Genomic DNA, 285,822 nt, shown 5'->3' on the forward strand with positions numbered 1-285,822 from the left:
CCACCTATCTGGGTAATTCATTCAACTGTCAAACTGCTGTTATTATTATTAAGATTTTTTTCTTTAAGATTCAGTTAGAACCTTTGTCGGCTTCTTTTGTATTTAATTTTACTGACACATTTATTTATATGCCACCCATCTCATTCTCAAGCAATAGTTAAAATTGACAATTGACAAATGTCCTAATTTGTTTTTGTTTTTTTAACCAAACAGTTGGTATCTTCTCTTTGGAATCCGTTCGCCTTTATTATGGCTTCCCAAATATGTTCATGATAAAAGACAATGGTTTTATGAATCTTCTCTGCAGGAACTAACTATTCAAAATGTTTCTTTAAAAAAATACTCTTGCTATTGAATACACAGTACAGTGGTACTCTACTTAAGAACTTGATTTGTTCCGTGACCAGGTTCTTAAGTAGAAACATTCTTAAGTAGAAGCAATTTTTCCCATAGGAATCAATGTAAAAGCAAATAATGCGTACAAACCCATTAGGAAAGAAATAAAAGCTTGGAATTTGGGTGGGGGGAGGAGGAGGAGGAAGAGGAGGAGAAGGACAGTCGCTGCCAAAGGAAGAAGGTGAGGTGAGGAGAATCAAAAAAATCCAAAACTTTAAGCTTTTTTTAAAAAAGAGGGACTCTGAAGGCGGCGAGGAAGAGTACGTGCCTCCAATACACTCGGTGCAAGGCTGCCTCTCATACACTGCCACCCATACACTGACTGCTGCTGCTGTTACCTGCTGCCTCTTCCTTCCCATACTGAAGGGCTTCCCTCTCCTCTTGCTCCTTCGCTGTGGTGACTCCTCGGCTGCCCAGAGCAAAGGGAGTGTTTCTTTTCTTTGGGTGCTGGCAGAGGTTTATTCCCTTTCCAAGCGCCCAGAGAAAGGAAAATGCTTCGTTTGTTCTGGACTGCAAAAGCCTCCTTAAGTGCCACCAAAAGGCTCTTCTGGCAGCCCAGATAGCTGGGATTAAAGGATGAATGGCAGGAAACTGGCCGGGCCTTCGTGCCGCTCTCAAATTTCCTGGGAAATTTTTCCAGGTTCGGGTTCTTAAGTAGAAAACGGTTCTTAAGTAGAGGCAAAAAAATCTTGAACACCCATATTACGTAAATCTTTTATTGTGTATTATCTATACTTTTCCCTATATAAATTAGTGCTTATTTTTACTTCTGTCACATTTTCTAATTATTTATACCTACCTATGGTGGGGGTGATTTGCAAGTTGTATAATAGTTCAGAACTTTTTCAAGGATTATCTAACCAAACTTCTCTTAAAAGTTACTTTTTCACTACTTTTACTAATTCTTCATTTACCATCTCATCATGCTGCTATTTAATAATTCATCATATTTGGCTATGTTAATTGGGTCTCTTGTGAATAGCTCAAACAGGATTCAGTCTACTAAAGTAATAGCAATAAGAAGAGCAAATATCATAACAATAATGATAATTTTCACCCAGTTTTCTCCCAGAAAACTCTGTAAATGAAATGTAAGTAGGCTAGAATGAGCAAAGCAAATATAAATCTATATAACAAATGATGGATTAATTTACCTTTGACACGCAGAAGGAAATTCATGGTAATAGATGGTTAACATTTAATTTAGCTATTTTGCAGATTATAACAGATGTAAATGAAAATGATTCTGATTTATATCCTAACTGTTGAATCTCAATTGAAAATGAAGCCAAAGTTCCTCATTAATGCAGCTGCATGCTTCATTTGGCAGAAAAATCTATTCCTGTTTGGTAAAATATGTTAAAATGGCAAGAAAAGGTCAGGCCTGCTTCCCTTATGTTTTATTTTATTTGTTTTTGTATGAAGCAGGCTATAAATGAGGGGAACAGTATTAGTCGGACTTGCATTGCCCTCTGGTGAGCAAATCTTGCAAAGCAAGCTGATGCAGTTGAAAATTGTAATTTAAATGCAGTGGAAAAATATTAATACACCACAACAAACTTGGTAGGAACCTTGCAGGTCTTCTAATTCAAACACTTGCTACATCATTCCAAACAAGTGTCTGGAAAACAGGCCTTCTGGAGGGAAACCATTCCACTGGTTAATTGTTCTCACTGTCAGGAAATGTTGACAAAAGAATTCTGAAATTCTCTTTATGCTGAATTGGATCTCTCCTTGATAACTTTAATTCTGTTACTTTTTGTCATGCCCTCAGGTACTTTAGAAAATAGGTTGTCCCCTTTTCCCTGTGGCAACTCCCCAAATATTGAAAGAGTACTATCACATATTGAAAGAGTACTATCACGAGAGCCATCGTGGGGCTTCCTAGATTCGCCCACGTTTCTGCAACACTCCGCGGCCTGCACTGCCTGCCGATCGGTTTCTGGTCACAATTCAAAGTGTTGGTAGTGACCTTTACAGCCCTACATGGCATTGGGCCAGAATACATCTGGAACCGCCTTCTACTGCACGAATTCCAGTGGCCGATAAGGTCCCACAGAGTTGGCCTTCTCCGGGTCCTGTCGACCAAACAATGTCATTTGGCGGGCCCCAGGGGAAGAGCCTTCTCTGTGGCAGCCCTGGCCCTCTGGAATCAACTCCCCCCAGAGATTAGAACGGCCCCCACCCTCCCTGACTTTCACAAATTACTCAAGACCCACCTTTGTCGCCAGGCATGGGGGAGTTAGGATATTCCTTCCCCTAGGCCATTACAAGTTATGTATGGTATGTTTGTGTGTATGTTTGGTTTTTATAATAAGAGTTTTTAGTTGTTTTATTAAATTGGATTGCGGAGAGGGGTGGCATACAAATCCAATAAATAAATAAATAAATAAATAAATAAATAAATAAATAAATAAATAAATAAATAAATAAATAAATAAATAAATAAATAAATAAATAAATAAATAAATAAATAAATAAATAAATAAATAAATAAATAAATAAATAAATAAATAAATAAATAAATAAATAAATAAATAAATAAATAAATAAACAAATAAACAAACAAACAAACAAACAAACAAACAAACAAACAAACAATAATAATAATACAAGAAAATATTTGTAGCTAGGGTTAAAATAATGGGCCCTTGGTGCTCTCTGAGCTTAGTTAACATAGTCAGTGCTAGTAAACAATAGGGTTTGCCCTCAGTTTATATTCTAGAAGCTTTGCCTTGGGGATGTCCTTTGCCCTGAACAACAAAAAGGGAAACTGAGCATCTGTATAACATGATTATAGCACTTGAGAATGGTATGACTGTGTTGTATTGATTGTTTTTAATATTAAGGGGTTTTAATTCTACTTTTATTAATTGGGTTTGTATCATTGTTTACTGTATTTATTGTTGTTGTGAGCCGCCCTGAGTCTGCGGAAAGGGGAGGCATACAAATCTAATAAATAATAATAATAATGATAATGATAATGATAATGATAATGATAATGATAATGATAATAATAATAATAATAATAATAATAATAATAATAATAATAATAATAAATAATAATGATGGATATCCATGCAACTTTATTAACAATTGCCTCACGACTCAACCCAATATAGTACAATCAACACAAGCCCTAAAAAGAAAACAAGAACATATCAGTAACCAACAAGAAACTAATACAATGACAAGGAATCAGTATTTATTTATTTTTTATTTTATTATTTAGATTTGTATGCCGCCCCTCTCCACTGACTCGTATATTACCAGTATTGGGTTCCTATTGGAAAGAAGAGGCAGATGCCACATCGGTAGCAGAAATGGAGCTGCACATGCGGCTCCGGGTGACTGGCGGGTGGGTGCATTGGTGGCTGAGTGAGATTTGGCATCTGCGCATGCGCAGGAAACAAAATCTCTTGAGAGGATGTGTACATACGAGAGATTTTAGTACAGAAGCAAAAATAAATACTGAAATCTTGGCATATCCGCATGTCTTCTTGTGAGGTTTGCTTCCTGCGCATGTGCAGAAGCCAAGTCTCACTCTGCTGCGTGCATGTGTATGCGCACGCACATGCTCGCCAGTCATCCAGAGATGCGCACGCATCAGCATCAGTAGCAGCAGTAACTTGGAACCTCCACCTGTGTATTAAACAAACCAACTAAGGCCCTTCAAAACATCCTTGATAATACTGTAGAAGATTGAATGACCACTAAAAATGCTGAAGCATATAGGCATCCCATTGGCTTTTTCTACTGTCCTTTCTTTTCTTCAATGCATTGATTATATGTTTCTTTTAGAAACCCTAATTCATCTTTATAAGCTCTTCCTATGATAGAATACCCCTTGTTTTGAGTTCATTTAAATCCATTTTTTCCTGAAACAGTTTTCCCTGCACTCTTTATTTTTATTAAAACCAAGTATTAAAGTTGCTTTCATCCAATTTCCTACTGCTTTTCTCAACTAAAGTCTTCCAGTTAGTTCTCTTTTAAAAGTAGAACAAATCAGCTGACCTACTACTCTTTCAGCAAAGGGTTCTCAGCTCAGTAGCAGTGGTGGGATTCAAAAATTTTACTATTAGTTCTATGGCTTTGTGGGTGCAGTGTGACTTGGTGGGCATGGCTTAATAGGCATGGCAGAGTAAGGATGCTTTAAAATCTCCATTAACTCCCCACTCCAGGGGAAGGTTACTGCAAAATTCCCATTTCTTCCCAAACAGTTGGAATTCATCAGGCAGAGAATAGATGGGAGTGGGGCCAGTCAGAGGTGGTATTTACTGGATCTCCAAACTACTCAAAATTTCTGCAGAACTGGTCAGAACCTGCTGAATCCCTCCCCTGCTCAGTAGGGTATATTCTTGCTAACCTCTAATCTATCTTGTTGCAGAAGATTGTGGGATGGACAGCGTCCAGATGGATTCAAAACTGGCTAACTAACCACATTCAACATGTAGTGGAATTACTACATGTAATGGAATTACATCTACATGGACGAATGTATGCAGTGAAGTACCCCAAGGCTCTGTTTTAGGCCCAGTACTCTAACATCTTCATCAATGACTTGGATGAGCGGATAGATGGAGAATTTATCAGGCAGGAATAGCCAATGCTCCATAAGATAGGTGCAAAATACAGAAGGATCTTGACAAACTTGAACAAAGGGAGATATCTAATAAAATGAAATTCAATGGTGAATTTAGACAAGAAAAACAAAATGCACAGGTACAGTATATGTGGTACATTGCTCAACAGTAGTAACTATGATAGGGATCTTGGAGTCCTAGTGGACAACCATTTAAATATGGGACAGCAGTGTGCAGCAGCTCCCAAAAAAGCCAACACAGTTCTAGGCTGCATCAACAGAGGGATAGAATCAAGATCACGTGTTAATACCACTTTATAATGCCTTGGTAAGCATGATAAGGTGCACGGCTGCGTGGGCACGCACCCAAACCTCCCCCCCCATGCACCCTTTTCCAAGGCCGCTTATTTTCCAAGGCTGGTTATTTTCTGTCCTTTTCCAAGGCTGGTTATTTTCTGTCCTTTTCTATTGATTATCTTTTTTTATTGGTTCTCCAAGTTCTTTGAAGTAGAAGACCTCAAAGACTTTCATGTCAACACTAATCTCACCTTGAAAAATTCAAAAAGGAAACTATACTTAAAAGTTTCTACAAGCTTTGTTTTTTCCTATCTTAGTGGAAAATGTTAATTCACCAAAAATGTCTCAAGGTACTACGTTGATCAGGTGCAGAACTTTATGTGTGTATCAATTTTCCCATTAGGCAAGTGTCAAACTGAGCATGTTTAGAAATGAGTAAATTTATTTTATATTTTTTTATTTTATTTATTCGATTTTTATGCTGCCCTTCTCCTTAGACTCAGGGCGGCTTACAACATGTTAGCAATAGCACTTTTTAACAGAGCCAGTCTATTGCCCCTACAATCTGGGTCCTCATTTTACCCACTTCAGAAGGATGGAAGGCTGATTTAAGAGATGCCTTTCCAAATAATTATTATTATTCCAAAAAAGTGTCAGACTGTTACTATTTCTCATATATTTGTGGCTTGTCTACTGAATGGACTCTACTTTTTTAAAATTAAAAGCAGGGTTTTTTGAAATGAGCACTAGATGGTGCTTTAAACCATCTATTGTTCAATTTTTAAAAGAAAGAAAATATTGCTGAATTAAAGTTTTAGCTAACTCTGAAAGTCTTTGGAAGGAATTTTCCTATTATTTTTTTTTGTAAAACCTTTGTACAGTATAGGTATTAAATTATTTATGATCAGTCCACAAAGGAAAGATTTACTGTGAATTTCAGTCTTACTGTCATTTTTTTTAATTTAGTAAGTGGCACAGAGAACCTTTATTCTTATTAATACCAAACAAGATTTTTTTTTTAAAAAAATAGAATTAATTTTCTAATTGGAGTAAAAAAATGTAACCTACAAAACAATAAAATACATCTTGTGATAGAAAAAATTAGGATAGATTACTGCATTTATTTATTTTCATTTGATTGGTTACAGCTAGACTCTATGTTATTGAAACATAGTCTTAAAAATCCAAGTCCAAATATATCAAAAAATATATACCAGAGTAGCAATAGCACTTAGACTTATATACCATTTCAAAGTGCCTTACAGTCCTTGCGAAATTATTTACAAAGTCAGCATATTGGCCCCAACAAACTGATCTCAGCAGGATGGAAGGCTAAGTCAACTTTGAATCAATGAGATTCAAACTGCTGAACTGCTGGCAGCCAGCAGTCAACAGAAGTAGCCTGCAGTACTGCATTCTAACTATTGCACAACCCCAACTCAGTAAAGTAGATAGTTGCCTGTGCAATGACAGTATATTTGTACTTAGAGAAGGCTAATAAGAAGGCTACTTGGTACATCTCTGGGATAAAGCATTTCGTTAGAAACTGATTGCCCATAAGGTCATGTTCACATCTATTCCAGAAGAATAAAAATTATAAAGGTGGGAGAAACATGAATTTATGGGCTAATATCATTTCAGAAGGACACTGTGATGAAACTATATGTTTTTTTAAAGGTCCTCTAGTTTTCAGATAAAAATTTAAAATAAGGAAAGCTTCAGCTTTTCAAATTTTATTTCAACTCAGACCAAAATTCTGAACAAAATATCAGATGACAAAATATATGATAAAATCTAACATGAAAAATGTACTGAAATGTGGAGACTTAATTATTTCTAATGATGCCTTAGATTAATAAAATTGAATAATATTTTGTTCCTTTTTAAAAAGTTTCTAATAAATTATATACTGATAAAAGAGAAATCCCTTTTATATTACCAGAAATTGTAGTGTATTTTTGAGTGTGATGATTTACGTTTGGTTTTCTGTTTTGTTTGTAAGAGAATTGTAAGATCAATATATTAAAAAAAACCTACAAGATGTTAGTTCTTGAAATAAACTCAAAAACATTGCTGCTTTTAAAAATAGCTGCATACCACCTGTTCTTAATGACAAACAATAGCTGCCAAATTTTAACAACTCCATCAAATTTTAGTGGAAAAGAGGAGGAAATTGTGAAGTGGCCAGGTGCAATGTGTGAGTAGCACCATGCCATTTACAATTGTTATAGAAAGAAGGAATGGAATGCACAGACTTATCTTCTCACATGACAGTTTACACCATTTTAAATCCAACAGAAAATGCAGTTAGCAATCTGTAATGAAATAATCTTACAGTGACAAGTTGGATAATTGCCACAAAGATAAAGGGCCTCCCCTTGATAGTATCTTGGAAGTGAGGGCAAATCACTCATTGTCCGAATATTGAAACAGTTTACAGAGAACAAAGGCAGTTGTAACAGCCACACCTTGAAGATTTCAAGAGCTATGAAATTGGATGTTATCTTTTATATTCCCACTTTCCTTCCAAAACACCTTGACCTTAATCATGACATCTACTTTTAAATTAAAAAAACCCCCAAAAACAAGGTTCTCTTTCCTGGAAAAGAAAGACAGAATGGAAACAACAAAATCTGTAAGGATTTTGTTTTTTAAAGCTGAATGTTTCCTAAAATATAAAATGGGGTCAACTATGTACAGTAGTCCCTCACCTATCGCTGGTGTTACGTTCCAGACCTGGCCGCGATAGGTGAAATCTGCGATGGGGAATTTATCGACTGATAGTACTTATTTAAGTATTTATATTGTAATTGTTTGGTAAGTTTTCATTGTTTTAAGTGTTTATAAACCCTTCCCACACAGTATTTATTTTAGATACAGTATTTAAATACAGTATTTACAATTTTAGATATATATATTTTTTTGAAAAACCTGCCGATCGAGTTCGGCAGGCTGTTTAAATCTGCCGATCGACTTCCTCAGAAACCCGCGATGAAGTGAAGCCGCAGTAGGTGAAGCGCGGTATAGCGAGGGACTACTGTAACAGAGAAATTGAATCTCTAAAAAGTAAAATCAAAGACAAGCTCACAAATAAAAATAAAAAAATAATTCTTATTTAACATTGTTTAGTTAATAAAGAGAATATTACTTTGATCTAAACTTTCACTATTTATTTAAAAATAATAGAAAAAGAAGCAAGCTGACCTTGGTATTGCAAGGGTATTACAAGTGAAGATACTAAAAGAACCTTTTTTATGTTCTAATCAATCAGACATCTGCCATTAATGATTACACAGAAAAAATAATGCTACTGTAGCTTAAAGCAATAATGCTACTATAGCTTAAAACACAGGCAAGCTAATAATGGGCAGGCTAATTTTGGAAACCGGTTTAAGACTGGAAAAGTAAAAAATATAGCACTTAGAGACTTATATATCACTTTACAATGCTTTACAGCCCTCTCTAAACAGTTTACAGTCAGTATATTAGTCCTAACAATCTGGGTCCTCATTTTACCAACCTCGGAAGGATGGAAAGCTGGTGAACTTGGTGAGATTCAGTCTGCCAAAGTGTAGCAGCCAGTGATCAGCAGAAGTAGTCTGCTGTACTGCATTATAACCACTGCACCACCATGTTGAGTCCCCCTACTGAAGAGGCAGGAGGCAGACTTAGTGACAACAGCTCTTTATTAATAGTGAAGTGAATCCAACAAAAGACAAGCTCGGCAGGGTCTCCTTAAATGGAAAGCTGCCGGCTGGGAGAACCAATCAGCGTTCTTAATTCTCCTGCTCTGCAAGGCGGACCTGAGTGGAAACAGTTTGCTTACATGCAAATCCTAATACATAACAACCCAGTTTATACTTTAATCAGTTTATTTGATGTATACGTTTGTTGTATATTAAATAACAAATTAAATTTCATTGGTTATTAAGGGTTTTTAAAAAATTAATAGTATCACTATTTATATGTAGTTATGTGTGATAGTGTAATAGTAAACCGTTACTATTAATACAGTCTTCAAAGAAACTACCATATCTGGGTGGGGGAAAGACTGATCTAACTGCCTGAATTTATTTCAAATTCTGCCTTTTTTTGACTAGGAGATTCTCTGTTTGTTTGCTTTAAACTTTAGTTTGCTATTCCTATGATCTATAATTACCCTTCTATCCTTATTTGCTATATCAGCAATTTTTAAGAATTAGTAAATGTTAAACAACAAATCTTTACCATATTTTAGAAACATCCCAAACTAATTATTTGAAGCAAGTATCCGAAACTGAAGGAGCATTAGCCAAGCTATATTGGTTCCATTATCTTGTATTATTCTTGAATATATTAAATGCACCTACTTTATTCTATATTAGTAAAAAAATTGTACAAGAAAAAGCAAATTGATTTCACTGATTGGTAAATATTGATTTCAGTGTGATTTAAAATTTATTTTAAAATGTTGCAATTATAATCAATTTAAATTGGTAAAGTTGATGCCTTGATATTTCTGCGCCTTTTTTGCACCTACTGAAAGTTGCCTATCAAGCAGTTTCCCCCCAATAAACTGTTAATAATTAACTCAAATTATTTAAAAATAAAGTGTGGGACAAAGTGTGGGGCAGTAAAATTGTCATTAAATTGATTTTTTTTACAGTGTCTATATTTAAACTTAAAGTTTAGGAGAGTAATATTTTTGCACAGGAAAGAAATAAATTTTTGTACATTAATATATGGGGAGTAGCCTCACTATGGAATATATGGAAACATATGAATTAATTATACATCAAGTCAAATAAGGTAAATCTCATTTTAGCCATTGATTTTTGATGAAGTACTTCAGAAGAAGTTGCAGTTATGGATCAGATTTTCTAAATCCAATCTCTAGTGGTTATGTTGACATGAGGAATTGAGATTATCCTATATATTTCTTCTTTGTTCTCTAAATGTTTTTTAATACTGTATATAAATACTCGTGCTCTAAAAGCATTTTGCACATACAACAGGTCTTTTTGTTTTTATACCAGCAGTGAAACACTCTATATCTGTAGTGAAAAATATGCATATACAATATTAAATTTTACAGAACACAAACTCAGTAATCATTGTTAGTTCCCCAGAAGCAGTGGGTGGAAATTTCTCCTCAGTTCTCTTAGTTCTGAGGGCAGGAAAATAAACAGTAGGTAGAAACTAATCCTTCATTAGGTCCACCCACTTCTTCTTTTCGTGCCCTCAGATGCTTTGGAGAATAACTTGACTCCCTCTTCTTTGTGGAAGCCTCTGAGATATTGGAATATTATGTTTGCACAGGTTCGCCTGGTGCACCAGTTGCAATCCTATTTGGACCGGGAGTCACTGCTCACAGTCACTCATGCCCTCATCACCTCAAGGTTCGACTACTGTAATGCTCTTTACATGGGGCTACCTTTGAAGAATGTTGGGAAACTTCAGATCGTGCAGAATGCAGCTGCGAGAGCAATCATGGGCTTTCCCAAATATGCCCATGTTACTCCAACACTCCGCAGTCTGCATTGGTTGCCGATCAGTTTCTGGTCACAATTCAAAGTGTTGGTTATGACCTATAAAGCCCTTCATGGCACCGGACCAGATTATCTACGAGACCGCCTTCTGCCACACGAATCTCAGCGACCGGTTAGGTCCCACAGAGTGGGTCTTCTCTGGGTCCCGTCGACTAAACAATGCCGTCTGGCAGGACCCAGGGGGAGAGCTTTCTCTGTGGCGGCCCCGACCATCTGGAATCAACTCCCCCCAGAGATAAGGACTGCCCCCACCCTCCTTGCCTTTCGTAAACTCCTCAAAATCCATCTTTGTCGTAAAGCTTGGGGGAACTGGGACATCTTCCCTTTGCCTATGTAGTTTCTGTGCACAACATGACTGTATGTATGTTTTTATTTACCGGGGTTTTTAAAGATTTTTTATATGTATAATTGCTATTTTAGATTTTAATTATTAGAGTTGTCACTATGTACTGTTTTTATCACTGTTGTGAGCTGCCCCGAGTCTACGGAGAGGGGCGGCATACAAATCTAATAAACACAAATACAATACAAATACAAACACTATTATCAGGTCATCCCTAGTCCTTCTTTTCATTAAAGTAGACATACTCAGTTCCTACAACCATTCTTCATATCTTTTATCCTTGAGTCCCTTAATCATCTTTATTGCTCTTCTTTGAACTCTTTCTAGAGTCTCAACATCTTTTTTACATTGGGGCGACCAAAACTGAATGCCAAGTATTCCAAGTAATTAAATAAAGGTAGCTTATGCTTAAGTAAGTATTCATTTTCTTTAGTGATAAGGAATTCTCAGACATTGCCCTATGTACAACCTTGTTATATATCTATATCTATATACCTTAAAAAGTCTCCTGGATAGTTTGTACTTGATGTAAAAGATTTTTGACTTACAGAAAGGACTTACTGCAGGCATTATAAGGTCCGTCATATTAAATTCATGCATAATTTATACAGTAAATCTGTAAAAATAAATCTGTCATCTTTCATTTAAATCATAAAACTTTTCTCATGTTTGACAACTTAGATAATATATATCATTTTCTCTAATGCTTCACAAAAAAAATATATCTTCCCTTTGAAATTTTACACTTTTTTGCATCATCTTTAGCAAATTAATCACTTAATGCCAAATATTTCTGGAATGGAAAGGTTTTATTTATTTATTTATTGTTAGAGTTGAAAGGGACCATGCAGGTCATCAAGTCCAACCCCCTGCCTGAGCAGGAAACCCTATAGCACCCCAGCCAAATGGCAGTCCAGTCTCCTCTTAAAAATGTCCAGAGTATTGGAGTTCACAACATCTGCTGGAAGGTTGTTCCATTGGTTGATCGCTCTGATCGTCAGAAAGTTCTTCCTTATTTCCAGGTTGAATCTCTCCTTGGTCAGCTTCCAGCCATTGTTCCTTGTCCGGCCCTCTGGTGCCCTGGAGAATAGAGTGACCCCCTCCTCTCTGTGGCAACCCCTCATATACCTGTAGACTGCTATCATGTACCCTCTGGTCCTCCTTTTCTGTAGACTATCCATGCCCAATTCCAGCAGTCTCTCTTCATAAGTCTTGGTTTCTAGTCCCCTAATCATTTTGGTTGCTCTTTTCTGCACCTTCTCCAGATTTTCAATGTCTCTTTTGAAGTGTGGTGACCAGAACTGAATACAGTACTCCAGATGTGGTCTGACCAGGGCGTAATAGAGTGGTATTAAGACTTCCCTGGTCTTGGAGTATATTCCCCTGTTGATGCAGTTTAGGATTGTATGGGCTTTTTTGGCCACAGCTGCACATTGTTGGCTCATGTTTAGTTGATTATCCACCAAGACTCCGAGATATCTTTCGCAGTCACTAGTGCTAAGAGGGGTTTCTCCCAGGTTGTATGTGTTGTTGGTAAAGACATGCTTTCTTGACCATACATATTTTGTCTTATTGACTAATCTGAGTCAAAGTATGTCAACATTTATGAATAATAAGCGAACACCTATGTCTTAATATTGTGGTGTAATTCAGAAATACAACCTCAGCTAAATATCTCTATTTCAGCACCCAGGGTTATAGCCTTGCAAAGGAATTCTCTACTGACTTTCTATTAGTAGAAATAATTTAATGTGATTATTAAGGTAGTTAAATTGGATTAAGTAGTGATAAATCCCACTGAGTGATTTTGGATTATTCTTTCTTTTTTGGCCAAATTATAGTTTATTATTGAAAGATGAAATTTTGTTCATTTGACAATACAGCTGGAAGAAATGCAAGACTCTAGTTCACATAAATCACATAAATTTGGTTCACATAAATCTGTATATTTATGAATAGTGCAAATAGATCTTATATACATAGTGGCAACAAAACACTATGATACTAACACTAGATACTAACATTACCAAGAATGTTAATTATGCCAACAATCAGCAAAATCGACATAGACAAACTTCATTGAGGACTTCTATGGCTGTATATAGCAGTGTTTCCCAACCTTTTTTGAGCCGCGGCACATTATTCATATTTTCAAAATCCTGGGTAACACTGAACGGGGGGGCACGGGGGGGCTAAAGAAAAGTTTGGACAAAAAATATTCTCTTCCTCAATTTCACTCTATTTCTCCCTCCCTCTTTCTCTCTCTTCCTTCCTTCCCTTCTTTCTCTCTCTCCATCCCTCTTTCTTTCTTTCTTCCTCTCTTTTTTGCTCTCTTTCTCTCTCCCTCCTTCCTTCCCTCTATGTCTTTCTCTCTCCCTTGCTCTCTCTCTGCCACTCTTGCTATCTCTCTTTCATTCTCTCTCTTTTGCTCTCTTTCTATCTCTCTTGCTATGTCTCTTTCTCTCTCTCTCTCTCTCGCTATCTCTTTGTCTCTCTCTCTCTCTTGCTATCTCTTTCTCTCTCTCTCTTGCTATCTCTTTCCTCCATTCTCTCTCTCTTGCTATGTCTCTCTTTCTCTCTCTCTCTGTCTCCCTCCCTCTTTCCTTTCTATCTCTCCCTCCCTCTTTCCTTTCTATCTCTCCCTCCCTCTTTCCTCCCTCCCTCTTTCCTTTCTATCTCTTTTCTTTCTATCTCTCCCTCCCTCTTTCCTTTCTATCTCTCCCTCCCTCTTTCCTCCCTCCCTCTTTCCTTTCTATCTCTTTTCTTTCTATCTCTCCCTCCCTCTTTCCTTTCTATCTCTCCCTCCCTCTTTCCTTTCTATCTTTCTCTCCGTCCCTCAGCGGGGGCAAAGAAGAAGAAAGGCAGGCTGCAGAGGGCACCGAGGACAAGAGCGCTCGCTCCCTCCCTCGCCCTCTGACTTCCCTCCCTCGCTGCTGAAGGAACGAGCGCGGGCACGCTGCAAGAAGTTTTTTTTGCTTTTTTTCCCCTTCCTTTCCCGCCTCACGGGAGAGAGTGAGAGAGAGAAAGAGCAGTGCCCTGTCGGTTCCGAGCGCAGCCAGGGAAAGCGGCCTCGAGCTGAGTGCGAACTGCGGGATGCGGCAAAGGACTCCTTATCAACCAAAAAAGGGTGGGGGTGGTGAAGGCAAAGCCTGGGACGTGGGGAAGGGAAGAGCGGGAGACCCCCAGACAGAACGGCTGAGGGGAAGGAAAGATGGAAGGAGGGAGGGATTGAGAAGCAAAGCCAGGGAGGGCTGAGAGAAAAGGGGAGCGGCACGCGCGCGAGAGGGCCGGGGCGTGCATTCCGGAAACGGATGGAGAAAGCCCTCTCTCGCAGCAAAAGCGCTCCCAGCCAGGGGGCTGCGAGAGAGGGCTGGGAGCGCTTTCGTCATGAGGAGTTGAAGCTGCAGCCGCAGCCGCCGCGAAAGAAGTCGCACCCCAAGGCAGGGGGCGGCGGCGGAGGAGAGGGGGCAGATCAGGCGGGGAGCTTGGCGGCACACCTGCCTGTGTCTCACAGCACACTAGTGTGCCGCGGCACACCGGTTGGGAAACGCTGGTATATAGTAACCATGAATTACAGTATTGTCTTTTTATAATTTCAACAAGGAAGTCTTTTGAAATCTTGAATTACTCTTCCACATTCCTCTAACAGAATTGTATTAATTTTCATCTGTTTTTGTGCCATCATTATTAAATAATTTAATAATAAATTTTTATTTATTCTCTTGTTTCTATACTTTTCATGTTATATATATTATGCTGCTTATGTGATTATATACATAGACAGGGGTGGGCAACTGCCTGGACTGCACTGGGATAGCAAAATGCACTGGGGTAGTGAAAATGGAGCTCCACCCCAGAGCACCCAATTTGCACAGAAAGATGTTGAAAGAAAATGCAGGCTGTCCTGCATAAGCCACGCCCACAGTGTGGTAGTAAAAATTGTGATAGCCCTTCACTGTACATAGATATGAAAATATGGAATTGGACCTGCTGGCTTGATACACATCATCTGATTCCACGTATTCTGTTGTGGTCTGACACAATCCATTTATGTAAATAGAAGGAACACTGTTGACTTTGTAGAGATAGTATACATTCACTTTTCTATATTTTATTCCATCCTTTCATTGAATGAATGAATGAATGAATGAATGCTGGGGACAGGATTAGTTATCATTTTCCATGAATGTTAAACAAAGGGGTAGTCAAATGTGTGGAAAATATGAATAAAAAATATTTCTGGAGCATGTTGATAAGCACATTTCATCAGAATTAACAATATTGAATTTAATAATATTTATTCCACAAGTATATGCAGGATTGTAGTTTAGTAATAATTTATTCAGGCATCCCTCTGCCAATTTAATGAATTAAGCTAAGCTTTATTGATTTGTATAGGTTGTTAATAGTAATTTACTAACACATTTCTATCAATAATTTAGTATTTTGGAGTCCTCGGAGAGGGGTGGCATAGAAATCCAATAAATAAATAAATAAATAAATGTCAGTAAATGGAAGTTTTCACTAATGAATAAGAAAGCAATGTTCTATCAAACCATTTGTGCAAGTTAAGCAAAGTAATACGTTTGGCTACATTGTAATAGTATTTTGCTGTATAAATGGATATGCTTTTATTTATTATAGATTCAGAAACCTTCTACAGATAGTATAGCCCATACGGTATATTAATAACATTGAAATAGTAGAGTAAATAGTTAAATGCTTACATTAAATCTGTTTTACTTGACCCATATTTTGTTTTATTTTTACAGCATTAGCCAATGAACTAATTTTTTAAAGTAATCCCGCTTACTAAAACAAGTTTCAATAATGCTAGTATATAATATATTAGCAAGTGTGAATTTCTGCAACTGAACCCAAATAATATTAAAATAAATTTTGTTTTTTTAAAATTCCATGCTTGCTAGCTCAAGGGATAAAATGGATAGCATTCAGGACCATAAGAACAAGCTGTTCATTCTGAAAACATGTACCATCTTATGAATTACAATGTTTACAATTCAATTTTATCATGGTTCAGTTCTATTTATTTTGTTTTATTTGTCCCTCTATATCTTTGAATAGAGTCTTATAGTACTTGTCTTTGCCACATAACACCATCAAAATCAAAAGGATGTGCACCAAATAATGATGCATAGTGTGCATAAGAAAGTAGATGATGGATGCATGAATGGATGGATAAATGAATGAATGAATAAATAAATAAATAAATAAATAAATAAATAAATAATCTGATTTAACCATATTGCTAATAAAGAGACTTTTTGGTACTTTCATATGATATCATAATACCAAATAGTTTAACATGGAGAAAAACATCTAACACTCATTTACAACAAAAATAATACATGCTAATATTTGTCACATTAATGACAACATCCTTATTGTTTGTTTCAAAGTAGCTAAAAAGGCAGAATCTGAAACATTTGGCTTTAAAAAATTTAAAATACAAATTCTGTTTTATTAACCACTTTAGTATACATACTCAATAGAAATCTGTTCACAACAAAGGAAAAAAACTACTTTGAATTTACTGAAATTTAAGGTCAAATAAGGGTCATTTAATGCCAATTGTTTAGTATCATTAAAAAAAACCAGTCCAGATATAAAGAAAAAGAGAATAATTAGTATATATTATTTGGTGCTAAAGAATTTCTTTAGTGTACTGTTTCAGAACTTGAAATGAATTTTATTTCAGCATTATGTAAACTGAACCAATTGTCAATCTTATTTTATTTTTTTAAATGAGTATTTCTGTGATGTATAAGAAACAGTAGGATTTTTATGAGTCTTCAGTTGTGTGGTCATTCCTTTTGGTAGCTGACACAGCAGATAACATACAGTATATTCTCCTGTGTCTGGATGTACATCATGGAGTGCTGAAAGCAAATTCCAAATATTTTTAAATCTGATGTAGCTCACCTTGAAATATCTGGAAACATGAATAAACTAAAGAAATGGAAACTAATATATTCAGCCAAGCCTATTACATATATTACCTGACTCTGTCATTACCTGATTCTGTGGTGTCATTCCCTAACCCCCAAAATTTTACTCTTAGACTATCCACTGTTGACTTCTCCCGATTCCGAAGAGGTCAGTAAGGGGCATGCATAAGCGCACCAGCGTGCTTTCCGTCCCCTGTCCTAATACTTCTCTTATATTTCTACTAGCTACATGTATATGTTTATGAACTCTATTATCTCTTCCGCACTATTCCTATATCTTTTTCTTCTATTTTTCCATTGATATATTTTTACTATGATTATATCCTATGATACCAACATTATGTATTGGACAAAATAAATAAATAAAATATATTGGTCAAAGTATGAATGGCAAATATATGGGGCACACACACACACACACACACACACACACACACACTAAGATACAAGTTAACACAAAATAAAGGGGAAAGTTACAGACTACATTGGAATGCTGTGCCAGACTACTAAACCTATTAAATTACCATATTCCTAATCCCCAAAGCCATCCAAGTTGTTTTTCATCCCACTCCAAACTCTGAAAAATATCTGGGGTAAATTAAGGCAGGGGAATTTTGTGCAAATGGAAGATGTAATGGCATGATGATTCTTCCTGTAGAGGGTCGTCTGGGTGGAAAGATAATAAAAGCTTAAATATAGTATGGTCTTATCTATAGTCAGCTGATTAAGGCAATAAAAAATTCTGTTGTTACTTTTATGGAAAGGAAAGGGTAAACAAAAACAATCTTCAAATGATTAAGCCTTGGTTTGTCTCTTGTGTACCCCAAGACAGTCCTTGGGGTTGTAGTCTTATTTCAAGTGTCATAATTTGAAAACAGAATTCAGTTACTCCTTCTTCCGCACTCGAATTCACAATGATTTTGTGATAATGGTTAAACTACATTTCAGAGCATCATAGAGCAGTCTGAATTAAACTGGTTATATTTAACTAGTCAAAACTTTCTCAGGTACATTAAAATCTATCCAAATTCCCCTAGACCAGTGATGGAAAACCATTTTTTCCTCGGGTTCTGAAAGCGTGTGTGCATTTGCTATTGTGCATGTGCGAGTGCCCACACCCACAATTCAATGCCTGGGGATGGCAAAAATGACCTCTCTCCAACCCGCCACCCCACGAGGCCCTCTGGAGGCCTCAAACACCCCACTTCCCAATCTCTGGTGGGCCCAGTAGGCCCATTTTTCACTCTTCCCAAGCTCCAGATTCAAAAATACCCTCTCCCATGCCCCCGGAGACTCTCTGGAAAACAAAAATTCCCTCCTAGAACCTCCGGAGAAGCCAAAAATCAGCTGGCTGTCATGCACATGCACATTGGAGCTGAGCTAGGGTAACAGCTCACATGCCAGCAGATATGGCTCTGCGTGCCACCTGTGGCACCCGTGCGATAGGTTTGCCATCACTGCCCTAGACCATTTTGAATTGAAGACATGCATGAAGTTAGATTCAGCTTAATTGAATACATGTGTATTTTTAAATACTTTTAAATACACTTCTGATTTTGGCTAACTTTCTTCTTATCTGCCAAATTATCTGAGATAAGAGAATTTAGCCCATCTGTACATCTTTACTTTCTCATACTTTTACTTTCCTGACAGCTAGAGAAACACAAACACTGAATAGTGTGTTTCTTTGTGGTTACAAAGGGCTAAACTATAGTGTGGGAAATGTTATACTTCATACATTCTCACTCGGTTGGACTTGACAGTGTTTTGACTGATCTTGGAGTTCAGTCTGGAAAACATTTTCCTTCTTTTCAACACACGACTTTCCTACTAGAGCATTGGCTATTCAATGTCTGTATTATGATGTGATGGAAATAAAATAGTGCTCTTTTCACTAACTAAAAGATTTGATTTCTGAAACTATAAACAGCAGGTGAATATTTTTCCTGATGTTAAATAAGCAAACATACAGAAATTCATTTTATATAAGAATTCCAAATATCCAATATCTACAACGTTAGTGAGTTTTAATATAAAACAGATTTTTTTTTAAAAAAAAACTGTTAATCTGCCCAAATTATTGTGTGCTTGCCACCTTTCTGATAAACAATTTCTTCTGCATGAAAACTAGACCATGTCCTAAATGAATTAGCTACATATAAAATAATTATAGGACATGCTAAGTCTTGCTTTTTACATCTTTTATTATGGCAGAGAATATTCTCTTCAACTGCATAAACTCTGTAGTAAAAATGGGTTTATGAAACTAAGTAGAACACCTTCCACATTAAAAAAAAAAAGAAGCCAAACAAATAAATGTATTGAGAATCTGGAATGTTAAATATATACATAGCTCGTTATATAGTGAAGTAATCATACTGTATGTCATTTTCACCATATGTCCACTGTGTAACTTAGACTATATTTATTGTATGTTTTTCAGTATATCTTTGGCAACATTTGTTCAACATAGCTTTGCCAATTGTGCATAACAGATGTATATGTGGGTTGCGTTATTAGCTGCAAGATGGGGTTAGACAAAGTAGATGAGTGAAAGAAAATTGTTGATAATTGCAGTATTCAGACATTGTATAACTCAAGGTCTTTAAAAGGTTGGCTGAACAATCAATCAATATGGCCTGGTTCTGTAATTGCACAGGAGACCGAAAGGCAATACCATTGCGTCGGATACGAAATAAATACACGGAAACAAAAGAGATGGGTTTTATGGGTCACTTTATTAACTAATTAATTAACTAGGTAACTGTTTATTTAACTAAATATTAAGGACCTGCAGAGGCCACTAAAATGGGGCATAACTTCCTGTCAATAGGCATAACTTCCTGTAACTATAGGCATAACTCCTTGCTAAGCAAGGGGAAGAGACCAATACCCTTGCCTTGCTCAAAGCCATGCCCCAAAGGTGGGGTGGGTGGGCACCCCCAAGATCCCCATCTGGGGACTGGCATAGGTGAGTCCCAAGGGCACCCCCCCCCCATTACTCAGTATGGGTGGGCCTGGAGTTTCTAGGAGGGGCAGCCCATAACCTTCCAAAAGATGTCCTAAAGGAAAACACGCAGTTGCTACTGCTATCCATTTCTGCCCTTTTCTGCCACGGCAGGAGGTCAAATCTCTATTTTGGCCCCCTGACACATCCCTCAGCCTGCACCAGCACAAGCAGGCACCTCTGACCCCCTGACACATCCCTCAGCCTGCACCAGCTCAAGCAGGCACCTCTGCAGGTCTGCAAGGAATAAATTGTTCCCTTCCTCTGAAAGATGAATGCCATCGTCTCTATAAAGACCTGGCCTGCAAATCTGAATCTCTGTATGCCGCCCCGAGTTTACGGAGTCTACGGAAAGGGGCGGCATGCAAGTCTAATAAATAAATAAATGCTGAATGACTTCCCTGCCTAGGTCCATGACTATCTTGTCCACTACCTTGTTAACCCTTTTCCTACCTTTGTTCACTGCTTTGGGATTTACCACATTTCGCCAGATCTTCCGTGAAAGATCTCTGACCACACCAGATAAGTATCGGGCCAGCACCCCTTGATGACCCACAGGTCTTCAGCTGCTTGACATATCAAGGCCAAGCCCTTCAACACACCAAGGTCATTGCCACCAAGGTGCAACACCAACCACTTGGGTATCACTCTGCCAAGGCTATTGCCAAACAAAAATGGGAGAAGCCCATCCCATCGTAAACCTCTCTATCCAAGCCAAGCCACATTGGCCCAGTGACTTAGAACAAGCTGCGTCCCCTTTGATGACCTTGCAGCTCTTCTACCGGCCCAGAACACCATGCTGTGGCTGCAAATCACCACTGTGGGCTTCTCCTGAATGCAGCGATCTAGAAAGGCAGAACAAGGCAGTATTAGCCACCATCTGTGGTAAAGTCGGCCTATTCAGGTGGTCGTATGTAGGTCCAAAAAACATTTGACCTCCACCTGCCAATAATCTGTATCTGTTCAATTGAAAAGCCAGAAGCCGCTTCAGTTGTAGCGGCCCTGATACTAAATGAGTGAGTTCCATAATGGCCAGGGTTTACCCCAAGCTCTCTCAGTGTTCTACCTACCTATTTTGTAAGGGGTGACCTGTTTTGATGACAAAACAGGTAGCCATCAACCAGCCCCTTGCTTGCCCTGAATGTAGCTAAGGCAGCCATCGGGCAGATTCTTGAATCCGATGCCTGGGAAAGGTTGAGATTTATACCCCTGCCCAACTGGTCCATTTTGGACCACCTAAAGTGAAGAGTGACTCCATCGCCTCTAAAGGACAGGTCGCTGGCTTGCAGCGCGCACCGTGATCCGTCCATACGGGATGTGGCTAAGACTTTGCTAACCCAAAAGGTGCCAAAAATAGGGTTGCAGCAGCAGCGTGAAAGAGCTCAGCCTCATAAGACGAGGTGCAAAGACTCCTCCACAGACCGCTAATCCCAAGAAGCTGCTGAATGGATAAAGGCTTTTAAAAATCACCTCCTCCTCTAGTGCCTTCCCTACTCCATCCCTCCAGCATTTGCCTAATTCAAAAGTCACCAGAGGTATCAGTAACCCCACCCAGCCTTGACAATAAATGCCAATACCTTACCTCTTATGGTTCGAGCCGCCAACCCGTTGGTGGCTCACCACGCAATACTCGAACAGATGGTCCACAGGGATGGGCTAGAGCTGGCCATACCTCTCTCCGATTTAAATGCTCAAAACTCCTTACCTGCTCATCCTGTGCTCAGGGCTAGAGCCAAGTTCACTGCCTTGTTTATCTCTGTCTCCAAGGTTCCATAAATGCTGTGCCTCTTGTGCCAGCATCTGAAACCTGGCCAACTGTTCACGGGACAGAGCGTCAGCTATGCCATTCTCTATGTCAGGGATATAGCGCGCCAAAAACAGTTCATCAGCACTGGCTAACAAAATAGCGGACCAAGCACATAATACATTCACTTCCTGGATAACAGAGTGGTGACTACATGGACAACCACTAGGTTGTCACACCAGAAATGGACCGTTCTATTCTCAAATTCCTCTCCCCAAATCTCCACTGTGACTACCAAGAGGAAGAACTCAAGGAAGATGAGATCTCTACTGATGTTGCCGGCTAACCATTCCAGTGGCCATGGAGAATGGCACCAATTATCCCCCAGTACTATGACAAAGCCAGACGTGCTGGCGGTATCAGCCTTTACCTGAAGCTCGGCTTCAATTCCAACCAGAGGTGGGCTGCTAAGGTGGGACAGTGACGTGTGCTCACCCCACGGCTCTCAGTGCTAGTGGAGTCCAGCGCAATTATGCTACTGCAACTGGGCAGGTAACAAAATTGTGTGCAGACACGCAGGTAAAGCCAGATGCAAAAAATGACTTCAGTTGCTCTGCTTTCTCTCTGTTGTTTGTCATATTTTTGCCACTTTCTCCAGCAATTGATCAATTATTTCCTTGACTTTTTTTCTTGTTTCCAATATGTTGGAAGTTTTTTTTGTTATTTTTTACTTTTGTAACAAGCTTTTGTTCATTGTGAGCCTTAGCTTTCTTCCCTTCATCTTTATATTGCTTTGGTGTATAGACATTTGAGTCCATTTTGATTGATTCTGTGTTTACTATCTACATAACTTGTGTTGTCCCAACTTTTTTTGTCACCTGTTTGATTAGTGCACATGGTGTGGCACTATTAAATGCTTGTTTAGTTTGACAGCGGGGATGATCATCTTAAACCACAACCCCCACACACACATCTGTGTTGCATGCACACTGATAACCCTATTAATTTTAGATTGATGGGGACAGAAATATTCTGTATCAATTAATTATCTATCCCGACTGTTCAGTTTAAATGTTTATCCAGGAAATCATTTCATTTGATATATTCAGTTGCATATTGATAATGTGTTTGAATGGCTTGAGTTGTGAACTGCAGATGACAACCAATGGTGTTCTGTTGCTCTGTTTTTGTGGTCAGGCTTTTAGCAGATATTTCATGGAAATTATTTTCTTTATACCACACCACTTGCAGAGACTGCCTTCATGACTGTTGTCCTATTCTAGTAAATCTCATCCACTCAGTCTGCCAGAATCTATTTTCATATGCTCCAAATAGAAAAGTCCCTATCTCATCAAAGGTGAATGACCCAACAGATACTATCAACCTGGTTTGGCCAGCCTGTTGAAGCTGTTGATCGGGGTGTGGGCGCTGCACATGCTAGCTACTAGGAGCAACAGGTGAGAGTTAATGACAGGTGGGGACCAAAGGTGAATGAACTGCCCTAAAAGCTACCCTAAAATGAGGTAAAGGTATAGGTTAAAGTGAAGGTTCTCCCACACGTGTGCAAATAGTTTCTGCCTCTGGGGTGGTACTCATCTCTATTTCTAAGCAGAAGAGCCAACGCTGTGGGAAAATATCCCCGTGGTCATGTGGCCAGCATGACGAAACACTGAAGGTGCATGGAACACTATTACCTTCCCACCAAAGTGGTCCCTATTTTTCTATTTGCACTTTTTACATGCAAATAACAGCACTAGAGATTTGAACCATTGAACTGCCGACCTTCTAATCGACAAATTCAGCGTCTTAGCCATTGAGCCACCACATACCTCTCTCTCTCACTCACACACAAACACCATGTATATTTTGCTGCAACAGAACTCATTTTCATAGTTATGATTTCAAGGTTCTTTGCTGGTAATGTAGGCAGCAAAAAGATGCCTTGAGTGTGGGATGACATTCTTTGCATGTTTCTCAATGGGAAAAACTGCCTTTTTGAAAATTATAAACTTGTTCTGATTATCCACAAGATATTTATATTGTCCAGACTGAATTCAGATGGTGAAAATAACAGCCAGACAAAAATTTAATTGTACAGAAGTGTCTTTGGGGATTGTGTTTGTGGAGTCTAAATGTCTGTTGCATTTCTCTCTTTTGGCAGCACACAGAAGTTTTAAAACCTACCATCACCTGACCATAAGCAACCCAATGCTATGTTTTATGACTTCCTAAAATTAGTGGAGCTGTCTGTCTGCCCTGCCCCTGGTGTTCCAATAGAAACAGTAAGCACACCGAGTTCAGAATCATAAAAGCAACACAGTCAAAACAAACATCTGGGGCTTATCCTTGTCTGGATGTTGCTTTCTGTATCTAAAAAGTTATGAAACCACAAAAAGTGAGGTGAAGCACACAATTGTGACAGTAAAGATTGTTCAAAACCACAAAACCCACAGGTTTTTAAGTATGCATGGTCAGGGTCAACCCAAGACATTGCTGAATAAGATGTTATGTCCTTCCTGTTTCAATAACTATAGGGAAGGTTAGTTTCATCTTACTGCAAAATGCAGTCTTTGGTGTAGGGTTAAAAGATATCTGAATAGGCAAAAGAAGAGAAGGACACTTGAAAAAGAGAACTAATGGAAGAAAAGGAGGGGACAATGTTTTAATAATATTTCTACCTACATTTCATTGAAGAGGAAGGGATAAACAGGCACACAATGGGAAACACACATGGAGAAGACATTGTTTGCAAAAATATTCACCCTGTACCCATTTTAAGATCTTGTTAGTTTCAGCAGCTTATTAAATTGCTAATAACACTTAACAGGGAAACATTGAGAAAATAAATAAAGTTAAATATTGAAAAGATGGGCAATATTTTATTTTAAGACTATGTCCTACTGATGAAGGACTTGATGAAAAGTGACAACCTATTTTTGACAGATGTTTAGTAACTTTCAGTGCACTTAGGAGCAGTTGTAGTTAAGGGGAAAAGGTCTTTTTGAAGAAATTCAGAATGTGAGAGTTGAAAACTGTTGAAAAAGATAATTAAAGAATGGACAATCCAGAGTAGAAATTGGAGAAGAATGTATTTCTCCATTCCGTCTATGGCTCTTCTATATCTCACCAGGAGCATTTCAACAGCATGGAATTAGTGGATCCATGTATTTCATACTCTATACTTGCACTTATTTCTAATTGAATTTGTGATGTGATATAATAATGTCTGCATAAAATTACAAGTTTTGTGCTTTTGAGTATGTACAATCTTTCCTACTTGGGTAATACTTCATTACAAACATCCTACTGAATTTATCATATGGTATGGAATTTATCATACCATATCATACCATACCATCCTACTAATTTACATGCCTAAATAATCTGTTTGTATGTTTTACACAATACAGTAGTGCCATTTGTTGCATGAATTGCACTGCATTCACGAAAATTATTTTCTTCTAGTGTGAAGATTGATGAACTCTTCTCATAAAAGTGAACCTTTGATAAGATACTTCTGGTAAATGAAGCTGTCAAAACACAGCTGATGAGCCTAGGAATAGAAGCTAAATGCCTCCTTCCATTTCATTATCTGGTTTGTATATTCCTAGCATCTTTTCTTCTGTTACTTTTCAGTATAATGAGCAATCCCTTATAGACAATAAATGTCAGCAATACACAATTAGCCATGTCTCCTTTTCAAAGTTAATAATGGAAAATAAATCTCTTTTAGGACTATTAGATACATTTATAACATTTATTTTAAAATGGAAATAATTACAAAAATTAAGATCCCTTTCAACTCTGTTAGTGTACTTGAAAACTATCTCAGTTCATGACTAAAAGGAAATGAGTAAGGTGAAAGAAAGTTGCAAAAGAAACAACCACATTAAAAATAAACCATAGACTATTAGCAATGGCTGATCCAAGCAGACAAAAAAGAAAAATACTGTAGGTGCAATGTTTTATGGAGTTTAAAAGAAAGTGTACAACATTTGAGAAGAGTGTAGCCTTTTGTTCAGTAGTATTGAGGCCAAGCACAATACACTTTATATTTTTGGGATGGAGGAATCAATCTACTCACACATTGATTATTTCATTGGCTCAATCCAAGAAGCTCTTTTCTTTTCTTTCTTTCTTTTTTAGAATAGAAATGTTTTTCTATATAGTTGCTTATATTTTTGAATGGAAAGGGCAATTCTTTTACATAGTTTTTTCACTTCTTGTTCTTCCAGAAATAACAGAAACAATATTGTAGCAATATTGGTAATATAACACATTGCAAAAAACTACACAGTCTTGCATGACCTTGACAAAATTTGACAAAGCCTTTTTGAAACTGGTGACTTTCAAAATCTGTTTGTGAAGTAGAATTGAATCCTGCTATTGAGGACAAGTCAAAAGCATTTTTCTGCTTGACGTGAAAGGATTTCTTTCCTTCTCCTGCCTACTATTCGCATAAACCATGACTGAAAACTTAAATATTGGGAACTAATAGCTCCTTAAAAATCCCAGGGATGAAAGGGATTTAAAAGTTAGATGGCTGCACAGCTCTCATTATTCTTCATCTCCCTCCATCTTTAGCATCTTCCACATGATAAGAAAATTAACTTCTCTGATTCAATAACTGCTTGTCCAGCTTCATTTTTGTGAAAAAAGAAAAAGAATGGTACATCTTTCTAAAAAGCTATATTATTTTTAATGAGACAAACATCAATTTTAATATTTTAAATGAATTAACATTAATAAGTTACCAGGGGTATTTTACAAGAAGACTAGTCAACTCCTCTGCTCGCAATAAAATTCCTTATTACAGTAGGCTTGAAATTTTAGGCCCGGATAACCTTGAACTATGCCGTCTACATTTCAACGTAAGCTTAGTACACAAGGTCATATACTTTAATATTGTAGTTAGCTCTGGCCCAGCTCCTGCCCCAAGGAATGTGGAGGTGGATGTGGGAGAGACATCCACATGCCGCAGGCCTGTTTTCCTCCCAGTAGAATCTGCCGACGAAGTCTCCTCTGACCAAGGAAGCGTGAGTGACAGGGAAGAGGGGAGTTTGGCAGACAGCCCAGGAGGAGATCAATCATCTATATCATCCTGGATTCTGAACAAGAATTAATGACACATCCACGCATGCGTAGAGTGATGCATAGGAGACAACAACTGAAGGATTATTACAAGAGAAAATGAGGCCACCTGTGGTTGGGTGGGGCTGCTGTAATTAGTGCTACAGATAAAAGTGCAGCCTGGTGTTTTAACCTCATGGCAGTTTATCTACTTCATTGTTTTGTCAAGATTGTGGTTTTTGATGTTCAGGATTGTGTGTGTGGACTCTCTGGACTTTAGAATTGGACTCAATTTCCCAGTTATTGGGTGAGCAATTGGACTGCATTTAACCTGTGCCTTGTGTACCAGAATATCCCTTTGACATTTAAAAAGGGAGCTGTTTCTGTTTTTCTGTTTATAAAAACTTTTGGGTTTTCCTTTTATCTTGTGGCGTGTGTCTTCCTGGACTAATTACCCTGTAATTATGGGCGGTTGAGACACGCCGGCAGAACACTTTAATATCCTACCTGTTAAAGACTACTTTAATTTCAAACACAATAACACTTTTACCTTAAAGAGTCTACCGTGACCTTTCTTAAGGGGTCCCTAAGGGGCGTGCATAATTGCCCCAGTGTGCCTACCACCCATATCCTACCGTATCCATTTGTATGTACTCATTTTATGTGTTTATGTCTATATTTTGCTGCTTTATATCCATTTATTTGTGCCATTTTTTCATGTGTCCTATTTCCTTGCAAGTGCAAATACACTTGTGTATATGTATTTGCAAGTATACATATATGTGCAAATACATATACACATACATACATACTTACATACATATATATACTGCTCAAAAAAATAAAGGGAACACTCAAATAACTAATCCTAGATCTGAATGAATGAAATATTCTCATTGAACACTTTGTTCTGTACAAAGTTGAATGTGCACAACAGCAGGTGAAATTGATTGTCAATCAGTGTTGCTTCCTAAGTGGACTGTTTGATTTCACAGAGTTTTTATTTACTTGAAGTTATATTGTGTTGTTTAAGTGTTCCCTTTATTTTTTGAGCAGTATCTCTCTCTCTCTTTGTGTGTGTATGTATCCGTAGATTTTCATGGGTACAGGTATGAAGGTCTTGGCATATTTGGGTTTCTTCCCTGGATCTGCTTCCATGTACACTTCAGAGTGTTGGTTATGAGCCTGTTGGTTATGAGACTTTAAAGCCTTTAATGGCGTAGATTCAGACTACCTGATGAACTGTCTTGTCCTGCTAGAACAAGTCTCTGGGTCATGTAATTTCATTACTATTAGCTGGAAGAAAAGTTTGTTCAGTGCCAAGATTTAAAAAAGCACAATCTCCTAACAGAAGATTGCAGTACACCAAACAAAACCTGACATTCAAAAAACAATGGTGAATGATAGCATCAGTTAAAATCTTGGAGAAATAAATTTGCTTCATTTAATCGACAGTTTTAACACAACAGTCAACTTCTTAATTTGTAAATTCTGCAATTCAGTTCTCAGATCAAAAAATATCCACAACTGTATAATTGTTTTGCTTTGTATAGGAAAACATAGAAAAATTGTAGGTAAAAAAAACAAAGCTTTTCTGTTCACAAGAAAAAAAGATGAACATCTTTTTTAAATTTGCAAACTGACATGAAAATAAAACTTGTGCTTGAGAAACAATGCATATTTAATAAGCATGGGAAGTAAAGTAATACAGCCTCAACTATCAGTCAACTCTATTCTGATAATGTAGTGCAACCTGTATCATGAAAGGCACTAGAAGTGCGTAGTTGACACAGAGAACTCTGCCAATGAAAATAGGATGAAGCCAAAATTGAACCAAGGGAGTAGACAGACTTTACTAATAAACAAACTTTAAAACTGAAGCAACTGAAGTGACTGTGTGCCATAGATATTTTGTAATATATTTTCTTTCTATAAATTGACTTTTTTCTAGTTCTACTCATTTTTCTCCCATGGGAAAGCATATGTATGAAAGATATTTTAACAAAAATGGTGAGATAGAGAAAAAAATAACTACTAAGTGGTTTATTATAATAAGCATGCAAGTAACTTAGACTAGATAAGGAAGGAAACATAATACACTAGTAGTCATTTGGACAGTAGAGTTTATTAGAAATATCTTCATTCTTCGGTGAATTCACATTAAAATATGCTGAAGGCAGTTCAATCAACATTTGATATCCTGCCATTACAACAACTTCCAGTTAAAAACTAGATCATGATCAGGCAAAGAAGTGTGAATGTAGCAGAAAACAAATGACAAACAAAAGCAGTTCCCTTAAAAATAAGTCGATCCTGACAAATGAAGACACATTTTAAGCATAGGAGAAAAAGATGTATTGTAAGAACAAAAAAAAAAAATTAACTCTATTCTGGAGAGAAATTCAAAATGTCATACTCAATGTATGAAAAGATAAACCAAACTGAATAAAGTTACATATTATTGTCCTTTGCAAGTTTATAAGACATTTATAGGCTACGTTTTCCTGTTTATGCAATCATGTGCTGCCTCTCTGAGGGATGACTGGTAGAATGCATGGGGTCTGCAGGAGGGGAGTGGCAAGCAATAAAATATGTTGCAGTGTATATTATGTATTTCTCTATTACAGAGAAGTTCATAATATACACTACAACATATGCCATAGTAACTTGTATTTTGCCAATTTGGCATGGTTGGAAATAGATAAAAATTTCAGAGAATGAGGTATTCACATAAATATATGCACGGAAATGTTTGAGTAAAAGCATAAGGGCACACTCATCAAGGCCTTGGATATTCACATGGGGAGCTGGCACACAATTATGGCAGAGGGCCTGGCTAGCTTTTGAGTTCTTGAACTTTTCAATGTGTGCATGGATTAAAGCCCTCTTATGCCATAGGCACATTACAGGAAACCTGGTATTTGGAACTCAAAAAGTAAATAATAATAATAATGTGGTCATGAATAAAAAGGTAGCATGATATTTGACAAATTAATATAGGTCAGAACCAGAATACCTGAATAAAAACTGGTTAAGCTGGAAATGACTAATTTAACCAAATTTCATACTACCGAAGAAATGAAACCAAAAACAATTGAAGAAAATCAACTGACTTAACTAATTTGTAGACTGAGCTGAGTTGCTTTGGAAAACAAGATCGACTATTATTGTTCAGCGAAGTAAGTTAAAATATGGCAGATGATATAGAATACCAATTAAATTATTTTCTGAAAAATCTGAGCACCTAAATGTAAGAGGCCACAATCTTGCAATACAAATGAGGCTTCTCTGTTCCATGTGCAGAAAGATCCCCAGTGTCTTCCTATGGTCCACACTAGATGTGATGTGTTCCCTGGAACATTTTCCTTTCAAAATGAGAATAAACAGATTGCATGAGTAGGGAATTTTGCATCATAAGTGATGTTGTAAGAACCCTAATTATTTGGCTTATTAAGTTACGGAATTTTGAAAAATCAGCAAACAGGGATTATTTCACATGCTGATACTCTGATCTATATAAAATAATATTCTTCTTTCATGAACACTGGTTTGGGGAGTTGTATTTGCATCTCTTGCACACCAGGCACACATCCAACATTAGGTCTAACCTAACACACATATCACATTTGGCTCTTACCTGTGAAAACAAGCTTTGGATTCTGCATAATGAGGTTGTGTAACAGTATAGGCAATAATTATTCTACTGAAAGAACTAAATCAATTCAACATTTTCACATTTCTTAGTAGTCTCCATAATCCTCTGCTATGGTTTATTTTTTAAAATGTAAAAAATAATTAAATAGCACTCAAAATATTCACCATGAAGATTTATATTCTGATGTAAACAATTTCTACCATTTAGAGCTCTAGAATCATATTACTGATACTGTAAATAATTTTTTAAAGATTGAGGCAAAGGTAGAGTTTCTATATCATGCAGGCGTTCTCGTCCAAGAGCAAAGCGGATTGATCTTCGACACAGATCCATTAAAGGTAGAGGTTCAGCTGAAAATAAAACATAAACATATGTCAACATTTTCATTTCTTGTCTTCATTAATAATAAATAGATAATAGTAAATAGATAATGTCACTTTTAAAATAGAATCTTTTAAATAAATGCATATATGTATGAACTGATTATAGCCGAAGAAATCTATTGCTACGGGAGGAAAGTAGGGAAAATAAGCTAAGAATAAATATTAGGCACGTTCAGTTATTTATAAAAAATAGTGGATTTATTATTTATTATTATTGTTATTAATAATAATTAATAATAATAATAATAACAACAACAACAATAATAATTAGACTTGTATGCTGCTCTTCTCCGAGGTCTCGGGGCAGCTCACAGAATACAATACAAAAACAATATGTGTACAAATCTAATAGTTAAAAACTCTAAGCTAAAAACCCATTACATTAACAAGCAGTCAATTAACTCAATCACAGCCACACATAACATTTAATGGTCAGAGAGGGGGGAATGATCTAACTGCCCCATGCCTGGCGACATAGATGGGTCTTAAGGCTCTTGCGAAAGGCAAGGAGGGTGGGGGCAGTGCGAATCTATGGAGAGTTGATTCTAGAGGGCTGGGGCCGCCACAGAGAAGGCCCTAGGTCCCGCCAGATGACATTGTCTGATCGATGGGACCTGGAGAAGGCCAACTCTGTTGGACCTAATCGGACGCTGGGATTTCTTGGAGCAATACACTTATAATTAATTTATTTAATTTAAATCAGGGAGGGGGGACCCCTCTAAGTGATCAGGAATTTCAACAAAGATAGAAATCCCTTGAAGACTTAAAATACAATACTTTCTGCAGCTGGACTGAGATGCCTGACCTTTAAATGTTATATTTGTTCCCATTTAGGAAAAAGAAACTAAAATGCAATTGAACTTCTAAAAGAACCTTTTCCATGCAATGTGACATTCCACTGAGATTCTGAAGTAAACAGAAATGACACTTTCTCTCTGACATAGCAGATAATAAACAGATTTTGTTCACTTGAAAGACATTTATTTCTTAAATATCTCTAAAGCAAATTCATGAGTATCAGAGACAAAAAACATTCAATACCTGAACCATATTTTAAAACTTGACCCCACACACACATACAAAAGAAAATGTTTTTTTTAAGCTTTTACAAAAAAAAGAATAAAAATAAAATTCTGCTATTGATGGTTGCTTTTGTAAGAACATATGGCTGACTGGCTTGGATAATTCTCACCCAAACACTGTATATCTTGGGTGTGCAAATTGAATGTATCAACTTAATATTTTTACGGTTATTGGGTTAAATGTTCAAACATTTTAATCTACATGCAAATCCTTAAGATCTATACAGAGCTTTAATATGCTTAAAGAAAAAAAACAAGAGGAAACATTTCATTATTGGGAGAAAGATATGAAATGGTACACACTGCACTTTCAGCATTTTGGGACAGAACGGGACAGTTAAAATGTCAAAATGTTCTAGACACATAAAGCTCTTTCAGATCCATTGTAGGCAACCGCTCAGTAGTTAATGTTTTGCCAACTATTGTACCAGAATTGCTACAATGTCCTCCCTAATAATTGAAAACCAAGATTAAATACAAAGCAAGAACAGATTTTTACCAGTCTAGTGGATATCAAAAGGAAACATTAAAAGGAGTGGTGATTACTCCCAACACCTTTAGCCATTAACTCTCAAATGTGTTTTTGTGAAATTTTAACACTTCTTCTTTTCTTCAAGAGCTGGACATTTATTTATTTGTTTGGTTTGGTTTGTCATAGAAACATAGAAGTCTGACGGCAGAAAAAGACCTCATGGTCCATCTAGTCTGCCCTTATACTTTTTCTGTATTTTATCTTAGGATGGATATATGTTTATCCCAGGCATGTTTAAATTCAGTTACTGTGGATTTATCTACCACGTCTGCTGGAAGTTTGTTCCAAGGATCTACTACTCTTTCAGTAAAATAATATTTTCTCATGTTGCTTTTGATCTTTCCCCCAACTAACTTCAGATTGTGTCCCCTTGTTCTTGTGTTCACTTTCCTATTAAAAACACTTCCCTCCTGGACCTTATTTAACCCTTTAATATATTTAAATGTTTCGATCATGTCTCCCCTTTTCCTTCTGTCCTCCAGACTATACAGATTGAGTTCATTAAGTCTTTCCTGATACGTTTTATGCTTAAGACCTTCCACCATTCTTGTAGCCCGTCTTTGGACCCGTTCAATTTTGTCAATATCTTTTTGTAGGTGAGGTCTCCAGAACTGAACACAGTATTCCAAATGTGGTCTCACCAGCATTCTATATAGCGGGATCATAATCTCCCTCTTCCTGCTTGTTATACCTCTAGCTATGCAGCCAAGCATCCTACTTGCTTTCCCTACCGCCTGACTGCACTGTTCACCCATTTTGAGACTGTCAGAAATCAAGTACAGTACATATTGGTAGTATACAAAGATATAATGATATTTATGTACATGATACTAGTAAAAGAGAAACATTAGGATGGGATGGAAATTATGTGTCAGCCCTAAATGTTATGTAGGTTTTTATGAAGTTACGAAAAACAAATTTGACAGAAAACACAACACTCCAGGGAAAACACTCATAACTATGTGTCTCCATTCAATATACATAGGGAAAGTTACACAGGCCCTAGATTAGTATCAACCCTTCTAGTTAAACCAGACAGGAAACACGAGTTGACGAATTAATTCTATTTTATTCTAAGGCTACATTAAGAAAATGTGGCAAGTCTGACAGTATTTCTTCCATTATTTGTAATATCTAAATCCATTAGGAGGGGTCACATCCTAAGTTTCTTTCACTGATTTCTTGGAAGCATCTCCTCTTCTTGCCTGATTGTTTTCTAAGGTAGCATCTCTTCCCATCATTCCCCAAAACCATTCCATTACAATTAGTATGGATGCTATTTTAGATGAATACAGAGTACTTTTCTGCTGTGTGTTTAGCTTTCATTGGTGTTCCAGCTACAGACATCTCAGGACACTGAACATCTTAATTATCAGAATGTGCTTTATTTGGAGTTGTCCTTTCCTGTGATCCAGAAGGTACAGAGAGTACAAAATGTAATAGCAGTGTTGCCTTTATATGGTGCATTTCCTACCCACTGTGTAGCACTATTATTGAACCAACTGCACCATGTGAGGTTTAAGATTTGGCTTTTGAATAATTGAGATCATGATATCCAAGAGACTGCCCTATTCCACTAATATCTACCTGATCATTTTGAATCTCAATTAGAAGGCCTCTTGGTAGTCTTGAGATTTTTATTTTGTATCAACCAGAAAGAGGTACTTCTTAGGTTATAGCAAAACCCCTAGTTTGGAATTTATTTATTTGTTTAAAAACCTGCATGGATACCCACCTTAAAAAATAACTTGGTGGCTCACCCAAAACAATAAAAACAGCATAAATGCAACTGCAATGTATATACAGTGGTACCTCGAGATACGAGTTTAATTCGTTCCGGACCTGGGCTCTTAAGTCGAGCAGCTCTTATCTCGAACGACTTTTCCCCATAGGAATTAATGTAAATAATTTTAATTGGTTCCAGCCCTCAAAAAACTCACAAAGTTAGTCTAAATTATGCAGAAAGACATGTTTTTAAGGAAGAAATGTACATGTACATATAAATGAATAATGAAGTTTCTTTCACTTAACTTGTAAACTTTCTTAAACTTTTAAATTTACATATGTTCAACTTCTCTGCCACCCAATCCTGTAGGACAGAGGTCCCCAACCCTTTTTGCACCAGGGACCGGCTTTAAGCGATCAAGAGAAGAATGGATGAATGAATGGACAGAGGGTGGGAAGGAAGGAAGGAAAGAGGGAAGGGACAGGAACAGAGGAAGGAAGCAAGGAAACTTATGAAAGGGGAGAGTAAGAGAGGAATGAGTGAAGGGAGGGAGGGAGGGAAGAAGGTTGGAAGGAGAAAGAAAAGAAGAAATAGAGGAAGGGAAGGTAAAAGAGAGAAAGAAAAAGAGCAAGAAAGAAAGAAAGAAAGAAAGAAAGAAAGAAAGAAAGGGGGAAGGGACAGGAACAGAGGAAGGAAGCAAGGAAACTTATGAAAGGGGAGAGTAAGAGAGGAATGAGTGAAGGGAGGGAGGGAGGGAAGAAGGTGGGAAGGAGAAAGAAAAGAAGAAATAGAGGAAGGGAAGGTAAAAGAGAGAAAGAAAAAGAGCAAGAAAGAAAGCTGCAAGCACCCCCCCGAGCCCCCCAGGCCGGCTGCAACCTTTTAAAACACGCGCGCCGCTTCGCAGCTGTCTCCTGAAGCCGAACGCGGAAGTTAGCGTTTGGCTTCAGGAGACAGCTCCTTGGCGCTTGTATCTCGAATTTGGGCTTGTAAGTAGAACAAAAATATCTCTCCCCTCCCAGCTCTTATCTCGAGTTGCTCTTAAGTAGAGCAGCTCTTATGTCGGGGTTCCACTGTATAATGAAAGTAGCCAATGGGTCATTGACCTTAGGCGAGATACAGAGTTGTCTATCCCAAGCATGTACAGACAGATTCTGGCAGACTGAGCAGGTGTAATCTACTAGAATAGGTCAACGATCATGAAGGCTGTCTCTGCAAGCAATGTGGTACGCTAAGAGCATGGCAAGACATGAAAGATGTTCTGGTCAACCACTAAGAGAAGGGAAACTCTGACTGCAAACCTTTATCCTTTTGGGTTTTTTGTTTGTTTTCTTTTTAATTAATTAATTAATTTATTATTATTATTTTTATAATTTTATTTATTTTTTAATTTGTCAGATGATGGACATGTGCTTATCCCAACCATGTTTTAACTCAGTTATTCATGACCCACTACCTACACTGGAAGTTGGTCCCAACCTTCCATCACTCTTTCTGTAAAGTAATTCTAACATTACTTTTGAACTTTATTTCTGTTATTTGACGTTATGCCCTATGTTCTCAATTTTTGCTAGCTATTGAAAATACTTCTTTCTACAACTTTACTCACACCCTTAATAAGTTTAAATGTCGTTCCTTTGTTTTCTGTCCTATGGCTGTACATATTCAGTTTCTCTGATGTTTTGTCCCTTTATCGCACTTGTTTAGCTTGTGTTCACTCAGTTCTTTTTCACATTTATTGCTGCCAAGTATTTTTCTCTCTCTCCACTCCATTTACTTAGGTAGTAAATTATTTTACTATCCAAGATGTAACTTTTAACAATTTTATGTATCTTCTCAGTTCTCTTCTCCTCCCTCTTCCACTCTGTATGTGTACGTGTACGATATAGATGATTGTGAGTACACGACTCTTAATTAGGTATATAATTCAAAAATCAAGTATTCCTGTGAAATATACTATAGCTTTTCACCCCGTTTTCTCTTACTGTTACAACAGTTTTATGGGGGGAAGGGAAAGGTTCTTCCACACAGCTTTCTTGGCAGAGGTATAGAAGTGATTTACCATTGTTCTTTTAGGATGGGTTTTTTTTTTAATTTTCCTGTCTAGCCAATATGGTTAGACCCATTTAATTAGTTTCATAACCTGCCAAATATGATCTCTACTGAAATAGAAAGCAACATGTTTTATGACAAAAAGAAAATGTTAATTATTGGATAAAATTCTGGAGAAACATACAGATAACAGATAAGCTACAAAAACAATGGAGCAGATATAAAATTACTTGTACAGTAATGATTTCACAAAAGTTCACGATTCAACACACATGTAATCTTGTGCATAAACACATAAGTCACTTATGTGTTTATGCACAATATTATGTCACTTATGCACCAGAAAATAGGATACTTTTGTTTAGCAACTTAGGACATTGACCCATCCATTGTTTTAACCTTAAATAATGTTTGACTTCTTTTACTGTTTTGTATCTACTTATTTTGTACCTATAGTTTTGTTGTAAGCCGCCCTGAGTCCTTCTGGATAAATAAATAAATAAATCCCACCCAGTTTGGAATGTTCTAATTTGGAAGGAAAATGTTATTTTTTTAACCCAGAGAAGCAAATAAATAATATAATAACTAATTATAATACAGGGACAGAAAAAATATTTTCCCTTCTTCCATAATTTAGTTTCGTTTTGACAAGGTGCAGTTGTGGGACAGAAAAAAGATCTGATTTAACATTTAAAGCATTATTTATTCCCTTAGTGTATAGGCTCAGTTATGGAAATCAGTGCTACAAATAACAATGATGCAAACTGAATATCACTGAATGGTGATTAGACACACATCTGGAGAGAAAGACAATGCTACTTTGGGGATCATAGGCAACACATTTTTGAGTATTGGTTATTGCAGAAGCAGCAGTCTTATCATACTACTTACAATGTTAATTGCTGCTAATTAATATATTATTTTAACTGAACAATTATTTCATTAAGTCAGTTTGTCATATAAGCTCAATACTAGCTTTTCTCTGGTTACACTAGGATTTCCAATTGTATGTAATTATATAAGAAGGTTCATCCAAGCCTATTTGCAGTTGCATAGCTCAACATCTGGACGTGCAGGAAAATTCTGTATGTACTCCAAAGTTTTCAAATATAGTTTGGCCCTGTCCCTCAGCAGACAAATGCTTACATATGGATATAGTAATATCTTTCAGACTTTTGAAATTTAAATACACAGTAATATGCATGTATGAATACAATGAACGTGTAGCCTACAATTTTCTCTATCAATTTTTCCTTTCATACAATGTTATCTTGTGAAATATTAAAAGTTTATTTTTTTCTCAAAAATCTTAGAAGCTTGGTGGCAATGTTGCCTACACATTTCTGAAATTTCCCAGTTGTACCATTCTCTTCTACATTTTCCTCTAGATTGCAGTGGTTTAAATGCCATTCCCTTTTTGATGAGCCATGTTTCTCTGTGGGGAGCTGTTTTATAGACCGACTTGCTCAATCTGGGTCAGAGAAGCAAAGAGGACCATTTCTATCACAATCACTGACTTTTCAAAAGAAAAATATATCCTTTAAAAACACACACACACACCTTAAAATTCAAAACAACATTATATCTGCAACCATACAGTGATTTTGTATGGCAGAGTTGAAAATAAAGTCCATCAATTCACAAATTACTCTTAAAGATGGATGGAAGGTTAGGCGGAAGGACAGATTTTTAATTGTTAATTAATTCTTTGCATTAGGATTGCTCAAATACCAAGAGCTCCTTGCTTTTCTCAAATTCTCCCAAATTCTTTGCATTTCATAAATGCATAAACCAGTGTTTTTCTTTGCTGTGATTTGTTGAAAACAGTTTCCGCGTGGCTGAGAAGGATAGTTTTATTGGTGTGGGTGAAACTTTGAAATCTCTTTACAGAGCAGAGGACAGTCAGGTCTGTTGTTGGGAAATATAAAGGTGACAGAGTTGCTCTGTTGCAAGCATGACCTAATTATTTGCAACTTCTTCTGCATGTTTATTTCAAGACAAGAAACATTGGGATTGGAGTAGGAAGGAGAATGGAACATTGTGTGCATATTCTTATCATTGCTTTTGGCCATCATTTAATTTGACTGAATACGTAAATAGGGCCCATGAACTCTGAGATACATTTAAGTATCAAGCAAAGCAGTCAAATTTAAAAAGCCAGCATTCATTAATTTAAAAGTCTGATTTAAAAGTCTGCTGATATATTTGCAAATGATGTTCTTATTAACAACTGTAGAATGGCAGGTACCAAAGCTGAGATCTATTCAGTATGGTAGAGTGCATCAAATTTACACCTTCCAGATTGAGATGAAGTTTGAATTATTCATTTGGCTCTCCCCTTGATCCTGAAAAAGGTCAAGTGTTTCATACAATTTACTTTATTGATGTACCTTATACAGACACAAGCAAAATTATGCATTATTAATCACTGCCCTCCGTATGTCTGACAAGATCAATATCTGTTTTCATCCCTTTGGGGAGACTTTGAACAATAAAAATATATAAATAAAATATTTTAATATATAATTATGTATTTCCCCCTTTTATCTCTAAGGCTCTTAAGCAAATGTTTTCCCAGCATTAAAGCATAAAACCCAGCACAAACCCCCAAAATATAGAGCCAGCTGTTCATTGTGCGTCTTAACAACTCTGTTTCAAATTATAGCTGCAAGCAAAAAAATTTTTGGCACTCTTTGTCTAATTGTATGTTTTTGTACAACTGTTAGCTGAAAAGAGGTTGTATATTTCAACAAGACAATGATTAGAAACATACCTCCAAAAAAGTCTTATAGGAAGGGAAGATTAAAGATTTGGAATGGATTTCACTGTTTCCAGACTTGAATATTATTTAAATCTGTGGACAGATATCAAATATATAGTGCATATATCAAACTGTTTCTCAGCTACAAGTGTTTTGCGAGAAAGAGTGGGAACAAAAATTCTAGAAACAAAAAGACTTTTTAGCTGGCAGTTTAGAGCTGCTATTTTTGCCAAAGGTGTTACAAAAGTTTGATTGGCAGGATATGTAAACATCTGCACCTGCCATATTCTATTCTTATTTTGAATCTGTAAACAATTGAACATAAATAGCAAGCGTTCATTGAATCTGTGAAAAGATGCCTTGCTTAATGTTACACCCTGTAGCATCTATGCCTTTTTTAAACTAGGTAATCACCGAAATACATAATTTGACTCGATACACTAAATGCCATTCTGTATGACAGGAACTTTCAGACACATATCAAGGGCAAAAAAGATGAGATCATGTTAAAAGCCTCTAATCCAACACAACTGTGTTCTAATTCATACCTTAGTCTAGACCAGTGATTTTCAACCTTTTTTGAGCCGCGGCACCCTTTTTACATTTACAAAATCCTGGGGCACACCACCAACCAAAATGACACAAAAAGACAGTAAATATTATTTATTTATTTATTTATTCAATTTTTATGCCCCCTTCTCCTTAGACTCAGGGCGGCTTACAACATGTTAGCAATAGCACTTTTTAACAGAGCCAGCATATTGCCCCCACAATCTGGGTCCTCATTTTACCCACTCCCATGTAACATCCCCTTATAAATACAGTCAATCATCAATCATCCCTCCTCAAATTTATACTACTGTCTCATTTCTGGCTCTCCCCCCCACCTCTTATATGTGTGTGTGTACTCAAACCATTTCCAAAACCAGGTGAGGGCTGGGGTTTTATTCTCTTTTATTCTTTTCTAAAACAGGTGAGGGCTGGGGTTTTTTTCTTATTATTTGGGTGCTTTTTACCATATGCTTCAAGAATCACCTCTCTCTCTCTCTTGTTTCTCTCTCCTCTCATTCTCTGCCTCAATCATTTTCTCATTTCTCCTTTTTTCTCCCCTTTTTGTTCTCATTTCTCTCTCTCCTTTCCTCTTCCTATCTGTCTCTCTTGCTTTCTTTTTCTCTCTCTCTGTCTTGCTTTCTTTCAGTATCTCTTGCTATCTCTCTTTTTCTCTCTTGCTTTTCTTCTCTCGTGCTTTTTCTTGTTCTTTCTCTCTCTCTGTTGCTCTCTCTCATTCTCTTATTTTCTCTCTCTCTCTCTTTTCTTTCTCTCTCTCTTAGTCTCTCTCTCTTGTTCTCTCTTACTTTCTTTCTCTCTCTTGTTCTTTCTCTCTCTCTCTCTGTTGCTCTCTCTCATTCTCTCTCTTCCTTTCTTCTCTGTGGAGGCCGGCGAAGGTTTTCCTTAGTTTGAATGTTCCGAGCAAGCTGGCAGGGGGATGGGAAGCAGCCCCTTTACTGACAGCCCGGGACGGGACTGTGAGAGGGGTGGGCGTTCCCACAGCACTTGGAGCGGCTAGCGGCCGGATCGCCAGCGCCGCTGCAGCCACCACTGTGGAAGAAGCCGCACCCCAAAAAAGCCGGAGAGAAGGAAGGATCGGGCGGGCGGGGACAGCCACAAGTGGAAGCCTCAGCCCTGGAGCCCCCTCGCGCCCATGGCTTCTCGTCGATGCCTCTGCCTGCCCGATCCGCAGGAGTGCTAATAGCGGCGGCGGGGGGAATAGCGGGGGGAGGGGGTTCCTGTCTGCCGCCGCTATTAGCACTCCCGCGGATCGGGCAGGCAGAGGCATCGACGAGAAGCCATGGGCGCGAGGGGGCTCCAGGGCTGAAGCTCCCACTTGCAGGAGCCGCGCCTCCCCGCTATTGCCTGCCGCCGCCGCTATTAGCACTCCTGATGCCACAAGTGAAAGCCTCAGCCGCTGCTATTGCCATCCCGAGTCCCAAGCTCACCTGCTGCAAAGAAGGAAGGCACGAAGAAGAAAGGCGCGAAAATGAAGGTGTGAAGAAGGAAGCCGGGACACTCAACTTCCGGTTTGGGAAGCGGAACTTGGCGGCACACCTGACCTTGTCTCGCGGCACACTAGTGTGCCGCGGCACAGCGGTTGGGAAACGCTGGTCTAGACCACAAAGATTCACAAGATTCACAAAGCTGAATGAGAGAAATCAGATATGACAAATCAACTGAACTACAATCAGGACATTAACCTTCAACTTAATAATCTTGATAGTACCTTTATTAATATATACATATACATGTATAGCTCGCTCTTCTCCTAATAGACCCAAGGCGTACAGCAATAAAAATACAATAGTAAAAATACAAATAATAAACCCCCAATGTTAAAAACATTCATACATCTCTCATTCATTATTACTGGCCAGAACAAAGTATATCGCTCAACAACCCTAGGCCTGCCAGCAAAGCCATGTTTTTAAGGCTTTTTTGTTACATTGTGGCTCTTTATTTTCTATAAACTAACCTGTCTAATCATCAAAAACATAAATCAAAAGTTAATTTTTTCTATTTTATGCAGAAAGTTCATAAGGAGTTCATCTAAGCAATAAATGTAGATACTTTAAAAAAAAATTAAAGAATAGGCGTTGATTGCTTACCTGAACGCCTCTTCTCGTACGGTGAGCGGGTACAGCAGTCACATGGGTTGCTCATGTCCAATCCGGTGGAACTGAGCCTAGTATTAAAAAAGCTTGCCGGATCCGCCCCTTCCCCAGAATTCGCGAATCCATAGACTAGGCTCAGTTGTGAAGCTCTGTAGTGTTCAACTCTTATTGTTAGAGGAAAAAGAATTATAGAAAGGTAAAAAAGACACATACAAGGGCGGGAAGTGACTGCTGTACCCGCTCACCGTACGAGAAGAGGCGTTCAGGTAAGCAATCAACGCCTATTCTCCGTACTGAAGGAGCGGGTCCAGCAGTCACATGGGACATACCCAATAGATGGTCCCTAGGGTGGGATTAGATTGCTATCGTGTGAGATAACGGATTGGAGTACCCTTCTGCCGAAGGCAGCGTCCGCTGAAGCGTAAGAATCAATCTTGTAGTGCCTGATGAAGGAATTTGGCGAGGCCCAAGTGGCTGCTTTGCAGACCTCCTCCAACGGGGCTTGAGTCGCCCAAGCGGCCGAGGTGGCTGCGCTCCTGGTGGAATGCGCTGTGATGTTCCTTGGAACTGAGAGGGAGGCCGACTCATAGGCCTTAGATATAGTCCCTCTGATCCAACGGCCTATTACTGTTGAAGACACTTTGGCCCCCATGACTCTGGGATGATAGGCTATGAAAAGTGCTTCTGACCTTCGAAAGGGTCCTGTGCGTTGGATATAGATTCTCAGCGCTCTGATGAGATCCAGGGTGTGCCATCTAATTGCCAAGGGATGGTCTCGTTGGAGGCAGAAGGAAGGTAGGACAATATCCTGAGATCTGTGGAACATGGAACTGACCTTGGGTAAGAAGGTGGGGTCCAGTCGCAAGACTACCTTGTCCTGATGGAATTGACAAAGGTCCTGCCTGATTGAGAGGGCAGCCAGCTCCGAAATGCGTCGGGCAGAGGTAATAGCCACCAGGAATGCTACCTTAAAGGATAGGTACCTGAGGGACGCCGATTTTAGGGGTTCGTATGGTGCCTGCGTGAGGGAATGGAGAACCCGTGGCAAATCCCAGGATGGATACCTGTGGACCTTGGAAGGTCTGAGGTTGGCTATGCCCTTGAGGAATTCCTGAACTTCAGGGAAGGATCGGAGAGGCTGTCTGCGGGGACCCCCTAGGACAGATGAAATGGCTGCCAGATGACGCCGGAGGGTGCTGGTGGAAAGTCCTTTATGGAAGCCTTGCATAAGGAAGGAAATAATTCTGTGTATGGGGAGGCACAGAGGAGAGAAACCTTCCTGTAGACACCACTGGTGAAACTTGGACCACGTGTGGTCGTAGATTCGATTGGTCGAACCCCTTCTGGCCTTTAAAATGACCTCCACTGAATCGGGGTCATGACCACGCAGTTCTAAGTCTCTCCTGATAACAGCCAGGCGGTGAGGTGGAACCACTCCGGGTCTGGATGGAATGAGGCCCCCTGCCGCAGCATATCCCCCGAAACGGGGAGTCGCCAAGGGTCCTGGACGGACAGCTGTTGGAGATCCGCGAACCAGGGCCGGCGGGGCCAATGAGGGGCGATTAAGATTACTCGGGCCCTCTCGGTGAGAACCTTGTGAATCACGTCCGGGAGAATTGGAATTGGAGGAAATGCGTAGAGTAGGCCTGGAGGCCATGGACTCCGGAGGGCATTGATTGCTTCCGCTCCCGGGGATGGAAATCTGGAAAAGAAGCGAGGGAGTTGGGCGTTCGCATTGGTCGCGAAGAGATCCAGGACTGGTAGGCCGAATCTGAGGCTGATTTGATGGAACAGGTCCTGATGGAGGTTCCACTCTCCTGGGTCTATCGTTGCTCGAGATAGCCAGTCCGCCTGGACGTTGAGGCTCCCCGAGATGTGGTCGGCTAGGAGCGACCGAAGATGTTTTTCCGCCCAAAGGCCTAACTTGAGGGCCTCCCTCATGAGAGCTTTGGATCTCGTGCCCCCCTGTCTGCAGATATGGCTTTTTGTGGCAATGTTGTCGGTGAGAATGAGAACGTGTCGGTTGGGAATGCGAGGAGAGAAATGCTTCAGAGCCAGGGAAACGGCTCTTAACTCTAGCCAATTGATTGGCCTGGAAGCTTCCTCCGGGGACCACGTGCCCTGGGCTATCATCCCCTGGGCGTGGGCGCCCCATCCCGATAGACTGGCATCTGTGGTGATGACAAATTGATCCGGGCATCTGAACGGGGATCCTTTGTCCATGGCCGGAGACTTCCACCACTTGAAGGATCTGCGAACACTTGGCGGGATGACAATGCGCCGATTTGAGTTGCTGTGCCCCGATCTCTGAAAGGGTAATAGGAGCCACTGGAGTTCCCTAGCATGAAGGCGAGCCCAGGGAATGATGCCTATGCATGACACCATCTTCCCCAAAAGGGAAGACAGAGTTACTATGGATACTGAAGAATTAGATAAAATGTTAGAAATTAACTCCCCTATACTGAGTTTTCTCTCGGGAGAGAGAAAAACCTGGGAAGATTCTGAATTGATAATGGAACCCAGGTGAGAAATGGATGTGGAAGGTTGGAGGTGACTTTTTTCAAAGTTGATGGAAAAACCATGGTCCTGAAGGACTGACATGGTGACAGAAAGGTCTGTTTTCACTTTCTCTAGGGAGTTCCCATGAATCAAAATATCATCAAGATAACATAAAATGTGAATGGGAGACGCCCGGATATAGGCCGCCAGGGACCCCAAGAGCTTTGTAAAGACCCGAGGGGCCGAGGAAAGGCCAAATGGCATCGCCCTATACTGGAAATGCCTGCCTTGAAAGGAAAAACGTAAAAACTTCCTGTGGCATTTGGCTATAGGAATGTGAAGGTAGGCCTCAGTGAGGTCTAAGGAGACCATGAAATCTCCGGAGTGAATGGCGGCCAAAATAGAAGATAAGGAGTGCATTTTAAACTTCCTATATTTGATGAATAGGTTTAGTTTCTTTAAATCCAAAATAGCTCTCCAACCTCCGGAGGATTTTGGAACCATAAATAAAATGGAGTAAAACCCTAGGCCCTTCTGACCGGAAGGAACCGGTTGAATGGCTCTGATGGACAATAGATGAGAAATGGCCTCCTCCATACGGTTACAATCTGAGGAGGACCTGGGAGCAGGGCAGGAAATAAAACGTTTGGGGGGAGGAGAAATAAATTCTAAAAGAAGGCCAGTTTGAACAGTGTCAATGACCCAGGGGTCCTTGGAGGTGAGACGCCAATTTGAGGCGAAATGAGCTAGGCGACCCCCTATGGGAATAGAGGAAAGATTACCATCTAGGTTTTTTTGAGGCCCTGTTAGAAGAAGCTCCCCTTTGGAAGCGAAAACCTCTACCCCTGGAGTTCCTACTTTGGGAACGAAAGCGGGGGGAATACTGACCTGGAGATCTCTGATAGGAAGCAGCTTGATCTTGCTGGCGCCCCGGGCGACGAAAGGACTGCGTTTTGGTAGCCTTTTTTGTGGTTGGACCCAAAACTTTCTTCTTATCCGTGGTTTCCGTGAGGAGTGGATCCAGAAGATCACCGAAAAGAAGGTCGCGCTTTAAGGGTCCCTGGGATAACTGCCACTTCTGGCGTACTCCCGCTTGCCAAGGGCGAATCCATAGGAGTCTCCTCGCCGTTGTAGAAGCTGCAATAGACTTAGCAGAAAATCTGGTAGATTGCAAGGTGGCATCAGCCACGTACTGGGCAGCTGCAAAGACCTTGTTGAAGTCTTGTTGACCTCTCAAGTCATCGGGAGGAATATGCTGTTGAAGTTGGCGAAGCCACAGCAGCATGGCTCTGGAGAAAAAGGAGGCTGCTGCAGAACTTTTAATGGCCCAGGAATCTGCCGTGAATCCTCTTTTGAGCATTTGTTCAATGCGCTTGTCCTCTGGGCGGAGGACTTCCTCCGCCTCTCCCGGCACAGCCGCTGCCGAATGAAGGATCTTAACAGGTTCATCCGGTTTGGGAAAGGATAGAAGCTCTTCATAGGAAGAGGAAAGTTTGTACAACTTCCTGTCTTTAGTGGAGGGATTAAGACTAGAGGCTGGGAAATCCCACTGTTTGAGTAAGGCATCTTTAAACAATTTAGGCATAGGAATTACCTCGTTATCCTCCTGTTCCTCAGTGAAATAAGGTAAATTCTCCTCCGGGGGATCAGTGGAAGTGGAGGCTTGTTTCTCCTGGGCCGCTAATCCCGTAGAAATCCTAGCTTTGAGGAGGAGAGATTTGAATAATTGAGAAGGGAAAATGGTAATTGGAGAAGGAACCTTTATTTGGGATTCCTCATCATCTGATAGCCCTTGGAAAGGGTCCTCATCATCCTCCATATCCTCATATTCGTCTTGAGAGGAATCTGAATCATCCTGAATAGGAGCCCTAACCGCTGGGGAAGAACCCAAGGGGCGGGAGGGACGAGAAGGAGGAGGAGGTAAGGGAAGCTCATTGATGGAAGAGAGTTTGGCATCAATGGCCTTAGACAACACAGCAAAAATAGATTGGAACTCAGGAGGTAAATTAGAAATATCAGCAGGAATGGCAGAAGAATCCCTAAAGGCCTGGGAGGATCCTGGCTGGGAGGAATCTTCAATAATATCTGGTTCCTCTGGCCCTATGCCCCATAGGTTAGGTTGGGGTCTGTCTAGGTTAGGCTCATCCAGAGATAACACAGGGACCCCAGAAGGAGGTATACTAGAAGCCTCTGGGGGGTCTTGACTACTGAGTACTTGGGCCTGCACTTTTAAACGTTTTGCTGATTTGTCATGGATTCTTTGTAGGGCTAGGTCCCTTCTCTTCTCGGCCCTGGTGACCTTAGTCGAGGGGCGGGCCCCAGGAGAAGAGGAGGAAGAGGCCTGGGGGATACTAGTAATCTCATCGCCTGTAGGCCTGGCCTCTCTGGGACCTTTAGTTGTGCCTCTCTTGGGAAAGGAAGCCATAGTCTGAAAATTAACAGAAGACAAGGCTGAGCCAATAACTGAATAGAAAAGGAGAAGAATTTGAAGGACTTCCCAAGAGGAATGGATCCTGCTTCGAGGCCTCGAAGCTGCTGAGACGTGAGGACAATCTGGGCAAACCCAGAGTTCGTGCCCCCAAATCCAGCGGGGCCAGCCTCCCTAAACTTTTCAATTAAGTAAACCAAGGCACTCTGGTTGGAGGCTTAGCCGGTGGAGAATTTAGCCTGGGACCCCCAAGGCCCGCTCCGGGATCCACGCGGTGGACTGAGGCCTACGCGGCTGGCAGGAGGCCAACACGAGAGGCCTAGATTTAAAAAGGGCGCGAAGGCCTTCGCGCCGAAAAATCGCTCCGAATATGCCTTAAAGGGGAAGCGATCGACTAAGTCCAGGAGACTAGAAAGCCGTCTCACTCCGCAGGAGGTATTTTTTCCAAGCCCTTTAATATATATGCAATACAGAATCAATAAGGCAATCAATTAATACTTGCACTAGAACCTCCAGGCCAAAGGATTAAAAGAATCCACAAGCGGCCGCGGGGATCGTACACGGCAAAACCGCCGGGGGAAAACGAAACCGCAACTTCTCCAAGGAAAAAAACCGAGCCGCAAACGGCTGGCGCTATTAGTGCAAGTAAAACCAATAAGGATAAACAGTCTTACTATTTTTGAAGGAAAAGATCGAAGGGAAGGTGTTAGAATGTTGAACGAATGTTGAACGAGCTATCACAATACAACCGCAGGATATGCGAACTGAGCGAATTCTGGGGAAGGGGCGGATCCGGCAAGCTTTTTTAATACTAGGCTCAGTTCCACCGGATTGGACATGAGCAACCCATGTGACTGCTGGACCCGCTCCTTCAGTACGGAGAAGTAGATTTTGCCATCCCGGTGAGTTACATGAACGATTCTTCCATTGTGGATAGGGATAAATCTTTAAATCTTTGTCATATAATAGTGCCATTCCCATTACAATATACAAAAACAAGTTTCTGAATTCTTCTCCAGATGTTTTTCTATCAATCCCAAAAGAACAACATTGGGCGTAAAAAATTGTATATATTTTAATAAAAGTTTTCTAGGTTTTTTACATTTCCACTGAACATAATACCCTTTCTTCTTGTTGCAGCATAAATCTGAAGCAGGCGTGGGTTGCTCCTGGTTTGGACTGGTTCTATAGGGGAATTTTTCCCCTGCTTTCCAAACTCGGAGCAATCGCCAGTTGGCCATGTCAAGTTGGTCACGCCCCTGAACTGGATCTTTCAGTGGCACTGTAAGTACCACCATCTTGGTTTTCACTTCTGCGCATGAAGTTGTGCATTCTCAGAAGCTGTGTTTGACAGCAAGGGCACTCGGCATTCAATGTGCGTGCACACACACACAGCATGGGAGAAAGCAAACTGGCAGTGAAGTAAGTTAGAACCCACCCCTGATCCGAAGTGTCTTTATACAATCTAGAAAATGTTTTTGGTGACATATACCAACACCACATCATTTTATAAAACTTATCTTTAAGAATAGAATAGAATAATAGAGTTGGAAGGGACATTGAAGGTCTTCTAGGCCAACCCTCTGCTTAGGCAGGAAACCCTATACAACTTCAGACAAATGCATTTGTATTTTGGACATTAATACATTAAAGAGGTTCCAGAAGTATTTTACAAGAAAAGTACTTTAACTCTTCTGCTAGCAATAAAATTCCTTATACCACCAGGCTTGAATTAGGCCTGGATAATCTTGAAATTTGCCATCTATGTTCAGATCTAAGCTTAGTACATAATATCCATCTACCTTAACCTCCTACCTGTAAATGACTACTTTAACTTCAACTGCCCAATGTTCAAGTCTCTCAAGATTCTTCTGTATCTTAAACCTATCTTCTGGAATCTTGGATATTCCTGCCAGCTTGTGTCATCTGCAAATTTGACGAGTTTGTACAGGTCACTGATGAAGATGTTGAAGAGTACTGGACCTAAAACAGAGCCTTTTGGGAACTCCACTGCATACTCTATGTATATGCAGTTCCATTGAGGACGACATGTTAGTATGTTTGGTCAGCCAGTTACGAATCCGTCAGGTATTGATGCTCTATAACCTCATCTTTCTACTTTATCAAGTAGTAGGTTATGGTCTACCTTATTAAATGCCTTAAGTCCAAGGAAATTATATCAAAAGTATTCTTCTGGTCCATAATTTTGTCATTTTGTCAAAGAACGCAATACATTTTTGATTCTCTACTGGTCTGTATTCTTTATGTAATTTTCCCTTGATATAAAGTATGTATATACAATCTTTCTGTAATGAACCTGAAGACAAATCCAAAGTACCATTCAATTAGACTTAAAAACTAATTTCTTCCTTGACTTAGACTCAATTTTTTCATAGTATAACTTGGCAGCAATAAAGTGGCTTGCTATTATCTTATTATGGGATGAATTTTTTTACTTCAATTTTCTTGTGATGAAAATCCAAGTACTAACTAAGGGCAACTTCAGTAAGCTTTCTCAGGATCACTTAAGGACTACCACCTGTTGTGACCTGTTATGTGTAAGCATTTGTGAGATCTAGGACATAGTCCTACTCTCAGATGCCTATCAAATTTCTAAGGACACAAATTGAATTCTTCTGTTTAGAATTCTTATTGCTTCTATTAAGCAGTTGTATTTTAAAATAATCTATATAATTAATAACAGAAGAAAAAGTCATGATGGGTAACTTGCATGCAGTTTCCTGACTACAACTACTACAAGCAACTACTAATTTACGTCTTTGCCCGATTAAAATACAGAATTGCATTTAAAAAAACACCTACGTTAAAAATCCAATGCCTGTAGAAATTCAACTCCTCACACTGTGCAAGCATTATCTACTGCCAAGATTATGAAGGTAATGGGCAAGCCATTGTAAAAAAAGGTGCCTTTTATGTGAGAATAGATCCCATTAAAGCTATTTTCACAAGATAGAAACCTTTTAAACTGCCACAGGAAGAATGTTTAAGAGTTTGATTGAAAGTAGATTTGTTCGTTTAAAACAATGTGTCAGTGGCAGAAATCTACAGGAAATCCAAACACCTCTTTTCTCCAATATTCTTACCACCAAAAATAGACCTAGACAATGCAAAGAATTGTCTCAATCACTTTTCTTTCAAATAATACACACTCCTGAATGATTTAAAAGTGAAAGAAAGTGAACACAGAATGAATTGAATGAAGGTAATAAAACACACACATATAAACATATAGGGTGTAATTAGAAAAACAGACTACAGTGTTCCCTCGATTTTCGCGGGTTTGAACTTCATGAAAAGTCTATACCACGGTTTTTCAAAAATATTAATTAAGAAATACTTTGTGGGTTTTTTCCCTATACCACGGTTTTTCCCGCCCGATGACGTAATATGTCATCGCCAAACCTTCGTCCGCCTTTAATAAATATTTTTTTAATAAACTTTAATAAATAAACTTTGTGAGTAATAATCTAAATGGTTGCTAAGGGAATGGGAAATTGCAGTTTAGGGGTTTAAAGTGTTAAGGGAAGGCTTGTGATACTGTTCATAGCCAAAAATAGTGTATTTACTTCCGCATCTCTACTTTGTGGAAATTTGACTTTCGCGGGCGGTCTCGGAACGCATCCCCCGCGAAAATCGAGGGAACACTGTACTTTGAAACCATATTTAACTATTTAATTTTTATCTAAATGCTTGTGCATACAAATTCCAAAAAATTTGCTACCTTAAAACAAAGCAGCAGTAACAAAAGTCACCCTAGGTGGAATTCAATTTATGAACTTATTTGCATTTGCCTTTATTTAAAAAAGAACAAAAACTTTCCTAAGGATATTTGCAATTCACAACACATTTGCTTTTCCCCCAATCCTGTAAACGGTCATTAAAACGAAACCCTAGATATTTCACTCATAATGATTATATAAATATACACTCATAATGATTATACAAATAATCCTTGAGAAAATATATTTTAATCATTTCAAAAAATAGTATGAGAGGCTTTAGGAAAGAGAATATATGTATGAATAAATCTACTCTAATAAAGCACAGCAATTAATCAAAGCTTTTTGATTAATAACAGGAAGAATCTTAACATACCTTGATCTATTCTGAATATTGGGAACAAAACGTTACTGGGGGTTTTTTCCTCCTGCCTTTATTATTTTAATTTTAAAAGTAAAGGTGTAAATCATACTTCATACTCTTTCCTCCTTCTATCTTCCCTACAAGAACAGCCCTATGAGGAGTCTTACACTCAGAGATAGTGACTGGACCAAAGTCAGTCAGCTGGTTCTCATGCTTTGGCCGCAGTGGCGCAGTGGCTATAATGCAGTAATACAGGCTACTTGTGCTGATTGCTGGCTGCCTGCAATTTGGCAGTTCAAATCTCATCAGGCTCAAGTTTGACTCAGCTTCCCATTCTTCCGAGGTGGGTAAAATGAGGACCCAGATTGTTGGGGGCAATATGCTGACTCTGTAAACTGCTTAGAGAGGGCTGTGAAGCGGTATATAAGTCTAAATACTATTGCTATTACTAAGTAGAGTTGTGCATGTGCTCACTTTACCACTTCTGTAGTTCTATTGAACAGTTTAGTGGAAAAAAATATATTTTACCCACTGTAAAGTGGTAAGTGTTATTGCTATTGCTATTAAGGAGCTGGAATGCCTAGGGTGGTTCTTGTGCCACTGTGTGGCTGCTCAAAAAAATAAAGGGAACACTTAAACAACACAATATAACTCCTAGTAAATCAAACTTCTGTGAAATCAAACTGTCCACTTAGGAAGCAACACCGATGGACAATCAATTTCACACGTCAGCACATTCAAGTATTCAATGAGAATATTTCATTCATTCAGATCTAGGATGTGTTCTTTGAGTGTTCCCTTTATTTTTTTGAGCAGTGTATATTTAACAAAAAAAATCAACATGCTCTAATACAAATGGAGTCTGGGTGATGAATAATACAGAGATGATGTAAAGGGACTTCTGCTAGAACTGATCAGATACTTTTCTAAATCTATCTGGCTATTAAAATTTGGAGACGGTAAAGCAATGACTCATTAGCTGGATGATAGACAAGGAAGGAGTGAAAGCATCCTTCCTGGGGTGGGAGGTGGGGAAGGAAAGTTGTGATATGTACGAGGGTATTAAAGGTTACAGAAAGTCCAGAAGCAGGAGGGACAGTAGGTTGCTGAATAGCGAAATGATTATGGAAAGTATACAAACAGACCTTGAGAGGGAATCCTAGCAGATCAGCTATAGCAGAATTAGCAGGTTATAGACACTATTGAGATAATTGTTGCACGCAGTGATGGTGCTGTGATTAGGGAAGTGATAGTTTAGGAATGCTGTGAGTTGTAAGAGATTCTTCAAGTGAATGAATTTGAAATTGATGAATTAATGAAAAAAATTAATCTGATGCTGAATTATGAGAAGTAGGGAAGAGGAGGCAACCAGATTTTGTTGGTGAGAAAAAAAGATGATTAGCGGAAGGCATAACAATGGAAAGGAGCTAACAGTCTACTGAAAATTTATTCTTTTAGTCAGTGTCCCCTCTAATTTTTGGGGGGGTGGGCGGAAAAGTATAGTGTCTGAGCGGCAGTCCCTTCGGGACTGGGCAGCACAGAAATAATAAATAAACAAATAAATAAACAAACAAACAAAGAAATAAATAAAAAACCCACTGTTTTGCCTCAGAGAATTTCAAAATAAAATACTGTACTGTGTGTCTATAACAGTGAGCTCATAATAGGGCAACTCTATCAATATCAAAATGCCACTTAAATAGTTGAGCTAGTTTCAAACTAGATTTTGATTTTCTTTCTCTCTTCCTTACTCCCATTCTTTTTCTTTCTCTTTTCCTTCCTCTCTTTTTTCTATCTGTTTCTCTCTCTTCCTCTCTCTCTCTCCTTCCCTCTCACTCTTTCCCTCTCGGCTTCTGGGCAGGTTTGCAAAACTCTGAGTTGATGATGATTTTTAAGTGAGCGATTGCTCACTGCTCAGCTTAGAGGGAACTATGCTTTTAGTTCCATATTTTCATTTGTTGGTGAAATTGGTGATTGGTGAAATTGAACTGAAACTCCTGCTGGTAAATGGCACATATGTGTATGTTATAAAGCTAATTTGTAATTATAGGATGGTTAAAGCATTAGGATAGAAATTGGGAAGCTATGAGTTCTAGTCCTGCTATAGCCACAAAGACAGCTAGGTGATCTTGGGCAAGTCTTTCTTTCATTAACCCTAGAAGCAGGCAATGGCAAACCATTAATAAAAAACTCCCTTTCCAACAAAACTGCTGGAACATGTCCTGGCAGTCACCATGTGTAAATGCTGAAGCAACAACAAGAACAATATAGAATATCAAGACTTGATAAGTAACAGATACCTTTATGCAATAGAAATATGAATGGAGAAATTAGGAGTATAACTTTTGAAAAAGTATTCTTGTGGATAGGGAAAAAATGGAAGAAAAGAAAAATGGAAAAAAAGAAAAAATAGTAATTAAAAAATAACCTGGTAATAAATGTTTATTTATAAACAATATATATTTTTATTCCTGCAAGGGTAGGTTCCATTTTATAAATAATAAGTAATAATAAACAATAAATAATTTATCTAATTACAGGTGTAGTGCTAGAGGTATGCAAAATACATTTGTATGTCTGCATATATTCAAACTTATCAGCTTCCCAATCCCAAAAGAATCCAAAGGAGGTATTTATGCTACCTTGTTTATCTTTTGTCCTTAGAAAGCTGGTGCACGTAAAACTCAATGCTAACACAGACAGCATGTAGCCCTATCCTCTTGTGAAGATTTTATTACTCTTTTAAACTGCACAAAACAATTTAAACAAAAAGATAAAGCTCTACTATAAAGAACTGAAATAGAGAAGACAAAAGAAGTTGCTCTGATTTGTATGACATTCACGCTAAATAAGGTATCATCACTTTTGATATTCTTTTACCTGCGCCTTTCAAATGAAACCTTTGCTTTTTATTAAATATATTAAGTGTATTATTAAGTATATTTATTAAGTATAAAACTGATTGTTTACTTCTGACAAGTGAAGCCTGCTATTGTTCTGACAGCTCCAGAATACTCCTTTACAAGGACAGCACTTCAAACATAACAACTGTCAATTCTATAGCATCACTGCAAGTGATGTGAATCCACGCAGTATTTTTACAAGTTGTTCAGGACATTAATCACTCTGTATGTGCCAGTGAATTGACATGCTTCGTGGATGTCTCTTTTAACAAAATTGAAATCTTCATTATGTTATACTACTTATCTTCAGTTGAGGGAGGATTTTCAAGAACTATTAGTCATCAAGAACCTTGGCTTGAAATGCTAAATAGATGGAATCTAGCTAGAGGGCTACTTAATCCTGTTCAAACAGTGGCCCAGCACAAAGCTGAACGCAAACACAGACTTTGAAATCATATTTTCTCATCTCTTTCCGCAAACCTCATCATGGTTCCAGCGCTTCCTGAGTAAGGACATAAATGTAACCATGAAATCTATATAACATAGATCAATTTAAAAGTGAATCTTTGGATAAGCTCAGCCATGTCATCAACCATGTACCACATGGTTGGTGGTATTCTTTACTTAGCCTGCTGGGTGAATGTCAAGTTGCAATTAACTTTTCAAAAGAAATGGTACAGATAAAATTTATTGGGTGGGCTACATCCAGGTGGAATGGTAATAATAGTATTTATTATAATGTTAAGCATTATATAGTATGCTAGAGTTATAGTAGCAATAGTTATCACGAGTCTTCTATGGATAGAAAGGAATAATATAAATCAAAGAAATTGTTCTGATTTAGTTACTAGGACTAGGCTTTTGCTGGAGAGACGGAGTAACGACACGGACACCAGAGCTGGATTTAAAATTGGGTCATTTTTATTAACATAAATTTGCATAATTTATTCAAATACTTTGCATAAATTAGCATAAACAACTATGACCCGGAAATGGACCTGCAGGGTCAAACAAATACTTCCGGGGCGGAAATGACGTTATGCCAGTAAACATTCCTGGGCAACTCATGGGCGTATCTCGATGCAAGGTCCAGGTGAGGGCCAGGCCGTCACCTGTGACCTTTTCTGCCATGCTGTGCATGAGGGGGGTCCCACCGGCTAACCCGAATCGGGGAATTAAAGGTGCAGGACCCAAAGACAGGTTCCCCCCAGCTGCTCAGGCAGAAACTCCCTCCATGAGCTTGCGGAGAACCTGTCAATCATCCCCAAAGATGCCCAAGGGAGAACGCGCGGTTGCTAAACCACCCAATTTTCCGCCCCTAACCTGCCTACCCAAATGACCAAAGGTAAGCCAATTAACCTAATTAATGCAAGCACCCCCTAACCGCACAGCCATCACCCCAGTGTGGAATGGGCGAAAAAACAGCTCAGCTAAAAGGCAGAACTGCAAAAAATTCCCATTCGGCCCCCTAAGGGCGACCCCGAAGCACACTGCAAAATAGTGGAGGGCGGGCGGGTGTCTGCTCCACAGCTCAGTCCGGGCGAAAAGGGAGAGCCCCGGGCCTGCTCGCCCTTATATAGGGCAAGCAGGCCCCGCCCGGACCAATCAGGGCCTGGCCAATCAGGCCCTGATCTCCCGAGCGAAGTCTCGCATCGCGAGACTTCGCCCGGGATCCAAAATGGCGGCCGCCATGAGGGACCGTGTCTCCCGGTCCCTCCAGCAAAGCCTGCCTGCCGGGTAAGTCCGGCGCTGCCCTTGCTGGAGAGACGGAGTAACGACACGGACACCAGAGCTGGATTTAAAATTGGGTCATTTTTATTAACATAAATTTGCATAATTTATTCAAATACTTTGCATAAATTAGCATAAACAACTATGACCCGGAAATGGACCTGCAGGGTCAAACAAATACTTCCGGGGCGGAAATGACGTTATGCCAGTAAACATTCCTGGGCAACTCATGGGCGTATCTCGATGCAAGGTCCAGGTGAGGGCCAGGCCGTCACCTGTGACCTTTTCTGCCATGCTGTGCATGAGGGGGGTCCCACCGGCTAACCCGAATCGGGGAATTAAAGGTGCAGGACCCAAAGACAGGTTCCCCCCAGCTGCTCAGGCAGAAACTCCCTCCATGAGCTTGCGGAGAACCTGTCAATCATCCCCAAAGATGCCCAAGGGAGAACGCGCGGTTGCTAAACCACCCAATTTTCCGCCCCTAACCTGCCACAGGAGCGGGGGTCAGATCTCTATCTTGGCCCCCCGACTCCCCCCTCTAGCTGCGCCAGCTCACGCAGAGACCGCTGCAGGTCCTGTAAGAAGATGGCGTTCCCCTGGTCAGACAGGTGAACGCCATCATCACGGTAGAGCCATGGCTGGTCTATTGATATAAGGGGATGAGGTATTACTACTCCACCCAATTCTCTAACCGTTTTACCCATAGCCCTATTCACCCGTCGCCTAGCCCGGTGAATGGCCCTAAGGGAAGAGGCATCCCTCCACACAATCCTAGGTAATATTTCTGACCACACCACTTGCGTGGTGGGCCAGACCTCACGAAGCCTTCGCAGGTCTTCGCGTGCCTGGATGAGCAGCGCCAGGCCTCCCAGTATGCACAGGTCATTGCCACCTAAGTGCAATACCAGCCACCTGGGTGCGGCCACAGGACGCTGCCCACCCAGACCCCTTTGGGCGCGACTCCAGGAGCCGCCCCCCATATTGCCGGGCGCAGCCACAGAATGCTGACCGCCCAGCAACGCCGGTAGGAGACCCTCCCACCGCATACCTCTCCGGCCCATCCAGGTAACGTTGACCCACCGCCCCAGGGACAGGTGGGTCCCGATGGCGCTCCTGGCTGCCGCGCGGCCGGCCCAGAAAATCATGCTGTGGCCACACAGCAGCGCCGTCGGTTTCGTGTTAGCCTGGGGACCTGCAAGAGGACACAGACACAGAGAGGTTACCTAGCCTAAGCCCTGCCTGGGATCCTCAGCGGGCCTAACATAACCCAAATATGCCGCTGACCGCCAGCGGCCGATCTCCCGAATCCGATGGGCCGGGAAACCAGAAAGTGCCGCGCTAGTGGCGGCGCCGATACGGAACGAATGCGTTCCATAACCGGCGGGATCCATGCCCACCTGGGCCATCGCCCTAGATACTAAAGCCCAGAATTGGAAACGGGTCAGAGGGGTACCATCACAATGCCTGAACAGGTACCCCTGACCTGACCCCCTCATACCACAATAAAGCTGTAGGGCGGCCACCGGACACACCGACTGGTCAGTGGCCGCACTAAGTTGTAAGGCAACCCCTCTGCGTAGCTGATCCGTTTTAGACCTCCTCACTACAAGGGACACCCCCCCTTGTCTAAAGGCCAGATCAGCGAACTGGAAGGCCCGGAGCGAAGTGTCAGCCTGAGACGAAGCCATGGCCTCGCTGACCCGGAGGGCCCCAAAGAACATGACACAAGCCGCTGCCCTAAAAAGACGGGCCTCGTACAATGAGGAACACAGACTGCCAAAAACCACGTTGATTGATGACAGCTGCTCCACCGTCAGAGCCTGACGAGTGTCACCTGGGGCCCCCGCTTGCTCCCTAAGCCAGCCCTCCAGCATCTTCCGGATGCGAAAGTCACCCGAAAGATCTGCAAACCCCCCCGCCTTGGACAAAAAGGCGAGGCCGGCTAACCGGGACCGGATCGTCCTAACTGACAGGCCACGCTGCCTGAGTTGGACGCAAAACTCGGCCAAATGCTCTACAGGGACAGGCCAACTAAGCTGGTAACCCCTGCCCTGCCTAAACTCCCCAAACTCCTTACCTGCACGCTGGTATGCCCTGAGGGTGCCGGGCGCTACAGACAAGGAGATTGCCCGGGATGCCTCGCCTCTCCACCACTCTGGATCCCTCCCAGACTCCAGAGGTGGCTGGGGAACGCTTCTGGCAATTCTCGGGCCCACGGGGCCAGGGTCCGAAACCTGGACAACTGACCACGGGACAAGGCATCAGCAACCCCGTTATCTAACCCGAGGACATGCTTAGCCAAAAACAATGTGTTTAGAGACAAGGACCTGTACACAAAATGGCGGACAAGCCGCATGACCCTGTCGCTCTTTGAGGACAGGGCATTCACCACATGGACAACCGCTAGGTTGTCACACCAAAAGTGCACGGTCTTGTCCCTAAACTGCTCCCCCCAAAGCTCTAAGGTCACTATTAAGGGGAAGAGCTCCAAGAACGTAAGGTCCTTAACCAACGAAGAGGCACTCCATTCCGGAGGCCATGCCGACCAGCACCACTGGTCACCTAACACTACCCCGAAACCACAAGTCCCCGCGGCGTCAGAGCAGAGCTGCAACTCAGCTTCCAACAGAAGCTCGTGCCTCCAGAAAGACAACCCGTTAAATCTATCCAAAAAATCCCGCCACACGCCGAGGTCAGCCCTGACCCCAGCGCAAAGGCGGGTACGATGATGGGGCAAACGGAGCCCCTTCATCGCATCATACAACCTCCTGGAAAAAGCCCTTCCAGGAACAACTACCCGACAGGCAAAATTAAGAATGCCTGCCAATTCCTGAAGCTGCCGTAGGGTCACCTTCCGGCAGCCCAGGACCTCATCAAGCTTCCGCTTAATCTTAACCAACTTCTCCAGGGGCAATCTAGAAGATTGCTCCTCCGAGTCCAATTCAATACCCAGAAAGGTAATCCTGGTGGCGGGGCCTTCGGTCTTCTCAGAGGCTAAAGGCACCCCTAATTGAGCACAAAGGGCTTCGAAGTCCCGCATCAAAGCAAAACATTGCTCTGAATGCGCAGGCCCCGCCAACAGGAAATCATCAAGGTAGTGAACGACCGTACCCAGACCACTTTGCCTCCTGAGCGCCCACTCCAAGAAGGTGCTAAAACTCTCAAAAAGAGAGCACGAGACAGAGCACCCCATGGGCAAAGCTCTGTCCACGTAATAGCCCCCCTCGAAATGGAAGCCCAACAGCCCAAAGTCGTCTGGGTGTATGGGGAGGAGCCGGAATGCAGACTTAATGTCGCATTTACCCATAAGGGCTCCCACCCCACACTTCCTAACCATAGTCACGGCTGCATCAAAGGATGCATACCGGACTGAACACAACTCGTCAGGAATGAAATCATTCACTGACTCCCCTTTTGGAAAAGACAAATGGTGAATCAACCTAAATTCACCACTCGCCTTTTTGGGGACCACACCCAAGGGAGACACCCGAAGATTCGGGAAGGGCGGCTCCGAGAAGGGCCCAAGGACCCTGCCTTCGGCAACCTCCTTCCCAATCTTCTCCCTAACAATGTCTTCATGACCAACAACCGACCTAAGGTTGTCAGACATGAAGGCCTTCCTAACACCCTGGTAAGGGATCCTAAATCCCTCTGAAAAACCTAGCAAGAGAGCGGCCGCTCTCGAGCGAGGGTGGTAGTCGCCCAACCAACCCTCGAGCACCACTAAATTAATTGGGCTGGGCCCCTTTTCCCCCAGCAGGTGGGGGAGGCTTTGGGAGACCCGAGCCTTTCTTTTCAATCCCCTTCTTGGGGCGGGGGCACACGGCTGCGGAATGGTTTCCCCCACAACTTCCGCAGGCGTGGCGAAACCTGCAAATGGGGCGGAAACACGCCCCCTTTGCAGCGAACTCGTGACAGACTAAAGAGGCCCCTTTACCAACGGCACCCGCCACGGCCTTGGCCGGCGCGGGCGTCGCAGGCTCCTCCTCCATAAAGTGACCGCTATCAGTCCTATCACAGCCCTCCTTCCCTGACATATGTGTGGCCTGGAACCACAGGTCCGGTACCACCATATCCCAAGGCAAGTAGGGGTCATGGGCAATACGCATCCTGAACCCCTTGTCGTAATGCCTCCATATGGTGCCCCCATATTCAAAATGGGCCCTTGCTATAAGGTCGATGTACTTCAGCAAGGCAGCGGCCCTACCCGGCTGCCTCTGAATGACCACCGACGCAAAGGTCAGAAAGGCATACAGCCACGAGCTGAAGCATTTCGTGACCTTTGTCTTTTTCACCTTCTCCCCAGGGACTACCTCCTTGTCCTGTTTAGGGACCTCCCTGTTCAAGATGGAGAAAAGATCAACATACTCCCCCCGCCAGATTGCCTCCTTAACTGACGGGTGAAGATGGTACCCTAAAGGCGTGGCGGGCAACCCACAAGGGATGGCCCCAGGCTTGATGCTGGCGAACGGGTCCCACACCGTGGTGGCCCCCGAGCCCAGCACCCCAAGCCCCGGTGGATACATGAACGGGACCGGTGGCATGATGGACGGTGGAGGAGGGATCCAACCCCCCACCCCCGCCCCAGGTGGGACAGGTACCCCCGGCGCCCCCACTGGCGGAGCCGGCGGGGACCAGACCTGACCACAGGTGCCTGCAGCAGACCCCAGGAAGCTGTTACCACCCCCCAAAGCTGGCGGGATGAACCCGGGACCCTGGATGGGCAGGAGCGGTGATGTGCCTACATGTGGTGCAACCTCACCTGCCCCGTAAGGGGTAGAAGCCATCCACGGTGGGCCCATCCTGGTTGGGCCCTGGAACGATGACCACTGCCCAGGCTGGGCCATCTGCCCAGCGTGGCCCGTCTGCCCGGTGCTGCCCGTCTGTCCAGTGCCAGCCATCTGCACGTCGTGGGCCACTTGCCCTGCTGGTGCCGACTCCTCTTCGGGGTCTGCACCCCATGCTGCGGTGGCAGCCGAGGAAAGCCCCTCCGGGCCTGCCCCCGACCGCCACCTCTCCAATTCATCTAGCCGCTCCAGGACCCTGGCCCAGGAGAGAGAAGGGGACACCTCGGGTTGAGGGACTGTGGGCATAAACCCAACCCCCCCCCCACCGGGATCCCCCCCGGGGGCCCTTCTGCCGCTGCCCGAGCCCGGGCAGACGGCCTGGCAGCCCTCCTAGGCCGCACCACGGGTTGGGCCGGGAGGGCCTTAGCTGGCCGCTTTTTAGGGGCCATCCCACAAATCTAATGTTATACAGTAAAATTAGGGCAGGACTAAGTCCTCTACCAACGGGCCCTGCACCACAGGGACAAGGCCTGCCCGAAACAGCAGGCCTCAGTAGTGCAAACCCACCCAGGGAGCCAATCCCCCCTACCAAGGGGCGACAAGGCCCAACACCAGGCCTTTATCCCAGGCCTGAAACCACCCAGCGACCACCGCGGGCCCGCGAGGCCACCAGAAGGCAGCAACCCCCCCCCCTGAGCAAGGGACAATGAGGCTCCAAACCGGAGCGGAGCCCAGCCGATGCTGGCTCCGCTGATGCTGCAACGAGGCTTTTCGCCACTCCACAGGCCACAAAATGGCGCCTCGCACGAGGTCGCCACACAAAATGGCCGCCGGAGCAGAACGATCGAACGTCTGCTCCACAGCTCAGTCCGGGCGAAAAGGGAGAGCCCCGGGCCTGCTCGCCCTTATATAGGGCAAGCAGGCCCCGCCCGGACCAATCAGGGCCTGGCCAATCAGGCCCTGATCTCCCGAGCGAAGTCTCGCATCGCGAGACTTCGCCCGGGATCCAAAATGGCGGCCGCCATGAGGGACCGTGTCTCCCGGTCCCTCCAGCAAAGCCTGCCTGCCGGGTAAGTCCGGCGCTGCCCATTTATTTGTGGACAATTCTTGTACCTTGTTGATTTATTCAGCTTGGTATACTGGACATAGGCTAACAGCTATTCACCATCAGACAAGACTACTTATAGATAGTAGAATTTAAACCTGGTTCCTTGTGAGAAGGTGAACAATAGTTTTCCTTGACCAACCTAAAATGATGAGTTAAAGTAGTGTGGTTAAGAGCTGACTGACCTTACCAAGCAGAAACGTATATTATTATATTATATTATTATTATATTGCAAAGGTGAATAAAGAACCATATTTCACAATCCATAGTTGCTGAGTTCATGTAATAAACTTCATTATGATTCCTTTGATATTATTTGTTTTGGTTTATAGTGTGTATACATCCTGTTTACAGATCCTATTCTATCTAGAATATTTCAGAAACAGGAATAAAGTCATAAAGAACATTCTTAAGAAAAACTTGCCACCATATACCTATTGTACAATTGGAGTAAAAAATAAATAAATAAATAAATAAATTAAATAATTAGATTTTGTTTTCTAATTGTGAGTAATTAGAACATACTCTATAGGAAGTGGAGAATACATTAAAATATAGTACATTAAAATTAGTTAAACATGAATATGAACACTTACTTAGATAACATAATCTAAAAACTTATTGCAAAAATGATCCTTGTCCAATTAAATTTGATTCATTTGCAACATTAACCCTAACCTTTGAGATAAAGTCTTCAACAATTCCAAGATACTTATTTAGATCACTAATAGTAATATAATTCCAAGAATACTTAGGTACTTTCACCTATTTATTTAAGCAACAAAATAAATAGTTTAGCTGGAATACAGCAAAAGTATCTTTCTTAAATACAGTAAGAGCATGAATTTCAATACATGTTCAACTGCACGACAAAGAAATTTAGAGGATATGACTTTATTTTGTTAGAAAGGAAATCTAATAGGAACTATAGTATGTCAAGGCCAAAAAAATATATTCTTCTTGGCCAAAACCAAACTTGAGATGGTAGTAGCAAAGAGAGATCTTATTTGATATTATGGCTAAGGTGGTGAGCTATAAACAAAGGAGACTTCTAGCAAGAAAGCCTGCTGGGTGACTTTAGATCAGTCACTTTCTATCAGCTCAGTGTTGTTTTTGTGAGGAAAACAGAAGGTGGGAAAATTAAGAATATATGCCATTTTGAGCTGACCAAAATAAAGGTGGGGACAAAAAAAAAATCAAATAACTTAACATAATAGATAGGAAGACAATATGATAGCTAGGTAGTTAGATAGGTATCCAGATACTAGGAAGTAAAATGTAGGCTAAACTCAGTTTTTGTTCATGTACGATGGTTGCCCAGAATGTAATGCATCACCTTTTTTTTCTTCAACAATTATTTATTGAACACAATGAAACTTACACACAAGAAAGAATGATGTTTCTTCTACCCTCCCTATTTTTCTACATAATCTCTATCCTGTTTTATAGCCTTCCTCCATCAAGACACAAGGGCTTTTATGCCCTGTCAGTACCACTCCCTGTTTTGGTCAAAGCTATTTCTGCACATTGCGAATCACCTCTTTGCCATTCTCAAAATGTCTTCCGCAACTAACCGTACTTCTGCCGACTGCAGATTCTCCATGAATTGTACACAAACGTTTGTGAATGTTCCCAACAATTTCTTTCTCCGCGGTGAGAAATTCAATTATGACACACTGCTTGTAACGTACATCACTTAAAGACACCATTTCTAAACACTACTGCAGCTATGCTATCTGTCTGAAGAAATGCAAAATTTACACATGCACTCCTGATAATTCAAATAATGTATATCTAAAGTTTTGCATTCTTACCATTAGTGTAGGGAGGGGGGAGATGTGGTGCATTGATTTCTGAAAGACCCTCGTATTTGAAAAGTCTTATAGACGGATCTCTAATATGAGAGGTGAACTCTGGAACAAATGTTCAACGTACCAGTCCTAAATTGGTTCAAACTATTCTTTTAGATCGGATATTAATACAAGCAGCATTGTTTAAAAACCAAAAGTTAGAACAGTCATTGAAGTTTAGTTGTTTTCTTCCAGGACAGTTTGAATTACCATTTGTGATGTCAGCAGTATTTAAAATCAATTACTGGAATCTGATCTCTCCAGACAGTATATATTTACAACAGTGTCTATGGTGCTTTACAATAAACTGAAGAATGATTCATGCTATTTGCTTAGCCAAAATCATCTGCAGTAATCTGGAGCCATAGTGACAGCAAAACTAATACTACTCTGCAGAATTTGCTGCTTCATTCAGGGCTGTGACTAAATTTATTTGTATTATAAATATGATTGTCAATATCAGGGTTCAAATGATAAAGAAGTTCATTTTACTTTTTAAATTCATATTAAGTAGGTATGGTTTTGTAAACAACTTTTTCTTATGTAGAACAGTGTGATGTTTTTTTCTTGATTTTTTTAAAAAAAATATTAAACAAGCATTTCCTTCAACCTGTTACAAAATCGCTGATATTTTTACAGCTGGTTATCTACAATTATTAGATTGCTTCTCTTATGCAACATTGATAGAGATACTCTGTGTACTTTCTACCAACAGCCCTAGTTGCTAAGCACTTATTATCTTTTTGTCCATAAAATATCCCTTATAGCCAAAATAGAACTAAAAAAGCAGCCATAATAAGACAAACCATATCTGAAATCCATTAACTGTCCTCTAAAAAGTTAGTAAGTGTATAATCTTCAATCAAAAGAAAATAAAAGAAAAAGAAAAAAAAGTAGAAGGGAAATTAATGGAACTTCAGTCCATAAGACAGCACAAAGTTTATCCTGACACATAGTCTATTAAAACAGATGCCATTCAGGTATTCATGTATTATTCAGGAACTGCACAGGATTTATGAACTAAATGTCTGCTGTCTCTTCTTGGTGCATTATCGACTCACCCATGCAAATTGCTCAGCGTTTTGGTTACTATCAACCTGAGTTAGGTGGGAAAAGCCTTTTCTACTTCAATAACACATTGAGTTTAAGAGATGTTGATGCACAAGTTCTGCTGGCATCTCTTGACATAATGTTGTACTTACTTACTGTTAGAATTTCTAGGGAAAACTATTTATTTCATATGATTTTGGGGAGTTTAAATGTTTTATCAATAACAAATAACCTACACTTATACCATTTAATATGCTTTTTAAAAAAAAAGATAAAGCCAATAAAAAGTGTTTTGATATTTATCATAAGGTGCCTATGTCAAATCTGTAACTTCTCCTTATGAGAAAATGTCAGGGAGATAAATCAAATTGTATCTTTCAGACGTATTATATAGCTCTTCCTATTAATTCATATATGAAATGTAGTGTCTTCATACCAGACTACATTTTTTCCAAGGACTGTTTTAAAAAAGGAAGAAATTAACTGAAATTATTTAATTCTTGAATAACTGAAAACAAAGGAACATATGCTGTAAAAGCTAAGTCAATTTTGTTTAGTTTGGCTCTATCTCAATATAAGCCTTCACCTTTTAAAAAAGAGACAAAAACTATAGTATTCCTGATTTCCCTGTATTTAATTTTTTAGAAATACCTTGGCCAACTAATTTTCTGAATAACTCTGCCAAACTCAAACAAATTTCCAACTATTTCCATTAAAAGGTTTTTCACATATAGACATATATTCTCACAAGGAGTGTATCAGGGGAGAACAAAGAACAGAAATCGCAATATGGGTAACTGAACAATATAGAGAGCTGTAAGTTTACAAGACAGCTGCTATGCATCTATTATTTAGAATTACATAGTGTTTCAATGAACAAGAGTTCTATTTCTTAATGAGCCAATTGCAGACTTATGCTGATTCCGCATCATAAAGGCTTTGTAAATCAAAGCCTTTTTGGCAAAAAGGAACAGTACTATTAGCAGAGATTTTTTTAGTTTTGCAATCCATGCAGAGTGTGCTAATGTAGCATAAAGATAGACTGATGCTGTAATGTTAAGATAAGAACAGGAAAACATGCAAGGTAAGAATAAAATGGGATCACAAACATAGAAACATAGAAACATAGAAGACTGACGGCAGAAAAAGACCCCATGGTCCATCTAGTCTGCCCTTTTACTATTTCCTGTATTTTATCTTACAATGGATATATGTTTATCCCAGGCATGTTTAAATTTGGTTACTGTGGATTTACCAACCACGTCTGCTGGAAGTTTGTTCCAAGGATCTACTACTCTTTCAGTAAAATAATACTTTCTCACGTTGCCTTTGATCTTTCCCCCAACTAACTTCAGATTGTGTCCCCTTGTTCTTGTGTTCACTTTCCTGTTAAAAACACTTCCCTCCTGAACCCTATTTAACCCTTTAACATATTTAAATGTTTCGATCATGTCCCCCCTTTTCCTTCTGTCTTCCAGACTATACAGATTGAGTTCATTAAGTCTTTCCTGATACGTTTTATACTTCAGACCTTCCACCATTCTTGTAGCCCGTCTTTGGACCCGTTCAATTTTGTCAATATCTTTTTGTAGGTGAGGTCTCCAGAACTGAACACAGTACTCCAAATGTGGTCTCACCAGCGCTCTATATAAGGGGATCACAATCTCCCTCTTCCTGCTTGTTATACCTCTAGCTATGCAGCCAAGCATCCTACTTGCCTTTCCTACTGCCCGACCACACTGCTCACCCATTTTGAGACTGTCAGAAATCACTACCCCTAAATCCTTCTCTTCTGAAGTTTTTGCTAACACAGAACTGCCAATGCAATACTCAGATTTAGGATTCCTTTTCCCCAAGTGCATTATTTTACATTTGGAAACATTAAACTGCAGTTTCCATTGCTTTGACCATTTATCTAGTAACGCTAAATCATTTACCATATTACAGACCCCTCCAGGAATATCAACCCTATTGCACACTTTAGAGTCATCGGCAAATAGGCAAACCTTCCCTACCAAACCTTCCCCTATGTCACTCACAAACATATTAAAAAGAATAGGACCCAGAACAGACCCTTGTGGCACACCGCTTGTAACCTGTCTCTGCTCAGAATACTCGCCATTAACAATAACTCTCTGATGTCTATGCTTCAGCCAGCTTGAAATCCACTGAACTATCCAGGGATTAAGTCCAATCTTCACTAATTTATCTATCAGCTCTTTATGTGGAACCGTATCAAAGGCTTTGCTGAAGTCCAGATAGGCAATATCCACGGCACCACCTTGATCCAACACCTTTGTGACATAGTCAAAGAACTCAATGAGATTAGTCTGACACGATTTGCCTTCAGTAAAGCCATGCTGATTTGGGTCCAATAAGTTATTGTTTTTTAGATGCTGATTTATCCTCTTTTTGAGTAGAGTCTCCATCATTTTAACTACAACTGATGTCAAGCTAACTGGCCTGTAGTTTCCAGCTTCTTCTCTACTGCCCTTCTTGTGGATAGGCACAACACTGGCCATTCTCCAATCCTCAGGAACATCTCCTGTTAACAGGGATTGGTTAAACAAATCAGTCAGGGGGGTAGCAATGACAGATCTGAGTTCTTTAAGAACTCTGGGATGGATGCCATCTGGACCCATTGCCTTATTTATCTTTAATCTTTCAAGTTCTTCTAAGACATCGGCTTCTAAGATCACTGGAGCTGAATCCGTACAGCTGGAAGCAATGCTATATCCCTCTATAGTATTATTTTGTAAGGTGTCCTTTGAGAAAACTGAACAGAAGTAGCTATTGAAATGGTCAGCGATCTCCTTATTCCCATTAATGCATGTATTATTCCCGGTACTAAGCTTTGTGATGCTGCAGTTTTTCTTCTTCCTATCACTAATATATCTGAAGAAGGTTTTATCCCCCTTCTTTACAGATTTTGCTATTTCTTCCTCTTTTGAGGCTTTAGCAGCATATATTATCTGTTTCGCCTCCTTCTGTCTCATTTTATACACCTCTCTATCAGCTATACTTCCAGACTCTTTATACCTCCTATAGGCAGCCTTTTTTTCATTGACTATAGCCCTTACATCATTGCTAAACCATAGCGGTTTCTTCTTCCTTTTACCTTTAGTTACTTGCTTTACATAAAGTCTTGTGGCTTTTAAGATGGCCTTTTTTAATACAGTCCACTGGGTGCTCGCTCCTGCCATTTTATCCCTCCCCTTTAATTCATTATTTAAATATTCCCCCATTGCATTAAAATTTGTTTTTCTGAAATCCAATACTTTGGTTGCAGTATAGGATTGCTCACAATCAGTTTTTACATCAAACCACAAACATAGATGGTCGCTGCAACCTAAATTTTCTCCCACCTTGACCTCTGAAACCCGATTCCCATTTGTAAAAACTAAATCTAGAATATTCTCCCCTCTAGTTGGTGTCTTAACTAGCTGTGCCATAGCTGCTCCTGTAAAGGCCTCTACTATATTCTTACTTTTGCATGTAAGGGCACTGGGGATATTCCAGTCAACATCAGGCATGTTGAAATCACCCATAACCACAATATCTCCCTTTACTGCCATTAGGGTAATCTCATCCACCATCTTGTTGTCATGTTCCTCGGATTGCCCTGGAGGCCTATAGATCACCCCAATTCTAATGACAGAACCGTCTTTATTTTGCATGCAAATCCAGAGGGTCTCCAGATCTTTACATGTATTTTGAATTAGTATTGTTTTTAGACTTTCTTTAACATAAATGGCTACTCCACCTCCCCTTCTCTCTATTCTATCCTTCCTATACAGTGTATATCCTGGTATGGATATTTCCCATTCATTGGAATCCTTAAACCATGTCTCAGTTATGGCAACCAGATCCAAATTATCTCTAGATATTATGGCCATTAACTCACAGAGCTTGTTGCTCAAGCTTCGAGCATTCGTGCACATTACCCGAAGAACATTATTTTCATTATTAGTTTGCCCCTTATCATCAACAACTACATCTATTTTATTTTCAGCTCCCTTTTCATAAGCTTCCAGAAACTGATGTATCCTCATTGGTCGGGGACAGAAATCCTCCACATCTGGTACATCTCTGTCCCCTTTACCTAGTTTAAATGCCTGTCCAAAAAAGCTCTGAATTCCTCACCGAGCACCTGGGTACCTCTGTATGATGGATGCAAACCATCCCTCTTAAACAACTCCCTATTAGACCATCTACTAACATCATGACTTACATAACCAAAACCTTCAGCTTTACACCACTGCCTTAACCACACATTAAACTCTCTGATACAACTTGTTTTACCCTCCTGGCCACAAACCGGTAACACCTCTGAGAAAGTCACTGAATCAGTTATTTTACCCAGCTCCACACTTAGACTTTGAAAATCTCTTTTTACTACATTAACATTTCTCTGGGACAGATCGTTTGTGCCAAGATGCACCACCACATCAACTTTATTACCTTTACTCACAGCCCTGACAATGTTTGTAATCCGCCTGCTGTCCCTGTGGGCAGTGGCTCCTGGAAGACACCTCATCACCTTCACCACATCCTTCCTCTGTCCCAAATCAACACCTCTGACAATCGAGTCACCCACAAGAACATGTGTCCTCTCTTTATTTCTACTAACTGGACTTGGTTTGGTGACACTATGTTCCTCATTTACAACAACTTCTCCTTTGAACATCCCCTCATTCTCCGCCTGAGGGGCCTTGCTAATATCTACAACATCCTTACTATTTAAATCCGCAAGAACATTATAGGAGTTGGATACAGAGAGACCAAAATTGTTATGTTTTTGTTCAACTGCACGTAATCTTCCTGAACCAACAGTTGTCCAAACAGCCCTCCTCCTCGGGGGGCGCTGTGGAAGTGGAGGCTGCACACATGGCTGCATTACAGCACGTGGCTGGGACAATCTTTCCACTTCTGCCTGCAAGCTACAAACTAAGGACTGCAATCTAGAGATCTCGCCATCTAACCTAGATGTCCTAATGCAAAGAGGGCAGTACCCCAAGTTCCACAAGGTACTACGGAACACAACAGCCAAACAAGTGTTACACTGTACCAAGCCAATCATCTTAAGAATGTATTGGAATACAGGTACTTAGCAAGAAAATGAACCCCTATTGCTACCAAACTTTGCTGATTTTGGTTTATAGTTATATAATTCGCGCGCCGCCAGGCGCGCGGGCCACTCTTTTCCTCTCCTCTTCCTCTGTGTTCTGAAAGTGCAGTTTAAAATGGCTTTTCTGACCCTTTTATACTTCCCAATCTAGTCCCCTCCTCCCTGAATTCAATAACGCAATCAGTCAATGAAATTTCCCCTTACAGCCAGCTATATCCCCTCCTCCTTGAATTCAAGAATACAAACTGTAAACAGCACTCTTTTCCTCTCCTCTTCCTCTGTGTTCTGAAAGTGCAGTTTAAAATGGCTTTTCTGACCCTTTTATACTTCCCAATCTAGTCCCCTCCTCCCTGAATTCAATAACGCAATCAGTCAATGAAATTTCCCCTTACAGCCAGCTATATCCCCTCCTCCTTGAATTCAAGAATACAAACTGTAAACAGCACTCTTTTCCTCTCCTCTTCCTCTGTGTTCTGAAAGTGCAGTTTAAAATGGCTTTTCTGACCCTTTTATACTTCCCAATCTAGTCCCCTCCTCCCTGAATTCAATAACGCAATCAGTCAATGAAATTTCCCCTTACAGCCAGCTATATCCCCTCCTCCTTGAATTCAAGAATACAAACTGTAAACAGCACTCTTTTCCTCTCCTCTTCCTCTGTGTTCTGAAAGTGCAGTTTAAAATGGCTTTTCTGACCCTTTTATACTTCCCAATCTAGTCCCCTCCTCCCTGAATTCAATAACGCAATCAGTCAATGAAATTTCCCCTTACAGCCAGCTATATCCCCTCCTCCTTGAATTCAAGAATACAAACTGTAAACAGCACTCTTTTCCTCTCCTCTTCCTCTGTGTTCTGAAAGTGCAGTTTAAAATGGCTTTTCTGACCCTTTTATACTTCCCAATCTAGTCCCCTCCTCCCTGAATTCAATAACGCAATCAGTCAATGAAATTTCCCCTTACAGCCAGCTATATCCCCTCCTCCTTGAATTCAAGAATACAAACTGTAAACAGCACTATTTTCCTCTCCTCTTCCTCTGTGTTCTGAAAGTGCAGTTTAAAATGGCTTTTCTGACCCTTTTATACTTCCCAATCTAGTCCCCTCCTCCCTGAATTCAATAACGCAATCAGTCAATGAAATTTCCCCTTACAGCCAGCTATATCCCCTCCTCCTTGAATTCAAGAATACAAACTGTAAACAGCACTCTTTTCCTCTCCTCTTCCTCTGTGTTCTGAAAGTGCAGTTTAAAATGGCTTTTCTGACCCTTTTATACTTCCCAATCTAGTCCCCTCCTCCTGAATTCAATAACGCAATCAGTCAATGAAATTTCCCCTTACAGCCAGCTATATCCCCTCCTCCTTGAATTCAAGAATACAAACTGTAAACAGCACTCTTTTCCTCTCCTCTTCCTCTGTGTTCTGAAAGTTATTTTTCTGAATACATAATACATTAATATAAAATTCAAGCTCACTACAATATATATTTAGCTCCATTGCTTAGCACTATCCAGGCATGCTAGTTCAAGAATGGGACTTGAAGTCCACAAGTGTTAAACTTACTAGGTTTGAAGACCCTTACACCCCTAACCCAGGAGTCTTTAAACTTGACAGCTTTAAGACTAGTGGACTTCAATTCCTCCTCCAATCATGCTAGATGGGGTAATAAGAAGGCTAAAACAGGCACATTTTTGCAAAAAAACAGGCCATTTTTGTCCATGTTTTGCAAAAATGGGGTGGGCAAAGGGTCTTGAAAGCTTGCAGGGAGTTTCTGGATGCTAGAGGAGTGACAAAAATGGCCCAGTTTTTCCCAGTTTTTTCACAAGATGGGGTGGACAAAGGGTCTGGGAAGCTTGCTCCTGGGTGTTGGGGGATGGCAAAAATATCCCAATCTTTGTTAAAAAATGGGCCGTTTTTCACCAATTGTGGTTTCAGTGTTAGTTGATTTTTTTTTTCTGCTGATCTTTCCAATGAAACTACTGGTATATTATTGTTGATGTAGAAGAGGATCAGAACACATCAATTTCCAAATGTTTACATAATGACAGTCCTGCAGAGCAGGAGATTCAAAGATAGACAAGATAGGTAAAAAAGATCCAATGGTCAAGTTTCTCAAGCTTTAAATGTTTCAGTAGGATTGAGATGTCTTTGGATAGCGCTGGCTATTTGGCTTTGAAACGGAGATAAGGACTGCCCCCTAGAGTCAGGAACAACTAGCATAATTCTTGACTTATGACCACCATTGAGTCCACCATTTCTGTTGTTCATTGAAACATTTGTTAAGTAAGTTTTGCCTCAGTTATTAAGTGAATCACTCAGAGATGGGTTCCTACCAGTGCAGTCCAAAGCGCCACACTGGTAGAGACCCACTGATGATGCAATTTTCAGCAATTTTTCCCCAGCATCTCTGTACAGTATAGGAAAAAGTCCTCCTGCCTGCCCTTGTCTTAATGCTGACCTTTATTCTTCGTCCTCTCAGGAGATGCTGGAAAAAAATAGTGCGTCATCAGTGGGTTCCTACTGATGTGGTGCTCTGGACTGCGCCGGTAGGAACCCACCACTACAGTTGATAAATTAGTAACCTGGTTGTTAAGTGAACTGCCTTTACCATTGCTTGTCAGAAGGTTACAAAAGGTGATCACATGACCCTGAGACACAGCAAAGGTCATAAATATGAACCAGTTGCCAAGCTTCTGAATTATTATTATTATTTATTAGATTTGTATATAATTTTGATTACACGATCATGGGGATGCTGCAAAAATGATGACTATGAAATATGGTCATAAGTCAAATTTTTCAGTGCTGTTGTAACTTTCAATGGTCACTAAACAAACTATTTTAAGTTGAGAACTATCTGTAAAAAAAAAAAAGTACAACAGTTAGCTTTCCATGAAAGATATACAGTGATCCCCCGCTCGTTGCGAGGGTTCCGTTCCAGGACCCCCCGCAAAGAGCGGGTTTTCGCGAAGTAGCGCTGCGGAAGTAAAAACACCATCTGCGCATGTGCAGATGGTGTTTTTACTCCCGCAGCGCTAGCGAGGAGCCGAAGATTGGGGGTGGCGCGGCTGTTTTAAAATGTCGCCGCCGGCATGGGGGGCTTCCTAGCAGCCCCCCAAACCCAGGTTGGGGGTCCGGGGGGTGCTGGCAAGCCCCCCATGCCGGCGGTGACATTTTAAAACAGCCGCGCCGCACTGGCTGTCGGCGCTTTCGAGCTGAGTCCCGGAGCGAATTCGCTCCGGGACTCAGCTCAAAAGCGGCGACAGCCAGCGCCGGCGAACGGCTTCTCCGCGCTGGCTGTCACCGCTTTCGAGCTGAGTCCCGGAGCGAATTCGCTCCGGGACTCAGCTCCAAAGCGCCGACAGCCAGCGCCGGCGAACGGCTTCTCCGCGCTGGCTGTCGCCGCTTTCGAGCTGAGTCCCGGAGCGAATTCGCTCCGGGACTCAGCTCCAAAGCGCCGACAGCCAGCGCCGGCGAACGGCTTCTCCGCGCTGGCTGTCGCCGCTTTCGAGCTGAGTCCCGGAGCGAATTCGCTTCAGGACTCAGCTCGAAATCGACGAGAATGAACGGCGTGGGCGGGCGAAGGGTGGGCGGCAGCGAGGAGTTTGCGTGGGCGGTGGGGAAACTCCTTGCTGATGCCCGCTGCTCGCCCTCCCGCCAGCAAGAGGGGGAAGACCCAGGGAAACCGCCCAGCAGCTGATCTGCTGGGCCCCATCTACGCATGCGTGCCCATAGAAAAAAAGGGCACACATGCGCAGATGGTGTTTTGACTTCCGGGTTGAAAAATCGCAAATTACCCTGTTCGCAATGGTCGGGGACGCAATAACCGGGGGATCACTGTACAGGCAATGTGGCCTTTCTTTCACAATAATATATATTAGTGTTCAATTCTTCTTTTCAATATTTATATTTGCTCCTTATTCTTTCCTTTACCCGAATTAGTATTACTTGCTATTCAGCACACTGTCTGGGTGAATCAGTGAGTCATTTAATTCATTGTGTGTCTTTTTCATTGTTAAGGAGGAAACGGGGCTTTATGTTTTCACTTTCAAAGAGGTACAGTATAATTCCCTTAAACATTTGCGATAGCAAATGTATGTGTAGAATGTTGATCCTAGAATCACTTGCAACAGTATTTAACAGATCACAACTCATTCAAGAGTTTTAAAATAGTCTATTATCTTTCCTCATGTTCACCAGTAAAAGGCAAAATATTAATTAGGGAAGCACTACTTGTTTAGAGGTTTAAATGGCCTTTTAAAGATTTTTGAGCCTGAAACAAAAATAACCTTTCTTTAAAATTTTATTCTAAGGTTAGAACAAAACTTGGGTACAGTGGTCCCTTGATTTTCGCGGGTTCGAACTTCGTGAAACGGCTATACCACGGTTTTTGAAAAATATTGATTAAAAAATACTTTGCGGTTTCCCCCCCTATACCACGGTTTTTCCTGCCCGATGACGTCATACGTCATCACCAAACTTTCGTCCACCTTTAATAAATATTTTTTAAAATAAACTTTAATAAATGAACATGGTGAGTAATAATCTAAATGGTTGCTAAGGGAATGAGATATTGCAGTTTAGGGGTTTAAAGTGTTAAGGGAAGGCTTGTGATACTGTTCATAGCCAAAAATAGTGTATTTACTTCCACATCTCTACTTCGCGGAAATTCGATTTTCGTGGGCGGTCTTGGAACGCATCTGCAGCAAAAATCAAAGGAACACTGTATTTCATTCTAGCATAGAAACCAAGTTGGTTGTTCTAAGTAGTGGACATTCTGAGTTTATAATAAGCAATTCTGAAATCAGATGTTTGAAAATGAATGTTTAAAGTGTTTTTACAAAGTAAAAAAATCCTTGTTTGAAGGCAGGATCAAAACCTTCCAGCTGTTTTGAATTTTCTTCTGATGTAACACAGCCAACTGTGTTTGACATCTGCCTTGAAATAATGCATATGGTTCTTCCAAAATGATGTAGCACTCCTTTTGAAAATTATTTAAGAAAGGATCTCCTAACTATGCTTACTGGTTCATCTGAATGTAATTCAAAATACTCTCTTCAACTTGCTTGCTTTAAACAAAAGTATTTTTGAAAAGATTTTCTCAAAATATCTATTTGAATAAATATTGCCCTTATAAAAAGGTAAATAATATGTATCTACAGAATCCCCTGAATTGCATACACAAGGTAATATAACTAAATACATTTATTATGGGTAAGAATAGTCCATGGAAAATAATTCTAAGCTACATGCTTGGGGGAACTGATGAAGTACATTTTTATCCCAAGTACAAGTTTACAAAAGCTATAAAAACTATACAAGCATTTTTCCAATATAATGCGTTCCGTTCTGTGCATTTTTTTCACTATACATTTGAGTTTGCTGAATGAAATTACATAGAAGGAGAGGACAACTGATTTCCTTTTTTGCAGGAATGTGAAAAAATATACTATAAACTGAAAAAAGCACAAATGAATAAGTGTATACACTTTTATAAGTATATAAAATTACATTATAAGATATGGTAGTTATTATATAAATATGTTACTGTTCTGTTTTACGGGCTTCGAATAAATTCCAATCTCAGGAAAATCAAAATAATAAAAAATAATAAAAAATTATTAATAAAACTCATTTAATTTAAACTCTAGCAAATACATGAATGCAAGTGCAGGGTTGACAGTAGCATAGGAGCAGACACTATCTCATTTAGAGCCAGCTTTGATTCTGGTTCTGGGAAGCGCACCAAACTCAGTCTTTATCTGCATTCCTTAAATAACACCTATTCATTTACTCAAAACATATGCATTAGCTTACCAAAAACTTTTCTTAGCAAAAGCATCCAGCACACATTGAGGCAGAAATCATGATTTTAAAACTTCTTTTCAAGCACATTCCAGTTTCTCATCTCTTCCATCGAACAATGTTGAGATTCCACGCCCCATTTCCCACAGTCCCATTCCTTTATATTGCCTGGAAATGATATCACACCTCAAAGAGCTAAGAATGTGAATTAATACCTTTTTGTCAACCTTCACTATGTTGCTGCATTCCTTCGCTTTGTTGTCATAGAGACGGGGTGGGGTTGGGAAGCGTGCAGGACGAGAGTTAAGTTTCGATTTTCTAGGTGCCAGGAAGAGACTGTTAGATGGGAAATTCCTGAAGAGTGATGGGAGGGGCAACATGTGCCACCTGATGAATCTGGACAACGGAGATTTGGCAAAAGCCAAACAGGGGGTGGAAAGGGGGGGGAAGGTTGATATACGCTGATTCGCGCCATTTTCCTCAGACTTTTCTTTTCTTTTGATGCTTCAAGTTCTGATTTTGATAAATACACTTTTTGAACCTTTATAAAAGGACTCTGAGTTTTATTTGTCTGAATTCTGACTGGCAGCTTGACACTTTTACTCTGGATCTTCTCTCGCCTTCTGGCCATTCTTCTATAGCGAAGATTTATCCAATTGTTTTCCATTAATATGTCTTCCCCACTGTCTGACTGATACCATTCTCCTAATGTCACATCAGCCCCCCCAGACTCTCCCCAGTCACTTTCTGCCCTACTCTCGCTCTCAGCTTCCTCTGGCAGCCCTCCCTGGCCCAGGGTACCCAGAGGGGCCTGGCTCATCCTCTTCAGAATCAGACATGACCTGAGGTGGACCAGGAGCATCCACAACAATTACTAACAAATATAGAGTATTTTAACTTTCACAACCATCCATGAATTCATAAAGCCAGATAACAGAAAAACCTAATTTGCAGGTATTTTCCCCCCATGATACTTCTCCCTTAATAGGAAATTTCAATATCCAATTAGTTTCATTTGTTTGTAATGTTTACAATGTCTTCTAACAAAACCCCTATATCAGGTATCGACAAACCCAGGCGCCTGGTCGCCAGTGGCGCCTAGAAAATGTTGTCTGGCGCCTAGAAAATGTTGCCTGCTGTACTGTATGTATACAGTATATTTTTCCCGCCTTGTGTTTACGCCCAGAAATGGTACATCTTGGCTTCCGTAGCTCCGCCCATCAACCTCGGAGCGAGCTGCTTTCCCAGCGTCCCCTGCGCTTGCGTGCGTCTCTCCCTCCCCCCCTTGCCTCCATTCCGCCTCCTACTCCAGTGATGGCGAACCTATGACACGCGTGTCAGCACTGACACGCGTAGCCATTTTTGGTGACACGCGGCTGCTCCCGAATCTCCCCTCCACTCTGCTGCTGAGCTTCTGGCGGTGGCAAGGAAGAAAGCCAGGGGGCGGGGAGGAAAGCACTCTATGGCAGAGCAGCAGCAGTTCCTCTCCCTGAAGGCAAGAAATTGGCCAATTGCAGGCCCACTTTCTTCCCCGCCCCCTGGCTTTCCTCCTCCTCTTCCTCCAGACGCTCAGCTGCAGACCGTCTTGGTCCCTCCAGTGCCTCTTTTTTGCTTCTTCGCGCGGCCGAAACGTGGGGCGGAGTAGGCGGCGGCTGCTTCAGGCCTGCCCCCGAGCTGAGCTTCCTTTGGCTTCCTTCAAGGTAAAACTGCAAAGCTCACCTGCTGCCTCGAAGGAAGCCAAAGGAAACTCAGCTCAATGAGGATCGGCTGTTGGTCTCTTCAAGCTGCTGCCGCCCACTGCGGAGATCCCTTCGCCCGAACAGAGGCGGCGGCGGCGGGTTCAAGGGACCAACAGCCAGTCCTTTTTGGGGCTGCGTTGTTGCAGCATCTGAGGCCTCCGCCTCCAGGCGGTACAGCAGGGATCTCCGCAGTGGGCGACAGCGGCAGGTTTAAGGGACCAACAGCCGGTCCTTTTCGGGGCTGCGTTGTTGCAGCCTCCGAGGCCGCCCACCGAGGAGATCCCTTCGCCTGGAGGCGGAGGCAGCGGCGGCCTCAGACGCAGCCTCGAAAAGGACCGGCTGTTGGTCCCTTGAACCCCCCCCCCGCCGCCTCTGTTCGGGCGCCCCCCCCCCCCCGCCCAGGAAAGAGTTGCACATTTGAAAAGCGCACTGCTTTCCCGTAAAGCCGGCTTTCCTGGCTGGCACAGGGCTTTCCCGGGCAGCTGGCTTGAGCCTTGTGCCGGTTAGCAAAGCCGTCTGCCCGCCGGAGACGTGGAGAGAAAGAAGGGAAAAAGAGGGAGGGAAAGAGGAGAGGAAAGAAGGAGGGAAGGGAGAGAAAAGTGAACGAGAGGGAGAGAGAAAGGGAGGAAGAGGGGAAGGAAGGAAGAGATAAAGGAGAAGAGGAAGAGGAAAAATGAGAGGAGGAGGAAGAGGAGGAAAAGGAGAGGAAGAGGAGGAGGAAAAGGAGAGGAGGAGAAAGCGGAAGAGGAGAAGGAGAAGGAAGAGCAGGAGAAGGAGAACCAGAAGGAAATGGAGGAGATGAAGAGGAGGAGAAAAAGGAGAGGAGGAGGAAGAGGAGGAAAAGGAGAGGAAGAGGAGGAGAAAAAGGAGAGGAGGAAGAGGAGGAAAAGGAGAGGAAGAGGAGGAGAAAAAGGAGAGGAGGAGGAAGAGGAGGAGGAGAAAGAAAAGCAGGAGAGGAAGAGGAGGAGAAAAAGGAGAGGAGGAGGAAAAGGAGAGGAAGAGGAGCAAAAGGAGAGGAGGAAGAGAAGGAGGAGGAGAAAGAAAAGGAGAAGGAAGAGGAAAAATGAAAGGAGGAAGAGGAGGAAAAGGAGAGAAGGAGGAGGAGAAAAAAAGCAGGAGAGGAAGAGTAGGAGAAGAGTAGGAGAGAGGGAGAGGGAGGGGAAGAGGGGAAGGAAGGAAGAGAGAAAGAGAAAAAAGTGGAAGGAAGTGAGAAGGAAAGAAAGGAAGAGAGAGAGGGAGAGAGAGCGAGCAAGAAAGAAAGAGTGAGAGATGAGAGAGGAAGGAAGAGAGTGAGAGAGAGTGAGAGTGTTTTTTTCTCAAGGTGACACACCACCTGAGTTATGCTCGGTTTTTTGGCGAATTTTGACACACCAAGCTCAAAAGGTTGCCCATCACTGTCCTACTCGAACCCCTTCACTCCCCCCCACCGCACACAGACGCTCCGATCTTGGCCGCTCACCCGCCTTCGGAGAGAAGCGGAAGCCCCTCCCCTCTAAAATCTAAAATCTCCCCTCTAAAATCACAAGGCATGTTCATGGCCACAAAACGCAAAGTGAAAAACACTAGAATGTTGCCTAAAATCTAAAATATCAAAATATAATATTTATTATCTTTAAAAGTAAAATGTTGTTTATAACGTTTGTAATGTTTTTTTTGTTAAATTAAAAACCAAGTTTGCTTAAAAAAAATTCTGGCTCCTAAATTTTTTGGCTGGCTCCTAGATTCTGAACAACTTTGTCGACCCCTGCCCTATATCATATATAGTGAACAAAAAATGCACATCACGCCTAAAAAAATGAAATTGTGAGTCCTATCTTCTTCTTCTTCCCATGTATTAATCTAATCTTTACAACTGTGATCTTCAATTGGGTTCAGTCTCAGGGACAAATGATCTCCGAACTGGTAAAATCCCACAGAGCTGGTCTCTTCCAGGTCCTGCCAGCTAAACACTCGGCTGGCGGACTCGCAGGGAAGGGCCTTCACTGTGGCTGCCACAGCTCTCTAAAACCAACTACCCCCTGAGATCCAGACTGCCCCCACTCCTTCCGGAAAGCATTGAGGACCTGGCTTTTCTGGCAGGCTTGGGGCCATTGATATAACAATTTTATGAATTGAATGACATGTATGCATGTGATTTTTAACTGTTTTTTCTTAATCTTTTATGATGTTTTTAAATGTATTTTATATCCTGTTGTAAGCCACCTAGAGTCCTTTGGGCGGCATAGTAATTAAATAATTGATTGATTAATTAAGTGCTGCAGTTTCGTATGCTGAAATATCAAAGACTGAAATTGGATTACACAACTCTGAACACTTAGGTATGCATACAAAAGAAAAATATGTGAATATGTACCTAGCATTAATGTACAATTCATTTGTTGGTAATTAGTATTGGGCAAACCTGTTGAAGTTCTGGTTCAGCGGGTTCGGATGAACTTGATGTTGGAGTTCGGGTAGGTTCGCCAAACCCGAACCTCAACACCTCTGTTCCGACGGGCTTCAAGTGGGCAGTGGGCGGGAAGGGGAAGCGGGGGGGGGGGCTCAGGCTTGAGCCTCCGATTGCTCTCCGCCCCTCCCGGCCATTGCCCATTTGAAGCTGCCGGCCAGGATCCTGAATAGCCGGCTGGCAAAACCTGCCTCCCGATCCCTCTTGCCTGGCAGGAGATGAAGTGCTGGAAGGGGATGTCAGGCTCCATGAAACGGGCGATAGCTGGGAGCTGGGGCTTCCACCCTCCTTGAAAGCCTTCGCGGCACCACCCGGTTGTCATCTTCTAAGAAGAGGAGGAGGAGCCGGGGGCCAGTCGGGGCGGAGGAAGGCAAACGCCGGGGAGCTGTCAGCCGGTCGGGAGGCTGGGAGGGAAGCGGGAGACGGGAGACGGGAGGAGGAGGGAGGGAAGTTGGGAAGAGGTGTGGTCGGCCCGTCCGAAGGGGAGGAGAAAGACGGGGAGAAAGTCCTGATGCCTGCCTCCCTGTCTTTGCAGCCGGCAGGAGAGCAAGTGAGCGAGCGGGGCTTTAAAGCAGCGACGTCCCCTGCTGCCACTTTTGCCCGGTCCTCCGCGGCGGTGGGTGGGGGTGAAAGACCCACGGTGGAACAAGTGAGAGGAAGTGAGCAGGCAGCAGCTAAGCAGGCTCCAGGTTCAGGCGCGGCTCTCTCCCCCCCGCGGAGGACCGGGCAAAAGCGGCAGTGGGAGGCTTTGCCGCTTTAAGGCCCCGCTCGCTCACTTGCTTTCCTGCCGGCTGCAAAGACAGGGAGGCAGGCGTCAGGACTTTCTCCCTGCCTTTCTCCTCCCCCTCAGCCAGGCCGATCGCGCCTCTTCCCAACATCCCTCCCTCCCCCTCCTCTTCCTCCTCCCATCTCCTGCCTCCCTCCCAGCCTCCAGACCAGCTGACAGCTCCCCGGCGTTCGTCTTCCTCTGCCCCACTGGCACCTGGCTCCTCCTCCTCTTCTCAGGAGATGACAGCTGGGTGGCAGCGCGGAGGCTGGGGAAGTGGGGGGGATTCCCCTCTGCCTGCCGCCACCCCCTCCCATTTCCAAAGAGCGTCGGGGTGAGCTAAGGCTGCCCTGGGCAATGGGAGCAACAGGGGGGGAGAGCTGTGCCACCTCCAAGCCCAAAATACCCGCCCCGATGCACACAGCAGCTTCCCCGCCTTGGTTGCCCTCCACTTGGGCTTTGCTTCCCGCCCCCTCCCGGCAAGAAGGTGGGCTGCCCGGGGTTGATGGGTTTTCCCCGCCTTGGGAATGGTGCTGCAAGCAAAAGGAGGCGGAGAATCCCATTTGCTTGCCGCCCATGCTGGGATTCCCGGGGCAGGGCTTTGATGTCACGTTACGCACCTGGGATTGGCTGAGGTGTGAGTTCAGATGGGGGCGGCTAGCTTTCCACCAGGTTCTTTTCTTTTAAAGAGAGAGTGCGAAAAAAGGGGGTGAGAGAATAACAAGCTTCTCTAGAGAAAGAAATATGTTTCTCCCATCAATTGCAATGTAAAGACAGAAAGACAGAAAGAAAGACAGAATTACACTGCAATTGATAGGAGATACACATTTCTTTCTCTAGAGAAGCTGGTTATTCACCCGCTCCCTTTTCTTTCTCTCTCTTTAAAAGAAAAGAACCTGGTGGAAAGCTAGCCACCCCCAGCCGAACTCACACTCCAGCCGATCCCAGGTGCGTAGCCTTCATCAGATTTTCCTCAGCTGGGCTTAGCTTCCCACTCATGGCTGCTTTGTCTTCAGAGCCTGAGGCTGCCATGCAGTTGCAGAACGATGCAAGCTCTAAGTCCAGCTAGAGCAGAAGGGAGTGTGAATCTGAACCGTGAGGTGGGTGGGTATGGTGGGGGGGAGAGAGAACCAGAAGGAGAGCAGAGTCTGGCATGACTAATGGAGGAATTCTGGGAGTTGAAGTCCATAAGTCTTATTCATATATTATCCAGGATTGACCAAACTTAACTTCTATATCCAGACAATGTTAGTCAGCTGCTGTTCCCCAATGAGATACTGTAATAATAAAACTGGTAAAATATACTCTAGTCTATACCATCAGAACTACTACTAGTAACATTAATCAACAATTAATTAACAATTTATACATAGATGTAAATAATCAAATGTTAGAGAAACATTCTTCACGTTACAGCTCTCCCTTCCCAATGAAATAAACATGAAAGAAAAATGCATATCAAATAACTAGATATAGCAGCCAAAAGGAAAATTAGCTTGCAACATCAGAGAAGCAAAGATGCTGACCTCCAGTGAAGAATTTACAGAGGATGCTCTGACAAGCTGCTGCAAATATGTAAATGTGCTGCTAATTTTCTGTCTACCAAGACAATGATTTTTTCCATTAATTTGGTAGGCTGTCCGAACCACTGAAAGCAGATTATCACAATCTGCATTTGCATTTTTCAGCAACTAATTGGGATTTAATGGACATTCAAAGGTCAGTATGGTCATCAGTAAATTACTAAGATGATTATTTCTGTCTTACACTGAACTGTCCTTTTGCTTTTAAATGACTTTTTTTCTGACAGCACCATACAAATTTTATTGGGAAAACTAATAGAAAGCATCACATCATTCATTAATTGTCAGGGTTCCGATGGATGCCCATTAATTTCTCTTTTAGTTAAACCACACTTCATGTTCACTCTAAAGTGAGGTAACATTCAATATGGATTTTGAACATACTATCTTTTTAACATTTATATGTTAGTATGTTTTATTAATCTAGGTGAAATGTTAATATAGATTTCTAGTCCATGCATGGTAATAAATTCAATATGAACTCTACAAATATACAAAGAGAATTACAAATAGTCCTCACTTAACTATGGTAATTGTACTGGCAACTGTTGCTAAGCAACATGATCATAAAGCACAACATCATGTGACTTCATTGACCTTATGATGGCAGTTGTGCCTTCCCAGTTGCTGTCCTTAGGTGAATCTGAGCCCTCCCCGCCTCCCCCTCCCAGCTATCGCCTGACACCTCCCCCCCAGCGCTTCAGGATCCCGTCTGGCAGCTTCAAGCAGCGGATGGGTTATTAACTTAGCAACTGAGCAAGAAAGTTTGTAAAATGGAGCAAAACTCACTTAACAAATGTATCACTTAACCACAAAACGTTTGAGCTCAGTTGTGATCTAAGTCAAGGATTAGTTGTAATCCACATACCCAACATATAACACAGACACTATATTCTCCAAAATGTAGCCATTAGGGATGTGTTTTATATTTGAAGATAAAAAGATATTTAGCGGTATGCAAAATATATCATACAGCTCCATCTGTAACTTGATAAAATAAGTCATTCAAATGGCATCACATAACTGTCCCCTGCAGCTGGCAAGCAAATCTAAAAAATAAATATTTCTTTAAGAATTGCAGGCAGCTATTATGTGTCCCATACATTCCAAAGCAGATTTGTATTTATCTATATAGATATTCCTCGGTTTACAACTACAATTGAGACTAAGGAAGAATGAAATTTTAAAATGTAATCCCCCCTATTTTAAGGATTTCCTTTCCTAAATAAAGCAGAGAGCACAAGACAAAAATCTGGTTGTTACATCACATACAAGATAAAGTTTTGCATGAATGAACTGGGAACATGCTTTGCCTGTAAAACTATTTGTATTCTTTTATCTCTGAATGCAACATTGCTTGGGGATCCAAACGTTCTTTTTTCAAGAAGCAACTGGATTTTCTTCTTTTTCTCTGAAGATGTTTCGCTTCTCATCGAAGAAGCTTGGATGAAAAGCAAAACATCTTCAAATAAAAATCAGTGCTGAAAAAACTTCTTGGATGAGAAGCAAAACAGCTTAAAAGGAAAAACAGGAAAGTCCAGTTGCCTTTTGCAAATGCACCTTTGGGACAACTATGAATGAAGTGAATGACTGAGAATGTCCATAGACTGCTTGGGGTCATTTCCATTTTTATTCAGTCAATTTCTGTCAGTTCCCAGTGAAATGACAATCATTTTTCAAGTCAAAACATTTACTTATTTGCAGCCCACCTTTATTGTTTTTACATTGTTGGGGTAGGGGGATCACATAGTGACATGGGTGGGAGTGAGGGACATCGTGTTGGCCATGCCTACCCAAGTTTTGTGGCTCCTGCTATTTTCTTTTCTGTGAGAAACGGGCCCAAATGGCACTTTGGGTGTTTAGGATTGCAGGCTTCTGGTCTTGCCTAAAGTTACCCAGCTGGCTTTCATGGCTACGGTGGGTCTTGAACTCTTGAATTTCCTACTTTCTTTCCTGTTGCTTTAACCATTAGATCAAAATGGCTCTCAAACATGCATTATCCCATTTCAATTTAACTATCTATAAAAAGTTTGCTCTTTCCTTCTTATTTTTCTATAAATTATCATTTTTCATGTAAAAATACAATAACTGTCTATTGCCTAAAATTAAACTTATGAAATTTCTAACAGTAAAAGATAAGATGGAAGTGCTAAAAATGGTAAGTTCCAGTTTTCCAGCTTGTGAAAAAAGTTTTTAATTTTATGATGTTAAGATAAGTTAATGACACTGCTGTTTCAGATTAAACCAACTGTGTACTTTAATTTTTAATGCTTTAATGTTTGTACTATTGTTAACTGCTCTTATTTTTTCTAAATTTTGTTCACTACCCAGAGTAATTAGGTACGATGGATTGGCCATATAAAACAAATAAATACATAAATAAATAAAATTGAAATTATTTACTAAACTAATTGTCTTAAGTTCTTCCACAAATCCAGAGATAAAAATCTGTATGACATTTAAAATAAAAGGACAAAGCATATCCTGTAGAAATGGTGTTTTCTCTAGTTACAATAAATGCTTTATTAAAAATTAAATTGTATTTCTTTCTATAATAAGTTTTCAGCTTAATCTTTGTTCAAACATAGTGCCAGTTAGTGCCAGTAGCCCCAACAAGGAACTCCAACGTATATTTGGAAAGCCTTGGATTAATGACGAAATTCCTTCTTCCACATCTGCTTGTGCCATTCACTCAGTGTGGAAGATTCAAAATCTAAATGATGAAAGGTAGTTCTTAACTTATAACTTATAAGTGATCTCAGAATTATGCTCATAAATCATGGTCATTAAGCAGGTGATCATGTCACTTGCACCCAATTTTGTGAGCTTATTTACAATGGTCATGACGGTTGTGAAGCTAATTTATTGTTTGCCATGTCTGCTATTTTTTTTTTTTAACCGCAAGTAAAAACCCACAACAAATCATCGTCACATAATTGCATAGATTGTGTAAATAGCTGTTAAGGAAATCATATGACTTGGGGGTAGAATTAATCATCCCAACTTTAATCCGGATTGTAAATACTTTTGAGAGGGGATCATGTTCTAAATTGGTAATGAGTCAATAACCTATTACTAGACACACACTGAGATAGCATGGCAGCAGTGACCAGCATGAATTGCCTATTAGTTTTATCCAGTGTTTCTCAAACTCAACAACATTAAGATATCCGGACTTCACAAATTCCAGAATTCCCCAGATAACATGTGTATTGTACAAACTCTGAGAAACACGGATTTTAATTAATTTGAAATATTTAATGATTTAAGCAAATAGTTGAATGGTGGTCAAAATGGATTATTTATTTATTTATTTATATTGTTTCTTTGTTTGATTTCTATGCCGCCCTTCTTGAGGAGACTCAGGGCGGCATACAACATTAATATAACAATATATAAGAAACCTAATACAGTATCTCTAAAATATGAAAATTTGCTAAAAACATTTAAAAGACCCCATGAACACTCGCATACATTCACACAATCTAATCATATCTCATAGCGGCCGTAGACAGTCTCATCACTCACGTCCCCCATGCCTACCAGCAAAGGTAGATTTTTAAGGCTTTGCGAAAGACTAGGAGGGAGGGAGTGGTACGTATCTCCGGAGGGAGTTCGTTCCAGAGGGCCGGGGCCACCACAGAGAAGGCTCTTCACCTAGGTCCCGCCAGTCGACATTGTCTGGCCGATGGGACCTGAAAAAGGCCGACTCTGTGGGACCTAACTGGCCCCTGGGATACATGAGGAAGAAGATGGACCTAATAGATAATCTAATTTGTAACTCTCAATTATACAAAGAAATTATTTCAGAAATGTATAATATTTAGCATTCGAAATCTTAATAGCTACAAAGGAAGGTACTATATTTAATTCCTACTAGCTTTGGCGTCATGGAGACGTCCTTCCTGGCTGGACGAAGCGTGGACTCCAGGAAGGACGTCTCTGTGATGTCAAAGCTCTGCCCCTGGAATTACCTATTAAGATTCCCCACCTCCGTTTGAACCCCCTGACCAGCTGACAGCTCCACCGCTCTTCTGTGAAGGTGACAGCCAGGCGGTGGCGCTTCTTGGCGTTCTCCCGAACCCGAACGCCGAACATGAACTTTTGCCGAACTTCCGGGTTTGGCGTTCGGGAGAATGCCGAGAAGCGCCTGGCTGTTTCAGAAGGTGACAGACAGGCGGCGGTGCCCAGCGGAGCACCGTTTCTGCAATTTGGGGGGGGGGGGTTGCACACATTAATTGGTTTTCCATTGTTTCCTATGGGAAACATTGTTTCGTCTTATTAACTTTTCACCTTACGAACCTTCTCACCTTTTAAGTTCATAAGACAAGGTATCACTGTATATGTTGCTATTCCCGTAGATGCCAAAATGACAAATGAGACTTTGAATCTATGGTAATTGTGGGACCTTACAGTTGTTGTATTTCTTTCCTTTTTCTTCCACAACAATATATCTGTATTTGCTCATCCTTTTCCTCTTCCTTCTCTTCCTTCAGTTGAAATGAATATGCCACTAGCATGATTGTACACAACTTCTATATTGCAGCTGATCTGAGCTAGTGATGGACCTTACTTATGCCAGTTTCAGTGCAAATCTTTCACAATCAATGGCCTCCTGGTCTCCCTGCTGAATGCTGCTCACAGGTCACTTACAATGACTGCACCTTGTTTGTGTATAACTTTTTTATTCAAGGATTCAAAAAAGAACAAGAAAAAGAAGAACACTACCAATCACTATATATCCGCAAACCTTTGAAGGTTATGTGTGTTTTGTGTTTGATAGGCACCTTTAATGGTGCCGCAGACTGCTAATACTTCACTCTGCTGTGAGTGGTTAAAAAGAAACACTAACATGCAGTGATACAGCTGAGAGGCTCCTCAATGGACATTATGAAAGAACTGTGCCTAATAGAGAAAACAGCATGAGTCACATCATGCAAATGGAATACTCTCTGCTTCTTCCAGCTCAACAAGCAACTCTGAAGACCAGCTGTTATGAGGAAGACTCATAGACCTCCTATTGAGCATCCCAACAGTATCCAGTACAAGCATGCAAGGAGAAGGTGAAGGCAGTATAAATATATTGCAGACACTTAACTTTTACAAAGCCCATGACCACAAAAACCCATCTACCATTTTTGTGACTGTAAACAAAAAAAGAAAGTAAGGAAAAACTGCAGATGAAAGACAACCTTTATGAATATATTTAGAAGTAGCTCTCGAAAGCTTCCTCTCTTAATAAATCTAATTATTAAGTTTGAATCCCAGAGGCAGATGTAATTTTGCAAAGCCATTTACTCTGGAATATCAATGTGATTTGTGTTAGTTTTTCACAATCCACATTTAATACTGCAGAATTCTTTAAAGAAACAATTTTAAAAATGGCATTCATTCTATTTTGGACTCTCAGATCACCTGCATAATAAAAAGGTGAAAAAAGCATTCCTTTTAGAAATAATTCCTATTTTCCTGCCATTCAAACCTGCAGCTCCCAACACAACGATGAACCCTAGAGATACTTTGACAGATGTATATAGAACAGCAGGTGTACTTTTGCCTTGTCAGTCGATTTAACATGGAGACAATGTCAGCTTGGCAATGTAACAAGAATCTTTACATATTCTGAAAAGAAGAAGAAAAATGTTAATGAAACACTTACGATCAAGCCCGTTGACGTATCTCATTGAAATTTCACAGTGCCCCCATACCGCACTGACTATAGGATACAGTTTTTTCCCCTTTAAGCCCCTGAAGGCCACTCCAAGATACTGTCCATCCACAATGAAGCTAAGGGTTCCTTCATCCATATCCAAAACTACCAATAAGGAGTCTGGAAGTACAAAAGACTCATCTGGTTCCAAAAACACAGGATAGGTCACTCCAGGCTGGTTTTTGCAGTTGTGGTAAAGTTTGTTCCGTCCAAGGTCCCAGCCCCATGATTCATTATTGCTACCAACTAATGATGTATATCCTACAGAATGCAAAGGGGCTTCTGCTGTTGAGACTCCAACTACTGCATGTGTTCCTCGTTGCCTGGTGGGCCAGTGAATCTGCCAGACATGGAGTCCCCTTGTGTAGCCAACTTTTCCCCTGATGCAATCTGTGCTTTGAGCAACTGGGTGTCTATGAAAAGTTAGTCTGTCATCTTCCTTCACAAATATATTTAAGGATCGATCTTCGTTGTTCCAAGCATGTTTGTATTGGATCTCCAAGTGGGCTGGGGGCATATCCAGCAACATATCCAATCGTGCAGGCTTGCAGAAATCTGGTCCCCTCAGTTCTCGCTTAACTGGTCTATATGGGGAATCCCGAACATCCACAGACTTTATGCTCCCTGAGATTTTTTGGCCCATCGCTCAGCTGCAGATTCCTTGGTTGCAGGGAGTGAAGGGTAAATTCAAGTGTCAAGTCATGAAAGCACTTTCAAGCTGAGCCAATGACTCACTATGCAGCAACTTGATTTACTTCTTTCTGGACTCTTTCAGAGCCAATGTTTTCTGAAAACACACTTCTGAAATAAAGCAGAAAGTCACCGGTTAAAAAGTAGCCAAATTATAAACCACATAATTATTCTTTCAAAAGAAAAACAGGAGGGGGAAAAAAGTAGAAGAAGGATTTGTGCCAAGTTGCTTTAAAATTAAGACCTAACTAGTCTCAGCTTCGTGGCCTTTGTACTTCAGTTCTCGTTAACCAGACTGTCAGCTGGATATATTGAGTCTACAGTTTAAGAGCACAGACAGTCATTTCCTTTTTTCCACAACAGACAGAGACATTCCACACCTTTTGCCCTTCCACCCAAAGTCTAGTCAAGAAGGACGTGACACTGTACAAACAGCTTGCCCCTATTATCAGGTACGTTCGAGATGTCCATTTTCGCTTCTATTTTTTTTAATTTTACCTTAAAGACATTCTTTATGCAAACTTTCGCTTTTGCCTCTTTCTCTTATTAAATCTACCTTTTGTCCCAAGGAGATGCAGGCATACGATAGCAAAAAATAAGATGAAACCACTGTGCCTCCTATAAAAACATGTAAGCATCTTAACAATTAATACAGCTGTTGAAAGAGGTGTGGGAAGGGGGGGACAGAACTTTATTAAGGTGTTTTTTTTAATTAGCAACTCTTATGAGTTGTTTGGTTTCAAAATTAGAAGGAAAGCTACTAAGAGAAAAAGGAAAAAAGGAAATAAGGGAGGGACGGAGGGAGGGAGGGAAAAAGGAAGGAAGGAAGGAAGGAAGGAAGGGAAGGGCAGAGAATGGAAAGGAAAGGAAAGGAAAGCTACCATGGATAAGTGCAGTTGAAAACCATTTATGTGTAGTTGCCAAGAAAACATATTAGTGATCAGTAGCTGTAATCACCTCAAGGGAGTCTTTATCTTTCTATAAGTCTGGAAGCTTACAAAATGGAATAAATATTTTATTCCATAAAAAGAAGATGGATTTTATTCCATAGAAGATTGCATAGTACATTGTAGCAAATACCATCTAGCTAAGAACCTCTGAACAGTATTATGGAGCCCATATGTTTAAAGTTGTCGTAGTATATTAGGCTAATCTCAAATGAAGCATGGTTTAATCTTACAATCAATATTTTAAGATAATTTGCCTTGCTAAAGAAAGTTGGCAAATGAAAATAGATAGTTAATTATCCTGTCTTTAGTCACCGCTGATGGTTCAAATTGTATACTGTATTGTATAAGCTTTTTAAAAAACTGATTCCAAAAACTAACTGCCTTGGCATTTGGGTCTATTTAATTTTATTAAGTAGGAATCAAAATCTTTATATTGTCGCCCAATTTATTTGGTTGTTATGGTCAAGGATGGCAGTAATTGGGATTCAGGATGTCTAGATGATGTTATACAAAATGAGGTAATTTAGGATTATTTTCCAAAAAATGGAGAAAATGTGATCAGTGATTGTGAGGTGAGCAGCATCCTATGTATCCCCCCCCATCCCCACACCCCCAATTAAATTCTTAGAGATTGCCTGGCAAATTCCTGAAGTTTTCCTGGCAAGTTTTTTCAAAAGTGGTTTTCCACTGCCTTTTTCCTAAACCTATCTGCAATATAATATCTGCAGCTGAGATCATGAAGAATTCCCCTATGTTACATGCTATTTTTAAGATTTCACATCTGTCCTGTAGAAAAGGTCATTTATAATTAAGTCATGCCACATTTGAAGGCCTATATCTCTAATAAAATGTTCTCTAATATTTTTTGCTTAGCTCTTAATGATCTGTTATAAGGAAAAAAATAGTTGTTCAAAATACTATAGGGGCAAAAATATTTTTGTGGTTTCACGTGTATTATGGGGGGAAATGCTCAAGGTAGCAGCTCTTTTTGCATATAGCAGAGTTAAATCCAAATTGAAGCAGGAAAAAGAGTCTTAGTTTCATTTTCCAGGGTTTTTCATGGAACTGCCAAGATATTAAATAGAGCATTGTGAGTATCAATAGTGAAACTTGGAAACTTGGAAAAATTAAGCTGGACAGACAGTATTCCACTGTTGAAAATGCATGTGATATCACGAGAATATCAGACAGAATACATTGAAAGCAAGTGAGATTACCATTTTAATTACGAAGAAAGATCTCACTATGAAAATAGTGATAAAACTAGAGTATCACGATGATCCATATTAGATAAATCAATAATATAGTTCTGTCCTCATTTGCATTGTTGTATCGGCAGTTTCTGAGAACAGGACACAAATAAATAGAAGAAAAAATAAATTTAAAAACAGTCATGTGATCACATTTTGGGTCACTTGACAACCTGTGCACATTTACAAGAGGTTGCAGTGTCCCATGATGATATGTTGACAATTTGCAATTATTTTTTGCCAGTTCTCAGATTTGCTTAATAAACATGTGGTTTGTTTTGCAACTTAGATTGCCAATTTTTAGACTACTGCAAAAATGTTTGTAAAATTAAATCATGTCACTTAGTGCTTCAAAGTACAACAATGACTTACAAGCAAAACTACAAGTTCCATTTTGGCTGCTAATCTAGGATTACTTGTACTGTACTTATATACACACAGTATACACTTCCCAATATTCTGTAATCTCCCTTCTCAGATAGAGAAGAGTTTTTCTTTTACTTTTTCTATTATTTCCATGATATACTGTACGTACTAATGCTCCAGGGACAGTAATTAAGCTTTCTGAAATACAGTAAAACAGCAAGAATTTTACTTATATTACCTAATTTTATTCATGTGTTCATAATTGAAATATTAGGCTATCTCAGATTGAAGTTAAATGATGCAGTCTTTTACATTATTTTAAGTACTTTATACATCTCTGAAAGATCATGCAAAATTATGATTCTAAACAGTGAAATTATGATATCAAATTAGCTGATTAATTAAACTATTTATTAATTAATTAACTTCTACAAAGAAGATCAATTCCTCTTACATTAAGATGAAAAGTATCCATAATATTTGTCTTGTTATTACAGATATCAGCAAACATTGTGAGTTGTTAAATCCACACATTTACTATTGGGTCCAACTTTCTTGTAATATGTAGTACTATTGTACAGTGGTGTAAAGGATTAGATAGTGGAAGTGTAAATATAAATATGTTTTATCTTTATTTTTATGCTGATTTTACTTGTCTTGTGCTGATAAGTCGGAACACTGAGAATAGGCGTTGATTGCTTACCTGAACGCCTCTTCTCGTACGGTGAGCGGGTACAGCAGTCACATGGGTTGCTCATGTCCAATCCGGTGGAACTGAGCCTAGTGTTAAAAAAGCTTGCTGGATCCGCCCCTTCCCCAGAATTCGCGAATCCATAGACTAGGCTCAGCTGTGAAGCTCTGTAGTGTTCAACTCTCATTGTTAGAGGAAGAAAGGTTATAGGAAGGTAAAGAAGACACATACAAGGGGCGGGAAGTGACTGCTGTACCCGCTCACCGTACGAGAAGAGGCGTTCAGGTAAGCAATCAACGCCTATTCTCCGTACTGAAGGAGCGGGTCCAGCAGTCACATGGGACATACCCAATAGATAGTCCCTAGGGTGGGATTAGATTGCTATCGTGAGAGATAACGGATTGGAGTACCCTTCTGCCGAAGGCAGCGTCCGCTGAAGCGTAAGAGTCAATCTTGTAGTGCCTGATGAAGGAATTTGGCGAGGCCCAAGTGGCTGCTTTGCAGACCTCCTCCAACGGGGCTTGAGTCGCCCAAGCGGCCGAGGTGGCTGCGCTCCTGGTGGAATGCGCTGTAATGTTCTTTGGAACTGAAAGGGAGGCCGACTCGTAGGCCTTAGATATAGTCCCTCTGATCCAACGGCCAATCACTGTTGAAGACACTTTGGTACCCATGACTCTGGGGTGATAGGCTATAAAAAGTGCTTCTGACCTCCGAAAGGGTCCTGTGCGTTGGATATAGATCCTCAGCGCTCTGATGAGATCCAGGGTGTGCCATCTAATTGCCAAGGGATGGTCCCGTTGGAGACAGAAGGAAGGCAAGACAATATCCTGTGTTCTGTGGAACATGGAACTGACCTTGGGTAAGAAGGTGGGGTCCAGTCGCAAGACTACCTTGTCCTGATGGAATTGGCAGAGGTCCTGCCTGATTGAGAGGGCAGCCAGCTCCGAAATGCGTCGGGCAGAGGTAATAGCCACCAGGAATGCTACTTTAAAGGATAGGTACCTGAGGGACGCCGATTTTAGGGGTTCGTATGGTGCCTGCGTGAGGGAATGGAGAACCCGTGGCAAATCCCAGGATGGATACCTGTGGACCTTGGAAGGTCTGAGGTTGGCTATACCCTTGAGGAATTCCTGGACTTCTGGAAAGGAACGGAGAGGCTGTCTGCGGGGCCCCGCTAGGACAGAGGAAATGGCCGCCAGATGACGCCGGAGGGTGCTGGTGGAAAGTCCTTGATGGAAACCTTGCATAAGGAAGGAAATGATCCTGTGTATGGGGATGCACAGGGGAGAAAGGCCTTCCTGTAGACACCACTGGTGAAACTTGGACCACGTATGGTCGTAGATTCGATTGGTCGAACCCCTTCTGGCCTTTAAAATGACCTCCACTGTATCGGGGTCGTGGCCACGCAGTTCTAAGTCTCTCCTGATAACAGCCAGGCGGTGAGGTGGAACCACTCCGGGTCTGGATGGAATGAGGCCCCCTGCCGCAGCATATCCCCCGAAACGGGGAGTCGCCAAGGGTCCTGGACGGACAACTGTTGGAGATCCGCGAACCAGGGCCGGCGGGGCCAATGAGGGGCGATTAGGATTACTCGGGCCCTCTCGGTGAGGACCTTGTGAATCACGTCCGGGAGAATTGGAATTGGAGGGAATGCGTAAAGTAGGCCTGGAGGCCATGGGCTCCGGAGGGCATTGATTGCTTCCGCTCCCGGGGATGGAAATCTGGAAAAAAAGCGAGGGAGTTGGGCGTTCGCATTGGTCGCGAAGAGATCCAGAACTGGTAGGCCGAATCTGAGGCTGATTTGATGGAACAGGTCTTGATGGAGATTCCACTCTCCTGGGTCTATCGTTGCTCGAGATAGCCAATCCGCCTGGACGTTGAGGCTCCCCGAGATGTGATCGGCTAGGAGCGACCGAAGATGTTTTTCCGCCCAAAGGCCTAACTTGAGGGCCTCCCTCATGAGGGCCTTGGATCTCGTGCCCCCCTGTCTGCAGATATGGCTTTTTGTGGCAATGTTGTCGGTGAGAATGAGAACGTGCCGGTTGGGAATGCGAGGAGAGAAATGCTTCAGAGCCAGGGATACGGCTCTTAACTCTAGCCAATTGATTGGCTTGGAAGCTTCCTCCGGAGACCACGTGCCCTGGGCTATCATCCCCTGGGCGTGGGCGCCCCATCCCGATAGACTGGCATCTGTGGTGATGACAAATTGATCCGGGCACCTGAACGGGGATCCTTTGTCCATGGCCGGAGACTTCCACCACTTGAAGGATCTGCGAACAATTGGTGGGATGACAATGCGACGACTTGAGTTGCTGTGCCCCGATCTCTGAAAGGGTAATAGGAGCCACTGTAGTTCCCTAGCATGAAGGCGAGCCCAGGGAATGATGCCTATGCATGACACCATCTTCCCCAAAAGGGAAGACAGGGATACTATGGAAACTGAAGGTTGAGATAAAATGCATGAAATTAACTCCCCTATACTGATTTTTCTCTCAGGAGAGAGAAAGACCTGGGAGGATTCTGAATTAATAACGGATCCCAGGTGTAAAATGGATGTGGAAGGTTGGAGATGACTTTTGTCAAAGTTGATGGAAAATCCATGGTCCTGTAGAACTGACATGGTGACAGAAAGGTCTGTTTTCACTTTCTCTAGGGAGTTCCCATGAATCAAAATATCATCAAGGTAACATAAAATGTGGATGGGAGACGCCCGGATATAGGCCGCCAGAGACCCCAAGAGCTTTGTAAAGACCCGAGGGGCCGAGGAAAGGCCAAATGGCATCGCCCTATACTGGAAATGCCTGCCCTGAAAGGAGAAACGTAAAAATTTTCTGTGGCATTTGGCTATAGGAATATGGAGGTAGGCCTCCGTGAGGTCTAAAGAGACCATGAAATCTCCCGGGTGGATGGCGGCCAAAATGGATGATAAGGAGTGCATCTTAAACTTCCTATATTTGATGAATAGGTTCAGCTTCTTTAAATCCAAAATAGCTCTCCAACCTCCGGAGGATTTTGGAACCATAAATAGGATGGAATAAAAACCTAGACCCTTCTGACCGGGGGGAACCGGTTGAATGGCTCTGATGGACAATAAGTGGGAAATGGCCTCCTCCATACGGTTACAATCTGAGGAGGACCTGGGAGAAGGGCAGGAAATAAAACGTTTCGGGGGGGGAGAAGTAAATTCTAAGAGAAGGCCTGTTTGAACAGTGTCAATGACCCAGGGGTCCTTGGAGGTGAGACGCCAATTAGAGGCGAGATGGGCTAGGCGGCCACCTATGGGAATCGAGGAAGAACTACCATCTAGGTTTTTTTGAAGCCCTGTTAGAGGACGCTCCCCTCTGGAAGCGAAAGCCTCTGCCCCTGGAGTTCCTACCTTGGGAACGAAAGCGGGGGGAATACTGACCTGGAGATCTCTGATAGGAAGCCGCTTGATCTTGCTGACGCCCTGGGCGACGAAAGGACTGCGTTTTGGTAGCCTTTTTGGTGGTTGGACCCAATACTTTCTTCTTGTCCGTGGTTTCCGTGAGGAGTGGATCCAGAAGATCCCCGAAAAGAAGGTCACGCTTTAAGGGTCCCAGAGATAACTGCCACTTCTGACGTACTCCTGCTTGCCAAGGGCGAAGCCATAGGAGTCTTCTTGCCGTTGTAGAAGCTGCAATAGACTTAGCAGAAAATCTAGTAGATTGTAAAGTGGCATCAGCCACGTACTGAGCAGCTGCAAAGACCTTGTTGAAGTCTTGTTGACCTCTCAAGTCATCGGGAGGAATATGCTGTTGAAGTTGGCGAAGCCACAGAAGCATGGCTCTGGAGAAAAAGGAAGCCGCTGCAGAACTTTTAATGGCCCAGGAATCTGCGGTGAATCCTCTTTTGAGCATCTGTTCAATCCGCTTGTCCTCTGGGCGGAGGACTTCCTCTGCTTCGCCTGGCACAGCAGCCGCCGAGTGAAGGATCTTGACAGGTTCATCCGGTTTAGGAAAGGAAAGGAGCTCCTCATAGGAAGAGGAGAGTTTGTACAACTTTTTGTCCTTGGTTGTGGGATTGAGCCCAGAGGCTGGGAAATCCCACTGCTTAAGTAAGGCATCTTTAAACAATTTAGGCATAGGAATTACCTCATTATCCTCCTGTTCCTCTGTGAAGTAAGGTAAATTCTCCTCCGGGGGATCAGTGGATGTGGAGGCCTGTTTCTCCTGGGCCGCCAATCCCGTAGAAATTCTAGCTTTGAGGAGGAGAGATTTGAACAATTGAGAGGGAAAAATAGTAATTGGAGAAGGAACCTTTATTTGGGATTCCTCATCATCTGAGAGGCCTTGAAAGGGATCCTCATCCTCCTCCATATCCTCATATTCGTCCTGAGAGGAATCTGATTCATCCTGAATAGGAGCTCTAACCGTTGGGGAAGAACCCAAGGGGCGGGAGGGACGAGGAGGAGGAGGAGGTAAGGGAAGCACATTGATGGTAGAGAGTTTAGCATCAATGGCCTTGGATAACACAGAAAAAATAGATTGGAATTCAGGAGGTAAACTAGAAATATCAGCAGGAATGGCAGAAGAATCCCTGAAGGCCTGGGAGGATCCTGGCTGGGAGGAATCTTCAATAATATCTGGTTCCTCTGGACCTACTCCCCATAGGTTAGGTTGGGGTCTGTCTAGGTTTGGCTCATCCAGAGATAACACAGGGACCCCAGAAGGAGGCAGATAGGAAGCCTCTGGGGGGTCATGACTACTGAGTACTTGGGCCTGTACTTTCAAACGCTTTGCTGATTTGTCATGAATTTTTTGTAGGGCTTGGTCCCTTCTCTTCTCAGCCCTGGTGACTTTGGTCGAGGGGCGGGCCCCTGGAGAAGAGGAGGTCGAGGCCTGGGGGATACTGGTAATCTCATCGCCTGTAGGCCTGGCCTCTCTGGGACCTTGAGTGGTGCCTCTCTTGGGAAAAGTAGCCATAGTCTGACAATTAACAGAAGACAAGGCTGAGCCAATAACTGAATAATTAGGGAGAAGAATTTCAAAAACTTCCCAAGAGGAATGGATCCTGCTCCGAGGCCTCGGAGCTGCTGAGACTTGAGGGCAATCTGGGCAAACCCAGAGTTCGTGTCCCCAAATACAGCGTGGCCAGCCTCCCTAAACTTTAATTAAAGTAACCAAGGCACTCTGGTTGGAGGCTTAGCCGGTGGAGAATTAAGCCTGAGCGTCCCAAAGCCCACTCCGGGATCCAAGCGGTGGACTGAGGCCTACGCGGCTGGCAGAAGGCCAACACGAGAGGCCTAAATTTAAAAAGGGCGCGAAGGCCTTCGCGCCGAAAAATCGCTCCGTAATAGAATTCTTAAAGGGGAAGCGATCGACTAAGTCCAGGAGACTAAAACAAGCGTCTCACTCCGCAGGAGGTATTTCTTAAGCCCTTTAACAATAATACTATAATAAATCAATGAAGCAATACTTGCACCAAGACCTCCAGGCCAAAGGATTAAAGGAATCCACAAGCGGCAGCGGGGATCGTAAACGGCAAAACAGCCGGGGGAAAACGAAACCGCAACTTCTCCCAAGGAAAAAAAGCCGAGCCACAAACGGCTGGCGCTATTAGTGCAAGTAAACAAATAAGGATAAACAATTCTTACTACTTTTGAAGGAAAGATCGAAGGGAAGGTGTTAGAATGTTGAACGAGCTATCACAATACAACCGCAGGATATGCGAACTGAGCGAATTCTGGGGAAGGGGCGGATCCAGCAAGCTTTTTTAACACTAGGCTCAGTTCCACCGGATTGGACATGAGCAACCCATGTGACTGCTGGACCCGCTCCTTCAGTACGGAGAAGAGCCTCTAGATCAGACCCAGGCAAGGGGCGGCCCGTGGGCCGCATCCAGCCCGCCTGCTGTCTCTGACCGGCCCGCCCACTATCTGTGAAAAATGTCCCACTTTTTAAAAAAAGTTTTCCTCCCCTGCAGCTGCAGTGGGAGCCTGGAAATGGTAGTCCGGAGGCAGCCACACAGCTCCTCTGCCCGAGGGAGGCTCAGGACATTGACAATAAGGCGAGCGCTATTCAATGAGATCACTGTGGGTGATGTCAGGAGCCCAAGAGAGACGCTTTGGCAAAGCCGAGTGAGCGGACGAAAGAGAGAGAAGCAGCAGCTGCGGCGATTGGGGTGCGGGCGGGCGGAGGAAACAGCGGAGGAAGGAGGAAGAAGGAGAAGCAGCGGCGGCAGCGGAGGGGGGGCAGCAGCAGCCACAGGCCAGGAAGAGCCAGCTCCCGAAGAGAGGGGCTTCCAGGGAGCCTCCTCTGCACAGGCGCACCGCTGGCCTCCTCTCTGACGAAGCATTAGTCCAGCCCCCTAAACCCATCCCAATTTCTCATGGGGTCCCATGGCAAAATTAATTGTCTACCCCTACTCTAGATTGACCAATAGTAAAAAAAGTTAAAAGCTTTGTTGGGGTTGGAAAATATCCAATATTCTCTGCATCTCTGACCCAATAACCTTTCCTTCTTGTCATAAATAGTTGAAAGAGAGTGACCCAATGACTTTTTTCAGCCAAGAACAATAGCTATGTCAATATCATTCTTTACTAACGTGCATATACTACTGTCCTAGCTTAATTAAAATTGTCATATACACCTTCCAGCATTTTCTATTCTTGCAGTTAATTAACTGGATTAAGGAATTTTAAAAATATGCTAATAAATCTTAGGTAAAGAGCTTACTTCTTTGCAGCAGGACAATCCTTTTTTCACTACCTCACAAGTTGCATCTAAAATTCCAGATGTCTTCAGTCCTAATGTCAGCTCCTAAAATATTTTAATAATGTATTTTATTGGTGTGCTATGGATGCCTGTTTAGGCTCACACAAATGCTTCTTAATGACTTATACAAGACAGGTTTCAGAATAGAATTATAGAACTATTAATAAATTATTTTGCGCCTTGCTTACATTTTGTGTTAATTTCTTCAAGGAAAACTGATATTTAGATAGAACATTTAAAATGTTGAAGATTTTGTCTTTGCTTATTTGTCTTTCAGAAACATTATTTTCTATTCAGCTTTTGATGGATGCTTTTTTTCTTTTTCCTATATGAATAAATCTAGCTTTTCTATATATTTTTTTAAAAAATAAGCTTGTAAAAAACTTAAGGTATTTTACCCATTTTACCTTTACAAATTAAACTATTGCAGGTTCTAACTAAACCTTGTCCAGACCCTTTCAACAGCACATAGTCAAGAAAACTATGGTAAGTTCTTAAATTTCAGAAGTTTCCTCTTTTCTGAAAGAAAATCTTATCTGTTTAAATACTTTCAATTCAAGTTTCACATATCAAATGGGCAAGTATAATCTCCTTCCTCCTTTTGAACAATAACAAGGAAAAAAGTATATAAAAAAGAGTGACCAATATATTTGCATTACAGAGACATTCTGTAACATTAGGTAGAACTATCAATTGTATTTTTAAAAAAACATTACAGGATACTCCCTTGGGGAAAAACCTTACTGGCTAAATTTTGAGGAGTATTCAGCTAAGTACTCACAGTGAGGTTTGATTGGTATGCCAATGACAAAAGGCAAACACCCCACTGAGAACAAGCATTCTTTACTTTCAAACTTCTACTATTATATGTTGATTAGGCAACAATGCTTTCAACAAAGCAATGGCTAAAAGTCTTTGGTGGTAAAGGAAACTGGCAAAGTATCTCTTTATGCTCTGTAGTGACACTGTTGGTGAATTTCAATTATAGGAACATGAATAGAACCTAATTCTATCTATCAGCTGTTGTTTGGGGATTTGCAGCTTAGTATAATCTATCTTAGTAGTTTCAAACCTTTGAATACTTTCCTAAAGCATTACTGTTTTGAAGAAAATTAGCAAACACATTAAGAATTATAATTACTGATCATAGTATCTCTCATTCCATCCTGATTGTTCTGTGGAAAAGAACAAACCAATTTATAATTAAGCTAGTTTAAAACTGTAAATGCTATAAGACACTATCTCTATCTCTCCAAACTAATGTTGCCACTATGAGATAAAATATAGAACATAAACATAAACTCTATTAACTAAAATTTACAGAGTTCCCCAGACATAAAAGGGCATAGTATGAGTTATAATTTAGCAACATGTTACCCATCCCCGACTTACAAAATGATAAAATAATCCAAAAACACAATAATCTTATGCATATTTACTCTTACAGATTTACTGTTTCACAATTACAAATTTCAACAAGTAATTCAGTGGGCCTGGAATGTTTAACTTTTGAGGCCAAACCAGAAGAAGCATAGAATTCATCTGCAACTGGGAATTGCAATTAAATTGACTATACAGATACTCTTTGAAAAGTATTATTCAAAAACAATATTTTGTTTTGCAAAGGAGTATCTTTTTCTTTCTGTAGCTTTCCCCTTATTTATTTTGTATAAGACATAATGTCATATTCTGCATAACCTTTTTAATAAAGCAAAAATTAAATACCAAGAGTATCAAGGGTACTGGTGAATAGAAAATTGGGGAATTCTGGTTCTGCTAATTCTGGACCTGATTGCAAGCCTCTAATTGTGTAAGCTCAAAAGAGTCAACAAAAGACAAAACAAGCAAGATGGGAACTGTGACTTGTTTATGTGTTCAAAAGAAGTGGGGTTTCCACTACCTACAGGGGAAAAATAAGGCAAGATGACCCATTTTATTATTTATTTATTATTTATTATTTGGATTTGTATGCCGCCCCTCTCCGAAGACTCGGGGTGGCTCACAACAGTGGAACAAATCATAAATAATCCGACTAGATTTAAAATATTTGAAGATTTAAAAAACCCCATATACAGTGTTCCCTCGATTTCCGCGGGGGATGCGTTCCGAGACCGCCCGCGAAAGTCGAATTTCCGCGAAGTAGAGATGCGGAAGTAAATACACCATTTTTGGCTATGGACAGTATCCCAAGCCTTCCCTTAACACTTTAAACCCCTAAATTACCATTTCCCAATCCCTTAACAACCTTTTACTCACCATTATTACTGGTACTCACCATTAAATAAGACACTTAGTGATCCTGATATTTATAAACATAATTATTTATTAACAATAATTATTTTTTTTGTTATTTATTTGCAAAAATTATTAGTTTGGCGATGACATATGACATCATTGGGTGGGAAAAAACCGTGGTATAGGAAAAAACCGCAAAGTATTTTTTAATTAATATTTTTTGAAAAACCGTGGTACTGTATAGGCTATCCGCGAAGTTCGAACCTGCGAAAATCGAGGGAACACTGTACTAACAGACACACACACAAGCATACCATGTATAAATTAAACATGCCCAGGGGGAGATGTTTCAGTTCCCCCATGCCTGTCGGCAAAGGTGGGTTTTAAGGAGTTTACGGAAGGCAGGAAGAGTAGGGGCAGTTCTAATCTCCGGGGGGAGTTGGTTCCAGAGGGCCGGTGCCGCCACAGAGAAGGCTCTTCCCCTGGGGCCCGCCAACCGACATTGTTTAGTTGACGGGACCTGGAGAAGGCCCACTCTGTGGGACCTAATCGGTCGCTGGGATTCGTGCGGCAGGAGGCGGTCTCGGAGATATTCTGGTCCAATGCCATGGAGGGCTTTAAAGGTCATAACCAACACTTTGAATTGTGACCGGAAACTGATCGGCAGCCATTGCTCATTGTGTTGCAAACTTGGCTTATTTTATAGTCTATCGTGTTGTTGCCCATACATAAAAGACAATGCTTTATTGCAAGAGTCATTCTGACAAAACTACTTGATTTTTTAATGTTTCTATTTATTTACTTTTATATAGTCATTTTTATATGTTTTTAGATAGTTTATATTTTATATAGTTTATTCATTATATTTTTAATAATGCCCATTTCCCCTATGTGACTCAATTAACAGATCTGGACAGTTTAAGTAGATCTGCAGTTGGCATAGTTAGGAATATACTTTAAAAGGTGCCCAGCTACTTTACAATGTAAAATTTTAGGGTCTTATGAATCCAGGACCAAATGATCTGCACAGCTTGCTGGGTGCGCTCATATTTACTTTTAAAACATTAAATGGCTTAAGATCTGACTATTAAGAAGGCTGCCTCTCCGATAATATTGTTTGATGGGAGCTAAATCTAAATGGGAGAATAAAATCACCAAATAAAACAGCTGAATGGACTATCTAGACCAGTGATTTTCAACCTTTTTTGAGCCGCGGCACATTTTTTACATTTACAAAACCATGGGGCACATTGGGGGGGGGGGGCTAAAAAAAGATTGGACAAAAATTCTCTTCCTCCCTTTTTTCTCTATTTCTCCCTCTTTCTCTCCCTGCCTCTTTTTCTCTCTCTCCAACTCTCTTTCTCTCTTCCTTCTTTCCTCTTTTTTGCTCTCTTTCTCTCTCCCTCCCTACCTCCCTCTATGTCTTTCCCTCTCCCACCTTCTTTCTCTCTCTCTTGCTTGCTTTCTCTCTCTTGCCCTCTCTTGCTTTCTTTCTCGTTCTCTTTCTCTCTCTTGCTTTCTTTCTTTCTCTCTCTTGCTTGCTTTCTCTTGCTTGCTTTCTTGTTTTCTTTCTCTCTTGCTTGCTTTCTCTTTCTCTCTCTTTCTTTCTGTCTCTCTTGTTTTCTTTCTCTGAGCTTCGCGGCACACCTGACCATGTCTCGCGGCACACTAGTGTGCCAGGGCACACTGGTTGAAAAACACTGATCTAGACCACTAAACCCAATCTGTGCATGAATATAAAGATATTTGAAATAACTGTCTTGCTTTTATTTCAACATATTACTTAGCGTGCAGAAAATGGCCTTCTCATTTTGCTCATATTGCTTCCACATTATGTAATATACATTTTCTGTAACTGTTTTTGTCTATCACCATCTTGGTGTTTAGAAAATACACAAAGATACCTGGTTCTGCTTCAGTTAATTTAATGTATGTTTTATTGTCAAATACTTGTTTGAGTAAAAAAAAACCAAGAATATAAAGTGAATAAGGAAAACTAAATAAGCAAAGAAAATATAATTTACAATAAAGCAACAAATTTGTTGATTTGTTGCTTTACAATAAAACGACAAATCAAACAGAGTTTTTAGTAGAGGGAAATGAAACATGCTGGATGAAAACTAAATTTATAGTTTGACAGGCAAAGATTTTTTTTCATCATCTTTGGGAGCAGGAAACAAAGGGGTGGGGGTGGGGAGTGTTAAATTTATTTATATTCTCCCTTTTTTCCAAGTAGTTCTGAATGGTATACTAAGTTCTAATTCTTGTAAACATTATTCTCAGAAATGTTTACCAGAAGCTAACTGGTTCAAAAGCAATTCAGTCAGGCTGTTTGAGACAGTGTCCAAACCAGCATAAAGAGAATTCAAAATAAGAAAAAATGTCCTCATATTTAAGTTCCTGTTCCTCAATAAAGTAAAGGTATCAACAATCAGTGGTGCAATGATATCACCCCTAAATGTTAAGGCTATGCACACTTCAAAAATGACTTGGAAGAAATGCTTTAGAACATCTTAGAATACCTATATCAGACCATTGCTTGGGTTGTGTTTTTTCTGCTTCTCGCCCTACGTTCTTCTTATGGACCATTACAGAGATAGGCAAAATTAGATATGGGAATATGTTCTAATAATATAGCCATACATGCAGCAATGAAATGTAAAGTAATAAATTAGAACATATCCAGATAGGAGGAACTAGTAAACTGAAGGGAAAAAGGAGAGATTGTTTTGAGAGATTGGGTATGCTTAGGCTGGATAAAACTATTGGAAGGGAAGGTGGTTGTCTTGAATTATCTAAAAGGCTATCATGGAAAAGATAAGGCAAAAGTGATCCAAAAGATAGGGCAAAAATAAAGAGTTTAAAAGACATTTAGATATTGGGTAAATATATATTTTTCCAATAAACTTTTCAATAGAACTAATTGCCTTGAGACATGGTCAGTTATATTTCAATAGAAACCAGATAGGCTTTTGCAGGAATGTGCAATTACTTGATTCCTAGGTTGGGCAAAGGTTGTGCCTAGATTAGGATAATCAACTACCAAGCCATGACCCATTACTGGGCTGCACTCCATTCAGAACCAGGCCACAGAAGTGGTAAGGTGAGCATGTGCACAACTCTACCTAGTAATAGCAACAGCATTTAGACTTATATACTGCTTCACAGCCCCAAGTGGTTTACAGAGAGTAGGCATATTGCCCCCAACAATCTGGGTCCTCATTTATCAACCTTGGAAGGATGGAAGGCGGAGTCAATCTTGAGCCTACTGAGATTCGATCGGCCAAACTGCTGGCAACCGGTGAACAGCAGAAGTAGCTTGCGGTACTGTACTCTATCCACTGCACCACCGAGGCTCATGAGCAGTGGACAAGCATGCGTGCAATTCCATTTGAGTGAATGGCCAGTGCACCTGTCCACTGCTTGCACAAATGGAGCTGCATGTGTGCATGCACACTTTCCCACTGCTCGCTCGGAACCATTCCCTTCCTCATACCAGTCCACAAAGCCAGAAAGGTTGCAGAACTGTAGCCTAGATCAGTGTTTCCCAACCTTGGCAACTTGAAGATATTTGGACTTCAATTCCCAGAATTCCCCAGCAAGCGAATGCTTGAAGATATTTGGACTTCAATTCCCAGAATTCCCCAGCCAGCGAATGCTGGCTGGGGAATTCTGGGAGTTGAAGTCCAGATATCTTCAAGTTGCCACGGTTGGGAAACACTGGCCTAGATGACAGCCAACCCCCATTCTAACATTTTCATTCTATGAACATTTTTAAAAAATGAACAATTTAAAATAGATTCCAGCAGGGGGGAAGTCTGTATCTACTATATCTGGGCTTCAAAAATCCGAATGAACACTAGATAGCAGTAAAAAGTGATATATTTCTGTATTATTTTTGTCATTATCTCATAGTCACCTAGATTTTTTGCAGCCCTCATACATAGCCCTACAACTTTTCTTGATAGCTATATGAAATGCTTCTATAATTTAAGAATAAAATGTGCAGAAATGATATCCATCAAATTTTCAATTTCATACATAATGATTTTATTTCATCATGAAAGAGATATAGATAGATGATCTGGAACATTTAAATATCTGCCCATGCTACAGATTTCTATTAGAGGTTATAACCTTTCAGGCAACTGCTGCAAGAAATGACTTGAGAAAGTAAAAAACAAATTACAATGAGATGAATTTCAACTTGTGTATTAACAAACAAATCTTATCAGCCTTTATGAACACTACAAATATTTAGTATTCACCCCAAAGTGAGTTTTTTCTCTGCTTTCAGTTAAAATTGTGCAAGAAACATGATCTATCAAAATCTGGAATCTTATATACCTGGTAGTAACCCCCTAAATTTAACATGTCCTAATTCTGAAGAGGGAAGTACAAGATTTTACTGCCAGAGTTTAACACAATGACGAGTCTCCTAGTGCATAAAGTTTTGCAAAACATGGATATGTTGCTTAGTGCAATTTCCAAAAGATATGGAACTGCTCCCATGAAATAGGTGCTTTGTTTTACTTTGTGGGAAAGGAGGACAAGAAGGGATTCCAAGCTTCTGAATAAATATTAAGTTGCAATCTGCTTTCTGACAGACTGTTCCAAAAAAACATTAGTACCAAACTAGATAGATTCAAGTTCTAAGTTAGAAAGAGCTTTCCATTTTGGTTGCTAAAGATCACCCTATAATAAAGGTAGAAATAATTTAGAAATAAATACTGATTAGATTAACTAAAATAATTACATTACATTAAATTAATTAACTAGTGGTTAACTCCAACAATTGAATCTAAAATTCCTATTTGGATTGGTTATAAAAGGAAGATGTACTTCAAGTGCAGTGTCATTTCTTGATTTTCTTCCTGGCAATATTCTAGAATTCATTCAGCTGGCAACTGATCCCCATCACAGAATGTCAGTTCTTTTACAGCACTGAGGTCTCTGAGCTTCATAGTGCTCTCAATTCTTAATTATTCAGGTTCCTGAATAGATTTCTCAAAATAGACATTATATTCTGTATTAAATTCCATCTGGTTTAGGGAAGGGAAAAACTCACTATCTAGTCAGTATCTACTGACTGCATTAATGGAACAAAAAGTAAGCCTAATATCACAGAAAAAAGGAACAGAATTAACACATTAGAAGAACAAGGATATAAAGTTCAGTCTAGATATAGGAGGACTTTCTGACACTAAGAGCTATGTGGCTATGGGCCACGTGAAGTGATGAATCGTACTTTGCTGAAGGCCTTCAGAGAGGGGCTAAGTAAGCATCTATTGTAGATATTTTAGTGGATCCTGAAAGGAGTAGAAAGTTGATTAGATGACTAATGCTCAATTTATCTGAATTATAATTTTTTCATGAAATATATTTAAGAAAATCATGTTTTAATATTTCCATGCTGGGGATGCTGGGAGTGTGGTCCACCATACCTGGAGACCACCATATTGAGGAAGGTTGTGTTAACTATTAAAAGACATTGATTAGGCTTGTAATTTGTTTCAATCCGAACCCTAGAAATTTAAGCTACAAATTTAAGTTTTACTGCATAAAACTAAAACTTTTGACTTAATATATAAATTGACTGAGACTTGCAGTGTGTTCAATGCATTTTGCATTTGTCATTAACTTCTGAATAGTTTAAATTATACTGCGGCTTCGTTGATTTATGTGGGTTTTAATATTAGGGAGAAATTGACTTTTTGTCTAACTTGAACTAAAATACATAAATTATACAGTCTGAACTTGCAACAATATAAACTCAAAACACAATTTTCCACAGCCTTTTCCAGCAAGGAACTTTCCCAACAGCTGAACTTTAAGCCATTATAGTCCTCTATCCAGGAAGGATACTGGCAATGATGCATGAACAATTTGTCCAACATATCTGGACAACAGAAAGTCTGGGAATGGTGATTTACCATGTAGCAGTATCTTGTAGTAAGAATTGTAATGACCATTCCTCCATGTGGGATATATCATTTTTTAATATCTGCAACTGGAATTTTACTCCACATTGGGAACCCATTAACAAAGGACTGTAGTGATAAAGATAATGGCCAATTCTAATTGTAATGGTCATTTCATTTCATATGTACAAAGCACAGTCTAGTTGAAACCATGATACATTATTGTGCACTTGCACCTCATACATAGAAACTAGTATAAAATTAATGTTTTGTTTATGTATTGTTTTATGCTAAAATTTTCTAGCTTTTGAGCACACATTCTTTTTTCCCTGATCAAGTTTAGAACAAGAATGGAAAATTATTGTACCTTTTCATTGATATACTTCCGTTTGTATCTATTTTGTCCCCAAGACAGAGATAAATATTTTCCCGTACCAGGTAGACAAACAAATGCCGCCCTACAATCTGAAAGACAGTTTTGAATCTACAGACGAGAATGGCTTTAAATGCACACAAAATTACAAAAACACAAAACAACAGGGAATTGCTGGCCACATATTCTGGGAACAGACTGTTTACCTTGGAATAATCTTAGTAAACCAACACCAAGAAAAGCAGCAGATGTACCTACATGATTCAGCTAGAGGGCAAGAAGTAGTGTAAGATGGAAGACTCATTACTAGAATAGTGAGACTCATAGTAGAACAGGGAGATTTACTAGACAGAGACAGAAATAATGTTCAGATGTATTGTAAAGACCATATTGATGAATGAAGCAGCTTATCCTGCCTGAACCAAAGCTGACAAATATGTATATATGTAATATAATAAATATGCCTTTAAAAATGTCAATGAATCATCTTCAACCTTGCATTGATAGTTATTGGATTAATGAATTATGTACTATGAGGTCAGTATGACTGTTAACAACTCCCAAAGTAGGCTTTTTCCAAATTTATCTTAACTCAGACTGACTTTTCAGAACTACAAACTGGATTTACATATTCCAATAGCATTTGAAAATTGATGAAACTCTAGCAATTATTCAATTTCCATCAAGTGTGTTACCTCAGAAGCTAAGAACTAAACCTTGAGGATCTTAGTTTAAAAAGCATTTGCATTAAAGTAATATTGTTGTCTTAGAAGAAGGCTGTTAATAAAAGATAATAAAGAACAGCAGTACAACTAGCTAGAATTAGAACTTTCAAAGAAAAAAAAGGAAAAGTAAGGAAAGCTATTTTAAAACATAAATTCTATTGAACAATGCACTAGATCCTGATCTCATTAAAGTGTTCAAAAATAGCTGTTAAAATGATCCGAGAAAGAAAATGCAAACCCACATTACAACTGTATTTCCAAAAGAAATATGAGAAAAACTAGCCTTTTAAATTCAGTTCAGTTCAGATTCAACCTTGTTGTGTTCTTTATGCTGTTCCAGCAAAAAAAATAAAGGGGGGGGGGTATGCCCAAGAATAACAAAAGACAATTCTCAGTTTTGGTCTGTGACAATCCTATTTTGCTTGCCACTTGTAACCAGTCAGTCAGGGATGTAATGTAAGTAAATATGCAATGAATTATTTGCAAGAACTGAACATGGGAAGAGAGTTGCTGAATGAATAGTAAAATAAATTCTTGTTCCTCGAGACATCAACATCCAGCAGATGGAACACCAGTAAACAGGAGACGAAAGACTGAGTGTGACAAACATTTCACTTCAAAGAGTTAGACAGTGACCTACACACAGAACTGGGACAAGCAGCATCTAGGGAGGAAGGGAGACAGGAATAGTTGTCTGTTCTTGATACATGGAAAATCCATTATGTTAAGCTTACCCTACCACAAGAAGTCTGGAGAATAAATGAGTATTGCCACAAAGCAGCAGGAGACAGTTTTCACTCAGCAGGCATTGTGCCACACGAGGCTGCTATTTATTTTGGAAGCTAACAAGGATTTGAAACTAAAAAGTTTTCTTGGGAAGTCTAAAATACAACACACACACACCCATCTAACCATTAACCATGATCAGTGGACCAGCTAAGAGGGATGTAATCTATGTCAGTTTCTTTGAAGTAACAGTGACTAATAACTTATGTGTCCCATTGGTTTTTCTGAAATTGAAATGGGTAATACAGTTTGACTGCACTGCAGTTGCTTCAAGCCTCTGTCTTTACTAGTTGAGTTGTATACATACCTATGTGACATACGTAAGGGAACTCCTTTCAAGGCTGCTAGTTATTTACAAATTATAGGCATGTACCAAATTTATAAAATATATCATTTCATAATAACTTACTTTACCCTTCTATACAAATATTTCCTGGTAGGGGCATTGCTTGTTAAAATGACAAAATAATGAGATTCAATAGGACTTCTGCCTTAAACAGTGGACATTCAGTCTAATCCATTGTTTCCCACAAAGAGTTACTGCAGAAATGTGGTGTTTCATTTCACAGCTTCCAATGCATACTCTGTTGTTCTTCCTCAGCAGTGTCTTGAGAAAGTCAGTGAGTCTCAGATGCATTAATAAATTAAGCTTCGGTGCCCTTGCCAGAAAAGAAAGTAGTATTACTTTTCTCCTAAGTGCAAGTGATGAAACTGAGCAGAGGGGTTGTGCTGGGTCAAATAACAAGACACAAATAGAAGAATGGCTTCCATTTTTGAATTTGAGAACTTAGGAAGCTCTCTTTATCCACACCACCTCTAGTTATTGATGCTGGCACCCATATATACTGCCCCCTAATATATAATTCCACTCCTCTATTTGTAAAATTAAATACAACTCTCAATAGAGACAGAACATTTCAGTATCCACAATGCAACAAGATATATTGACCAAACAAAGGTTAAATGGCTAGAAGCTAAAAGACATTGGCCGAGTGCGGCCTCTTCCCAACTCTACAAACACATTCTTTGAATGAATTATTTCACAATGGAATAGTTTGTACCACCCAGGACAGGACAAGGAGTACTGTTGCAAGGACTGGACAACGAAGGAACAAAGTTAATTAGTCTAATCACTTTAAGCAAAGCTATGATTAAAAAAATAATTGATAACCTTTGGACATATAAAATCCATATAAAATCCATATACTTTAAAATGAGTTATTTGTACTTAAAAATCCAGTAACTTCACATTGCGAAGAAATCAGCAGTTCTGGGAAGCATCTTTAGCAAGGAAATGTGATGCTTATTCTAGAATTTACATTACTTTTTACAAGGCTCAGCACATGTAGAGCACTACCATCAAAGTGCTTCATCGAGCAAGCTTTGATCACTGGAAATTATTCTTGCATCTCTTAGAACAAGTGAGCCTGGTAAATTAAAATCCGTCTCCGCTCCGTTTATAACATCCTGGCAAAACATAATGGTTTCAGACACCGCATGTAACCTACCGCATGCTCATTTGTTCTGGGATAACCAGCCACTTATTCCTCATACAAACAAGCCAAGCTCAGCCAGACTTGAAATCTCCATCTACAAAGAACCGGGGAAGTTATACCCAAGAGTTTCATTTTTAGCAACAGCTCTTTAATCACCAAGCCAAGCATTGTTTTGCTTCAGCATTATTATTATTTTTTTGGAGACACTATTAAATGTTGACTTCCTATAGCGGTGTTTCCCAACCTTGCCAACTTGAAGATACTTGGACTTCAACTCCCAGAATTCCCCAGCCAGCATATTTGGACTTCAACTCCCAGAATTCCCCAGCCAGCATTCGCTGGCCGGGGAATTCTGGGAGTTGAAGTCCAAATATCTTCAAGTTGCCAAGGTTGGGAAACACTGTCCTGTAGGCAGCTGAGTAAACCATTCCCGATTAGCCGTCACTTTTTCCAGACACTCACCATAAAAACAATGAAGCATCTCGCCGTCAATCCCGCGTCGTTTTGGGATTTATAGCATGTACTCAGCGCCTCATTCTTTTTGAAACCCACACATTAAAATCCAGAGAGAAAGACAAGCCACTTGGGAAGCAGAATCAGCAGCGAGGAAATCTCGGGGCGTTTACAAGACAGTGAAAAAAAAAAGTGGAGAAAAACCCGTCCACACCCCGTTATTGCTTACCCAACTGCTGCTTTTAATCCGCTATTCCCGCTCCGGAGCCCCAAACTCAGAAAAGTTGGGAGCTTAACGCCGGGAAGGAACCACCACAACCGCGTTGGGCTGAGGGGAAGTTGGGGGAGCCGGCACCAAAAACTCGGCAGAAATAGCCCGTCCGCTTCCCTCCAGTGCCGGCCCGGCGCCGGTTTCTGGACTTCGCGTGGTCCACGCGTTTTGGAGCAGACAATCGAGGCGAGCCGCACCGACAGGAAACTGCCGGCTGTAAACTCTCCTCAGAAGGAAAAGTGGCCTCTCAGGGTAGGCTGCCCTTTGCCGCCCCGGCTGCCTCGCCGTTGTTTCTTCAAAGATTCCTCCGGCTTTTATGGCTCGGCTTTCTTCCCTCTCTGCCCAGCCTCTCTTCCCCCCCCCCCCCACGCCCCTTTCTGGCTCTCCCCCTTCCCCCCTTTTATGACACAGACAGCCCAGATGGGAAGAGCCTGCAGCTAAAGCCAGTCCAGCACCCCATCCTGAAAGCTGATCTTGCTGATCTCATCCACCGAGGGCTACTAATCCAATGACCGGAGAATTAACAACAGATGGGGACGCCCCTTCTCTTCCAACCCTCCCTTCCCCGCCTCCTCGCCTCGCCACTTTAGCCTACACGCCAAGGGAAAGAAATAGGGGGTGGGGGTGGGAAAGCCCGCCCGCGAGAGAACGAGGGAGCGTGCGCGGAAGCCCACCCAAACACGAAGCGCGAGTCCAAAGGCAGACTGCAGCAGGGCAAGCAGGACTGGTCTCGCGGTGGCCCAGATTGTATTTCCTGTCTGTGTACACACACTTCTTTGCTAGAGTTTACACGGGCGGGAGCTGCATTATTTAACCCCTTGTGAATAAATGGTGTCTCGCCATCAAAAGGGCGTGCATAAGTGCTCCTTCCGTCCCCCTGTCCTAATGTTTATTTATTTATTTTATTTGTTTGTTTGTTTTGTCAAGTACATATCGGAGATATGTCAAGATATAATAATATTCATATACATGATACAGTACTAGTAAGAGGAAAAGAAAAAGAAAAGAAAAGAAACATTAGATATAATAATATTCAATTCAAGGTACTAGTAAAAAATAAAAGAAACATTAGGACGGGAGACTGGGCGGAAGGCATGCTGGTGCACTTATGCACGCCCCTTATATTATCATGTACAGTATATAAATATATTTATTTGTTTTGTCCAATGCACAATAATACACAATAATAGAGGATATATACGAGTAGAATGTATCAAAGAGTATAGAAGAGAAATATAGGAGTAAAATATAACTAGACAGAATAGCAGAAAATATAAGAGATAGAAGAGATATAATGGATAGAAGAGATAAAAGATATAGGAGAGACTATAGGATGGGACCGTAGGCACTTTGGTGCACTTATGTACGCCCCTTACAAATATATCTTTGTATACCACCAATATGTTCGTGACAAAACAAAATAAAATAAGTTCCTTGATGTCTGCGCTTTGGAGAATTTGTCGAATTTTTCAGGGGAGAAAAAAGGTGTGCGCTGTTTTGTTTTCCATAAGATGCTACCTCTTTTTCCGGAATTGTCCTACTCAAGCATCCTGGGGTGGTTTTTTAAAATCAATTTTTATGCGGAATTTTTATACTACAATATCACACTCCTTTTAAAAAAAGCAACCACTCTAAATCTCTTACAGAAAATAAGAGTTTAGCCAATAAATTTGCTTTCATTTCAAGCCTATTTGTGTTTGGGTTCTTGGCAGTTTAAATGTTTTCCAGTGAAATAATAGTTCTGGTGTTAAGTTCCCACATGTTAGCATCATTTTAGCACCATTCTATAACTAAAATATAACACATTCTATCTCAACAAACACCTTCCTTGTTAGGAAGATGGCCAGAACAATGCAGATGGCCAGAACAATGAATGAAGAATAGTTAAGAGCTAAATCTTCATCAGTCTGGAATCATGCCCTCCAGCGACTTGTTTGAAGAGGCCTACACCTTGCTATAATACAATCATGGTTTTAAACCACTGATAAATCTTACTTTCTTAATCTTTTAAAAAAGTGGTGGTACCAAAGTTGTTGCTATTGTAAGTTTTCCAAATAAACGGGTTGTTCCAAGTCTTTTGATTTACTGCAATTGATTGATTATCTTGCAATGATTTTAAGTATTAATATCCATCCTTCCACCCATATATAAATTCATCAGAAAATAGTCTGAAAACCTTTTATTTTTAAAAATATTTTTGCATGGTTCATGAATCAACAGTTCTATTTTAGTATTGAGAAGCTGTGGCTCCATTCTATCACTACTAACATTTTTAGAACTGAAATAGTCAATAGTAGAGATTTCTAAAAGTCCTTTCATCCATTTTGAATTAACTCTTCCAACCCTCTCGCTTCCATTACTTTTGAAGATATTTTTATTTCTATGTCAGTCTTTGGTAATATGTTTCTGCTCAAGTGGATTTAAAAAGTGCAGCAGGTAAAATAGCAAGCTTCAAAGTCAATCCTTTGAAAAATTCTTAAGAACTATTTGAGAGAAACTTGGATGCTTTACAATATATAAGAAGCCACAATAGCTAAATGGACTTTCACCCTTATTTCATTTTTCAAGGACGTTGGTGGCTGTAAGAGGCATACTAAAAATTTCCAAAACCAAGAAAGCTTTGCCCTATTTTTATTTAGTGCCCCAAAATATTTAGGCTACCCATTCTTATACTGTATATGCATAGGAAAATGCTGCTCATATATGATTAGGAAAATGCTCTTTATCTATTCATAAATAATGTAACATTATCTACTTGGAAAAAAAACCCCAGTAGATTCCCAAAGTGAGCATTACAGCCCCCTAGGATGCAGGATGACTTAGGAGGCACTAAAAGGCAAGGGGGATGCAGGGGGCACTAAAAGGCAAGAGAGTAGCAAGGGATGCTAAAAGGCAGTGTGGAAGGCAGGGAAGCATGTTGGGGCCGTAGGGAAAGAAGGTAGCACCTTACTCCCTTCCCTGCAGCCCTGCCATGCTTGACGGCCTTCCACACAGCCTTCCCAGTGGTCCCCCACACCCACTTGCCTTCTAAGGCCAGTGCCTGGCCACTATGAGGGGCTGCAGAAAAGCAAGCAGATGTCCCGGGCCTGCTGCACATGTACCCACCCATTTCTGCAAAGGCAGAGACCTCCCTTGTAGGATGATCCAAAGAGGGGAGGAGAATGCTGTAGATAAGGCTGCCTTCCACCCATGCTGGCTCCATGGCACTTGGGGCTCCCAAGCAGCCCATTGGCTTCTCATCTGGCTAGCTGCCTGCTCTCTTTGTGGATCAACGCAGCCAACTGCAGGTGCCACTCTGAGAACTTGGTCAGCGGTGTTGGGTTGGAAGTCAGTGAGCTTCTCCAGAGCTCCTAGTCCTGTGGAGCTGGCATGGGAGGCATGGATGGAAGGAGGCCTTTTCTAAAGCACCCTCTCCCCTTTTTAGATTCCCTCTACAGGGCTCTGCCTTTGCAGAAACAGGGTGGGCAATTTGGAGAGGGGAATGGCGGTGGGTAGTTGTACGGCTGTCCAGGATGGAAAGAGGACAATGGGCTGTGCTGCCCCAGCCCTGCTCAACCTGCTTCTTCCAGCCCATCCACCCCAAGGCATTGTGAACAAGGCCACTCTCTCCCCAGCCTTTCTTGCCAGGCGATGCTGCACCGGCGGCTCTGCCCTGCCTAGCTCTGCCCACTGCCACTTCCTGAAAGCTTCCAGGAAGACAGCCAAAGCGAGGGGTGGGCCTGGACCTGGCAAATGCTCAGCTAATCTTCCTAGCAAGGCTCAGAGACCTCCTGGCATGCTCATCTGCTGGGTCTCCAGGCAGCACACTTTCTTCCTCCCCTGCCAAGCCCCCCCCCCATCCCAAAGACCACGCTTCAGGATGGCACATGACAGGGGACATTGCCTGGAGAAAGTGTGGTTGCCAGTGAAGGGCTACCAAAAATGTTACTGCCACACTGTGGGCACCCTACATTTTCTTTCAACATCCCTCAGTGCAAATTTTCGCTACCCCACTGCGTTCCCCCCTCCCATCACCACTGCCATCTTCCTGGCTTCGGCTCCAGGAGCTTTGAGGTCTGGGAAGCATTTGGGCGCACACCTATGAGGCTCTACCGGCCTCAGGGATCCACCAGCCTCTGGGCTTGCGGGGACCTTGGTGGGGCAGGGAGACGTTGGTGCTGCCTTGAATCATTTTATAAGCCATAAATTCTATGTCAGGAATCCCCCTTCTTGAATCCCCATTTTACAAGTTGGCCATGACCACTCAGTTACCTGACCACCAAGCCATGCCCACCTGAAGAGGATGAGTATTAGATTACTATTGTACACTGTTTTATTGTTGCTGTTAGCCTCCCCGAGTCTCAGGAGAGGGGCGGCATACAAATCCAATAAATAAATAAATGAGGTGGGGGGCACTGAAGATGAGTTTGTAGCACCATGGGGGTAGTAGACTGAAAAAGTTTGGGAAACACTGGTTTAGAACAGTGTTTCCCAACCTTGGCAACTTGAAGATATTTGGACTTCAACTCCCAGAATTCCCCAGCCAGCATTCGCTGGCTGGGGAATTCTGGGAGTTGAAGTCCAAATATCTTCAAGTTGCCAAGGTTGGGAAACACTGGTTTAGAAGAACTCCTAATGGAAAGATATAGCATGATTCTGGGTGCATTTCACATACATCTCCCTGCCTCTTAGAACCCCCCTGCTGCCTTTTTTGCCTCTTAGCACCCCCTAAGTCATCCCACAGCCCCCTAGGGGGTGATATCGCTACTTTGGAAACCACTGCATTAGCTGATAGTTTTTTATTTTCTTTAAAAAAATGCCTTTATTAAAAATAAAATTCCTTTACTTAATATCTGAAAAAATATTACAAGTTTCCTCACCTTTAGTTATTGTAGACTAAAATAGATATTTTCCTATAATGTCTACTAGTGATAGATAGATAGATAGATAGATAGATAGATAGATAGATAGATAGATAGATAGATAGGGATGGATGGATGGATGGATGGATGGATGGATGGATGGATGGATGGATTATATGCATCTGTCTTTGACAATATAAAAAATAATAGAACTTGAAAATACCATTATAGGAAGAGATTATTTTTGATCCTGCCCCAGGCTATATATTTGCTCTATCCCACAGAATTAATGAACAAATCCTGAACTACACTCAAAGCAAGCTAAGGAAACCATCCCGTGTTCAAGATTCTATCTGCATAGTAATATAAAACAAGCCTGTATTATTAATTCCTTATATGTAACTTATTCCTGAAGTTATAGAAGCAAGAATATGGCTCAATCACATCTTGCAGGTGAACCAAATCTAATACCTACATATTTGGAATAGCATTTAAAAGAGACTATTTCAAACGTGACACCATTATATATAATATATATATAAGAGAGCTTCCTAAGTTCTCAATTCAAAATGGAAACCATACTTCTATTTGTGTCTTGTTATTTGACCCAATACAACCCCTCTGCTCAGTTTCATCACTTGCACTTAGTAGAAAAGTAATACTTTCTTTTTAAATTTTTTCTTAGTTTTCTTTGTATATGAGTGAGAAGCTATTACAATACTCAGTACCGTAAGTTTCATTCCTTTCTCAGTCTACAGAGGTGAAATCTTCACCCAAGTTAGATAACTTACTAAGTTTGAGTTGAGAAAGTTCTGGTACCATATCAGTACATTAATAGTAGATAATAACAGATGCTTATAAATGTGACTTTTTTTCAAGTACATTTTATTTGGAAGCACTACTTAGTTCTTATATTAAGGCCGGCTGATTTAAAGAAGTGAATAATGAGAAGCCCTCATCTGAGTCTCAAAATAGCACATCATTATCTACAAAAAGTGGCAAAAACATTCATTGAAATTTATCCTCAACATGTTAAAAATAGCTGTCATCTGTTCTCTGTTACTTCAAATTGTAGGATGGTTTATACTTACAGGAAGAACTTGTTATACCTCAGCACAAGTACTATATTAATATGCTTGCATAATTATCCTTAAAGTAGGATCTCAACTTCATAATTTCAATTCCTTAAACTTGATCTTGCCCACAATGTTTTCAAGGCTTGCTCTTATGTGATTGTAAGAAATGAAACTAGTGAGGTAGGAAACAGCATTTCCAGGCCAGAAAATGTCATTATGTCAATATATATCAGGTGCTAGACATCTCAAGCTTGTTTTGAGAATGTCTACACAAAAGGACAGGAGGGAGTCCAGAATAACCTCACAGCATAGATTTATATACTGTTATGTGCTCATTTTATGACGTAGATTTCCTATGTTTAATTTTTGTCTGCAAAATCTTAGTTCCATCTGTGAGACTACTGCTCAGTAACAAGCCACTGAATAAAGCATTGATATCTGGAGAGCTGAGTTTCGGAGGTATACTAGTGATGCTAGAAAGTAATAGACTATATACAATAGTGATTAATATGCAGTTCAACTGTATTATTATCAGTTCCTATGCTGCACAGAGGTACAGAGAAAAAGGAAAGTGCTGTCATTTCCGGAATTCATGGCTATAAGAATTTGCTGGCTTTAGTAGCTACGAGTGCTTTTTTTATTGCCAATTGTAACTCCAAACAAGACTGATATAATGTGTAATGTGATCTACCCCTTAAAGACATTCTGGAAACTTCAAGTGGTGCAAAATTCAACCATCAGAATCTTTGCAGAGGATTAGCTATTTGGTTATATCATTTTTGCAATTTGGCACTGTTTTCTGTTCATTTCATGCCCAGTTTAAAGTGAACCTGTACGGTCTGGGACCAAAAGACTACTTGGGCTCTTACGGATTTGCCCATTTCCTATAATCAAGTTGCAGGTATCAGCCACTGGGCCTTTTAAAAGAATGTTTCTAAAAATCCAGAATGTTTCTGGAAATCTTATCCAGAAAAGGATTGTTATTGGCAATGCAATGGAAAATAAATGGTATTGAATGGAAGCAAATATTTTTAAAATACAGATAAGAGCCATGGTGGTAGAGTGGTTAGAATGCAATATTGCAGGCTAATCCTGCTGACGATAGTTGTGCATGCTACCACTATCCCATGGATGAAAGTTTACATAACCTGGTTCCCAAAAGGTTGCAGACCAGTATCGGTCCACGCCATAGACTGGGGATTGAGGACCCTTGATATGAAGTCAATACACATAGTAAAATGTATGTATTGTACACTAATGTACACTAAATGCTGTAAAATGTTATTAGCTATAAAGTTAAGACAAGAAAAATATCTGATGGAATGAAGTGCTCTAATGGGCTCAAAAACTAAAAATTGTCTCTCTTTTCAACAGTCGAGAATAGTACATAAGCCATTAAGATAAATAAAATAACTCATTTGAAAATGTGCATAAATTAAGCATATTCGAATTTAGAGCAAGAGCACTCATCCTTAAATTTTGTACTCTAATTTAGTGGTATCTAGACATTTTATTGTTCGCTAAAACTAGACTAGATCTAACTCTTAATATCAAATTATATGCTCTCTAGTTTTCTTTTCTACAATTTTTCCCTGAATTTCTAATTTAACCCACACCTTCCGTTTATATTTGAACAGATACAAGATTTTAAGATATTTGACTTGTATTCATTCTGCTGTCCATGAGCTCTTATGAAATTTGTTTCTTAAAAATGTGTTTTCAATTAAAAATACACCGAGAAAATATATACATCCATACTGATATATATTTGAAATTGTGGGAAAAAAAGAGGCTGATTAGCTTGTTCAGTTTTCCTATGCTGGTCTGTATTTCACTGAATTTCATGTTTCAATTATTTTGTTCATGTATATTATTAAGGGTATTTATTGTAATGTTGTATTCAATGAATTTTATTTAACAAGCCTTTGGCATTTTTCACCTAGCCACTCTATTAAAAAGTCAACAAGCATAAATATCTGAGGCAATTTACCTATCCAGTTTTAAATCCTGTAAGTGGCCAATTAGTATAAAAGTCCCCAAAATAGGGAATAATCTCCTATACAGTCTGAATACAAAAATATATCTAGCTGCAGACAACCATCTGGGGGCCAGGAACACAAAAAGACTGCAAGTGAGGGTGAATATATAAAGAAAGCTTAGTGATTTGGACGTGTGTACAACACAAAGATTCTCCTTTGTCTTTTGTTGTGTGTGAAGGCCCTTTTCCATTAAAAGAATATAGGAACACCTAATCAATGCTACACATCAGGGAGGCAGTCTTCAGATGGCAGCCATCAATTCTTGCTCGGACAGATGGCGAACAAAAGTGAAAAATAAACAATACATGTGGGCCAACTAAGTAAGGCATTCTATCCATAAATGAAACCCTTGTCTTTGGAATTCTGATAACATACATCTGAAACATAACTTGTGGGATAAAAAATTATAGTCTTCAAATCCAAGAAGTCAATACTTCATAGGATAATGTCATCGAACCCATTTATTTTAGATTACCCAGCTATAAACTCACTCAATATTTTCATAACCAACTTTGAAACAAACTCTGGTTTTCTTCCCTATAGTTTCCTATATAAGAATTTCACATAAATGTTGATTGAAACTTTAATAGTTATCGTACATACAAAGTTGTACTATAAAGCCGCCCCGAGCCTATGGAGAGGGGCGGCATACAAATTTAATTAATAAATAAATAAAATAAAGTTATACACAAAATTTAGGCATACAATCAAATTGTATTTTCTGTAAAGCATTTGTGAACAGAAATTGATGCATTTTCCTGTTAAAGTCAAATATAACACCTTTCTCCAAACTTAGATGTACAATTATACTTATGTGCAGTTCTTTTTAGATTAAAAAAGCCAATTAGTATAGCAATGGACAGGGTTCAGTACTCTATGTCTATAGTTTCTCTTTTTTTCTTACCCTTTGATGCTTTAGATTAAATAGCTATGAGGATTCTCAATCATCCAGAGCATGGTTGTCCCAAAGGTGCTTTTTCCAAAGGACAAGTGGACATTCTTGTTTTTTCCTTTGAAAACATTTCACTTCTCATCCAAGAAAGTCCAGTAATGTTTTGGAAAAAAGCAACTTTAAAGTCAGTGTTAGTTCCTGGTGACTATCTGAACTAGTCTCTACATTGTCTTGATAATACAGTGTTCCCTCAATTTTCGTGGGGGATGCGTTCCGACTCCGAGACTGCCCGCAAAAATCGAATTTCTGTGAAGTAGAAATGCGGAAGTAAATACACTATTTTTGGCTATGAACAATATCACAAGTCTTCCCTTAACACTTTAAACCCCTAAATTACAATTTCCCATTCCCTTAGCAACCATTTAGATTATTACTCACCATGTTTATTTATTAAAGTTTATTAAAAAATATTTATTAAAGGTGGATGAAAGTTTGGTGATGACATATGATGTCATCGGGCGGGAAAAACCGTGGTTTAGGGGGGGAAACCGTGAAGTATTTTTTAATTAATATTTTTGAAAAACCGTGGTATAGACTTTTCGCGAAGTTTGAACCCGCAAAAATCGAGGGAACACTGTACTGTATTTTAGAAGTGATTTGACATTGTTTATTTCCTAGGGTGGACACAGAAAGACTGGCCCAAGCTACCCAGTTGGATTTGAGCCTAAAGTGGAAATAGAACTCAAGATCTCCCATTTCTAATCTGTTAAAACTTAATAAAAATGTTAAATTCATCCTGAAAGCAGCTAAGATAACTTTTACTCTTTTGTAAATTTATATCATGGTTTGCTGACATCTTCTAGTTCAGAAACATTCCTTGGACTGCATCCTGGAGATCATAAACTAAAGATACTGGATGGACTATACCAGTTATGGCAAACCTTTTTTTCCTCAGGTGCCAAAAGGTTAGGTTAGGTTTATTGGATTTATATGCCGCCCCTCTCCGCAAACTCGGGGCGGCTCACAACAATAATAAAAAACAGTACAGTACATAATACCAAATCCAATGCCCACCCATCTAGTTACAATTTAAATTAATAATCTCATAAAAACAGTATATATAAAAAACTGGCACACAGTCAATCAATCAACAAAACAACATGGGCAAGGGGGAGGTGTTTTAGTTCCCCCATGCCTGACGGCAAAGGTGGGTCTTAAGGAGTTTACGAAAGGCAGGGAGGGTGGGGGCAATCATAATCTCAGGGGGGAGCTGGTTCCAGTGGGTCGGGGCCCCCACAGAGAAGGCTCTTCCCCTGGGTCCCGCCAGACGACATTGTTTAGTCAACGGGACCCGGAGAAGGCCAACTCTGTGGGACCTAACCGGTCGCTGGGATTCATGCGGCAGGAGGCGGTCCCGAAGATATTCTGGTCCGGTGCCATGAAGGGCTTTATAGGTCATAACCAACACTTTGAATTGTGACCGGAAACTGATCGGCAGCCAATGCAGACTGCGGAGTGTTGGAGTGATATGGGCATACTTGGAGAAGCCCATAATTGCTCTCGCAGCTGCATTCTGCACGATCTGAAGTTTCCGAACACTTTTCAAAGCATGCGCACACCCATGATTCAATACCTGTCAAGGGCAAAAACAGCCTCCCCCGCCCTCCAGCTTCTCCAGAAGCCGAAAACAATCTCCAGAGCCTCCATGCTAGCCAAAAATCAACTGGCCAGTATGCACATGTGAGCTGTAGCTGACCTAGGGCAATGGCTCGTGCGTTGGCAGATATGGCTCCACATGCACCTATGACATGTGTGCCATAGGTTTGCCATCTCTGGACTATATTTCAAAGCAGAACCATTGACCATGTCTTCACCTAGATTTTTGGCAGAAGAGGCTCATCAAATCTGGAAGCCCAAACACTTCAGGTCATGTTACAAATGAGGTTTCCTAGCATGCTGCTGTGAAGCAAATCAGGAATCTACATAAAAACAAATGCCAACACCAAATTCTGACTTAGGAAGTCACAGATTATTGCATTGCTTCTTTCATTTATGATATGCTCCTAACTTTTATATCTTCTTTTAAAATGGCCTTTCAACTTTCCAAAACATTGTAAAAACAAATTTTAAATTAAAACGTATACTCCAAATGCTATTCCCCACCTAATGTTACATATATACATGCTCAAATCCCTAGGGGCAAGTAGTCTATTGTTTGATTTTGTCTACTATAGAAGAAAACTGAAACATGAATATACATTACCTCTTTAGCCCATCTGCCTTCCCAAATGCAAAAACAGGCTGCACAAGAGCAGCATCTGCTTTCATTAAAGATAAGAAGATTGAAGAGGGCAGAGCTGCCACCTACATGGTCTGTATATCCTGTGGTCCTGCTTTATAGAAAAAGCAAAAAGAACAATGTATGTCCTGGAGTAACCTGATATCTGATAGGAATCCTTTAAAGAAGATGATTTAAGACACAAAGATTTTCAAGTTGACTCTGGCACTAGAGTATTATGAGGACTACTCAAATACACACATCATCAACCTGAGTTGGCAGTTCTACTGTTTACATAATGATATGATCTCTCATAAAGATAGTCTCAACACCATATAAAATTAAGTACTAGTGGGTTGTGACTCAGCATTAAAGGTGGGCCCTTGTCAGTCTTTCAAGTAGACAGGGTCAAGAAATAGAAGTTACTAGGAGTTTTGAAATTGACTTTAATGCCGTTAATGTAACAGAAATGGAAAACTTGTCATCGCTGAGTTCAATTTACACATAAAAAAGTCAAGGAAAGTTATATATTTTTCTCCTTCAAACTTTCTACAAGCCAGGCACTGAAATATACTTTCCTGTAATTTTATAATAGTTCAACTATTTAACTTCTGTATTCCTGAGTCAAATTCACATTATTTCACAGCTCTTGCTATGCCTGCTTCTCCTAGAAGAAACATTATAAGATCTCTTTAAGCTATTACATAGGGGAAGAAGTAGTCATGCTATCTTTATCAACTTGCAGTATTCCCGAAGCACATAGAATCTTCCAACATAATTATCTGAGAGGCTCTAAATGCTGCTTAGTAGAATCTACCTGCTTTTTGCACAACCTCTGTTTATTAGTTCTTACAGCATAATATATAACTTCTGACATTATTTAGATTTTTTTATACCATCTTTATTACTTTTATAAATAACTGAAGATGGCAAACATACCTACTACTTACTCCTCTTCCTATTTCCCCCCAAAACATCACAACTGTGAAGTGGGTTGAACCGAGAGATGGTGACTGGCCCGCTATCACCCAGCTAGGTTTAAGCCCGAGCACTTTGCCAGTGAAAACAGTCTCCCGAGTTCTGTTTTCAGCTGCCACGGCCTCCTGCAACCCACCGCCAGTGAATAGGGGACTTGGGAGCCCATTTTCGCTGGCAGAAGCAATGCAGGCTAGTCATTTGCTGTTTCCAGGGCTGCCCTTTGGACCAGATCTTGCCACAAGGGCTGGTTCTAGACCCCGGGCCTTGAGTGCTATATATATATATGAGAGATCTTGAGCTTAGGCCTTTCAAGAATGACTGATTGGAAACCAAGACTTACGAAGAGAGACTGAGGGAACTGGGCATGGATAGCCTAGAGAAAAGGAAGGCCAGAGCGGACATGATAGCAGTCTACCAGTATACGAGGGGATGTCACAGAGAGGAGGGGATCACTTTATTCTTCAGGGCACCAGAGGGCCAGACGAGGAACAACAGCTGGAAGCTGACCAAGGAGAGATTCAACATGGAGATAAGGAAGAACTTCCTGACTATCTCAGCGATCAACCAATGGAACAACCTACCAGCGGACGTTGTGAACTCCAACACTCTGGACATTTTTAAGAGAAGATTGAACTGCCACTTGACTGGTGTACTACAGGGTTCCTGCTTGGGCAGGGGGTTGAACTCGATGGCATTCATGGTCCCTTTCAATTCTAACAATAAATAGATAGATAGATAGATAGATAGATAGATAGATAGATAGATAGATAGATAGATAGATAGATAGATAGATAAGTTTGTCACCCCTGTCTTATCTGAATGTGCAACGATTTTTAAAAGATTTGGTTTAAATACATACTATAGTAGTTTTGTTGGAATGTTTTTAAATGTACTTTTACTAGTCAAGAAAAAGTAGACAGGGAAAGGGAAGAGAGAGGACTCTGTCCTAGAAGATGCTCCAGAAAGAAGTATTTGAGCTTTGCAACCCAAAGTGCTATATATATATGAGAGATCTTGAGCTTAGGCCTTTCAAGACTGACTGATGTTAAATGCAGTTAAATGCCAAATACATTAGCTGGTAGAGATGTGGATGCAGTGGTGGGATTCAATTTTTTTAACAACAGGTTCTGTGGATGTGACTTATTTGGGGGCATAGCTAGCTGGTCACGTGACTGGGTGCGCATGGCTACGTGCATAGGGACTACTCATAGGGGTGAACAAAGTGAATTATGACTGGACCATCATCACATTTTTCATTCTACCTTGTCACCATGGTGAAGAGAAGCACTGTAGTTATGAGGATATTAACTGCAGAATTCAGAACCAGTTGAATTACATCCCTTTCATTCTTCATCTACATTGTTCCTATTCTATTGGACTGAGATTGTCGAATATTTGAATCACCACCATTTTCCTCTCTCTGAGATGAACATTGAGACAGTCAGAGAGCAGGGCCTTTTATTTATTTTTCCACTTTATTGGAAAGGCAGTGACCCACAAAGCCCTACATGGCATAGGACCAGATTATACATGGGACTGCCTTCTGCCACATAAATCCCAGCAGCCGGTTAGGTCCCACATAGTTGGCCTTCTCCAGGTCCCGTCAACCAGGCAATGTCGTTTGGCGGGGCCTAGGGGAAGAGATTTCTCGGGGGGGGGCTCTGGAATCAGCTCCCCCCAGAGATTAATACTGCCCCCACCCTCCTCGCCTTCCGCAAGAGTCTTAAGACTCACCTATGTCGCCAGGCCTGGGGCAATTAGATCTTGACCCCCTGACCAATAAATGTGATGCATAGTGTGATTGGATTGTCAGATTGAGTAATATATAGGGTAATTAGCTGTAGTTTTTTAATGTATTAGATTTGTTTTGTACGCTTTGTTTCTATATTTATTCTGTGAGCTGCCCTGAGTTTTCGTAGAAGGGTGGCATACAAATCTAATAAATAATAATAATAATAATAATAATAATAATAATAATAATATCAGGATAATAATTTAATATAAAACAAAGTAATGGTAAATCTTAACACACAAGCTAGTAATTATAATAATATAATAGCAATAATTATAGCAATATGACCAAAAAGAACAAAGGAAAATAAGTGTTTTTTCAAACCTTTGAGTCTGAATTGAATGCTGGCCACTGCCTGCGTAAGTCCCTAGAATTGCTTGCTTGCCGCTACCTCTTTGCTGGCAACTTCAACTCTCAGAATTCTCCAGCTAGCATTGCTAACTATTCTGGGAGTTAAAATTCACAAGTCTTAAAATGATAAGGAGGAGGAAGAGGAGGAGGAGGCAGCTGTGTGAGTGCGGAAACTTGGAAGTTAAAGGAGGAGGAGAGAGGCTCTGAGAAAGTCAAAACCCTCCTTCCTTCAAAAACTGAAAGTTTTGTCCTCTGATTTACCTTTTGAAAAACCTAGAATCTGAACAACTTTACATTTCTTTTTCTTTTTTCAATTGTATGTTTTTTCAAGTTTTGATATGACCTTCTTATATATTTTCAGGTCCAGGATAATTGGTTTGGATAATAGATAATCTTTTTCCCATAGAAAATGATAAACAGTACTTGGAAGACTTTTAAGAGTGAATCTCAATCTGTTTTTTTTTTAAAGTGATATATTCCTAGACGTTTAATGAGTTTGGTCTGACTGTAAGCAATATAGGGATGACATAATATTTGGCTCTTTTACTTCAAACAGTTAAATCAAATTAACATGCCACATAAATATATTAATTACATTGCCTGTAAATGTTCCAGTGATGAGAGTTATCAGGTAACAATTACAGCTAGATAATAAAACTACATAAGACAAAATTTAATAGAAAAAAACTGGGTTTTCTTACAAAACAAATGTAGACAAGACAAGAAAGAACATTGTAGCAGAGAAAGAACAAAAGTGCCTTTATCCTATCTCCAGGATAAAGGCACTAAATGCCGAAGGATTTCTTTTGAATAAACCAATATAGGATTACAGTCTTGTGCACAGTATTTTAAACTACCTATATCCTATATTTATCATAAACTTTCTTGGGCATTTGAAAATACCTAGGATTTTTCAGTAATCCTAAAAATTATGCAAAAATAATTCAATTATTCTATATATATGCTTGGCTGCATAGCTAGAGGTATAACAAGCAGGAAGAGGGAGATTATGATCCCGCTATATAGAATGCTGGTGAGACCACATTTGGATTACTGTGTTCAGTTCTGGAGACCTCACCTACAAAAAGATATTGACAAAATTGAACGGGTCCAAAGACGGGCTACAAGAATGGTGGAAGGTCTTAAGCATAAAACGTATCAGGAAAGACTTAGTGAACTCAATCTGTATAGTCTGGAGGACAGAAGGAAAAGGGGAGACATGATCGAAACATTTAAATATATTAAAGGGTTAAATAAGGTTCAGGAGGGAAGTGTTTTTAATAGGAAAGTGAACACAAGAACAAGGGGACACAATCTGAAGTTAGTTGGGGGAAAGATCAAAAGCAACATGAGAAAATATTATTTTACTGAAAGAGTAGTAGATCCTTGGAACAAACTTCCAGCAGACGTGGTAGATAAATCCACAGTAACTGAATTTAAACATGCCTGGGATAAACATATATCCATCCTAAGATAAAATACAGAAAATAGTATAAGGGCAGACTAGATGGACCATGAGGTCTTTTTCTGCCGTCAGACTTCTATGTTTCTATGTTTCTATATGTTATTCTTACCATCAAAATATTTGGGAAATATCTATCTATCTATCTATCTATCTATCTATCTATCTATCTATCTATCTATCTATCTATCTATCTATCTATCTATCTATCTATCTATTCATTTAATTTGATTTTTATACCACCCTTCTCCTTAGACTCAGGGCGGCTTACATGTTAGCAATAGCACTTTTTAACAGAGCCAGCATATTACCCCCACAATCCGGGTCCTCATTTTACCCACCTCGGAAGGATGAAAGGCTGAGCCAACCTTGAGCCGGTGATGAGATCTGAACCACTGACCTACAGAAATCTGCTTGCTAAATAGAGGAAATTCTTTGTCAAAATGCTGCTGATTTCAATTTCTCTAGATTGTTAAAGGTATATTTCCTTTACCTAGGAAAGTCATGCCTCCTTTGAGTTGATTCCTGATGAATTCATGGAGGCATCAACTTTACACTAGCAAAAGAGGATTAGAGTTGGGGGCAGCGACTCTTGGATTGTTTTATGCTACTGCTTGTAATATGGGATACACAACATTGCCCAATCATCTATGAGCCTTTTCCAGTAATCTGTCCATAAATTGATTTTGTTTCTTCTTTTTAATGCTATTAATAATACTTATACAGTATTTTTATTGTTGTAGTTTGTCCTGAGTATCTCATTGTTCTTCCCGTTTCTTTCTGTTGTTGTTGTTGTTTTGCAAAGTTGCCAATTGCAGGTCTCCTTGGTTGTAAGGATCCTAAGAGTTGCCATCAATGATAAACAGTCTTCAATGGTTTTCACAATAAAATGATAAAATTTGAACATTTAATTTAATCAGAATTCAAAAAACCTGTTAGTTCTTAATGATCAAGATGTCTAAATAAGTGGTTCCTGAGCTGATTGCATTGTACTTGAACTATTGTACAGCTTTTAGGTTCAGTTATTCAATACTTAATTTTAGCTTTAGATTACTGTCCAGAATGCTTTTCTTCAGACTATTATGAATCTTTATTATTTTGCTAGCTATTTTTATTCCCAATTATTACTTTGGCTGAATAGACGTGAAATAAACTGATAAAAATTGCTGGTGTTGAAACATAGTGCCTTGTTATGGCTGTTATCAGCTATTTGAAAGTGTTATTCATGACTGATGAGTTAGGGTATTTGATCTGATTAGAATGTCGGCACAGATTAGTTTCTCTGCATATTAGAAACATTATGTGACAATTCAAAGCCTTGAAATCAATTTTCACATAAACTATGTTGCTTCCCAAACCTGGATAAAAGTGGTTTTTCTTTGGATAATGACACAAAAAATCCATTACCCAATCACAATAGGGACATTTAAATTGACTTAAAAGTATTTTACTTATATAGAGTGAAAAGGATTGTCTGATAAGTGGGTTTTGGTAATGAAGAAAAATATTTGGGAAGCACTGAATTAAAGATACCCAATATATGCTTTGTTTTTTAATTATTGTGAACAAATTCACATTTTTTATTTTTTGCTTATTAAAACATAGATGTTGATACTATCCTTCAGAGGCTTATTTTTTATATCATAATTTTATAATTGCCTGCAATACACTATGGTGCTATTGTTCGTTTGTTTTTTGCTCTATGCTTGTTTTATCCTTACTTATAAATGCATAAACATGTATTATTAATATCATTAAAAAGAAGAAACAAAAGTGACTTATGGATAGATTACTAGAAAAGGCTTGTGTATAAATGGTAAATGTGGCATGGCTATCATAGGAACAAAATGAAGATTATAGAAACACCAAAAATGGAGGAATAGATTGTGAATAGGGCTGAATTTGCAGAAATAGCAAGATTGACTTGTTCAATTAAGGGGAAAAAAATCTCTCGTTAGGTTATCATGCTAATCAAGAGCTGGGGTGGCGCAGCAGATAGAGTGCTGTACTGCAGGCCCTCTGAAGCTGACTGTAGATCTGAAGGTCAGCTGTTCAAATTTCATCACCGGCTCAAGGTTGACTCAGCCTTCCATCCTTCCGAGGTGGGTAAAATGAGGACCCGGATTGTGGGGGCAATATGCTGGCTCTGTTAAAAAGTGCTATTGCTAACATGTTGTAAGAAGGGCGGCATAAAAATTGAATAAATAAATTAAATAAAATAATTAATCAGCTAGCCAACAAGGAACAAATGTAGCTGATTTATCCATCCATGATATTGAATAATCTAATATGACCATGTCTCAGCTCTTAATATTTTAAATTTATTAATAAACCCTATTTCTGACTATCAGAAGATATTTTCAAATATATATACAGTGCGCAACCCATTAAATTAATATATATATTAATATATATTATATTGATTAAATTGTTCAAATTTTAGGAAAGATTAATTGGTTTTCAAAATTTAGAGTACATTGTTGGAACAAAACTTTAAGTAGAAAGTATATTTTTCTTGAAATCATGTACAGATAGTCTTCTACTTATGACCATAACTGACTCCCAAATCTATGTTGCTAAGTGAGATAATTTTTAAGTGAGTTTTGCTTCCTTTTACGATTTTTCTTGTCACAGTTGTTAAGTGAACACTGCATAACATTGTTACCTTAGTAACATGCTTGTTAAGTGAATCTGGCTTTCCCACTGACTTTGCTTGTCAGAAGACCACAAAAGGTAATCATATAACTCCATGACACTGCAACTGTCATGAATATATGTCAGTAGCTAAGCACCTGAATTTTGATTATGTGACCATAGTGATGTTGCAACTATCATAAGCTTGAAAAACAGTCATGTCACTTTTTTCAGTGTAATTTCGAACAGTCACTAAACGAACTGTTGTAAATTGAGAACTACCTGTATACCTAAATTATATATTACAAATTATATTTGTATATTTTACATACTGATGTTAAATGCCAGTAAGTTATGTATATACAGTATATACATACATACATACATACATACATACATACATACATACATACATACATTGAAGGGCTACCAAAAGTTTTACTACCACACTGTGGGTGTGACTTATGCAGGACGCCCTGCAATTTCTTTCAACATCTTTCAGTGCAAATTGGGTGTTCTGGGAGGGGGGGGAGCTCCATTTTTGCTACCCCACTGCGTTTCCCTCCATCTGGGCAGTAGCCCATCCCATACGTACGTACGTACGTACGTACATACATACATACATACATACATACATACATACATACATACATACATACATAAAGCATTAGCACAAAGCCAAGTAAAAGGTTAAAGGGATGTTGATAAATATTAAACTACAACAAATAGAAAAGTAGCACAACTACATTTGAATTTTAGTGGTTGTTCCAGAAGCCACCGGACTGGAAGACATTTAGTCTTTAGCCTCCTTGTTTCCTAATCAGAAGATACATAATAATCCCGCTAGGCAAGTATTGCCTGCCACATTTTATTATTGAAATATTGAAGGGCAGATAAGTATTCCATGGAAGACACAGTGCTCTATCTGGAATCAGTTCAAAGGCTTTTCTAATGATTTGACTCAAAGTTATATCAATTCAGTTTAATGGCATCTCATTCTTGTTACTCTTAATGTAACCCTCTGTTCAGGAAATATAACCATGCACAAATTCTTATAACACTACAAATATTGGTGACATCGACATGTCAATGAGACAGGTGAATCTGGCAACTGAATATATTAAAACATTATAATAGAATATATTAAACCATTACAATGATTCTTAGCTAGCAAGAGCTAGCATGTCAAGAGATTTATAAATAAAAGAATTTCAAGTTGCTTCATGTGAAAGAACTTACTCTCAGATTGATCTTTTGTTGGACATTTATATTTAACAATTTTTGTTCAACTTAATCATCTTGTGCTAATCATGTTCTTTATTTTCTAGATCACAACATTCACTGTAAGTTGTCTTTATTATGATAAGTCCATAGATATAATCTTCTGATCGCTAAAATATTTTACAAGCCAGGATTCTATATCAAAACCTGAAACCAAATCTTGATATTAAAATTAGTATCAAAATAATATACATTGTGGTCTATTTTTCCTATCGCAACACTTTTCTTTATTAATTCATGGAATGGATAGGAGAGAAACACCTGAAATTAGTGATTATTTGTATTCTATAGTAGCATTTCACAATATAACAGAGAAGAGCATTTGCATTTCAGAAGAAATGATTAACAAAATCAAACAAGCAACTCTGTAAATTCTGTAAATGGCTCTGGGAAATTCATATATGAAAGTAGTTTTCATTAGAGACTTAATTTTATGTCTAACTAAAAATCTCTGACTTCTCCCTGCATTTGGAATCATATTTTTTTGAAAATAATAATAATAATAATAATCTATTAGATTTGTATTAGATTTCCGAGGACTCGGAAAAATCTGGCATACCAATATGGTTCCAAAGAAAGGGTTAACAGAACCTATATTTCCTTTGCTAAATTTTAGAGTATCAAACAAAAGGCAATCTTTGTTGCTGACTTAAAGAACCTAGTGGTATTAAGTGACATAATCTTCTGATTGAGAAATGATTCTAAGTATCTCTTTATGAACCATCTCAAAAAACTAGTTGTTTCTATGTGTTTGTCCTTCCTTCCTTTCTTTCTCCCTCCCTGTTTTTATTTTCTATTTGACTCTCTCCACAGACTTTCTCTGAGGCATTTAGAGATGCTATAGATCTTTTTACCTTAACAAACCATAAACAATTTTTTTTTCTTTGAGTAGTAGAGAGTTACTTTTACTATTATATGCATCTGTTTATACTTAGGCTATTGCTGCATAAAGTAAGCAAATTTTGTTTTCATATTAAACTGAGTTGGAATTTTAGCAGCATAATTTTGTTTATTTCTACCACACATTCTCTCAAAAATTTTGGTAGTTTTCAAATTAGTTTGCTCTTTCAGTTTATACTCTTAACAATTATAAATTCTTGAAAGTGATTTTTTTTCCTTGCAATTAAGGTGACTGGTAAATAGAAAAATAATTGCATTTCCCTATTTTCATATTGAAAAATAGCTAAGCCAGGTTTTTTTGCCTGGTAACTCTTGTAGTAATATTTTATTTATTTAAACTGTCATTAAGAAACAGTCTTCTTAGTGAGAGAACTATAATTAAAAATATTTTCATTTAAGGCTTCTCAAAAAGAACATTTTGAGTACAAAAAGTACACATATCAATGTAAAATGATGAGACATAAGGGTGTATATAAACTTTGGATATAATTTCCCTATGTGTTTCATTGATGTTCTAGAATGGTGTTTTTTAAGTTTTGCAACTTAATGTGTTGTGTTGTGTTTAAGTTTTGCAACTTAATGATGTGTTGACCTCAACCCAGAATTTACAGCCATTCTAGAACTAGAGTTCAGAATTCCAGAGAAACCTTCTTGTGCAACATGCACTAGAATAATTTCAGGTTGGGTGGCTTTGACATACACTACACCAGTGACTTTCTACCTTTTTTGAGCCGCGGCACATTTTTTACATTTACAACATCCTGGGACACACCACCAATCAAAATGACACAAAATGACACTCTAACACAGTACATATTATACATATAGTTAATAATATAGTTTCTAAATGTATTTATACTCACTTAGTGTGAAACCTGGGCCTGTTTCAATGAACACAAAAGGGATATCTGGCAGGAATGGGAGAAAGACACACACAAAGGTCTTCCTCAACAGTTCTCAGTCTTTCTCTGTTTTTAGTTTTTATCGCAGTCAAGCTTGAGAAGCTCAACTCACATAGATATGTGGCTGAAAATGGGAGCAATGTCAAAATAATTTTGTTGGCCAGAATGGGGAATTCCTTGGCAACAGATAACCAAAAACTGTCCAAAGGAAGATCAGCAAACTTTAGCTTTATGAGAGGCGGCCTGCTATTGGTTCATCGCTAGTGGTCGGGATAAATCCTAGAAGGTGATTGGTCAGTGAGTTTTCCCTGTGCCCCCACTCTTCCTGTCGCTGATAGCTGGGGGGATTGTGAGGGGAATGTTTATGTTCGGATGGAGGCGGCTGGCGGCGGGCCGGATAAATGGCAGGCCATATCCAGCATGCGGGCCGTAGTTTGGGGACCTATGTTTAATTTCCTCACCTGACCATGTGTCACAGCGCACTAGTGTGCCGCGGCACACTGGTTGCAAAACACTGTACTACACTACTGTAATATATGCAGAATACAGCCAGCCTAGAGTACCTTTGGCCAAAATTGGAGGAAAAGTCTTCTGCATCGGTACAACGTGGATTGGAAGCAGTATGAATTCTTTTGAGAAGGTGAACCAATCTGCTTATTTACTTTGGCAATGAAAATCACATTATCTCCATGTTGTAAATCCATTAGCGGTTCAAGTTTAAATCACCTTGCAAAGGCCTAATCATTACTATGAGAGTGATGGAATGCTATGAAAACATTGGGACAAGATATAAATAGCAAGGACAGAGAATTAATACTTTATATAGAATATAATCAATAAATAATTTTAATAATATATTACCAAGTCAAGTCTTCATAAAATAACATTTACTACATTTTGTTGTTATAATCATACACCCTTTCATATTTTGGATCTCAAAGGAGAATAACACATTTACAGTATGTGCTTTATAGGTCCTGAACAAGCAATGAGATAAAAAAACTGATTTTAAAAAATCTCTATATCCAAGTTCTGAGTTCTAGAAGCAACTCTTTAAGGTTACTTGAATCTATAGAATGGCAGCGCCGGACTTACCCAGCAGGCAGGCTTTGCTGGAGGGACCGGGAGACACGGTCCCTCATGGCGGCCGCCATTTTGGATCCCGGGCGAAGTCTCGCGATGCGAGACTTCGCTCGGGAGATCAGGGCCTGATTGGCCAGGCTCCTGATTGGTCCGGGCGGGGCCTGCTTGCCCTATATAAGGGCGAGCAGGCCCGGGGCTCTCCCTTTTCGCCCGGACTGCAGAGCTGAGCAGACACCCGCCCGCCCTCCACTATTTCGCAGTGTGCTTAGGGGTCGCCCTTAGCGGGCCGAATGGGAATTTTTTGCAGTTCTGCCTCTTAGCAGAGCTGTTTTTTCGCCCATTCCACACTGAGGTGATGGATGTGCGGTTAGGGGGTGCTTGCATTTATTAGGTTAATTGGCTTACCTTTGGTCATTTGGGTAGGCAGGTTAGGGGCGGAAAACTGGGGTGGTTTAGCAACCGTGCGTTCTCCCTTGGGCATCTTTGGGGATGATTGACAGGTTCTCCGCAAGCTCATGGAGGGAGTTTCTGCCTGAGCAGCTGGGGGGAACCTGTCTTTGGGTCCTGCACCTTTAATTCCCGGATTCGGGTTAGCCGGTGGGACCCCCCTCATGCACAGCATGGCAGGGTCGCAGGTGACGGCCTGGCCCTCACCTGGATTTGCATCGAGATAAGCCCATGAGTTGCCCAGGAATGTTTTTTGGCATAACGTCATTTCCGCCCCGGAAGTAGTTGTTTGACCCTGCAGGTCCATTTCCGGGTCATAGTTGATTATGCTAATTTATGCAAAGTATTGAATAAATTATGCAAATTTATGTTAATAAAAATGACCCAATTTAAATCCAGCTCTTGTGTCCGTGTCGTTACTCCGTCTCTCCAGCAAAAGGCTGTATAACACAAAAGTATAGAAACATGATTGTATAGGTTTCCTGCCTCCAATTTTGCATTTGTTCTCTCTCTCGCTCTCGCTCTCTGTGGGTGGGTGCCAGACCCACCCTAGACTACTGCTCATCTGTCTGGAACCCATACCACATCTCAGACATCAACACCCTCGAAAATGTCCAAAGACATTTCACCAGAAGAGCCCTTCACTCCTCCACTCGAAACAGAACATCCTACAAAAATAGACTAACAATCCTGGGCCTAGAAAGCCTGAAACTATGGCACCTAAAACACGATTTGAGTATTGCCCACAAGATCATATGCTGCAATGTCCTACCGGTCAATGACTACTTCAGCTTCAACTGCAACAACACAACAGCATGCAACATATTCAAACTTAATACGAACCACTCCAAACTTGACTGTAAAAAATATGATTTCAACAGTCGAGTTATCGAAGTGTGGAACTCATTACTGGACTCAATAGTGTCAACCCCTAACCCCCAACATTTCTCCCTTAGACTATCCACGATTGACCTCTCCAGGTTCCTAAGAGGCCAGTAAGGGGCGTACATAAGTGCACTGGTGTGCCTTTCGTCCCCTGTCCAATTGTCTTTCCTTTCTCTCACTTATCATATATATATTCTTCCTTTCAGATGTCCTCTCCTCTAAGTTCACTTTTACCCTTATATATATTACTACATGTCTATTTTTCTTCCTATGTATTTGTGTATTGGACAAAATGAATAAATAAAAAAATAAAAATAAATATTTGGGTGTGTGTGCATGGGTGTGTGTTTGTGTGTGTTGAGTTTTTTGGGAGGAAAGGTGTCAGGAATGACTTGCAAACTTCCCTGCCAGCTTATATATTGACTTTGCTTGTGGGAAGTGGTTGCAAATAGCAATAACATGACAACAGGACTCAGCAACCATCATAAGCACAAACCAATTGCCAGTACTCAAATGATCACACAGATGTAAGGATGCTGTGACATCCAGAACTTTGAGGACCATTCACAAATACCCCTTGTTCACATGATTGTAACTTTAAGCAGTCACTGAAAGAACCATCTAACTTGAGGACTATCTACACTAGTCAGGGAGCACCCTGTTGTAAGATATTCCCCACTTCACAGGAAAGTAGCTAATTGTGCAACCAAATTTTCAACATCCTAAAGAACTGCCATCACAAACCAATAGTATGAACATTGATTAGAGTCCGCTTCATATCTTTACTTATGAAGGTTCCACAGACCTTTAGTGAATGGAATCAATTATGGATTTGGTAAAAACATCCTCCATGTCTATACTAGTACAATTATTTAAGCTCGCTGAAGAAAAACATTTAATAATTCAGAAGAAAGGGAGAGACACTGACCCAGTAACAAGCTAAGGTAGCTGAAGATTTTTTTAAAGTGCTTTATGTTGTCATGCTATCCACAAAGGCTTTTAAAAGAAACCTATCAAACTAATTTACTTGTACACTACAAAGACTGTATTATTAGCTTATATATTTTATTATACAATGTGTTAGTGCTATATTTTTAAAGAGAAGGCTTTGGATTTTTGTTATATGTTCATACAAACTTGGGGGGAGAGAAAGAGAAACAGAGAGAAACAAGAGAGGGAGAGGGGGGGGGGAGAGAGAGAAAAGAAATATTTATTTATTTAGGTAAAAGATTGATATGGCCACCCATTTAAGCAACTCTGAATGGCTCACAATAACCATAAAATCCATAAATGAAGGAATCATAAAAACAATAAAATGATAAAACAATAAAGAAAAATCCTTGGCGTAATTGCACCTCTTGGGATAACCCATTGCAAGCTCAGCAACCCAATTTTATTATGATCTTCTATTTGATTATATTTTCTAAAACAATCATTTCAGATATTCCACTACCTTGTTATAAATATAATTTCAAAAAACCCTCAATGCTTGTTCTTTTAAAACCTGATGTACAACACAACTTAAATTAACTGTCAAAGGACATGCAAAATCATTTTATTATGACATTAAAAGGCCTTTTTCAGGCAAACCATTTTTCTTCTTCTTTTGTTACAATACAGCATAATCTATCCTCAATCTCTCTCTTTCTCTACCAAAAGAAAGCCAATTTGACTTTTAGGAAAACAACAGGCTTTATTGCTCAGATCTTTAAAAATTGTTTTGTTTTGGTTGCCAACAGTACATACAGCAGGCTTTTCATATAAAGGCAACATGGGTAAAAAGATATTCTTTTGATATAGCTATAAAAATGGAATTAACTTATTCAAGTACACTAAGGCAATACTTAAGAATCTCTTAGATAAATCCAGGGACACTTAGAATATATATGGTTCTTTCTTACATTAAATCCAGCACGGTAGCCTACTTTGATACATAATATTCTGGTGAAGATGCAGTAACGGTAGTGATAAAGTGGTGGGTTTGGAGTGGGGAATTTGTAGGAAGGGAATATTGTCTATTTTAAAGCAGACACTACAATAATTGTTTTAACTCTACTTGGCAGTAGGAATCTACAAAGTTCTCTCAAGTCTACATTACTGTATCTAATAATGTCAAAAAGAGACACATGTTGACTCTTTAGAATCTTAGAGAAAATATTTGTTACATAAACCCTTTTAATCAGGAATATCAGTGATACATTCAAACTTTAATAATAAAGTATGGTTTTCCAGACCATCATTCATGTGCCTGTCTATTATATTCCTAAAATTAATAGGAACCATTTCATGAAAATAAAATAACTTACAATAATTCAAGTAATTTGCATGCATGTGTTTAGAAATGCTGTTAAAATAATGGGTTTTTTCCCTCTACAGATGGTATTAAAATTGGGATCAGTGGATCACAAAAGCAGCAATTATTCCATTGTTTATAAATATTCAAAAACAGCAGCAGTTACTTTGTTAATGGATATAAAACTGCAAATGTTTTGAACCATTCCAAACAATAATAATTGTCAGGAGTCAATTCAGAGAGTTATCCTAGGCATCAGTTAAATGTCAACGTATCACCAGAAAATATACTTGTAGACTCTTTTTATCACAATGTTTGCAAATTCATAGAAATTATCTTATTCAAACCCATTATTATTTTTTCTATATTAGTAGTATCTATGCAGATTGGCAGATCCATGCAGTTTCAGCCTGGTATCTCTCCCATCCTGGCTGGAGATGTCAGCAACTTTGTTACATTCAAAATGAGTACTGATTTATGGCCCCGGCCAAATGAGGAGCAACTGCACATCACCCACCTCCCACGTAGAAACAGCTGCTTCACAAATCCATGAATAACTACAGTATGTAAACATACATTAAGGGCCATATATTTCTGAGGTTTAGCTCATGTTTATGAATGAGATCTTCCCATTAAGACTATTTCTGGTGCCTTCATTATATAATAAACCTCCCAGATATGGGCTACAGTTCAACAGCAGAACACATGTTTTGTCTGCACAAGGTCAAAGATTCAATCCTACAAATCTTCATCTAAAGGGATTTGGTAGAAATATGTTCTCTAAAACCAAGCAACAAGCTGTTCTCAATAAAAGCAAACTATACCAGGAAAACAAACACTGCATTATATTCATCCCACTAATCAACATGTACCTGATCTTTTTTCCTACACAGTTTGACCTGATTCTATAATAGATTTTAAAATGTTCATGCACTAAACTCATGCACGGTGATTTCCATTACTCATACAGTCACCTTTATATATTTAAACCAATTTATTAGAAATAATTGCTTGCACAATAAATATGCAACCATTCTGTCAACCATTCAAATATAAAATAAGATATGGGGGAAAGTATAGAGAAAAGGTGTTTTTCCCCCTCCATCTCTCTGACAAATTAGAACCCGGAGTCAGTCAATGAAGATTCAGGACAAAATAAATACCAAGTAAAAATATTATCTTGAGAACTATAAAAATATTAACAACAACAACAGAGTTGGAAGGGACCTTGGAGGTCTTCTAGTCCAATCCCTCCTTAGGCAGGAAACCCTACACTATTTCAGACAGATGGTTATCCAACATCTGCTTAAAAACGTTCCAGTATGGGGAAATCACAACTTCTGGAGGCAAGTTGTTCCACTGATCAACCGTTCTGACTGTCAGGAAATTTCTCCTTAGTTCTAAGTTACTTCTATCCTTGCTTAGTTTGCACCCATGCGACCTATGATTGTCCATTCTGGAAAAAGAATACTTGACAGGCAAGATTTTAATCTGATTCAACCTGATTCTTACATTTTTGTATAACGTCCTTAATTACTACCCATTCCTAGTTACAGCTTTTCAAATGGACATGGATATTCCACATAATAAAATGTTGATATGGTTAATTGAAGAGAAATGGTTCTTGTATCACTTATGTCATATACGCTAGGCTTGACATTATCATGTTCAGATAGTATGTATGAAACAGTTTATCTTAAATTAGCACATCAACTGGCTCATATACTATGCTATAACAAAAAAAAATCAGTGTATGCTGCTAAGACTAGGACCCACAAGATACCTTTCAGAGTTGCTAAGAATTCAATCTCATTTAATTTCCAAGCAAAAAAACCCAACAACAAACCATTGACTTCAGACAATTACTCATAAAGGATAATTTAAAAGACTGTGTGTAGCTATTTTTCTTAAGAATCTTCAAATTCTTACTGTACCTTATACAAAAGGCACTGACATAATCTGTAGAGGTGGTTATTATTATTATTTTATTATTATTTATTAGATTTGTATGCCGATTACAACAACAATACATAGTCTAAATCTAATGGTTAAAAAAGGACAGTTTAAAACCCTCATTATAAAAACAGTCATGTATCCCAAAGAAACCATACATAAAATGAAACAGCCTGGGGGAATCAATTTTCCCATGCCTGATGGTAGAGATGGGTTTATAGGAGTTTGCGAAAGACAAGGAGGGTGGGGGCAGTTCTTATCTCTGAAGGGAGTTGGTACCAGAGGGTCGGGGCTGCCACAGAGAAGGCTCTTCCCCTGGGCCCACCAGATGATATTGTTTCATCGACGGGACCCCGAGAAGGCCCACTGTGTGGGACCTAATTGGTCGCTGGAATTCATGTCGCAGAAGGCGGTCCATGAGATAATTTGGTCCGGTGCCATGAAGGGCTTTATAGGTCATAACCAACACTTTGAATTGTGACCGGAAACTGATCGGCAACCAATGCAGACTGCGGAGTGTTGGTGTGACATGGGCATATCTGGGAAAGCCCATGATTGCTCTCGCAGCTGCATTCTGCACAATCTGAAGTTTCCGAACACTCTTCAAAGGTAGCCCCATGTAGAGAGCATTACAGTAGTTGAACCTCAAGGTGATGAGGGCATGAGTGACTGTGATGTCACTCATGCCCTGTGGTGCCCTTGGAACTTTTGAATTTGTGAGATAGATTGGATAAGACCACCATTTTCATAAATATAGTAAATTATTTGATGTTCAGCATACTTCCTTCCTGCTAAAAACAGTCAAAAGGTGCACTACCAGTTTTTAGCAATTTGTTATTGACTTTGTGATCTTGGAAGAAGTATTTGTCCAAAAGAGATCACATATAACCTACTTGGCAAGATATTATGCACCTGTCATTGATATCATAACACATTTATTCCCTGTCATTATGTTTTTTATTATGTGACTGTAATCCTGTACAACAAGGATCCCCAATCTATAGGCAACAAACTAAAATGTTTTAACTTTTGTTAGAGAGGAGATAAGTACTTGAAGTTTATAGATTTATGCAATGGTAGAAAAGAGGTTCCTCTGGCATCATCTGTTTTCCTTCTGAAACAATTAATTTGCCAGAGATGATTTTTCAAAAATCACCTAGAAGCAAACTGCAGGAGCAGAATGATTTGAAATACTTAGCAATACACAGTATGAAAACAAAATATTACCTTGGAGACAAACAAACACAACCACAGGTACCATACATTTAGAATAACCTTGAGGATTGTGAAAAGATTGCATGTTAAGACATTATATTGGTAAATGGGTTGACTATAAAGCAAAGGATCTACTATAAAACATCTACTATAAAACAAAGGAAGAAGTGATGGTTGGATAATACAGTGTCAGGTCTCAAGAACCAAGAAATATACATGGAATTACTTCTGAGCAGTTTCCTTTATGCTCACCTGTAGACAGAAATTTTGCCAAACTTAAGCAATTATTTCCATCACTCTAGGTGTACTTTAAGAATTGTTATAACTCTCTTTCTCCCAACAAAACCACCCAACTACTGTTGTTTCTTTGCCCTCTGGAGTGCAGCCCCTCCAAACTACATTCCACCACATCCAGATAAAAGTATGCATTCTGGTCATATATACAGTAGATGTGAATAATAATAGCTTTTATTGTCATTGTACATCATGTATGCAACCACATTGGTTCAACCTCTACTGGTGCAATCCATATCACAGGAGTCATATCTGCCACCATGAGAGCTGTTGCCCTAGCTCATCTCCAGCGCCCATATGTGCACCAGCCAGCTGATTTCCTGTTTGAGCAAAGACTTGGACTAGAATATCTGCAAAGTCCTCCCCAACTCTATTATTTATTTTATGTTCACCAATATCATCCTAAAATGATACAATAGTTGGTGTAGTGAAAGTCCAAATAGATGTCATCTTGCCATTCTTCTTAGGAATGGTAAAATATTTTAAAAAGTCAAGTCTCCTGAAGAAATATTCTGAATAGCCCCTTTTCAGTTGATGGGAGGGAAATCTCTTAACAAAAATCTGGATATTGTTGTGGTTGGCTTCAGGCCAGCTCCTGTGGCTGCTGATTTTGACGCAGAGGAGTGGGGGCCCATCTGTTCACAGAAGACCAGTCTGGCTGGAGGACAAATCAGACAGTGAACCAGAAGCAAAGACAGGGAGAAAAAGGGAGCATGAGAGAACAACCATGGGCTTTCCCAAATATGCCCATGTCACACCAACACTCCGCAGTCTGCATTGGTTGCCGATCAGTTTCCGGTCACAATTCAAAGTGTTGGTTATGACCTATAAAGCCCTTCATGGCACCGGACCAGATTATCTCATGGACCGCCTTCTGCGACATGAATTCCAGCGACCAGTTAGGTCCCACACAGTGGGCCTTCTCCGGGTCCCATCAACTAAACAATGCCGCTTGGCGGGACCCAGGGGAAGAGCCTTCTCTGTGGCGGCCCCGGCCCTCTGGAACCAACTCCCCCCAGAGATTAGAATTGCTCCCACCCTCCTTGCCTTTCGTAAACTACTTAAAACCCACCTCTGCCGCCAGGCATGGGGGAATTAAGATTCCTTTTCCCCCTAGGCTTTTACAATTTTATGCATGGTATGTCTGTATGTATGTTTGATTTTTTATATTAAGGGGTTTTTAATTCGTTTTTTTAGTATTGGATTATTATTGTACACTGTTTTATGATTGCTGATAGCTGCCCCGAGTCTTCGGAGAGGGACGGCATATAAATCCAATAAATGAATGAATGAATGAATGAATGAATGAATGAATGAATGAATGAATGGACGGACTGGGGAGACAGAGAGGGGAATGGAGTCAGTCAGCTTTCCAGCCAGAGGTTCATCTGAATCAGAAGGGGAAGAGTTAATGAACAATCCTATTCTGAATGCTCGGGTCTGGAGAATGCTGGGAAGACAAGAGCAGCTGCACAAACGCAAAAACAAATTATAGGGCACAGGTGATAAGACTTAATGATGCTGCTGCAACCTTGAAAAAGGGGACACTTGGAGAGATCTGTGTGGGAGACTATCAATTCAATTTATTAGATTTGTATGCCGCCCCTCTCCGTCCAGCAGTTGAAGAAAGTTTGATGAATTGTGGTTTGGTGTTGGCTGTGGATTTCTGGACATTTTGCCATTCAATTTGTGAGTTATTTCTGACAGACATAAGCCTGAAAGGCTCTTGCACTGACTGGAGTAATTAACTCTGAGCTATCTGAACTGTTAAACTAGCAACTGCTCTGAAACTCCGTGGGTTGATGTTTTCTGAATATAAAGAACAATCCTTGTTTGATTTTTACATAGTTTGTGTGTGTGTGTTTGATTAATTACTTTGTTCCTGGGTGGCTGGAGGCCAGGCAGAAAAGATGTGCTTTAGAAATAATTAGATAATGAGATGATATGGAATAGTTATCTAAGAACACAACATTTAAACCTGCAAAAAATGATAAAAAGTCATTTTAATAGTCCACACACCTTGAAACTCAGCCAGATGATCCCCAAATATGGAGAATCTCAGTCAAAAATATCTTGAGATTAGTGCTTTCGCTTTGCTGTGCAAAGTGTCAATAACAAGAGAGAATCCCAATGTGACAAACAATTTGCTTTATCTGTTTGTAAGACTGATAGCCTTTGAGACATGAACCAGGCCACCAGTATAGCAGAATGAGCAATATATTATTGCTACAGCCCTGCCTTTTCAACAATCTTATCAAATCTGATTCACCAGTCTTAATGGCAAATATTGTGAATACAGTGATCTCTCGGTTAGCGCGGGGGTTACGTTCCAAGACCTCTCACGCTAACCGATTTCCACGTTATACTGGATGCGGAAGTAAAAACCACCATCTGCGCATGTGCGCCATTTTTTTCATGGCCGCACATGCGCAGATGGTGGAGTTTGCGTGTGGGCGGCGGGGAAGACCAAGGGAAGGTTCCTTCAGCCGCCCAACAGCTGATCTGCTCCGCAGCGCGGAAGCAGCGAGGAGACGAAGATGGGGTAAAGGCAAAGGGGAAACCCCAAGATCGCTTGCCGCTTGCCGCTTGCCGTATTGCAGCTTGGAGCCTTGCTTCGCCTCCTTCGCTGCAATACGGCAAGCGGCAAGCGATCTTGGGGTTTCCCCTTTGCCTGGGCAGCGCTGGGGCCATGCGGAGCCGCTCATCTAGGGGGGCGTGGACCGGCAAGGTGCCCTCCGCTCTCTCTCTTTCTCTCCCTGTTACCGGTGTGGTATAAGAGAGAGAAAGAAAGAGAAAGGAGGGCGACTTGCCAGTCCACGCCCCCCTGGATGAGCGGCCCCGCATGGCCCCAGCGCCGGACTCCGCCGTTGCCTCCGCCTCTGCAGCTGAGAGGCCACGTCCACCCCCTCCTCGGTGTCCCCGGCACCCAGTGTCCCCACGCCGCCTCCACCTCCCGGTAATGCGCCCGACCTCTGCCTCTCTCTTTCTCTCTCATATACCACGCCGGCAACAGGGAGAGAAAGAGAGAGAGAACTAGCGTGGACTTATTTTTTATTTTTTAATATTTTATTTTTTTAATTAATATTTTTTGAAAAACCGCGTTGCAGCGTTTCGCGCTAATCGAGACCGTGCTAATCGAGGGATCACTGTATTGTGACTAAGATTGTGAATCTCTATATTGATTCATAAGGCAGTGCTATATTAAAAGCATAGAACCTGTTTTGATACAATATAACTGTCTTCAGAAAGACTGGAAGCATTGAAACATTGCAACTGACAAAATCACATCACCATGGATTAACCAGTACATCAAATCTTTTATGGCTTGGGTAGGGAGCTAGATGTGTCATGGCCAAAGAATGTGTCATTCAACTATTTCCTTGGCTACAGAAACAGAGGCTGTTTGAAGGATGGCTTTGCGTCTGGTTCTCCACCTAAGCATTGTGTCAGTCTTAAAGAAGGTATCAATATCAGAGCTATCACAGACATTATCACTAAGTTGACAAATCTAATCACAAGACTCAATAGATACTGGATAGAATTCAGTGGCGCTTACTATCTATCCTGATAAAAAAAGAAGCAGATAAATAAAAGTGGTATTGTCTGTCAGAAAGAATTGTCTAAAGATCTTTTTTTGAAAATAAACTCTGTACAAAAAGAAGCTAGTAAAGACTGGACAGTATGAATCAGAGTGTTCCTCAATGCTGGAATCAGTGATGATCAAGCGATAGAAGTTTGTTGTGGACAAAAATCTGAGTTTGCTGTACTTTATAATCTGGGAAGTGATAGGGCTTTTATCTTTTTTCTTTTCTTTTGTTTTGTTTTGTCTTGGTTGAATTAGACCAAGTCATCTCCTTGGTATTGTCTGTTTGCAGATGATTCAAATGATCTCTCAAAGGGGATTAATAATTTTTGAGTCATAATAGAACAACACAAGGAGGTTAAAACAGTTTCAGTCTTGTACTGTAAAAATATATTTTAAGAGAGTGGCTCACAAATGATATCACTGATTGCAACAAACCTATATAAACACAGTCTATATAGTTCTGATTGTGTGGCCTTAATGGAGGGGGGGAGAGTAATGGCATAATTAATGCCCATCCAAAGGGAAATTCTATTTCAACAATGCTAGCAGTTTAAAGTATTATTGTTTGATTTTTTTTAACTTTATGCTACACCAGCTTCTTTAGAAAATCATAGTTCACTTTTAATAACCATACATACTGCAGTTTTCTGACCATCCTAACATCCACAGATTTAAGATGCTTGTCTTCATGTGAATCATTATTAACTCATTCTGATTATTTAATATCTTAGTTTTAAAATGGAAAAGAACAGCATGAGCACTGTGTCTTTACAACAAATTCTGTATGTAAATCTGTAATGATTAAATAATAGTTATGGAGATTTTCATCAGTGGTGCACCTTTACTTATAATCTCAGTTTGGATATATACAATAAAGTTACGGTGGTCATTCATGATTGTCAAAAGATTTATGCATTCTTCTCCTACTTCTTGAGCTAGTAGTATAGCACAATAAATTAAACTGAGAACACTCTAATCTAATGAAAGCTCTCTCTGGGTCACTCAGGAACAGCCAATATTAATTTTTCATGCTAGCTCTGTCATTTAGTTGTCAATCATAGCAGATGAGAATGTTTTGGTGGGGTTTTTGTAGTTCTTTCCAACTGGAGGCAAGAAACTACAGTGGTACATCTACCTAAGAACGCTTTTACTTGCGAACTTTTCTAGATAAGAACCGGGTGTTCAATTTTTTTTTTGCCTCTTCTCAAGAATCATTTTCTACTCACAAATCCGAGCCTCCAAAACTGTAACCCGAAAAGGCAGGGAGAAGCGTCAGTGGGGCCTCTCTAGGAATCTCCTGGGAAGAAACAGGGCCGGAAAAGGCAGGGAGAAACCTCCATGGGGCCTCTCTAGGAATCTCGTAGGAGGAAACAGGGCCTCCACCCTCCCCGTGATTTCCCCAATCGCACACATTATTTGCTTTTACATTGATTCCTATGGGAAAAATTGCTTCTTACAAACTTTTCTACTTAATAACCTGGTCACAGAATGAATTAAGTTCCTAAGTAGAGGTACCATTGTACTACTGAAAGTCCTGTCATTCCATGCTTTAAAAAAAAGGTTGTGTTCTGAAATTGGGCTTATTTTAATTCTCTTTCCAATTCTAATACTTTGGTGTTGTAGCTTGATATAAATTCTTTAGTGGTGATTTTAGAGATAATTGAAATATTTATTCAGTGATCATTTGGCAATCTGTTTTCATTTGGATATTTTTGTATTCCTTCCACATCAACCAATATATCTCCATTTTTACAGCATATGTCTTCCTTTTATTTATTTCACACAGCTTAAAGAATGGGCTGAAGGAAATTGATTTTCAATGCTTACCAGACTGGAAATCACACCAGCATCAGCTAACAAACTTTTTCCAAGGCAGCACTTAGAAGGTTAATCCTCTAAAATAAAGTTGAACTTGCTGCTGAATCAATATGAATATACAGTGTTCCCTCAATTTTCGCGGGGGATGCGTTCCGAGACCACCCGCGAAAGTCGAATTTCCGCGAAGTAGAGATGCGGAAGTAAATACACTATTTTTGGCTATGAACAGTATCACAAGCCTTCCCTTAACACTTTAAACCCCTAAATTACAATTTACCATTCCCTTAGCAACCATTTAGATTATTACTCACCATGTTTATTTATTAAAGTTTATTTTTTTAAAAAATTATTAAAGGTAGACGAAAGTTTGGTGATGACATATGACATCATTGGGCGGGAAAAACCGTGGTATAGGGGGAAAAACCACAAAGTATTTTTTAATTAATATTTTTGAAAAACCGTGGTATAGACTTTTCGCGAAGTTCGAACCCGCGAAAATCGAGGGAACACTGTATAGTACTACAAACTGTTTTTTTTTAAAAATGAGACAAATTTAATCCATATCTCCTGTACTGCTTTAATGTAAATAAAGTTTTTTGATTCAATTACCATAGCTGGATAATCTTTCAATTTAATCTACATGTGTCTTAATATGCAAAGATTTAGCATTCTTCATGTAGCAAACATTGTATATTTTATAAACTCTGTATAATGCCTTTAACTGATTGATTAAAATGTTTGATATACTGAATATTTACAGTGTTTTTATTTCTTAAAGGTAAATTATCTAAAAAAATATATCAACATGATAATTAACTTGATCCCATGGACTATAAGGTTGACATTCCCATTTCTCATATAGCAGTTCTTATGGGTCTCCCCCAGCTCCTGTACAAATTAGATAGGAAACACATAGGGATCATTGTTCTACACTTAAATATTGTTCCACATTTGAGAAAGACTATAGGCATTTATGCATAATTAAAATATATATCTGAATTGGCTAATAGGAATTGTGTTTTTAGTAAATTATTGCAATCTGAGCTCACAAAATTACAAGCACTGTATTAGTAGATTACGTTTGTTGGAGGCTACTATGTTTATGTTTATGTTTACATTTAATTATTTGTCAAAACATGTACATGATAATAGGTATGGTATAAACATAAAGCAAGTAGGTATCAGTAAATTTGGACAATAGGACAGTAGGACAGGGACAATAGGCATGATGGTGCACTTATGCACGCCCCTTACAGACCTCTTAGGAATGGGGTGAGGTCGACTGTAGACAATCTAAGGTTAAAGTTTTTGGGGTCTGGGGAAGATACCACAGAGTCAGGTAGTGCATTCCGTGCATTGATCACTCTATTACTGAAGTCTTATTTTCTGCAATCAGGTTTCGAGCAGTTTACATTAAGATTGAATCTATTTTATGCACGTGTGTTGTTGTGGTTGAAGCTGAAGTATACATTGACAGGTAAGACATTGTGGTAGATAATTTTATGAACTACATTTAGATCAGATCGAAGGTGACATAGTTCTAGATAAAACATTTCTAATATCATAAGCTTGGATAAGAACATACTATGAGACTTCAAAACACCAAAAGATGATTGCGCTATTTTAACTGCAATAGACTAATACTGCTAGCCATCAGGAAACAGTAGTGAAAGATAAATTTAAAAAAAATATCCATAAATATCTTTTAGGTGATATTGACTGACAGGGTATTACAGTGATCCCTCGAGTATCGCGAGGGTTACGTTCCAAGACCCCTCGCGATACTCGATTTTTCGCGATATAGTGGTGCGGAAGTAAAAACACCATCTGCGCATGCGCGCCCTCGCGCATGTGCAGATGGTGTTTTTTACTTCCGCACTTGGGAAGACCCCCGCCCAACAGCTGAGGACCCGCCTGCCCGCCGCCGCACCGCTCGTGCCGCCGCTGCTGGCGCGAGCAACGCCGCTTCCCAGCTGAGTGGCGCGAGCAACGGCGTGGGTGGGCGAAGGGCGGGGCGCGCGGACAAGGGGCGCACGAGCGGCGTGGCGGCCGAACAAACGGCGGCCGCACGAGCAACGCAAGCGGCGTGGCGGCCGGACAAATGGCGGCCGCGCCTGGCGGCAGCACGAGCAACACGAACGGCGTGGCGGCCGAACAAACGGCGGCCGCACGAGCAACGCAAGCGGCGTGGCGGCCGGACTAATGGCGGCCGCGCCTGGCGGCAGCACGACACACAAACAGCGTGGCGGCCGAACAAACGGCGGCCGCACGAGCAACGCAAGCGGCGTGGCGGCCGGACAAATGGTGGCCGCGCCTGGCGGCAGCACGAGCAACACGAACGGCGTGGCGGCCAAACAAACGGCGGCCGCACGAGCAACGCAAGCAGCGTGGCGGCCGGACAAACGGATTCTCCTCCGACCTGCCCTCACCTTAGCTTCCAGCTGATGCTTCGATCCTTGGAAGAGGCCAGAGCGCCTTTCTGCACCACACTCTGCGCTCGGGTTCCTTTCCGGAAGATGGAAGTTTCTCTCCTTCCATCCTTTCTAGCAATACAATACTCGATGGTTAAAACCATTTTAACCATCGAGTATTGTATTGCTAGAAAGGATGGAAAGAGAGAAACTTCCATCTTCCGGAAAGGAACCCGAGCGCAGAGTGTGGTGCAGAAAGGCGCTCTGGCCTCTTCCAAGGATCGAAGCATCAGCTGGAAGCTAAGGTGAGGGCAGGTCGGAGGAGAATCCGTTTGTCCAGCCGCCACGCCGCTTGCGTTGCTCGTGCGGCTGCCGTTTGTTCGGCCGCCACGCCGTTTGTGTTGCTCGTGCTGCCGCCAGGCGCGGCCGCCATTTGTCCGGCCGCCACGCCGCTTGCGTTGCTCGTGCGGCCGCCGTTTGTTCGGCCGCCATGCCGTTTGTGCTGCTCGTGCTGCCGCCAGGCGCGACCGCCATTTGTCCGGCCGCCACGCCGCTTGCGTTGCTCGTGCGGCCGCCGTTTGTTCGGCCGCCACGCCGCTCGTGCGCCCCTTGTCCGTGCGCCCGCCCTTCGCCCACCCACGCCGTTGCTCGCGCCACTCAGCTGGGAAGCGGCGTTGCTCGCGCCAGCAGCGGCGGCACGAGCGGCGCGGCGGCCGGACAAGCGGCGGGCAGGCGGGTCCTCAGCTGCTGGGCGGGGGTCTTCCCAAGTGTCCGGCCGCCATGCTGTTCGTGTTGCTCGTGCTGCCGCCAGGAGCGGCCGCCGTTTGTCCGGCCGCCACGCCGCTCGTGCGCCCCTTGTCCGTGCGCCCGCCCTTCGCCCACCCACGCCGTTGCTCGCGCCACTCAGCTGGGAAGCGGCGTTGCTCGCGCCAGCAGCGGCGGCACGAGCGGCGCGGCGGCCGGACAAGCGGCGGGCAGGCGGGTCCTCAGCTGCTGGGCGGGGGTCTTCCCAAGTGTCCGGCCGCCATGCTGTTCGTGTTGCTCGTGCTGCCGCCAGGAGCGGCCGCCGTTTGTCCGGCCGCCACGCCGCTCGTGTGCCCAATGTCCGCGCGCCCGCCTTTCGCCCGCCCACGCCGTTGCTCGCGCCACTCAGCTGGGAAGCAACGCTGGGGTTTCCCCGCCGCCCACGCAAAGGGGAAACCCCGGCAAGAGGGGGAAGACCCAGGGAAGCCGCCCAGCAGCTGATCTGGCCAGGGGGAAGCAAACTCCACCATCTACGCATGCGTGGCCATAGGAAAAAAAAAATGGCGCACATGCGCAGATGGTGTTGTTTACTTCCGGGTTGAAAAATCGCGATATAGCGTTTCGCGAAGATCGAGATCGCGAAACTCGAGGGATCACTGTACTCTGTTTCTCTTGCCAAAAGAAAAACATTGACTGTCTGAGACAGTGCCAGAATGGCTATTTTAACTTGGCTTGTTCATCCAAGCCAGATAAGTGAACAGATTCAAAGAAAATTATAACATATTAAATACTTAGATTTAAGAAGATGAGATTCATACGATTTAGAGACTCATGTTACATCTCTAAATGCAAGACCCGGTTTTAGACTGTGGATGGTCAATTTGGGTGAGTCATACCCTATTGCTGAAGTAAAAACTTATGCCAGGATGAAGTGAATCCAAGTGATGCTTTTTCTCCAAGCAGCATAATTGCAAAACCCATTATTGGCTTTTTTTCAGGCTACCATAGTCTGTGAACCTGGCACAGAAGAAGCTGTCAACCATATGCTGAGATGTGAAGGAAAGTCCTGTAGAAAGTTAACCGACATCTTTCTTGATAATTGAAAACTTCAGATAATTTTGAGTTATTTTTAATGTCTCTCAAAGCATGTCTGCTACATTTTTCTCTTTATAGTGCCAAATAAGAAGTACTAATTTATTCATCTATTTTCTTCCCCTATCTCTCTTTTTATCGCTTCAACTTAGAAATATTTCTAATAACTTGTTATTAGCTAATACATATCAAAAGAAGTGCAACATTTACTATTACAACTTTAGAGAACTTTTCATTTTCTTTATTTACTCCCTATTCATTGTTTGTCTATAATGTTTAAGAAATATAATATTTCCGTCAAAAAGTTGATTTAATGTATACTTACAACGATTAAGAAATATAGTATTCCTTCCAAGAAATATATGCATTATAATCTATATGTATCACAATGTATAACTATATGCTTCATCTTAATTGTTTGACTTTGTACCCCTTCCCTCTTCTCCCCTCCGCCCTCCCCCGGATTCCCTTTCTCTCCTCTCTTTCCCTTTTTTCCTTTTTCATTATATTTATAAATAAAGTATATTAAAAAAGAAGAAAAAAAGAAGTACTCATTTATCCCAATTCAGTCGACAAGTGACCAGAACTAGAATCTTACAGTTTTAACAGTAATGGATGCTACTCTAATTAGTTTTAAATGAATGCAACAAAGCACTTTAAATTAAAAATGTACTTGAGGAAGAAAAAGCAGCCTACATGTTGCCTTTCTACATTCACTAAAATTTCATGAGACATAAAATAGGATATTTTAGCCATGAAATTATGACACATACAATTTCCAATAGTTGTTATGACAGATAATTGGAAGCTCTTGAACAAAATACCTACATATGAAAGGTTAATGTGACATACTGATTTATAATGAATTAATTCTAGTTCAAAACCAATAGAATCTTTATGTTGTTATGAAGAATTTAAATGGTTTGGTTTAAATGTATTATTAATTCTATACAAACTATGATTTATAATAAAAGGCTAATCTGAGGAACAAATGGTTTATCCAATTTAAATCCCTACTGTCTTTTGTTTAGAATTCATTCTTATCTAAAGTACTGACCTATTAGACATAGTTCCAAAACCTGGAAGTGCAATTAGTATTGACTAATATAAAACATTAATGCTGGAGAAAGGTGGGGGGAAGTATATGTTTTCCCCAAAGAGGATTCCAGGATTCAACCTCTGTTTCAAATCTCTAGGCCATAAATCTATTTCAAAGTCTGCTGAGACAAATATCATCTGCATAAAGTGTTTCTAATCATAATAGAAGTTGAATGATATAATTCTACTGAACAGAACTAAAACATCAGGTACAGTGCGATAATCATGACAGAAATTATAGTAGACTAACATCTGCCTTCCAAATGCCATAGCAAATCTATGTCTGTGCTTGTATTTATGTACAGCTGGAATTAAATACTGTGTCGAGCAGTTAAAGGGACTGGGTGTGTTTTCACTGGTAGAGAAGGCAGTGAGATATGACATATGTTTTCAGGTACATAACAGATTATGATATATAGAAAGGAACAGACTTCTTCTCTGCTGTCCTTGATGGAAAGGTCACTACCAGGGAAACCCCAGAGAAATAATTCAGGTTAGATGTTAGAAGGAATTGTATGATGGCAAGAGCTGTCAAATAGTTTCTTCATGAAGTGTTATGTCCTCCTTTACCTAAATGTCTTAATAGGAAGCATGGATAACCATCTTTCCAAAATGCTTTATTAGATTCTGCAATGAGAGTCTATGATCATCAATCTTACTGAAATCTTTATCTGAAAGCCTTGAAGGGGCAACAGTGGTGAATATATGTTGTCTTCTTGGGAAACAAAGAAGAAAGTGGAGCATGTAACAACGCAGCTGTTACTAGTTGCTCACATGTATGTTGGTGAATAGCAGCTTTATCTGTTGGGACTTCATCTGAGTTAGTTTTGTCCAAGCAAAAAGTGTTTCCACTTTTTGAGAGCTTCAGATGATTAATTGTGGTTTTCCATGGTCCTTCTGGCTTGGATTGGGTTAATCTGGATAGCTGTCTAATCACAAACATAATGGAAGTGCCTCAAATTCATTCATTCATTCATTCATTCATTCATTCATTCATTCATTCATTCATTCATTCATTCAGTGATGGGCTTCGAGCCAGAATGCTAAATTGCACTCACCGCTGCGGCTCGTAAGTGCTTGCAGGGCCAGTGCGATTTTGCTTCTATATCTGTGGAAATCAGAGGTGGAGTCGCAGGTGCACCCGTGTTTCCCACGAGGTTTTCCCTGAGACTCCGTGCACAATTTTTTTACCTCCACAGGTGCAGAAGCAAAATCGTGCTGGCCCCACAAGCACTTACAAGCTGCGGTAGTGAACACAATTTAGCGTTCCAGCTTGTAGCCCACCACTGCATTCATTCATTTTGTGAAGTACATATTGGTAGTATACAAAGATATAACAATGTTTATATACATGATGTACTAATAAGAGAAAAACATTAGGACAGGGATAGAAGGCATGCTGGTGCACTTATGCATGCCGCTTACTGACCTCTTAGGAATCGGGTGAGGTCAACAATGGATAGTCTAAGGATAAAGTTTTGGGGGTTAGGTTATGATACTACAGAGTCAGGTGGTGAGTTCCATGCATTAGTCGTATTTCCTACAGCCGAGTTTGGAGCGGTTTTCTTTGAGTTTGTATCTGTTGTGTGATCGGGTATTGTGATTGAAGCTGAAGGAGTCGTTGACAGGAAGGACGTTGTGGCAGATGACTTTATGGGCTATGCTTAGGTCGTGTTTAAGGCGATGTAGTTCTAAGGTTTCTAAACCTAGGATTGTAAATCTGGTTGCGTAGGATATTCTGTTGCGAGTAGAGGAGTTTCAAAAGGCCAAGCTTTAAGAACAATGCATATAAAGAAGCTGAACAAACAAACCACTTAGTTATCTGTTGCAAGATTTATATAATAAACAAAGTAGCAACAATTGTGCATTGGGAATATCTGTGAGAAATAACGCCTGAAAATGAAAAGCAGTGAGACCACACACTTGGCAAAATAATAGGAAATAAAGAGGATAAAAGTGCTCTTAAGATTTTTAGAATTCAAACACACAAATAGCTGTCACACAATAGCTGTCACACAACATTCTTAACACACAATACACTTAGCAACTATTGATAAGAAAAACAAAAAACAAAAAAGTCTGAAGAATGGATGTTGCAATACCTGCAAACAGCAGAATAATAATAGAAGACCAGAAGAAGCCAATGTAATAGGAAAAAGTGCTTTGGGTGCAATTCCAAAATATCTGGAGTATGCTTGAACACTATCAGCATTGATAAAAACCACTATCAGTCAATTGCAAAAAACAACTTTGCTTACATCCCATGATGGCATCTTTAATATTATAAAGCAATAACATCTACCTATGTCACGTACTTGGAAAAAACTCAAGTGGTGGATAAAAATGCCAAATCCAGATAAAGATCTGGATGATTGTGTCACCACATAATGATATTTGTCAGGTGAATTTCTCTTCTCCAGCTAGAACTAAGAACTAAGAACCAAAAAAAAGAGAACAAACACATCAATCAATCAAATAGAGTTCTTATTTTATTGGCAAAAACTGGCTTAGAGCCACAGCAATATGCTCACCCTTTACTAGTAGTTATCATTTCTTGGAAGGGTTTATTTTCAGCTTTTGCATGTATCATCCACTGCCCAGAAGCAATAAGCACTGTCCCCACATATTTATGCAATACATTTTTTCACTACTGGAAAAAATGTTTTAGATTCAGTGCTACAACCATTACAGTGAAAACGTATTAATCCTCAGTGTATGGTAAACCAACACTTGAATAAATTGTGCTTTTAATAGCACATATTAGGCAATAAAACTGTAAACTGAAAAATATCTTGTTCCATTTTTCCAGTTTCCATTTAAGATCCTTCATGGTTCCCACACAGGAGAAAGGAATGTATGTGTTTTATGACTTCCTTTCCCTCTATTCATTGCTTTATTTGTTTTTTCTTCTTCTGTAACAATATCCTGTCATCTCTTCTGCAAACAGCCCACTTTCTCTCTTCTTATCTCCAAATATAAAAATTCTTAATGTGGCGAACAGTTTTCTGAAACTGCATGAGGACAGAGTAAACATCACAGTACAGTTATGCTACTTGCATATGATCTTAAATGCAGCAACAATAAAGGTTAATTTGAAGGTGATGGCAACTTTATTTAATTGCATTTTAAAAGTAGATATTTATTTATTTATTCATTCATTCATTCATTCATTCATTCATTTATTGGATTTGTATGCCGCCCCTCTCCAGAGACTCGGGGCGGCTAACAGCAACAATAAAACAGTGTACAATAGTAATTTGGTATTGATGATTAAAAATCAATTAATATAAAAACCAAACATACATACATTGCTGTGTCTGCATAGCAACAGCCGGCTGTCAGATTCGAGCTCGCGTATCCCTCTCCAGGGTGCTGATTGGGCGCGTAAGCCCAGTTACTTGTTAAGCGGGAATATTCCTCTGTATGTGATTGGTAGTTGCCTCAGAAGGCGTCCTGTATATAAGTCTGTGTACTCTTGTTTGCTTCTTAAGCCTGTACCTGCCCGGTTGGCACGTTCTGATTAAACTCACATGTTCTGGTAAAAGGCCTCAGTTATTATACTGGCGACGAGATTTCAGCCCTGCATTTCCATTTCGCATCCGTGTCTGCAGTAAGTGACAATGTCTGTACAGCTTACTTTTCCCCCTTTCAACCCACAAGGGGAGACCTGGGATTCCTACGTTGCCCGATTCGACTGCTTCCTAATCTCGAATGGGTATACCGAGATTTCTGGGGACCGTAAAAGATCTTATTTTCTCGGTTTCTGCGGCCCCGAAATGTTCGAGACAGCCAGAGCTTTATTCGCTCCAGTCTCTATCCACGATGTGCCTTGGGAGACTTTCCTGTCAACTCTCCAAGATCATTATGCCCCAGCCCCGTCACGATGAGCCCGGCGATACGTTTTTTATCAGAGAAACCAGGCAGAGGGTGAATCCATTAATGAGTTTGTGGCCGCTCTCCGCCGAGCTGCATTATATTGTGAGTTTACGGATTTGAATGATTACTTGCTGGACAGGCTAGTGTTCGGAGTCCGGGATGGCCGCCTTAAACGCCGCTTGCTGGCCACCCGGGATTTGACTTTTCAGACAGCTTTAGCTGAAGCTCGTGCTTTTGAGCTTTCCACACTATCTCTGGCAGCCATGGACAGCTCGGTGAACGCGACGGCCAAAGTGCCAGCGGTGCCTGAGAACCCGAAAGCCGCTGCGGAAAAGGAGGGCGGCAGCGAAGTTGAGGAGGAGGAAGTCTGCCGGCTGGGTGTTTCTAGGGGTCGTGAGCCTCCTGCTAGTCGCCCCCGCCCCCCTCTGTCCCCATGCAGGGGTTGCGGGGGAAACCATTATCGGTCAAATTGCTCGTTTAAAGAAGCGGCTTGCCGGCGTTGCGGGGCCAGAGGCCACATTGCGAGAGTCTGCCGTTCCCGGAGGTCCCCTCCAGCCGCCCCTAGAGAGCAGAGGGAGTTCCAAGGCTTCAATCCCCGTTGGCAGAGGAGATTTTCTTCCACTAAGAGGGATGACTGCAATGCCATCTATAGCTGCCCGCGCCCAGCTTCTACGTTTGTGAGGAAAACCTCAGTTTCTTCTGACAAGATCTCCGTGACGGTTCGCCTGGGAGGCGTGAATTGCTCCATGCAAGTGGACACGGGCTCCGCGCATTCATTGGTATCCTGGGCCACCATCAAGAAATGCATGCCCGGGTTGAGCAAGAATCGGTTGCAGCCATGTACTGTGACTTTACGGGACTACCAAGGGGCGCCCATTCCAGTGTTGGGGGAAGGGAGATTCCCTGTCATATTCAAATCGTTCATGGGCAGGTTGCCTCTGATGGTGGTGGACGGGCCCTTCTCCAGCCTCCTGGGTTTAGACTGGTTTAAGTCTTTGGGTTTTTCTGTTGCGGGGGTGAACGCTGTGAGAGGGGAATCAGTATTTCAAGGGCTTACTAAGGAATTCCCCTCCGTCTTCGATGACAAGCTGGGTTGCTACACTGGAACCCCGATTACTTTTAGCCTTGATCCCAAAGTACCAGCAGTGAGGCTGAAGCCCCGCAGGGTGCCCATTCCCCTCAGGCCAAAAGTAGATGCCGAATTGGACCGTCTGATTGCCCAAGGGGTGTTAGAGCCAGTTGACCAGGCTGTCTGGGAGACCCCACTGGTCATCGCTTTCAAAGGGGATGGGGGATTGAGATTGTGCGGGGATTATAAATGCACTGTTAATAAGGCCCTGGCTCACCACTCATACCCGCTCCCAGTGGTGCAGCAGTTACTTCACACTCTGGGTAATGGCAAGATCTTTGCCAAGCTCGACTTATCCCAGGCTTACCAACAGCTCCCCGTAGACCCCTTGACTGCTGAAGCCCAGGCGATTATAACACATAGAGGGGTGTTCAGGTGCCACAGGCTACAATTTGGGGTCTCTATTGCACCGGGCATGTTTCAGGGATTGATGGAGCGGTTGCTGTATGGGCTGGAAGGCACGGTGCCCTACTTTGACGATGTCCTGGTCTCGGGGAGTTCCGAGGACGAACTTCTTCGCAGGGTTAAGAAGGTTTTGCTTAAATTCCAAGAAGCGGGACTGAAGCTCAAATCCAAAAAGTGTGTCTTTGGGGTTCCAGAGGTTGATTTCCTGGGATTCAGGGTGGATGAAAAGGGAATCCATCCCACCCCTGAAAAGACTAGGGCCATTTGGGATGCCCCCAGACCCCAGTCGAAGGAGGAGCTGCAGGCTTTCCTTGGTCTCTTGAACTTCTATGCGGTGTTTATCCCGCACAAGGCTTCGGTGGCAGAGCCGTTGCATAGGCTTCTGGACAAGCGGTCTGCTTGGCACTGGGGGGAGCGGGAGGAAGCTTCTTTCAGAGGGGTCAAAGGAATACTCACCTCAAACAGTGTCCTGGCTCAGTATTCCCCTAGTCTGCCATTAGTTCTCACCTGTGACGCTTCCAGGTACGGAGTGGGGGCGGTCCTCAGCCACAGATTGCCAAATGGCTCGGAAGCCCCTTTGGCGTTTTTTTCTCGGACTTTGGCCGCAGCAGAAAGAAACTATGGCCAAATAGATAAGGAGGCATTGGCCCTAGTGGCGGGAGTTCGCCGTTTCCACGAGTATTTGTATGGCAGAAGGTTCGAGTTAGTAACGGACCACCAGCCCTTGCTAGGGTTACTCTCAGGTAACCGCCAGAGCCCAGCTGTATTGTCTCCGCGTATGACACGCTGGATTGTCTTTTTGGCCAATTACACCTACACGTTAACATACAAACCGGGTCGTCACATTGCACATGCCGATGCACTCAGCAGGTGCCCAGTACATGAGGAATTAACAGACCCTGCACCTGCCAGCTCCGTTTTTGCTTTGACAGACGGGCCATTAGTATTGGCTGCCCCCGAGGTATCTAGAGAGACAGGGAAAGACCGCATTCTGGCCCAGGTAAGGCAATGGGTTTTGAGGGGGTGGCCACTCTCTACCCCAGTTGACCAGTTCATTCCGTTTTTCCGCTGTCGCACGGAGTTCTCAGTAGAGAAGGGAGTTCTTTTAAGGGGTGGCAGAGTGGTTATACCAGGCAAGCTGAGGAACCAGGTGTTGTCCCTGCTGCACAAGGGGCACCCTGGAATAGTTAGAATGAAGGGTCTGGCCAGGGATTACGTGTGGTGGCCAGCATTAGATAAGGAAGTAGAACAGTGCGTGGCTAACTGTGCTGTTTGCCAGGAGAGCAGGTCTTTACCCCCACGGGCTGAACCTTTAACATGGGAACCACCAGCTAGCCCCTGGACACGCTTGCACATAGATTTGGCCGGTCCCTTCATGGGGCAAACATTTTTAATCACCGTGGATGCATACTCCAAGTGGGTAGAGGTGGCCCAGTTGCAGTCCACTCAGTCACAGGCCATCATAGAATCTTTGATGACCCTATTTGCCACACATGGATTCCCGGACCTGCTAGTCTCGGATAACGGCCCGCAGTTCACATCAGTCCTATTTGAATCCTTTTTAGCTACTGCTGGCATTAGGCATGCCTTAACCTCGCCTTGGCATCCGGCCAGTAATGGCCAGGCGGAACGGGCAGTTAGGTCAATTAAAGAGTCCCTCAAAAGGTTGCCCCAGAACTCTTGGAAGGCTAGATTGGCTGATGTGCTCATGGCCCAACATACCCCCCCATGTGTAACCACGGTAAAGACGCCAGCGGAGCTTTTAATGGGTCGCAAATTGCGGATTATACTTGACAGGTTGCACCCAGGGTATGCAGGAACAGTACAATGGCCAGAAGCTGCCAGACGTGAGGTGTCTGTAGGATACGCGGTATTTGCCCGTGCCTATTCGGGCCAAAAGAATTGGGAGAAAGGTACAGTATGCAGGGAACTGGGGCCTCGTTCATTCGAGGTAGAGCTAAGGGACGGGCGAATTTGGAAAAGACACCTGGATCAGATTAGACTTAATAGGGAGGATCGGCTTGGAGATCGGGAAGCCAATGAGTTCCAGGGGGAGTGTTTCCAGGAACCGCCCACGGCAGCAGGAATTTCAGGAAATCCTTCCTCGACGTATAGCAGGGAAGAGGAGGTGGGCCAGGCTCCCAAACCGATCCATCCGGCCGAGATCGAGGGTTCAGAACATTCCACAGAGCCCCGGCGCTCCGAGAGAATCTGTCGCAGACCGGTGTATTTAAAAGATTATGTCTGTGTCAGCCGAAGGGGCAGGAGTGCTGTGTCTGCATAGCAACAGCCGGCTGTCAGATTCGAGCTCGCGTATCCCTCTCCAGGGTGCTGATTGGGCGCGTAAGCCCAGTTACTTGTTAAGCGGGAATATTCCTCTGTATGTGATTGGTAGTTGCCTCAGAAGGTGTCCTGTATATAAGTCTGTGTACTCTTGTTTGCTTCTTAAGCCTGTACCTGCCCGGTTGGCACGTTCTGATTAAACTCACATGTTCTGGTAAAAGGCCTCAGTTATTATATACATACATACCATGCATACAATTGTAAAGGCCTAGGGGGAAAGAGGATCTCAATTCCCCCATGCCTGGCGGCAGAGGTGGGTTTTAAGTTGTTTACAAAAGGCAAGGAGGGTGGGGGCAGTTCTAATCTCTGGGGGAAGTTGGTTCCAGAGGGCCGGGGCCGCCACAGAGAAGGCTCTTCCCCTGGGTCCCGCCAGGAGACATTGCTTAGTTGACGGGACCCGGAGAAGATCCACTCTGTGGGACCTAACTGGTCGCTGGGATTCGTGCAGCAGAAGGCGGTCCCTGAGGTAATCTGGTCCGGTGCCATGAAGGGCTTTATAGGTCATAACCAACACTTTGAATTGTGACCGGAAACTGATCGGCAACCAATGCAGACTGCGGAGTGTTGGTGTAACATGGGCATATTTGGGAAAGCCCATGATTGCTCTCGCAGCTGCATTCTGCATGATCTGAAGTTTCTGAACATTTTTCAAAGGTAGCCCCATGTAGAGAGCGTTACAGTAGTCAAGCCTCGAGGTGATGAGGGCATGAGTGACCGTGAGCAGTGACTCCCGGTCCAAGTAGGGTCGCAACTGGTGCACAAGGCGAACCTGGGCAAACGTCCCCCTCGCCACAGCTGAAAGATGTTTCTCTAATGTGAGCTGTGGATCGAGGAGGACGCCCAAGTTGCGAACCTTCTCTGAGGGGGCCAGTGATTCTCCCCCCAGGGTAATGGACGGACAGATGGAGTTGTCCTTGGGAGGTAAGATCCACAGCCACTCCGTCTTGTCTGGGTTGAGTCTGAGCTTGTTGACACTCATCCAGGCCCTAACATCCTCCAGGCACTGGCCCATCACTTCCACTGCTTCGTTGGCTGGACATGGGGTGGAGATGTATAACTGGGTATCATCGGCGTATTGATGATACCTCACCCCAGTTTAGTGTTTATGACAATGTGGAAATAATCTGTCACTTTCTTCTTCCAAAATGGCTTGAAGTCGCCACAGACACGGGAATCCACATTGGGCAATTTTTTCTATTATTTTTCCTAGTATAGTATGAAGTCAGCAGAATATTTTGCTTGGCAAATTCCAAATTCATTAAATGAATGAGTAGTATGAAATAGTTATTTTGTTGGAATTTATAAGAATTCGAAGTCTATTATAATAGGTAAGATTTAAATAAACATTTCTGCCCTTAATTCCCAAGTTAATTGGCCATTAATATAGTTTTGGGACTTATTTGTTTGTTGCTGATATTGAATACCAGATATTCTGGTAATTAATCATAATCTTATTGTGGACAAAGGCCAAATTGGATGAGAAGCTGCATATTAGATCCGTGTTTCATCTTGGAGCTAGTATGAGATAATTAAAAGATAAGGGAGATCAATACCTATCTTTTGTCATGGTCACATTCTCAATGCTATAGAAATGAATCTAATCAACCAACCTCCAGAACAGAAGGATGCTTGGAGATTATCTTAAGACTAGAGTGGGAATTTCAAGAAAAAAGATATGCTCAACATATCTGAAGTTATAAAATGTTTCTAGAAAGGCAATTTGCATATAAACAGTTTGTTAAACTATCCTGGAGATCATAAATTCTGTATGCAACTGTTCTGCATATGTAAATACAATAAAATATGCATATTCTTTAGTTCTTTAAAAAATCACAGATTCTTTAAATTATTACAGATTCTGAACATTATCTGATATTCTAGAGCAGAAGTCAGTGGAAAGAGACAAACACTGGTAGTGGGAGACTTTGTTGAGTGACATCTAGGCAGAAAGGTTTAGACAGTAAATCTGAATGAAATCTAAATCTAAATGTTTGGGAAATCAGAAAAATCTTGATGATTGAAGTCTTGAACCAAAGTTCCAGATATTCCATAAAACACCAAAAATGCATATTTCAAAACACAAAAATAAATATTCAGAGAGGTAAAAAAACAAGAATACAATATAAGCTTTCTTATGTGCTTCAGATGAAAATATTTCCACTCAGAATCTTATTAAGTCCTTACAATTCTAATGCACTACATTAATACTATGGAAAACTCACCATGATATATTATACTGACTAGTCTAAAACAGAATGTTATCACTTGTCTCTCATTCTAAGAAAGTTGAATCTCAACTAGAATGAAAAGCAGAAGATAGTGATGTTGCCCCACAACCAATGAAATGATAACAGATTTGTCTGATTTTGGAGTAATGTAGAACATAATCTAATCATTGTGGTTGTAAAACACTGTTATCTTATTATAGTATTTAACATATTACAGTACAGTGATACCTTGTCTTACGAACCCCTCGTCGTACAGATTTTTCGAGATACGAAACCAGGATTTAAGATTTTTTTGCCCCTTCTTCTGAACTATTTTCACCTTATGAACCCACTGCCGCCGCTGGGATGCCCCTCCTCTGGACTTCCATTGCCAGCGAAGCGCCCGTTTTTGCGGTGGTGGTATCCCCCTGCTGGGATTCCCAGTTTAATGAGCAGCATCGCAAAAACACGGAAGTCTGGAGGTGGGGTTTCCCATGGAGGGGAGCCTCAGGGGAATCCCACCAGTGTGAAAACGGGCACTTTGGCTGGCAAAAGGGGTGAATTTTTTGGGCTTGCACGCATTAATCACTTTTCCATTGATTCCTATGGGAAACATTGTTTCATCTTACGAACTTTTCACCTTACGAACTTCGCCCTGGAACCAATTAAGTTTGTAAGACAAGGTATCACTGTATTTAGCTATTTGTGGTTCATTCAATAAACCATATGTAGCAAACAATGGCTGACAGCCTTTAAAAAATGGTTTCATGACTGCTTTCAAAAATCCTCAATAAAGCTCGATGAAAGACAAATGGAAGAGAATTTCCTTGGTCCAGGAGGGACCTGTTTTCCTGAGATCTCAGATTTAACTATAGATTTAGGGTATGCTTCTTTTGAACTTTTATAGGTGTCATAACTTTGAAATAATGGTGAAAATTGGCTCCCATCTTTATCCAAGTTTTCAACAAATCTCTAAAGATATGCCATGTTCCTTCTTCATTCCAGTGCCGAAGAAGCCATACATCAAAGAACTGAGTGCTCTAACATCTATAGATATGAAAACCTTTGAAAGGCTAGTGATGTCCCACTTGGAAACTATCACAGATCCATTTCAGAAACCTTGCAATTTACATACCGAGCAAATAGATTGACAGATGATGATGTTAATATGGCTCTGACTACATAGATAGGTTTAATTGTCTAGTACAGTGATGGCAAACCTATTCAGCACCGAGTGCCCAAACCGGAATGCGTACATGCAGTCAGCTGGCCTTGGGGTTTATGGCACTCTGGCACACATGAAGACCAGCTGTCTGGCGCGCATGTACCAAAAGAAAACCAGAAGAGTAGCTGTCACATGCCCATAGACAGAGCTCTGCATGCCACCTCTGGCACACATGCCATAAGTTCACCATCATGGGTCCAGTGTAATATGAAGACATCTTGTATGCTATATGAGGCTTTCAATGTTCAAAACACTATATAAAAAATTGTAAGATGCATAAGAATAGGAAATCCCTGGAAAAGTTTAATGAGAAGTTTGGTTTGGTTTTCTTTAAGGACAGTATCCATACTTTATGCTAAGTTTGACTCATTTATGTGTACATTTTTCTCTTGAAATTTAGGAATAGTTTCCACATGTGTCATGTCTCATTGTGGTTGGGAAGTTATCCAAGATTACCACATAGGAAGTGGTAATTTCCCTGTGTATATTGCTTATGGATATGTGACAATTACTGATGAAACAAAGTAGATTTTTTTATACAGAATTTAAAAACAGAGATCCTTTAAGTGCAAACATACACATTTTGTTGAACACTGGAACTATTACAGAATTTTTTTCCAAATATTTGATGTATGACAGTTACTTTAGCCAATCACAAAAACGTATTAAATGAAATGAAAGAATGTTTTAAAGTTCAGTAATTGATAAAAAAAGTTTAGCTAATGAATAAAACCCTTAAGCTTACACTCTTTTTTCGGAATGGTTAATTATCGAGAGATAATGTCTTGAATGTATATTTATCTATATGAAAAACACAGGAATATTTAGATAAATGTAACAATGCCTCCTCAGTGGGAATTATATCATATAATTTTTTACCAGCCAAGGGTGATTAGACAAACAAGGAATTTGTCTTTGGTGCATATGCTCTCAGTGTACGTAAAATAAAATATACATTTGTCAAGAATCATGAGGTACAACACTTAATGATTGTCATAGGGGTCAAATAAGCAATCAGGAAACAATCAATATTGATATAAATCATATGGATGTAAGCAACAAGTTACAGTCATACAGCCATAAGTGGGAGGAGATGAGTGATAGGAACAATGAGGAAAACTAATACTAATAGTAATGCAGCCTTAGTGAATAGTTTGACAGTGATGGGGGAATTATTTGTTTAGCAGAGTGATGTCATTTGTATCGAGCATTTGTTATCCTTCCATTCAGTGTTATGCATTCAGCCCTTCATGGCACCGAACCAGATTACCTCAGGGGCCGCCTTCTGCTGCACGAATCCCAGCGACCAGTTAGGTCACACAGAGTGGATCTTCTCCAGGTCCTGTCAACTAAGCAATGTCGCCTGGCGGGACCCAGGGGAAGAGCCTACTCTGTGGCGGCCCCGGCCCTCTGGAACCAACTCCCGCCAGAGATTAGAACTGCCCCCACCCTCCTTGCCTTTCGTAAACAACTTAAAACCCACCTCTGCCGCCAGGCATGGGGGAATTGAGATCCTCTTTCCCCCTAGGCCTTTACAATTCTATGCATGGTATGTATGTATGTATGGTTGGTTTTTGTATTAATAGATTTTTAATCATTTCTAATACGAAATTACTATTGTACACTGTTTTATTGTCGCTGTTAGCCATCCCAAGTCTCTGGAGAGGGGCGGCATATATGCAGGGAATAATGGGAATGGCTTACATGTCCAAGAAAGAAATTGTCAGATCAGGTATTATATGATATAGTATACTCTAGGCTAGTCATGAAAATGTAGGAATATATATGCAGACTATTGGGAGTTTAATCTCTGAAAAAAGTAGTACAATACATGTTAATTTCCACATAAGAATATTTTTTCTTAATCAAACACTGGTAAGATTTTGCCCTTTTGTGCATGCAACCTTTTAATAGTGCATATCTACTTGGAGGAGTGCTGGGGCAAACACAAATCTTTGGTCTATAGAAATTTATAGCATAGCTGGGAATTTGGAGAATTCAAATCAATACATCTTAAAATTGCCAAGTTTGAGAAACACTGATCTATAGAATTTAAACCTGAGGTTCTTAAGTATGTATGAGAACTGGAGTCAATATCACTGTTAACTTTGGAATTGATTAGGGAAGTCCAAAGTGAAAGAATTATCGTCAATTATTTATCATGGCTGTCAAGATGGTTGTCTTTTGTGGAGGGATGGGAAGTAAAAATAATCTGGTGAATTAAATTAGTTTATAAAAGTATTGCTCGTACTGAGTTTCTTATTTCATTTCTCTTTGGCCCCAGAATTTGAGTATTTTGGGTAAATCCAAAAGTAAAACATAGAGTTAAGGAGAATTTGAATCATGCTGATATGAATATGGCTGTTTTTTCCTCATCAAATGAAGACTTAAACAGAAGATTAGAAATGTATTCCAGAGACAGTGGGAGTTAGATATACAGGCACTGAGATGATTGCATGAGTCCTGATCTGAATGACTGTAGAGGTTTTAACCATCTGGACTACATGAAACACGTTAATCTTTTCAAAGTGCTGCCATATGATTGGGCATTAATAAGAAATAACTTCAAAATTGAAAGGGTCACATTGAGAGTTTGAAATATCTGGAGAAGAGGAAAAAAAACATCCAATCATATCAGGAGATTGTCTGCATTAAAATACTGACAGAAATCTATTGCTAAAGCAATCTACTTTGGGTATTGCATTCTACAAAATAATAATGAACAGTAACAGAGTTATTTGAAAAGAAACTTTGCAACTCTTGCTAATATTACTGTCAGATTTATAAGTTATTGTGAAGATACAATTTCTGTCAATAAGTGGTAATAATTGGCCTGTAATAGTTCTGCTTGGAAGAGGAAAAGGAATTTGCAACTTGCCATGTCGACTTGTCTCTGGTGGGTTCTTTCTGTAGATTCTTTTTTATCAGATGTTGTTTGGATTAAATGTTTCATTACTCTTGTGCTTTTGTTACTCTTGCTTTTGTGCATGCTGTATATCTGATATTGGTTTCCTGGGTTTCACACTCTACTTGCCTCCCTTAGGTAAGATTTCCAGAACATTCCAGGACATTCAGAAGTCTAAGAAATTATTTCACTTTTCCTGTTTAATATCTACATTAAACCACTGGATGACTCAGTTTAGGGTTCAGTATACAGTGCTACCTCATGATACGAACCCCTCGTCTTACGAACAACCCGAAATACGAACCCGGGGTTCAGAAAATTTTTGCCTCTTCTTACAAACTTTTTTCTTCTTACGAACCCGCCGCCGCTGCCAAGAAGCCCCGCCACCCGGCTGTCAGTTTTTGAAGCTGCTGGGAAGCCCCCTGGCTGTTTTAGAAGGTGACAGCCAGGCTGCGGGGCTTCCCAGCGGCCTCCCGAACCCGAACTTTTGCCAAACTTCCGTATTCGGCGTTCGGGAGGCCACCGAGAAGCCCCGCCAACCGGCTGTCACCTTTTAAAACAGCCGGGGGGCTTCTCGGCAGCCTCCCGAATGCCGAACCCAGAGGTTCGGGTTTGGCATTCGGGAGGCTGCTGGGAAGCCCCCCGGCTGTTTTAAAAGGTGACAGCCAGGCGGCGGCGGTTTTTTGCCGGGGGGGGGTGTTGTTGCACGGATTAATTGACTTTACATTGTTTCCTATGGGAAACAATGTTTTGTGTTACGAACTTTTCATCTTACGAACCTCCCCCGGGAACCAATTAGGTTCGTAAGATAAGATATTACTGTATACATATGTGGGTGATATTCAACTGCACATACTGACTCAGTATCAAGATAATAATTAATAATAATTTATTAAATTTGTATGCCGCCCCTCTCCGAAGACTCGGGGCGGCTCACAATATAACAGTCGTACAGTACATTACAAACTAATATTAAATTTAAAAAGTCAATTTAAAAAACATTAATATAAAATAATCCATGCTATTCAGACAGGGCTCGAAATGTCCTTATTTAAATGTTGATATTTTATGGGAGTGAGGAAGTATGTTCTTTCTGTTGTAGACATTGCCCCTTGAAATAACATCTCCCAGAGATAGATATGTTTCCCATCTTCAAATGTTAAGAAATGCCTCTGTAGTTAGAGTGCTTTGGGGACCTACTGGGCTTTTTTAATAATATGGATATTGTCTTGTCCAAGTAATGATATGTTATCTTGAGTTTGTAGAAGTGTTTTAATTATATATTTGATATTTTTAAGCATCCAGGATCTTTTTGAATTGCTTGGTCTTAATAAATCTGACAACTACATAAATAGATACATTTTTGTCCTAATAATATATATTCCTGACATGGCTATAACTGCAGAAAGAATTTGAACTGTATGGGCTACTGTAAACTGACTCATCTAATTTGTTTGCTGTCCATCTCATGCAGATCAGATCTTCAGTAACTCAGTTTCCTAACAAATTGCAAAAACTGGCCTTACCAATGTAAGTAGATGATTTCTACATAAATTGACCTTTGGGTTTGAGTTATTTCATATCAATTGACTTTATCAAACTTTTAGGAAAGCCCTTTATTTACCCTATTTTTCACACCCCTCCAAAAAGTGGGTGAAAGTATAAATATTTTAGTATTAATTAAAATATCTATATTTCCAAGATCCTGAAAACAAAAACAAAAAACTTTAAAATCTCTCTCTATTTTGGAATAGCAAAATAAAACTCCAATATCTGGAAAAGGATTACAAAATCATCTGAGTTCAATATTAATATCCTGATAAAAATTATACAAGGGAGACTCTGTTATTCTGTTATGTTATTCTATAGAATGTTTGTTTGCTGTAGCACAATTGATTCCCTCATGTTTTGGGGGTGATAGGATGATTATTAGCCAAAGGAAGATTATTCTGATGCCTGAAGCATCAGAATAATCTTCCTTTGGCTAGTAATCCTGATGCCTCAAACATCGGGATAAGCCTCAAGCACAGTATATTTATGTATTCAAAAGAAAAGGATATATTTTTCTATTAATGCAGTCCTTAAAAGCGCACACAAAATCACTTAAGTAATCATTATTTCTGTTAGTGGCATTTTTTACAGGAGGAACCATTATTTAGTGACAAGGCATGCAATTTGTATAGAGAACCCTCCAGGCTATATATCCAGGTAGGGAAATCTTGACTAATAGGTTAGAAAGGAGCTACTAAGAATCCATCTTCTTGTAACTTGGTGCTTGTCAAATAAGTTAGTAATGGCTGATTTAAGCGTTGCATTAACTTTGTTTTGCCCATATGTTTTAATAAAGTAAACTGCATTATCTCTGATGTGGATTCCTTAAAGCAGCTGTATTTTTTCACTCTTGAAAAATGAAAGGCTGCTTTAATGAATATCAGAAAAGTGCTGATCTTGCAATTGGGTGAGGCCTGAAGCAGATCATTTTTAAAGTGTTCTCATCTCTAGTTTTTAAGATATTTTTAAATTTTACATGTTGCCCAATTCTATACCAATTTTGGGTAGCGTTCACTACAAAAATATCCTATAAGAGGTCCCCAGACACTCTAGCCCCAAGGCCTGATAAACAACTTTTAAAGGCTTATTTTGTGTGATCACCATGCAAATCTCTGGGCAGATGCTGAAATAGAAGAAGCAAACTTTCTGGATGTTGCATTTTTAACTAATATGATTCTGAAACAAGTTTATCTTACTAGACCTTACACTTTTTCCAGTACAGTTGTACATCTACAGTACTTACAAATTTAATTCGTTCCATGACCAGGTTCTTAAGTAGAAAATATTGTAAGAAGAAGCATTTTTTCTCATAGGAATCAACGTAAAAGCAAATAATGCATGTGATTGGGGAAACCACAGGGAGGGTGTTTCCTCCCAGGAGATTCCTAGAGAGGCCCCACAGAGGCTTCTCCCCGCCTTTTCCAGCCCTATTTCCTCCCAGGAGATTCCTAGAGAGGCCCCACAGAAGCTTCTCCCTGCCTTTTCCAGTCACAGTTTCAAAGGTTCGGGTTTATAAGTGAAAAATGGTTCTTAAGAAGAGGCAAAAAAATGTTGACTCAGTTCTTATCTAGAAAATTTGTAAGTAGAGGCGTGTGTTTTGCTTAAAAGTAACAGCAACTTTTATATATTGTGAAATAAATGTAAATAACAAGAAGCCTTAGTGAACTTAAATAAGTATTGGAAATGAAATTGAATGCCTGCAACTTCCTGCATTATTATGTTGTTGTTGCATGGTAAAGTACAAGCCAGCTTTCCTTAATCTGGATCCATCCATTTGCAAGACTGAAACTTCCGAAATTCCCAGTCAATGGGGAATTTCCCATTGTAAATTACAGAATCTATAGTACTGTATATCACATCTGCAGAACATCAAGGTCATGAAAAGTGATGATATATATTATGACAAAGGAACCTTTATTAAGCACATCTAGTAAATCTATCATCTTGCCAGAAAAAATAAAACCTTCCATTGTCCACTATTTGGATGACAAAATATAGTCACACTCGTGTATTAAGATAATAGTTCTTTTTCAGATTCTTGAGAACTCATTTTGCTCTCTCTTGCACAATGACTTAATTATGCCACTACACATTCCTACTCTGTGAAGCTTTTTTACATGCAGCATACGCTCTAACCAGATACCTCTGCATTTCAATTGTAGAAACTGTCAGCCCTGAAAAACTGATAAATACAGGCTGAAAAAAACAAGCTGAAATAAAATGCACTAGACCATGTCAGCCCAAAGGAAGAGATGAAAGACTGAGGTTTAAAATGATGCACTTAATAAATCCAAACTCTGATTTAAAATATGCATCTGAAAAATGTGGTGTGAATGAGGCCATAGATAATTTCTTAATTTAAGATAAAAATATGAAATGCTTTAAAGAAATCCAGGAACATAGTATCCCAGTACCAGGAAGTAAACCAAATTAAAATGTTGTACATCGTAAGACACTGAGAGAGTTGTTTTCTTATACTCATTTATTTACAATTGTTTTCTAATCTCATGATATACTTGAACCCAGAATTCTTTTGGAAGTTCAGGTGTCAAAAATGACCAGGTAAGCCTAAACTTACTTTTAGCTACATCTCCACTGTATATTTCAGAAAAAGGAAAATGATGATTTGGCTAAAATTAATTTAATTTATATTGTTTTTTTAGTTACACAGTCAAGTTCATCAAACATATATTGAGCAATCTTTAAATAGTCTAGGCCAGCGATGGCGAACCTTTTTTCCTCGGGTGCCGGAAGAGAGGGGGCATGCGCTATCACGCATTCATGAGTGCCCACACCCATAATTCAATGCCTGGGGAGGGCAAAAACAGCTTCCCCTGCCCCCAGAGACCCTCTGGAGGCTGGAAACGGCCTGTTTCTCAACTTCTGGTGGGCCCAGTAGGTTCGTATTTTGCCCTCCCTAGGCTCCAAAGGCTTCTCTGGAGCCGGAGAAGAGTAAAAAACGTGCTCCCCCATCCCACTGGACGCTCTTTGGAAGCCAAAAATGCCCTTCTACAGCTTCTGTGTGAGCCAAAAATCAGCTGGTCAGCACGCACATGCATGTTGGAGCTGAGCTAGGGCAGCGGCTCATGGGCCAGCAGATATGGCTCCGGGTGCCACCTGTGGCACCCATGCCATAGGTTTGCCATCACTGGTCTAGGCCACGGGTGTCAAACTTGCCATGTCACGTTGCTGTCATATGACGTTTTTATCATACACGGAACGGAGGTGGGCATGGCCTCCATGTAATGCAACCGGCCCACAGATCACCAGTATGATACCCCTGGTCTAGACAAAAACAAAAAAACCATCCATACCAAAAGCATTGATAATTTCATATACAGTACATATTTGAAAAACTTATGAAAGTTTGATGTAGATTCATTTTGCTTTACTATTTAACTGATATGTATCAGTCCCTGCCCTCTTGGAGATATCTACTGATAGATTCTGATTTAACTCAGATTTAATCACTATTCCTAATTTTGCTGAAAGGTACTAGTGTCCTGAGGGCAACCTAGAAAGTGATCAGTTAAACACTTGGTTACAACATAATTACCTGGTATAAAAGCCTTTGTACTGGATCATTGTGGCCACCTGTGATCAACTGTAAGTTAAGATCTTCAGTTTTTCTGAATAGTCTCACAAACATCCATTATAGCACTTAGAAATCACTAACTGTGGAATGTTCCCTTAAGCAACATTATAAGTACATACAAAGGTTTATAACAACATCAACTAAAGCAGCAGCTACTAAAAGTTATTGAAAATTGAATGAAAAAGGAAGCTTTTAAGAGTTAAAATTATATAAAACTTTGATGAAAATACTTAATAATTTATATAAATTATGTCAGTGTTAATTTTAAATATTCAATTCCATATAAAATTATAGAAGCTACAAATAGATATAAATTAAGCATAAAGCATCTATGGATACAATTACAGTTCCTTTGAGATAAGCATGAAAAATAGATGATTGCCTTCAGATATTTTATTTATACTTGTTATTTAGGTCACAGAATAGGTGAATTCCACACATTTATCTTTTTCCTGCTCTGATCATACAAGGTGCACTTAATGTTGGTTTCTACATAATTGTTTCTTTCAAAACCATTGTAGCTATACATCTTATACAGGCAACAATGTAGATGAAACTAAGATGATACCCATTCATTGTATTAATACAATACTACTAAAAATGATAAGAAGATTTCTATAGAAGTCTTTTCAAAATACAGTACTGTATATGCTTCTATACTGTATATTTGAAACAATACTCTTATAATCCCAACTAAGCTTACTCATTCAATACTGGAAAAGTCTGACAATGGGGGCAGCAGAATAGTATCCCATCAGTTTCATTCATTAAGGTACTTTTTTATGTTCCTCTTCTATTGTTATGAAGCCATAAAGAAGGGTCATTTATTTTTACCCAAGAAAACCACTACAGATTTCCTGTCCAGTGTTTTAGAAAAATGCAGGATCATTCAGAAACCAGCAATCAGTACTAAGTGGGCCACTTGAAGCTTTTGGCTTGGTAGACTGTGGTTATTATGTTTTGTATTAAGTGTGACTTCGGAAACTACCCAGAGTTTTGGGATGAGATGATATATAAATATTTATAATAAATAAGCAAACAGCTCAAGAAAATAGCATGTAAACAAACCATTGCATATTGCTGCAGCAATATCAAAGATGTATTTTCTCAAATCGCCAACTTCAAGGCTGAATTATGAAGCATGAAAGGTAGAGCTAATATAGAAAAATAAACACATTAGAATGAATGTAAGTAAAAGGATGGAAGCCCGATTTCAATCTCAGACATATGGAGGATAAAATTAAATATCTGGAAAAGATGGTGTTTACCCAGTTTCAAGAGAGTACACAAATTAGTATAAAAGTAATCAATAAGATTTAGATTACAACACTTTTGTCCAGACAACATGATGGATTAGCATCACATAATATACCATCCAGCATTAAACTTAAATGGGTGAATTATTTATTATTCGGATTAATACTCTGCAGATTTAGAAATATTAAAGCAATAATTAGGTATAAGTAAACAATTCTATAGATAAGCTAATACATAACTATTTGCTAATAAACTGTTCTAAATATTCATAAATACTTAACTACTCTAAATGCACTGTGGCACTCAAGCATACAAAATGTACCCTATTTTCATTAAAATGTTAACCAGTATGTAAAGGTATACTTTATAACTATTGTTTATAGAATATTTGAAAATGTGACAGCCACAGTTTGGGAGCAAATTATGCTAAATCTCTTTGATCTAAATGGGATTTTTCTGATGAGCTGGGAAAGCCTAAATGTATCTATGGGGCATAGATTGACAAGTTGTCATTAGTAGGTTGCTTAAGCCTTACCAGACTATTTATTGGGATGCAGGTAGGTTTCTAGTCCAATTGCAACTGAACTAGCTGATTATGTCTCTAAAAATGAGTACAAAAATTTCCATAACCACTGAAAGCGAAAACAACAACAAAAATGACTTACAATTGCTAGGTATCTTTTTCCCCCCTCTGCAATACCATACATGGAAAGGCTCTAATAAAAATGTTTCTACTAGAACCATTCAGCATTCATTTCTTTATACATCCACAATTATGTGTTAGGCTCCATTAGTAAATATTCAAATTATCACTTGACAGAAAAGCTACATAAGATTAGAGTTAATAATTAAAGTATATTATATGTTTCAAGGTTTGCTCTTTTCACGAACACAACCTCCAGAAAAACATAACACCTCTGGTAACAAACCCATAGTAACATGGGGAAAGGCTGTCAGGCATAAATATATAGGAAGAATAGGTGAAAAATAAGTTCACCCTTAGTGAACTTATCCAATTTCTTTTGATAAGAAAGATGGTTAAATCAACAATTGGTTGATTCTAAGATCTGGAATTGATACAGCTATGGTGGAACCTAAGACAGTACAGTCAATAAGCAAAATCCAATTCTATTTTCCCCCAAAAGGAAAAAAATGAGGGCGTTCTTCAGTAGAGATACCAGACATCTGGCACAAGGATGACATATCCTCCAGCACAGCCTTAAAATCAAATATTACTTGGCTTCTCCCTCCAGCACTTTCCTAATAAGTGCTAATTTCAAGTTAATAAGCCCCAGTTGATCAGTACCCTCCAGCTGCATGCACTGCTGCCTGCTATTTACAAGACTCTAATCAGTTACATGCTAAAGGGCTGAAGGCATTTGTCTCCAAACTGGTGCTAGCACATTCCTGCAATTGAAAAAAAAAATCCAGTTCTTTTGAGGCATGAAAAGATAATTTCATATTCATGCAAACTTAAAAGTTAGGTTTGCAAAGTTAGATTTGCAATTTTTCATAGTAATTGTTTGTCACAGATGCCAAGAAAATTAACTAGTGTGTCTTCCTTGTCCTTCTTTCCAATTATGTGCGTCTTCCACTGCCTCTTTGGTAACCCTACATTCATATAATGATGTCAGGTAAAACTGATCCATAGCAAGCAATGATAAACTCCTTTTAGCTCATAATATTCAGTAATATCCCTAAGCTCCATACAGGAAACTCTTCGAGTCTTATCTGAAGTTGTATTTGGTACTCTCTGCAAGAAAACTATTTGCTTCATTTCAGAATTTAGGCCTTCCCCAAGGCACAATGATTCACTCCACTGTTTAAATGGCTACATTTGGAACAAAATTTCAGATCAAATGGTTAATAACGTATTTGATTTACAGTATTATTCCATATTATTTCCCTAACTTAAAAAAATTTATTAGTGTAAAGGCAAATACAATTTGCCAAACAAATATAAATATCCAAGAAGTATCTATGGCCATATCTAGTTTGAATAAATAAAATTGAATAAAAGTACATGATTGATAAATGTTCAGATTTGTCCTTGGATATGATAGCAGATTTTCACTATGTACTAGAATTACAAAGAATTTGTTTTTCAAATAACCTTTTTGTGAAAATAGTTGGAAATATCTCAAAACTGTTTTTAAGAGCAGCAAATATTAACAAATAAAAATTTGTTCAAAGCAGAAGCTCTTCATTAATTAATATTTGCCGATAATGTGGTGTTGCCGAGGCATTTATTTATACCAATCCTGTATTAGACAAAATAATGTGGAGATAAGACATCCCTAACATGTGTGTATGTGTGTGTGTGTGCAGGCGTGTGTGTGTATTCCATCATAACTGTGGTACACCTTGAGCAATTTCAACCAAAGTTGGTACACCGGTGATAGGCCTGCCATTCTTCTGCCACTCAGTTCAGCTGCCTGTCCTCTGCAGCAGAGCCAGTGAATGTCATCGCTGTCAGGGGACCCTTTCAGTCATGGCAGAGCACCCAGCTGTAATCAGGGGGTACTCTGCCTGGACTTGCGGACAGCGCTGCTCAGAAACTGCTGTGGTGCCGAGACTTCTTTAGCAGCCAGAAGAAGCTGAACAGGCGGAGGCAGGTCTCGCCCGGGGTTACGCTGCAGTGATCCTTTCAGGATAGACGACCAGTATAGAGGGAACTAAGCCTCACTCATGGACAGTCACATGGAGCCTGCATCAGTGGAGGAGCCATGGATGCTCAATGCATCACTGCTTTGCTGGCCAGACAGCAGCTCATCGCACAACTCCTGGAATGACACCGTCAGCGGCTGCAAGGCTTCTGCAGTTCTGGAGGTAGAAGCTTCTTGCAGTTTCACAGATTTGGAAAATTTATCATTTGGAAACAAATACTATGGGGAAGGGGTAAGACATTCCCAGCACCCTGTGTGTGTGTGTGTGTGTGTGTGTGTACGTGTGTGTGTGTGTTTGTGTTTGGTGACAATTGCTTGAGGCATTCCAGAGTTATGCTGGAATACACACACACAAACACACACACTTAGGACTCCTAGGGTGTCTTACCCCACTGTATTATTTTCCAGATAGTAAATCAACTGTGTTCCAAGTTTGGTTGAAATTGCTTGAGGTATTCCAGAGTTATGCTTGAACACAAACACACACAGATACGCACACACACACCAGGGGTGAGTGCTAACTTACCTCACTGCTGGTTCACCTCATCCCACGCCGCATGAACAGTGCCAACCCCCCCCCAAAAAAAATTAAAAAGAAAAACAAAGAAAAATGACAACGCATGTACAGTGCTGGAAACTTGGCCCATGTGCGTGCACATAAGAAAAAACCTGAATTTTTTAAAAAGATGGTGGAATACACAGACCAACACCAAGAGAACCGGTTCCATGACATCATTGTGACATCACCAGCGGCTTGCTATTGGTTTGGGTGAACTATTCTGAACCTCTCTCTCTCCCCCTCTCCGTTCCTTACCAGTACGGACCATACTGCGCACCAGTAGTGGAAATGGCAATGCACATGCAGCTCCGGGTAACAGTGGGCAGGTGCATGTCTCAGTGAGATTTTCCTTCTGTGCATGTGCAGGAAACAAAATCTTGCGAGAGAATGTGCGCCATGTGAGATTTTGGCATTTTTTTGCTTCTGCGCATGCTAGGAAGAAAAAAGTTGCCAAAATATCACATACACACACATTGTCTCATGATATTTTGTTTCCTGCACATGCGCATCGCTGTTTCCACTACCAGTGCATAGTGTGGCCTGCGCATTGAACCAGTAGCAGCAGTAAATAGGATACACCGCCTGACACACACATCCTTTTAGATAGATAAATGGATGGATGGATGGATGGATGGATGGATGGATGGATGGATGGATGGATGGATGGATGGATGGATGGATGGGATAGATGGATTAAGTATTAAAATGCTACCAATCCCAGATATATTTGAGATGGACATGAGAGAAATGACAAAATTGGCTCCATTTCAACAATTTCACTATGATGTAAATAAGTAAGTAAAATATGCAAACATACCACACAGGTCGTGAATGAATCATCACTGCTAATCCTTTAAAATATTCAGAGTGTGGAGGCTGTAAACTTTTAGTTAACGTTCCAAAGAAAAAACACCAATATATAAATGTTCCATAAATATAAAACACAGCATAATGTAAAGATAATCATGCAAAGAAAAAAAAACCACTTTAAAATGAATATTATTTCTTATTGTAAATAAGCAATACCTATAAAAATACACAGAAATATGCAAATATCATAACAAATGCATTTGTTCAGCTTTTTATCTTATATTTAAAATAAGAAGCGATGGCATTTCACTACAACATTTTACTATACAAACTACTGCCTTTATTGTGGTATTAAATATATGTCTGCATATATTTATTTATCTATTTATTTATAGTATATATTTAAACCAATCTATAGATAGCTAAAAATAATTAAAACATAAAACAAATATATACTGAATCTTTTACCTACATATTTATTTATATGCTTAAAATGCTTGCTTTATGCCTTTTAAGGCAAAGCTCTTTTATTTGTCATTTAAATAAATGTAATTTAACTTCTTTATACAGCAAGAATATCATAGACGTAGCCAGGCAGCTAAAAAAAAGCGTATACACATTCACTTCCAAATTCTGTCCCAAGTAGGTCTATCCCTTCAGGACATCCAAGCATAATGCTTGAATGTTGCCAGAGGAATGCTGAAATAAACTGGATTGACAGCACACAAATTATATACAGTACTTGGTAGCATCTATATTTCTTTTCTTTAAAAAAATACTTTTATTGCTCTTTACATATCTCTAATAAATTTTTAATAGATCTGTGACATTATTCATACAACTAAAGTAAGTATTCAATATATTCAATATATTCTATACAGTACATTCTATTTCTAAACATTCTGTTCATTTGTGTACATTTCCATTTCTTATTTCTACTATCTACCCATTTATACTGTTTCTTCCATACTGTATAATATTCCAAATCTTCCTTTCCCTTTAACTCTAATGTGAGTTTATCCATTTCCGCACAATCAAATATTTTTTTGAATTATTAATACAAATATACAGCTATATTTGTATGGTCCAAACAAGTTAAGGATGTACTTCAAGATCAAATGCCTGCCTATTCACAAATCACATGCTCTTTTGAAATTCCATCTAGATCTCACTGTGTTTCTTCAGAAGTATAAGATCTATGATCTGGTGGTTGTCTTGTACTCACGTCTCTTGCAAGAATAAGAGTTAGAAACCATGACTAGAAGAATGTTTGTCTAGTTTTGCCTGATGACCCAATAGAATTGGATCTGCTGACTATAGTCATTCATATTTTGATCTTATTGTGTTTGAACTGCTGCAAAATATTTTGCTTAAAGCTGCCTTTGGAAATAATTCAGAATCTTATGGCATCTGAGGTGATTTGAAAAAATTTATTCAGTAGAGCAAAACTGCTTTTCTGGTCATTGTACTAGTTGAGTGCAATTCAACATATTGAGTAAAACTATTTATGATTTGGAAACTACTTATTTTGAAATAAAATCTGCCTATCCTACACTACTGAGTAACAAATTGTGCTTTATTTCGTACCTCTTGTATTATTATTATTATTATTATTATTATTATTATTATTATTATTAATTAGATTTGTATGCCGCCCCTCTCCGTAGACTTGGGGCGGCTCACAACAATAACAAGAACAATGTAAAAAACAAATCTAATAATTTAAAAAACACTAAAAAACCCATTATTAAAAGCAAACACACAGACAAACATTCCATGTGTAAACTGTATAGGGCCAGGGGAGATGTGTCAGTTCCCCCATGCCTGACGACAAAGATAGGTCTTAAGAGCTTTACGAAAAGCAAGGAGGGTGGGGGCAACTCTAATATCTGGGGGGAGTTGGTTCCAAAGGGTCGGGGCCGCCACAGAGAAGGCTCTTCCCTTGGGTCCCGCCAAACGACATTGTTTACTTGACGGGAACCGGAGAAGGCCAACTCTGTGGCACCTAACTGGTCGCTGGGATTCGTACGGCAGAAGGCTGTCCCGGAGATATTCTGGTCCAGTGCCATGAAGGGCTTTATAGGTCATAACCAACACTTTGAATTGTGACTGGAAACTGATCGGCAACCAGTGCAGACTGCAGAATGTTGGTGTGACATGGGCATATTTAGGAAAGCCCATGATAGCTGTCGCAGCTGCATTCTGCACGATCTGAAGTTTCCGAACACTTTTCAAAGGTAGCCCCATGTAGAGAGCATTACAGTAGTCGAGCCTCGAGGTGATGAGGGCATGAGTGACTGTGAGCAGTGACTCCCGGTCCAAATAGAGCCGCAACTGGTGCACCAGGCGAACCTGGGCAAACGCCCCCCTCGCCACAGCTGAAAGAAGTTTCTCTAATGTGAGCTGTGGATCAAGGAGGAAGAAACCCAAGTTGCAAACCCTCTCTGAGGGGGTTAGTGATTCCCCCCCCCCAGGGTAATGGATGGACTGATGGAATTGTCCTTGGGAGGCAAAACCCACAGCCACTCTGTCTTATCCGGGTTGAGCTTGAGTCTTTTGACACCCATCCAGACCCCAACAGATATATCACTTAGATGGAATATCCATATTTCCAAACCGAACATAATCCCTCTCTTGTTTAGCAATACAGAACTCTTTACAATACTATTTTTCCATCTTCTATTTAGCAGGTTTTTACATTTAATTTATTGGGGATTGCTGCTATTATATTTTACTTTTGTTCTATACTTTCATTTGTTTTTAATTATTGCAAGATTCTCAGAGTTGTATGATAGAACTGGTTAAAATTGATGGATGGATGGAGGGGATACAATATTTGTATTGCTGTTTATCTTGCTTACAAAGGAATGAATGCACTCACAGTCATACAAACAAAGGCCAAATAAATATTGATTTATTTTTCATAAATAAATACCATGCTCCATATCAAAGCACTGCTTTCAATAAACATAGGACTTTTCAAATGAAGAAAAATAAAGTTGTTTTTTTTTTATAAATACATAATAGAAATTCAGTAAACATTAATTAAGGTAATTAAGGTCTCTTTTCAACTGATGTTCCATAAATCATTCCTTTTTTACAAAATGTTTGTGCAGCTGAAAACCATAGCTATGAACATAGCATGGGAAGATTGAATGGCCTCAATTAATTTCCATTAACTACACATAATCCTAAATAAACAAAGCTAGAATTGCTTCCGGAGGAAAAATGAACTCCCAGGCCAACACTAATGATAAAGGAAGAAATGAAGATAGTAAGTGGCAAAGCATGCATTTGGAGGAAACAATACAGATTCCTGGCTATCAGCCCAGGCTTCCTTTTCTCCTGGGAAAGGAAAGGGTAAAATGGTTCATAAGATTACACCTGTCCTAAAAGTCTGGAACATCTGTTCAACTCATTAGTTTATAGGATTAGTTCTGCATCAAAAAGCAACTGCATGGTGCCCGTTGTAGTAAAATGGAACAGTTGCAATGTTCAATTTGAGCTGAAGTAATTTCAAGTTGCAAATGACTCTCTTCTTTAGGTGCAGAATATTATTATTATTATTATTATTATTATTATTATTATTATTATTATTATTATTATTATATTATTATTATTATTATTATTATTATTATTATTATTATTATTATTATTATTAATTGGATTTGTATGCCGCCCCTCTCCGTAGACTCGGGGCGGCTAACAACAGTAGTACAAAACAGCATGTAAATCCAATACTAAAACAGTTAAAAACCCTTATTTGTAAAACCAAACATACATACAAACAAACAAACATACCATGCATAAATTGTAAAGGCCTAGGGGGAAAGAATATCTTAGTTCCCCCATGCCTGACGGCAGAGGTGGGTTTTAAGGAGCTTATGAAAGGCGAGGAGGGTGGGGGCAATTCTAATCTCCGGGGGGAGTTGGTTCCAGAGGGCCGGGGCTGCCACAGAGAAGGCTCTTCCCCCTGGGGCCCGCCAAAGGACATTGTTTTGTTGACGGGACCCGGAGAAGGCCCACTCTGTGGGACCTAACCGATCGCTGGGATTCGTGCGGCAGAAGGCGGTCTCGTAGATATGACTAGTGGTCTACATGAACCACCGGTGATCCTGCTAGAACCAGCAAAGCTCTTCATACTATATATGTACACACAGTATAATGGATGATAGAACCGTAGAAAGCAAAATTCCTTAAAAAAAGTGGACATACTATTTACATGAATAATCCATATGAGAAAATAGCTGCCCTTCTAAAATTCACGCTTCAATAGATTATGGTTATATAATCCTTCACACACCAAGGAAACATCAAGTGGAAGGCCTCTGAAAACTTATGAAGTTTCAGTTCCCAGATAGGAAATAATAGTTTTTTATCCTATTCCTTTATATCTCCATTTCATGGCTATAAGCACAAAAAAAGTATATTTTAAAAGAGCATGGACGTCTACCCTGAATTTAAATTGTCAAATCTACGGGGAATCAGTGCTGATCTCCAATCGTAAATACACTGCTCAAAAAAATAAAGGGAACGGTTAAACAACACATTATAACTCCACGTAAATCAAACTTCTGTGAAATCAATCTGTTCACTTAGGAAGCAACATTTATTGACAATCAATTTCACAGGCTGTTGTGCACATTCAGCTTTGTACAGAACAAAGTATTCAATGAGAATATTTCATTCATTCAGATCTAGGATATGTTATTTGAGTGTTCCCTTTGTTTTTTGAGCAGTATATATACATTGTGAGTGATATATTTATATGTTACAGGCATATTGCCCAGAAGCTATACTCCAATTAATTTCCTGTAAAGGAAGGCAACACTCTGTTTATTAAAGTAATAGCTCTCACTTCTTTATATATACATACACATACTATTTTCTATCTTCCATTCACATATAAATCTTCCCTTCCCTTCTTATGATAGAAAAGTATAAATAAACAAACAAACAAACAAACAAATGCATATTTAATGAAAAAAGTAAAGGAAGGTAGTAAGACAAGGGATAACTTCTGGGAAAGGACTGGAGGGAAAGGGGGATGAGATTGGATGGGATGAGACAAATAGAAAAACTAACTGGAGAGGAAATAAAAGCTAAGCCCAGGTTTACCCTCTGCAAACATTTCTGTGGGGCTCAGAAGCATAAATATATACAGTGTTCCCTCGATTTTCGCGGGTTCGAACTTCGCAAATAGCCTATACCACGGTTTTTCAAAAAATATTAATTAAAAAATACTTTGCGGGGGTTTTTCCTATACCACAGTTTTTCCCACCCAATGACGTCATATGTCATCGCCAAACTAATATTTTTTGCAAATAAATAACAAAAAAAATGATTGTTAATAAATAGTTATGTTTATAAATATCAGGGTCACTAAGTGTCTTATTCAATGGTGAGTACCAGTAATAATAATGAGTAAATGGTTGTTAAGGGAATGGGAAATGCTAATTTAGGGGTTTAAAGTGTTAAGGGAAGACTTGTGATACTGTCCATAGCCAAAAATGGTGTATTTACTTCCGCATCTCTACTTCGCGGAAATTCGACTTTCGCGGGCAGTCTCGGAACGCATCCCCCGTGGAAATCGAGGGAACACTGTACATGATTACTTCCAACTAAATTCAGTGGTCCTTTCTCTCATCCTTGGTGCTTCTATTGCAGAGCTGTGAAACTCGCTGCCTGCAGGCTGGGTGCATCATGGGCTGGCCATATCCACACCCCGTTTAGTGAAGGGGAGGAGTGCTGTTATATCACCTGATGCCACTGTGACAACACAAATTTCACATCTCTGTTCTAGTCCATCTCAGCAATTTAGAGTGTGGTTGCCTTCCATTTGGAGAAATGTCTTCAATAATACAGATAAGAAAGACAACGTCACTTATTTTCCAGCCAAAGGGACGACTCTAGGCATATTTATTCACATTCCTTCAGGAACGTGTAATACCCATAGCAAGTCACTTTCTAATTTTAACAAACATGTATAGTTGATTGGTCTGACAGACGGCAACTGGCCCAAGAAACACAGTACCAAAAATAATACAGATAAAGAATTCTTAAAGTAGAATACATCAGATTAAGACCATGAAATGCTGGCACCCACCTGACCAAGCAAACTAATAGAAAATCATGGACATAAGTTAATTTAAACATGTACAGTATGTGAAAGTTTCATATTAGTCAATGTTGGACAATGCTCAACCAGCAGGGCAGATGATATAAGCATTACCTAAATACATAGTACATTTATGGGGAAAAAAATCTATCCAAAAGCCAATTACTTAATTCGTCTGGACTAAAATGTTTGTTTGTTTAAAAAATATAGCCACATGGGATAAGTTCTACACCTGGATAAACGCAAGGGAGAGAGATAAGGAAAGAAATAAAAATAAAACAAAATAAAACAAAACAAAACAAAAAACAAAAACAAAGAACTGAATAGAGACATTCATTTAACAATCGCAACACTTTATTTATTCGCTGACTCCTTCTCAGAGACTAAAATCAATTATAACAATTATAATACCAAACACAACATTTAGAAAAGGAAATCTGAGATTAACAATTGTGCAAACTTAAAGAGATAAGATTTCGCTGATGCAAAGATCGTGAAAATAAAACAAAATATAGCTGCAGACTGGCAGCGGGGGGGGGGGAAGGGTTGTTTGATGTTATTGTTGAATGTGGCATGTTTGATTTTACTGAAAACGTTGATCACATGCTCATGACATGAACACCCTGTCTTGTCAATACTGTTCTGTACTGTCTTTTATATTTGTATATATTCAATAAATATTATTTTTTTTAAAAATAAAATGTTTGTTTATTTGTTCATTTGTTGTTTGTTGGATTTCAAAGCCATCCAATTACTTACAGACTCTGGGGTGCCTAAATCCCAAAAACTGGGATAATTCTGAAGGATTCCAGCAGATATTTATATGCAGTAGCTACTGACAGGTTTTTACTCACCAATTATAGCCAAAAATCCACGTTCACAGTATTTATCCTCTATTTATACAGTACTGTCCATTGAAACTGAAATCTAGTCAAGGTAAATCCAAAAGTACCCTTGAAGTAAAGACTGCTTCTAAAAAATTTATGATAATCATCCCTTAATGTAATTAAGAGATGCTTAGCACAAGAACGTATTAGAAGTCTGGGCAAAATTTAAAATCCTACAAATATTTTTAATGCAACCTTAGTGTTGCAATACAACAGATTTCTTTGCACAGTAAGCTGCTAGAAATTGTAAATTTCAGAAGAATATACTGCATAACAAAGAACATCATGCCAGATTAATAAATGTTAACTGAACTAATGTACTATAATAAAAAAGTTAACTGATTCTTAAATAAAAGTAATTGGTTCAAGTATTTGGTTAACTGGAAATGTTTTTATGGCAAGATGGAAATACATTCATTGGACTTACAACTCACTTGCTCATAGTTGAATTAATCATTCTTACAGAATAATTTACAATTGGCTGGGTTGACATGTAAGCCACAGTTGATAACTTACAAATCATAGGGGCTTGACTCACCATAAAATTAAACAAATCATATTTTCTGTTAGTGAAATATATGAGTCACATCCGTATCTTAGATTCAACATATCAGAAGTGAAATTTTGATACTAAAGAAGCACCAGGAAATAACTTTTGGTTCATGAATTCTTTAGTTTGCATATCTCTTTGTAATGCTACTCCATAGTAGTAAGATACTCCACTGAAGTGTCTTAAACTTTCAAACTTTGTCAAACTATATATAAAGAAATGGTAGATGGATATATGCATAAATACACACACACAAATACACACAAGCACACATGTATTTATACAGAATTATATACAAACACATAAATAATATTTCTTCCAAAAGAGAATTAAGAGTAAATATTATAAAAGTACTCTTTAATTTTCCATAGATATAATTACATGTTTTAATGAAATATTCAAGCTTGCATGCTGTATGTGCAAGAACAAAAAAAAGATGTTATGTCAATTTTAATACATGACCATAATCACACAGAATTCTAAAAATCTTAAATGAAGATACGTTTAAAGAAAGGCAGAAGCATTTAATCATTTTCCCACTTAAAAGTTAATGCTTCCTGTGCATTTTCATCTGAAATCATTGTGCTCCCCACCCCCCCAATGTTTTAGTGTGACAATTGACAAGAGATTTACTAACATTCTTCATGTATAGAAGGTGTATTTATTTGGTTAATGAAACGAAATCCTTTCTGCAAATAGAGGAAACAATTGTACATGAAGAGAATCAATTTTGATAAAATCCAGTATAACATACGTAGAAATGAAACATGGCTGAGCCAAGGTCTTGTTACTCTGCTGGCTGATTTATAACATAGCACATATTACTGCATATCTTAAAAATCAATGGTGACTAAGTCACTTAAGATTCTCAGGTGATGTTATTGTCTTCTCACAAGATCCAGAAGAGCTACAAAGACATACAAGAGCTGCACAAAGCAAAAGAAACATTTGGCTTAAAAAGTAACTTGAAAAAGAGTCACATAGCAAGAAGAACTGATGGCAGATAGGCCAAGGCAGTGATAAAATCGATTGTACTTGATAAATCCACAAAAGTTACCTAAAACAGGATAGATTGATTGTGGGCCCAATTGGGAAAAGCAAGCTCAGGACCATGTTGGTTGGAAACATGCAGAAGAGGCCTTCATCCAGCACTGGATAGACTAAATTGATGACGATGACAGCATATCTAAATCTGACCAATTTATTTACCATATTTTTCACTCTGCAAGATGCACTACACAACCAGAAGAGCAACTGATCAAATTCGCAGATGACACCAAGCTGGCGGGGATAGCCAATACCCTAGAAGATAGGCTCAAATTACAGAAAGACCTAGACAGACTTACACAGTGGGCCCACACCAACAAAATGATGTTTAACATCGACAAGAGCAAAGTCGTTCACCTAGGCAGAAAAAACCCTGGACACACATACAACCTGGGAGAAACCCCTCTTAGCAGTAGCGACTGCGAAAGAGACCTTGGAGTCTTGGTGGACAATCAACTAAACATGAGCCAACAATGTGCAGCAGCAGCTAAAAAAGCCAACACAAGCTGCATCAACAGGGGAATACATTACAAGACCAGGGAAGTCTTAATACCACTCTACTACGCCCTGATCCAACCACACTTGGAGTACTGTATTCAGTTCTGGTCACCACACTTCAAAAGAGACATTGAAACTCTGGAGAAGGTGCAAAAAAGAGCAACCAAGATGATTAAGGGATTGGAAACCAAGACTTACGAAGAGAGACTGAGGGAACTGGGCATGGATAGCCTAGAGAAAAGGAGGGCCAGAGCGGACATGATAGCAGTCTACAAGTATACGAGGGGATGTCACAGAGAGGAGGGGATCACTTTATTCTTCAGGGCACCAGAGGGCCGGACGAGGAACAACGGCTGGAAGCTGACCAAGGAGAGATTCAACATGGAGATAAGGAGGAACTTCCTGATGGTCAGAGCGATCAACCAATGGAAGAACCTACCAGCGGACGTTGTGAACTCCAACACTCTGGACATTTTTAAGAGAAGATTGAACTGCCACTTGACTGGTGTACTATAGGGTTCCTGCTTGGGCGGGGGGTTGAACTCGATGGCCGTCATGGTCCCTTTCAATTCTAACAATCAATCAATCAATCAATCAATCAATCAATCAATAAATAAATAAATAAATAAATAAATCCTTGCCAAAAGTGGATAGAAATGGTGCCAGTCCTTTGCTGAACAGCAGCCGGGCCATTGCGGTAAGGTCCTTTCACAGTGATAAACCCAGTGTCTTCTGACTTTGTCATTGCCTTCCTCTTCATTCCCTTTTCTGCAGTGCAGGAGTCAATAGGAAGAGCTGGCACATGGGGGGACACCTATCTGTGGTCCTCTCAGGCTCTACTTGATTTTTTTTTCTTGTTTTCTTCCTCTAATCCTAGGTGCCTCTTGTGGAGCAAAAAATATGATATTTTATAAACAGTTATTTATTCACTATGTTACCCATTTATTGATCAATTCATAACACAGTGAATAAATAAATGTTGTGGGTATATTTAATACATGTTTCAAAATGCTAAAGGAAACTTGAGCCATTTCCTTTTCTCATGCATAAAAAAGGATCCAAGTTCCATGGAACTCAGCAAGAAAAGTGGGATGAGGAGTTTTTGACAGAGAAGCTAGTTTACTTTACAAAATTCAGTTTGTAGCCGTCACCGCTTTACCTTAATGACCACAATTTTTCAGGACCTCTAGCAAGCCCGAAAGGCAGCAAATCAATATTGTTGGGTTTTTTTTAAAAGTCTTGACGTTTGGGCAAGAAGCTATATAAAAAAATTAAAGAACAGGAGCAGGAAATATACTTTGACTTGAGGCAAGAAAAAAATTAGGCTTTTAAATCACTCAGACCCATCAACATCATACTTCAACAAAACGAAAAGTATATCTTGTACTGAAGGGCAATGGGGACACAGTTGTTGCTCCCTCCCTGAGTGAGAAGTGAGAGAGGGTGTCTGATATATTGTCACATATTTTCATGTAATAGGCAGAGTTTTTATTGTCTCTGATAATCTGGGTGAGGTAAAAGTGAATGGCTGGAACGAATTAATGTATGGATAGATAAGAGTGATATTATTAACTTATTAGTCTTACTACCATTTCAATAAAATAAAATGAAATAAAAATGAAATACAGGATCTAATTCTGGCATAAAATAGATAAAAGAAAATACAGAAATAAAATACGTACAGTACAATGCGTACTATACTGTATGTAGGTACTACAAAAATCTTCAATTAGATATGTCATTTTACAGGATACCCCATTCTGTTCAATATAATGGATTTTGTTTACAATGTATACAGTAGTATATGTACAATATGTAATTCAGATTCCAATGGGCTATTCTTTCAAGTACGAGTGTTAAGTGTTTAAGTTAAGTGGACTGTCTGTTTAAAAATTTCCCTTGCCTGGGAGACAGTGGAAAGGAAATACAGTGGTACCTCTACTTAAGAACTTAATTCGTTCCGTGACCAGGTTCTTAAGTAGAAACATTAAGTAGAAGCAATTTTTCCCATAGGAATCAATGCAAACCCATTAGGAAAGAAAAAAGCTCGGAATTTGGGTGGGAGGAGGAGGAGGAAGAAGAGGACAGTCGCTGCCGAAGGAAGAAGGTGAGGTGAGTGCCCACTTTTGCCTTTCCGCACCCAGATGCTCCGGGAGGCAACCTCACACCGGGTGTTTGGGAGGCAGTGTGAGGGAGTCACCACAGCGAAGTGCCTCTCCAGGTACCCAGAGAAAGAAAAACGCTCTGTTCGTGTTTCCTTTCTCTGAGCGCTGGCAGAGGTTTATTCCCTCTCCAAGTGCCCAGAGAAAGGAAAATGCTTTGTTCGCTCTGGGCTGCCAAAGCCTCCTTAAGTGCCACCAAAAGGCTCCTTTGGCAGCCCAGAAAAGCCTGAGATGGCCGGGATTAAAGGCGGAATGGCAGGAAACTGGCCGGGTCTTCATGCCACTCTCAAATTTCCTGGGAAATTTTTCCGGGTTCGGGTTCTTAAGTAGAGGCAAAAAAATCTTGAGCACCCGGTTCTTATCTAGAAAAGTTCTTAAGTAGAGGCGTTCTTAAGTAGAGGTACCACTCTACTGGGTAGAAAACCCAGTTGGCTTACCCAGGAATTGGGTTGAGCCATATTTATCTGTTCTGCTAAACATATTTTGGGTAACATATCAGGACCAAGCTAGGTATAGGATTCAGCATTTAGGTGGGAGGTTTAGGATTGAGTACATTAAATGCTAGTCTGTAAAGGAATGTACTATTTACCCTGGACCAATAAAATATATGAATGAATAAGCTAAGAAGGTCTTACAGACAGTCCTGAGAAAATGAAAAGCATGCAAAAGAAACTCAAAATAACCCTTGCCTTGATTTTGTTTGTCAAGAATAAAACTGACCCATCTTTTTTTAATTTAGCAATTTTTTCAAAGTTAAAAAAGCTGATAGAAACTAAAAAAATGAGTCAAAAGAAGAAGAAAAAATTATAGAAAAGCTTTTTAAAGAATCTATAGTGTATAGTAAAGAAAAAATAACTTCTGCCTTCATCATAACAAATACAATGTCAGTAACTTATCTGATACAACAACAAAAACTCCCTTCTTCCCCAAACCTATCACTTATTTATAAACAAATTGTAAAAGCCTTGTTATTTAATTCTAATCAGCAAAAATTCATTAACAGTTATGTATTATAAATTTACTCAAATAAAGTAACATTATATTCAATTTTTTCATTTTAACATAACATTTCTTTCTTCAAAAGTACAACAAAAGTTGTCTTCTTCCTCTATCTCATCTCTAATCTATAAAGAAAACTTTAAAGGCTCATCATTCAATCCTGGTCAGCAAAAATCCATTAAGACTTACCAGAAACAACATCATAAATATTTTAACCTTTATCAAATCAACTTATATTCCTTCCTTTTGTTTTTAAGTATCTTGATATTTAATGCTTTTACATAATGTCCTGGAGCTTGATTTCTTTTCATATTCTCTTTGTCTTTTCTCAGAAAGTCCTTTAAAACTTTAACACTTCTCTTTTGTCATTCTAAAGTGAAAAAGTTATCCAAAACATTCCAATTTCAGCCTTACTCAGTAAAGCAGTGTTTTTCAACCAGTGTGCCGCGAGACATGGTCAGGTGTGCTGCGAAGAAGGAAGCTTAGGTTCTGGTCTCACAACTTTTTGCTGAGAGAGAGAGAAAGAAAGCAAGAGAGAGAGAGAGAGAAAGAGAGAGAGAAAGAAAGAGTGAGAGAGAGAAAGAGAGAAAGAGAGAGAAAGAGAAAGAAAGCAAGAGAGAAAGAGAGAGAGAGAGAGAGAGAAAGCAAGAGAGAGAGAGACAAAAGGAGAGGAAGGGAGAGAGAAATGAGCAAAAAGGGGAGGAAACAAGAGAAATGAGAAAACGACTGAGACAGAATGAGAGGAAAGAGAGAGAAACAAAAGAGAGAGAGAGAAGTGACTCATATGATAAAAAGCACCCAAAAAATAAGAGAGAAAACCCCCCCAGCCCTAACCTGTTTTTGGAAATGGTTCAAGAGTATGTATACACACACACACACAAGAGGGGGAGGAGACAGGGGTGGAAAAAGAGAGGAGAATGTCTTAGAGTGTTGTTTTGTGTGGTGTGCCCCAGGATTTTGTAAATGTAAAAAATGTGCCGCAGTTCAAAAGAGGTTGAAAATCACTGCAGTAAAGCATATTCCTCTCACATACCTATAATTTCCATATGTACTATTCCCACTATACCTGAATTTGTCCCAAATGAAAATAATTTGTTACATTCTGTATCAGTGGTCTTTTCTCCTGTAATTATAATTTTTGTTGTTTTAGTTCCCTCTAAGTTTCTAGTTCCTTTCAAAGTTCATCATAGAGGTTTTCTCTCCAGCCAACCGCATCTTATATTTCATTTTAAAATGATTTTTCTAAACAATATTTTGTCACAGGAAATATTCTTGTAACTATTTTTAAAATGTTATTTCAAATCATTAAAGCTGTTTATCATTTTTTGAAATTAATGTTCCATGTACTTTCTTGCTGTTTATTTGAAAATAGTTTTAAAATTGTGACACTTGCATAAAATTCCTTTCACTAAGGTTCAAAAGAGATTCACTCAATATGGGCCTTGCCATAAACTGCAGCTTACACAAAGATGGCCCATTCCATAACCTCTTAGAGTTCTAAACCCACTATAGACCACTGTGCTATGGTCTCTTCATTGGGAACTATTGTCTGAAACATTTGTGGGTAACTCAGGATTACCCACATACTTCTTAAAGAGGAAGCTGGTCCATTTTCTATTTTTCTTGTTCAGCTCTTATGCATTTTTCAAGCATTTGAAATGTGGATTTGCAGATGGCTGTTATGTATAAACTGGGTTGACAAAATGATAAGCCACCTGGGAAAAGCATAGGGAAATAATAATAACTATTAAAAAGGTAAAGTTGTAATATTTTAGGCATGTGATGTGACAGCCTGAAAAATACGCCATGCTTCACTTTCACTCCAGGGAAAGAAATCCAGGCAGATGAAGAACATCTTCAAAAATCTAAATCTCAGCAGCACTTTTTCATGGGCTGTTGATAAAAATAGGATTGCCAACATGATTGCCAATGTCCGATGACAGATATGGCACCAGGAGAAGATGAAGAAGAAGATGGATTTTCAGAATTTCTACCAAGTTCTTGCATGGACTTCAACTCCAAACTTCAGCAACTGCTATTCAGATGATTATTTGGATAGTCCTTGTCTTCATCCTTCTTGACTTTGAGATGTGGTGAGCAAACTACAGAATATTCTATAGAATTAGATTATTTGTATAAAATGATTATTTACTGGTATGTTTTTAAAAATTTTCTATGTTATTGCCAGCTTGTAACCTGCTTTTTCAGGGCAATTTGGAAGCTGGCTCACAAAATCTCTTCCATGCTAAATAATTTCACACACACAGCCCAGGCCACTGGAAATGCAAATCAAAAGAACAATATACGGTACTTCTTAGCAGTTATTTGTTACAAGACAATTAAGGTATTCTTAATGTTAACCGAGTCAACTATCATACTTAATAGCTTTGCTGTTGACCACTATCACTATCCTTTTCTTGGTTTTTAAATTTACCATATTTTTGGGAGTATAAGGCACACCGGAATATAAGACACACCTTAATTTTGGGGGAAGAAAAAAAGAAAATAAGAATTCTGACTCTCCCTACTAACATCAGAATTAGTGGGATCCTCAATTCCACTTGGATTTGATAACGAGCAGCACACATCTTTTTATCTGTTCTAACAATAAAAATGAATTTTGCTTTCTAATATTACAAAAACGTGAAGTGAATAAGAAATGACAAGTAGTCATATAGGATCGTATAATCTTCTGTGTTTTTGCATTATTAATAAAACATATTAGTAGCAGATATTTTTCAGAATCCACTTTTGTTGCATAAGGTAAATCTCAGATTTCTGCTAATGGAAGTGGTCAGTTTACTTGTATAAGGTAAGTAACTAAATTTCCCAAGAAAAGACTCCTCAGATAATACCAGGAAAACTTAGAAGAAGAATGAGATTCCTTTAAAGCACATATTCTTCAAATCTTTAATCAGATTTTCTATTTTATTAGGCATCTTTTGACTTTTTTTTCTACAGAAGTGGGATGGAATTTAACTGGAGTGTGTGGGGTGGGATATGATTTTCATAGGGCAGAAGACAGACTTGGCTCCACTCCCAAATTGCTTTGGTCTTCTTACCTATAGCCATAGGCATTGAAAGCTGGGCTTTCTCACAGCAAGACCCACTAGGGAGGCAGCACATCAGTCCTCCTCGATCTGCCATTTTGTAAACATGCTACCAGGCTTCCCAGCAAGCCTCTGCGCCTTTGCTGCCTTGGAGCCCGATTCCCAAAGCAGCCCAGGGAACTGTATTGAGAGCCTTTTAAATTAAATTTAAACTAAATGACTTGAACACAAAGTAAAATGTATAAAAACTGCTTATCCTTCTATAACTATTATTATTGATGGTTGAATTATACAAAAACAAAAACATTTTTCTTTTCATTCTATTATATTGATTTTGCAAATTTTAGCGCATTCCTTTTCTGTATTAGAAAGACTTCTACTATGAGCGGGGCAATTGCAGCCCCTGTATATGTTAAATGTATGTCTGTCTTGTCTGTTCTTTATGATAATTAATTTAAAAAAATTTAAAAGTGTTTTCAGGTGGCAGATCTCCCTTTCCAATTGTAAAAAGAGTCCTCGTTTTGGGGGAGAGGGAGTCTGCCAGCTAGAAACACTTTCCTCGATGATCCTCATGCTTCCGGCACCCTTTTTGTAATCGGAAAGGAGGAATCTGGTACCTTAAATGCAAGATCAAGATTCGTAAAGGAAAAGAATTTACAGCTAGCAGATTTTCCCCCCTCCCCTCCCCCGTTTTTGGAGAGGGGGAATCTGCCACCTGAAAATGCTTTCATTTAAAAGGCTCTCAATGCTGTTCCCAGGGCTGCTTTGGGAATCAGGGTCCGATTGAAGCAGCAAAGGTGCATGGATTTGCTGGAAAGCCCGGTAGCATATTTATAAAATGGCAGGTCCAGGAGGAGCAATGTGCTGCCTCTTATTGGGCCTTTCTAGAGGAACCCAGACTTTCAACGCACTTTCCCGGGATTCTTTGGAAATCAGGCTCCATGTGGAAGTGAGGATCCTCAACACCAAAAATGCAACATGCAGAGTGTGTGGGCAGGGCTACATTCAGAGTATAAGATGCACCCAGATTTTCACACACATAAGGCGTCTTATACTCTGAAAAATATGGTAATCCCCCCCCCCCCAAAAAAATACCACTATAGATGTGTTGTTGAACAAAACTGCTTTTTCCTTCAATACTCTCTTCACTTTTCCTCAGAAATTTTATGCTCAACTGCCTGAAATGCTCTCCAATTGTCCCTTTTACTTGCTCATTCATGACAATATAAGAAGCCCATCATTTTTACCATCCATAAATGTCAACCTAAACAATACTTAGCAGATCATTCTTCAGGACATTTTGATATGAAGATGATAGAAAACTCTGCTCAAAACTGTAGGCATCATTTGTGATATACAGTTTCTCAAAAAACTATTACTGAAGAGCAATCTAAGAACATTTAACTATTTTCAGAACAGAGCAAAAGACAAGTTTCAATATTATTAGGTGGGTGGTTGACATTTTTCTACTTTAAATTCATATTTTAACAAGTGTCTCTTGAATTTTAAAAAAAATGTTTGCAGCACCATTCTTGCAAGATCCATGTCCTCTTCAGGTAATGCCTTTCTGTACTATTATAGGTTTCTGGCTCACTTGATTCTGTGTATATATGAATGATCCCTGTGGCAGACAATTCCTCTGACCCACTGACAATTCACTGATCTCACCAACATATTACCAGGAGAAGGAAAGTACTATTTCTTGATCACCAATATACATCCACAAAATATTTCATGAACAGGTTTAGAGACAAATACATTTAAGCTTCTTGCAGTTGTTATTAAAATGAGTAATGTGTAGCCACAAATATCTTTTTACTGCTGACTTCTTTGTCTGTTGTTTTGGCAGATCTCTTTTCATTTCAAGTATATTTCTTAAGCGATTAATGTATTTTGGACAAAGACCCAGCATTATAAAATTGACAAAAAAAGGACATTATATAAAAGGCGATCCAGTTTTCCACAACTAAAGATTTAACTGCTAACAGACAATTTTATAAGTAAAATCATTAGCAGCATTCATCAATAAGATATTTTGGGATACTGAACTTATTTCAGCAATAAGAATAATTCCATGAAAAATCTCCACAAAAGAATTATCACATTTAAATTAATTAACTAGCGAATGGTGATCTCTTTAATGAGACTTGTGTGATACTTGAAAGAAAGAACACATGAAATTTATGGAAACATGTACAAACTGCTCCTGTAAGGGTAATTAAAGCAGCCACATAATTTTCAAGGTTTACATGGCTTCTTCAGAAACTCTTTTATGTGCACATGATATAGTTGCTTTAATACTTTTAAAATAAGTCATTTGTATATGTTCTCATCCATTTATTTTTTGGTTTTGCACAATGCTAATCTTTATCACTCACATTTCACCAAATTAGAATGGGACATGTAGTAGCAATAAAATACAGACAAGATTGAATTTCTGATTAGGAATCTTGTTAATTTATTCTCTGTATTGATTTAATGCAGTTTTAAGAAACTCAATCCCTTCACTTGAAATGTTCTGAGACTAGCAAAGACATTGTGAGTACAGTATCTCCAATTGAGAGATAATGTTGTAGCCATTTTTTAATCTCTCTGTTACCCACCATTCCTTCCACACCAATATATTTTTGAAACAGCCTTCAAATTGTTGAGGCTGAAAATATTAGAAATCTCACTGGCTTCAGGAAGCTAATTTAGAAAACTATTCCTGGAGAAGAAATAAATCATTCAAGGCACCCATGCTAAAAACCATTTTCTTCATATAAATCTGTTGGGCTTAAATATCTTTAATCTTTTCCACCATAATTTATCTATGTCATTGCTCCTTTGTAATCTTCTCCCACAGAAAAGAGATACAGGTACTTCAGTTTCATTAGAATTTAATTATGTTCATAAAGCTTACATCTATAAATATAATCCATTTCTCCTCAGTGACCTCCGTGGAGGGAATCTTATCTGCCAGAGCCACAGAAGTCCAAGTCCCCATACTGCAGAGAAAAAAGGACAAGTTCCAAATTCAACAGGTACATAATATTCTGAAGTAAAAGAAGCATGATTTTTGGTTCAATGTTTAAAATAACAACTGTTGGAATAAATTCTCCAATACCATAGATGTTCAGTCCTGTTCATCTACTATCCATGAAATAAAAGTATTGTTATGTTATGCATTCTTTAATATTACAGATTTTTCCCTATTATTTAACTAAAGGCAGGTTTTTATCTTCTGTAAGGTACTCTGATTTGGTTGGGGTAAATTAGGTCCTTAAGCTACTTATAGCTTCTAAGATTCTTTTTGCAGGCCCCAGATTTTTCAGTACTGTAATCATTTTTACTGAGCTATCTTCTTCCATTTTTTAAAAAAAATAAGAGCAGTTCCATTTTATGCTGAAGCATAAAACCCACATAAATAAAAGATGTTTAAAGTAATAATAAAACAAATTCAGGAAAACAAAATAAAATCTTGGCCCCAACCATGTATATGCTGTGTCTACTCTCTATGCCTAATGTCTACCATTACTCCATGACAATAGTAAACAGGCCTCTGACCATCAAATCAAATCTGTATTATGGTCATAGACTAGCATGATGGCTGTCAAAAAGATTATCCACATTAAACTTCAACTTCAAACAGAAATATTTTGCATGCAACAATCTTCCTAGTGAAGAGGGGAAAAGGGGGAAAGAATTAGCAATTAAAAAATAACTTTATTCATTTTCATAAATTTACAAAATTTTATGTCTTAACAAAAGTCACTCTGGATAGATATGCAGATGATACCCAGCTTTACATCTCCACCCCATGCCCAGTCAACGAAGCGGTGGAAGTGATGTGCCGGTGCCTGGAGGCTGTTGGGGCCTGGATGGGTGTCAACAGACTCAAGCTCAACCCGGATAAGACGGAGTGGCTGTGGGTTTTGCCTCCCAAGGACAATCCCATCTGTCCGTCCATTACCCTGGGGGGGGAATTATTGACCCCCTCAGAGAGGGTCCGCAACTTGGGCGTCCTCCTCGATCCACAGCTCACATTAGAAAAACATCTATCAGCTGTGGCGAGGGGGGCGTTTGCCCAGGTTCGCCTGGTGCACCAGTTGCGGCCCTATCTGGACCGGGACTCATTGCTCACAGTCACTCATGCCCTCATCACCTCGAGGTTCGACTACTGTAATGCTCTCTACATGGGGCTACCTTTGAAAAGTGTTCGGAAACTTCAGATCGTGCAGAATGCAGCTGCGAGAGCAGTCATGGGCTTACCTAGGTATGCCCATGTTTCACCATCACTCCGCAGTCTGCATTGGCTGCCGATCAGTTTCCAGTCACAATTCAAAGTGTTGGTTATGACCTTTAAAGCCCTTCATGGCATTGGACCAGAATATCTCCGAGACCGCCTCCTGCCGCACGAATCCCAGCGACCGATTAGGTCTCACAGAGTGGGCCTTCTCCGGGTCCCGTCAACTAAACAATGTCGGTTGGCGGGCCCCAGGGGAAGAGCCTTCTCTGTGGCGGCACCGGCCCTCTGGAACCAACTCCCCCCGGAGATTAGAACTGCCCCTACTCTTCCTGCCTTCCGTAAACTCCTTAAAACCCACCTTTGCCGTCAGGCATGGGGGAACTGAAACATCTCCCCCTGGGCATGTTTAATTTATATATGGTATGCTTGTGTCTATGTCTGTTAGTATATGGGGTCTTTTTTAAATCTTTAATATTTTAAATTGTCAGATTATTTATGATTTGTTTCCACGTGCTGTGAGCCGCCCCGAGTCTTCGGAGAGGGGCGGCATACAAATCTAAGTAATAAATAAATGAATAAATGAATAAATAAATGAATAAATAAATAAATAAATAAATAAATAAATAAATAAATAAATAAATAAATAGATGCTACAGACGCCCTCTGAATTTTAGCTATCACTAAACAACCCGTAATGCATTATGTTATCCTTTCAGAAATATTTCCTTAACAAAGCAAACAAAAATAAATGGAATCGGGAGAAACTTCCAACTTCCTATCAACTTCTCCATTGACTTTGAAAGAAGGTGGCTCAGATCATTGGAAATCACAAGACAGCAGTTGATAAGCAATCAGAAAGCAGAATTGACTGCAGATCAACTCTTAAGTGCAACTAGTCTAAAGATCCTTGAAATTGCAATTCAAGTAATGGGCCCCAGATTTTGTATTACCATATTTTTCAAAATATAAGACGCACCAAAGTATAAGATGCACTTTAGTTTTGGGGGAGGAAAATAGGGAAAAAATAAACTGCCCACCAGGTATTCACCTGGCTAGTCCTTAGTCAGCTTCCGTACATTAGTTTGAAGGTTTTGAATGCACATGCTTGCTTTTTATCCTATAGTTGGGGATAAAAAACAGCTTCCAAAACACTTCACTTCTCTCTCTTTCTCTTCAGAGAGAGAAACAATGAAAAAAGCAAGCAAAGGGAAGATCACTTTTCTGGCAAAGCACAGAAGATTGCTTCACTCATTAGGACCTCATTAGGACTGAAAAAAGACTCCGCTGATTGTCAGAGGGAGCAGCAATGAAAAAAAGCAGCCAAAGGGAAGATTACTTATCTAGCAAAGTACTGAAGATTGTGTTAGCACCTCATTAGGGCTGAAAAAAAGCTTACATTCAGAGTACAAGATGCACCCAAATTTTCAGCCTCTTTTTTTGTAGGGAAGGTGCTTCTTATACTCTGAAAAATACAGTAATTCCCATTTCACAATCCTTTTTGCCACAGTTGTTAAGTAAATCACTGAAGTTATTAAATTAGTGAATGTGGTTTCCCTATTGACTTTGCTTGTCAAAAGGTCGCAAAGGTGATCCTCCACGGAACACTTTGATTGTCATAAATATGAACCAGTTGCCAAGAATGTGAATTTTGATAATATGACTATAGGGCTGCTGAAATGGTCATTAGTGTGAAAAAATGGTAATAAGTCACTTTTTCTAGTGCCATTCTAACTTTGAACAGTCACTAATTGAACAGTTGTATGTTGACGATTGATAGATACCCAGACTACAAAATCTGTAGTGTTATATAGACCAGTGATGGCAAACCTATGGCACAGGTGGCACATGGAGTCATATCTGCTGGCATGTGAGTTGTTGCCTTAGCTCAGCTCCAACATGCATGTATGTGCTGGCCAGCTGATTTTTGGCTCACACAAAGGCTCCCGGAGGGCATTTTTGGCTTCCAGAGAGCCTCCAGGGGGATGAGGTTGGCGTTTTTACCCTCCCCAGGCTCCATGGAAGCCTTTAGAGCCAAGGAGAGGGATGCGAAACATGAGCTTACAAGGACCACCAGAAACTGGGAAACAGACCATTTCCAGCCTCCCAAGGGTCTCGGAGGGTTGGAGAAGCTGTTTCGCCCTCCCCAGGCATTGAATTGTGGGTTTAGGCACTCACGCATGTGCGATAGCGCACATGCACCCTTTTTCAGCACCCGAAGAAAAAAAGGTATAGACAGTCTAGCATGGCATTTCATGTGTCAAACATTGTATATATTAATTTATTTTTTAAATGACTTTTTAAAATCAATTGAATTGCTTGGTCCTTTTTTGGATTTTAATTACTTCTTTGCCACGCAGAATCATAGTGGTGAGATGATAGACATTAATAATAATAATAATAATAATAATAATAATAATAATAATAATAATAATAGTAGTAGTTGTAGTAGTAGTAAAATATAAGATTCTGAAAAATGAATTAAAAATACATTACATGTAAGCAGCAAGTAGTTATTTCAAATATATATGATAAAATGAAATAGTGATTTCTCTATTTAATGCTTCTATATTATTTTGTGCTTACTCACAGAGCTAATATTTGGAAAGCCTTGAAGCCATCTATGTCACATTTCACAGTAAAAAAAATATGTACTGCACTCTGGGAAATATAAAATGCAACTGAAGATGGAGAAAAACTGAACTGTTTGGATGAAGTAAAAATATGCTTGTTTGGATACTGTATTGCTGAAAGAGGAAACCCACATGTTCAAAACAAAATTCTTTCCAGAAATAAGTTAAATAATCTAATATAAAAAGGAAGAGAAAAATTACACAAATGTTTATTTTGTCGATTTAACTTCCTGCCAAGGCTACAGATTTCCCAAGATAAAAATAAATATATTAATAAAATCATGGTAAATATAAACATTTAAAATAAAATAAACCCACAATATGTGTGTAGACAGATGACGCAGTCCACTCTGCTTTAGCCACAAGAGAATAAAGAATTAAGAACATAGAACATAAGAAGAGCCATGCTGAATCAGGCCAAAGCTCATCGAGTCCAGCATTCTGTATCACACAGTAGCCCACCAATTGTCCATGGGGATCTTGAGCAGAAATAGAAGGCAAGACCGTCCCTTTCCCCTGACCCCAACAAATGGTACTCAAGGGAATCCTGGCTGCCTCAACCAACATAGAGGCGGCACATGGACATCCGTTTCAATAACCACCGATACACTTGGCATCCATGAATCTGTCTAATCTTGCCTTGAAGCTATCAAGGCTGACAGCTGTCACGACCTCTTCTGGAAGTGAATTCCATAATCCAACGGCCCTCTGGGTGAAGAAATATTTCCCTTGATTTGTCATCACTTTCTTACTATGAGCTTTAGGGAGTGCCCCCTAGTCCTAGTATTGTGTGATAGAGAAAAATATTTTTCTCTATCCACCTTTTCTATCCCATGCATGATTTTATACACTTCAGTCAAGTCACCCCTTCAACGCCGTCTTTCAAGGCTGAAGACACCAAGGCGTTGCAACCTGGTATCATAAGGGAGGTGCTCCATTTCCTTGATCATTCTTGTTGCCCTTTTTTGCACCTTTTCCAGTTCCATTATATCCTTCTTGAGGAGAGGTGACCAGAACTGAACATAGTACTCCAAGTGTGGTCCCACCATCGATTTGTACAGGCATTGTTTAGTCGACAGGACCCGGAGAAGGCCAACTAACTAACTAACTAACTATTTATGTACTCAAAGACATCTTAGCTGGTATTGATGTATGTCTGTCAGTCATTCTGGAAAACAAGACACTCCCAGAATAGCTAGTGGCACATTGCAAAAGACATTCAAATAAATAGGTCATAACACAGTACAGTATCTTTGCAATTGTGTGTGTGTGTGTGTGTGTATGTACAGTATGTATGTATGTATGCATGTACGTATGTACGTATGTACATATATACGTATATATGTATGCATTTATTTGTTTGTTTGTTTGTTTGGACTTTGCAATTACTCTTTGTTTATATACGCATGGGTTACCTACAGACCATAATTTGATATATATGTTACAGTATGTTTGATAGTATGTTACAGAAGTGAGTACACCTCCTCACATTTTGTAAATATTTCAGTGTATCTTTTCATATTACAACACTGATGAAATGACACTTGACTACAATGTATAGTAGTGACAGTGTAAATGTGCTGTCCCCTCAAAATAACACAACACACAGCCATTAATGTCTAAACTGCTGGCAACAAAAGTGAGTACACCCCTAAGTGATATTGTCCAAGCTTCTCTTGAACTTCTGGTGATTTCATCCATAATTATAGGCTTTCTGTTTATAATTTTTGCCGTTAGGGTAAGTATAAAGGGAATGAGGGCTTGTATAGGGTTTAATCTGGTAAACACAACAGATGAAAAATCTATAGTCTATAATCTATAATCTATAATATATAGGTTATGTTCTGGCTACTGGTTAAAAAAGTATTATTATTACAAAGGAAATGCCTGAAAATATATTAGTACATTTCTATGCACATTGATTTAGAATTTCACTGTACTCTCTGGAGTTTACTGAAAATTCAAATTTCAGCCTTAAGTATTTACTATCCATATAATGCACATGATTAGAGCTGGATTACAGTGAGGCACAAAATGCATATGTAGCCACAGATCAAGGTTTTGTTAAGCCCCAGTTGAGACAGAAAGACTTTAGTTTGAAGAATGTGCCTGAAGGTCTCTTTGATCACATCTTTGATCAGCATTTTGTTCTCCGTACTTCACCAGCATTTTGTCACACTTCCTTTGTTTTGAAACTTTTTAGGATAGCTGGACTCACTAGGCATGAAAGCATTAAGCAGAACAGCATTTTCCTTGAAATACAAGGGCCTCCCACTCTCCCCTTCCCTCCCTCTCCCCTTCTCTCTATCTCTGACAGGCACGCAAGTCTACTAAAATAAATCTGTAAAAGCATGTAAGGTGCAGTTTAAAAATGTTCTTGATGAATGCTTTTGCCCAGTAAATCGTATGAAATTGTATGCTAATTTTTCTCCACTACAGCAATAAAAATACAGTTCTTCATATAGATATGGAGGGTATTGCACATTTTTATAAAGAATGATGGCAATCAGGCATAAATCAAGCTTTATTATAAAAAAGACTTTCTTGTACAAATATCCCCAAATACTATTTGAAGTATTGCATACTTAAGACAGTGTTTTCTTATTTTTAAAAGATAGGATTTTATTATATAAGATGTGTATGGCAACCAGCAGAAGTGCACATAAAATACGTCTCTTCCATCACAACTGCAAAGTGTTCATCTTTTACACTTCATTGGAGTGTATGACCGATTCATAAACTGCTGCTTGTTATCTGCCACATGTGCCTGTAAAGTGCAGATAGCTGATAGCAACCTCTAAAACAGCTTGGAAGATACAGCTATTTTAATATTGGAAAGAGAATTTTTCGTTGAAGATTTTCACAACTGCAATGTTCAACAACTTACAGTATGGCATGTCATTTATAATACTTTCTAATACCTAATATTTTGAATATTTTAATTTTAAACTATAAAGAATTAAAAGAAAATCACAGAAAAAAGTAATATTTCAGCTAGCAATGAATAAAAGCTTTATCAGTATCATTTGTGATCATTTTCACTACTTAAAGGATTATTTTTAGAAATTAGAAAAGTAATATTACTTCTAATACTATAATATATGATATGATACATGATATGTAAAAACCTTGTTGTAATTTTTAAAAAAAATTATGCCTCTTATGTTAGCTTCATATAGTATGCTAATATGTTTTGTAAACCAATGTAAATAACGATTGTAAAGATTTGAGAAATTAGTGGATCTATGGAAAAACACAACAAACTGTAGCAAAATTTGTACTTAGAAACCTAATCTTTGAAATTTATTTCAAAAATAAATCGGGATGGATTTGATTTAAATCAAGTCAATATAAATAATGGTTTAAATCACTAATAAAAATGCTTGATTTAAATCAACTTAATTTAAATCATAATTTTTAAATTTATCTCAGCATCTACTGTTGTCCTACTATCGCAGCACCATTGAGAGTGTCCTGACATATGGCATTCTAGCTTGGTATGGGAGCAGCTCTGTAGTGAACAAAAAAGCTCTACAGAGAATTATTAAAACTGCCCAGAACATCATTGGACTCCAGCTACCCGCCCTGGATGACATCTTCAGATCTCGCTGTTCTAGGAAGGTGCATGCCATTCTCCAAGACTGCTTACAATCTTTTTGAACTGTTGCCTTCTGGCAGAAGATACAGAACAACTAGAACTCGGACCACACATTTCCTGAATAGTTTTTATCCCAGAGCTATACTCGCACTTAACAATGAACTAAAGGGTCACCATCGGTGTACTGTTGGACAATATTACTCAGTTTGTCATGTGGATAGTTGAGTGGTTCAGGGTGGGGAATTTGTAGTGGGTGGGACATTTTATTCTATTTTTTATTCTATTCTTTATTCTATTTTTAAATTTACCTATTCTGATTTTATGTATGGTGGGACTGGTCTCTGGGTGTCATACGACTTTCGTTGCCAATGACAATTCGTTGTTTTTACAATGACAATAAATTTATTATTATTATTATTATTATTATTATTATTATTATTATTATTATTATTATTGCAGAATATACAGCCTCATGCTACATAACTAAACTCCATTTCATGCTGAATAAACTATATTAATGTATATTAAATAGAAAAGTATCTTTAGATAGATTTTTTTAGTCCAAAATCATTTTATTAAAATAAATTTGAAAAAAATAAAAAAAAATTATCCATTCTGATATTCAATAGAATCTTATACCCATGCGGTTTCACAAACCTATTCAACAGAGTTGATGTCCTCATTGTGAATTCACATCTGGGGGAGGTATGGCAAACTAAATATGGTTATCAAAAAGGGGAGCAGATGGCCATGGTGAAGACAAACTAAAGATTTTAAGTAGCTGGAAAAAATGCAAGTCTAAAATGTGCAAAATATTATTAACAGTGAAAGGGTACTAAAGGGTACTTTTGAAAAAGAAATTAGAAATTAGTAGCCACGATATTAACAATGTCAAGTCAGAAGTATCTGCTTCTATAGATAACGTCCAAAAGGTGTTACTGAAGAAATGACAGCTGTAGAACAAAATTTGTCTGACAAAAAAGAGATTGTATCAAAAGTAGATTAACAACTGTCAGGTCAAGAGAGTGACTTAAAAAGGGGTGTTTTATTAAAGCTGGTGGTTAAAAATTTAAAAGGAAAATATAAATAATAAACCAATAGAGAACTGAACAATTGGACAATAAACCAATGGACAATAAATCAACTGGACAATTATTTTCTATTGAATTTATAAAAGAGGTTTGAAAGCCTTGAGGAGCTTTTTGTGACAGACAATGAAGAAATGAAGATAAATCAAATTCTATGACAAGATTTTAATGAACTAAAGATGAAGATGTTAGAATTCAAAGGCATACTGTATACTGTACTTTTATTTTGCTTTAACCTTTAGAGTCTTTCCGCTGACACCAAGACTGAAAAGATCAGGCTTTAAGGATCTCTCTATAGATAAGGGATGGATATGGGATGAAGAGATATCTGTAACCTTAGAAGGGGTGAAGAGTCACTAAATGCATTTATACTTGTCATGATGGCTGGAAATCACTTTTTTATATATTGTTTATTTTACATTCCTACTTTTTTCTTACTTTTTTCTTCACACATTTTTTGTCTTTTTTTTCTTATTGACTTCTTTTTCTTCAAGTTTATTAGCTTGTATTAGATTTTACTATTACGATTACAATTAGCATTCTTAATAAAACCGTAGCAAATCCACTGATTACAATCTGTGAGCTGTTTCAGGCACATACAATTCTTTATTGTGGACAAAATGAACAATAGCAACTTACTGTGTTGTTAAAAAATCAAGGAACAGATGGCAGTGTTTAGTTGAAAGCAGAAAGAAATGGCAGCCAACCAATTTTTTTTATATTTGGTCCATTCATCAACTCTTGATTAAACAATATATATGTTTAGACTGTATTTAAATGTCTATAGTAATAAATCTTACAAACCAAGTCATAAGGCCTAGTTGAAAAGAATGATCTTAGCTTAAAGGTAGACAGAATGGGAATTCAATTTAGTGAAGATGGCTTTCTCCCATACATCCAAAAACCAGACCTCTGAAATTGCAGTAGTTTTTATAAATGCCTTTCATGCCAATCTACTGTTTTACAGGTTTATCCATCTCACCAAAATGAAGTTTTAGTTAATTTTGGTTAGTGTTTTAAATGCAACATTTTAATAATTTTGTGATTAAGATGGCACACAAGTTGGGAAATTGCTTAATAAAAATACATAGAAAATAATTTGCACCCATACTAGGTTCCTGCTGAAGGTATAATTCATCAAGAACACAGTATAATTCGAATATAACACATTGAAAAGCAATCTAGTAGTCACATTTATACAAACTGAATCTTGTGACAACTTTCAAAGCTAGTCCCTACATTAGTAACACTGGGAAGAAATCCTACATTCAACTATGATCAGCATAATCCACAGGAATTCTTCCTCTCGCCCGTTTCTTGTGATATAATATTTCAGAATGAGCATTCAAATTGATGCCTTTAAGCCTTCAGATTGATAGACACAATAGAATAGAATTCTTTACTGGCCTAGTGTGATTGGACACACAAGGAATTTTCAGTGTACAGAAAAAGAAAAGATACATTAATCAAGAATCATAAGGTACAGCACTTAATGATAGTCATAGGCTACTGCCCGGATGGGTGGGGGGGGGGGGAACGCAGTGGGATAGCAAAAACGGAGCTCCACCCCAGAGCACCCAATTTGCATTGAAAGATATTGAAATAAAATGCAGGGCGTCCTGCATAAGCCACGCCCACAGTATGGTAGTAAAAAATTTTGTAACCCCTCAGTGGTCATAGGGTACAATTAAGCAATCAAATCATACTAGGAAACAATCAATATAAATCATAAGGATACAAGCAACAAGTTACAGTCCTAAGTGGGAAAAGATGGGTGATAGGAACGATGAGAAGGTTAGTAGTTATAGTAATGCAGACTTAGTGAATAGATTGACAGCGTTGAGGGAATTATTTGTTTAGCAGAGTGATGGCGTATGGGGATAATGTAGTTGTTCAAGATGTTCGGATGTGTACTGCTCTATAGTGTCATGATTTGACCTGTCTCAATTCGCACTGTTTCAACCAAGAACAGAGCAAGATGTTATGTTTCTTGCAGAGCATCTATTTGTTAATTAAACAATACTTTATAATACTTTATTATTTTTATTTCTACTCTTTTTAGTGTTTATTTATGATTCCTAAAACATAAATACAATAGCTCCAGTTATGCTACAAATGTAATGAACACAAACCACTGTTAAATTGCAATGAATATAGTCAAGTGTAAACCCAAAGAGAACAGTACTCCATTCCTACACTTTAACCTAGAGTTAGAACCAATCTCCTATTTCAACAGAAGAACCACATAGAATGACAATCTATATGTGATCAAGTACTGCAGTTTTTGTCATATGGAGAACATTCTAGACAGCATATTTAATATTTTAACAAATAAATGAATCAAAACATATTTACATGCACACGGTATTATTTGAAAATAACAACTGCTATTTGATACCTACTGCTTGTCAGAACAAAGCATGCTGTGCATTGAACCTACAAAGGATAAAGCTCACTGCTAGAATTGCTGTTCTAGTTCTTTTAAGTTACAAAGGAGTTATTTGTAATCCAGAAATAAATCTATGTCTGAACTGTTCAACAAACAGAAAAAGTACGTTTCTAAAATTCAAATAGTTAAATATCACTACTCTACATTTTCTGGTAGAGTAGTGATGTTTAACTATTTGAATTTTACAAACGGATCTTGTAAATTTTGAGAAATAGAGTCCTTTTTTGTTTCTTTCAATTCACCATGATGTAGACTGAGATGCTGTCAGAATGATTTCAATATATTCCCAATTCCATTGTGATTCCCAAAACAAAGGGAATGAAAGAATTGATTTATCTTAGTCACTCCGCTACTCAAAAATTCAATACTAATTATTTTCATAAATGCTATTTTTTTCCAATTAAAAAAAAGTATCTCTTGTTCTAAAATATAATATTATTCAAAGCATGCCACATCATAAAGATATGAATATTAATCAACAACAGCAATGAGGCTGCAAAGTCAGCATTACAACTAAGTTTATGCCATACTGTATCATCTGCATAGCAACTTTATGAATATTTCATGTGATATGCTTTCCAAAAAACTGAGAGCTATTTTCATTTACTCTTGATTTGACACCCATATCTTAAAGAAAGGCCATAGTATTATCTATGGAGAAAAGGTTTGACTAATACCAGTATAAATAATTTACAGCCTATGGCAGATCTTGCTGTATGAGGTTTTTCCAAAATTGTTTACAATAAACAGCTCTTTCAAACTTTGCAAAGGGGCTTTCCCTGGGATGTTTCCTTTAATTGAGACATGGAATAACAAGAAATGTAATATAAAGGAATCATCTGGCCTCGTCCCAAAAGCAGCACATTCACATCTCATAATTTCCACTTGGCAATATCCAATGATTCTAATTATCTGATTATCATATTCCATATACTATATACTGCTTTTCCTAGCAGTTATTATTATTTAGTCTATAATGAGAACATGACAGAAGAGAACATATGCACACAGTCTATGAAATTACTGTATAAGTAAACTTATATAAGGGTATGGTAGTTGCCTCATGACTGGAGGTCTAATTCCACTATACAGTGGATAATCTTGAACAATATGTTTAATAGTTTGCCTCTCAGTACTATAAGAGCAACAAGGGAAATCTTTCTATCCCCACTGATACAGGAAAGGGGCACTTCTTAAGTATCATATCTAATTATGTTTACTTTCAACAAGAAAAAGCAAGGCAGGTCAAAATCAGGTGATTTGGTAAAAGGATCACTAATGGTCAAGTTACAAGAAGGTACCTTGCAAGTGAACTTCACAAAAGGAAATAATCCTCCTTTTATTAAAGATTCAAGAAACTGTTAGTCTCCCTATCTCTTACAAACACAGATCACATCTAAAGAAAGAAGAATGAATTTTAGGGGCTTTTACAAGTCTTATTGTTAAAAAAGTGACCTAACTCAAAGAAAAGCATATTATTCTAAATCTATTTTTTAACCTCTTACCAATTTGTAGAAGATTATTATGGATGAGTGCAAGGTACTCTGTGATGCATATTAAGTTTTGTTCTTTTTCAATTATTTGGAGAATAAAAAGAAGGTATAAATTCTCCTTATACAGTACTTACATCCAGGCCTATTTTATGCAGCATATCTACTTTTCATACTAATGCAGCTTCATAGCTTCCCTTGTCAAAAACACAAACCATTAGGTAATTGATGTATCTTACGCTCTTACTCTTATAATATAATGATAACACTCCAAGTACGGTAATATAATGTCATACTGACACTAAAAAATATAAGATCAGCCCTTCTGGATCATCTTACATTTGTATTTTATTTTTCAGAGTAACCAGTCTTATATCTCTACATGCAGAAATGACACGGTCACTTAGCCCTTGCTTCTGCTTTTTCTCTGCAAGTGATATTTGGAAGCATATTAAAATATATCAAAGAAGACACTGAACCTTCAAGATATATAGTCCTTGATAGACCTATCATTCATGGATTTGTCCAATCCCCATTTAAAGCTATTACTACATCTTGTGACAACCAGTTCTCACCTTAATTTATTTAGCAATACTTACTGTTAAATGCTCTTCCATGCAGCTTCATTGAATGGTCTTTCGCTGCATTGTTTGGGGAAGAAAAAAAATCTTTTTATCTATGTTCTCCATCACATACATAGCTTTATACTATTTGATCAGGTCTTTCTTTACTGGCCTTTTTCCCAAACTAAGGAAATCCACAAAGTCATATTTGTTTCTCTTATTAGACAAAAATGTCTAAGAATGAGTCAGTGAAGTGCTAGAGAACATCTACTTCTAAGGCAGAAAGTCCTCTCAGATTTGCATGGCTGACGAACTTACCTGCCATCCGAAAGTTGCACCAGAGCTAGGAAAATGTGGCTTCGGCACTTGCACCATTGGTGGGGGTGGCGGTCTCGCTGTCATTGCAAGACCACTGCTTTTTGGCCACACACCAATAATTTTGATACCCTCTTCATTTTATAGCTCTATCCCAGTGGTGGGATTCAGTTTGGACCAGTTTGGGCGAACTGGTAGCAACTCTGGTTGGCCATGCCCCCACCCGTTTCCTCACCCTGCCCAGTCACTAATCAGGGTCACTCACCGGCCATTGCTACCTGCCTTTAGCCTCAGCCCTGATCTCCATGGGTGAGTGAGCCTGTAAACAAGTCCCAGTCGAGTGCCGATTCCTGGGCTGGCCTACGCTGTTGCAAGCCCCTGTCGAGTACCGATTCCCAGGTCAGCCTAAGCCACCACCTCAGGGTGGACAAATGGAGGCTTTGCTCCCTTTCGAACCTAGCTGTCACCACCCTTCCCACATGCATGGGGGAACTGAGATATTCTTTCTCCCTAGGCCTTTACAATTTATGCATGGTATGTTTGTTTGTATGTATGTATGTTTGGTTTTACAAATAAGGGTTTTTTAGCTGTTTTAGTATTGGATTTACATGCTGTTTTGTACTACTGTTGTTAGCCGCCCCGAGTCTACGGAGAAGGGTGGCATACAAATCCAATAAATAATATTAATAATAATGCCACTTGCCCACTCACAGGGCAAGTGGGTCAGGGAATGCACCAGTCCCTGGCTTAGGCCTTCCTTAGAGCCTCCACCCTCATGCTGCCTGCTTGCTCCCAGTCTCAATCAGGGGACATATCAGTCACTAGCTCAGGCCTTCCCTCATGCCACCCCATCCCTTTCTATCTCAGCTTAGGAGATGTGCCAGTCTCTAGCTCTGGCCTTCCCCAGGGTCCCCACCTGCATGCTACCCACTTGTTCTCTGCCTCAGGTCAGGGGACAAACCAGTCCCTGGTTCTGACCTTCCCCACCTAGTCATTTGATCACCAAGTCACACTCACAGAACTGGTAGTAAAAAAAGTTTTTTGAATCCCACCACCACTCTATCCTAACATTTTACAAATACAGTAAGACCTCACCTATCGCTGGTGTTACGTTCCAGACCCGGCCGCGATAGGTGAAATCCGCGATGGGGAATTTATCGACTGATAGTCCTTATTTAAGTATTTATATTGTAATTGTTTGGTATGTTTTCATTGTTTTAAGTGTTTATAAACCCTTCCCACACAGTATTTATTTTAGATACAGTATTTAAATACAGTATTTACAATTTTAGATATATATTTTTTGAAAAACCTGTCGATCGAGTTCCATGGCCTGTTTAAATCTGCCGATCGACTTCCTCAGAAACCCGCGAACCAGTGAAGATCCGTGAATGATTTTTCTCATTAATATTTCTTGAAAACCCCCGATGAAGTGAAGCCGCAGTAGGTGAAGCGCGATATAACGAGGGACTACTGTATGCTACTAAGAGCTACATTGTTTTGAAATGAAGGTATATGATAGATTATATAAGGGCATAACAATGTTGGTAAATTTATATATTTAATATCCCTTTTGTAATAAACACTGGAATGGACGGTTTCATTTTTGTAATTCCACACACTAATATATCTACTGAACTGGATACAATGACCTCAAGATCTTTTTCCTGATTAATTAGAGACAACTCAAACTTCATCTTCTTGTACGTTAGGGACTTTTGCCCCAATTTACAATTTAATAAAACTGAATTGCTCTTACACTTGCTCGATCATTCAATTAGTTTAAAATTCTTATTAATACAAGCTTTCTGTTACCACAAGAAAGACTTCTTGACTTTAATAGTTTCATGGACACAGTTAGAAAACTATCATGGTGACTTCCTGGATTGAAGTAGTCCTTTATTACATTGTAGAATTCATTCTACTTGCCAAAGGTCAAGCATTGCAGCTTCAAATACAGTAACCTCCATGACAATAAAGTGATTGGGTCCTCTTTCAGTGCCTTTTTCACTACGCAGTCTGCTCCCCCCCCCCCCAAGAAATCAAGAGTGTTCTCTTCAGTCTGGCCTTTTCATTCTGAGTTAGTGATTCAGCTGTTCCATAAGATTTATTTTTTTAAAAGTCTATCATCTTTTTTTATTGTTAAGCACCCTGAATGGTCCATGCCCAGAAAGGCCAGGCATAAATAACATGAATAAATAAATATCTAATGCTTTGTACCTTTCCTTTTATCAAATGGCAGAGGACACAATAACTACAATATAATTCCAGGAAATAAGATTCACATATTACATTTCCTATTTCCTTTTGAGAAAAAGTTAGCTGCAGCAGCAGAGATGGGGCCATAAATTAGCAAATAGCTAATTATATTGTTGTTGTTGTTGTTGTTATTATTATTATTATTATCATCATCATCATCATCATCATCATTATTTTATTCACAAAAAACAATAATACACAGCAATAAAAATACACAGTACTGTATCACAATATCACAAGTCATCTAGGATTATTATTATTGTTGTTGTTGTTGCTATTGCGACTGCAACTGCTACTGCTACTAGTATTATGATTATCTTATGTCAGTCAGGCCTGTTACTTTTTTACAAACAAGTACAGTGTAAATATAATCAACTGTATTCATACACAGAGCAAATTAAAATAACAATAGTTATTCAACTTTAGAGTCCACTGGACTTCTAAAAAGCATTACTGTTGCATGAAAACAAAAATCTTCAAGATAGTCAAATAGGTTTAAAATCCCTTGATAGCAAACATAAAAGCAAAGAGGTACAAAAAAATAAATAAAACCACTTTTGTTTCAATAAAAATAAAAAAAACCTGCCTCTGACAAATACAACATACTTTCTGGCAGCCACATTATTATTATTATTATTATTATTATTATTATTATTATTATTATTATTATTATTATTATATTATTATTATTATTATTTATTAGATTTGTATGCCGCCCCTCTCCGTACACTCGCTACATTTCTTCTAATCTGACATCTTCTAACAACAATTTACACATAGCTTTACAAATAGAAAACAAGAGACTCATGGAAAGAATTCAGTCTTTGAGAAAAACATATCTAGTATGTCTCAAAACATCAAAACTTCCCATTCATAGCAGGTCAAAACCACATGACATATTGTGATGTATCTCAATGTTTTTTTTCCTTTGTGGAGCCAGAGTAGGTGTGGCCTGCACGTAACACATCTGGCCAGTGGGACACCAGTTTGAAACCCCTGCAAAGGATTATTCAGTATATCAGAACAACTCCTTGGATTACTTAAGGAATGTAAATAACATTTGTTCTCCATCTGGATACAACAGGTAACTTGGCTAATATTGTTTCAAACACATTTTTAATACATTCACATTGTCTGTAACATTTTTGCACTATGCATTTCTTTCAAAGCTTTTGCAATATAAAGTATAACCTGAGTGGGAAGGGTAGTCTTGAATACTATAAAGCTGAAACATTTATGTCAATATAATTACTTTATATTTTGTAATCTGCAATAATTATAGTATCTACATTGGATTCTAAATGAGATTTTTCTATACAACCATACTGTTATGTATTAGTCTGCTAGTGTAGATTTCATATTTTAATGTATTTTATATTCTTAGTCCAGTTTTTTATTACAGTGATCCCTCGATTTTCGCGATCTCGATCTTCGCGAAACGCTATATCGCGATTTTTCCACCCGATGACGTCACTCTCTTCCTTCCTTTCTCATCTTTCTTTCTCTCTCTCTTTCTCTCTCTTGCTTCTTCCTCTCTCACACTCTCTTCCTCCCTCTCATCTCTTTCTTTCCTTCTCTCTCTTTCTCTATCTCTCCCCCTCTTGCTGGCGGGCGGCGGGCGGCGGGCGGGCGAGCGGGGGCATCAGCGAGGAGCCGGGGTTTCCCCTTTGCGTGGGCGGCTGGGAAACCCCGATCTTCGTCTGCTCGCTGCTGCTGCGCCGAGCAGATCAGCTGCTGGGCGGCCGAAGGAACCTTCCCTGGGTCTTCCCCCTCTTGCTGGCGGGCGGGCGAGCAACGGGCATCAGCGAGGAGCCGGGGTTTCCCCTTTGCGTGGGTGGCCGGGAAGACCCAGGGAAGGTTCCTTCGGCCGCCCAGCAGCTGATCTGCTCGGTAGCGCAGCAGCTGCGAGGAGCCGAATCGGGGTTTCCCCTTTGCGTGGGCGGCGGGGAATGCAAACTCCACCATCTACGCATGCGCGGCCATAGAAAAAAAGGGCGCGCATGCGCAGATGGTGTTTTTACTTCCGCAACCCTACATCACGAAAAATCGATTATCACGAGGGGTCTTGGAACGGAACCCTCGCGATAATAGAGGGATCACTGTATTTCAGATTATCTTAGTCCAGATTATTATTATGCTTCTGGTTTGTAACACCTTTAAAACTGCTATGACACCTTAGTATTACCTGCTTATGTATTCTTCAGTCTGTAGGAAACTGCTAAATTATATTAAAATGGAGCCATCTGAACCTGTATTTGGATACTGACGCCATATTTGATTTGCATGATTGAACAGATGAAATAAAAGAACACTAGATTAATATTTTCACCCATAAATAACCCATACTGCAAAACCCTATTGGATTAGGAGTGAGTGCCTGGCCAACTCACCCTTGTCATTCACCACAGGACAACTCACCACAACCAACTTGACACAGGAAAATTCAACTGAAAAGAGGGAGACGTGAATGCAGTGGACCTTGCCTTGCTTCAGGTTTGAACCTTCTCAAGTTAGAAGTCCTCAAGGTTGAGGTGAGCTGCAATTCTACTTGACCCTCTTTTGAAATATACTACATTGAATTGTCCTGAGGCTAGTTGTCCCACAGAGAGTTGGCTGTGGTGAGTTGTAATTACTCTACATTTTGTAATTTTGCAATAATTATAGGATCTACATTGATTTGCCAATGAGATGTTTCTATATGTAAAGACAACAATACTGTACATATTTGGAAGAAGTAATAAGCTTATAAACATTTCCTGCAGACATCTACAATGAACACACATTTTATAACAGTCTAAGACCAGATGATAAAGTTTAAAACAGCTAAATGCAATTTGAGAGTGTAATAATTCGTATTAAAATAAAACACCTACAGCATGTCTGTTGATGGTCTAAACTACTAAGGTCTTATGGCTTCAGCATAGAATTTAACTATTATGAAAGTAATCCTACTACAAATCCTTCTGTTTTTCCTTTTGAGTTATTTTTTTTCTATTCTTCCTACATCAACTCTGTAAATACCTAATACAGTGGTACCTCGAGATACGAGTTTAATTCGTTCCGGACCTGGGCTCTTAAGTCGAGCAGCTCTTATCTCGAACGACTTTTCCCCATAGGAATTAGTGTAAATTATTTTAATTGGTTCCAGCCCTCAAAAAACTCACAAAGTTAGTCTAAATTATGCAGAAAGACATGTTTTTAATGAAGAAATGTACATGTACATATAAATGAATAATGAAGTTTCTTTCACTTAACTTGTAAACTTTCTTAAACTTTTAAATTTACATATGTTCAACTTCTCTGCCACCCAATCCTGTAGGACAGAGGTCCCCAACCCTTTTTGCACCAGGGACCGGATTTAAGCGATCAAGAGAGGAATGGGTGAATGAATGGACGGAGGGTGGGAAGGAAGGAAGGAAAGAGGGAAGGGACAGGAACAGAGGAAGGAAGCAAGGAAACTTATGAAAGGGGAGAGTAAGAGAGGAATGAGTGAAGGGAGGGAGGGAAGAAGGTGGGAAGGAGAAAGAAAAGAAGAAATAGAGGAATGGAAGGTAAAAGAGAAAGAAAAAGAGCAAGAAAGAAAGAAAGGGGGAAGGGACAGGAACAGAGGAAGGAAGCAAGGAAACTTATGAAAGGGGAGAGTAAGAGAGGAATGAGTGAAGGGAGGGAGGGAAGAAGGTGGGAAGGAGAAAGAAAAGAAGAAATAGAGGAAGGGAAGGTAAAAGAGAGAAAGAAAAAGAGCAAGAAAGAAAGAAAGGGGGAAGGGACAGGAACAGAGGAAGGAAGCAAGGAAACGTATGAAAGGGGAGAGTAAGAGAGGAATGAGTGAAGGGAGGGAGGGAGGGAAGAAGGTGGGAAGGAGAAAGAAAAGAAGAAATAGAGGAAGGGAAGGTAAAGGAGAGAAAGAAAAAGAGCAAGAAAGAAAGCTGCAAGCACCCCCCCGAGCCCCCCAGGCCGGCTGCAACCTTTTAAAACACGCGCGCCGCTTCGCAGCTGTCTCCTGAAGCCGAACGCGGAAGTTAGCGTTTGGCTTCAGGAGACAGCTCCTTGGCGCTTGTATCTCGAATTTGGGCTTGTAAGTAGAACAAAAATATCTCTCCCCTCCCAGCTCTTATCTCGAGTTGCTCTTAAGTAGAGCAGCTCTTATGTCGGGGTTCCACTGTACAGTTAATTAAAGGAGAAACCGTTTTTAAAAAAGAGAACAACTTCTCTGTCTTCCAAGCCTTTACTACAAAATGGGGAAATAGCTCAGACTCTTCAATTGACTAATTTTGCTTTGTTTACTCATTCCAGGGCAAGAGGTCAAATGGGAAAATCAGAAAGGCCACCTGTTTGTTTGTTTTGAAACTGCCAGTGATGTCAGTATTTTTAATTGAGAAATTCTGTTAAAGAGAGGGTAATCACATTTCCTATGCAGACCACATGCAGTGGAGAAAGCTTCTATTCAAACATTTTCCTTGCACAATAGCTTGAATTGTTGAATGGAAACCAAGAGAGGGAGAGGGAGCAGCTGTAAGCAGAAACTGACTTAAATCCAATATGCATAAATATCATAATAAAAAAAATAGAAAGAATCATGTTTGCTTAAATCAAGTCAACTCAATCAATATCTAATCCAATTCTACTTCACCCAGTTCAATAATTGCAAGGAAAAATCTACAGCCATGTCATCCACAATACTAAGAGTTAAGTTGCCTTTGTCTCCTTAAGTATGTGAGCTTTAATTCATTTAATATTTTGTTTCTATTATCTTACAATTAATGAAGAAAAATCTGGATTAAGGCAGGGGTCTGCAAACTTAAATACCCAAAGAGCCACTTGGTCCTGTTTCTCACATAAAACAAAACACTGGAAGATACAATATCTGAGTGGGTGCGGATACATAACCCCCACAACCACGACTTGTGAGAGTGGCCAATGTGACATCATTTCCACCTACCCACAAAACATTCTGAACATATATATTGAAGGGTAGGATGCACTCAGCTATCAAACTGAATAAAAAATACAACAGAATAGAATGGAATTCTTGGCCAAGTGTGATTGGACACACAAGGAATTTGTCTTGGTGCATATGCTCTCAATGTACTTAAAAGAAAAGATACATTGTGCTGAACAATGTAAAATATAATTAAAATATTTAATTAAGGTGGTTAATGTGATTTTTTTTCTGCTCATGTTTTGGCTCGACAGGCCCAACTCCATGAAGCAGCCAAAGGCTTCATGGAGTTGGGCAGGCCATGAGCCAAAGGCTTCATGGAGTTGGGCAGGCCATGAGCCAAAGGCTTCATGGAGTTGGGCAGGCCATGAGCCAAAGGCTTCATGGAGTTAGGCAGGCCATGAGCCAAAAGCCATGAGGTGCTCTCATGAAGGCAGAATGCTTGTTGCCTTCTCACCACCATCTCCACACCTCGCCTGCTGCCCTTCTGCTGGCAGTAGTAGAGGCTGGGCCAAGCCATACGTATCCAGGCTGGCCCAAAGACAAGACAAGCCTAGTGGTAATGGGAGATGAGCCAATCCATGTGGAAGGCAAATATGGCATTTCCCCCTCCCCCACCCTTTGCCCAAGCCTGGCAGTATCGGAGAGGGGTGCCCTTTGCCGAAAGTTGGCTAAATAATGTGTTTTTTTAATCTGAAGGCCAGCCAAGCCTGGCAGTAATGGGGGATAGGCCAAGCCATATCAAGGGCTGCTGACGGCAAATGAGGAGTTCCTCCCTTTCCCCAAAAAAATGCCCTCCCCCCGGAGACTCTCTGCAATCCAAAATGCCCTCCCAGAGCCTTCAGGTGAGCCAAAAATCAACTGGCCGGTACACACGTGCACATTGGAGCTGAGCTAGGGTAATGGCTCATGTTCTAGCAAATATAGTTCCACATGCCACCTGTGGCACCCATGGCATAGGTTCGTCATCACTGGTTTATAGCTTCAAAATTAACCATAAACTGTTGAGAAGAAGCTAAATTGTTCCTGGTTCATCTGAGTTTGAGATTATGAGGGATTGGCGAGTGAAAAGTATGGGGGGTTTTTTCAGCAGATAGTTCTTTTTGAGCATCACAAGAATGATGGAGGAGGGGGCTCCTCTCGTTTCCCTCATGAGTAGAAATGACATTCTTTGTAAATTATTGAAAAAGCTTCAATATATATGGATGTTTTAAAAAATAGGTCAATGTTGAGCAATGGTGATATTGATTCTCCTGTGTCATCTCAATTTAAAATAATCTGCCACCATCAGAAGTAAAAAAAATCTGTAGAAGCTACACAACTCATTTGGTGTTTCATTTTATATGCCTTCTTTCCTTTTGTAAATGAATGTGCTGTATTTTCACTCGCTGCGAGTTCTTGACGTCTATTTTTGAATGACTGAAAATTGTGGTTTAGAACTACAAAACAGAAACTGCTGTCAAGAAACAATTTTAAAAATCAGAAATTGAGGTGGGCTTGATTTTATGTGCTATCAGTATGGTGTCAGTTTTAAACCAAGATAGATTTTGGTTAAGATAAATAGATTTTGCAGTAGAATTATCTATCCCGAACTGGTCCTTCATGTTGCCCAATATAGTGTTCCCATTGCCTCTGTAATTGAATCCATCCATCTTCTTCCCACTTTCTTTTTACTTGTTCCAGCATGATAGATTTCTCTAGAACTAAATCTCTGAAGGTGTCCAAAATATAATTTGAGTCTGGCCATTGTGCCTCAATTGAGAACTCTAAGTTGACTTGTCCTATGATCCATGTGTCTTTTTCCTTGCCTAGCTATGTATATTTTCATATTTTATATTATTATTGTATATTTTTATGTACATATTTTCATTTTTTATATATTTTGGCAATGTTTATTTTCAGGATTCTTCTCCAACATCAAAGTTCAAAAGCCCAATATTCTTTACAGTCTACTTCAATTTCCATTTTCATAGATAGTGTCAGCGAAAAACAGTCCAATTCTGACCTTTGCAACTTAATCTGAATTCCTGCAGATTATTTTGTCTTTGCTATTGCCAAAGATGCTGTCTCTAGCATCTTTCTGTTTTGTGGCTACCTAATATACAGTAGGTTTCTGCTATCTGTAATGGGGAAGCTGTGACAATCTTCAAGACTTGCATGACCCTCTTGGGATTATTTACTGTTATTATACACTCTTGGCATTCATTGATCATTCTACACACACACACACACACACACACACACTGCTACCACAATGAGGCAACACACCAGGACTTGTGAAAACTGAAGTGAGTTTACAATTGCACATTATGGTTGGGAGGTTTTGATTTCAAACTATAGGCAATATTTAAATAAGTACCTGATGCATTCAGAGTACAGATAGATTTGATATACAACCGTTGATATACAACTGTATAGTCTGGAGGACAGAAGGAAAAGAGGGACATGATCGAAACATTTAAATATGTTAAAGGGTTAAATAAGGTTCAGGAGGGAAGTGTTTTTAATAGGAAAGTGAACACAAGAAAAGGGGACACAATCTGAAGTTAGTTGGGGGAAAGATCAAAAGCAACATGAGAAAATATTATTTTACTGAAAGAGTAGTAGATCCTTGGAACAAACTTCCAGCAGACGTGGTTGGTAAATCCACAGTAACTGAATTTAAACCTGCCTGGGATAAACATATATCAATTGTAAGATAAAATACAGGAAATAGTATAAGGGCAGACTAGATGGACCATGAGGTCTTTTTCTGCCGTCAGTCTTCTATGTTTCTAACAGTTTGTTTAGTGACTATTCAAAGTTACCACAGCACTGAAAATGTGACCAATTTTCATAATTACGATCTTTGCAACATGCCCATGTCCACGTGGTCAAAATTCAGATGTTTGGCAACTGGTTCATATTTATTACCTTTGCTGTGAACATAAATATAGGCCATCTGATTTCCTTTTGTGACTTTCTGATGAGCAAAGTCAATGGGGAAGCCAGATTCACTTAACAACCAGGTTCCTAATTTATCAACTGCAGTGAGTCACTTAACAACTGTAGAAAGAAAGGTCATAAAATGTTCTTTAACACTCACTTAACACATGTCTCACTTAACAACATAAATTTTAGGCTCAATTGTGGTCATAAGTCAAGGACTACCTGTAGTCTCCCCAAAGTGGCAGTGAGGTTCAGTCTTGCAACTTCAATATAGCTAGAGAATATTAAGTTGAGAGAGGCTTGCCTTAGGCAATTACATAATAGCGGGAAAGAGTTTGCATACCATTGATAGCCAAACACTTCCAGACCTGATTATTATCCCCGCATATCAGTAGTAACAAAACATTTGCAACATTCCTTTATAGAGAATAAAATATTACACAATATGTATTATAATTGTGCCAGAAATAAAATACATATGAACTAATAGCTGAGAATGTTAAATGCTAAAATATTCTGTTTGTAACCTAAACTCTAATTAAACATCAATCATAACCCTTTTTTTCTTTTAAATTGACTCATTAAAAACTACAGAAAAAAAATAGAATGGGAATAATCATCAAACACTGAAAAGAACCAAAACCTAAATGAACTCTACTAAAATAAAAATTCAGAAAACTGGGTTATGAATATTGAACATTAAAATGACTTTACTGAGAAGATAGTTAATAAAATTTGCTAACTGTTTTGCATAGTATTGTAATGGGGAGCAAGGAGAGAGAGAGAGAGAAAAGCAGGTAGTACAGTGATCCCCCGATCATTGGGAGGGTTCCGTTCCAGGACCCACCGCAACGAGCGGGTTTTCGCGAAGTAGCGCTGCGGAAGTAAAAACACCATCTGCGCATGCGCAGATGGTGTTTTTACTTCCCAGCAGCGAGGAGCCGAAGATTGGGGTTTCCCCGCCGCCCACGCCCACGCCCGCCTTTGACAGCGAGTGAACAGCGGGTGGCCTGGCGAAGGGCGGGCTCGCTGCTCGCCCCGGCCACCCGGGTTCGTTTGGCTTCGGGACATGCCGGCGGCGACATTTTAAAACAGCCGCGCGGCTTCCCAACTGAGTCCCGAAGTCAAAGGCGAACTTCGGGACTCAGTTGGTAAACCGCGCGGCTGTTTTAAAACATCGCCGCCGGCATGTCCCGAAGCCAAACGAACCCGGGTGGCCGGGCGAGCAGCGAAGCGAACGGCGGGTGGCCGGGCGAAGGGCGGGCGAGCGGCGAAGGGCGGGCGAGCCGGGCGAACGGCGGGCGAACGGCGGGTGGCCGGGGCGAACGGCGGGTGGCCGGGCGAAGGGTGGGCGAGCGGCGAATGGGGGAAGACCCAGGGAAGCCGCCCAGCAGCTGATCTGCCCGGCGCCATCTACGCATGCGTGCCCATAGAAAAAAAGGGCGCACATGCACAGATGGTGTTTTTACTTCCGGGTTCAAAAATCGCCATATAGCCCTTTCGCAATCATCGGGAGCGCAATACCCGGGGGATCACTGTACTGCTTAATCTTTGAGTCTGACATGCCGGGAGGGAATATTTTTCTTTGCTGTTGAGATGCTGTTGCTCTACCTTCTCTTTAGAATAAATGTTTGCCCCAATTCTCCTCTTAGCTTTGAAACTAGGGCCCCCTAAGAGAGGTTCAAGCCTGAAGGATTTGCACTCTTCATCAGAAGTCCACCCACCACTTGGTCATTCCTCTCTTCTTAGCAACATAAAAGGACCTTTAGGTTTAATTGTTTTGTTACCTGCAGAAAAACTGATTGTTAGTCATTTTCAATATATGAAGTCAGCAAAGCAATAAAAATATATCTTCAAGAACTTTTGGGGGCAATGAAATGGATATGCAAGTGCCTTTGCTGATAGTGATCTGGTATATTCCATTCAAAGCAACTGGATTTACAGTTACACACATACTGCTCCGAACCTTCTAAAATCCATAATAAGTAGAGCCTAATGTCACAACAAACCACAGAAAATAATGGCTTTATCTAAACCTGAATGTAGAATGTATGATTTCAGCTTGTCTGAACTAGTACAAACTAGAGCAAATACAATTCCTGCATTTATATCCTGAAGTTACCATTTGTTCAAAACTGCAACCATAAATTTTGACATATGAAAAGAATTATTTTTAAAAATTCTCAGAATTCCATAACATCGCCAGCCATTGATGTCAATTCTGAGATAATCCTGAAGTAAGCCTATGATTTAGGTATATGTTACCAATGGATATATTTAACAAAGGTATATTTAGGATAGAATTATCATTTCACATTAAAAAGAAAAAAAACTTATTTGAAAATAACTCTGATGATTGTTTTAATAGATATTTTCAAAGTTAGAACTTATTATAGGATTTTTTTTCTCAACACTATTCTATATAACAAAATAGACAATTATTTTTTATTAGTTGGCACATTTGAAATTTTAATAATCTATCTTAAAGGGAAGTATAATGAACCAAACAAAATGATACAAAGTATGTGCTAAGTTACTAATGTAATCTCCTGCAATGGTAAACCAAAATCAATTACTTTGAACATTCATAACCAATAAGATATCTAATGTTTTTATTCTAAATTGAACGGGTCCAAAGACGGGCTACGAGAATGGTGGAAGGTCTTAAGCATAAAACGTATCAGGAAAGACTTAATGAACTCAATCTGTATAGTCTGGAGGACAGAAGGAAAAGGGGGGACATGATCGAAACATTTAAATATATTAAAGGGTTAAATAAGGTCCAGGAGGGAAGTGTTTTTAATAGGAAAGTGAACACAGGAACAAGGGGACACAATCTGAAGTTAGTAGGGGGAAAGATCAAAAGCAACATGAGAAAATATTATTTTACTGAAAGAGTAGTAGATCCTTGGAACAAACTTCCTGCAGACGTGGTAGATAAATCCACAGTAACTGAATTTAAACATGCCTGGGATAAACATATATCCATCCTAAGATAAAATACAGAAAATAGTATAAGAGCAGACTAGATGGACCATGAGGTCTTTTCTGCCGTCAGACTTCTATGTTTCTAAATTGTTATTTGAATAATGAAGAAACAATGTCCTTAGTAAAAGAGGTGTTTCATCCCCGAAAAGATACTTCTAAAATTAGCTGCAAAACAGTTTGCATTTGTAAAGAAAGTTACATTAAAATAAACATAATTGTTTATTATAAATGATCATTTGATGAAAGTTATACCTTTGCTGGCTCTGACAATTGGTAACTCAAGTGTTGAAAAATTGGTCTACACAGTCCAATTAAGTAGGTTAAGGAAATATGTGCCTCATACAACATCCTAAGGTAGTTTTTGTGTTTAACTTCTAGTACAAAACCCAAACTACCTGGTTAGTTTATTATTAATTCACAAACTAGACTGAGTATATATTGTGTATGACAGTGTTTTTCAACCAGTGTGCCGCGGCACACTAGTGTGCCGCGAGACATGGTCAGGTGTGCCGCGAAGCTCAGAGAGAAAGAAAGCAAGAGAGAGAGAAAGCAAGAGAGAGAGAGAAAGAAAGCAAGAGAGAGAAAGAGAACAAGAGAGAGAAAGAAAGCAAGTGAGAGAGAAAGAGAACAAGAGAGAGAGAGAGCAAGAGAGACAAAGAAAGCAAGAGAGGGAGGGGGGAGAGAGAGAAAGACATAGAGGGAGGTAGGGAGGGAGAGAGAAAGAGAGCAAAAAAGAGAGGAAGGAAGAGAAAGAGAGGGATGGAGAGAGAGAGAGAAAAAAAATGAAGGAAGGGAGGGAAAGAGGGAGGGAGAAAGAAATAGAGCGAAGGGGAGGAAGAGAGAGATAATTTTTTTGTCCAAACTTTTTTTAGCCCCCCCCCCGCCCGCTCAATGTGCCCCAGGGTTTCGTAAATGTAAAAAATGTGCCGCGGCTCAAAAAAGGTTGAAAATCGCTGGTGTATGAGGCCATTGTCTTTTGGTGCTGTAGTTAAAAACAAAGATAACAACCTACAAGAGACAGCCTCACCAGGATTCTTAAATTCAACATAAATACTTCATGAGGACTAGTTCATTAGCCTAAGGGAAACAACTATAAAGCCTCTTCATATATTAATAATAAAGTCTCTACTCACAAGAGTAGACAAAAGACCTGCTGTTGGTAGCCAGAGGACTCTATCAGTGGTAATAGAACACAAAAAATCAAAGATGTGGGTTGATGGAGTAATAGAAACCTACTCCGTCTGGAGCTGTTGCTTAGTCTATATGTAATTGGGTGGGTGCCACAACCTTGTGTTTTTCAGCAAAAGGCTGGGGCATGCTTTGTTCAACTACATCTCTAGGAATAACACCTGGCTACAATTAAGATACTGCCCCAATATGGACAGTCCTTCTCTGGCTAAGCAATGAGTGAGCTGGGTTTTTTTAATTGTTGTGACCATCAGGCAAGTTGCCCCTCCTCTTCTTTCTATACACGACTCTAACTTTAGGGCCAGCTGAAACATACAACCTTACTTTTTCCTCGAAGTATTGTTCAGACCAGAGAAAATTACCTAAAATGCTATTGAATCATGTTTCTGAGTTCTGTTTGAAGGTCTGATCAACAGTGTGGAGACTAAAACTGAGATCTTTTCAGTGACGTCATCCCATATATAGATCTCTCCAAAAAACCCTTAGCCTGGTCTTACTACTAATCCTTGAAAGTTATAGTTGTTCACCTAGGTGTTAATAGTTCAATAGGAAGGGATGGGCTGCTAGCTGGAACGCTAAATTGGGGTCACCGCTGCAGCTTGTGAGTGCTTGCGGGACCAGCGCGATTTTCCTTCTGCACCTGTGCAGACAGCAAAATCGTGCATGGAGCCGCAGGTGTGCCCGTATTTTGATGAGGTTTTTTTGCTTCTAAGCATGCCGAAATGGGCGCACCTGCAGCTCTGTGCATGATTTCGTTATCTCCACAAATGCAGAAGGAAAATCGCGCTGGCCCCGCAAGCATTCAAGAGCCGCAGCGGCCAGCCCAATTTAGCGTTCCGGCTAGAGCCCACTCCTGTCAATAGGACACCTATTAAATGACTGTAGCCCCAGTGACTGAAATGTTACAAGCTTTCATTTATTATGCTATTTATTGTAAATTGTTTTTCCTTTTGTTTTTTCCTCTGTAGTTTGCTGGAAGGAACAGTGAAAGGTAGGTTGTTGTTATCTGACCCCTCTCAACCCCATGGACAATGTTCCTCCAGGGCTTTTGGTCCACTACCATTCTTCAGAGTCCATTTAAGTTCCACAGCTCACATTAGAGAAACATCTTTCAACTGTGGCGAGGGGGGCGTTTGCCCAGGTTCGCCTGGTGTACCAGTTGCGGCCCTATCTGGACCAGGAGTCACTGCTCACAGTCACTCATGCCCTCATCACCTCGAGGCTCGACTACTGTAACGCTCTCTACATGGGGCTACCTTTGAAGAGTGTTCGGAAACTTCAGATCGTGCAGAATGCAGCTGCGAGAGCAATCATGGGCTTCCCTAAATATGCCCATGTCACACCAATATTCCGCAGTCTGCATTGGTTGCCGATCAGTTTCCGGTCACAATTCAAAGTGTTGGTTATGACCTATAAAGCCCTTCATGGCACCGGGCCAGATTATCTCAGGGACCGCCTTCTGCCGCACGAATCCCAGTGACCAGTTAGGTCCCACAGAGTAGGCCTTCTCCGGGTCCCGTCAACTAAACAATGTCAGTTGGCGAGGCCCAGGGGAGGAGCCTTCTCTGTGGCGGCCCCGGCTTTCTGGAACCAACTCCCCCCAGAGATTAGAATTGCCCCCACCCTCCTTGCCTTTCGTAAGCTCCTCAAAACCCACCTCTGCCGTCAGGCATGGGGGAACTAAGATAATTTCCCCCCCTAGGCTTCTACAATTTATGCATGGTATGTTTGTATGTATGATTGGTTTTATAACAAGGGTTTTTAGCTGTTTTTAGTATTGGATTTTTACATTCTGTTTTTGTCACTGTTGTTAGCCGCCCCGAGTCCACGGAGAGGGGCAGCATACAAATCCAATAAATAAATAAATAAGTTCACTTCAACTGCTTCAGTGACTCCATCCAGCCATCTCATTCCCTATTGTCCCCCTCTTTTTTTGCCCTCAATCTTTCCTAGCATTAGGCTCTTCTCCAGTGAGTCCTTCCTTCTCATTAAGTGGCCAAAGTATTTGAGTTTCATCTTCAGGATCTGGCCTTCTAATGATCAGTCAGGGTTGATCTTCTCTAGAACTGATCGCTTTGTATTCCAAGGGACTTGCAGGAGTCTTCTCCAGCACCATGGTTCAAGGGCCTCAATTCTTTGGCGGTCAGCCTTCCTCGTGGTCCAATTTTCACAGCCATACATTACAACTGGAAAAAACATAGCCTGGGCTACATACCCTTTTGTTGGCAGGGTGATGTCTCTGCTTTTTAGTATGCTGTCTAGATAAAAGTAGCGTACATATCAAATAAACAATACCACAGGCATGCCAAGACTTACATGCTGAAATAACCTTGTACAGATTTTAATCTCAAGAAGAATACCCATTGATTATATTCTTGGTACATTGTGGATATATTTGTTGCATAAATTAGGCAACCCAAGGATGAACTCACTGTTCAAGTGCACAGACTGCATTCTGCCATGGTTTATAGACCGTGGTTTACTGAATATTTGGTCAGTGACCAGAATGAAAGCAGTTTTGTTTAGTGCGATATGTGAACTAAATCTAGTGAAATATTGAATGTACAGGAGGAAGAAAATAAAAATGCCCATATAAGATGAAAGGTTTAATCATCAACTTACTCTAATTTTGGTCAGTACTCTGAAAGGCTTCCACGCAGGAAAAGAGTACGTGTACCTCCATTTCTGCCTGTGGCAATAATGTTGGAACTGCTCCGATATTAATCATCTGCAGCTTTTAAGTCCGCCTGTCTCAGAAATGCCTGCAATTATGTGACTTAGCAGATCCCCTGGAAAACTTTTCCCCTCACGCTCTCTGCTTCCAGCCAGATATCACGATCATCCAAAGAAATTCAGACAAGCAACAGAAAGAGGAAATTCAAGGCAACCCTTTATAAAAGTACAAATATAGAGGAAAGGAGGCTTTGTGCCTCCTTGGTGTATTTATTAAAACATGAACTCTGATAATTTGGGAGGGAACATCCCATGAAATGATGGATTTCCCTTCAGTATTGCAGTTTAAATCATTTTGGGGAGGGTGCTTTTTTTTTTTTCTGGATAGGCACAAAATTATAGCTTAGTCCCTCTCAGGTTTTGACATCTAAAATCAAAGAAAAACAAAAGCATGCGGCTGGTGGCTGGAAACTGTTTTTCAAGATACAGTACTGTACAACGAAAAACAGCAACTACCCACCACCACTTTTGCGAGCGTCCCTTGATCCTTTCAGCAGAGATGGGAGTGAGTCTCGCCACGACCATTTCTAAACCTGGAGGATCCGGAAAGGTAAATAAGAAATCCTCCCGACACCACCCAAAAAAGAAAGAAAGCCTTTGCATTCCACCACATTGAATCCAGACACAATACAGGAGACCGCCGACCACCGCTGCCTCCAAACTTTCAAGGACAACAGCGAGACCCGTCAACCTCCTCCTCTCTCGGGCTCCTTCTTCCCCGGGAAAGGGGGGTCCGATCTCTGCCTTTGCTCCACCCCGGAGCCCCCCGATCAAGAAGAAGGGAGTGGCTGCCTTCCCACACGCTTCGCTTGTCTCCCGACCCACAAACGCTCGTTTTTACAAGGGGGGGGGGGGGGGAGAAAGCTGCAGGGCCGTTAGCAACTGAGCAACAGATCAGAGTAAGAGCTTTCCTATACCCATGCCCGTAAACCGGCAGGGAAGAGATTCCAGACAAGGGCGGGCGGACGGACGGACGGACGGCAAAGAAAGAGAGAGAGAAAGTCACTCACCGTGCGATCCTGCACCGGTGCTGCGTCCTCGTGGCCAACCTCTCATCAGGAGCCTCCCTGACGAGCTTCATCTGCCGCCCTTAAACGGTCTCCCCCCCCCCCCCCCTGCGCGTCCTTATCTGCCCCCGACTCAGTGAAGTCAGCTCCGAAAAGCGTCCGAGGCGAAAGAAAATACGGGACTTAAGACCCGCTGCCTTCGCTACTCCGCCCTGCCGTCATCGCCACCCACCAGTCACGGTAGAATGAAGAGCTGCGGATGGTCCTCCGCAGCACGTCGCTCCCACCGGGTCCTAGCGCCGGCTTTCGACACTCGGGAAAGTCCGTGAGGGAAAGAGAACGCGCGGGAGGCGAGAGGGGGAGCAAACAGAGAGCCTTGAATTTGAATGGAGTTAAGTAGCACGGAGAGAGAGCTGGCTCTGAAATTTGAGGAGAGCTTCAGCAGAGCAGGAATTAAAACCGGCTCGCCTCACTTGGATTTTATTTGAGAAACCGCTTCTCGGGTTTTTCCAAGAATGAGCCCCCTCCCATCTTAGATCGACTTTTGTCTTTCCTGGCTGATTAGAGGAGAACTCTTTATTGGCCAAGTGTGATTGGACACACAAGGAATTTGTCTTTGGTGCATATGCTCTCAGTGTACATAAAAGAAAATATACATTTGTCAAGAATCATGAGGTACAAGGCTTAATTATTGTCATAGGGGTCAAATAAGGGGTCTGGCGCACAAATCCCAGCGACGGATTAGGTCCCACAGAGTTGGCCTTCTCCGGGTCCCGTCAACTAAACAATGCAGTTTGGCGGGACCCAGGGGAAGAGCCTTCTCTGTGGCGGCCCCGACCCTCTGGAACCACTTACCCCCAGAGATTAGAATTGTCCCCACCCTCCTCGCCTTTCGTAAACTCCTTAAAACCCACCTCTGCCGTCAGGCATGGGGGAATTGAAACATCTCCCCCGGGCCTATAAAGTTTATGTATGGTATGTTTGTGTGTATGTTTGCTTTTAACAATGGGTTTTTTAGCTTTTCTCTTAAATTATTAGATTTGTTATATATTGTTTATTATTGCTGTGAGCCACCCCAAGTCTGCAGAGAGGGGCGTCATACAAATCAAACAAATAAACAAACAAACAAACAAATAAATAAATAAATAAATAATAATGAAGAAACAATATTAATAAAAATCTTAGGATACAAGCATCAAGTTACAGTTGCAGTCATACAAACTAAATAGGCTAGCGAAGGACTACTAGTTCCATGCTTAAGGGAGGTGGAGATGGCATTGTATGATTGACTGAAAATTTGTTTATTTTCTGTTTATTTGTTTTGTCAAATACATATTGGTGGTATACAAAGATATAATAATATTTATATACATGATACTAGTAAAAGAGAAACATTAGGACTGAGGATGGAAGTTACGCTGGTGCACTTATGCACGACCTTACTGATCTCTTAGGAATCGGGAGAGGTCAACAGTGGATAACATTTTTGGGGGTTAGCTGATGATACAGAGTCTGGTAATGAGTTCCATGCATTAAGTACTCGGTTACTAAAATCGTATTTCCTGCAGTCGAGTTTAGAGACGTTTACCTTAAGTTTGTATCTGTTGTGTGCTCGTGTGTTGTTTTGGTTGAAGCTGAAGTAATCGTTGACAGGAAGGACGTTGTAGCAGATGATTTTATGGGCTATGCTTAGGTCGTGTTTAAGGCGACGCAGTTCCAAGCTTTCTAAACCCAGGATTGTAAGTCTAGTTGTGTATTCTGTTGCGAGTGGAAGAGTGGAGGGCTAGTCCTGTTACAAGAGGGTTTTGTTATCAATGTACCAATGATGCTTGACACTTATATGTCTGTGCTGTTTCACATTTTTTCTTGTTTAACATCTATAATGAAACTATGCCACTCAAATCTTCACAGAGCCCTCAGTTATGCTAGCAAGTCCTAGCTCTATTGCTTTCTATCTTTCAGATGCAAGGAAACAATTGCCATCTTAAACATTGCCTAATTTCAATAGGCTGAAAAGTGGAGAGTAAGATGAAATTAAATTGTTGGTAAGAAAAAACTAAGGCGATTTTAATCCCTCATAAAAATGCTCCTTGAACCTCCTCCTGGTTGTCACTGGATTTGCAGGGGTCAGCTGAGTTGAAGAGAATATTCATAGAATTACAGCTAGTGCACAAATTGCAAATTGTACTTTAGCCCATCAGACTTAAAAAGAGCCCTTAAAAATGCAGTTGGTGCACAGTGGATCAGCCAGACAGTTCAAGCATCCCATTGTTCCTGCACTGAAATATCTTTGGCTTACTGCTAGACATCATTTAAGATGACTTTTTATAAGCCTAAGTAGCTAATTGGCATTCCTATCTTAGTTGCTGGGGGGGGGGGGTTATACCACAATTAAATGTCTTACTAAAATTAAAGTTATGGTTTAATAAAGCTTTTAAAGTATTTCCACCAGCTGAATGCCAGAACGCTGGCATATAATTTATTTTATTTATTTATTAGATTTGTATGCCGCCCCTCTCCGTAGACTCGGGGCGGCTCACAGCAATAATAAAAACAGTGTACAATAACAAATCTAATATTTAAAAATATCTAAAAACCCATTATTTTAAAAAACATACACACAAGCATACCATACATAAAATTATAATGGGTGTGGATGGTGTGGTAAGAAGATCAGATTGATGAAAGCAACATCGCAGCATGGCAACAGAAGCCCCATCTCTTTCCAGGATGCATCACATCACACATATCTCAAGAGTGTGGAAATTGTATCAATATTTCATGGCATTCCTTTTGTCATTGTGATGCTGAAAGATACTATAGGCCAGGTGTCGAAAGAGTATGTGTGTGAGCATGCACGAGTGCCCACACCCATAATTCAATGCAACTTGGGCGTCCTCCTCGATCCACAGCTCACATTAGAGCACCATCTTTCAGCTGTGGCGAGGGGGACGTTTGCCCAGGTTCTCCTGGTGCACCAGTTGCGGCCCTATTTGGACCGGGACTCATTGCTCAGAGTCACTCATGCCCTCATCACCTCGAGGTTCGACTACTGTAATGCTCTCTGCATGGGGCTACCTTTGAAAAGTGTTCGGAAACTTCAGATCGTGCAGAATGCAGCTGCGCGAGCAATCATGGGCTTCCCTAGGTATGCCCATGTTACACCAACACTCCGCAGTCTGCATTGGTTGCCGATCAGTTTCTGGTCACAATTCAAAGTGTTGGTTATGACCTATAAAGGCCTTCATGGCATCGGACCAGAATATCTCCGGGACCGCCTTCTGCCACACGAACCCCAGCGACCGATTAGGTCCCACAGAGTTGGCCTTTTCCGGGTCCCGTCGACTAAACAATGCCGTTTGGCGGGACCCAGGGGAAGAGTCTTCTCTGTGGTGGCCCTGACCCTCTGGAACCAGCTCCCCCCAGAGATTAGAACTGCCCCCACTCTCCTTTTCTTTCGTAAACTCCTTAAAACCCACCTCTGCCGTCAGGCATGGGGGAATTGAAACATCTCCCCCGGGCCTATACAGTTTATGCATGGTATGTTTGTGTGTATGTTTGGTTTTAATAATGGGGTTTTTAGTGTTTTTTTCTTAAATTATTAGATTTGTTGTACATTGTTTTATTATTGCTGTGAGCCGCCCGAGTCTACGGAGAGGGGCGGTAGACAAATCTAATAAATAAATGAAATAAATAAATGCCTGGGGAGTGGGAAAACAGCTTCCCTCGCCCTCAGAGATCATCTGTAGACCAGAAACGGCCTGTTTCCCAACTTCTGGTAGGCCTAGTAGACTCGTTTTTTGCACTCCCCAGGCTCCAAAGCTTCCCTGGAACCGGGGGAGAGTAAAATGCTCCCTTATTCCCCCCAGATACTCTCCGGAAGCCAAAAAGCCTCTGTGTGAGCCAAAAATCAGCTGGCTAGCACATTGTAGCTGAGCTAGGGCAATGGCTCTACACCTGCCACCTTTGGCACCTGTGCCATAGGTTCACCAGATTTAGAAACCAAAATGTTATAGGAACAAACATGCCAACACCCAAGCCAAATCAGAAGATTCAGAAGAAAAGGATTTAGGGGTAGTGATTTCTGACAGTCTCAAAATGGGTGAACAGTGCAGTCAGGCGGTAGGGAAAGCAAGTAGGATGCTTGGCTGCATAGCTAGAGGTATAACAAGCAGGAAGAGGGACATTATGATCCCGCTATATAGAATGCTGGTGAGACCACATTTGGAATACTGTGTTCAGTTCTGGAGACCTCACCTACAAAAAGATATTGACAAAATTGAACGGGTCCAAAGACGGGCTACAAGAATGGTGGAAGGTCTTAAGCATAAAACGAATCAGGAAAGACTTAATGAACTCAATCTGTATAGTCTGGAGGACAGAAGGAAAAGGGGGGACATGATCGAAACATTTAAATATATTAAAGGGTTAAATAAGGTCCAGGAGGGAAGTGTTTTTAAAAGGAAAGTCAACACAAGAACAAGGGGACACAATCTGAAGTTAGTTGGGGGAAAGATCAAAAGCAACATGAGAAAATATTATTTTACTGAAAGAGTAGTAGATCCTTGGAACAAACGTCCAGCAGACGTGGTAGATAAATCCACAGTAACTGAATTTAAACATGCCTGGGATAAACATATATCCATCCTAAGATAAAATACAGAAAATAGTATAAGGGCAGACTAGATGGACCAGGAGGTCTTTTTCTGCCGTCAGACTTCTATGTTTCTATGTTTCTATAGGTTCACCATAGGTTCACCAGATTTAGAAACCAAAATGTTATAGGAACAAACATGCCAACACCCAAGCCAAATCATTTTTCAATAGTTATAAAGCTGAACATGACTTTTTGATCCTAATGCTTTTTGCACACTCACTCTTTGAATCCCATCCATACCTCCCATCGATTCAGATTTAGAAACCAAAATGATTCTTTCATAGAGAGAAGATATTGAAAGCTTAAACATCTGGCTTCTTCAGCTGGGACATCTCACAGCCCAGCTTACATCAAGAATAACTATGAAGATAAAATGGAGGTGGAATCTGAAAAAGTCCACTATGAAATGTAGACTAAAAGGAGAGGGAAATGTAATAAATTATAAAAATAGCATATACTGTATGCATCAACACAAATTAATAATAAAACCTGGACTGTGAGGGTCGGATTTCACATTACCCGTTTTGGAAACCTGAGAAGGCTGCACTGTGATGGAAAAACTCATTCACCATCTGCTCCATACCGATCAGAGTATGGAATTTTCTTGCATGTTTATAGATATTTCTGCAATTTTGGCAGCATGAGGAGCTGTACATTCTTACTATATTACTGACTAATTGTCATAGATAGAGAAACAATGGAAAATGTCAAAAAGGCTACAGTATATATTCATGTAATCTTGGTAAAAAGAAAAATCTTCATATCTTTTTCATCAAATTAAAAACTGTATTTTTGGACTATAAGACGCTCCAGACTTTAAGATGCACCTAGTGTTTGGGGACGAAAACAAGGGGTGGGGAAATCTTTCTGTTTCCCAGCATCCATCCAGTATTCATCTGGCCTGTTTGCAGTAGCCCATTCTTGACGCAACCCATTTGCCTCCACCACCACTACCTGTTCTATAACGGCTGATTGGGGCCACACCAACCACCTCTCCTACTGCTGCAATATTCAGAGTATATGATGCACAGAAATTTCCACACAGTTTTTGGGGAGGGGGAAGTGTGCCTTATATTCCAAAAAATATGGTACTTCCGTTTACCCAAACGTCTGTGGTGTCATCTAACATCCTTTGTGTAGTTTTGGGCCCAATTCTCAGTGAAAGATAGAAATCTGATCTCACCAAACTTAATTTTTTTCTTAACTCAGGCAGTCCAGATCTCTTCTATACGAATAGGACAGGATAAAATAGACTAGAATAGAATAGATTAGACTAGAATAGAATAGAATAGGCTAGGCTAGGCTAGGCTAGGCTAGAATGGAATAGAATAGAACAGAACAGAACAGAACAGAATAACAGAGGTGGAAGGGACCTTGGAGGTCTTCTAGTCCAACGCCCTGCTTAGACAGGATACCCTACATCCAGTGAAGGGCTACCAAATTTTTTACTACACAGTGGGCATGGCTTATGCATTTTCTTTCAGCATTTTTCAGTGCAAATTGGGTGCTGTGGGGTGATGCTCCATTTTTGCTACCCCACTGCGTCCCCCCACCTGTCTGGGCAGTAGCCCACCCCTGCCTACATCATTATAGACAAATGATTATCGAATCTCCTCTTTAAAACTCCCATTGTTGGAGCACTTGCAACTTCTGGAGGCAAGTTGTTCCACTGATTAATTGTTCTATCTGGAAATTTCTCCTTAGTTCTAAGTTACTTATCTCCTTGATTAGTGTTCATCCGTTGCTTCTTGTCCTGCCTTCAGGTGCCTTGGGGCAGTGTTTCCCAACCTTGGCAACTTGAAGATATTTGAATTTCAACTTCCAGAATTCTCCAGCCGGCTGGGGAATTCTGGGAGTTGAAGTCCAAATATCTTCAAGTTGCCAAGGTTGGAAAACACTGCCTTGGAGAATAGCTTGATTCCCTCTTCTTTGTGGCAGCCCCTGATAACACTGTTATCATGTCACCCACTAGTTTTTCTTTTCTTAATACTAGACATATCCAGTTCCAGCAATTGTTCTTTATATGTTTTATCCTTGAGTCTCCTAATCTTCTTCGTTGTTGTTCAATTTTTTTTAAATCCTCCTCAAAAAAGCCAAAAACAAGATGGCTAGATAGCTGAAACAAGATAGCTGAAATTCAGCTTCTCCCCAGCCCGGGGGGGGGGAGGAATCCCCCCCCCCAATCCTATTTTTTAAAGATGGTGGCACCCACAGACTGGCATCAATTGAATTGGTTCTGTGACATCATCATGACATCACCAGCAGGTTGTTACCGGTTCGCCTGAATTGGTTCAAAGCACAAGGAACCCATCTCTGTTGTGAAGGTATATATGTGCCAGGTGTTTTGACTGATAAGTCTTGGAATAATGTATTATTATCTATATGTATATTCAGTTTATTTGGAAAGGTATTTCTAAATTTCTAGCAATTTAGCATTGGAAAGTTGAAAACAGAACTAACAACTTTCTAGTGCAAATATGCTAAAAAGATTTCAAAAGTTTGCAAAAGCTTTGGGCCAAGATTAATTAGGACATTTATTGCCAAGCTCCAGAAAATAAAAGCTAACCTGGTAAATGGGAATCCTTATCACTGCAATATGATTTACAATAAGCTTAATAATACTGTAGTTTGTAAAAAAGATCATTTCAAAAAATTTATATCAGAGCTTTTGTACAAAGGACATTCGACCTAACTCTTTTGGAAATTGGAAATTGCTATCACATTTTCTCTCTTATTTTTAGGTAGAAAAGACTTTTAATATATATATCTATGCACTGGACCAATAAGAGTTAAAAATTGGCAAATCTTAAACTTTTTAAAAAATGGACCTGGGTGTCTATCACAAAGCATTAGTAATGGTGCTTCAGAGGTTTAGAAAATTTTAAGAAGTGATCTAGTTTTATTTTAAATAATATTGTGCTTTGTGGAGCTAAAATTATGGGTCTATTTCAAGGAACTAAGCATGAAAAAGTCTGTATTATAAAAATTGGTTTTTCAAAAAGGCAATCCCTTAAGTACTTCTTTTTGTGACAGTGTACAGTATTTTTGTTATTTAAAGTTATAATTTATTCTTGAGATGACTTAGTTTAAAAAACATTAACAATCTGGTCTAAACCAGCCACTCATTTTTTAGAAGCCTGTGCAAGAACTCTAAAATAACACACTTATGCTTCATCAGCAATAGATTTTTGAACCATGATTTCTGAGCATTCTAAAAAAAAATTAGCAACAAACAAACCCACAAACTCACTGAGAGTCTGCTGGAGAGAGTCTGCTGGAGGACAAGATTATATATTATTTTTTGTACAAAGTACATGAATGAGAGAAAGAGAAAGAATGGGCAAATAGGAATGGATAGCTGCATGTTGGGTGAAAGGAGATACATAATACAAACACTATGACTGGTTGCTACCGTGTTTCCCCGATAGTAAGGCAGTGTCTTACTATCTTTTTACCCCCAAAAGCCCCACTGTGTCTTACTTTGGGGGTATGTCTTACATTGTCCCGGGCACCGGGGCCGGCTCGTCTTCGGGCGCGGGGAGCTGCCGGAAAGGAGGCGGGCGCCGACCTCGACGTTCGGCGGGTTGCGGGGAGCATCCCCTCGCCGCTCCCGGCAATGTTTCTCGGCAGGGGAGGCCAACTCCGCGGCGACACGGACGCTCGGCTGGCTGGCTAAAGGCAGGTCAAGGGGTGGATGGGCAGTCAAAAAGGGTGAGCGGCCGCCGCTGTGCCCTCCTTCGCCCGCCTCCTTTCCGGCAGTTCCCTGCGCGCCCCTCGCCTTCGCTCGCCGCGGCGCCACCGCCTCTTCCCCTGCCGAGGCTCAGCTGCAAGCGGCTCCGAGGCGAGCGGAAAGGAGGCGGGCGAAGGAGGGCGCAGCTCCGGCCGCTCGCCTCGGAGCCGAGCGGCCTCGCTGGCCGCTTGCAGCTGAGCCTCGGCAGGGGAAGAGGCGGTGGCGCCACTGCGAGCGAAGGCGAGGGGCGCGCAGGGAGCTGCCGGAAAGGAGGCTGGTGAAGGAGGGCGCAGCTCCGGCCGCTCGCCTCGGAGCCGCTCGGTCTCGCTGGCCGCTTGCAGCTGAGCCTTGGCAGGGGAAGCGGCCAGTGAGGCCGATCGGCTCCGAGGCGAGCGGCCGGAGCTGCGCCCTCCTTCACCAGCCTCCTTTCCGGCAGCTCCCTGCGCGCCCCTTGCCTTCGCTCGCCGCGGCGCCACCGCCTCTTCCCCTGCCGAGGCTCAGCTGCAAGCGGCCAGCGAGGCCGCTCGGCTCCGAGGCGAGCGGAAAGGAGGCGGGCGAAGGAGGGCGCAGCTCCGGCCGCTCGCCTCGGAGCCGATCGGCCTCGCTGGCCGCTTGCAGCTGAGCCTCGGCAGGGGAAGAGGCGGTGGCGCCGCGGTGAGCGAAGGCGAGGGGCGCGCGGGGAGCTTGGAAGCAATGTCATCGCCCCCCCGCAATACCGTTTATACCGTGTTTCCCCGAAAGTAAGACATATGTCTTACTTTCGGGGTATGGCTTATATAAGCCGACCCCCCTGAAACCCCCCATATGTCTTACAATCGGGGGGGTCTTACTATCGGGGAAACACGGTATGTATAGAATATGAAGCACTTTCAGATAGATTCATTGATGTGTATAGAGAAAGATAAATGAAAATGAACTATGTGCAAATGGAAAAAAGGACCTGGTTCCTCCCATTTTTTACTTTTGTGTTGTTGTTGTTGTTGTTATTATTATTATTATTATTATTATTAATTAGATTTGAATGCCACCCCTCTCCATTTATTATGGAGTTATCTGACATATTTCACTGTTAGTACCAACAGTGAAAAAGATTATGATCATTACCATAATTTATTTAGATTCTTTAGGATACCACAGATACCCATCCATTTCAATCCTATTATTAATCACACATGATGTTTAGCTCTTCATGAAAAAAGAATAATATCCATACCAAAATAATTATACCATAAATATGTAGGTCAGCTTGCTTTATGACAGAACTGACTTTGACATTTATATGAAAAAATAAATGATGGGAGAAAATGAAATCTGAAAAAAATTAGGAGGGATAAAAATCCATAGTGTTAAAATTAAAGTATTACAGCCAGCAATCCTTCAGAAATAGCTTGGTAATGAATTATGTGATAATGGTAATGAATATGGAATTTGTGATTGTCTTGAATTCTGCATTATTAACAAAGAAGAATGGACAATGCAATATAAAGATAATGAAAAAAAATGAAGGCTTAAAACATTATCTTAGGAGCCAGGCGTTACTTCTAAATACATTAACTCTACTGTTTGTTTTCAAACAGACAACCTGGCAAGAATAGAGAATAACATATGTATTAATGTGTACATGTGTGTGTATGTATACAGACGTGTTTGTACATACACATACTCATACATACACACAAATGTTCCTATGTATTTATGTGTTTAAACCTATACAGACATTTCCTAAAGTCTAATAGATGGTTAAGCTTTTTGGGTTATATTAAGCAGAAATTATTCAGTACAGCTGTGAACTGAGTACTATTAGCTGTCTCAGCCGTCATAAAAGAAATATTTAAAATGCATTTCAAAGGAGAACAGTTTAGTTTTTCAGCTGTCATAGTTGACTAAAAAAGGAGAAACCTCTTATAATCCAATGCTAAAAAGACAAGTTTCTAATAATGAAGCCTTCAATAGAAAGCTAATTCAGAATACTGTATGTCTGTCTCCATTTCTCTAAATAGAAATACTTGTAAAAATTCATTGCAAATAGGAATGCAACTATCAAGATTTTTATTTTATTTTGGTATTTTACAAAAAAAAAATGCTTATTAGGATTGAAATGTTTAAATCATTTTGAAAGTCCATTAAGATAATTCTAAGTAGAATTTTTTTTAAATTAACACTTAATTTTTCTATCTTCTCTGCTTCTCAAATATTGCTTGAGATAAGAGAGCATTAAATTATTTTTTCATGCCTTTAATGAAATGTGAATGAATATGCAAACATCAGATAGTAAGATTAAATCATGTTTCTGTGCTTTCTGAGTAAAGCAAAATAATTAATTATTAAACATAATAGGTAAGGTCAATTACATTACATACACATTCATGTATATGTATGTATCTGTTATCTCTTATCTGTGTCGTTATGGTTTTTTATAGTACAGTGCTACCTCTACTTAAGAACTTAATTCGTTCCGTGACCAGGTTCTTAAGCAGAAAAGTTTGTAAGTACAGTTAGAAGCAATTTTTCCCATAGGCATCAATGTAAAAGCAAATAATGTGTGCAAACCCATTAGGAAAGAAATAAAAGCTTGGAATTTGGGTGGGAGGAGGAGGAGGAAGAAGAGGAGGAGGACAGTCACTGCCCAGAGAGGAGGGAGCATTTCTTTTCTCTGGGCGCTGGCAGAGATTTATTCCCTCTCCAAGCACTCAGAGAAAGGAAAATGCTTTGTTCGTTCTGGATTGCCAAACCCTCCTTAAGCGCCACCGAAAAGCTCCTCTGGCAGCCCAGAAAAGCCCGAGATGGCCAGGATTAAAGAAGGAATGGCAGGAAACTGGCCGAGCCTTCGTGCCACTCTCAAATTTCCTGGGAAATGTTTCCGGGTTCAGATTTTTAAGTAGAAAATGGTTCTTAAGAAGAGGCAAAAAAATCATGAACACCTGGTTCTTATCTAGAAACGTTCTTAAGTAGAGGCGTTCTTAAGTAGAGGTACTACTATATATCTCTACTAATATGCACACACATATACACACAAACAAACAGATATTTGTTGTTCTATAAGCAATGGTTATTTTTGGTCATAGGACAATAGAGAGGAACCCTTTTCATGGCTCATAAAAATATGTATGTTCTATTGAGATTCGTACCTGAGATTTGTTCCTGAACTGGAAGAACCAATGAGAACAAAATAAGTCAGTGAATCAGTCAAAACCACATCTTTATCTAGCAGGGATAGTTACTCTATGTATTCAGGGAACAAACCCCATACTCACCACCACTGAGGATATTACCTTGTCTGGTAATGAAACATCTGAAGCAAACAACCGAACAGAGAATACCATGGAGTACACAAAACAAAGATTACGGTATTTATAATATAATTACTAGACCAGAAAATCTGGCAGGATTAATAATTGATATTTTAAAATTGTTTTATGAGATTGCATTTAGTGAGTACATCTAAAGGCATTGTCCATTTTTGAGTCAACAGTATACAAATATTATAATAAACAAATAAGATTGTAATACGAATAACATCATAATTGACTTTAATTGAGTCCACAGCTATAATAAGAATTTAGCCCACATGCAAAAGAAGGCAAGTATTACTTTAGTCCAAACCTTGTAGAGATTGGACTAAGTTATACTGATTCTATTCATGCTGCCCTGGGCAGTTTAATATTTTACAAATTCAGGAAAATAATAAATAAATATTTGAAAGATTTTGGATTTCATGTTCATTAGAAAATAGACTAACACTTCAGAGTTCTTCTCACTGAAGGACTTACCGTAGATTGTCTGCTTTTACAAAAACAAATTAAAAATAATATGAAAATTAATTTCTTCAGTTTCTTAAATGCCAAATTAGAAAGCACACATCACCCAGACAGGCAAAGAAGTAAAGTTTAATGATGACTCCTTGGAGAGAAATTGGTTTGGGCACAGTTTCTTTGTTGCTACTTTATTCTGTGAAATGCTATAATTTAAAATCTCCCTTGTTGATAATTTAGAGGTATGGGAAAAAAATGACATAAATTAATAAGTGAATAGTAGATGCCCAGATGGTAATTAAATTGCTTCACCATAATTCTTTATCATTAAATGAAAAAAAACCCCTATATTTAGACAGATACATATTCAGTTGCATTGTACTTTCTGTTCTATGAATGTATTGAAGGAAAGTATTTAAGAACCTTACAATATTCATTACTCTATGCCTAATTTTTGGATTCTATTTGTATTTCAAATATGTTCATTTTAACATATTTACTTTTGTAACATGCTTTTACTAGTGATTAGAATTCCAGAAATCTGTTTTCTGAGTCTGAAAAGATTAAAGTTCTTTTTAGTCATCTTATTTGGATTTTTAGATATGTATATGTTATATTATTTTTGATATGTTGTGAGCTGCCCTGAGTCCTCGGAGAGGGGCAGCAAACAAATCCAATAAATAAATGAATTTATTTTTTCATGTACCTTTATATTTTTTTTTCATTTTTAGCATTATGCTTTAATGTCTTTTGTATACCCATGAAAAAGTTGAAGATTACTATTCTATTTTTATATAATTATAAATATAATTGAGAAAAATGAGACATAAATGAATCAATTACGACTGGCTGTATAATATAAAAGCATGTATTTACCATGAGATATGCATAGAGGTAAGACAACAAGACAGCTCTTCTTGCCTAAGAAAAATCAAGATTTATAGTTGAAGACTGGTCATTTTATATTTCCAGAATTTCCCCCAAAAAACTGATAAAGTTATACAGTAATGTGGATCCTTAGCTTTAATATTCAGAGCTAACTGAATCATTGTGAATATTACAGAATACAAGTTTTTCCAGATAAAAAAACCTTTTCTTTAACATACGTAAATCTATCTTTTTTTTTCTCCACTCCTGGATGTTATTTGACTGAACAAATGCAGAATATTTCTGGGTTTATATAACTTTGGTTTACGTCAATATCTTATAAAAATACGGCTATAGTGACTTGGATATGGCATAAACCAGATCACTGCAGCATGTTTGGCAAACAATGGGTTAAAATTCCATGGATTTGTGGGCTGTGAAACTAGGTAATAAAAATTATACTGTATCTTGTTCAACTTAAGCATCTGCTGAATAACCAGAGTCAGGGGTGAAATCCAGCAGGTTCTGATAGGTTCTGGAGAACCAATAGCAGAAATTTTGAATAGTTTGGAGAACCAGTAAATACCATTCTCTGGCTGGTGGGAATGGAGATTTTGCAGTATCTTTCCCTGTCACTTCCACCATGCCCACTTAGCCATGCCCACAGAACTGTAAAAAATTGGGATTTCACCATTGGGGAGGGTATATAGCTGTAAATAATATATAAACATCATAATATACAGTGGTACCTCTACCTAAGAACGGCTCTACTTACAAACCTTTCTAGATAAGAACCGGGTGTTCAAGATTTTTTTGCCTCTTCTCAGGAACCATTTTCCACTTACAAACCTGAGCCTCTGAAACTGTAACCGGAAAAGGCAGGGAGAAGCCTCTGTTGGGCCTCTCTAGGAATCTCCTGGGAGGAAACAGGGACGGAAAAGGTGGGGAGAAGCCTCTGTGGGGCTTCTCTAGGAATCTCCTGGGAGGAAACAGGGCCTCCACCCTTCCTGTGGTTTTCCCAAATGGCATGCATTATTTGCTTTTACATTGATTCCTATGGGAAAAATTGCTTCTTCTTACAAACTTTTCTACTTAAGAACCTGGTCACAGAACATATATATATATAGCAGTAAGAAGAGCAACCTATAGTTATTATGGATGAAAATACTATAATGCCACAATTATTCATCAATCCTGTTTTTTTCTGTACTAAATGAGGTACAAAATAAATTACAACTATTTTTACATAGACATAATTTGAATACTATTTTATCTGAAAGACTTTAATTTTTTCAGCTTAAATCAAATTGGGTGAAGGCAATGAATGTAGCTATGAATAACCTTATAGGTTACTTTGGAAACAGGAGTGCTTGGCAGTGGCGTATTTGTAAGTGAGAACACATTTGGAATTTTGGGTGCATATGGTGGGATATTTCACAAAGCAAATACCAAGAGGAGACCTACTGATTCAGAAAAGCCTTCCAGAGAAACCATGGCTAGTTGAAAACTTTTTTTAAAAAATGTTAGAGCATGAACTAATTTGACAACACATCCAGACATCTAGCTTTTACATCTTGGCATGTCTTATTTCTCAGTCCTGAATTTTTCATCCAAGCAGCTAAAAGCATTAAATACTTTGGTATTTCCCATGCTGTAGTAATAAATTCAACAGAGATCATTCGTGTCTTTTTCTAGATTTCAGACTCAGAAAAGAGAGAAACCTCTATTCTTTATGTCTTCCCTGTCTTTTAATTAAAAGGATCCTCTTTCAGAAGTTGTGAAGGCACCAAATGTGGTGTTTAGGGACGCATTAGGACTCCAAAATTGGTATTCCATTGACTGAGCTTCTGTTTGCCCCACTTTCCAGTCAAACAGGAATCTCGCCAACAATGCCTTGACAGGTAAATGAAGCTTTTCTGTTATGAGCTAATTGCTTTTCTTTCATCTTACTGTGGCATTGGCATTCATGCTCAAAGGAATGTGGAGACACAATCTGCCTCCTGAATAACTGTGAATCATCTGCATGGAATTGAACTTCATTCATGTCATCAACCCCATTTTTGAACTGCAAATCTACGTTTCAGGAAATTGTAGATTACTCTTACCAAGAATTTGAAATAGCAGCCCATAATCTCCCTCCTCAGTGTGGAGAAAAGGGGATTCAGGAAATGCAAACAGACCAGCTACTCTTGTATTTTTAATACCACTAAAAATGGTCAGAGCTAGGTAAATTATTATGAGGAGGACTGATTACTTTTATTTGGGCATTTGAATATCTGGCTGCTTCCCAGCTTACTTTTGTCTACCAAATTACCAAAGTGATGTGGCGGTGCCTGGAGGCTGTTGGGGCCTGGATGGGTGTCAACAAGCTCAAACTCAACCCAGACAAGACGGAGTGGCTGTGGGTCTTGCCTCCCAAGGACAATTCCATCTGTCCGTCCATCACCCTGGGGGGGGGGGGAGAACTATTGATCCCCTCAGAGAGGGTTCGTAACTTGTGCATCCTTCTCAATCCACAGCTAACATTGGAACATCATCTTTCGGCTGTGGCGAGGAGGGAGTTTGCCCAGGTTCGCCTGGTGCACCAGTTGCGGCCCTATTTGGACAGGGAGTCATTGCTCACAGTCGCTCAGGCCCTCATCACCTCAAGGTTCGATTACTGCAACGTTCTCTACATGGGACTACCTTTGAAAAGTGTTTGGAAACTTCAGATCGTGCAGAACACGGCCACGAGAGCCATAGTGGGGCTTCCCAGATTCGTCCACATTTCTACAACACTCCTGGCCTGCATTGGCTGCCGATCAGCTTCCGGTCACAATTCAAAGTGTTGGTTATGACCTTTAAAGCCCTACATGGCATTGGACCAGAGTACCTCCGGAACCACCTGCTACCGCACAAATCCCAGCAACCGATAAGGTCCCACAGAGTTGGCCTTTTACGGGTACCGTCGACTAAACAATATTATTTGGTGGGCCCCAGGGGAAGAGCCTTCTCTGTGGCGGCCCCGACCCTCTGGAATCAACTCAACCCGGAGATTAGAACTGCCCCCACCCTCCTTGTCTTTCGCAAACTACTCAAGACTCACCTTTATCGCCAGGCATGGGGGAGTTGAGACACCTTCCCCCAGGCTTTTATATTTTATGTTTGGTATGTATGTGTTGTTTGGTTTTTAAATATGATAGGGTTTTATATGCTTTCTTTTTTAAATAGTAGATTTGTTTCACTATAACATTGTTTTTATTATTGCTGTGAACCGCCCTGAGTCTTCGGAGAGGGGCGGCATACAAATCTAATAAATTATTATTATTTATTATTATTATTAAATTAACTCAGTTTCCTGTCTGCACAACATGCTGAACCACAAATTTACCTATCACATTTAGCTGCATGACTTCAGCAAATTATTAGTCCATGGATCAGGAAGTTCTATGTGGGGTGGGTGGGTGAAAATTGGGTTTGTTGAGTAATACATGGTTAACTTGGCACAGCTTAAGTGTCACTTCACAGAAAATCTAATGCTGAAGTGATTTCAAAATGGGCACATTTCTTGACTAATCCTTTATATCTTTCACAATCTTAATAGCCTAAACAGGAGGGAGTTAAATGAGCTTTCTTAGAAACTTCCTCATAGACAAAATAAAGTTCTACCAACTGTTCTTGAGTTCTTGAGATATCAAGGGAATGTCACAACTAAAGGTGCTGAATTTTATTGAGAAATTTGGAAGCATCACATTCCTTCCATCTAAAATAGTTGGAGTTGAAACTTAGCATCTTTAAATTATATGAAGTTCTAGGAATTGAAGAATACACATATTCAAATATCTAAGTTTAAAAAGTAGTGATCTACAAACCTGATATAAATGCAATTTTTTAAAAAAATCATTTTGTCTCTTGCCAAGTCTGATACCCCATTGAAATGAGTTAATATAATCAAATATAATCAAATTTATCTGTAGAAATAGTTAAATATGTGTAAAGGTTATGGAGAAGCTAATAAACAACCAGGATGGAGACAAGGTACATCTGTTGGCATTTTCTCATAAGGAGCATATTAGGAGCCAGAACATTGATCTAGCCTCATCAGCTAGCCATACCCTTACTGGCTATGAATAAATTAACTGCCTTGAAGTGGCCCTGGATTGGGCCTAGAGGCAAAAAAGAACTGTGACGCTCCTTCAATATACCACACACACACACACACAGAGAGAGAGAGAGAGAGAGAGAGAGAGAGAGAGAGAGAGAGAGAGAGAGAGAGAGAGAGAGATATCACATATTTTCTCTGAATTTAAAATTAAGGGAAGCTAGGATAGATCTTTTTCGGCCTTGTTCTGGCCTCATCAGCTAGCCATACCCTCATCAGCTAACCATATATATATATGGTTATTTTCTGTCAAAATCACCCTGGTATTCCCAAATATGGAAGGAAGCAACTTGCTTTCTTTTTGCCTCTCTTCCCCAAGCAGGGGTCAGATACAAGGCAGATAAATTTTTTATAGTCGACAAACTATAATGTACATGGTTACATATTTTTGCTATAAGTGAAAAGGAAGGAAGCCTAGTAAATATACAGTATATATGTAGGCCTTGGTTTATTTGGGTCTTTTTCCGTGTAAGATTGATTGACGTGTCAACAAGATCCCTTTGTGTGTGTGTGTGTGTATTTGTATTTATATGTATATGTACAGTATATGTATGTGTGTGTGTATGTGTGTATGTGTATATGTGTATGTATGTATGTATGTATGTATGTATGTATGTATGTATGTATTTATTTATTTATTTATTTATTTATTATTTAGATTTGTATGCCGCCCCTCTCCGCAGACTCGGGGCGGCTCACAACAAGTGAAAAAACAATTTAACAAATCTAAATTTCTACTAAAAACATTTTTAAAAACCCCATTTTCTAAACACACATACATACACACATACCATGTATGCATGTATTTATTTATTTATTTATTTACTTATCAGATTTGTATGCCTCCCCTCTCCGTAGACTCGGGGCGGCTAACAACAATAATAATACAATGTAAACAAATCTAATATTTAAGTTAATTTTAAAAAGCCCAATTTAAGAAACCAATCATACATACTGACATATGTATATGTACGTGTATATGTATATGTATATGTGGTTGGGAAATTCCTCTTATTGTTTCCAGAATTCTCATCTATCTTTTAGTATTAAATATATCATGTTTTCTGTATCTCTTCCTTCACTTATCTTGGCCAGCTGCATGAAGTTTACATATAGCCAGGAACTTGCACTAGACTTTTTTTTTCTTGTATAGTATTTTATTTTTCTTCCTTTCCTGATATTTAGTTTACAGTTATTTGTATAGGAGCCATATATAATGGCACAGGGATTAGAATGATGCACTGTAGGATCCTTCTGCTAATTGCCGGCGGCCAGCAGTTTGGCAGATTGAATATCGCAGGCTCAAGGTTGACTCAGCCTTCCATACTTCTGAGGTTGGTAAAATGAGGACCCAGATTGTTGGGGATAATATGCTGACTACATAAACTTGTTAGAGAGGGCTGTAAAGTACTGTAAAGTGGTATATTAAGTGCTATTGCTATTTCTATTATTTATAGAAAGAGAAGGAAGCACCAAATCCTCTTTTCACTAGGTCAATTATACTGCATGGCCATCATTATAGAGATTATCACATTGTTTTTATGTTTATTTTTTAATTAGCAGAAAAACAGTACAGAGTTTGAGAGACATACCCAGCGCAGGGGTGGGAAGCAGGCACGACGGGGTAGAACGCAGTTCCATCGGCACAAATGAAGATGTGTGTGCAGCTCCAGCTGATTGGTGGCTGTCACTTCCTGGATTATTCGGTTTAGATCGGCTCTCCTTTTTTCCTCTGCTGCTGCTACTGCGTCTGTGCTCCTTACTTTTTTCCTCTTTCCTCCATCCTGGCCTCAGACGGGCTTCCCTCTCTCTTGCCCCACTCCCCCCTAGCCTCACATGGCCACCTCCCACCTGAGGCATGGGTGGAAGTGGCGCTGGCAGCATTTATGCCTCTGGCAGCACCCATTCGTCTAGCTACTCAGCCTGAGGCAGGGGTTGACCCAGGAAGGAGAGTGCAGGAAACACAAAGCAAATTGTCACCCCAGCGAGTGACACTGGTAAGGTTGTAACAGTTGTTAACAGTTCACTTGAACAATGATGATTGTTCAAGCTACTCCCACCTGATCACATGGCCGACAAGCCACTCCTACCCAGTCACATGACCATTAAGCCACACCCACAAAATAAGCCACACCCACAGTGTGGCAGTAAAAAATTTGGCTGCCTGTTACTGGACATACCTCTCACAAATCAGGATTGAGGAATGGATGCAAGGTGAGGTAGCACATGGAAAATAAATGGAGCAACAGTAACCATCAAGCTGTTAAACAAAGAGGAAGAATTCGGAGGGGGAGATCTGGGAGGAAAGGCATTATACCTAAAGCAATTTTCTGGGAAGGGGGGAATTTAATTCAAAGTGTCAAGTGAGGTACAGGTAGAGCACAGCAAGGTGAAAAAACTGTCTTAACGAATTTGTGCAGGTGTGAGCAGAGATGTTCTGAACTAAGCCTACTTTCAATATTTTTAGAGGAAGGAATCAAACTTTGGTAACATAAATACCTTCTATGTGAAATAGAAAGAACATTTGAAAAAAGGAATTAGGAATAGGAAATATCTATTCCAATTATTTTTTTTTTCAATTATTCTTTCGTCTTCTGTCCTATCCAATTTGTTTCATCTGCAAACGTAATAAAGTTTCCTTTATCTTGCCATCCATTATAATTTATAAAAACGTTGAAAAATATCAAATCCAGGTTTCTTTTTGACACCCTGTTTCATGCCAGTTTGATAACAAATTACTAATTCATTCAGGACAGTTTCTGACCTACCTATTCACTTAATTATAGTACAGATAATCCTCAATTTACAACTACAGTTGACCCTAAATTTCTGTCATTAAGCAAGACATTTGTTAAGTGAGTTTTGTCCCATTTAATGACCTTTCTTTCCACAGTTGTCAAGTGAATCACTCCAGTTGATTAGTTAATAACAGATTTGCTTGTTAAGTGAATCTGGCTTCCCCATTGACTTTGCTTGTCAGAAGGTCAGAAAATGAATCACTTGACCCCCCAGACACAGCAGTGAACCAGTTGGCAAACATCTGAATTTTGATCACATGATGTTGGAAAAGTCATAATTAGGAATAATGGTCAGTGCCGTTATAACTTTGAATGGTTAGTAAACAAACGGTTGTAAATTGAGCACTACCTGTACACTATCTTGCCATACAACTTGTACATACCAATGTTAGCAATAAGAATGCCATGTTTGCCTTGTAAAAGGTTTTGCTGAAGTCAGGATATATTATATGTTACATACAGTATTTGAAGCACAATGGCATTATACAATCTTGAAGGCTCAGTGTGATGACCCTTTTATCTCTCTCTCTCTCTCTCTCTCTCTCTCTCTCACTGTTGTGGTTAGCTCTGGCCCTGGTCCTGCCCCAAGGACTGTGGATGTGGGGGAGACATCCACATGCTGCAGGCCTGTTTTGCCCCTGGTGGAATCTGCTGATGAAGGCTCCTCTGACCAAGAAGACATGACAGGGAGGAGGAGAGTGTGGCAGACAGCTCAGAAGGAGATCAATTATCTAGCTCCTCCTTGGATTCAGAACAAGAGTTAATGATACAGCCACGCATGTGGAGAGCGATGCATAGGCAGCAACAACTGAGAGATTATTATCAAAGAAAATGAGGCCACCTGTGGTTGGGTGGGGCTGTGATAATTAGTGAGGCTGCTATAAATAGCAGCCTGTGGGTTTGGCCATTGTGGAGGATTATCTGATCGTTGTGTTTCCTGACTGCTTTACTGACTTTGATTTTTTGTGTGCTGATTTTTCCCCACTTTGAAACTAAACCAGAGCAAAGGGTGTTTCACTTTGTGAAAGAAGAAGGACTGTGAATTGCCTCACAGCTGCAAGATAAGTATCACAGAACTGATAAGGGACTTGTACCAATTACCAGTTTGTTTGGAAACGAGTGTTCTTTGCTATACCAAAAGAGGGCTTAGTTTAAGTGAATTTTCAGTATAAAGAACATTGTTTTGAATTTTCAAACGTGTGTGTGTGTGTCTGAAATTTGTACCTATGAATTTTTCGGAGGATTCTACCAAAGAGCCCGACAGAACACTCACACTCACACACACACACACACACACACACACAAGGTGAAGAAACATAATGCTAGAATTTCTGAATTGAATTTTTTTATTATTGTAAAATCTTGAGCATCCATTCTGAAGAGCGTTTTCCAATACCCTGCACCAGTCAAAATCATATGATATTTATTTTTCATAGCATCCCCACATCTTCTAAGGAACGCTAATAAAAAATGAAAGCAGTTTGATAATGTTTATTCTTGACAAATCCACTTATAGTTTACCACTGCATAGTTTTCAAGATATCTACTGTCACTTGCTCTATATGATGACAATATTTCTAACACGTTTCTTGAAATGTATTGAAAAGAAAAGGATATTGTCAGTCAAAATATAGCTGTTAATGTAATAATGAATGCATGGGAAACTGATTTAAGGCTCAATTATAGCTATCATGCTTTCTCACTAACTTCATTAGATTAGTAACCTATAAACAAACTACTGCTAAGCCTGCTTATTATTTATTAAATATAAAATTATAAATGTGAAAAGGATGGAATTAATATATTGCATATACTGTATATACCAATATATGACAGCTTTCAAAATCATGCACTGTAATATATGACTTAGCTGCTGATTTATACAGTCTTTAATTAGACTCTTTAAAGTTCATTTGAAAGGTTAGAAATTTCAGCAAAGGTAATAGAAAGTGCCAATACTTACAAAAGAATGGATATTTTAAAGGTCTAATATAATAGCTGCTCTAAAAATCCAGGGGGAAAAAATCTTAAAATGGGTCAGATCAAGAATTAACCATATTCCTCCTGTGCCAAGAAATATACCGTATTTTTCGCTCCATAAGACGCAGTTTTTTTCCTCCCAAAGTAGGATGAAAAATCAGCCACGTCTTATGGAGCGAAGATGCAGGCAGGGAGGGGGGGGAGGCGCTGGAGCAGAGGGGGGGCGGCGATATACTCATCTGGAGACCGCCGCCTCTGTCGCCGCCTCTCCTCTTCCCAACCCCGAAGAGAGCCGCGCTTTTCAGCCTCCGGAAGTGCTGGGCCGGGGGACGCCTCCACCCCGCAGGTTTAGGAGGCGGAGCTGCACCGGAGGAGCGTTGGTGGTTCCGAGCCTTTGGGAGGTCTCAGCCAGTCGCTCGCAGCCGGCCGCCGCCTGTGCGATTCCCGAGCCTTTGGGAAGGCTATGGGAATCGCTTCAGGAGGCGGGGAGGTCTCAGCCAGTCGCTCGCAGCCGGCCGCCGCCTGTGCGATTCCCGAGCCTTTGGGAAGGCTATGGGAATCGCTTCAGGAGGCGGGGAGGTCTCAGCCAGTCGCTCGCAGCCGGCCGCCGCCTGTGCAAAGTTTGGCTGCGAACTCGGCTGGCTAGCTGCTGCCTGGCCCCCTCCCTCCCGGAGGAGGGTCTCCCTTCGCACCACCAGCGGCGCTCCCCCCGCCAGCCAGCCAAGCCCCGCGCCCGCCGGAGCCGGCTCTTCGCTCTCCCCCCGCCGCCCGCCGCGTTTGCAGGAGGTGGGGAGGGTCGGGCGGCCCGCCAAGGCCAGGAGGGACGCCGCTGCCCCCCTTCCCTCTCTCCGCCCGCCGCTGCGCCTCCTGCTGAGCCCCCTCGGCCCCGCGCAGCGCCTGTCAGAGGAAGCTGCCCTGTCCCGGCCAGGATCCGGGGGCGAGGTCGTCGGGGTTTGAGGGGCCCTAAACCGCCCACAGCAGAAAAACAGAAAAAATAAGGGAGAAAGAAAGAGAGAGAAAGGAAGAGGAGAGATAGAAAGGGGGAGAGAGAAAGAGGGAGAGATAGAGAAGGAGAGAGAGAAAGAGAGAGATACAAAGAGAGTGAGTGAGAGAAGGAGAGATAAGAGAGAGAAAGAAAGAGGGACAGAGAGAAAGAAAGAGAGGGACAGAGAGAAAGAAAGAGGGACAGAGAGAAAGAAAGAGAGGGACAGAGAGAAAGAAAGAGGGACAGAGAGAAAGAAAGAGAGGGACAGAGAGAAAGAAAGAGAGGGACAGAGAGAAAGAAAGAGGGACAGAGAGAAAGAAAGAAAGAGAGGGACAGAGAAAGGGAGAGAGAGGGACAGAGAGAAAGAAAGAGGGACAGAGAGAAAGAAAGAAAGAGAGGGACAGAGAAAGGGAGAGAGAGAAAGAGAAAGAAAGGTAGAGAGAAAGAGGGAGAGATAGAAAGAAAGAGAGAGGGGGGCTTGTTTGTATATTTTCCCAATTCCCCTAGGGCAGTGTTATTGTAATAAATATTTTAGCCTACTTTTTGGCTCAAAATATTTTTTTTTCAATTTTCCTCCTCTAAAAACTAGGTGCGTCTTATCAGCAGGTGCGTCTTATAGAGCGAAAAATACGGTAAATGAATGAATATTTCAAAATGCTATATGAAAAGAAACTTAAGTATTAGAAAGTTGAAAAGGAGAGCAATTGCAATCTGTTTCTTCATCATTCAAGAATTATATATATGTTCCCATGTAAATTATCAGGCTTAAGTTCAATGGAGATTTAGCTTTTAAAAAATCTATGAATCCCAATGTATTTTGGATCAAATTCTTCTTCTGGGAGTTACAGGGAAACAAAAAAAAATTGTGGAGAGGGGAAATTATAAAAGCTTCACGTCATGGCTATACAGATGCCTCTGTGATATCAAAGCACAGCATGAAAGTAAATCCATCTGCAATAAATATACCTTCTAACGCTGCTATTGCAATGGAAACTAAAATAATATATAGCGTTTTTGATTAATAGCTATAAATAAGCTCCTCTTTTGTTGAAAGATCTATACTGCCTAGAGTTTCCTTGGCAAGATGGGTAGCATAGAAATTTAGAAATTTCTATGCTACTCATAAGTTTAATAATAAGCAAAAAAGCTTTACTTTTTAGAAATTATAACAGGTAGTCCTCAATTTATAAACAGTTAATTATGCTTTATGGTCTGTGTTGGCTTGTCTCGGTTACCTAGGCTATGAAACCTTCGATAATACCGAGCAGAGAATTTTAACAGATCGTGGTTGTGTGATAAAGCCAAGACACAGACTTAGTTAAATAAGTATTATTTACATATAAACAAAATATAAACAATCCAGAATAAGCACGAAGCAAATACAGAATAATACGCACTGAGCAATTACAAGATTAGCACAAAGCAAAATACAATATAGATAAAAGCACAAAGCTTATACAAGCACGAAGCTTAAACATGACTCCCCCATCTTTCAGGCAAAAGTAAAAGGAAGTGACCGAGCAAAATAATGAGCTTTTATAACTTCAATGAGGAAATGATGAAACAGCCTTGAATATTAACTCTTCAAGTACAAGTTAACTCTTTGAGTGCACATTAACCCTTTAAGTACAAGTTTGGTACAGTGTACAATATGCAGTTTACAATGGAAATCCCTAACAACCATGTACCCTGTACTAACAGTCTGTAAAACACTTTGACCATCATAAAAATTTCCATTCCCCGTCCCCCACCAGGGCTGAAATCAAGCAGGTTCTGACAGGTTCTGGGGAACTGGTAGCGGAAACTTTGAGTAGTTTGAAGAACCAGCAAATACCACCATTGGCTGGCCCCAGAGTGGGGAGGGAATGGAGATTTCGCAATATCCTTCTCCTAGGAGTGGGGATGGAATGAGGATTTTGTATTCTTCCCCTGCCATGCCCACCACACCTGCCAAGCCACGCCCACAGAACCGGTAGTAAAAACATTGGATTTCACCACTGTCCTCCACCCTCGGAGTCAAGTAATTGTCCTTGGCAGGCCCTTACAACTGGTTGCCACACATCCCTACACCATCTAATTGCCAATTACAATCTTGTCTGCTGGCTTTTCCAGAAAGTCAATGAGGAAGCTGCTGGGGAAGATTGCAAAGATTTCCTTTCCCCTTCATCATTCATTGAGCTGTATAAACAAAGCTAAGATCTTGGGATCCCTAGCTCTTTAGTGTAGAGCAGCACATGATTTCCTCTCTGCACATGGAGGGAAGTCACCTGTCCTCTTTCAAAAGGAAGTTCTATCTACTCTATCTACTTATAGACACCATAATCCAGTGTTTCTCAACCTTGGCTGCTTGGAGATGTGTGGACTTCAACTCCCAGAATTCCGAATTCTGGGAGTTGAAGTCCACACATCTTCAAACAGCCAAGGTTGAGAAACACTGCGGCATAATCAGATGTGGGTTCCTCCCAGTTCAGACCAGTTTGCCTGAAATATAAAAAAAAATCTGTTGTTTTTTTTCTGAGCATGTGCAGAAGCCAAATTTCCGGCACTGTGCATGCATCAACATCTTGTTTTCGGTGTTTCTTTTTGGGGTGGGTGGGCTGTGAAGGGCTACCAAAATTTTTACTATCACACTGTGGCCGTGGCTTTGCAGGATGCCCTGTATTTTCTTTTAACATCTTTCAGTGTAAATTGGGTGCTCTGGGGTGGAGCTCCATTTTCGCTACCCCCATTGCGTTCCACCCCATCCAGGCAGCAGCCAAACCCTGGGGAGGGGTATTTTTTTGTTACTTCCACATGGTGCAGGAGGAAGCGAACCGGCAATGAAGTAAGTTAGAAGAACCCACCCATACCCATAATTACTTAACAATTGCAACTGGGAGATGGGATTATGGCATAAAAGTCCAATAAATAAATAAATAAATAAAATTTTATCTTGAATTACCACCAGTTAGCTTCTTGATTTCAATCTATGCTGTGCAATTTCAGGAAGCTATTTGCCATGTCTATGCTTCTAATCCCATCAAGGTTCCACCCATCACCACAAATAATCTGAATCATATATAGCACTTAGTGTGCTGAATGAACACCACCATCAATTGTGGCTTACCACTTAATGCTATTTGGGAATCAAGCAATTTTGGCTAAGCTGCAGTCTTCCTACATTAGTTTGTAGAGGTTTTTTTCATTATGTGTATAGGTTTTTAATTGTTTTAATGTTTAAGATGTTTTTAATATTTTATTCTGTTGTTAAGTCCACCGGAGTCCTTTGGAAATTGGATGGCATAGATTAGATAGATAGATAGATAGATAGATAGATAGATAGATAGATAGATAGATAGATAGATAGATAGATGATAGATAGATGATAGATAGATGATAGATAGATGATAGATAGATGATAGATAGATAGATGATAGATAGATAGATAGATAGATAGATAGATGATAGATAGATGATAGATAGATGATAGATAGATAGACAGATAAACAAACAAACATCCAGCCATGATAAGAACCTTAGCTTGATTAGCTTGTTATGTGGGTTACCGCATCTATATACAACAATAAGTGCAAAATAAATCATAAACATTAGTTCTATGAAAAGAATCTATTTTGGTTATGTAATTATTGCAGACAGCAAGTATATCTAATCCATTATATATAGGCATCTGCTTCTGAGCCATTGGACGCAGTACGTCTACCAAAACTGTCTACCATTCTTGCCTGAGATGGCCTCAGCTGCTGAAATGGAAATTAAACTGCTTCTCATAATCAGCCATGAAAACAAATGCCATAAAATTAAATGCATCTGGATCATAGTTCAATAAGTTATTTTCCCTTTAACTGTTGAGCAAAATTCAGCCTTAGAGAACTGCCGGGTAGGTTTTGAAACCTATTATCTACCACTGATCAATAATCATTTTTGAAACTGAAGAGTTTTAAATTATCAAGGAAATCAAAACAATAAACCTATCCCAATTCTGAAGGTGGATTGTATTTTCTTTTATGTTGCCAGGTAAAAATATTTTTAAATCTATATATTTTTAAACTCTTGTTTTCTTTGAACTAGCTTGTTCTCAGGAGTCTGGCAATTGATTTCATTCAAATCTTCTTTACCTTCATTGCAATATAAATTCTGAGTTTCATTGGGATATGTTTGATAAACAATAGCACTTTTTCCCTTGCATGAGGCTATCTTCTTGGTTTTAATTCTCAAAAACACCATCAAGACAATTTAAATAATGAAATCATACACGGCATTTGAGAGAAAGTTGAGCAAGGTTAGCATTTCTGATAATTTAAAATGTAAGGAAAATATGAACAGCAATGCCATTACAAACACAATCTAATGCACCTCTTATGTTTCTGAAATTCATTTTTCTTTTCAGTTAAAAAATAATGCTACACCATTCTTTGCTTATTTAATGATCCTCAATTGGCTGTTTTATTTTGCAACATGTTAAATCCTTACCTATATTTTGCGTATCACAACAGTTGTGTTCATAGAATTAACAGCTAAAACTAAGTTAACCATTCTGTAAGTCTATAAATGCAGCAACTAATAGACTAAAATGCTATGGAGACTTTATTTGGAATTTAGTGATAATATTGTAATTTGCACTCAGGGGTTAACTATGGACAACATATCCCAACAGATTTTGAGGGCAGTCTCCTACACCCCCTCCCCAAATCCAGTAAAATAATAGTTACAAAAAGACAATTTTCATCAGTAGAAAAGGGTTATATTTCTTCTTTGCATAATTCCATCTTACAGATGATTGCTACTCAATTTTGTAAATATGCCCTTTAAAACAATTACACATTAACATTATATATAGTTTAGCCTGAAATAGAACCAAATGTCTACTTTTTCCCAGGTATTATGAAAAGTGGTTTGAAATAGATTTTTTTTAAAAAAAATTTAAAGGCATAAATGCAAGAAACAATTCTTCAAGAAGTTTCTTCAAGGCTAAAATATATGAAGAATGGTTACAGGAATTGGGTATGTCTAGTTTAATGAAAAAAATAACTAGGGGTGACATGATAGTAGTGTTCCAATATCTAAGGCACTACCACAAAGAAGAGAGGGTTGGTCAACTTATTCTCCAAAGCACATAAAGGTAGGGCAAGGATGGGAACTAATCAAGAAGAGACTGATGTAGAACTAAAGATAAATTTCATGACAGAACAATTAATCAGTAGAATGACTTGCCTCCAAAAGTTGAAGGTGCTCCAACACTGGAGGTTTTTAAGTGATGAGATGACCATTTATCTGAAATGGTGTAGAGTTTCTTGCTTGAGCAATGGGTTGGACTAGAAGACCTCCAACTCTGATATCTTATTTTTCTGTTTGCTCATAGAGCATTCTATGAGCAAACAGTTGCGGTGCACCAGTTGCGGCCCTATTTGGACAGGGAGTCACTGCTCACAGTCACTCATGCCCTCATCACCTCGAGGTTCAATTACTGCAACACTCTCTACATGGGGCTACCTTTGAAAAGTGTTCGGAAACTTCAGATCGTGCAGAATGAGAGAGAGCCATTGTGGGGCTTCCTAGATTCACCCATGTTTCTGCAACGCTCCGCGGCCTGCACTGGCTGCCGATCGGTTTCCGGTCACAATTCAAAGTGTTGGTAATGATCTTTAAAGCCCTACATGGCATTGGGCCAGAATACATCCGGAACCGCCTTTTACCACACGAATCCCAGCGGCTGATAAGGTCCCACAGAGTTGGCTTTCTCCGGGTCCCGTCGACCAAACAATGTTGATTGGAGAGCCCCAGGGGAAGAGCCTTCTCTGTGGCGGCCCAGGCCCTCTGGCACCAACTCCCCCCAGAGATTAGAACGTCCCCCACCCTCCTTGTCTTTCACAAATTACTTAAGACCCACCTTTGTCGCCAGGCATGGGGGAGTTAAGTTATCCTTTCCCCCTAGGCTATTACAAGTTATGCATGGTATGTTTGTGTGTATGTTTGGTTTTTTTATAATAAAGGTTTTTTAGTTGTTTTTATTAATTGGTTTGTTCATGTTGTTTTACCACTGTTGTTAGCTGCCCCGAGTCTGCGGAGAGGGGTGGCATACAAATCCAATAAATAATAATAATAATAATAATAATAATAATAATAATAATAATAATAATTCTTCCAGAGACTAGAGTCTTGTGATTTCCTTGTGAGCAACAACTGTTTTTTCACTTGTGGGCAAACTCAGAACTTGTCTTTGTCCAAATAGAAATTACTTAAGAGCCGGTTTCCTTGCCAGCTCTTCATTCTATCACAGTTGTTAACTTCCCTTTTTTATGTAACTGTCTTCAGTCTACCATTTATTGCACAGAAGTTGGTAAAATAAAGATTTTCCCACAACATTCACAGTTTTGTGCAGTCAGGATGCTAAAGGCCATCCTTTCCTTTTTCATTGCAGTTACTGATATGGCATGTACACTTCAATATTCAATTGTCCATTATCATCTTCCATCTTCAGCAGAAGAATATTGATTAATTTATAAATTAAATTTATATGCCGCCTATCCCACTATTAAGTGACCCTCACTGGTGTTTATGATCAAATTATTTCCTTTCAGTGATGAGATTATCTGTCTGTCTGTCTCTCCCCTCTTTGTGTTTATGTGTATCTTATGTCTTATCTGTGTGCTTTTAAAAAAAATACTATGTGAAGTTTAGAACTTCCTTTTCAGCAGGTTTACGATTTAATTACAGGATCAATAAACATCAGGGTCTAGCTGCTGGTTAATTTTTTGCTTGATTGAGCAAAGCAATAATCAATCTCCAAAAACATCTTCTTTTCATTTAGAGTCTGCATTCTACAGAAGTGTTCTATAAAGAGAAAAAACAAAAGTATCTCAGAAGTTAAGGTACCTCTTCAGTTATCCCCTTAGTAATTAACTTTCAAAAATTCAAGATCTTATTCAAGGAGATATTAAGTAACTTGTTAAGCTCTGCTGACAATATTGATTTTATATGGATTTCTGCATTTGAAATCTGCATATGGAATTCTTGCCATTTCAGTACTCATTATTTGTTGAATAAACTTTTCAGTGATACAGACTTTATTTCATTGGTTGAAAAAAGAAATTTCTCATTGAAAATGTCCTCATATATATGGCCGCATGGTTGCATAGCTACCCCTTGTGTTGCAGAGTTGTCATGAAGCTTGCTTGCTTCTGTATTCCTGGAAATTAAGCAAGAGAATGCCTTTTCTTTGTGTTAGACCTTGCATGAAGAAATAACTCTTTAATAAAATAAGTCCTCAGTTCTATGGATTTAAACTGATTGGGGGAAGGCTTGGGTTTGGTCCATGAGGTGTAAATTACTGCTTAACATCTGCTTTCCTGAATTGAAAGTATTCAATCTAATTTTAAGGCAAAAATATGATGTGAAAAGAAATGAGAGCATAATTTGCACGAACTACAAACTAGCCAATCATATTTTATTTATTGTATTATGTGACTAATCTTTAAGTGAACCTGCTTACTCAAAGCTGATGGTAGCCTGTCTGAGCTTTACTTCGTCATATGGAATGAACATTGACTAACCATGCAACTTTCCTTTGCATTTAAAATATCCATACATTTCCCATTAGTCATTAGGATTCATAAAGTTCAGTCAATAAGCAATACAGAACAGGTCACTTTATTAGAAAACAACTCTTTGTACTGCAGCAGCTATGTAAAATTTCTCTTAGCCTGAATTATGCAACTTCTACCACCTGGCATAATGAATCTTCAGCATGACATAGAGAATGTCTATTATCACAATTTAAAGATGTAGGCAAAGTACCTTGTTCTTACATTTCCTCTTAAATGATTCAGAGTTTCAATCGATACCCAAATTGTCTGATTTTTGCTAAGTAAAGCACAAAATTGTTGCCAGAAATCCACACACTGGAATATGCCAAACCACAGTTATTCAAACAGGCATTTTTCTCAAGTCTGACAAGGAATTTGGGTTATCTAATGGTTAAAATGTGACAGTCTATGGACAACTAAATGTCAGGTTATGTTTAATATTATGTCTAAATTATAGTAATAGTAAGAGCTAAGTTAAAAATAGCCAAGTTATGTTTAATTCATTCATTAATGAAAGATAATTTTTTAGAACAATCTCCCCCTATGCCTGTTGTACATACTCTTGATCAGTTGGAGGATGATGAAGATATTGAGGACTCAGATTCAGATAGTGTTTATGAAGTAGTGGGGGCCCCGGGGTTACAGGTAGTAGAACAGGTGGGAGGCCAGCCACAGGATGGGGCTATGAATTCAGGATCTAGCGAGGGAGAATCAGACGCTCGCTGGGTTAACCCTAAATTCAGAAGAATTCAGAAACATAGAGAGCAAAGGTCTGGAAGAAGATATTAAGGAGATGAATGAGTTAAATAATTGAGTAAGGTAATTGGCATATCATGGGACTAGTAAAGAAGAAGGGTGGAGTTTCAACGTTGCCGAACAAAAGGATGTTGATTTTTTTATGCCGCTCTCCAAGTAAGCCAAAAATTCTGTGTGATTAACTGTCTGTCTGCTGTTTTTTAGTGAGCATGCTTTTACGAAATAAATCTTGTCTAGCAGAACAGGAGAAGGAATGTAAGGAATGCAATTAAGAGAGATTACAGAGTCAGGAGAGATACGCCAGTATGAAATGTGTGTATAACCGGAAGAGAAGAGAATAAAATGGAGTTTCTTTGTTTATGAAACAATGTGTTTTATAAAAGTTATTTGCACTTGCTGAATTTCTACTAGAAACCAGAACAACGCCTGAAGAGAAACAATGAATCCCAACGACCGGTTAGGTCCCACAGAGTAAGGCAAAGAAGTTCCTTTTGAAGTCTCTCTCTATCATTATTCCCACCACTCAAAAGAAAGTGTTCCATCTGCCCCAATTTCTACCACACTGATCTGTTTGAAAGGGCATCATTTTGCCATGTTTTATTGCAACCAGGGATGTCTGTTATATAACAAAAATCAGGAAGGTGGCTACAACAGTGAGATTAAAGGTCCGCTTTTTAAAAAATGTGCATTGTAAGCCATTTCCCTGTGCTCAACATTGCTTATAACAGCGTAGAATTGTGTGCAGCATATTGTTATGTTTGCATCACACAGAATTCTATTTTTTGCCAAAATAAAATTTTGTTCAATTATTTCCCCCCACACCTGGACAACTTTGTTTCATTCAAAGAGTAATATGCAATTACTTGGTGATATATTTGAAAATAACATTCCAGCTACGGATTTTGTGCTTCAGAATAATGATAGAGCTTCTTTTTTCTTGCCTTTCCATATTTTTGAAACATAATGTGCCCAAAATAGATACAATTCTGAGATACAAAAATACATTTTCCTTATTTTCCTCTGGGTTTTTTCTGGCACAATGAATAGATTAGGCTTGATAAAAACCAAGCTTAGATCAGAAGAGATCAGAAACCCTGGGCTGGATGCACATAGCAGGTGAAATTCTTAACCCAGATTAAAGGAATATAACTGCTGTGTTCAGGTAGCATGTTGTGCCTAAATGAATGAATGATATTATGCATGAATATACTACAATATCTTGGGTCACACAGTTGCCAAGGGCTGTCAAACTCATGACCTGTGGGTAGGATTTGTCATGCACTGGCCACGCCCATACCCAGTTTAGCAGAGGGGGGAAATCATGATACATCACGTTTGTTTGTTAGTTTGTTTGTTTGTTTGTTTGTTTGTTTGTTTGTTCGTTCATTCATTTATTTATTTGACTTATATGCCTGTCCTCTCCATGAACTCGGGGCGGCTCACAACATTCCGATAAAAAGATACAATATATAACATTCCTAAGCCAATTAATAGAATAATTACTTTTTAAAAAATCGTCTTAAAAACTAGTCATTTAAAAACGAACAATCACATCCATACTGTCACATTCAATACTTTTAGTGGCAGAGGCTGGGGTCTGTTGACCCCAGGCCTGCTGACATAGGTGCCTTTTCAGGTTCTTACGGAAGGCAAGGAGGGTGGGGGAAATGCGAATATCTGAGGGGAGTTGATTCCAGAGGGCCGGGGCCCCCACAGAAAAGGTTCTTCCCCTAGGACCTGCCAAATGACATTATTTAGTTGACGGGACCTGGAGAAGGCCTTCTCCAGGTCCCGTCAACTAAAAGTATTGAATGTGACAGTATGGATGTGATTGTTCGTTTTTAAATGACTAGTTTTTAAGACGTGTGGCAGAAGGTGGTCCCGCAGGTAATCTGGTCCTATGATATGTAGGGCTTTATAGGTCATAACAAACTCTTTGAATTGGGTCCGGAAACCAATTGGCAGCCAATGCAGTCCGCAAAGTGCTGATGAGACATGAGCATAGGCACAATTTGTAGTTTCCGAACACTTTTCAAAGGTAGCCTCATGACAATACTGTGACAATTTGAGTTTGACAGCCCTGCCATATACAGTATAATAGATTATAATGAAATGCCCCATGACATATTAAATCCTCAAGTAGGCACTGTTCTTCTAGAAAGTATACTTCCGTATTATACTTCCGTAATATACTGAATCATAAATTCCCCGAAACCGTGTTTGGCTATTCAGACATGTTATGTGAAACTCGGTCTATAAATCTTTATAAAGAGACTAATTCTACAACTCAGTAGAGACTGACTTTCCAAAAGCTGGGTAAATGATTTTCTGTTGGTCTGTAAGGTTAATGGAAATAGCATGAAAACCTTAAGTCATGTACACTGGAGAAGTTCCATTAAGTCTGGCAATTTTTAATTCCCAATTAATTTTAAGTATTTAGTCCAGCTGATACTGAATTTGAAGGCAGAGTGGGGGAAAAAGCTTTGAAAGCAACTACAGTGTTCCCTCAATTTTCGCAGGGGATGCATTCCAAAACCGCCCGCGAAAGTCGAATTTCCACGAAGTAGAGATGCGGAAGTAAATACACTATTTTTGGCTATGAACAGTGTCACAAGCCTTCCCTTAACACTTTAAACCCCTAAATTACAATTTCCCATTCCCTTAGCAACCATTTAACACAATTATTACTCACCATGTTTATTTATTAAAGTTTATTAAAAAAATATTTATTAAAGGTGGATGAAAGTTTGGTGATGACATATGACATCATCGGGCAGGAAAAACCGTGGTTTAGGGGGGAAAAACGCAAAGTATTTTTTAATTAATATTTTTGAAAAACCGTGGTATAGGCTTTTCACGAAGTTCGAACCTGCGAAAATTGAGGGAACACTGTATATAATATCTACAAGTCTGCCAATACAAACAAAATGGATTAACACAAATAGGTATATGCTTCCTCAGAAGGTCTTATTGGCTTGAAAAACAGTAACTGTTTTGAACCAAACTCAGCAATGCCACTGAAAGTATAATCTACTATGGGTCAAAAGGCCAGTATATCTTAAGTAGCAACAATCACTATCATTCACATAGATGCAAGGTGATAGGTATAAGCTTAGCCACCAGCCATGATACTGGGAATATTTGAGTGCAAAAACTCACAATTTTTAATGAAATAATTCTTGCTGAAAACTTACAGTTCGTACATTTTTACTGGAAATTGCATTTAAATTGCAAGTTATATCTTGTTGCTTTCATTTTTAATTCTATAAATGTAGTATAGCTTTTATATAAGATATATGTAAAGGAATGTACTGCCAAGCTTCCCTGCAACTGTGTAGCCACACAAAAAATGTCATGAATCAAGAGTAAACTACACTGTTTAAAAAATAAAGGGAACACTTAAACAACACAATATAACTCCAAGTAAATCAAACTTCGGTGAAATCAAAACTGTCCACTTCAGAAGCATCACTGATTGACAATCAATTTCACATGCTGTTGCACACATTCAACTTTGTACAGAACAAAGTATTCAATGAGAATATATCATTCATTCAGATCTTGGGTGTGTTATTTGAGTGTTCCCTTTATTTTTTTTTGAGCAGTATATGTAGATTACACTTGCCTGTGAAAGTGTATATCCATAAATATGGAATACATCCCATTGCATTTTGAGTCATACGAAGAAAAGAAAATGTGATTTGTACTTATGTACTATTATTCATCAGGTTGAGACACATTATAGGAGTGAAATATTTGAGATCTTTGTCAGCCAATTCTGAAAAAAACCCAAAATTTTAAAAAAGAACAGTCCCTAAAAAGGAGTTTCTGCAGCATTTCTTTTTGTTTTGTTTTAGCTTAGAAACATAGAGAAATGACAGAAACAGAAAAGATATGCAAATGAATGCAATTACTATAATGAAAAACAAATTGTATACTACAGTACTTATCATAAGATTACTATAATTTAGAAGCTTTCCTTACTATCTTATTTAATAATGGACACTTTGCCAAACTAGCGTTTTGGGGTTGTTGCTGGTTTTTTCAATTAATATAATGTTATCATTTCTGTAACATAGTTATAAGCTTAAATCTAGAGAAATAATGTGCTCTAAAGAATACAAAAATCTAACAACTTTGTTTCATTATACGTACTGCCTTTTTATTTTTATTGTGTTAATCATAGTTTCAATCAGTTTTTTATTTTAAGAGGTTATTAAAAAGTGCAAAAGGACTCCTTCCTAAACTAAATAATATGCTTTTAGTATTGATAGAAACCAAGAGAAAATGCCATCAATATTTATTTTATTTATTTATTTATTCATTTGTCCAATACACAAATACATAAGAAGAAAAATAGACATGTAGTAATATATATAAGGGTAAAGTGAACTTAGAGGAGAGAATATATGAAAGAAAGAAAATATATATGATAAGTGAGAGAAAGGAAAGACAATTGGACAGGGGACGAAAGGCACACCAGTGCACTTATGTATGCCCCTTACTGGCCTCTTAGGAACCTGGAGAGGTCAATCGTGGAGAGTCTAAGGGAGAAATGTTGGGGGTTAGGGGTTGACACAGTTGAGTCCGGCAATGAGTTCCACGCTTCGATAACTCGATTGTTGAAATCATATTTTTTACAGTCAAGTACATCTAACTTTTCACTTCCATATGCCCCATGCCCAAATCATAACTAACTTGCTAAAGTAATCCAATCCAATCCAAGTTGACACCTAGTGCCTATTTTTTCCCTGCCTGCCTTCTGTGATCTAGTTTAACAGGAACAGTTGGGGTGAAAAATCAAAGATAACTACAGGCAGCAGATACAGAACGAGCAAGTGACAGTGTTGATAAATGCAGCTCCAGCCATGGTGATCAAATTCATTACTCTCCATTGTCACCATGGCACAAAAGTTCTTTGCATAGCATTTACAATATTTATAGTGCTTCCAGGGTCTTATTTGTTAGTTTTATTGCATGTGCATCACATCTTTTTTATAGGAGCTCAAGGCATCATAAATAGTTCTCCCTCTTCCTATTATTCAGAGCAACAGATTTTGTTAAGTAAAAAATAGAGGGATAACATAGAGATTTCAGGAAGTGGTAGTAACTGCTGTATACTGCACTGGTGAGGCCACACCTAGAATACTGCAGCCAGTTCCGATTACCATGATACAAAAAAGATGCTGAAGTTCTAGAAAAGAGTACAGACCAGGGCAATCTACAGTAGATAATAATGGTCTGAAGTCTAAATTATACAATAAATGGGAGGCAAGTTTAAGTTATTGAAGAGAAGGCTGGGGGAGACAATACGTGAAGGGCTGTCATAGAGAAAAGGACATCAATTTATTCTGCATAACCCTAAAGATAGGACAAGCACAATGAAATGGAAGATTGTCAATGGAGATCCAACCTGAAAATAAGAAGAATTTTCCTGAAAGTGAAAACAATTAGTCAATGGAACAATGAAACTTCAGATCGTGCAGAATGCAGCTGCAAGAGCAATCATGGGCTTTCCCAAATATGCCCATGTTACACCAACACTCCGCAGTCTGCATTGGTTGCCGATCAGCTTCCGGTCACAATTCAAAGTGTTGGTTATGACCTATAAAGCCCTTTATGGCACTGGACCAGACTATCTCAGGGACCGCCTTCTGCTGCACGAATCCCAGCGACCAGTTAGGTCCCACAGAGTGGGTCTTCTCCGGGTCCCATCAACTAAACAATGCTGCTTGGCGGAACCCAGGGGAAGAGCCTTCTCTGTGGTAGCCCCGGCCCTCTGGAACCAACTCTCCCCAAATATTAGAATTGCCCCCACCCTCCTTGCCTTTCGTAAGCTGCTTAAAACCCACCTCTGCCGCCAGGCATGGGGGAAATTGAGATACGCTTTCCCCCTAGGCCTTTACAATTTTATGCACAGTATGTCTGTATGTATGATTGGTTTTTATAATAATGGGTTTTTAACTGTTTTTAGTATTGGATTATTGTTATATGCTATTTTATTACTGTTGTTAGCCGCCCCGAGTCTGCAGAGAGAGAGGGCATACAAATCCAATAAATAAATAAACTTGCATCCTGGAACTGTGGGTGATCTATCACTTGAGGTTTTCAAGAAAAGATTGGATAACTATTTGTCTGGGTTAGAATAGGGACCCTTGCCCTGGGGGGGGGGGGGGGATTGGACTAGACCTCTGAGGTTCCTTTCAGCCCTGTGATTCTATGAGAGATTATTCTCAAATCAAGTTTCCATGGTTAGGGTTGGGTTGTCCTATTCCTAGTCCATCACTTTTACCACTTTAAAACAATGACTGGGAGACACTTCCAGTGGTTTGAGTCCAAATCCTAATACAGTGGTACCTCTACTTAAGAACGCCTATACTTAAGAACTTTTCTGGATAAAAACCGGGTGTTCAAGATTTTTTTGCCTCTTAAGAACCATTTTCTACTTAAGAACCTGAGCCAGGAAAAATCTCCCAGGAAATTTGAGAGCAGCACGAAGGCCCAGCCAGTTTCCTGCTATTCCCCCTTTAATCCCAGCCATCTCGGGCTTTTCTGGGCTGCCAGAGGAGCCTTTTGGTGGTGCTTAAGGAAGCTTTGGCAGTTCAGTGTGAACAAAGCATTTTCCTTTCTCTGGGCCCTTGGAGAGGGAATAAATCTCTGCCAGCGCCCAGAGAAAAGAAACGCTCCCTTCGCTCTGGGCAGCGACTGTCCTCCTCCTCTTCTTCCTCCTCCTCCTCTTCCCACCCAAATTCGGAGCTTTTATTTCTTACCTAATGGGTTTGCATGCCTTATTTGCTTTTACATTGATTCCTGTGGGAAAAAATTGCTTCTACTTACAAACTTTTCTACTTAAGAACCTGGTCACAGAACAAATTAAGTTCTTAAGTAGAGGTACCACTCCTGATGCATATGCTGAAAATGAGGACCAGAAACACTGAGGTTGAGGAAAGTAGATTCTAAACCTCTATAACAAAGCATTACAAAGAAAAATTCTAAACTATTCACAAGATAGCTCATTTAATAGAGTTTTTATAATTTTTTTTCTAGAATTACTTTTGAAAGAAATATGGAAACACAATTTATAAATATTGCTGTGTACAGAATGCCATGTGCCAAAAGGATAGAAACAATGACCCGAATAAACAAAGTTGTCATAACTTCCATCTGAGTTGCAAATATATGCCATGTACTATTCAGATAATCATTGTTATAAGTAATGAACATACTGATGTTACAATGTTCACAACTCTATCATAACCCAATGAATGAATATTGTATCAGGGAACTCAGCTTTCTGTTTCCTTACTATGCACTTGTGTATTGTGTAACAGACATAATTGCACTATTTATAATAGTTGGAAGTACCGTAAGTCCAACAGGGTTTAGTGATCTTCAGGTAATAATTTTGCTAGTGGAAAAAGCTCATGGCAATGTAATGCAATGAGTCATGCATTATCCATTAGCATGAAAAGTACCAAAGCTTATATCTCTTGTGAACATATTTGAATTTCATATTCAGCTAGCTGGGACCTGTTAACAGACTGTGAGAGACTTTCTCAGTTTATATTTACTGAATCATTACAAGTAGAGAACCGATGGGAGTAAACATGGCCATTGCTGTTTTTGTAAGTATAAGAGTAATATTTTCTTCTTTTGCCTGGACTAAGAAAGTTTTGCTGATTCTATATTAGAACATTTTTTATATTGGGGTTCCTTGCTTTTTAGACTTTTAAAATGTACTATTGTTATTTTAGATTCTAATTATTAGATTTGTCATTATGTATTGTTTTTATCACTGTTGTGAACTGCCCCGAGTCTGCGGAGAGGGGCGGCATACAAATCTAATAAATAATAATAATAATAATAATAATAATAATAAATAACATTAGATTAAAATAATCAAGAATTTAAAAAACACATTCTATTAGAAATTCCAGTGAAAGCAAAACTGTGAGATAGATGAATAAAACATAGCTATAGAAATGCACACAAATAATAGAGAGATAAAATGTAAATGAATGTAAATGTAAATGAACTGCTTGGTTTCACAGGATTCTCCAAATCCCAGAATAAATTAATTAAACTTTGATAACAAAGCAAGCTTATCCATAAGCTGATTCCCTTTATTTTATAAAATGATAGCTATGATTGTTTATTCCAGTGGTGAATATTATTAAATAGTTTCAGGTACAGGAAAAAAAAGTTTTAAACCATTAGCTGTTTCACTGTCAGTATGCATTGCATTGGCATCCTTCAGTCTTGAAAGACCATGGTATCAAGCTCTGGATGCCTCAGAGCATGAATCCTGGGTAGGTTAGTGTTGTGATTGGCTCTGGCCCAGCTCCTGCCCCAAAGAATGTGGAGGTGGATGTGGGGGAAACATCCACATTGCACAGGCCTGTTTTGCTCCCGATAGAATCTCCCAACGAAGTCTCCTCTGACGAAGGAAGCATGAGTGGCAGGGAAGAGGGGAGTTTGGCAGACAGCCCAGGAGGAGATCAATCATCCTTATCATCCCTGAATTCTGAACAAGAACTTATGACACATCCACACATGCATAGAGTGATGCATAGGAGAGAACAACTGAAGGATTATTACAGGAGATAAGTGAAGCCACCTGTGGTTGGGTGGGGCTGCTGTAATTAGTGGTACAAATAAAAAGAATAGCATGCTGGTTTAGCCTTGTGGAAGTTTATCTGATTCATAATTTCATCAAGATCGTGGTTTTGCTGCTTCCCTGTTCAAGACTGTGTGTGGACTTTCTGGACTTTGGAATTGGAGTCAATTTCCCAGTTACTGGGTGAGAAATTGGATTGCATTTAACCTGTGCCTTGTGTGTACCAGAAAATCCCTTTGACGTTTAAAAAGGGAGTTTTTTCTGCTTTTCTGTTGATAAAGACTTTTGGTTTTCCTTCTATCGTGTGGTGGGTGTCTTTTTGGACTAATTACCCTGTAATTATGGGCGGTTGGCACACGCTGGCAGAACAGTTAGTATGGAGGATAGACTGTTACCCAAGCAGCAGATCCCCATCTCCACTAGTAAACCACTAGGAGAAGGGAAACTCTGACTGCAAACCTCCACTGCCTTGTGGCTATATCGATCATTGGAAAAGGCTTCCCTAGTAAACTTGAGGCAAAATCCAGAACCGGAGTCCCGGAAGCAGTTCGTGACTGTGTAAAGCCACGTTCTGATAACTCCTGCAACGTAGCTTGGACCAATCGAATGCCTTTGCCATTCCATTGGAATATTTCAGACACTATCAGTAATTACTTTTGAAAATGTGCATGCTCACATTTTCAGTTCTGTAAATAGTTACAGCATGTGATGCCCATCTCTAAATAAAGGTCCAATATATAAACATCAAAGGCAAAACTTAAAAAACACATTTTACAAATATCAGAATCCATAAAGCTTATTTTTAGCTTTTGGAAAGGCCATTTCCTTCTCCGGACACTTCCCTGATGCTCCAGAGGCAAAAAAAAATTCCCCAATGGACAAACTGGAAGTTCAGGAAAAGGCACTTCCGGTTTGTCCATTTGGGCATTTTTTTTAACCTAAGAGCAGTGATTGGGGGAACGACCCATATTTATTTATTTATTTATTGTTAGAGTTGAAAGGGACCATGAAGGCCATCAAGTTCAACCCCCTGCCCAAGCAGGAACCCTATAGTACACCAGTCAAGTGGCAGTTCAATCTTCTCTTAAAAATGTCCAGAGTGTTGGAGTTCACAACATCCGCTGGTAGGTTGTTCCATTGGTTGATCGCTCTGACCGTCAGGAAGTTCCTCCTTATCTCCATGTTGAATCTCTCCTTGGTCAGCTTCCAGCCATTGTTCCTCGTCCGGCCCTCTGGTGCCCTGCAGAATAAAGTGATCCCCTCCTCTCTGTGACATCCCCTCGTATACTTGTAGACTGCTATCATGTCCGCTCTGGCCCTCCTTTTCTCTAGGCTATCCATGCCCAGGTCCCTCAGTCTCTCTTCGTAATTGATATGAACCAAACCAAAAAAGGTTTGCCATCACTGACAGTCCATTCCCTTCACCCAGATTCTCTGTCTCCTCTCCATATTATTTTCTGGTCGCTGAAGATTTTCTTGACTTCAAGTCAAACCTTCCTTCACATTCTATCCTAGAGGAATTCAGTCTTGTTCCTACCATGGTTCAACCCCTCTGAACGTTGATTATTTCCTGTCTCCATCTTGCTTATATTGTTCAAGCAACCTTTCTTTCTCTACGTGATTTTCTTCCTTTATTCTTATTTATTTATTTATTAAATTTGTGTGCCGCCCCTCTCCGTAGACTCAGGGCAGCTCACAACAGTAATAGAAAAACAATGTACAATACAAATCTAATAATTAAAACTAAAAACCCATAATTTTAAAAACATGCACACAACATACCATACATAAACAATATAGGCCTGGGGAAGTTATCTCAGTTCCCCCATGCCTGACGGCAGTTTAAGGAATTTACGAAAGGCAAGGAGGGTGGGGGCAGTTCTAATCTCAGGGGGGAGCTGGTTCCAGAGGGTCGGGGCTGCCACAGAGAAGGCTCTTCCCCTGGGACCCGCCAAACGACATTGTTTAGTCGACGGGACCCGGAGAAGGCCAACTCTGTGGGACATAATTGGTCGCTGGGATTCGTACGGCAGAAGGCGGTCCGGGAGATATTCTGGTCCAATGCCATGAAGGGCTTTATAGGTCATAACCAACACTTTGAATTGTGACCGGAAATTGATCGGCAACCAGTGCAGACTGCGGAGTGTTGGTGTAACATGGGCATACCTTGGGAAGCCCATGATTGCTCTCGCAGCTGCATTCTGCACGATCTGAAGTGATCTGATCCTTCCAGTGATTGGCCCAGCATGTTCAGTGTATTAAGAGAATGGTGTGTTTTTTTCCTGCAGTGGGTATGCAAAAGAGAATCAAACTTTTAAAGGTAGCTAAGTTTATATCCTTAAATCTTACTTTTAATAACAGAATCATCAAAATGAATGGGAATATTTAAGCTGTCACCTGTAACCTGCTGAAGAAATTCAAATTAAAGCATAGTAATAGAATATCTATAAATGTGCAGCAGAACTCAGTTCATCAGCTTCACTGCAATGGATTTTACATAGAGCAAATCAATTCTGTGAAACATATCCTTGCATACTAATTTGCAAATGATGCAAATTAAGTCGTTACTGAACTGACATGATGGTAATTGATACAAATAACATACTCTCCCATTTAACAGATATTCATAAGTAAAGAACATCTTGAAGTAGTTCATTAAAACAAGGTTTCACTTCAGTGTCTTTTGGTGGAAGAAGAGGCTTTTTCCCTGCCAAGATGGAATTGAGGTTCTTTGATAAGAATTGTTTTGTGAAATATAAAGTTCAAAAGATTGAGGCTCTTTCTGATTATCACTAGAGTGGGCTACAGACTTTACAGATATGAGTGGCATTCAGACTTGCAGTATATAGATATATATTTCTTTTTTAGTCTAAAAGAAATCACATTAAGTGCAAGGTTCTACACTTTACAAACCGTTATAAATATTGGGCTGATTGTCTCAAGCCCTCAATAATTTATATAGTTGCTATGTGATGCTTTCCATTTGCATTTTTGTTTGTGTTATGTTTTCTCTGCTTCAACTTCAAGTTCTCATTGAAGAAATATTGGTAGTGACAGAAACCTTATACATCCTATTATATTTAGCTCATAATTCACATTCTGTGTATAATTCAGGTAGCCTATGCCCAACAATAGCAGATATATGTTCTAGCAGCTTCTCTTTTCTGCCCGGTTCACATGATGAATCTTCATTTCATTTCTACTCTATTTTTGAGGAAGATTTAAGTCATCTTTAGCTCTTCCAATATTAAAGTAGTATTTTCTCTTTGAACCACAGTGTACTATCACTTGGGGTTGCTATGTTCTCTCCTTCTTTGGCTCTATCAATTCAAGTTCTCCCCATGGCTGTCTGCTGGGCCTCCAAGTTGTTATCAGCTCTGGTTCAAAAACTGTTGATTGGAGCAAGATCTATCAATTATGGAACCTAAGAGTTTTTAATTTCTTTTTGTGGTTCTTTCTATCCCCATATAACTGCTGGGGTGATTATGAACTAGTAATTAACATTTACATTAATAAACACCTTGACACATTCCTCACCAACTCAGGACCATTCTCTGCCTCATATGTTCCAGCGATCAATCAGGTTGCACAGAGTCAGTCTCTTCAGTCCCATCAGGCAAAAAATGCTGACTGGCAGATCCGCGGGGGAGAGTCTTCTCTGTTGCAACCCCGGTCCTCTGGAACCAACTCCCCCCGGAGAGTTGTACTGTCCCCCCAATCTCCTCGCCTTTCAAAAGTTGTTAAAAACACATTTAGGCCAGAAAGCCTGGGGACGATGAAGCGATAGTTCCACTCTGGCCATTAGTATGAATGAGGGATGATTGACTGTTTTTATATTGGGTTTTTATCTATTTATTTTAATGTTTTAATTGTATTCTATTTTTACCATGTCTATTTTTTATCCTTGTATGCTGCCCTGAATCCGCAAGGAGAAGGGTGGCCTAAAATCTAAATAGCAACAACAACAACAATAAAAACAATAACAATAACAACTTTATTGATGTAATCCATTTGAGATAAAATGATGAGGAAACAGTCACCAAAATAGAAATCTACTTTACTTATATAGGCTGTAACAACTGGATCTAAATCCTGCCAGACTTTTATTTCCTTCCCTCTAATACAGAGGTCTTCAAATTTGGCAACTTTAAGACTTGTAGATGTAAACTCCCAGAATTGGATTTGAGGTCCACAAGTTTTAAAGTTTCCAAGTTTGTGGTCCCATGAATCTAATTCCATGAGGGTCAAGGTTAGCTAAGCTTGAGTTCCTTCCTCATAAGGCTGCCATATACCTTCTTCAAGGCTTTCTCCATGCTCCTCTACAACTGTGGCTTGTTCTGGGCCAGATAGATGGATTTCCAGTCTTAGTGATGAAGTTCTTATTCTCTAATTCTGGGTAAAACAAAGTAAAACATATTTTCACCTGTTATCCATACATCAGCTGTTATTTGAGCCCAGCATCTCCATCATTAGTCAGTTTCCAATAAAATATGAGATTGGTGATCTCCGAAGCTTCAGATTTGCTTTATTCCTTTTAAGTATAAGAAGGCATGGTAAGATTTACTGCAAAAGATAGACTGAAGGTAAAGTACAAAATAGTACAAAAATTATTTCTCTTGAATTAAGACTGGTGGGAATCTAGCATGCTCATCTATCACTTCGGAACTGTCTATACTGACATATTTATGAGAGGGAGGCAAAGTTTTAGGTCTCTGAAAACTATCTAGAAAATAAATCATCTATTAAAAGTTTGCATTTTTGCTTTCAATGACATTACTATGCACAATCTTATTTTCTTTCCCTTAAGTATATTATTATTATTATTATTATTATTATTATTATTATTATTATTATTTATTAGATTTGTATGCCGCCCCTCTCCGTAGCCTCGGAGCGCCTCACAACAATAACAAAGAAAATGTAAGAACAAATCTAATAATTTAAAAAACACTAAAAACCCCATTATTAAAAGCAAGCATACACACAAACAAACATACCATGTATAAACTGTATAGGCCCAGGGGAGATGTCTCAGTTCCCCCATGCCTGATGGCAGAGATGGGTCTTAAGAACTTTACAAAAGGCAAGGAGGGTGGGGGCAGTTTTGATCTCCGGGGGGAGCTGGTTCCAGAGGGTCGGGGCCGCCACAGAGAAGACTCTTCTCCTGGGTCCCGCCAAACGACATTGTTTATTTATTTATTTATTTATTTATTTATTTATTTATTACTTAGATTTGTATGCCGCCCCTCTCCGAAGACTCGGGGCGGCTCACAACATGTAAAAACAAATCATAAGCAATCAGGCAAATTTAAAATATTTAAATATTTAAAAAACCCCATATGCTAACAGTCACACACACAGACATACCATGCATAAATTAAACGTGCCCAGGGGGAGATGTTTCAGTTCCCCCATGCCTGACGGCAAAGGTGGGTTTTAAGGAGTTTACAGAAGGCAGGAAGAGTAGGGGCAGTTCTAATCTCCGCGGGGAGTTGGTTCCAGAGGGCCGGGGCCGCCACAGAGAAGGCTCTTCCCCTGGGGCCCGCCAACCGACATTGTTTAGTTGACGGGACCCGGAGAAGGCCCACTCTGTGGGACCTAATCGGTCGCTGGGATTCGTGCGGCAGGAGGCGGTCTCGGAGATATTCTGGTCCGATGCCATGAAGGGCTTTAAAGGTCATAACCAACACTTTGAATTGTGACCGGAAATTGATCGGCAACCAATGCAGACTGCGGAGTGATGGTGAAACATGGGCATACCTAGGTAGGCCCATGACTGCTCTCGCAGCTGCATTTTGCACGATCTGAAGTTTCCGAACACTTTTCAAAGGTAGCCCCATGTAGAGAGCATTACAGTAGTCGAACCTCGAGGTGATGAGGGCATGAGTGACTGTGAGCAATGAGTCCCGGTCCAGAGAGGGCCGCAACTGGTGCACCAGGCGAACCTGGGCAAACGCCCCCCTCGCCACAGCTGAAAGATGTTGTTCTAATGTGAGCTGTGGATCGAGGAGGACGCCCAAGTTGCGGACCCTCTCTGAGGGGGTCAATAATTCCCCCCCCAGGGTGATGGACGGACAGATGGGATTGTCCTTGGGAGGCAGAACCCACAGCCACTCCGTCTTATCCGGGTTGAGCTTGAGTCTGTTGACACCCATCCAGGCCCCAACAGCCTCCAGGCACCGGCACATCACTTCCACCGCTTCGTTGACTGGGCATGGGGTGGAGATGTAAAGCTGGGTATCATCCGCATATTGATGATACCTCACCCCATGTCCTTGGATGATCTCGCCCAGCGGTTTCATGTAGATGTTGAATAGCAGGGGGGAGAGGACCGACCCCTGAGGCACCCCACAAGGGAGAAACCTAGGAGTCGACCTCTGGCCCCCCACTAACACCGACTGCGACCGGCCAGAGAGGTAGGAGGAGAACCACTGAAGGACAGTGCCTCCCACTCCCAACCCCTCCAGCCGGTGCAGAAGGATACCATGGTCGATGGTATCGAAAGCCGCTGAGAGGTCAAGGAGCACCAGGACAGATGATAAACCCCTGTCCCGGGCCCGCCAGAGATCATCCATCAACGCGACCAAAGCGGTTTCCGTGCTGTAACCGGCCCTGAAACCCGACTGCTGGGGACCTAGATAATCGGCTTCTTCCAAGGACCGCTGGAGCTGGAGTGCCACCACCTTCTCGACAACCTTCCCCATAAAGGGAAGGTTGGAGACTGGACGATAGTTGTTAAGTACGGCTGGGTCCAGGGAGGGCTTCTTGAGGAGGGGGCGCACAAGCGCTTCTTTATAGAGTGATGGAAAAACTCCCCTCCCCAAGGAAGCGTTGGTAATCTCCTGGGCCCAGCTCCGTGTCACCTCCCTGCTGGCCGAAACCAACCAGGAGGGACACGGATCCAGTAAACAGGTGGCGGAACTCACAGCTCCAATGGCCTTGTCCACTTCATCAGGTGTCACCAGATCAAACTCTTCCCAGACAGGTGGACAAGTACGTGCCCCAGTCACCTCGACTGACTCGTTGTCAGTCGACTCTGTTTTACAATTGGAGTCGAGGTCGGCTCGGATCCGAGCGACTTTATCAGCGAAAAACGTGTTAAAGTCCTCGGCACTACTCTGTAAGGGCTCCCCAACTCCCCCCTGGTTAAGAAGGGAGCGGGTCACCCTAAACAGAGCGGCCGGGCGGGATTCCGCTGATGCAATCAAGGCGGCATGGTACGCGCATCTTGCCGCCTTGAGCGCCACTTTGTAAGTCTTAATAAAAGCTCTTACAAGTGTTCGGTCGGATTCAGACCTACTCTTCCTCCATCGCTTCTCTAGACGTCTCTTCTGGCGTTTCAACTCCCGGAGCTCCTCGTTGAACCATGGAGCTCTACGGGGTCTAGCACCTCGGAGAGGTCGCAAAGGCGCAATCCGGTCAAGAGCCTCCGCTGCGGCCTTGTTCCAGGCTTCCGCAAGAGACTCTGCCGAACTGTGGACAAGTGCCTCTGGTATAACCCCAAGCGCCGTCTGAAAGCCCTCAGGGTCCATCAGGCGTCTGGGGCGGAACATCTTAATTGGTTCCGCCTCCCTGCGGGGAAGGATTGGAGCCAGGAAGTCAAGCCGTAGTAGGAAATGGTCTGACCATGACAAAGGCAACGCATCTAAGCCCCTTAGTCTCAGACCATTACTCAGTTGCTCAGAAAGGAATACCATGTCAGGTGCGTGCCCTCCCTCGTGAGTCGGACCCTGAACTACTTGAGTCAGGTCCATGGCTGTCATGGTGGCCATGAACTCCTGTGCCAACCCAGAGGTTTCGCCGAGTGACGGCAGATTGAAGTCCCCCAGGGCAATAAGTCCGGGGAACTCCACCGCCAACCCGGCTACCTCCTCGAGTAGCACAGGCAGGGCTTTTGACACGCAGCTGGGAGGCAGGTACGTGAGAAATAAGCCCACCTGAACCCCTAAGTCCAACTTCATCAAGAGAGACTCGCAACCCGCAATTTCCGGAGCAATGAGTCCACGCAGGCAAAGGCTCTCCCTGGCAACAATAGCCACTCCTCCCCCCCTTCCCTGGGGTCGAGGTTGATGCCATATCTGAAACCCGGCTGGGCAAATTTCAGAGAGGGGAACACCTCCCTCCGGGCCCAGCCAGGTTTCAGTAATACAAGCCAGGTCGGCCTCCTCATCCAGGATCAGGTCCCGGATGAGGAGAGCTTTATTTACCACCGACCTGGCATTGAACAGCAGCAACCTGAGACCAGGGCCAGAGTTACACTCATCACCAGTACCCAAGATTGGGTTCACAGAGCCGGAACAAGGGACCGTTATTAAGCAACGGTCCCTCGTTCCCCTGGAACGGCTAACTCTGTGACCCCCGCCGTATCTGCCTCTCCCCAGCAACACAGGGATATTCCGACCCTCTGCCACCCCAGAGATCGGTGCCCCCTCCTCCCCTGTCTCCCGGGCATCAGGTGGGCGGGACCTGGAGAAGGCCAACTCTGTGGGACCTAACTGGTCGCTGGGATTCGTGCGGCAGGAGGCGGTCCCGGAGATACTCTGGTCCGATGCCATGAAGGGCTTTACAGGTCATAAACAACACTTTGAATTGTGACCGGAAATTGATCGGCAAACAATGCAGACTGCAGAGTGTTGGTGTAACACGGGCATGCCTTGGGAAGCCCATGATTGCTCTCGCAGCTGCATTCTGCATGATCTGAAGTTTCCGAACACTTTTCAAAGGTAGCCCCATGTAGAGAGCATTACAGTAGTCAAACCTTGAGGTGATGAGGGCATGAGGGACTGCGAGCAGTGAGTCCCAGTCCAGATAGTTCCGCAACTGGTGCACCAGGCGAACCTGGGCAAACGCCCCCCTCGCCATAGCTGAAAGATGTTTCTCTAATGTGAGCTGTGGATCGAGGACACCCAAGTTGCTGACCCTCTCTGAGGGGGTCAATAATCCCCCCCCAGGGTTATGGATGGACAGATGGAATTGTCCCTGGGAGGCAGAACCCACAGCCACTCCGTCTTATCCGGGTTGAGTTTGAGTCTGTTGACACCCATCCAGACCCCAACAGCCTCCAGGCACCGGCACATCACTTCCACTGCTTCGTTGACTGGAAGTATATATATATCCAGTGAGGAAGCTCCAATGTAGGTCTTTTAGATTTTCATAAAACAATCGGCTAAGGCAACTTTGTGTATAGGAAGGAAGAGAACTGTACAAATATGTTCCCAAACAGTGCTAGAATGGTATCTAAAATTAAAAGCAGTGTGTATCTAACATTAATATAATATTATTAATATCATGAATATATCTACTGTGTCCTTTATAAAAACATAAAAAGCCTTAATGTGATGGTATTTAAATATGTGAAAGTGTTAAATATAAGTATCAGATAAATAAGAGTCTATTGAACAAGTGAATTGTTTTACTAATTTAGGAATGGCTTTTACCGACACAGAATTGTAGTAAATCATTTAAAAATGACCAAAGTAAATATCAAAGATTATATAAATTATTTAGCTACAATTATCCAGGTATCTTGATCCTTATACATCGAAAAAACTAAGTACCATAGACATTAGACTAACTTTATTGTAACTTTGAATGTAAACTAATCAGCATACATTAAATTGAAATTTTGTTGCATAAGATTAAGTGAGATCATCTATGTGCTGGCCCTTGTATTTTATCTCTGTATTTTATTTTCTCTATTTAATTCCAGTCCATGTATTTTATTTTTTGTTACATTTTATTAATAAGGTTGTAAGACTAATCAATTGATAAACTATTCCCCACCTATTCCCTCTAGCTTCCTAAAAATTTGTAATATCTCAGCTTCCTTCTATATTCTTTTTGAGCATGTAGAGATATTTTCAAGCAAAATACATTTTCACTTCCTAAAAATTCATCTGCAAAGACAATTTGCTCTAGTGCAAGGACAATGCAACTATCATTTTTGAAGGACAAAAATGTACATTGTCAATTTAGGACTAGTCTGCTGACAAGGCAACCTTTATTCATCTTTTCCTGCCTTGGATGAAAAGTAACGTTTTTCAACCTTTGACTGTGCAAGTAAGGCTGAATGGGCTGTCTGCTCTGTTTCATTTCATTGCAGACAGATGCCTCTGTTCCAATTAGCTAGTGTATTTAGTAGAGGGCATACCGCCTTACTTTTTTCCCAGGGCTATTTCATCTTGTGCTGCTGAGCAGATTCATCCCTTCTAAAGGGGCCTTCCTTTGTAAAGCCCAAATACTGTACGTATTTTTTTTAATCAGAAAGGAATGCTAAAATGCTAAACCCTCTAACACACACAAAGTGATTAAATAGTACCCCTATGTTTATATATATAATCTAATATAATCTACCTATATATGTATGGTCGAAATGGTACCATCCTTGTCTCCCTTAATTTTAAAATTTCAGCTAGAAACATTTGATACATATACATACATACATGAATGATGAGGCAGCAGCCATCTCGATCACCGGAACATAGAAACTTTAATAAAACCACTTAGCTTTCGTTAGCGTGCTGCTAACTTCGTCAGAGTATTAAAATGCCATGGGAGACAATCAGCTTTATAAAGCATTATTCAGTCTGCTCATTGCCCGCGTCATAGGGCCACACCCTTCCCTCCCCTCTGCGGTAAGCCTAATTGTGGGCTTGCTCATGCTGGCTAAAGGGGGATCTACCGCTTTTACTCGTGTCTGTTGCCTCTTTCCCTCCCCAAGGGAGGAGGTGGAGTTATGAGGCAATACTTCGGAGGTGTTTGGTATTACTTTCCCCCCCCCATTATCGTTGTTACTTTCTATAGTGGTACATGTCTGCTCTTGTAATATTTTTTTTTGCCCATGCCCTCGTCTTAGGTCTGCACTGTTCTAATCCCCCCTTGTCCCCTGTGTTGGAACTGCATTGCGCCCCTCCCCCTCTACCTCCATGTTGCTCCAGTATGTTCCCTTGCTTCCCGTTGGGGGTTGCTCTACCCTCATTTAGCTGGTTTCTATGCCCGGCCTGGGGAATTCTGTTAGGGGCTTTATCCAATCCTAATGACCTATCCCCTTTAAGTCGTTGCTGGTGCCTTAAAGCCTGGTATGCCGATGGCATATCAATATGTCTATTTAAAGAATTTTCATTGGAGAACCAGGCTTCCTTTAGGAGGCGACCTCCCTTGGTTTCATCTCGCGCCAGAATCTCAGTTCCCTGGAAATCGAAGCCATGATCCTGCTCCTCCATGTGTATCCAAATCTGGGAACGCTGTTCATGACGCCGGACCGCCAATTTGTGTTCGTGTATACGAGTTCTCAATCTTTTTGCCGTTTCCCCCACATAGTGGTGTGCACAATTATTGCAGTTTATACGGTAAATTACCGAGGAGGACTCCTCCTTCACTAAGGTTTCCTTCGGGCGCATTACTGATTTTCTCAAAGTTTGATCTGGCTTATGCGCTACTTTGACCCCGTGGGGTGCCAGTATGCGTGCGGCTGTTTCGGATACCCCTTGTATGTAAGGGAGTACCCTCCACGCTGATGTTTCATTTGCGCTTTCAGTAGGTTGCCGGAGTCTGGGTGTGACGCACCGTTGGATAAAATCTCTCGAGTAGCCATGACGTATACAAGTTTTATAAAGATACGCTCGTTCTTTTTGTTTGGCTGCCCGTGTGCTACAGTGAGTTTTTATCCTATTAAATAATGTCCGTATACAACTGACCTTATGTGCGTTGGGGTGATTGCTTTCGTTGTGTAACATGCGGTCCGTGTTGGTGGTCTTCCGGTATACCTCCGTGTCGATGCTTCCATCTGGGTTCCGGTTAATCTGTACATCTAGAAAGGCCAGTTTACTGTTGGCCTCCTCCTCCACCGTAAACTGAATGTCCGGATATATGGAATTAAGAATTCCCATAAACCTGATTTTATCCCGTTGTTTAATAATGGTAAACGTGTCGTCGACGTAGCGTGTCCAGAACTTGGGCTTATATATTTCCATGGCTTCTCTTTCCAATTGCTGGAGAACTGCTTCTGCAATCACGCCTGAAATTGGGGATACCATCGGCGTGCCCTTTATTTGTTCGTATATCTGGCCGTTGAATGTAAAGTATGTTTTTAGGCAGAATTTTAATAGTTGGATGAGGTCATCCGTGCTGAGGGCCTTACAGTGTTTTGGTTCTGTTGTTGCCAACAAATTGTTAATGGTTTGGATTGCTAGATCCTGGGGGATAGATGTAAATAGTGAAATCACGTCGAATGATACCATTACCTCATCTTCCTCCACCCCCCCCCCCTTTAAGCTGTTCTAAAAAGTCTGTAGCCGAACGCACGGTGGTGGTGGTCCCTTCAACCAGCCATTGTAGTTGGCCATGTAGCCATTTGGCCAAACCAAATGTAGGGGTGCCACGGAGAGAAACAATGGGGCGTAAGGGTACCTCCGCCTCATACATACATACATACATACATACATACATACATACATACATACATAGGTAGATTATATATATATAATCAAATGTTTTTAGCTGAAATTTTAAAATTAAGGGAGACTAGGATGGTACCATTTCAGCCTTGTTCTGGCCTCATCAGCTAGCCACACCCTTCCTTACTGGGATTCGATCTGGCAGCCTCTGCCTTGTAAGGCAGAGAGTTAGCAGTTCAGCCACCAGACCTAGATGATGTCATATGCTACATAAATAAATGTCAGAGAAGAAAAAGGCTCATCAGGCTCTATATTAAAGAAGGAAATACCTAGGACTAATTGTATCAACTTCAACTCCCAGTAACAGAAATTAGCCAAAACTTTGATAAAAGTAACACTTGTGTAAATTGCTTCAGATCATCAGTAAATAATCCATTTACCACTTTATTTTAGCTGCTTCCAATTCATAGGGAGTTTGGAAGCTCATGTAAATTTGCCCCAGACAGTGAATTGGGCAATAGATAAATTTAATGGTAATTAAGTCCTGCCCTGGAAATTTAGAGATAAAAATTGGATACTAAAATGAATACAGCCAGTTGTCAACATAAACCAAATGCCTTTCCTATTCCCTAAATCTAATTAAACATGACCTTGTGAGAATCTTGTATTTTGTTATGAAAAGCTTGACAGTTCTGATTCTCCCAGGATGAAAAACTATTTAGAATTAATTATTGGTTCAGAGATTTTTCACAAAAGAGAGAAATAACATAACTGCCATTAAAACAACACACCACACTGTTCACTAATTTTTGTTGATTGGATTTAAAAGCTCACTTTTTCCTAGAAGCTTAAGATGATATGAATGGATAGGGGATTTTGTCTAATTTTTCCCCACAAAAGTAACTCTGTGATGTGTCCTAGGAAAAGGTCCTCTCATTCATATTTTGTCATATTACAAACCAACTATACGTAATTTATAAACTCAAATTTAAAAATATAGAATGTAAGCATGATATGGATATTAATCACAAAAAAGACTTTATCACATTTTATAATTTTTGGTTATTGAAATGGATGTCCATGTGCCGCCTCTGTGTTGGTTGAAGCAGGCAGGATTCCCTTGGGTACCATTTGTTAGGGGTCAAGATCCCTATGTACAATTGGTGGGCCACAGTGGGCCACTGTGTGACACAGAATGCTGGACTCGATGGGCTTTGGCCCAATTTAGCATGTCTCTTCTTATGTTCTTATAACAAATTACAACACACCCATGCACCCACCTGATTCAGTTAAAAAGTATTTCTTTTGATTAAATTTTATTGTTATTATACAGTAATTGTAATCTATTATATACATTGTGAGTAGTATTCCAAATACAACATAAGTTATTTAAGCACAACCTAGAAATCGTAGAAAATTTCCAACAAGGGTTGTTCAAACCATTGTTTCATGTAATCCAATACTGGTATCACTTTCTAGGATTTCAGAAAACACTTTTTGCAGTCATTTTTTACATTTTTTTAAAACTTACAAGCGCTATCTTCAAATATCAGTGCATAGTTTATGTAGAAACCTAGAAAGCAGCTACAGGTAGTCCGCATCTTACCACAATTGGAACCAGAATTTCAATTGCTATGCAAAATGGTTGTTAATTCAGTCACACCATATTTTGTGACCTTTTTTCATGATTGGTCAGTGAATCACTGCTGTTGTTAATTTATTATTTAACGTAAGATGAATCATTCTGTACGGTCATGAAGCAACTCCAGCTTGTCCCATGGACTTTGTCAGAGGCCAGCTGGGAAAGTTGCAAATGATGATCATATGACCCTAGGACAGTGATGATGAACCTATGGCACAGGTGCCATAGGTGGTACACAGAGCCATATCTGCTGGTGCATAAGCCATTGCCCTAACTCAGCCCCAATGTATATGTGTGTGCCAGCCAGCTGATTTTTGGCTCACACAGATGCTCTGGGAGGGTGTTTTTGGCTTCCCAAGAGCCTCTGGGGAGATGGCAGAGGGCATTTTACCCTCCCCCGGCTCCAGGGAAGCCTTTGGAACCTGGGGAGGGTGAAACAAAAGCCTACTGGGCCCACCAGAAGTTGAGAAACAGTCTATTTCCAGTCTCCAGAGGGCCTCCGGAGAGTGGGGGAAGCTGTTTTTGCCCTCCCCAAGCATTAAATATGGGTGTGGGCACTTGTGCATGCACGACAGCTCACACACACACACGCTCTTTCAGCACCCGAGGAAAAAAAGATTCGCCATCACTGTCCTAGGACATTGTAAAACTTTCTAAAGACATGCTGTTGCCAAGCATCTAATTTTTGATCATGTGACCATGGGGTTGTTGCAATAGTTGTAAGTGCAATGACCAGTTGTAAGTCACTTTATCAGTGCCCTTGTAACCTCAGTTGCTAAATGAATATATATTGAAAACTATCTGCATAGAGAAAACGAGTGTCCTTACAATTTTGAGCTTCTCAGAACATTTGGGAAACTGGGAGTGTATCTTCTATATTAGGGGTGTCAAACTCACATCAGCACGACGGTCTCATATGATGTATCAGGACTTCCCACCCTTCGCTAAACTGGGCATGGGCGTGGCCAGCACGTGACGCATCTGGCCCGTAGGCCTGGAGTTTGACAGCCCTGTTTTAAATGAATAGACAAGGTGGCCACTATTATTATTTAGATCACCAATTACTGTCTTGTCTATAGAGATTCTCAGTCATCCAGGTCATGGTTATCCCAAAGGTGGTTTTTCAAGAGGAAACTGAACTTGCTTAACCAGAAAGTAGGTTCTTGAAAAAGCACCTTTGGGTCAATTATTATTAATTATTATTATTTATTAGATTTGTATGCCACCCTTCTCCGAAGACTCGGGGCGTCTGTATTGTTTTTCTATACTTGAGCTTCTATGCAGTTTTTAATGAGGTTTTAACATTAAAAGATTTATTGCTGCACTTATTTTATAAACTGTGTAAATAAATTAGGTTAATAAGTTGGTGGTTCTGTTTAACCAACATAAAACAGCAACATTTGTCATTATAGAATTTGATACACTACCCTTGAGATATACATTGATTTCAGGTCATGTAGCACATTCGCAAAATTCTAAGAAAATTTATTTGGGTATTCAAAGCAATCATGTCAGATAAACCAGTTAAATAATTCTTAAACAAAATATATCAACAGTTTAATTAAAGTAACAATTCAGCTGCTAGACAATAACATTAGTAAACATTACATATAAATAAGCCAAAATAAATTACAGCAGTATCAATAAAATATTCACTATGAATGCTTAATGCCACAATTAGTGATGTGTATTGGTAGTGAAGGTAAGTGGAACCCACCCGCCTTATGCCTGACCATAACAAGCTGGTACCCATAATCTCACTAAAAAGAAATGAAGGAAGGAAGGAAGGAAGGAAGGAAGGAAGGAAGGAAGGAAGGAAGGAAGGAAGGAAGGAAGGAAGGTCCATATTTTTCAGAACATAAGATACACACACACACACACACACAAAAAGAGGGTGAAAATCTGGGTGAGTCTTATACTCTGAATATACATGCATCATGTATATTCGCTATACAGTGTTCCCTCGATTTCCGTGGGGGATGCGTTCCGAGACCGCCCGCGAAAGTCAAATTTCCGCGAAGTAGAGATGCGGAAGTAAATACAGTACACCATTTTTGGCTATGGACAATATCACAAGCTATCCCTTAACACTTTAAACCCCTAAATTACCATTTCCCATTCCTTTAACAACCATTTACTCACCATTATTACCGGTACTCACCATTGCATAGTGATCCTGATATTTATAAACATAATTATTTATTAACAATAATTATTTTTTTTGTTATTTATTTGCAAAAATTATTAGTTTGGCGATGACATATGACATCATCGGATGGAAAAAACCGTGGTATAGGAAAAAACCGCGAAGTATTTTTTAATTAATATTTTTTGAAAAACCGTGGTATAGGCTATCCACGAAGTTCGAACCCGCGAAAATCGAGGGAACGCTGTAGTGTTCCCTCGATTTTCGCGGGTTCGAACTTCGCAAAAAGTTTATACCACGGTTTTTCAAAAATATTAATTAAAAAAAATACTTTGCTGTTTTTCCCCTCTACCACGGTTTTCCCCGCCCGATGACGTCATATGTCATCGCCAAACTTTCGTCCGCCTTTAGTAAATATTTTTTTTAATAAACTTTAATAAATAAACATGGTGAGTAATAATCTAAATGCTTGCTAAGGGGATGGGAAATTGCAATTTAGGGGTTTAAGGTGTTAAGGGAAGGCTTGTGATACTGTTCATAGCCAAAAATAGTGTATTTACTTCCGCATCTATTCTTCGCGGAAATTCGACTTTCGCGGGCGCTCTTGGAATGCATCCCCCGCAAAAATCGACGGAACACTGTATATATGCTACATGCATCACATTTTCGGGTGGTTCCAGGCAGCAGGGATCCTCACCTCCACGTGGAGACTGACTCCCGAAGCAGCCTGGAGAACTGCATTGAAAGCCTTTTAAACGAAAGCATTTTTGAACAGCAGCACCACGATCCCCTCCCCGATCTCAAAACTGTGCATGCGGAGGGCAAAAAAGTCATCGCATTTCAGCGGTGGGTGGTTCCAGCATGTGCTGCTGCCTAAATATTCTTTCCTCCCCAGATCCCCGATGCATATTGCAGAGCTGTGTGTCCTCCTCTGTAAGCTCACCTTCTCTTTTCTCTTGGCCAGATCCGCTGCCTGAAAAGCAAAGATCGTGGAGGAAAGCGTTTTCAGGTGGCAACGCATGGTGTACGCACTGTTTTTGGACTTTGGGAGGGGATCCACCACCTGAAATGCAAGGATCGGGGAGGAAAGCCTTTTCAGGTGGCAGATCCCATCCCCAATTACAAAAGTGGCCCATGCGGCAGGAACTGCCAGCTGAAAATGCTTTCCTCCCCAGTCCTGGCATTGCAGGAACCATTTTTGGAATTGGGGAGAGGATCATAGAGGAGGAAGGTGGCGTAAAGCAGCACCACCTTAAATTAAAGCCTCTGAGTAATAGGGAAAGAACGTCATGCTTCTTACAAAATAGAAAGATACCTGGTACCAGAAAGGTACGTAATCCAGGCCAAAGAAAGAAAAGGAGCATTGTCTCCATGCATTGCATTTTTGTGTGTTTCCTTCCCCGATTTCCTGATGTAATTCGCAGTCATGCACCCTCATGAAAACATGGGGGTAGCGGTTTTTGGTCAGTTCCAAGTGGCACCCTAACTGCTGCTGCGGCTGATCTCCCAGGGTGTAGAAACTGAAAAGGTGATGCTCATTTTTGACAATCCCCATCACCTAGAATGGAGAGCCCAGTTATTCAGAAGCTTTGGTTTAAGGTAGCACTGTTTTATGCCGCCCTCCTCCTCTTCTTCCTCCAGCAAGAGGTGCCTCAGAGACTCAGCTGGGAAAGAGGAGGTAGATTATTGAGAAGTTCTTTTCCAGAAAACTTATTAGGGTACTCCTATGATCCACAGGGACTATTCACTTTTCCTGAAGCAAGTAGTTAGGGTTCCCTTCAGTGACCCTAACTCTCACATGCTCTGGGAGGGTCAGGGCAGTTTGAGGAACGAACCTCTTTGGGACAGTCTAGGGGATGTGGAGACCGAAAATGCAATCCCCATCGCCTGGAATAGTGATTTTCAGGCAGTTAGCTACTTTTGGGGCTCTGCCAAAAAGTGTATTGTTTCAGGTGGTCGATCTAGCCAGGAGAAAAGAGAAGTCTGTGGAGAGTTTGCAGAGAAGGAAGAGGAGGCTGCATGGCTCTGCAACGTGCATCGGAGAGGGAAGCAATTTCAGGTGGCAGTGCTGCCTGGAACTGGCTGCCACCTGAAACATGATGCACTTTCTTGGCCTCTGCACGCCGTTTTTGCAATGGGGAGGAAAGAGTTTTTGGGCAACAGACCGATCCCCTCTCCGATTCCAAAAACAGGGCATGTGGAGGCAAAATAGGGCATTGTTTCCGGTAGCGGCTGGTTCTAGCCAGGGCTGCATCTGAAAATGCTTCCTCTCTGGTTCCCTGATGCATATCTCAGACCTGCATGCCCCAATCCTCCTTCTCCATAGACTCTTTCCTCCTGGGCCAGGAGCAGAAGGCGACCGCCCTCTGCCAGAGTCATCTGGAGAAGAGACAGAGTGGTTAGCTGCCTTGCCTTACACCTCCTGTGCAGCACCCGCTTTGTCACTGAGTGACAACCTCCACATTTCCCTGGGCTGCTTACGTAATCAGGCTCTGATGCAGGCAGCAAAGATGCAGGGTACTTGCCAGGAATCTAAGCACTGTGTTTATGAGATGGCAGCATCCAGAACTGAAGTGCTGCATCTCTATTGGGCCAGGCTTTCAATACCTATGGCTACAGGTAGAAGATGGGAATGGAACCTTCAGTGCAAAGTCCCTCTTCTGCCCCATGAAAATCACCACCCCCCACTCACTGACTCCAGTTAAATGCATGTAGGGTGCCAGGTTTTGTTTTTAACAGATAAAAAGATCTGTGCTCGTTATCAAAATCCTAGTGGAAGTGAGGATGCTGCTGATCCCGATGCTGGTAGGCAAAGGCAGAATTTCTTCTTTCTTTTGTTTTCCTTCTCCCAAAACTAAGATGCGTCTTATACTCCAAAAATATGGTAATGAATTCCAGGAAGCCTCTCACACTTGAATTAGTGGTGCAAAAAACTTTTTGAGAACAGAAAATAAGAACAACTATTTGAACTTTAAAAAGGAAATGAACCAAAATTAGGGGGGGGGAAACTATCAGGAAAAGCTAGTTTAGGCGAGATGGTAGTGCAAAGCTACGCATGGCAGCCAGTAAGTATATTGCATGCAGAAGATGCCCAATTAACTGAAAATGCTGAATTCAATCATTAGAAGCTTTGACGGCTTAAAAATCAGTGTTTTATGCATCTCTTCTCTGTTGACAAGTACTTTCCGACACTCAGCCTTCCCATAACCTGTTTGCATCTTACCAAGCAATGTGGTTCAGTTTTTATACATTTAATATTTATAACTTCAATATATATTGCAATGTTATTATTTGCTATATTCTCATTTTCTACAACTCATTCCCATGCCCCTACTCCCTCCCTCTCTCCATTTTGGAACTTGGCTGATTTTTCCTTGTCCTGTTTATAAGTGATACGATTTTTAACTAAATTCTGCTTGGATTTCCATAGCTTTTTGTAAGGAATTATATTGATGGATACTCAAGTGCTATATAATAATGCTTATTTTTAACTTTCACTATCTGGATAGGCTATTGTGTAGACATTTTTCCCAGGGAAGTAAATTTTCATGACAATTTTATGCAGCTGTTTTCACAGGTATTGGCTCAAACCACAAATTCATCATTCCTCCACATCTCTCTTTTCCAGATCTATAAAATATGTATAATAATAAAATATTCTAAGGGATTTATTTCCTAGTAGAAACACTTCCAAGCCTTTTCAGGGATTGAATTACTCCCAAGTTGCTTAAGGGATTTCTAGTAAAGTAGACACTAGATATGCTTCAAGATTGGAGAATATGGTTTAAATTATTCCCAACATAAATGATCTATTATGATAACCAAGCAGGCCAAAAATGACAGCCATCCAGTTATAGTATAGGTGGTCTAACAGCATGACATTCTCCATGGAAGGAATTCAAACTTAGTTACCATTTTTGGCAGCAATAAAATATTAGACATTTGTAAAAAATATTTAATTTTAACATGGGAATGGAAACAGAGTATAGTTGCCCCCTCTGATCATGTAAGGTGCTATAGGAAAATATTGTAAAATAATTCTAATCTATTTCTAGGACACTCCAGATTATCATGTAGAATATCAGACAGCAGAAAGTGAAATACTCTCCAAACTACCAAATCTATGCATCTGTAACTGCTACCATTAAGTACTATACATGTAGTACTTGTCACAATTAAATTATTTGTATAATTTTTAATTAATTTAATTCGATATCTGCAGCAATTGTCAAGAAGAAAATGCAAAACTATAATGTAGGCTATGATTTCCACACCTAACAATCATCTCTGTAAGAACCTTGTTCATTTTTCCTACGTATGTTCTTGTTTATTATATGCTATAACAGAAAGTGTTTCCCTACTGTATTCTTCAGCAATTTCTCATCTCATTTGTCAGGAAAAGGATACTTCCATGTGGAACGTGGAAGCCTGCCTTATGCTTAGTCAGATCATTGGTCTTTGTAGCGCAATATTGTTTACACTGGTTGGCAGATCTCTATGCAATTTCAGTCTAGATATTTCTGCTTTCTTTGTGAAATGAATTAATCCTGGCATCTTCTGTACCACTGAATTTCAGATCTTGTAAAACCTGTTATGCATTCTATACAGAATATTAATGTATAGATGATAGTCCCACAGGGGTATATTTTCTGGTACTGTAGTTCTTGTTACCTATGAGGCTCAGATGCATTCATACGTTATGGTTGCCCATCCTTTTTATAATGGATAAATGTGAAATCTAAGTGTGATCCTTCCACCTATAGCTAAAATCTTGAAATCCTAAAATATTGTTTGTTATTAAGCATGGTGTAGCTCAACTGCAACCCTTTA

The 285,822-nt window shown here is 40.1% G+C and overlaps 1 protein-coding gene and 1 long non-coding RNA gene across 5 annotated transcripts; one reads left to right on the plus strand and one right to left on the minus strand.

The window, feature by feature from the left end:
• Positions 1–29,042: 29,042 nt before the first annotated feature.
• SPSB4 (splA/ryanodine receptor domain and SOCS box containing 4) lies at positions 29,043–225,238 on the minus strand. 4 transcript variants are annotated; one of them, XM_070754073.1, is made up of 3 exons: positions 224,947–225,238; positions 87,365–88,216; positions 29,043–30,941 (listed from the first exon to the last, which is right to left on the minus strand). In XM_070754073.1, exons 2-3 carry the CDS (start codon positions 88,056–88,058, stop codon positions 30,814–30,816), a joined length of 822 nt encoding a protein of 273 aa, XP_070610174.1. In that variant the 5' UTR covers positions 88,059–88,216; positions 224,947–225,238; the 3' UTR covers positions 29,043–30,813. The 4 variants fall into 4 exon arrangements, with proteins under 4 accessions (XP_070610174.1, XP_070610171.1, XP_070610173.1 ...); XM_070754070.1 differs by lacking the exon at positions 224,947–225,238 and adding an exon at positions 110,315–110,700; XM_070754072.1 differs by lacking the exon at positions 224,947–225,238 and adding an exon at positions 110,095–110,677.
• On the plus strand, positions 86,822–119,959 carry LOC139168482 (uncharacterized). The gene is made up of 3 exons (XR_011559299.1): positions 86,822–88,557; positions 98,527–98,582; positions 119,883–119,959. It is a non-coding gene; the product is annotated as an uncharacterized lncRNA (long non-coding RNA).
• Positions 225,239–285,822: the final 60,584 nt, after the last annotated feature.

The sequence above is a fragment of the Erythrolamprus reginae genome, chromosome 5, assembly GCF_031021105.1.
Source record: "Erythrolamprus reginae isolate rEryReg1 chromosome 5, rEryReg1.hap1, whole genome shotgun sequence".
NCBI lineage: Eukaryota > Metazoa > Chordata > Lepidosauria > Squamata > Dipsadidae > Erythrolamprus > Erythrolamprus reginae.

Bases quoted from the DNA above. Each gene is read 5' to 3' on its own strand.
- SPSB4 (XM_070754073.1), bottom strand. From the start codon at position 88,058: ATGGGCCAAAAAATCTCAGGGAGCATAAAGTCTGTGGATGTTCGGGAT. The intron at 30,942-87,364 runs GTAAGTGTTTCA...TTTTATTTTCAG, and splicing joins ATACGTCAACGGGCTTGATC to CTGAACCTCTACCTTTAATG.